The sequence below is a fragment of the Ptychodera flava genome, chromosome 16 (assembly GCF_041260155.1).
Source record: "Ptychodera flava strain L36383 chromosome 16, AS_Pfla_20210202, whole genome shotgun sequence".
In the NCBI taxonomy this organism is placed as follows: domain Eukaryota; kingdom Metazoa; phylum Hemichordata; class Enteropneusta; family Ptychoderidae; genus Ptychodera; species Ptychodera flava.
The window spans coordinates 32981096-33269453 of record NC_091943.1 but is presented as its reverse complement, the minus strand read 5'-3'; the positions used below and the strand labels follow the sequence as shown (position 1 = coordinate 33269453).

Genomic DNA, 288358 nt, shown 5'->3' with positions numbered 1-288358 from the left:
AAATTTTGTGTTGTTGTTGTTGTTGTTGTTGTTGTTGTTGTTTAGGTTTGTTTGTTTTGCATTACAAGGGATAAGAGAGGAAATGTTCAATACTGGCAATGTATGCGTTATTTTAGAAGTTTCCGTTGTGGCAACGATGGGGTTATGCAAAGGCAAATCATTTTATTCTGTCGTCATCACCACTTCATAACAATGATCATTCGAAACTTCCTCTGTTTTCGATCTGTTAAGATTAGATCCGTTGATATGAAAGCTGATACGTCATGAATTTTCGAAATTAGTAATGCTAAGGAAATAATATCAATTGACAATAGCTTTCGCGCACGATGTAAAGAGTAAAATATTAAAGCCAGATTAAAACAGAAGGATTTGATTCAACGTGGAACATATGTTTTTGCAGTTCCTAATCTTGTGTTTTCAAATTTGTTGTAACTTTACAATTCATCAATGGTGCATGTTTCGCAATTTTAAACCGTCGATTAAACTATTGGTCGTAAAATAAAAATCGGAGAATCAGTTTGATTCATTTTGTTGATGGATTAGTTTTTGTTTCTTTGGAAAAATATTGTTCCTGTCGTCACCAGCTCTTTCTCCATTGATCCCATGGAGTTACAAAGTGCCCTTATAGCGATGGATTAGAAGAACGTTTAAATTGACCGCGTCATATAGATTGTTTAAAAATATTCCATATTATAGCCCTGTCCTATACTCAATCACTTAAAACACGACCTTCATCGAGAGAAAGATTATGGTGATAGATGGCGCAAAATAGTATATCGGATGCTCCTCGCAAACTTTGTCAATGTTTATGATTTGGCTGTGGCCCGAAGAAGCTTATGTGTCTTTCACCGTCTGTCCTATTCCAATCTCCAACATGCTTGACGCTATAAACGCTCTGATTCTTGGTGATGAGCCCCAAGAATGACCTTCTTCAGATTTGCGATTTTGAACTTTCAGCAATACATCGTACATCTTTGTTCACCTTCTTCCCTAGAGCATGCTCGTCTGAAGGACTTGCCTCACCTCATTGTGTTCAAGCTGCCTGTCTGTTAGTCCCTCCCGATAATGCCATCGGATTCGTTCAAACTGTCTTGAAATTAACAACATTTTGCGAATTCTTTTATGACCACTTCTGACTGAGACGATTATGACGTACTTCTGGTTCTCGGTTCTGTTTTAACTTTAGGGATGGTTTAAAAAGTGATGTCAATGGCAACGTCATCATATAATTGCCAGAATTCATCAGATTATTTTATTTGTCTTTTGTCTGACATAACACAGCGCCGTTGCTCTGGCCTCTATTTGGTTTGTTGATTTGTGATTTCAAGTATGCAAATAGTGCAGGTAATTGTCTCGCTCACGTAGGCATTCTCTGATCGTTTGTTTCTTTATTGATCAACGACCAGTTTTGTTCTTGAAAGACCGGGGCACTATGGCCTCCTTTACAATTAAGTGAATTCATATCCAGCAAACACTATAGGGCAAGGGTTGCATGTCATCGCATAAAGGACGTGTTGTGTGTCATTTATAGCAGCCCGCGGTGGCTGTATATGTGTGCATGGAAGAGTGCTAGTGACAAACAGCTCTTTGGCAAGTTGTGTGCTAGCCGATAACTTGTACGTTGGCTGAATTAATCAAATTGACAGACTTCACTCATCTTTTCGTTGTTTGGGTTTACAACTTCAAATTACATGATACTCGGGAAATATGAAGGAAAATACTTTGACTATACATATGAAGTTTACCTGTTATTGGTCACAGTGTGTAGGGGAGATTTCTCACTGACGCCTATGTCATGTGTATCCCTTGCGTCTGTTCTTTCTCTATTTCTGTTTTGTTTGTTTAATACAGTATGTCTGCCTGCCTGTCTGTCTGTCAGTGTTCAGTCTGTCTGCCTCTCTCTCTCTCTCTCTCTCTCTCTCTCTCTCTCTCTCTATATATATATATATATATATATATATATATATATATATATATATATATATATATATATACAGTAGTTTAAACAGGAACACGTGTAATCAAGCCGATAGCGACCTATCTTTCCACCGAGACTGAAATCCGAACTGCAATAAAAGTTGGAATTCAACACAAAATGTATTATTTTATGATCACAACGCATATTTGTTCTACTGGTGGGTTGCATATTGCACACCTACGTAACACCCAAACGGGATTATTATTTGGCCGATAAATGAATATATTTCCGATTAAGATACAAACCAGAACTTTTATTGTCATGACCCGGCGAGATTGCAAACCACTCGACGCAATATTACAAACCCCGTGATCCTTGTTCAAACAGCACACCAATCATAAAATGTGACTGTCTGTCTATCCGCCTGTCTCTCTGTAATGCGATTTTTTACACCTATTAGCCTGACTGTCTGTCAGTCTGTCTATCTGCCAGTGTGTCACCCTCATATCTGAAAATACAGACTACTAATTGCCGCAACAAGATTGTCATTGCTTATTAGACTACCATGGGAAAGAAATCACATGTCATCAGTTGCCTTGCCTTATTATTTTATTGAAAGGCCTGCAAAGTGCTTTTTAATCTGCATTGCACACTTAAAAACCAACAAAGCTATGTTTAAAAATTCATTAGATAGCAAATCAATGCCGAGTAGGGACTGATTTTTTCTTCCGCGTGTCCTTTCTCATCAGCTCGGTACTCAATCATAAACTGCACTAAAATAAGCCACGGACAGCCTCTAATTAGTTTGACTCCTACCGTGTGAGTGGAGTTATGGCCACACTTTTTAGAGTAGTCAATATTAGTATCAATAAATTATGAGTATTTTCACTAGTAACCGGCCCGTTCCTTTTAATTTCGCTTTGTAGCTGTGTAATAGGTATAACGATCGCGGATGCACTCCCCGCGCAATGAAATATACATTTCATCTACCGCATGTCCAGAATTTTGATGGCCGTCGGATTTCATTTCATGTAGAGATTTCATCGCCGTCGTGTGTGGCATGCTGTTTTTATTTCAAGACTCAAAATGAATGACAAATCTTGCCCATGTTATTCTTGTATTTGATTCAACGTGCCTGTGGAATGGCAATGAAGCCCTGAATGTCACTTCGCCTGTGCGTAATTGACATTCTGGTAAACCACTTATGTCAGGTCAACATGCTACCTCGTCAGGAACATTTGACGGGCTGACAAAGGAACTTCATAAATTTGTCTTCGACTTTTGAGCGGGAAGTAAACCCCCTGCATACATTACATCAGCCAGCTTTATCTGTTTTTCGGCTGAACTGAATTCATGGTGATTACAAGTGACAATGGTGTGGTCGTAGATGGGATATGAAGTAATATTTCACACATCAGGTATTTCAATACAATAGTGTACTCGGAGTTTGTGATTGGGAAACTTGTCCTGGTTGCTGTACACAGATGACATGTCTGGAGTTGACATTTGGCCTCAAATAGACGACAGAATCTCATTATTTTAAAGCTCAACATCTCATTGTGTCGGACAATTTACATCTCCGTGCGAGATGAGGTACGGCATGTCACTAATCATGCCATAGTTTTCATGATTGCTCATTTATTTACAATCATCTGTCGGAAAATGGAAGGTCGCCGGCGCCTCATTTGAAGACACGCCGCTACACGACCTTGCAGTTCTGATTAGATTCAACCGAGTCATTGTCATGGCATTTTATGAATACCAAATCCAAATTGCTGTCGCTGGCTGCCTTTAACACTTTCAAAGACCCGACAGTAATTGTTGATCGTACTTATGTGCTACTTTCGTTGCCTATAGCCAAGGAGGTGCAAATTATATGTATAAATCTTTAAGATTAACCAGTTAGGAAGATTCCAGTGCTCTCATATTTTCATCGGTCTCTCGACTCGCCTTGCTGATGAATCAACTTCACATGAGTACGACTGCCTTGATAACCCTTATGGTATTCATTTTCTAATGTTATTATGCAGTTCGCTTCTAATTAGAATTCTTATCAATCCACACAGCTTACACCAGCTGAGTTTTTCTCAAATATCAAGTTAATAATTAATGAAGAAGAATTTCCAAAGATACCGTGCTTGAAATGTTCCTGTCTTTGGAGTAAAGCAGCTGTTGATTTGTTCGCATATCGCATTTTTGTTCTTTGATCTTTTTATTTTTGTCTATTTATTGTCTTTGAAAATTGGCTTCGTTGTCGAGACTATTCTTGGCGGTGACTGTTTTACTTTAGATTGATTTGGCCTCCAACTGTCGCTCTTAAGGTCGTTGGTTTCCATAGTGTTATTGTTGCATTGATTGTTTTGCAGTTGTAAATTTTTTGTTTTTAAAATCACGATCGACATTATTGTAAACAAATTTCGAACTACAAAGAAAACAATTATCATAATCACCTTGAACCTCGGAGCGTTGACGATAACGTCCATGTCTGAACAAATCGTTCCCTATTATTGAAACTTTCCAACACTCCATCCTTTTATAAACTCTAGGGCGTTGGTTTAGTCAGGCATTGTGTACTTTTCAGCACCACAATACCTGTCAGAAAATATCGACATACAGCCTCCCGCCAAAAAAAAATTGATCGAAAGTTTCCCGCCAAAGAATACAGGCCTTTTTAAACGTCGGTTGTTAATCCACAGCTGACCAATCACTGGCGCATGTTCTTCAGAACTAGAATCATACATCCACTACATAATGCCATCATTTCACCAAATTTCTGAAATTTCGCAAAAGCAGGCCGGAACATATTATAGAACGAAACTGTCGAGTGGTCGTGCGTTTTCAATTCATTTTCCTGTAGGCGTCCCGATATTCCCACTCATGCATCATATCTTGATTCTTAATGACACGATATAACAAATGATTTGGCGTTGCATTGCCATACTTTCTCGCCTTGGCTTCAAAATCGTTACTGATGGCAGGTTTAATTTCTTTAAATCTGACAACGACATTATCGGTGTTGATCTTAAACTAGCGTACAAATATTGATAGGATGTCTCGAAAAATTGACTACAATTTTCGCCAACCTCAAAATTTTTGCGCTTATCTTACTCTTCAGCTCCGATTTAAATTTCTTGACACTTAAAAAATCTGTCCCCTTCGGAGAATTAGCATCATCAAATCAGAAACCTAATTTTATATGACTCTTGCACTCCACAATATTTTCAAAAGTCGGATCCAATACTCGACAGAAGCGGTGCGTGAAGTCTGACACGGGGAAAATCTGAATGGCAGGCGGGAAGAGACTGTTAATGGGGTCAGATACGGGGATGAGTATGGTCCTCATAAAATTATTGTAGTTATGATTGGGCTCGCCGTGGGCAAGTCAATATCATTATATGGGAGAGAGACATGACAATTGACTATCAAATTAACAGTAATCGTCGGCGGTGTCACTTTTACCATCCTGCAGTATCCATCAAAGTGCACGGGACGCTCCACAGAATTCAAACTATCACAGCGTCTGTGATCTTTTACATCGCCCGCAGTAAGGTCACAGCGGCGACTATTCTTTAGCTTTTCTCCCCGACTTCATTTGCATGTAAGATGAGAGTGTGTACCAATAATCGATGCTATTTCAAAGTATTTGTGGGGTTTCCAAGGGATTTTCAACCCTCCCGCCATCCCTTCACATGTATATGCGATACTGATCCGAGGAATACTCAAAACGTCCGATGTATGAAATTGCTTATCCCGCCGAGAAGTCACCCATATACAGATGCTTCCGAGCAATTTCTTTCGTTTACAATGTAAATAAAATATCGTCTTGGGTTTCAACAAACGTTAGAGATAGTTTTCACGATGAAAGAATAAAACGACATCGTTTGTTTAGAAATTGTGAGTATTGAAGAAAAAATCACAGATATTACGAAATCTATCGAGTGCTGGACCTGAACCTGGCTGGACTTGGAATGTTTCGCTGATAACACTATCCCGTGATCGTACGCAGATATTTAATGCTTGTTGTTCGTGAAACGGTCGGATCTATGTTAAAACACTCTGGCTCGTGCCTTCTCCAGTGCTCTGTATGCAGTGATTGGGAAAGGATACGCTTAGCAGGTCGATTAGCCCCGGAATAGTCAGCGCCCCCCCCCCCCCCCCCCAAATCAGCCAAGCCTCAAATTTCATCAGCTCTTCGGTCAATATTTATGCAAATATCTGTATTTTTACAAGATACAGTACATCGATATCTTGACGATTACGAGACGGACAGACATGCGCGCACCCGAGCGAGCGCACACACATGGATAGTTTAATAGATGGATGGATGGATGGATGGATGGATGGACGGAGGGACAGATGGCCAGGTAGGGTAGGGTAGGTAGGTTGGTTGGTTAGCTGGATTGGTAAGTTGGTGGGGAGGTAGGTAGATGTTAGATGAACGCATGGCCAGATAACTAGACGGACGAATGAATTGATGGAAGATGGACGGACGTATAAGCAAACAAACAAAAAAACAAACAGATAACAGATAGACACAAATAAGGACAAACGAACTAAAATACAAACTGCAAATTAATTCCTTCGAGTAAACGTAAACTTTGCAACAAACACCAGTGAGTTGACATGCACATGTACAGAAGCATCAAGCCAAAGATATTAATAATATCTGGTACATACTTATTTCAAATTTCTGTGCAGTTCAAGGATGGGAATCCCTTTGAATAGATGACAACTCGGAATCAGTGTTTGATACAACTGTAGAATGAATCCGGTCCATGTGAAGGAATCATTGAAATGGTTGAATTTGGAGTTTTGCGTCTTAGATTTTAGAGGGCATCTCTACATCAAGCACAGGAAAACAGGAAATCTAGTAAAGGGTGCATCTTTGTCCTCAATGCCGCTGTATCTATACAATCGATTGTCCATTGCCGTCATTTAACTATTGTGTGACCTGTGAAACCTGCCTATGCAACAGGCGAATATATATATTTCAAAATTCTTCGATTAAAGCATGGTAGAAATTCTGTCGGGGAGGTCAGACGATAATGGAAATATCGCCGAGTTGGCATTTTTTGAGATGTAGATTACCTGGGGCTAAGAAATCGCCCATAGGAGGTCGAGTGCTAATGCCGCAGTTCCAACACGATCGTCTGTCAGTCTCGCTACAATCCCCTTATTTCATTCCAATAACCATCATTTAACCATCAATAACCATCATTTTGAGCAGACAAAAGGTATCTTCCTTTTTGCTTGTTCAAATTTCCGAGGTCACAGTTCGGATTTACAGATTAACTCATCCACTCCAACGGTATCAGGCTATCCGACCACCACACTAATGTCGATAAGCACTCTGATATCTACATGTATTACATCGAAAAGACGCCATTGTTTTCAACAAGTGAGAATCTGTGTCAATTTCTCCCGCCGAAAGAGGCCGCTTGATGACATGAATTTTTTATGTTCTTTTCAGAATATATGCATTAGTACGGGAATATATCACTATCGTAGGATTGTGAGTTCGAAGCCCGGTTAGTCAAGAAGAGTGGATTCAATATCGAAGGATGCTAGGTTCAGGACCCTAACATGTGTTGTGCCTTTTGGCAAAAACACCTCTACTCATCATTGTCCAATTGAGTAATGGATTGTGGGTATCTTCATCCTGTAGTTTGGCTTTCGCTCATTGGATGATGAATTGAATAAAAACCTCAATTTCTTGGCCTTCGCTCCTTCGACGGAACAAAAGAAGTATTTTAACCGTTGTTGACCACGAAATGTGCACCTTTCTACTGACAGCTCGACTGTGTAACAACCTGACGATCCACTCGAAAAAATGTATATAATTTGATTTGGTCATGGGAAAGTCATATTTCAGGCTTTAGAATGTGACCCTACCAGTTTTACGTCTAACAAAATGTAATATCAGTCAATGACATAATTAAATGTGTGACAATTTAGCGGCGAATGGAAACAGTGATTAACTATAGATGTAGCGATAACCATCGTGGTGTCTTTGTACATATATGATATATAGTTAGAAAACACCATACACGTATATATATATATATATATATATATATATATATATATATATATATATATATACACCACAATACACGTATATATATATATACCTCTATATATATATATATATATATATATATATATATATATATATATACGTGTATGGTGTTTATATATATATATATATATATATATATATATATATTACTTCAAGTATAAGTAATAATATTATTACTTTGTACTTGAAGTAATTATATATGTGTATGTATATGTGTATGTGTATACACACACTATACACCTATTATATACATACACGTTTGAGTATGGGAAGACTTAATTTATAGAGATAAATCCCTAAAGTTGAATTTTCAATCACGCATGATCGTGTGTCGCCGTGATTACTTGACTGTAATTACACTTTTAATAGATTTCCGGTTGACAATTATCTGAAATACTTTCTTCCATATAAAAACACACATCCGAAAACCTTGTTTAAAGAGGAAATTCAAAACATAGCTACGAGAGACGGGTCAATCTGTTGACTTTTGATGGCAATTCACTCGGATGGGCCGCGGTGTGACAGATGACAGGCGTAGTGTCAACGAGCTATTTTCATAAATTAAGTGGAGAAAATGTAAAATATGAGATTATCAGCATATTGTAAGATCGAATTCCTTTTGAATAGATGACAAAGTTATGGATTGTTCGATGATGTCGCGGTTCCTTGGATGCGCTATCTCTCCACCATAATTTACCACAATCAATATGGTGCTGCATTCAGTGTTTTTGCTCTGTGCTTCATACTTCACGGTGTAGTGCACAATTTTTTGACAACTCCGTCTCATCACACATCCACGCGTACGGTCGCCATACATTTCGTCTCTCAATCACGTTTGTGGAACATACAAAAACACACGAACAACTGCACTACACACCAATACATAGACGTAGATTGCAATATATATATATATATATATATATATATATATATATATATATATATATATATATATATATATATATATATATATTCTCTGTAAACCAAGAATAAACTCAGTGATGTATATGAACTGAACAACCTTAGATTTTTTTGTACAGCGACAAGATTTTTATTTCAAAATCCGAACTGTGCAAAGTCAGTGAAAGACAACAAAACCTGGAAAGCAAAGCGGCAGTGAGATGAAATTTATCTTCTAAATTTATAACATTTGTCAATTTAGTAATCCTATTCATTGGAGATTCACAAAGTATGTGCACCGCTGAATAAAAAGACAAAAATGATACTGGTGACTTAAACCACAATGTATACAATACGTGGCGAATAAAGGCATTTATGAAAGCCATAAAGGCAGAGCGGTGATGAGTGAGTCGACAAGACAAGCTGTTTGCAAACTTTCCATCTGTCAACGCAGTCTATAATGAATCATTTGTGTGAGAGAGAGAGAGACTATCCGATAGCTATTAGCTGTGACCTGACGCACAGAGTCACACAAACAGGCTTGTCGTGGTTAGTGCACAGATCTCAACGCACCGCAACATCACACATTGCCCTCATGTGAAATCCCAGGGGTGTATATTTGAGAGTGGCGAGACACTGCCCGCGCAACTGGGGTAGACAGAGCGACACCTTACAGTAAAATACCCAAAACAAAAAAATAGGGTACGGGTGGTGATGAGGCCGTACACGCATTCCATATTTTGTTTTCGCTAAACCTGTGATTACCAGATGTTCTCACCAAATAGTGACAATCGACTTTTACAAATTTATTCAGCCCCTTTTATAAAGATGTTGACAAGATTTTTTTGTTAATTCAACTGGCCGAAAATAAACCTTTATTTAAGAAAAATATGAATAGAAAATGAAAATATCTGTCGACCATAAGAGACAGAAACAGGATGCCACTGATGATAATAAACCATTTTCTGTTTTACAACGCTTGGAATGAAAAGTAAAAAATGCAAGTTGTTGAGTAATATTCGAATCGGCCTTCTCCCGTAAACGAACACAGATATTTAGAAGTATCTCAACAGTAGTACATAATTATCGACAGAAAAAAGTTTTGCATTGTGTGACTTTGAAAAATGCTTTTAAAATGCATATTCCCAACTCTATTTTTACAAAAGACTGTCAGTTTTAAATTACAATTATATTTTCTGTTGTTTTCTGTTGTTTTTTCCATGATGCAACTCTCATCAAACCATCGATGACATGTTCAATGCGATCATCAAGAATATTTCAATAACGTGATCGCGATGTCTATGAATTGTCTTTACTGTCTTTCTATAGTTTTGCGACACATTTCCTAGTTTCTTACTGTCGGTCTAGCGGTGACGTCACTGTGTGCTGAGTTTCATGGTGTCTCCGTAGGTCGACTTTTCTTTGGAAGGCCTTGCCGCATATGTGACAGCCGAACGGTTTGAAGCCCGTGTGTTTGCGGCTGTGCGTGATGAGATTCGATGATTGGCTGAACGCCTTACCGCACTGTAAACACTTGTGGGGCTTTTCTCCTGAAACAAACAAACATACAAACAAACCCGGTAAATGAGAAACTCGGAAGCGAGAACTGAGAAGCGTCATTGTCTGCCATGATTCGAAATTTCAGTCAAGATGGTTGACGCATATCACTAAAGTGATTCTGAGAACGGTGCCTTGATGGCAGTCGACGCGTTAAGCTTCGGACGTAAGCCGCGCACAGTTGCGGGCAAGTCGTTCTCCAGCGTGGCCTTACGGTAATGTGCATTCTGAGGGAATGTATACATGCATTGGAGTGGTTGATGGTCGGACTAAACAACACTAGACCGTGCCTGCATCTCTAATATGCAAACATTCGGTAAAAAATGCAGGTAAAGCCCTTCTCACGTACATTGTATTATGTTGGCAGTCTAAATACTGACGAAGTTGGTTTATTAAGCGGCAGTCGACGGAATGGAGGGCGTATTTACACTACATCTGTCGGAGAACGCGGTACACCGTATGTTCAACCGTGATATCATACACACATTCATACAATTTAAGCAAACAGAACAAATCGTGGTAGGACTTGTGATCTGATTTATAATGGTAGATTTGTAAAACCGTCCTAAAAAGAACCGCGACGTGACAAACATATTTGCCGAGGGGGAGAAAGCGCGAAGCATAATTTAACAGAACAATAGCCGTATAACTTTTAAGAATACTTTGATTTTTGCTGTTCCATAAAACAAAGACACTTTGTTTTTCTCCTCCCGAAGGTATGTTGAAAGTAGTAGTACCAACCTTCAAAGCAAAAATTATTATGTTTTAATATAGTTTTTATGACAAATTAATTCTAGTCCGTACTTAAAATGAGTTGTCCACACTATATACACATAGAGGCCTGTGTTGACCAGTTGGACGCAAACATATCGACATGGCTTTGGGCGTAGGACGAGAAATTGAAAAAAAAAACAAAACAAAAATATTAAAGGTATAACCCATATGGAAGGATTTTTAAAATATTGTTAGATTCTCCTTCCAAGAGGTACAATTATTCAGTGTTCACGCCGGTGCGTTGCGAAACTTCGGTATTTTTGGAATCGGCTGTTGTGCTATGCGTTTACTCGTAAATATAGGCCTACCCGCTTAAACGATGTTGAAGGACGCCATTTTAAATCGTAACACGATTTTTTTTTTCGGGAGTGAAGGATAACATCATAAGTAAAGTGCGAGCATAATCCACTAAAGCCACTCTCGGTATTGATAGATTTGCATTAAATATGGTATATTTTGAATTACATCTTGAGTTGTAGCGCGGCTCTGAGCAAGTCAGAGTGATGAGAATTTCGGTGTCATTGAAAAATTGACTTGTTTGCGAATCTTGTGCGCACAATGGGCCGCGGATCCGACGACGCGTGTTCTCGCATGCCCCCCACTTAACAACCTGTTTTCGATACAATGAGCTAAATGATGACGTCACTAAACAGGAGCTCGTACTTCTTCTTTTCACGTGAATGCGGAGGAAAATATGAAGTGATTTCTCAAAAGTAGTGAAATTGATGGCGATTTCAGGATATTAAATGACTTTTATGTATGGTTACATCAGATGAAAGGAGAAAAACAGGTGCCCTCAAAATCAGTCACCGATCAAACAGTGTTCGCAGTCCTTCCTTCCAGTGAAGTGTAACTTTGTTCCAACCGTCCGCTCTATTGTGAGGGACCACAATTCGGAACACGGCCAATCTGTCTTCTGGAAAACTTGAAATATTGTATAATCTGGATGAATGGCGAATTAAATACGGGGTGTCGCGTGTGTGACACCGAGACTGAAAAAAAGCTACCCGGCTGCATAGCTAATGTTTCCGTATCGGCAGCGGAGCATCGACGCGGCATGCTAAACACGGCACCGTTACCTTATAAAAAAACATGGGTTTGATTTCCGATTGAGGAAATAATCTAAACACTATCAAGCGATTTTATCGACAGGAAAACACTATTAAGAAGTACTTCAGTCACAAAACGTAGCGATAAATCACTATTTCCGACTGGAATAATACAAGATGTAAGTACAACAATGTAGTGAGTGGAGAGCAGGATTGTGAACAAATTAGATTTAAAGACCAGCTTACTGCACTGTAATACATGATCTAGTTGTCCCATTGAAAATCAACGACTACTGTCGATTATTCAAATCCTCTAATTTCGGCTCAATTCATCACTATCAGCGTAATCACGGTAATTAGATCCGACGTTTTAACGACAAGCCCAGGAGTATCCCTCTCTTTCCTCCAAAGATTTTTATTGCGAAAACATTCAATTTCGCACTTGCAAGTTTAAGTAATCGTCTGCAAGCGAATTCAGCGTACGTGTCACCGATAGCAATGCGACGTGCATAAAGGAGGGGGGCAGTTATGGTTCGTTCAGTGTAATACAGTGAGTGAGTCCGGGCTTTGTCCGCTTCAGACCTCAAACACTCTCGGATTTTTCCACACACGTAGTTACATTCACATGCGGATCCGGTTTTTAAGGGTTGGCGTAACGTTTTGCTCCATTAGGGCCATTCGACGACCAGCATATAGCAAGATTCATACATTCGAATTGGACTCGAATTAAGATTTTGACGGCCTTATTTCTAAATTTAAGCGGGAAAAAAATTGCACATATCCTGTAAATCTGGAAGCTCTAATTTACAAAGTTTCCTTTCCGAAACAGAAGACAATTCAGCGTGTCATCAAAATTGAATGAGGGACTGCAATATTTCGCTGTTTGAATACTGATTCGGAAGAGAGTGATTTACAGGACTTGAAATTCTGAACGTCGCCGTTGCTTCGTCGGCCCGGTGTTTGAAATGCACCCGTACGTCGCCAGTAGCAACAGATTTGAAATTTATCACTTATGCAAATTAACGAGTGAGATCACGCTTGGCTGGGCAGAGTGGATTTTCTTTACCAAATTTCGAGTTCATCAAGCGCTCATTTGGACACGAATATTAATTGCCGATGACTACAGTTGTCGTCTGCCCATTTGAGGCCGCCGTCTAACGCTAAATGGTATTAAATGTAGAGGTTTCTCTCCCGTCCTGGCACTGCCTGATGAAAAAGTCTACGGCACAACGGGTTTCACAACATCCTGTATCACTAAATCCAACATCGTCGGCCGAATGGCCGATCTTTCTATTTGAACACATTTTTAAAAAAAATAATGGGAAAATCTAGCGGATGGAGAACAGACAGCCCAGTGACTATGCCCGTCAGTTTTATTTTTAATAGTACTTTCTACCATAGCTTAAATATTCTCATCAAATTTAGTTCTCGTATTCTAGAATGTATAACATATGAAAATTATTATGATGCAGCAAATCTAACTAAATACCGTAAAATCTGCACTGAAATTCAACACACGAATCTGAAATGTACACAGTGCTGGGAAAGATTGTACGATTTCGCTTCAACACAAAAACATCGTCACTTGTACTGTACACACCATGATTGCATCAGCTCATCTGGGAATCATTACGAAATACTGATTTAAATGAAAAAGATGGCATTTTGAAAATCCATTAAATACTTGTAGATAATTAGGTATAGCAAGGCAATATGAAAAGCGGCGCATTAATTCAAGTTGCTTTTAAAATTAGTTTATGTAACTTTTATTCAGCGGAACTTTTCAAAGCCGATGTTGATCCATTGTGAAGCTTAAACTGAGTCCTCTCATACCATGAAGGAGTTTTGTGGGTTTAAAAGTTTAGCGGGCAAAGTAATGGCCAAATGGAAGTAACTCGAAATTGAACTAAAAATGACATGAGTTTATTTCGGTACTGACTAGGCATCGCTTAATTACTCTTCCAAAATACGAGTAAGTCTTCACGGAGGAAAACAATCTGTCTCTTTGTTTCATCAGATTGTCGGAATTTTTTTTGTATTCTTGTACCATGCAACGCTTGTATTTATAAACTATACACACAGGTTGAAGTATCAGTACTTTGTGCTCTGCCAGTACGTGCATCTAAATCGGATTATTCCGAAGTATCGCCCGACAACCGTCGGAATTCTATCATACCACGAAGTCGCGTATGTGACAACTCTTCTATAAATAAAACGATAACTAGCGACCTCGAATATAGCAAAAGCAAAATCAAACAGAAATCATGAAAATAGAAAATATTGAAGACAACAAACACAGACAGCATATTGGAATATAACAGCGCAAGTAACTATTTATCGATGGAAGTTTGTCCAAACGCTAAACCGCTACCTTGTGGTCGCAGAGTTTGGAATATAGTGGGTGGGATGACGTGAAACGCCGCTATAAATTGTTTACAGTGAAATGTCAATTTTGCCCCTATTTCTCTATAAGTAGAACCTAGATACAAGTTAGATGGTACGACCTGAATAACGGCAACACAACATTTTATTCTGAGGGGTCAGATATCTAGGGAACTTTCCTAGAAGGTTGAGTTACATAAACGAATTTACCGTATACGAAATACAGGAAAGGTATAATCAGCGCGTGTTTTCGAGAAGTGACTAGGTTTGATGTACCAACACAGATGAGGCTTAACCCTCGTTAACAAAGCACAGACATGATCAGTTAGAAATCAACAATTGAAATAGACAATAATTACCTGTGTGTATGTAGGTGTGTTTCTTCATGTCAGATTTCTGGTGGAATCGCTTTCCACAGTACTGGCAGGGATAGGGACGAGTGTCCGAATGGATTAGTAGATGCGTTGACAGCGTCGAAGAGCGTTTGAAACGTTTCCCGCACTGTTTGCATTGGAAACTTCGTTCCTGTGTGTGGACGGCCATGTGTTGACTCAAGCTAACGGCATGTCCGAATGTTTTGTTGCATATTTCACAGGCATAAGGTCGCTTGCCGCTGTGTGATCGGCGTACATGCACTTCTAGGCCATGCGGTGTGCTGAAAACTTTCTTGCATTTGACGCAGGAGAATGAGCCAGTAATTGACATGAGACTCTTCTCGCTTTCAAAATCGTCTTTGAAATCCATTCCATCGTCAATGTCATCCATATCATCTGCAAAGGCTGATATTTGATTATTTGTCCAGTATAGCTGTTCCGTTGTTAAAGCTTTCAAAATCTGTTTTTCAGCGTGAGCAAACTGCGCCCTGTACACATCGGTGTAGCTGAGTTTTCCGTCCTTTAGAAGTTCAATCATGGCCTTGTTAAAACCTGAAAATACAAGAAATAGCTTCAGTATTCCGTATCTATGAAAAGGAGTGAAAAATAGAAGGGTGAAAAATGGGCAAAAAGATGGTATTATTTTTGTTATTCGTATTGCGATGCGGAGTTAGCATGCTACCTACGAGACAAAAAATCAAATATCTAATTTCTACCGCCGATTTGCTAGTCTCTGGTTAAACCTTTTTATCTGCTTATCAATGCTGTGTTGAACTCACAATTTGTTGACCAGGGTTTTTAAAAATCCGAGTATCGTTTTAATGAAGATCAGTTAAATGGGCGGCTTTTCTTTTGAAGAGTACGCAATTACATCCCTACCATTTGGTGGCGGTGACGGGACGGTGTATGTGGAGATCTCACAGGGCCATTTCTGCACGTCGATACTGAGGCCAGCTGACATGGCAGCGCTCTCCGTATTCTTGTACAGGTTCTCGTCTCTCATCATGGGAACAGCTGGATTTTCGCAACGTTCAAAGTGTCCGTATTGCCTCGAGAATTCTGCAACGGTAAAATCGTCCAACATGGGACGCTTGATAATGTGTCTCCGTGGACATAAAAAATACAGCAAGAATCGACAATCTTCTCATTTGCAAATACAAAGATGGGATTCTAACCGCAATATTTATGTTCAAGTGGATCGACCGTGGTATCATCACAAAAGATACCCTAATGAGCAGCTTGAGCGAGAGTAGAAAGTCAATATTGGCCTCGGTCTGCAATGTGTTACCGCCGTTTGGCGAGTATATTTTTGTAGGGGTCGATCTGTGCAAACTTATCCCCAAAAATACAAGATCTAGAAATGTGGGAGGCTACATTAATTTAGGCTCGTTTCTGCACACATGTGATTTGGAAAGTTGTCCGGTGGTACACGATATAAAGAATCACAGCATGGGACGGTGTCGAAATATCATATAATCGAAGAGTTACCCAATGAATGTTGCATTTGTGTCATTTTGGAAAGAAAGTGAATATTTACCTTGATTTTTAGGTGTCACTGCGGTGAAAGCACTCGCAGAACTTGGCGAGAATGATTTGGGTGTCGCGGGCACAGACTGCAATTCCGGGAGCGGGCATTCCCTCTCGCTGTCAGGTTCCGTCTTTACATCACAGTAATTGTTCAAAGTTGGCGTGGACGGAGAAACTGCGGCCCCGTCACTTGTTGTCGAAACCTTTGAAGCGAACGCATTGCTGCCGTTAACGATTTTCTTGCTTACAGTCTTCACCAAAAACGACCGAGGCATCTTTTTCAAACCGACGAATCGTGTGATGATGTTTTTGTTACTTTTTAGAGCGGACAGAAAATTTGCTGGCTAGACGAAGCCGTGGACGGTAACACGCCGCGATATTTCAGAGGCTGAGAATTCTTGCAATCTGAATCAAAATGACTCTTTAGCCTGACTAAATATGCTTACTGATTATGCAAATGAATAGGTGTGATAGTCCGACCATCAATTCTCCGAGCTGTCGGCTCTTCTCTCACCCCATCTGTTTCTGGTAGATAGCGTGCAGAACTTAACTCCGACTGGTAAATTAGCATTTTTTGCGACACGCATGCGCCGTTGCTATAATCTAGCAGGTGTCAGCCAAAGATACAATTTCAATTTTATTGATTAATAACATTGCCATCGCAACCCGACTGGTATTCGCCTAACTCAATCCGAAAGTTTCCCTGTTGGCAAACAAAGGAACTCACGAACTGAAATTTTTTCCCATCACGATGCGAAAAGGGAGACACGAACCACCAGGAACTCAAATACACGGTGATTCGAAATTATGATATCACGTTGCTTACTTAGGTCAGAGGTTACGGAGCCTGTGTGAAATCCGTTGTAATTAGCGACAGGAAGGTGGAGATATTCGTTAAAGTTGGACATATTGTGAGATCATACTACATTGTTTCTAATCATGGAATGAACATTTCCTGGTTGCATTTTATATTTTGATCTTTACCTGTACGCGGAAATATATTACATGTACATTTTGTGAGATATTAGTCAATTTTGATAATTAGAACTTTTAACAGTCGATAAACCTCACCAATGCGATGTTAATTAGACCGTGTGATAATTAAACATAATTTAACGGTAGAAGCACACTCGTTCGTTTCAGCGCTGCGGGTATTATTACGATAAGTTTGAGTTTGGATAGGAATATTTCAGTTACCATGGTTCCTACAGAATGTTTTAAAATTGGAAAGTTTCTCGTAATGATAAAGTCAGTGGTCCGGGTTTGTTGGTTTGTCGGGGATCTCCTCAAAAGTCGATTTCTGTAAAGAGGTCTCAGCGGTCGTTTCATCACACTGGCCGCCCTCCGTGTGTATACAAGTCCCATTGCAGTCTCGTGGTCTTCATTATTTGCAACGACTTGTGACCATAAAACCGTAAAGTGGCAATTTGTCTAATTAATGAAAGTCGCCATGGTTACTAGATTAATATATTCCGCACAATGGCGTCCTGCTTTTTTTTCCTGTCGAAGAACAAAAAAAAACCCAACGCTAAGTTTCATTTTTTGTGAATGTGAATTTACGACTAATGCGTCCGATGTCAGTTGTATCATTCTTCCAATCTACCGGCCGTTTAGTAGCCCGTTACGGTCAACATGTACATTTTTCAGAGGTCGTTGTTCAATATTAATATTGATGTTAAAGATACTGGTACGTCAAACATAAAAATAGCCTATCACCAAGATGGAACTGCCATACACGTCCATGGGAAAATAAAGTCGGCAATCTGAAAGTACCATGTTATTTTGTTATATTAGGGGCAAAATGAAAATAAAAATAAAAACAGATTTGCGTGTTTCGATGACGTGGCGTCGCTCTGCCCTCAACGACGCCATCATTAACATCACACGTCATAGAGCGCCGTGACTGATCTAAGATGGAGCAAACGACCAAAATCAGAGTGAAACTCGGATAATTCACCACAATAGAGACGAGAAAAATCGGTTTTCCAACAATGATAAATCAATAAACTACATCCGACCGCCAAGTGTTACCACAATTAGAACATAAAACAAGTTAAGTATATTTTGATATGCTCATTTTTCTTTTATTTCTCTAAAATTCATATCATTTTGTTTTACTGGCATACAGTGGATGGTTTTAAACATTTAGCACAAAAAATAACTATTTCAGCAACATTCGACCGATTAATTCTCGATGTTTTCAATTATTGATGAGCCGGGTGAACCGTGGCCCGTGGGGACGGTAGGTTGCAACAGCGCCTCATAGGCCGAACAGCGACGAGAGGTTTATTGCAAGCACTAAATCTAGCGGTGGCCTATTGTATCGCCCGCGCCACGACTCGCGACGGGACTCCCGCTAAATTTTCAGCACGCTGTGATTTCAGACACACAACAAAAGAGAAAACCTTGATTAGAAGCTGCCAGAAGAAAAAAAAAACCAAAAAAATATCATCAACAGCTTTTAGAATGCATTCAATAGCGATTTTTGTGGGTGTAAGAGACACTTGGCGGGACCGATTTCACTCAAATCTCTGGTTACAATAGATTTTAATTTGAAGTTCATTATGTCTCCCTCTTTCTCTTTTAAAAAGTCAAAACGGTGAATAATGAGTGTGTACATTATAGGTGTATACGTAATTAATATCTCGTTCGAATGAGATACAGTTGTTATTATTACCACGTATTGAGTCTTTGATTTACTATCACGGCCAGCCTATTGATGTTAATAGGCGTAGGCTAAGAAAACCACTTTCCATAGTTATCTGAAGTACTAGCAATACAGCGTCTCCTCAAATACCTAACATGGCAGACCGGAGTCAAATTTTAAAATAATCATACAAATCTTTATGGATATCACATCGGAAATAGATCGCCTCTTCTGCGATTTCGTTTATATTGTTCCGGCTAATAATTTATTCTCTTCGTTTGGCTAACAGCATCAGTTTCAAAAAAGCGATAAAAACACGTGACGTTACAGTGTATTACAATGAGGTTCAGAAATAACCACTGCGGTACGACTGCGCCACTTAAAGTCGATATTGCCTGTATTGACAGATATGGCCGTCACGATATCCAGCAAAGACGAGGAATCGATTTTCTAGAGGTGTAATAAACCCCATAAAAGATCAACATTACAACTGGTTACGATCATTATTTGGACAACTATTTAGAGAGAAGTCTGTTAGTACCGATCTGCGTGCGAAAGTGGACAACTGATGGAGCTCGCTTTTTCTTAATGTGTGTGCTTTTTATTTCGACTGCTATCCAGGACTTTTTTTTGAAAAGCTACACAAATGAACAGCCTAGCCCAATCAGAGAGCGCAAGTCCCGTGATTGGGAAAGGGGGTCGGGGAGAGAAAATCGTGACTATTCGACAAATATAAACTGAAGGTGTCAGATAGTTGTGGCTAACACATAAACACGGCGTAAGTCAGTCCGCAACAGCAATTAACGATGTGCATTTAGCATGCAAATTACAAGCTGACAGTGGGATGGGGCTAACACCAGCTGAAGGTTCGCCTTTTTACCCTCAATTAGGCCCATTTTTTGAGTCACCGCCGATTAACAAAATTAACATTGAAAACGCAAGCAACCGCAGATGTTTGCAAGATTAGTACCCCTGCTTTCTAAAGGGGTTTGATCACGTGACCGCTTGCATTGATTTAATGCGCGACGTGTGCTGAAGTAATACATGTCAAATTAGTGACGACGCAAGGATTGTACAGCCTAGCTTACTCTATAAAATAATCCGCCAGCATTCATTACAACTTTTTGTCATTAAATACACGTCAACATGCACCGGCTGCGTAAACATACATGTGCATCTTCATTCAAAGTTTGTCTGTTTTACAATGAAGTTGAATTAATTCACGCACATCCGAACTCGCAAATGCTAGGACTGCGTGGACATAAACGACGCTGTGCAATCCGAGTTGAATACTTCGTGAGAATGGGGTATTTCCTCCTCATCCGAAAGATTTGTTGTGTTTTGCCGCCATGTTTCAAGGAAGGAAATTTACCGTTGGTCGTATCAAGTATTTCGATTGTCAGTAATGATATTAATGAACACAACACGTGTGTGACGTTCAGCTCTTCTCTGCCATGTTTTAAGGGATTAATTTTCAAATACAAGTCGAGGGGAAATATTAAAATCGCACTAGCACTTCATTATTATTGTCCGATTACAAAACCTCATGATGAGAAAGTGAAAGAGTGGTTGAAAGACGTATAATGTGCAAACCTTCAAAGGTTGCCATACCTCTTCTCAAATATTTTCATCATTACTGTTTGTTAAAGCTCCAAACACGATTGGAACTAATTTGGGATAATTTGATGGTGAAGTAATGTCGATTTAGACTACAAATGTTATCTCATCTGCTCTTCTTTTTATATTACTCACTTGCTTTTATGGGTAATTTGCGATATTGCAACATTCAGCTATATGGCACCTAACACCTTTGAGAAATTTGCAAAATATGAAAATCCAATTATCCCAAATTAGTTCCAATCGTATTCCCATAAGCTGTATCTTTTGACTATTTTTTCAGAACTTTTGTTTTGTGGTTTCCCTACACTTTCTGCATTGAATCCCTAAACTGTAATTTAATGCCAAGTATTTAGCATATCAACACAACCTATATGAGCATAATCTCCATTGTTATTGTTGAAAATTGTATTCAAGTCCGGACTAGAATTCATTTGTAAGCAATAAACAATGATCACTACACACATACAAGCTGTGTTGACGAAAAGAATACTCGAAATTTCAGCATGACAAACGGATTAGGGTTAGGCACGGTAGTTGATATATAGAAGTAGAATACTGAAAAACTTGCCACAAGTTACAGCTTATGTTCCTTTCACTAAATCTGAAAGGCGTCGCTCCCATACTCGCAGCGTGATACACAACTTGTAAAGATAATGAAATTGTACCGGCCTCTTTTTTCGTAACGGGCAGGTTTTTTTCAGCGCTGTGCAAAATGCTATCTTCAAAGTCTTTCTGTTCAATCTTCACCAAACTCACCGTAAAAATAATTATATGGTTTTACCGTTTGATATGAGTAAATGATTGTAGGAGCGAACGTGCATTTAGCATATTGTATCGGTCATTTTTTGCGACGACACAAATATTTGAACCGATCATCACAGAGCAAAACGTTAAGCTACAGCCAACCATTGCCAATTTGAACACTGCATTTAACCAATCATTGAATCAGAAACACAGCGTTAGCCAACCAGCGAAATTGAAACATCTTATAAAGGGATACAGTCCTCGGAACTGCGCTCAAAGGTCGTATGGGACCCATACGACCAATGTTAACACTGTATCCAAGGTACGATGGTGATTGATGAAAGTTAAAACATGTCTATCATAATCTACGACTTATAATTAAATCTTGCAGCTATAATGATGAGGTGCATCAAGATATCGTTCACAAAATACATTGTTTGTAAACAAGAAACTCGCACAGGCGCAGTTCCGACGACCGTTTCCCTTTAACAGCCATACATGATTACCCAAACATTGCAGAAATCAAATCTGGTGGTGTTTTGTTGATGATTGCTTTTATTATCTTTTTTTCTAACTTATTCAGGAATGTGATACTTCGAAACTGATAATGACATTTAATCACATTTGTAAAAGGCCAACGTTTTCACATTGTGTCAAGAGAGCCATAACAACAATATACACCCAGTAGAACAGGTTTGTAATATTATGAAAACTATTTCCGAAGATTTTCAATCATTCGAAGCCTATTTAATAACTTAGGGACCCTTTTGGCTAAAATTTAAATGTTATCCAGAACGAGTTGAGAACTATAAAGTTCTCTATTGTCGAAAGAAGAACATTTATTTTATCTTTGTATTCCTGGATTTTAAAACTCGATTTGATTTATTTTTTATGTATTTCCTGGTATGATGTTTGTCCATTTGTAAAATAAAGTTTCGTATGCTACCCCAAAATTCCTGTCTAAATGCTCTATTTAACTGGGGTTACAGGACAAGTATCGGGCCCTTCATATGAATTCTCTGCAGAAGCTTGGACTGAGCTTTGTAACCCCATTAAATAATACATATTTATTAAAGATTAGATATTGGTACAGGATGCGATTCGTAGTTCATGATCATTGTTTACACAAGGGTCATGAGACAGTCAATTTGCATAACCTCGTTGTTTCCTTCCCATGTACAAACGCCGCAGTGTTTCCGGTGGAAATCTGTGTCATGCATCAGTCTTGCAAACATTGTCTGCGATTTTTGTCTGAGGCTGTACATCATTTTCCATGAGGCAACAATTTTTTTTTTGGCTTGTACAAAAAAACTACACACTTTTCGTGGTCGTTTATGTGTTAGTGCTAACTTGAAACTTTTCAACGGCATTGAAGTCAAGACCATAATTCATTCGTCGACCATAACGGTGTATATTCTACAAAACGCACTGCCTATACTTTTTACAATGAGAAGAAGGGAAAGTGTGATTACTCAATGTGACAAAATATTAAAAACTTTATAAAAAGTTGCAGCTAATCTTGCTCTGAGTTTGTACCTATAATAGATTAGCTTACTGTATGAATATATAAAAGGCCAGAACAGCTGTAAGGCCTATATTTAATCAGACTTAAAAAAACTCTGTTCTTGGATTGCTTCCACTATAAGACTTATACGCATGCTCTGATTGTGTGACGATGGTGTCAAGTAAATTTAACTCGATCATGACTCTCTGGCTGTTGCTGAACGGGAAACCGTTCTTTCAGAACGCTATTCGTAAAATCCCAACGGCATCCGAAGAAGTCCGCGTGATTAGCATAGCCATGTTCGATGTAAATAAAATGACGAGGAATATAAAAAATGATCGCATATAGATTATACAAGATTATCCAGAAAAAAAGGAAGCGTCTTCGAGTATTTTGAAAACAACAGTCAAAGTCAATGGCATAAGTAAACGTGCATTTGATCGAAAACTGCTACTTTAAAGCAAATAAAAACAACCACGGACAGAGAAAAAAAGTACGGGTCGATAAATGTTATCTGCTCTCTTTTTTTTTCTTTGAAATTGACAATTTGAAATTGACTTACAATAACAGCACATGACCGTTACATGCATCTGATTAAAAATTCGACGTGTCTGTTCCCTCCGGCAAGGTTGCTCTATCGAGAAACGGACACAACTCGGCGGCCTGGTTGTGCAACCCGTCGACCTCGTTGAAGAACAATAGGGGGTCAAGCTGACGCGCAATGTTTTTTTCACAAAGCATTGTCACCTACTCGTTTGACCCATGATCTCAGACTTCTGTTTTTCAGTGAACTTGTTGAATATCAAAGACACCCGAGCTGGAGAAATCAGATCCGGCTGTAACTGTCTCGGTACATTGTGAGATACCCGCATACTTGTTAATCGGGGTATTGTCGTCAAACTCTCGCTACTTAAAACTCATCCAACATATGTCGGGTTGTCCATTGGACATCATGATGTTGAACTTCTCTCGCACAAACCTCGAGGATGTCGTCAATAACTTTGGAGATTTTACAAGGCACGCAACTTTGTCATTTTAACGTGTGTCTGTATATTTCCAATACAGCAATAGGATATAATATCAGTAATGTTGTATTAAATTTTCGTTCTATTTGATGTAGAAGGCAAGTATATTTCTTCTACTTTTTCACCGGTACTCTGAAATCCAACGCAGTGCATGGACTCATGCAGTATGAAACCCAGTGTCAGTGTTGATAAATAAATTCTAGGTTTAACTAAGATCAAGTTGTCAACAATAATAATATTAGACATAACAGCTGTTAGCTGCGTTGAGAAGTTGAAAACTCCCATTTTTGACGGGAATTTTTTTTTCTTTTTTTTCTCTTTTACAAAAAGAAAAAATTATACCGAGAAATGCTTCAAAAGTTGAAAATGATCTCCCGTAGTTGTGTCTAACTGTGAAGAGAAATAATGATACGATAAATCAACTGTATCGCTGTGAGATTTTGTGACTCTGAACGGGAGGCAAACAAAGAGGTCTTATTATTAGGGTAACAAGTTTTTTGTTTGTTTGTTTGTTTGTTTGTTTCTGTTGTTGTTTTTGAGGGGTTATTTGTTTTGTTACATGGTTCTAAGTACGTCACGGTATGAATCAGCTGATGTAGTCAATTTCAACTCACACCATATCGTGTTGGGTTACATCATGATACAAGCATTAACGTTGTATTGAAATCGCACCCGGACCCGGACGCATGTCATTTACCGGGAGACGCTGCCAAATATTGCGCATGACGCGTAGCACCTGTGATGCGATCTGCCAAGTTTGTTTGCAAGTTGCTCTACAGCAAAACGATCGATGTCATCAATTTGCGATGCGTCACAGCGAATCGACGATGCCGTCGAAAGCAAACATCTAGAGAATGCCAAAACGTACTTTGTGTGTAGCGAAAGGAATCTGCGATGCTTGACGCAACGACACAGCACATGCAATAAAATAGAGCGAGGCAGGCTATATATTAACATCACGGAAATATTACAGTCGCTAGCAAAAATGGTATGATATTAACTTCAACACAATCTGCAGGTTGTGCACGGTAAGGAATTTAACAGGTGACAAAGTAAACGCAACACAGGCAGCGGAGGGAAAGATAAATCATTGACATCTATGCAACAAGAATTGCGTAACTTTGGCAGCACACTTACACACAACAATGCACAGATAACAGAGACATTACATTATGGCACACGAGTGCACAACGAATTGTTAATTTTAAGTACAATGGGGCACACTGCAGGCCATTGGACGACAGAAGGTAGGCCGCTGGACAACAGAAGGTAGGCGTCATTGTCAAAACAAGGAACTGAAACAACACTAAGTTGATAATGTCGCGATTTGTTGCCAAGCCACAGATCTCTACGACATGATGCAATGACAGCAATCGCTATACCATGCAGTGAATTGACGCACGCCCAACTGCCATTTCACGTTCGACCCGACAACACAATTGGCGTTACTTTTAATTTCTTTTCTTGGTGATCAAGTAATCCAGTCACCCCACTAAGGGTATCGACTTTTTGGTTTGAAGGACCCTGGGAAAATTGTCCTCCCCCTAAACCCATGCAAGGTAATCCTTAATGAATGACTATCTGATTGAAATCATTTTCAGGCCCAAGCACTGTCGGGATCGATAAGACAGAGTCTTGCTACAACCACGGTACGGTTCTCATAGGTACGAACGTTTGCAATGCCAACGATTATACGAGCACCAGACACCACCACCTCATCAAAACAGTATACCCTTAATTGGTGTTTTACACTTTCTCCTTAGCGTCACTCATGTAAATCGCTTCACGTCTCAAAAACTTTGGCAGGCCTAATGTGTGCCCTGGCAATCTGACTTAGCCATTCTTACTTGCAGGCCATTCTCACACGACGTTCCTTGACAATACTTTATCGACCAAAAGCTAACGTTGAACAAAACTATAGCGCCTTTGTTTCCCAGAAGAGCACAAAGTAAAAGCTTGAACCAATCATTCTGAAAAATAAGCTTACTATGTTTCCCAGCTGACCTTTTCCCTACGATTATAAGAATTAGGTTTTAATAGTCTCCAGTAGTAGTAATAATCACAGTGGATCGGGAGGGAGTGGCTGACCATCTAAGGTAATTTATATTCGCATTCTAACGAGCTGAGCCGTGATTACAGCGCAGTGAAAGTTCATGATAATCCTTTTGTTGTCTTCACTTAATCTTCTGTGTTGAAGTCTTGTAGGACACTGTTCATACTCTCACAGTCTTCGTGTCTTTTGTCTTGGTTGTTCACCAGTGTCAATAACAGCAAATGACTTCAGAAACAGCGTTGTCCAGTAAAGAAACGATTACGGGTAAATGACCCTGACACTGCTCAGCTAAACCCTCGAATTAGAATTCACACAGAGACAAAACAGAGCAACAACTTGTTTGAGTAGACTAACAGAAGGTGCTTGCCAAATCCTATTGTCTGTTACTACTGCCAAGTTCAATGGGATTCTATCTCTCACCGGTTTCTACACAATTAATGATGGGCGGCAATATATCTGGCACTTAGCCCAAGTGCATGCTTTCCCACGATGATACTTCACTATACACCTTCAAAGTTTAGACAATGCATAAACTCGCCCTTTAACTTATTTATCTTCCCTGCATTTTACTTGAACACCATCACTTTGTATATGCATGTCGAGGCTCTGTATATAGATACCTATGCAATGCCCAAGCACAGATGGATAGTAAATTGTCCGTCAGAATATGAAAGTGACGAAGTTTGTTACGGCACAGACAGTATAACATGTATAGCGGTGAGACCACTCTACTGTCTAACGTTACAGGGTGTCAGTGATCAATCTTTTTTTATGTACAGAGTGTTTTATTTTTTCATCAGAAATGATGTAGGTTGCGTCGTGAGAGACTTATTTTCCTATGTAGTTATGTCTATCTGACGGCAGTGTGCTTAGCCATCGGGTGTAGATTTAATATATTGCAATATACTTTAAAATACAATGTCAGAGCATGGAGCTACCATGGTCAGAAAGAGTATACATCATCGAAATATTTGTCACGTTCGTATGTAGGGTATTTACAAACCGATAGGTAGCATCAGATTTCATGACGACGAATATGACAACATTTCTGACACGACACTACCAACATGACAATACATAGAAACGGAGCAGGTTTATGGCAAAGGTGAATGTTTTGTCACTCGCCTAAGACTTCAGTGGATTCAGCTTTGCCTTATGCGAAGTTTTATCTTACAGTCTGTAACTATTATAAGACATCGTACCTTTATGTCTGATTCCCAAGAAACGTCTAATTCAAGAATTTTTGATTCAGTCTACTTTTGTGATTGACATTGACTGAAATTGAATTTGTACAGGGAGTTCGTCCAGCTTGAAAGGCTCGCAAGGGACTATGATAAATCTATGAGTTCCGACTGTTGAATACAATTCTAGTATCCCAACCCGAGTGAATTTTCAACGGCTGTCCGTTTCATCGTAGAACTCTATTTAGCGCTGTACTTGTGCATTGCTGTACTTGTGCATTAGAGTCCATAGGTATACGCTGGCAGCAATCAATGAAACATTAACTTTTCAGTTTGAAATACATCGTCAGAACAACATTTTACTTTTTCTATGGAAAAAAAATGGCAAGGATTTTGAAAAGTCGTTCATAAATAGATGAATATTACTTTAGGGGCACACACCCCGAGCAGGAAAGGATCCGATTTGATCATACCTCAAATGGCATCAGTCGGATAAGAGATTCAACAAGGACTTTTATGATGAAAGCGTGACAAAAAACCAGAGTTTATGAAAATAGAAAAAATCCAATTAAGAAAACCTTTCAAAATGTTATAGCAATGTGGCAGTTGCTCGGTTATTTTTAAAAATCAAATGAGCAACACTTGTGACGCAGAAATGAACAACATGTTGTGCAACATGTGAACGGTTCATCAACTCATATTGTTGCCCGTGCTTAATTAACTAAATTTACATATCCTGGCAGTTCAGGAGCTCCCTACCCTGAAATCAACACACATGTACACGTGTAGTTCAACCAAGACTGTGCGTTTCACTGCCTTTACCTCTGCAACACTATGTCCATTTCAAACTAAACGCGATGGCAACCAGCAGAAATCGATAAGCAATATTTAAGATCCTTTCTTGGCACCCTGAAAATAGCAACAGCGCAGAGACAATAGTAAATTGATGAAAAAATTCTCTATGGATATTCAAAACACAATACAGGAGGTGATTTAAAATCTGGATGGTAGACGGGCACAAAAACGATTGAGAAATGGGCAATTATAACACCGACTAAGGTGAATGGACCTGCAGTTTAAACATTAAGGTGACCTATTATGTCCGAAGCATCATCTAATCTATTGTACATCTTGTTTGACGGCAGTTTCTGTGCAAGAAGGCACAAAAGAATTACTAAAATGTAGAAAATGTACTTGATGAAGTCCATTTACCACTTTCAGAAACATTGCCTATGAACCATAAATCATAACAATGATCAAAATCTAAAATAGGAAAAACAATTCCATCGTTGATAAAGTATTTCATGTTGAATAGTAGTGTTCTGATGACATTGAGAGAGAGAGAGAGAGAGAGAGAGAGAGAGAGAGAGAGAGAAAGAGAGGGGGAGGGGAAATAGGGAAGAGACAGACAGAGGGGAGAGGAGAGGGGGAGAGAGGGGGTTAGGGAGTCACGTCAGTCAGTCAGTCAGTCAGTCAGCCAATTGGCTAGTGACTGTTAGACAGGCAAAAATAGACGGGGGAGAAGAGGGGAATGAGGCTGGCATCAACATGCAGATACCGCAACAAGTGAGTTATATATAAACAAACTTTGGCAGCCAACAACTACCCCTTCCTTAATAATCCTTCATGATAACTCTATCTAACACCCCCCCCCCCGTCTCTGATGTTTATGGAATTTGAATGAATTGCATTGCTATTAAGGATGAAAGTGGGCCAGATAGGATCTTCTGCTTGTCTTATTTTCTTCCTGCGCGTATCGCAGATAGAGAGGGGTCACGTGATCAGGAATCCACAAGCCAGTGACTAACTAACACACGGCACTAACATAGTAAATGCCGCTGTCATATTGAAATATTGTCCCTTATCATTATCTTCAGATGTAAAATAAAGAAAGATAAACGCCAGAGAGGGATAACATATTGCCGTGTAAACGTCCTGTCTGTCAGGTGACAGACTGTGCGGATTGTTGACATTCGTTATGATAGCAGCTTATTTATGATATTATTTATCAACACGCCAATAAGTAAAATACCAGCAGTTGGTCAACTTCGCACACAGATCTGGATAGTTGAAGTTATTTCTGTCGCCCCAATTTAGATAGCTGAACCGACCGTAATCTACTGGGAATCGTTCATTATACCAGCTAGAAATAAGTCGATCGAGTCCGCAGATATTTTCTAAACTGTACATGACTGATCATGACCCGTTTATTCTTCATTGACCTCTGGTTTCCGTACAGTTACATCATCTTAATTAGGAACATGCCTGTTGCGTATTCTGAATTTGGTTTCCCAGAATTATGTGAACACAAATTGCTTGTAAAGTTGCAGGTATTGTAGTGTATTTTTAATGTGAGAAAATGTCAAACAATCTTCATTAACAGGGGACTTCATGTAAAACACGCGAACTTTTATGTAATTAGAGGTGATATTCATCATATACATTGGTGTATAAAGCTGGTTCTTAAAATAACAGAATCGGGGAGGAATTAACCTCTGACCCTTCATTTCATATCATATTTTGGGCGCACTTCATCAATGTGTACACAAGCTACGGTAGATAGCATTGTTTTTACCCCGCCTCGTGTTGGTCGTCCTCCAATCTCTATTTTTATAGCATGAAGGCGCTCCATGTCTCGACAAATTGAGATTGATTATGATTTCAGAAGTTTGAATTATGATGATAAGCTGGGAACTGGGCAAGCTGGCAGGAATCAAATTGACGTAGTTTTATCGAAGGCGGGTTGGGCATTGGTTTGATGAGGGTCGCGATAGTGTGTTTCCGTCATCGTGCAGCCTTGTTATGCAAGTTGCTGGACCGATAGGAAAATCAGACAGGTCGGCTTCGTGAACCTCCCTACCAAGCAGACATACGTGTACATGTGGCACACCGTCGTAAACTTTTAAGACACCTGGCAAACGCTAAAAAGTTTCGCACCGGTTGTTTTGTTTGCGTCTCGAAACACAGTCAGTCATCCATGCCATGGACCAGCATTCTTTCGCCTATTTGAGGTGTTTCTCCGGCAAAGAGCACGAGAACGTGAACATTACAACCCGAGAATAACTATTATGAAGCTGTTGGTCGGATATGGAACGGAATGACACCCCCTCATAGTGTAATTTTTCAATTAGCCCTGTAAATGGCCCGCCACGGAAGGACAATGAAAAGACCCACTATGTCTCGGAAACTACAACTCGTTCTTTTCGCAAGTGTTCAGAGACTTCTGTCTAGTTCTCGATATTATTGAATTCTCAATTATGAATAAATACTCCATGATAGACCTGGATGTGTCTACGTGTTTGAAAGTGATTCAAGTTGGCTTGACTTACTGCGCACTATCTAAATTTACATTCTCTCTCTCTCTCTCTCTCTCTCTCTCTCTCTCTCTCTCTCTCTCTCTCTCTCTCTCTCTCTCTCTCTCTGCCCCATTGTTTATACAATGTATACATTTCTTAAAGTATCTATGTCTGTACCCCAACAGGGAAACCATATTTGCGAAATTCATTTATTTCCGATTGATGCGTTCAATTAAATAAAAAAAGCATTTTTCCTATGAAAACGGGTCGTCATTTGAACAGATATTAGGAAAAGATAAAAAACTGACCTGAAAGATTCGCTAAATTCACTTTTAGTGGACACATTCACCTAAATCAAAAATAAACATTTTTTTTAGAAACGGTGTCATTTGTAACAAAGAATGGATTTCAGCGAAAGGATTACTTGTCATACATCAATATGTAGATTACTTCAGTCAAAAAGTGGCTGGTCTTATTCAAATAATCACCGAAAGCAGACAGGGAAAGTGGTACCGTAGCAACGTTTAATTATTTTTTCACTGTTTTTTTGTTTGTAATGCTAACTATTAATTGTTTTGCACACTGACGACCACCCTGTTCAAAACCCGACGGAATTTTCTTAAAAGTAGATATATTTTAGAGGAGTCTTTTCTGTAAAGAGTTTGTGATTGAAATGTCGCGTTTATATCGTTTTAAGAACGATCATTGATGAGATATTCTGAATGTGTTCGAGCGAAATTATTTTATCGCAAGTGGGTGTCAGTGACTGATGACTGTGGTGCTGTAACTATGTACGCATCACGACGCCATTGAGCAGTTTGGAAATGTGCAGTTATTGTTTTCTTTTTGTTGTTGTTTTTTGGGGGGGTCCAGAAACTTCCATTTGAGACAAAGACAAAAAGGGGAAATGGCTGCAAAATAATAAAATGGAATAAGAAAAAAATCAAACCTGCCTTCGAAATGGATTAATCAAAAATATAAATTCACTTTGCCGGATAACAATTATTCTTACTGCCAACGGCAAGTTTGACTGAGAGCTTAGGTGAAATCAGGACAATACTCACAAATATTGTTTTTTCTCCTACTTGCTGACAAAACTCGCGGTGTTTAATTTTAAATCCACATCATCGAATAATTCGGTCGGAAAAGATGACTCTATTTGTGACACAAAATTGTCTTTATTATCGGCGAACGCACCAGAGTAATTCGCATCCTGGTCTGTGTCTATTATAATGACATGGACTCATGCAATTTTTTTCTTGTTTAGACCTCTTATCTTGGTATGGGTTACGATTAACTCCCCCGGGCACTCCGCGTAATAAATTGACCTTTGCAGATTTGAAAAGAAAAATCTCCGGAGAAACACTGGGCTACAAAGCGGCTCACCCGTAGCGAAAGGAAATTAATCGGGGAACGTCCATTGTTTGTACGATTCATTCCCAATTACGGCCTATTACACCCCCTAGCAGTCAGACTTCGCCCGGGCACCTTTTTTGTACCATTCGTGGGAAATTTGCAGTATTTCACGATTTTTGGCTATACGGAAGACACAGAGAGCCCATCTTAGGCACAGTTTTGTCGTTGTTTCGAGTTGGCCAGAACTAGTTTGTGAGATAACCTTCCGTTGTTCTCAGTTTGGGATCAGGGCGTAGGAGCAAAACAATTTCCTCACACATGTATAAAGAGATTTAACTTTGGAAGTGCGGCGTAAGAACTATTTTCGGAATTTGTCTGCTAGGGTTCAAGAATAGGTTTATTTTTATTTTATCCTTTATTATTTGCAAACCTCACTGCCACATCACGTACACACGGTGGAGTGTGCGCGGAAAGCAATAAAGTTCGTATCTCTCAGTGGAGCCATGGTAAAGGCATTCGATGTGTCGACTTGGTAACACACAACCAATATAAATCAATACAGTCTGTGTAACAATATTGGTATTTTGGTTAATTATCCACCAATATCTATCTGAACAAATCTCTGCCACGCGACGCTCTGATAGCGACGTGTCCTGTAGTATGGTGTTTTCGGAAGTCCAGCTGACTATACTGATTTCAGTGTGAAAATTTCCCATACAGTGTACACCCCGTTATAGCTATCTCCCAAACCGGCAGGGAAACTAGTCTCTAAAACCGGAATTCGTGCGTTTGTTGTGCTTTGTTGCTATATTTGAAGTTTGGCTATGCCAGATCGGGGCTCAGAATAGAGAGAATTGGGTCTCTTATTTCTAAACTCTTTTGTAGGACATATTAAGTTATCGCTGTAAACGCCCTCTTTTCATCCAGACCACGACACAATGAAAAATTAGTCCTTGTCGGTGTCCTACGACTGACAGGCGATCTGGCAGAAAGATATCTTTAAGTAGTCTTATCTTCTCGAGAATAAAGGACATACAAAAATTAAGAATAGTGACGTAAATAGGTTTTGAAGATAAGATGTTTGAAATTACCACCATACAGATATTTGTGGTGTGTTAATTTTTCAGATTTCAATGCACGAGTGTGGGTCCGATGACGGTGTTCGCACTCAACAGACAGACTCGTGTTAACGTGTTTAACATGCATGTTGAACACATCGTGTCCTCTCGAATATAAATGCATAGTCACCGTTGCCAGGGCGCTCAGTGACTGTGATCTACAATTTCATGAATGTTCAGGGAACAAGGGGTTGCAAATATACGCAGATATTGTAACTGGGCTGGCTTGGGGTCGCCAATGTTCATGATATGCGGCTATGTATCTATGTGATGGTATAGGCGGACGAAATCATCCTTCCCATCTTCAGCGAATCAGATTCTTAATGCGAGAAAGACCACAAACTTGCTTGGATATCGCAAAATTATGAGGACAGGATTGTGCAGACAATGCTATGACGGTTCCCATGGTGGCGAAATGGCTTTCGGGCTTTGACCCAAGTGGACCAATAGCAAAGCCGGTTGTGTCACGCTTCGTGAATGAAGCATACAGACTATTTTCTCAGTTACAATATCTTTGTGCATAATCTGTGCTGGTAGGATGTGGAACCCGTTGCCATATATAGATACCCGTAAATCGGGACATGTAAATTGCATGAACAGAATGACTGTGTTTTTATGAGTATAGGGGTATAATTGTAAGTTATGTACTAACATAACGGACAAATCCCTACCTATGTTTTATGTTGACATTGTATTAATTTTCGCACGATAATTCCATGGTGATTTTGTCTTCAATTGTATAAGCTGTCATCGTATTCCAACGTAATCAAATTCTTCTTTGGCGTACTTTCCCAGTTTGTCTCCTCGGTTTTGTATGTGTCATTATTATGATTTTATTTACCAGGATTTTTGGCGAGACTGGGAAACAAAGGCGTCGCTGTCGGCGGGCGTGGAGAACACGATATGCCTGCCAGATAGCGACTACCCGTGCCGTTGCCTCCCATGCCGTCTACTAAACCCCAGTTAGTAAACAGTCCTTTTGAAAGAGCGATTTATGCGGGCTGGAAATCATGACGAGAATTCCCCGCACCCTACACTTATTCTGACGACGAGTGATTGTGTGTATTCACCGCAGAATGGGAGAGGGGAGTCGCTGTGCACGCGCAACTACGCTCAGCGCCAACATATGGTTAGCTTATGGCAAAGTGTCTGTTGGCCGAGAACGGTTTACCAAATAAATTAATAATAATTGACAGTCCTAGATTGGTAAATTTGCTATTTGCCGAGGCTAAACTGGAGGCAATGGCTTATCTGATGTCTTGTCATGGCTGGACCAGTAAATCCTTCATTGCAATTTAAAACTCTTTTTCCGAATCCCGCGTAGACAAGCCACCTGTTTATCTGTTCAACTTTCTCACTTGATTGGACGCCTGACAACATTACCTGGCTAATCCCATTGCTGCCATTGTTTTTTTTGCTTACTATGTGTACTTCATTTAGAGATCTCCAAATGAAGGGACTAATTCAAACGAGTGTTAAGCTGATGGTGTTAACTGTGTCAGCTGTTGTGGTCTGTTTTACCACTCGAAAACCTGTCGTTGCCTTTGTTTAAGTTCAGCACTTGTTGACTTGTAATGACTGGTGTTATGTCGGCAGAAACTCAATAACTATCTAACATTTATATCAACAATGCATGTGTCAATGTCGCTAAAAGGTCGCGCCAATCTGCGGTGAAGTCCCATTGAACTTTTTGAAACAATAAAATTTTGCTCAATATGGCCTATCCTTTTATTGGCTTGGAATCGTTTTATTACGCATAGATTGCGATGACCAGTACACAAGACGGAACCAACGTTGGTTTTCGTCTTTGACAACGCGTTCGTTTTCCATGTGTCTTCCTTGGCCCTCTTCGTTATCTAGCGCTATTAGTGTATTTTAATGTGAGTGGTTTACCGGTGCCTGTTTTCCCATTCAGAAACCAAATAAAGTCGATGAAAATTGACATTTAATACATTTGATTGCACAGTACATGAGCTACTTAGATTTTTATTAGGTTAACAAGTTACCAAATGACTCCCTCAGTTGGTCACTCAATCGGAAACTGTCACGTCCTCCCGTCCGCTTATCAGCCAATCAGGTAGGATTGTTTCGTCTGTCGCTAACACCTGTTAGATCACACACTATTGCGCACGCGCAGGCGTATTATTATCAATCAGTCTCGATTTGGCGGCACGCTATGGGTTTGAAACAGATGCGGCTGAAAAGGGATGTGCCACAGTAGATTGGCTTTGCTTCTATCAAAACACCTAACTCCCTCATTTGCATAATCAGTTAGTATATTTATCGGTGGATAAAAGACGAGTGATTCAGATTGTAGCCGAATCTCTGAAAAGCCACATCCGAAGAAGTGATCATCCCAAACGGTTTAACACTTCACACACGCGAACTCGTCGCTTTTTTTCCCCACACCGATCGCCACTCAAAATGCCTCGGTCGTTTTTGGTGAAGACAGTCAGCAAGAAAATCGTTAACGGCAGCAATGCGTTCGCGTCGAAGACTTCGGCGACAAGTGATGGGAGTCCAATTTCTCCGTCCACGCCAACTTTGAACAATTACTGTGATGTAAAGACGGAAGCTGACAGCGAGAGGGAATGTCCGCGCCCGGAATTGCAGTCTGTGCCCGCGACACCCAAATCATTCTCGCCAAGTTCTGCAAGTGCCTTTACAGCAGTGACACCTAAAAATCAAGGTACGACAAATATTTATTCTAGGATCAGTTAAATTCTCGTGTATTGAAATTGTAAAATTGCTCCTCATTCATACAAGCGATGCGAAAGTTGGATGGTTACATGGGTGAACATTATCTCCCTGACCGCGATATATCTTTGGAGGATATTTTTTTTCAAAGTTGTAAAACACTGAGGGCTTTCATGTACAGTGTCTATTTTGGAACAACCAACGCGTGTACATATTGTCCCGCAAAACCGACGAACGAGTGCTGGCTTGACGAGAGCTTAATTTACGAGTTTTGCATCAAATTATACAAAGGGAGATGTTTTCAGCTTTGCGTGTACTGATGCTTTGAATATAAGGGACTCTTAAAAGTTCGTTGTCAAATAGAATATCCGTGCGTAACTCGCCAGTGCTGTGGACACGCTGCCTGTTGGGCAAATAGAAACGCGATTCCACACCCAGCATCTTTAAACCCAACCGACTAAATTACAAAATATAATGCAAATATAACATCGGGAAAGCAGGGTTGCAATTCCCGGGCATTTTCCACAGAGACGCATTACCAACCGCCCCTTGGTGGACATTTTTTCTCGTTACAGAAATCTCAAGGCAATATGGTGAATTTGGACACTTTGAACGTTGCGAAAATCCAGCTGTTCCCATGATGAGAGACGAGAACCTGTACAAGAATACGGAGAGCGCTGCCATGTCAGCTGGCCTCAGTATCGACGTGCAGAAATGGCCCTGTGAGATCTCCACATACACCGTCCCGTCACCGCCACCAAATGGTAAATTTTATATGATTTTATTATACTTTGGTACTTTTTATAGCATTTGCGCCTGCATATATATTGAATGCGCTGGAAAGGAGGAAAGCATTGTATTTCAATCAACAGTAATTACAGTGTCAAAACTTACAGATTGTATGGCTGGCTGACCTACGGACAAATCTGCATAGTTTACGGATTTAATTTTGATTTCAGTAAAGACAGTGTACCTTCTCCATGTCATAGTGTTGAACATTCTCATGAAAAATATTCTTTTTTTTCAGGTTTTAACAAGGCCATGATTGAACTTCTAAAGGACGGAAAACTCAGCTACACCGATGTGTACAGGGCGCAGTTTGCTCACGCTGAAAAACAGATTTTGAAAGCTTTCACAACGGAACAGCTATACTGGACAAATAATCAAATATCAGCCTTTGCAGATGATATGGATGACATTGACGATGGAATGGATTTCAAAGACGATTTTGAAAGCGAGAAGAGTCTCATGTCAATTACTGGCTCATTCTCCTGCGTCAAATGCAAGAAAGTTTTCAGCACACCGCATGGCCTAGAAGTGCATGTACGCCGATCACACAGCGGCAAGCGACCTTATGCCTGTGAAATATGCAACAAAACATTCGGACATGCCGTTAGCTTGAGTCAACACATGGCCGTCCACACACAGGAACGAAGTTTCCAATGCAAACAGTGCGGGAAACGTTTCAAACGCTCTTCGACGCTGTCAACGCATCTACTAATCCATTCGGACACTCGTCCCTATCCCTGCCAGTACTGTGGAAAGCGATTCCACCAGAAATCTGACATGAAGAAACACACCTACATACACACAGGTAATTATTGTCTATTTCAATTGTTGATTTCAACTGATCATGTCTGTGCTTTGTTAAGGAGGGTTAAGCCTCATCTGGGTTGGTACATCAAACCTATTCAGCTCTTACGTTATTACCAACAACACTGGAAAACACACGCGGATTATCTCCCTCCCTTCTCACGTATAAATTATTCAATTTGTTCGCTATTGTTGGCCCTACTAAGGGGATTTACGAAAAGTTGGAGACAAAGTCAGCTAAACACCATTGAATGCCCAGAGGACATTTATAATGTTAGTTTTGCTGCTTTTCCCGGGTAATTATCGGGAGTCTCTCCCCTCGCGTCGCACGCACGGTAGCAGGCGTGAACGGCTCTGTAATTTGCGTGCAAACCAATGATTCAAGGCAAATATTGCGTGGCTGAAGTCATGTTGATCCGCCGAGGCAAATTTTTGCAGGTCTTTGCGATTAATCGTGCATTGCACCACGGTCCGGATCGCATCCTGTCCAACTTATTCGGGTTTCGCTAGTTTAGGATATTTCGATTCATAACTGCCACGCCATCAATGTTATTCCAGGTGCTATGTCACTCACACTGAACGGCGGGAAAATCGTCGAAAACAATATTCAGTTACTGGCCAGTGGCGCTGACGACAAAAAGCACTGCTACCAGACGACACAGTTCTGCAAATATACGTCTCTCATTGTAATACGTAACTGTATATTTATAATCGCAAATAAGTAAAAAAGTTCGCCGGACCAAATATGTAAAATTAGCTTGTGTACAAAAGTACATGAGAATTCCTCTGGTATTCGCACTAGTGTTGTTTATTATACCATGAGTGCATTTATCGTTTCTTGGAGATCGTCAAGACGAACAATATAATCTGTTAAACTTTTTCGAAGTTACAGACTTGTGGCATTGATCGTATTTCAAGTTGTTTAGCGAAATCAGTCATGGTAGCGTAGGTCATTTTCATTTATACCTTAACCAGATACACTTGACCCACGCTCAGCTGATTGAAATCAGCATTTTGACAAATATAAAGTTGGGTTTTTTTAAAAAACGAGAGTAAAAGGCATCATCTCCTCTTCGTTTTTAGAGTTGGAGAAAGTATTAACCCAAATGCATGCACAAGGGAGTGCATAGTTCAGTGTGATAAAACCTTACGAGTATCGTTCATTTTTATTCCTATCATAGGTGAGAAGCCGTACAAGTGTTTGAAATGTGGAAAGGCGTTCAGTCAGTCGTCCAACCTGATTACGCACAGCCGTAAACACACGGGATACAAGCCTTTCTCATGTCAAATCTGCACCAAAGCCTTCCAGAGGAAAGTGGATCTGAGACGACATCACGAAACACAGCACGCCAGCACGGAGAGACAATAATACTAGAGTTAAAAAAGACCTGGACACTTTTCAGAGAGAATGACAACGTTTAGTACTAGAACAATGAGTGTGTTGCCACCACATGCATTATTCATATTTGATCATGATTTATTCAACTTGCGCCGATGTATTGAAGAAAGCTATCTTCGAGCATGTGGTTTTTTTGTACATTTTTAGCTACATTTTTGCAAAGATTTCTATCAAATTTTATGACAAATTTCGTATCTTGAAGCTATGCAGTTGGTTGAGGTCGAATTAAAGTAATCAATATTTCCCGAAGAGACGGTGCAGTTGCCGGCAGTTGCACTAATTAATCCAGCTTGGAAATACTCGCAGGACGAAAACCGCCACTAGGTGGCGCAGTCTCAAAATTGGCCATCATTTAACTTCGGCTACAGTCTGTGTATGTCTTAGGTAGGGGTTACCAAGCATTTTAGCTGTTAGGTCTTATCAGTTTTATATTAGATTATATTCTCAGGCCCATTTTAGTTGTCAACAAATCTGTGAGGGTATTTGATAGCTTGCATTTATTGGCTGTGCACATCAATAAATAATTTTACTAGAAACTTTGTTGCTCCTTGTGTCTGTGGCTATGTCACGCCTTCATATGTCATCGCCGAAATAAACGCCATCACATGATAGATACTTCAAGTATTTTACTTTAAACTTGCATAAGGGCTACCGATGGTAATGTTCCATAAATGTTTCAGACATTCTTCTTTTTTGCCGATATTTGATTCCAATAGGGAATTCTGTCTAGTCTAGAAGAATCAATACAGTTTGAAAAAAAATTGTTCACGAATGTGATACGATGTATCTTACAAAGAAGCGCGGTTATTAAAGTTGGCGCTTGAAAATAGTCACTAAGGACTGGCTTTTATACCGACGTTACACGGCAAATCAAATTTACATTTATTATATACATGTCATCTCCAGAAACGTGAAATTGATAATATCTCTCCATACATTCAAACAAAGGAACTAAGCGACAAAAAAACTGCCTTTTAACTGCAGCCTCAGAAGACCTTGAATAGGTATATATCTCTTGAAAAGTAATTCACCATTATTCCGGACAAAGACACTTCATATTCCGGTTTCCATACTTGACTTTAAATGATGACAATAATCTACGATGATAGCCCGATTGTATAGTAACACCGCTTTCACAACATCCCCCGGGGAAAAAAGCCAGATCGTATTACCGCCTGGCCGAAGGAAATTGTAATCATTCTATACGGAAATATTTCTTTCTTTGTATAAGGTGTATTGAATACGTTTAATCAGTTCATATTGACAAAGGCATGTCGCAGATATTTGCCTATTCATTGACAATTTTTCTTTTAATTCTAACACTGTCGAGGAAGTCACTCACTTGAGAGTAATTTTAATGTCAAGATAAAAACGTGTATCTGTAGAAGTGTTATGATATTTGTGAGATCACGTGATTGTGAGCTGCTCCTTATCTCCGGCAATTTTAATTGATTGCAAATTCTTCAAGGTATGACTCACATCGCACTTTGAAAACAATCAAAGAAAGCCGACATGTAATGTAGACCATTTTTCCAGAAAGATAAGTCATTTAAATTACCATTAAAATTGTTATCATAAGCTTATTAGGAAATCGAACAAATCTTAATTGCATCAATGATGATTATACTCATCCTTGAATCCTATAAATATCTGAGGTACAACAACGAATTTTGTCATTAATATGAGAAATCTCCCGTCATAATTAAATGTCAGAGAATTCTCGATGAAATGATTGTTGTAAAAATCTTGAACTCGTCAAATTTCCATGCCTACAAATATTGAGTTTAAAAACAAGTGATGAAATAAAAATTGATGGATCACTTCAAATAGTTTCTATATGACATTTGTTTACATTTTTGTCCATCAATGATAGTCCTTTTAAAACTACAGTAGCTTGTTTCTTTTCTTTTAAAGTAGAACGCGCCTCGGGGACAGATATTTTGACTCTCAAACTTTTACAGTTCTTTTCTGATCTACCATTTGTGGGGTTCATTTTAAAGTTCTTGGTGAAAGAAAACGTTTTACCTGCTTAGTTTTCCAAAATTGGAAAATTTTGTTTTGTTTTCCGTAGAGTCAACACAGGAATGGCGGCCATTTTGAATTTCAGATATCGGTAAATCTTGGGTTATTTATTTCTCTAGTACCGAAATGTGCACGTTGACCCCTATTTTTATTCTTGATTTTGAAAGAAAATGGTTGAAAGATTCCTTGAGGAAAGTTGAGCAAAAGTTCAAGTCTCAATTTCGAGGAGTATACTATTTTCATGCCAGAGTCGACACATAAGCTTATGTCCATGCCGTGGTAACCCCTTGTTCGATTTATACCAATAGTGCATAACACCTTAACAAAACCCCAGTCTTCCTCAATTGTAATGTGAGTAAACTTAGTTCCAGAAGCACTGTGATATTAGATCTTTGTGAAACAAAACGACATACGTCCTGATGGATTTATTTTTGCCTACAGCCTCTGTTCATTGGACAAATAGTTTCAACGTTTTCTACACCCAGACGCGTCATCAAGGGTTAACAGTCATTCCGTTTGCAACGTAACAGGTTCACGTCAACTAGATTTGGAGTGTGCCTGTACCTTTGTCAATCCAAGACACACAATCATCACAAAATCAAGTCCAAAATTCTATTTCCACTTCCATGCAGTCGGTTTGCCCCACTGTATATTCCAATATCGTCACGGTTCTGATGTTCAACATGCTTTGTATATTATTATTTAGCCTGTCGGCGTTCCTCTATCAAATGTATGGCCGGCTGAATAAGATATCCCCTACATTTGAAGAGTGAGTATTTTTAATTTTCAGAAATACATTATTTCTACAATAGAAAAATGAGTTTCGAACGATCATTAGAAAGCTACACGTTACATGATGACATTCCCAAATATTCTCCCCCAAAAATCTTTGATTTTCTAGAAAGGTTTTCGTTCTGGAATATCCTGAAGTTAATGATATTCTACAACATTTTATACACCAACTTTGTTCGACGGACTTGACATTGAACTTTTCAGAGAGTGCTATGAAGACGCCGGTAGCAGCTCCCTATTGCTTTGTTCAATTTTAAGGTCAATATTCACAAAATTCTCGTTTATCGCACGCGATAATTGTTATATTCAAGTTAAGTGACCAAATGTGTTAGTTTCTATGTTTGTTTTTGAAAGAGTAATTTTCGTTTCGTTTTCAAGGGAGAAGAATTAACCATAGACAGCAGAGGGGGAAGATCTACTGTCTATTTAGCACGTATTAATTGATCAATTAATTAATTAATTAATTAATTGGTTGATTGACAGATATCCCGTTTGCAGAAACTTTCGAAGAGGAGGCAGATGATTCCGTCCTGTTTTACACAACCATTGAAGTGCCTGAAAGCCTTGTTACACCATTCATGACAATTTACGAATTTAGATCCTATTTTGGGTCGTTAATCATCCAGCTAATTTGTTTGTTCACATGTTATCAGTCATTTAATATTATGGCCGTATTTGCCTTGTTAATCTCCATATTTTCACTTATTTCAGCTTGGTTGTGATGCGACTTACATTTTAAAGTCTGTATAGCTTTGATGATTCATGTTTAGATGTTAATTTAAATGGTTAATTAAATAAATTATATTACTACAGCTATATTTTTCTCACACCTAATCTTTCAGAGCAGCCCCAGTCTGTCTGTTTGTTTGTCATGTTTGAATGCATGTCTCATCTTTCTGTCGTTGTTCCCTTTTCTTTCTCTGTCTCCATAACTGTCTGCGACTCGATGTTTCTCTTTCTCTGTCTCTGAGTGCCTGTCTGTCTCTCTGGGTCTTTATGTCTTTGTCTGTATCTCTATGTCGCTATCTGTATGTCTATATCTCTGCATCTCTTCCTGTCTGTTTTGTCTCCTCTCCGTCTGTCTGTCTGTCCGTCTGCATCTGTCTCTCTCTCAAAGTGACATAGCAAAAAACGAGAAACATTGTAGTCATGAGAATCAATTACTTGTAAATTTGAAGAAATCTTCAATAAAATGATCAATTTTGAAATTATTGCGCCCAATACAAAAAGAAATTTTCCCTCAGCAACCTGCTATTTAAGCCTACTGTCTCTATCTCTCTGAGTCTGTTTATTTCTCTCTCTCTCTCTCTCTCTCTCTCTCTCTCTCTCTCTCTCTCTCTCTCTCTCTCTCTCTCTCTCTCTCTCTCTCTCTCTCTCTCCTTCTTATGGATATTCGATGACGGTCTCCTGGCGTAAATGCCATGAAACAATTCGAGAACGCTTCACTTTACAGTAATAAGGGTTCTATCGACGGCACTTGTATCCATACAACATTTTGACTGTCACATCACTGTCTGCATTATCAACAACTACATATGCTTTAATTCTCGATCTCAGATGTCCAGGATTGTATAACCGAGTATATCTGAGTCTGATGTTGCTATGACGTTTAATTATAACACGGTTGTTCCTTCAACGGAAGTTTTCCGAGTTGACCGTTCGCTGTTTCAATTTTAGATGCATTTCAGTCAGGGCTGTACTATTTAGCAGGGATAGATCACTGTGCTTCGTTACAACTTTAGAATATCTGTTTCAAAGTACATTTTTCAGGACACCGAGTCTCCAGATTTTTATTGGCACGAAATTGGTATTCCTCATACCAGAGACGACCTGATAGCTGATATATTTTAGCCGTATTTAAGGTTACGAGTGCCTTGATTTTATGGTTTGTTTATTCATTTGAAATCTAATGAGACGCGTTATCTCTTCAAGTGTAATAATTCTAAATTATTGAGATGGCGGTATTCATATATCACAGACTGGACTATTTGTGATCGTCGTCGGGAATCGGGAATGGCGTCCTCGTCAGATATATTATGTTTTATTTGGGTGACGCACAATACAGACAGGCCTTCTAAATGGTTCTTCAAAACTGATCTTTTTACTGTAACCGCTTATGAGAGATAGAGCATTGTTGGGCTACATTATATCGTAGCTTGATGTTCTGCTTTTTGAGTTAATATTACAGGTGAATAAAATTTCTTGTTTGACTATTAATTATTTACAGGTTTCCGTGCATCAAAATATTGCACACAAATTCTGCGTTGCTGAAAAATACCATCCAAGTCGGTACACGTTTTGCAAACGTTGTCAGCGACCATGGGGAGTGCGGCCAAACAACCGCTTTCAGCATTCACTATGTTTAGTCTGCATCAAACGTCATGTGTTTAGGGGTCACCTGACAACCTACTAATTGAAAGAAAGTGATGTCATATATCAGAGACAATTTCACATCTTCTGCTGGAGGATAACGGTCCTGTAAAATATTTAGTTTTCGATTAAAACTGAGAAAACAATTTTAGACTCTTGAATAAATAAAAAACACACAGCCTCTTAATATTGTCGATTGCGGGATCGCCTGGGTATATTTTTTAAGAAAAAATAAACTCAAACTTTTTGTATCCTTTCCCTATAGATTCATCACGTTTAGTGACACCAATCTGTAAAAGGAGATCTTTCGGAGCCTAAATTGACCGATGAACATTCATTTCGCGTGGTTTTCCTTCTCCATCGTTTTGATAGGGTAGAATGTGTTCAAATCTACACGGTATAGCTTGACAGTAGATAGGTGCTTCATCGTCACATACTGCTAAGGAGATTGTCGTATTCAGGACGTATCGTCCGATGAGATTCAGCAAGTTTCTCGAACACACGTCAATCTGTTCATAATTTGAAGTAGTATCTCGACATAATAATATGTTTAAAAATCCATTATTTCAAAGTTTTCGTACTTTTCATTAGTTATGGGATCACAATCGTCTTCCCCTTCGTATATTTCATCTATTCATCCCAATCCTGATCTTCAACCTATCCCAAAGATATCACTGACACTTTGATTTCTACTCAGAAAGGTATAAATTAATATTCTTCACTTTTACAACGATCAGGTCCTGACTGCATATTTATATGTACATCCAGACACTGTCTGACTTTTAGAGCTGGCTATGACTCATTTTACATCAAATTTAACAGGTAATCTAAAAGTTTTGCCAGTTACATTCTGAATGCATCTTAAGCTACAGTTTTCTTTGAGGCCAAATGTCGTTGTTTTTTTGGGTTTTTTTGACAGCTGATCAAAGTGTGAGAATTTACTCTCGGTTTTATTTTATGAAAGTTTTCACAACATGCCGTCAATAAACGGTGTCACTTGCAATCTGTATCGCTGAGTTTGTGAGTCTGTGATGCAAAGACCATATAGCCTTCACACCTTAGAATGTTAAATCCAAATCTTAACTAGCTTTGATTGTAACCATACTTGAAAAGATTTGTTTTGTTTTGTTTTGTTCGCTTATTTTCATTTTGTCAACTTGAAATGTGATTATCTATAACTTGTTCACATTGTCTGTTATCTCAATTAGCTGTAACGTTTGATGTTCTTTCATTGCTTTTGTTGTCTCTGTTAATACACACTTTCTCATTCTACTTCCAAAATCCTGTCAAAATGTCATGTGTTCAACTTGTAATTATGGCCTGTGTGTAACTGTCTGACGTCATTGCTTACATAACTTCTGTCAGCGTTAGAATTCATTCGTCAACAATGTGACTCCCATAAACTGTACAGGTTGTGTTGTGTTGGCAAGAGTTATATTTGACGTATTGCAACGTCTTACAGCGGAGTGAGAAATAAATACTTTTCTGGGGCAGGTAAATTTGACCACGGGCATGTCACGTGCCCGACGGACAGGTGAAAATAATATCTTATTTTGAATTTTTGCTGATAACAGAGTAGACGTAAATCTTACATACAGAGTGAAAACACAATTATGATGGTACTAGTTTGCAACGGGTCGTAACTTTTCAAAGTTATTAGCCGGATGCGTGCCGGATATCTGCTTGTTGTCTTCCTACGCTGACTTTAGGGAGAAGAATGATAAAATTTGCTTTACAGACAATTAATGATGAAAATTTTGAAAATGTTATTCCTTTTTAAAGTTACACCTAATATTCTTGAATGTTGTTAACTTTATCCATACTTAACACTGATTCCGTGTAATGTTTTGTACGCAAAAGTTTCAGTGATTTCTTGTTTCTGCGATTCTAGTTTCACTATGTGTTCGTCGTCGTTGGAAAATCTTTCTGGTACGTATCATGCTTTGCTTGTAGCAGTTTACACGCTTGATGTTTAATTTTCTAGGAGATAGCATAGACTACCATAGCACCAAGACAAAATTCACAGCTTATCCGCGTCGAAATGACGTCAATTCGTAAGCTGTGAAAGGTTTTTTGTCCAACTTTATCACATTTCATTTCATGACAGATTTCAGTATTACGTACGATGTTTTGACATTTCGCAGTGAATGCTGGGAGCTCTACGCTTGAGGTCCTGGAAGTTCTTTTCAGATTCTAGGCTTATTGCCTTAATGAGTCAGTGAGCATCGTTATGATTGTACAAAATTTCAGATTCACATTCAGATTTACAGTAATACTCCCCGGGGGAATCCGCTGACTTCTGGCATGCAGCTTGTCATCTCTAAAACCCCTCCGAATTCTGAGCATCTCTGATTTGTAATCTGTCCCCAGAGGTTGTCATAATACACTGTCAATTAATTTTACTGGAGTGTTTGATTGAGATACACCTGTGACCAACTCCCACAATTAAACCTTCGTCTAGCATGTTAACAAAAATGTCGTTTTCAACAAAACCTGCCGTAAATAGCACAACCTTACTGCTACGGCCATGTAAGCACGACGACCTAAATAGGTTCTGATATCGTTGGAATTGGTCTGATCGTTTCAAAATTCGAGGGGGGGGGGGTCGACCCTTTCTTACTTTTGTAGAAATATTTGATCATACAATTTCATACAATGATCAACGTGCGTACGAAAGAACGCATGGGCAAAGACGTGCAGAGTTTGATGGGCAGAGAGAATTTCTGTATACTGAAAAGTACAGTGATGTCAATGCTGCCCAACAAACTTTCAAAACAGGGCACAACCAACAAAGCAATATGTTTCATTAACCATCAATAATCATGATGACCTTCAATAATCTGAAACTTGATCGGAAAAGATGGAGGTTCAACTTTACTGTAACTGCGCCCAAAATCTGTTGGTACCTACCCGCCCCAAAATACAAATTCTGTCTGCTCGCTGTGAATATTCACAAGCCTTTGTCTCCCGTCAGCTGAAAAAGCTTAGATGCCCTTTCGACTTCAAGTCAGTTATTCCCCTCTGTTCGGTCAAAATGCAAAAATGAGAGAGCGGGCACATTATCCTGGCTCGACAATTTGAAATCTATACAGCAGGCTGGTTTTAGTACGTATAAGTTGTGCATAACGATGGCAGAACGGTCAAAACGTGTCGTGCAGCTTGAAACACACCTCAGATCATTTTGAAATAACGAAAATATTGCAGTGTTATTGGCAAAACACGATATCAAGGCTGTCTGAAACTTAATTTCAGAAACTGGTAAGTTTTTGCCGGCTGTCTGCCTCGATGTCTGATCATTTGTCCCTGTTCTGGCTGACGATTCTCTTCCACTTTTTAAGATTGGGAAAGACACCGTTTACTGAAAACGTACACCTAAAGAGATATCGAAGGAACGATTCAGCCATACAAACCATTACTCTAGACAATTTACACGGAACAAGGCGGGAAAAGGGGACAAAAATCTGATAAATCTTCATTTACAATTAATGACCTTAGAAAACACAACGTCATTACAGAAGCAGTTGAAACTTTCTATGAATTTTTACGTCAATAAAAGCAAAACAACGGCATGCTCAAGTCTATGAGGCAGAAGAAAACTCGCTCTGGTAAGCAAAGTAGAACGGTTAACGTCAAAGTGAATTTATTTCTAGATTCTGTGCGTGCTATTTAATTCTCGTCTTGAACGATAACGAGAGATCAGGCTGTATTTGACTGTTAAAAATGTTTGTCTCTGCAGTAGGATTATCTGTAATTCCTTCTCTAATCTCTTCTGATTCAAGTGAGATATTCAAAAAAATTAGTGATGTGTTAGACGACCCTTTCATAGTCTAGTCACCGCCTGGCTGACTTTATTTTCAAGTGTGCGATGTACATAAACGGAAATCATAAAAAAGGGGAAAGTGATTTCGCAGACAAGATGTGAATATTAAAACTCGGAGAAAAGTCATTAAAGAGAGCTGCTGTAATTGTTGGGAAGACAACGCTTGGATGAGTCTATTAAGAAGATAGAGATATTTTGTCACACTTAACAGCGCCTTTCCTAACATGCCATGATCGAAATGAGCAAAATTTTGGACAAGCGGATCTACTTTAGCTTGTTCCATTTATCCCTTATTTATTTGTTGTTGTTTTCTTTGCTTGTTTTATTGACTTGTTTTTCTGAGTTTTTGTTGGACAGAACTGACGGCAGTCTTTCTTTAAAGTTTTTATATCAGTCTCTTCTAAGAAAAATAACTTACATTATCATAAGAAAAGTGTACAGCATGAGTTTTATATAAAATAAATTTTTGATTCTTCGAACAAATTGTTTCCTGAAGGCCAACTATTTATAAAAATATATTTTAATCTTCGTGTTTGCGACAAGAAAATTCTATCCGTATCTTCTGTACAAAGTCTACACTGACATGAATCTGAACGAACAGGCTACACTTAACTGAGGCAATTAGTGTAGACAAAATACCTTAGTTTGTTATATCAAAGAATTCCTTGTCAATATCACCTGTCATGACATCATGCACGTCACCAGTGACGTCACATCCGCGTAAAATTGCACTCTAAAGTTACATAAGGAATGCACAAAAACATGCGTCATTCAAATATATTTCTCTATGAATGAATGAATGAATGAATGAATGAATGAATGAATGGATGGAGGGATGGAGGGAGGGAAAAAAGTATGCATGCATGAATAAATACAAGAACAACTTCAACTCCAAATATCGCTACACACCTCAAGAACAGAAAAGAGCACATGTCTATGTATTGCACTATCATTCTGGATGTTACGGGTTTTTTAACAACGGACTCCACTGTACTTTTTTTCATTCAAAAGTACACTTACTTTTCTAGTTTAGTAGCATCCCACTGTGTTGTTCAACGTCGTTGCTATACAGAAACGTGCGTTGAACAACCAACCACCCACACCCACCCCACCCCACTATTGGACAATACACACGCATAAACGTCATCTAGATGTATGCCAATACAAAGTGATGACGTCATATTGATAAGTTCATATTTGCTACACTGCATCACAAAGCAAAACGCAGAATCGGTGAAATTGTCGTACACTTCTACCCTACTGACCATACACCCCTCTATAGCGTATAACAATGGTGCATATAAGCTTTCGGGGGAAAGCGAGAATATCATGTAAACTGTAGTCTACGTTGAGTACAGTGTGATGTTTCTCTTCAAATACGAAGAAAAGTTTTCGTCATTTCCACAACCAAATTTGGACATGAAACTTAAGTTGGACGTGGCTTTACTTATGATTTATGAACTTCACACGGATTAAGCTTCTACCACTGACCTTGACGCTTCCCCGGGGCAAAGCGGCCTCACAAATTTTCCACTGCGCACGCTCGGAGACAGCACGTTGGGATTTTGGTAATGGATGGTAAATCCCTAAAACCTGTCGAGAGATTGGCGCCAATGGAGGAGAGTGAGAAACGACAATCTGCTGATTTCCGATAAATTTTCGCGTCGTAAAGAGGGGTTAGGTAAATCCTACACATCTTAGTGGAACAAGCCATGCATAATGTGACTGGAAGACTGACACACCGCAAAATTGTACGTACGAGTCTGTAGCCGGTTGTAGGACGTGCTGTAATATTCTGCTCTATTTGAGGTGAGCGTGTAAACAATACAGTCAATAAAATCGTTAAAAATAAAGTAAGTTTAAGCTGTGGTACTTTTACCGTATACTTACTGGTTAACAACGAGTGGCCGGTCGCTGAAGAACCCCTAAATATCAATATTCCATATCGACTAAAAAGCGGGGTTTGGGTCCGACTCCGATATCGGTCACTTTCCTCAAAATAGGGACTTTGATAAAGATACGCTATAATCTCATCTCATTAGTCATTCTTGACAGCAGTCCCTGTCACCAATTTATACTGTCACAACTTGGAAAACCCTGCCATATAGACGGTGCACGCATGGGTTATTTAAACGTAGCCGTATTACCAATGATGTTCACATAGTTTGAACACTGGAGAAATCACAAAGTTCAGTCCCGTGGGGGATTCAATTTAAAAACTGAAAGATATATTCCAGTCATGGTATCCCATAACAGTGCTGCTGAAATGTCGTTGACGGGAAACGAGAACATGGTACTCATTAGAAGTTTAGTATTTTGTGCTTGTGGACGCTGAGAATGTAAAGCATATATTCATGATACATATATGCATCTTCCTGGGTCCCCATTACACAATCTCGGTTGAAAAGACATACTATGAAATTTAAATTTAAAAAAAACTGACAGGTATGATTAAATCATGAGTATGATGATGATGATGATGATGACACGACGATGACGACAATGATGATTATCGTGAGATGATGATGATGATGATGATGATGATGATGATGATGATGATGATGATGATGATGATGATGATGATGATGATGATGATGATGACGACGATACGATGATAATGATGATGATTATGTTCATCATTATCATTATCATCATTATTATCCAATGATAAGAAGAATATGCCACCGCATTATTAGTAATTATATCATACCAGTATATTTATGGTGAAAATACAGCGATCTGATTGGTCGAGACGCGAAAAGAACCTTGGTATGTTGGCGATATACCACGGCTGGCATACGCGTGAGCTCTCAGCTTGAGCAAAAATCCGTTTTTGACGTTCCACGCCAGAATTTCAATATACTGTTATGATATAATAGCAATAAATCACACCAAGCGATGGTATACCACTCGATTTTGACCAGTTCACTTCATATATGACTCGCTATCGCTCGTGCATATATGTCGTGAACTGGTCAAAATCTCATGGTACACCGTTGCTGGAAGTGTTTTATTTCTTAAATACATAATACTTATGAAGTAGAATTCACAGACACAGCCAAGACATCAAACTGACAATAACACCAAGTATATTTACGTGTGTCGCCACGTCATCGTCGAAGTAATTCATGGTTTCACTTTCGCATCAACACTCATCCTTCACTTTCACTTCCCACTACTATGCACCCAGCTCCATTTTCTTCGCTTATAAATTTGAAAATGGTAACAACGTTCTTGTCATGTTGATAACCGGAAAGGCTCCAGATATTTAGTGTTTTCATTTAGTGCATCTCACAAATGACGTAGGCGCCTTTCCGGGGCTCTGCCGATTCAGGACTAGACTCACTGTAACTAAACAGTAATACTCCGGAAGCGGTAGGATAGAGAGAAATGATTTCGAAAACAGAACGTTTTAGCTTGATTTTTTTAATTATCTTGCTCTTTCACAGGCGTGGAAATAAATCAAAGCACTGCAATGATAGAGAAGAAAGATGAGATCCCAGAGGAATTAAGAAGCTTCATTTGAATTCATTGTAACTGTACTAAATTCTCGATGGCAGTATCGAATATATCCATCTACTGCGACATTAATCATCATAATTTTTTACTCCCCCTTGTGTGATTAGAATGCAGTCTGTGTTTGAAATATGCCGCCCTGATCTGCAGCAAAATTGGAAATTTTTGCTTCGTTGGGAGAGTGTCATTAAAAAGGTATTTTTGTTGTTTTTACTGTTGCAGCGTGTGTGTTACGCTGTCGTCTCAACTCTCTGATGTATGATTACAATACCAGCACATATTACTGAAAGTTCTTCCCATGGTGCCATCGACAAATATTTTGCTCGAACATTATAAGTGCTATGTATATGCTCTGTAAGCTTCGGGATCTCGTATCAGAGGCATTCGACAAAACCCGCCACTTTAGTAAAGGCTGGCTCTATATACGACAGGCATAATTCCGTAATGCCGGTGGAAAACGTAGTTTCAAAGAATTATGATAACACATCTAACTCGTGTTTGAACCCGTCCGTCTTCATAAAGATCGGAGGCATGGTACTCAGAACTTTTAGTTAATATGTAAGATGCACTGCGCTTGTTTACAATTGAATTCTAATCAGGACCAGAATTCACTTGTCAACAATAACAATGCATTTTCACAAGTTCCACACGTATAAACATTGTGTCGACAAGAGGAAGGCTGTGTTTTATTATTATTATTATTATTATTATTATTATTATTATTATTATTGTACTTGGGCCTCAGCCCAAGTACATTTGTTTTCATTCCGTGGGAAAAAACTCTGTAAGGTATAACCATTTCTGGCTGAGACCAGAGAGGGCAAAATGTCTTGGCTTCATCTTTCTTGGCATAATAAATGGCGTAACGATGTTAACTGAATGGAAGTGCTGCTCTCAGCCAGTCTTGAATAAGTGAGATGTGAATATTAATCTCTATCTGAGTTTTTGCCACAAAATCTTCTGAATATAATCAAAATGTGCATCGAAATGCAACAATTAATGCACCCTCCGTTTCCTATGCGATGCCACGACCCTTGCTACACCCACTGGACGAGCCAAAGTGGGAGGGGTAATTTCAGTTTGGTCGAACAAGAGGGCTCGAGACCAGAATTTAACATTTAAACTTGAAACATGTTTAATCGCTGACAAGATGTGGACTAGTGTTAATCAAAGTAAAATTGTGAAAAGGAGAGGTTTTATATCCCGGACACAATGAAAAACATTACGACTGGAAACTGTACCCCCAGTTGAGAATAGTAATGCCCACAGCGATGGAGAACACTTATCCTTGAGCTGAAAAAACCAGACCATCATTTCGAAATAGAGCTGCAGATTCGAGAAGCTCGTTCAAAATAGCTAGGTACACCCCATAAAGGGGTGGTTTCGAGTTTTGAGGGCAAATTTCGCCTCCTTCATATAGAAATCGTACGTTTGTTTTTCCAGGAGAACACACCATTTGACACAAAATTTGCATGTAAAGGGGTCGCCAGTAAGCATGTGGTCAAATCTGGCATAAGAAACAATATGAAATGTTGGGTAAAGCCAGTCCAAAATAAACTGATTTGAACTTTTGTGTTTTGTAATTTATACCACTGCAGTAACATTACCTTTTTTTGACAACATCACACAATGTAATACGTTTTGAAACTGAATACTCCGACGTATTCTGTGTCTCCTTTGCTAAAAAATACGGTATGCCGATTACCATGTAAGGAGATGATGACGTCAAGACAGATTGTAGTGCGTTTGGTCCTGGATGGTGCACGAAGTTTTGTCAAGGTAGCTTGTGTATTTATTTCCTAAATGGGAGAGATTAGGGTCGATCTAAACGAAGGCCGAAGAATGTTATGATACTCTAAGCGAGCTGAACTCTTACGCGAATGGTTGGATAATTTGGAGGATCTAGAATGATCTCGTCTCATTAAGATTATTTGGCGGTCAGTATTGAATTTCAACTGCGTCACAAGTTTTTGAAATGAGTATTCCGTCGAACGGTCAACGAACGATATTTTAGAAATCTGGAGACATGGCACATCGCATTTTTATTTTAGTATTTTATATTTTACAAAAGATTTAAGAAGCAATAATTTTGTCGAAAATTCTGAAAAAAATATAGGAAGATTTGATCGCGAACACATTTTCACTTGGGGTCAACTAGCCCTGCGTACGATGCTGTGTGTTCCGCTACAGCTAATCGCCCCGCTCACCACAGCCCTGCAAAGACCCGTACGTAGGGTCGGTGACTTCAAATCCATTTTGGGACTTGACGTAAAAGCCAAATTACTGCCGAAATTCAGCGTTCTTGGGCCCAAGTCGTATCCCAGCCTACCTCAGCTACTCGATCGCTTCCAAAAGTGACAATCTTTTATTCACTTCTCGTAAATAACCGTCGATGTCGGCAACTCTATATCTCTCGCTAGCCCTGCGTACGATGCGTACGATGCTGTGTGTTAGCTGTAGCACATAGCATCGTACGCTGGGCTAGGGGTAGCTGCAGTACAGTAGCTCGAGGTTTTGCCTGGGTATTTGGGTTGCCGTCCGACCCAAATACCCAGGCAAAACCTCGAGCTACTGTACTGCAGCTAGGCTAGGGGTCAACATGGGGTCGCAGCCATGTTGCCTCAAAACTTATTTCTGTCTGCACTCAAAACTCAAAAATGTCGGATATGAACCTGAAAAATCGATGCAATTTTGTCAAACTTCGGCGAAATTTCAGCCTATAGACAAAATTTCATCTAGGTAAGGTAAATTTACTGAAATTTGATCGACAAATAATCCTGAGCTTGAACGTGACTGCTCGCCTTCTCCGGGAAGTCAAGTATCCAGCTGCCCATACACAGTTGCCCATATGGCCAGGTTTATGAGATTGTTTTCAAGCGACGGCGGCAGACCGTACGGGGCTCTGGATATGAACCTACCGCCGGTGTAGCTGTAATAACTGTTGCGTTGTTTTTAGTGCCCACGGACGAAGTCCTGGGGAGTTATAGGTTTGGTCATGTCAGTCCGTCCGTCCGTCCGTTCACGCAGATATCTCAGACATGCCCTGGTCAATTTCTTTCAAACTTTGCACAAGAATAGAACCCAACCACATACAGATGCACGTCGATTTGTTTCATAATGCGATCGAATTTGGCCGTGTTACAGGACTTTTTAGTTTACACCTCCATAGACTCCCATGTATAAGGCAGTTCTCCATAGACTCCCATGTATAAGGCCAAGAAAAATAAAAATTTAGTTTCTCATCGTATTCATATTGCCTAAAGGATGCAGTGACACAGTTTTTTGTCCCCACGGATAAAGTCCAGGGGGCTTATAGATTGGGTCATATCCGTCCGTGAGTCCGTCAGTGAGTCCATCGGTTCACGCAGATATCTCAGACATTTTGACAAAATATCATGTGACCTTGGTGACCTTTGACCTCAAATATACATTATTGTCCATAACTCAGTAACAACAAGTGCTAAACCTTTCATATTTGGTATGATGGGACACCTTATGACGCCACATATTGAACCCCTTTAATTATGCACATATCTAATTTGGAGCGAGCCAATAGAGCTAGAGGTCTGATTTTTGGTATATAGGGATAAGTTAACAATATAATTTGTTTGACAAAACGTCACGTGACCTCAATGACCTTTGACCTCAAATATACATATTTGCCCACAACTCAGTAACCGCAAGTGCTACACCCTTCATATTTGGTATGATAGGACACCTTATGACACCATATATTGTACCTCATTAATTATGCGCATATCTTATTTTGAGCGAGCCAATAGAGCTAGAGGTCTGATTTTTGGTATGTAGGAATAACTTAGCAATACAATTATTATGACAAAATGTGACGTGACCTCAATGACCTTTGACCTCAAATATATATATTTGTCCACAACTCAGTAACCACAAGTGCTACACCCTTCATATTTGGTATGATGGGACACCTTATGACACCACATATTGTACCTCATTAATTATGCGCATATCTAATTCTGAGCAAGCCAATAGAGCTGGATGTCCGATTTTTGGTATATAGGGATAACTATAGGGTAGAAATCTAAATATGCCCATCTAAATATTAGACATCTACCATCGAGAACAAAAGAAATTTGCTGTAATTTGAATATTTAAGGAGTTTAAGCAATTTCTACTATAAATAAAGAACCCCTGCCTCAAACTCCACAAAAGTTGCTAGACATATTTTGCCGTTGTCATGCCATTGCTTGGTTTAATAACCAGTTAATCGAATGCCTAATTGACAGGAGGAAATTCAAGACCATATTTGAATAGTAGTATATATTGTCCTCAAAATTACTCTATCACGGCCCAAGTACTCATTGCCTTCAGCAATACTGCCTTGTTATTATTGATTTCAGTACTTCGGCCTCCGGCCTATAGTACAATACAAAATACAAAATTTGTACCTGGACGCATGAAGACTACAAAAAAACACAATCACAAATACAATTTGACAAAAGCAAGTACTCCTCTAAATCATTTTTATGTCTCTCTACGCTTGAAAGCAAAAAATACAAATTTGGCAAAATACTCAACTTCCCAGACTCTGACTGCATTAACATGATAAATTTCTGATAATTACAATCTTGATAAAAGTACCTTTGTTAATACTTTTCTTGTAAATCAGTATAAAAAGCTGTGTATCTAACATGCTTTTGGGAGTAGAACAAGAAACCACAGTTGACATTACAGACAAAAATACAAAAGTTACTCTATTTGCCCTTTAAGGTAGTATGCACCTCGGAGGTGAAAGACTTAAACTTTTGCTCAAACTTTTCTGAAGGAATCTTTCAACCATTCTGTTTTAAAATCAAGAATAATAAAAAATCGGGGGGGGGGGTCACATTGCAAATGTTGGTACTAGAGAAACAAATTACCAAAGATTTCCAGATATTTCAAATTCAAAAATGGCCGCTATTCCTTGTTAACTCTATGAAGAAAAGTAAAATTTCCGAATTTCAAAAAAACAAGACGGTCAAAGTCTTTCTCACACCAAGAACCCCCACAAGTGATAGACCAGTAAAGAATTGTAATAGTTTAAGAGTCCGAATTTCCGTGCCCAAGGCGCGTTCTACCTCAACTATAACATGCATGCGATGTATTATTTTCCATCATCACTTTTTCAGTTTGTAAAATACGGTTTCTTTTTCTACTCACAGAATCACGTCGAAATGTCATAGTCTTCAACTTGTCAACACAGTTTACAGTACACAACGAAAGTTTTCATCCGGACTAGAATTCATATTGCATATTTGGCACAAATCTTGTGTTTGACCGACAAATATGCTAGATTTCAGCTCACTGTAATTAGTAGAATAAGAGAAAATGCTTTGCGGACCGAGGTTGCACGGCGCAGAGGCCCGAGCGTGCGAGGGCCATAACACCCGAGGTCCGCAAACCCCTATATGGCAGGGCAATAAAGGTTTTATCATGTACCTTTATAGAATAATAATTTGCACGAGGTGGCGCCGCTATCAGAAAACCATTTTTGAAACTGGTCTAACTTCACTTAAAACAGTGAATACATGATTGTCTTTACTCATGAATTACGAGGGAAAAGTTTCGACAATTTGATGTCCTGACAAAGCCGTCATTGAACAGCTTACTGATCTGTACAATAACCCAATAATCGGAAGTGAAACTTGTGATTGGCATTTTAAGAAAATATTCAACTTAATACAATCCCCCTCCGCTAGCTTGCTCTCACGTAGAGAACATGTATGTACCCCTACTCATACACTCCTATGACTGTCAGTATCACCAATTGCTGTATACGACGTCACTGAGTGACCTCAGTATTAAATCTGACGCAAAAATGACTCAAAAACGTCGACGTGCACACTGATAGTTCAAAGAGAGTGACAGGCGTACTGAAATTTTCTTGCCCCGTGACATAATGATAGATCAATCTTGTCGGCGAGCAAACAGAACGTTCAGGGAAAGTTTCGACAGTTCAAGTTATTTGACCCATCCTGCCATCGATGGAAATGTACTTTTTTCTCGGTGACTGTACCAGCAAATTAAAGCATGCATACCCGTTTGTTTTCAATAGATTGTCTATGCGTGACAACCAGTTTCGTGCATTCTCGGTCACAGAATCAGGTATGTAGGTGTGTGAAAACCATACATAGTGAACAAAGCGACTTTCAGGGGCAGCCAACAAAGTGATTTTCAGATATTGAATCCCAGACTCGTAGTTGGTTTTTAATACATGGAGATAAGCCATCTTTAGCTTTATTGAACACTATTAAAATCCAAGGCGAGAGTGAATGCCGTCGGGTAAGTTTTCCCCAATTGTCGACATCTAATGTTCAATAATTGTTTTAATCTATGCAAGGCTTATTAAATCATATGAACAATGTTCAAAAATGAAAATCAACAGATACTAAGTCTGCTGAGCAAAAATTAGAAAGAATTACCCATCCGCTGAGGATAAAAAAAGTGCCTGCCATCCCTTTCCTCATCCAAATATACACGGAAAAACTGTCCTGCCGCCCCTACCTCTTGAGTCAAGATAATCAGTGCCTACGACCACCTCTATCGCGAAACCCCTAACCCTAACCGCTGGCTGCTCCTGAGCTATAAATTGGAAGTAATTTTACCAATGATCAAACTAAGGTAGGATGCATCTCGGGACGTATATTCGGAGTCTTAAACTCTTACAATATTTTTGGTCTACTTTTTGAGGATGCTCAACTTGACGCATGGAGTAATAAACTTTTCACTGGCTTACTTTCGTGAAAATCACAAATTTATTTATTTCCGAAGAGTTAACACAGGAATCGCGGTTGTTTGAATCTCAAGTGTGGGTAATTGTGTGCGAGTACCTCTGATTGAAAGACCAACTATCTTTGAATTTAAAGGGAATAGGAATGTATTTAAAGTTCTCTTGCGGAAAGTCTGTGCAAGAGTTTAGTCTTTCAATTTTGAGGCGCATACTACCTTAAATCGAGCCTGACATTCACTGATACAGAGACATTACGCTTATAGAGGAGATCAAAAATCTCGACGAAATTCACCATCAAAACTCAATTCCCAACAATTGAAAATACAGCCTTAGTGTTGTGAATGTAAACTCATAGCTCAAGAAAAGTCTAAGTTACGCCTGGGAACTACGTCAGTAATGTAGAGACCACCATTTCTTTTCGTGCTAATTGATGGCCGGATTCTATTAAATTGCCGTAGACGATTTAACAAAGAGGTAGTATGCGGCCTCAATACAACAGCAATGTAGGCGACAACAACAAGCAATGTAGGGTTCTTCAATACATTCGCCTATAATGACACGACCCGAGTGATTTGTGATGAATTCTCTGTATGGCGACTGATTCTAAACGCACAAATTTAGACCAATGACTGGAGTTCACTGAAACAATGTGGAAACGTATAATAAATATAAATTTAGTTAAAAACTGTTTCAAAATTTTCTGAGTGCGCACAGGAACAAATCTATGGAAGTATGAAATTTCATCTTTCTCAACGTTACTTTGTTTTGAATCGTCTCTTCATAGATTCGATCATCTATAACGCATTTAGAAAAAGGGTCTTTAGGAAATGTTCACAAGAAGATTGTTATGTTCGTACGTCGTTCGAAGTTTACTCAAATTGCATCGCTGTAATATTGTGGCGACAAAGAGTCAATAAAGCTCTTCACAGTAGAAACAAGAAATTATGATCGAGATTGACGGTTCAATACTGAACAGAAGATTCATTATTGTTGATTAGTATGACAGCTTTTGTGCTTGTCCCGTCAGAGTCACCGATCGATACTGCTGATATGTTGCATATTTCTCATCTGCAGATAAAATGGATAATGTCCATGCAGCACCACTTTTCTAAATCGCTGCGGATTGCAGTAAGGACTATGGAGGCCACTATTCTATTGTAGAGAGTCAACAAGAACGCCAAAGTGTATCTCATCCTAATGGAATAAGAAAAAGGGACGTGTGAAAACAAACAGAGAGACACGCAAATATTGAGAATTGTTTTATTGTCGATGGACAGACAAATATGGTTTCTTGTACATTTAATTTGCAGTAAATCTCAAGAAAACTGACCGGTTAAGCAGATTTACAAAATAAGCTTTAACGAAGAAAACTTTGCAATATGATGTTTCAAACAGAACCGGCGACAAGAAATGAGTAATCAAACAAAAACGAAAGTTGCAAGAGAGTCGGCGTTGAAGGAGCCATAACTTAGATAGTCTCGTAACACGTCGTGCAGATGTAAAGGAAATTATTTTGTCACGTACGCTAAAACATACTATTACTACAGTAGCACTATCTTCCGTTGATGTCAATGAAACCAGTAACATCACCATTCACGTGCTTTGTTTCAATTAGTCGTTGTAGACGGAATGTTTCGTCGTAGCTTTTTTGACGTGAGTCATCACTCAGTAATCGATGCACAGGTGATGTTGAAAAAATCTCATACGATTTATTCGGTACACAAGATGTTGACGATGATTAATTAGTTGCCACCGTTTGCGAAACAAATCATGGAGGTTAGAAGAAAACATCGTCTACAAAGCAGTTTTGATTAAGTATAGCGCCCATTTCTGGTTATGAACGAAGACCCCTTGACGGTCATGGTACGCAGCTGCAAAGCCGCCTACATTTTTATTTAGCCCCCTACTTCAAAACTTAGTGAAACCCCTGGTCTAACCGCTTATCTGTAGTCCGATGATAACAAGTTAGAAATGTGGTTTATTATTACATTTATTATTCTTATTAAATTATTGGTGACATCTGTTGCTTTCAGATGAGTTTTGGGCCATGTTTGTACGTATATTCATGTAGTTTGCATCAGACATTACCACATCAAGCTTCACCTTCAGGGAGCGGTTTCATCTGTTAAAGGGCGTTAACTCCAACTTTTGATGACTTTTCAGTATTTTTACTTTGAACACGATTGGAACTAATTCGGGATGATCGGATGGTGAAGTAATGCCGATTTAATCTACAAATGTAATCTCATCTGCTTTTCCTTTTACATTAAACACTTGTTTTTATGAGTAATTTGTATTATCGCAGCATTCAACTATCTAGCACCTAACACTTTTGGGCAACTTAAAAAATATGAAAATCCAATTATCCAAAATTAGTTCCAATCGTGTTTTTGCATGTCATTTGCAAGTTATTTTTCTACTCTCCAAAATATGTTGAAACATATCAACGTAGCGCTATACGTGTAAAATTCACTGTTTTTTGTTTACATTTGACTTCTAGTCCGGACCAGAATTCATTTGTCAACAATAACAATACAGTCTGTACATGTACAGGCTGAGTTGACAAGCTGAATACAGTGTATACATGTACAGGCTGAGTTGACAAGCTGAATACAGTGTATATCTCACCGTGCTTTGGGTAGTGGAATAAGAAATTATAGTTTACATTAAAAACAACAATCGTGTGTAAACGATCAAAAATAAGAGTTACCTCCCCTTTTGTGTTTTGCTTTTGCCTCGTCGTAAGTGCTTTACTCCAACACGATACGAACTGTAAAAAGTTCCTTCCCACCCATTGGTAACAAACATTCTCTATTTGCTCCTAGGTTGCACTGTTTTAAAACGAATTAGCTTTAAAGACAATTTTATCAGCAGTTTCAATGTAGGAAAATTGAACTTTACTGTGAGCTACCCAGAATTTTAGCAATGTGTAGGGGAGTAAAGTGACTATGAGAATTCTCCCGGCGTTGCGTTCGAGTAAAGCTGATGTCGAAACAGAAGCGAGTGATTCGGTTGTATGTAAAAACCACAAGTTGGTTTGTTACAATACGAATCCAGCAAACTGTGACTAGTAACACCAGAGTAGAAAGGCTTGTCCAGCCATGGCCATGAAGCATCAGCAATGTTGACTGAAAGATCCGTCGCTCGGGGCGCTCTCTACGCTCCCCTGGCCCTCTTACAGAAGGGGAGCGTAGAGAACGTCCTCTAGCGGAGGACTTTCAGTCTACAGCAATCTAAAAACTACAGAGAGGCAGTGCCTATCATACACCGTGATAATGAACGTTGGACAAAATATTACACTAAAGTAGCAAAGTAATTGTAGCGGAAAACATAGACCTCTGATTGGATAAAACAAAATTACTGTGACTGGATGAGAGTTTCTATCTCAGGATACTAGTATCTGTAATGAGTAAATTTTGAATTAAATGCTAAATTCTCCAAACAATGCTATTGTAATATCGCCGAACGATTGATTGTTTAGTATTTTAGTCTTTTGAATTAAATTTTAACGACTGACAATGGCTCTGACCGTCACTAACCGAGGGGTGACTGTAGGGTTGACTTGATACGTACAACTCTGGGGTAGTACGTCATAGTTGAAGAGACGACTACAGGTACACACAAGTTACACAGTATCTAGCTTCTATAACTAGGACACAATGACAATTCGAGTCACGGTCGTCAGTCGTTTCTATCAATGTCTCCAAGCAGTCTCCGAAGGGTCCTCCAAGCGGTATCCAACTGCTTTCAAACGATCTCCGTCTAAGTCAATAAAATGCACAGCTTATATCGAGTGAGAATCTGCATTTTGTCATGACTAATGAGCAAACTTTTTCCTGCTGACAAGAGTTATTTTATTTGACCATGCACACAAACCCGGCAACAATTTATGGAAACCCCTCCACCGTACCACCCCCCATCTAATGACACACCACGAGCAGCGAAAGTAGCATCCTTGACCTCGCGTCTTGCAAAGTCGCACACATACACCTCCCACATGGCTACAAGGATGAACTGAACCGACTTGGAATCGGATCCTTGGATAATGCCCTGATTTTCACGACTAACCAATCACCAATCAGTCAAGTCGAGAAATTCTCAATGTCACTGTCGCTGACAATATCACTCATGTCACATTCAAGTTCCAGATGCGTGAGATACGTGACATCTTAAAACAATATGTGCCCATGTGGCTGTATACATGATTGGTCAAAAACATTTCATTTTGCAAATGTCAAATTCCACTTGGTAAATCACGTTTCGAACTTACAGGGAGGTGGTCGTGTGCCGCCACCAATCGTACATGTCTTTTGTTTTTATTTTCATTATCCTACGCACGAAGCGCCACCACCGATGTGAAGTAAATATTGGAGGCACGTCTTTTTCGCGCGGCTCTTCTGACAGACGTCATGGCGGCAAGTAGCTCCTATAGCTGAATTCCACGTATAACGTCAACGCCTAGGTAAAACGACTACAATTTGGTATTTTGTATGGCATTATATCTTCACCGTACACAATTTAAAGCATCCGCATTATTAGACACAGGGCACATTGTGACCTGAAATGACCCTCCCATCAGCCTTATCTCTGGCAAAGTTCCGCGACACAATAAATGCAAAGCAATGCGTGGTTTTGATACATTCAGAGACATCGTTATTACGAGGACATCTCTAAAATGACTTTATTATAACTTACAATCGACGCACTGTGGTCTTTGTAAATGACTCAAAATTTTAACAGAACTAATACACGTGTGGGTGCACTAGATTGCAGTATGCTTTAATGCACCGGTCAATAATAAACCTCCCTGCCCATATTCATGTTTTCCTCGTATGACGTTATTATCTGGTGAAAGTCATTGAAATGGTGATGCTACAAGATCAGTCTAAAACTGAAAAAACACAACATTTGTACATGCGAATAAAATTTATTAGATTCACGAAACATCTGTTAGGTTCCCATGCGAGGTGCATGTGATGGGACAAACACGCCAATATAAATTAGTTCATCGGCAAAACAGTTCCATTTTCATTTATTTCAGTTAATGTTTTCTAATCCTCATTGTCGTTACGTCAAATATTACGTCAGTGAGTTTTTAAGTATATGTGAAGGTTCAGTAATCACCGTTACGAAGTAAAGGAGCTCAAATATAGGCACTTGTCAACGATGAAAAATCGTGTGGTTCGTGCCAGGCATAGCGCAATGATGATAGACAAGGGCCGCGTTATTAAACTTACCTATACATCGAAAATTTATGTATACATCAAACGAATAGTCAAGCAGATAACTTTGTTGTTAAACTAGAATGAAACTAAAGGGACGAGCCTTTTAACTAGATACACTTCTTTTTAACTTAGTTTGTTTTAGTCCTATGTTGTGGGTTTGGCAGCAAATTATTATCACGTTTGGTTCTTATCACCTTATAAAACGCAAACGTGAATGAATAGTAAAATCATGCAGGAAATTGATAAATATTAATATTAAGCGATAAGATAGTTTTGGGGACAGGTCGTCAATGTGCAGCAGCCACGTGGACCAGTCATTTTCTACACGGTGTAAGGCTGCATTGTTTTTAACTACGACACTACTCCTCATCGCTATACTATGCACCTTTGCTATCGGACACACATATAAGGTCTGGAAGCTCATGAGAGCTATGCTACAAATGGAGCTCCCGTTTCTCATATCTGTGGCTGTGTTGTGTTGGAGCAGTATCAAATACTCGTGCGCACTGTCCGATGAAGTAAAGTACAAATACATGGACAGAGGTAGGAGAGGCCATTTGCAATATCGACTGATAGCCACTGCTTGGTCACGAGAACGGCAGTGTTTCTCAGTCCCGTTCCCATGTTAAAAAGGGATATTCGTCTGATTAAGTTTTATTCACAAACATGGCAGCATATTGCTATTCCACTTCGACTTGATGAATCACGATCATCCAATAATTGAACATAGTATAATGTCTTTGTCCGTTACTACTCCACGTTACTGACCAAAAGTCAGTGCTGGAGTAAAACCTTCTTAGATGTGAGGTCAGACTAGGGATTTAACTAAAACAGAATCCTTCCAAACAACATGATTAAATTATCAAACTTGACGGAATAAAGCTCCGATCATTACTATCACAGTGCACGCAGAAGGGGTCAAATCGATCAGGGGATCCAAAGTAAATCCCTAAAAATTATGCATAATAAGCTTACTTCATTACAATGTCTAAGCTTGTCCTTTATCGAAAACTATACAACCATGTTTGTCGGCCAGCTTGATCATCACTTGCAATCAATACGATATAAATATCGAAAAGACGCGGTAGCTTTTGTAATTTCAGCTACATCTTCTATTTTAGAATGTTTACCGACTACTTTCAGCTACATTTTAACTCAAACAATGGAATACTTATATGATCTATGCTCCCATTTGGTATGCAAGTGTGTGCTTGAATGTATGCATGCAAACATACATACATACATACATACATACATACATACATACATACATACATACATACATACATACATACATACGCGCACACATGTACTCTTGTCAAACGTATGAACATGTTCTTCCCTGTTCACGTTCTCTATGACAGACACAACGGTCAAAGATATAAACAAGCGTGTATCCCAAACAGATGTCAAATTCTGGTCTGGGAAAAGAGGTAAGTAGTTTTATAATAAAGTAGGAAAGTATCACTAAATATGATAGAGAGATAGATAGTCTGACCGATAGATACGCAGATTTACTACTGGAGAAAAAATCCCGAATAAGAAGATAGTACTCTTCAATGGGTCCTACATATTATTAAATAAAAATCACAAAAACCTGAAAAGTATTGACAACATTGAAGTAAAGACAAACAGTACAATAATCAAAATATACTTAAAAAATGAATAGCCATAAATAAAGAGACCACTGAAAGACTGAAAGACAAATGCATAAAATGTTGTAAAAATGTTAATAATCTCTTATTCTCAAGTCGTATTCCTCACACAACCGACACAGCATTTATAATCAATTGACTTTTCTGATTTGAAGAGGACGAATTTGCACAGGTGTCTGAGATAGATAATATATAGATTGACACATATGGTGTGTTTTATTTTAACTCTTCTAGACTGCCAGGATGTGTACGACGCCGGGTTTCGTCAGAGTGGCGTTTACGAGATTCAGCCAAGATACGTGAAGCGACCATACTTGGCGTATTGCGACATGGACGTGGATGCGGGATACGGGTGGACGGTTTTTCAGCGTCGAACAGACGGATCACAGAATTTTGAGCGAGTCTGGGACGACTACAAAGAGGGGTTCGGAAATATACTGAATGAAGTTTGGTTGGGAAACGAGGCACTCTTCTACATAACGAGTTCAAACGACAGAAATTACGAACTTTTGGTCCAATTATCGGACTGGGAAGGTAATGACTTTGACGCCCTCTACGGCTCGTTTCGCATCAGGCACGAGCGCTACAGGTACAAACTGAAGTTGGGAAAATTTCTTGGGGGCTCTGCCAACGATTCGTTCAGTTTCCACGACAACGGATATTTCTCGACGTTGGATCGCGACCATGACGACTTTGATGACAAAAACTGTGCCGATAGATACAAAGGTGGGTGGTGGTTTAAGGGGTGCCTGGAATCCAATCTGAACGGCCAATACTACCACACGTCAAACAGTGCTAGCGGACGGGGTGTCTACTGGTATTGGCTCGGTAGCCGCTATAACTACTCTTATAAATATGCAAGTATGAAAATTCGTCCTGTCAAGGCTTCGAAACGTAAACGTAAAGGCAGACATGCAAAGACAAAGAAATCTGGTTGAAAGAGACCTGACTCTCCAGTACAAACAATATCACAGATTACTGATATATAACACGCAGGCTTTATCGAAACTCTCCAAGTACAAGCGTCAGGGGTGTATCTCTTTTATCTCTGGGACAAGATTAAACGAATGCCAAAACATATTTAAATTCCTTTCCTAACGATTGATTGACAAGACACTTTCATAATACAATGTGTCTTTAGGTTAATTCATACGCTCTTGAAAATAAGAGTATATTGAATATATTGACTGTCAAAAGGTAATTTTTTTCTCATAGCGACAGTCACGTTATCATAGTACGTGTAATTTTACAGGAAAAAAAACGACAACCAGACGAACTTGAAGATTCCAGAAAAACGTTCCGGGATTTTCATGACGATGAGACGTCAACATTGAGATGTTTTTGCAGTCTCCTAGTTAGAAAGTCTCTCACGAGCTCAATTTGCCGATTAATTCTCTTCTGATGCCGATTTCATATAGGGACCACTGCTGTCACCACTCTTATGTGCTAAGGAACATAGTTTGATAAACAGTAAACAGTTATGAAAGCAATAATTTAATGACATTCAGTTTTACAATCTTCAACTTAATGTCCATTTCGTTTTCAAACCAAATATGGGTAGCCAATGCTATGCATTGATTGAAAATGACTATATCGAGGTAGCTGACTGTTTTTATTATGATGTTAATTTATTGATATGCATGTCCATGAAAAAGAAAAATAACAAATTCTATAGCTGTTTACTATTTATCACGGTTTCGAAAGTAGAAAATACGATGAAAAGGCAAGCCCTCCAGTGAGACAAGATTGCTCAGGGAGTGCTAACTGTGGTACTTAGTTTCAAGTGGGAGACAACATTTCATGGTCAATCTCTAATTTTCAATAATTTTTTGTCTATTTCCTGTAATTTGTCTTGGCTTGTCGTTGATTGTATTATGATAATCTCTTCTTTATTTTTGATTTAGTAATGTCTTTGAAGACATCAATTATTCTAGCTACCTTAGCCTTTTATTTAATATACCAAAATGAAACAACTTCGGGGCAAAACGCCTTCAATTCCAGATATTTGCCCATTCAAGACTCGTTAAGAAAACGAATTACAACTGCATACTGACTTAGTGTGGTAGTAGAAGTGCCTTGACGAATACATTTAAGTGTATACACACAGTTGACAGTAGAAATGTCACTCATGCAATCAGTGTGCTCTGCTTTTCGTTTTCAATCTATCATCTTTTCAATAAAACATTAAATTCCAATCAACGGTTTCCTCTCTTATTTTAACACAAATCCGAAATCTTCGTCACTTTGCTACATATTGCTCAAATCTACACACAAATATTACTTCAGTAACATCAAGGAATTACATCTCCCTGTCAACATAACGTGAAACAAGGTTTTGTATTTTTCGAAGTAAAATGACCTACACTGGAAAGCCCGTCGCTTGAGGGCGCCTCTCTACATATGGATTTGAAGGATATAGTTTCAAAAAAAAAAAGATATAGTTTTCAATCTTACTCCGATTGCATGCATACTAGGTTTGTTGGTTAACATTTCAGCATAAGGAATGGGCCATTAGATCTTGGGATGGTGTGAGCAAAAACAGAAAACAATTTCAAAGCAAAAAATTAGGAAAAGAAAAGCAAATGAAAAAAAACCGAACGCAAAAAAGATAAATCTGACAGTTTACTTAGAAAGAAATTAGCACACGATGACTCACTTGGTATAAAAATTTTCAACAATTTATTATTGTAAAAAAATATTCTCAATCTGATTATGACCACCCCACCTCCCAAGATCTAATGGGCCGTCCCTAAGCACTATCGCGATATCGCTGAACCTAACCGCAGCAGATTTTGTAGTTTGGTGCGTGTGGTTACTGTCATACAAGGTCGCAGTTGAAGTCAGTGACGCGTATATGTCCTCATACCAATTCATTTAATATACCTGGGACATCTTGTATTTGTTTTTATCCTTAGCAATCGCATTTAATTCTTTTTCTTATTAGGTTTTGAGGCTGATAAAATAAGTGCTAAGCTTTGTACTGTAGTGTTTTGTCAAAATTGTGGAGTAGACAAAACGACTGTTTGATCTACGACTTTGTCGCGTCTTATCACTGTTTTAAAGACTGGTCAATGCCATTACTATGCAACTTGGTACCGCAAACGTCACGTACTTTCAACTTCCGAATTTGTTGAGTTTATCATCTTTAATAATTGAATATAGACAGTAGCTTCTACTGCCATTTCTACACGTAAGAAAACAATGGTATTAGGGACTGGTCAGTTTCTTCAGCTGGGGAGGGGCGAACGTTGGATTATTTTTTGCCGACGTCAAAAAGTGGCTGACACCCTCCCCCATTCCAACTTTCGAAAACAGGGTGACACCCCAGCTACAAAGATAAAACAAAAGGTGATATATATATATATATATATATATATATATATATATATATATATATATATATATATATATATATATATATATATATATATATATATATATATATATATATTACTTCAAGTACAAAGTAATGATATAACCTTTGGTAGACCACCTAAGTAGACCTAAAACTCCTGACCTGAGGTTTTTCTACTCAGTGTAGGCAGATGGGATGGAAGTTGTCTATGGTCAACCATTTTTAGACATCTTTCAATAAGTCAAACAACATCAGCAACTGCTCGTTTGCAACAATATTAGTGAAAAAGGTCAAAAGATAGCGATAATGTCCCTTTAATGAAATTGTTGACATAACAGTTGTAAGATAGGAACTTCAAAGTTTCAATTTAAAGATTGAATGCAGTATTTTGAATGAGTTGTGAACGTATTTCTCACCTTCTATGCATAACCAGATGTCCAGAACGGTTGGACATAAATATGTCAATCACTAGTATCAAAGAGAGAACACCAGTAAATCATAAACTTTGATGGCTGTTCAGACTTGCCAGCCAATTAATTACATCTCCTGAGAAGCCATATTGAAAGCTATTTCATAAGTTGAAGCCAAATCTGGTGTGTGCAGTGTCTGACAAGACCTTTTTAACGTTGAAATTGTAAAAGCACGGCTAATAATGAGTAAAACTGCCTTTTGTTAACTATCATTTTAGTCATGATAAAAAACCGTTTTACAGAATTACCTGTGACACAAAGGAAAATAGTTGCATCAATTAGAACAAAAATAACTTGTCATTTTTCTATTTCGAAAGTATGTCACTGTATCAAATGCTTTGTGAGATATTAGTGCATGTGGCTTTCTTATACTGGATTCTCATAGAGAAAACAGAAAAGAATCAGTACTTTGTCATGTTTTCATATAAACTGTAAATTTCATAATGATTATCCTCATTTTGCGAAACAGACCTTAAATTTGCAAACATCCAGATACCTCTGATATATATCAGATATCTCTGATATATATCTCTGATATATTAAAGCTACATGCCGGGCTCGAGGAAAAAAAAATAAAAAAAAAAAAAAAAAAAAAAATATATATATATGTGTGTGTGTGTGTGTGTGTGTGTGTGTGTGTGTGTGTGTGTGTGAAATTCGTGGCAGGTACGATGATGTATTTTATGCAAGTATGACCTGTTTTAATTAAAAAACACACTGACCCCCACCCCCATTGAGCATTTCGAAAAACATGGTGACCACCTCATCACCAAAGTAAAAAAACAGGGTGACCCCCATGAATCCACACCCCCCCCCCCCCCCCCCACCGACCGAAAAAACTGACCAGTCCCGTAACTTAGCTAACTGAGAGCCTCTACTTTGGTTGTGTGTCTAGACGACCTCTCAATGGTATCCCGATGGGGGACATTATGAACTTGAATAAAAGTGTCCAGTGGCAGTCAACAGCGAATTGCAATACATTGTACTATTATATTAGAGACATTTTTCATGTATTTCGGAGATACTTCTACGTTTCCTACGATAAAAGATACGGAAAGTGAAAGCTCTTCGCCACTGTACTCTCGGTTAGTGATGAAAAATTACTGCCCACTGTTTTTTTGCTCTCCCTACTGTCATCGTAAACTCTGACGGCCCTCGCGAACCCCTCGTTTCAAAATTTGAATTTGTCTCCTCCAAAATGAGTCTCCAACATGCCCCCTCCCCTCTACACAATTGCCAGCCGGTGCACCAGTTTCTCCACCCGCTGATACGTGAAGGATAAAAACCTGCCGTTCTGCCGATAGCCTGAGTGGGAGGAGTTGACATGATAAATTGCTGCGAAGTCATCTGTGATCTTCACGGGATTCATTTAGCGTCCCCACCTCCCGCCCCAATATTTTACTGTTTACATTTTTAGAAAGCATAGTTGTTCTTGTTAGTTACATGCAAATGAGACGTGAACCAATAAAACATATTCATTTCAGGCGATCGTTACTGTTGTAAACCATGCAAGCTCATGTCAACGCAGTGTACTTTGGCGACTCCCGGGGAGGGGGGGTACTTCCATTCCATTACTTGCGACTACACTGGCGACCACGACGCGAAAACGCCACACAAACAGCAAATTATCAACACAACAAGTCTATTTCTAGTGCTTCGGAAATATGCCGGTCGTTTCTAGATTTAGTTCATCTTATAGAGATGATCGATGATCCACTTCATACGTCACTCACCAGAAGTAGTGCACTTTCTTGCGGCGATTACGAGAGATGTGGATGCATTGTCGTCATATGTCGTAAAATTTACAACCTTTCAGACTTGTAAGCATATAAGAAAACTATACGTCATTTCTCATATGGCCTGTTGCAATGCAGCATGGGTAATTTATCTTCATATAAAGGAAAACTGCTTACTCGTACACCCACAAATCAAATAGCAAATTTTGCTTTTTCTCTTCTAAGGACCGTTGAATGATATTTTCGCTTTGAAGGATGAGTAAAATATACAAAAATACTTATTCTCCTTTAAAAAAGTTGAAAAAATCAGTGATAACTCAAATTGCTTAAAATGAAAAATCCATTCGGAGGGCTGCACCGTGACAGTACCGTGGAGTACACTTCACAAGGTGGTCTCGTGACCCCTTTCTTTCATCCGTACACTACTCATCATAGAAATATCAATATTATGTAAAATGAAAAAAAAATATGTTGTTTGAGAAATGTGAAACTTCTGACTTGTAACAAAATAATGAATTTCAGAGTGTAAAATCAAAATGGTAAACTATTCGAAGTATTTCCGTTTTTGTCCTTCTAAACATAAAAGCTAGAGTACGGTTGGTGTATAGATCACGTGTGATTAATTGCAGGTGATAGGTTTCCTAGATATTTTGTTCAAATCCAGTATACAGAACGCATGAGACCTAATTTCATCAACCTATAGGCCCTAGATAACTTTCGAAATTCGAAGAAATGCGCTGACGCTTTTTAATAATACTCAGTAACCTATGACTAGTCAGGCGACCTATGTCGCTTCTCGCTCAATTTTCTTGGCGCTAATTTATCTATCAATGGCAAAAATATAAAAAAGTGTTGGATAAAAAATTATTGGGTTGATCGCTATTGTGTGGTTTCAAGCGCAAGTAAACAGCTGTCACGCTTGCATACCGCCCTCTACAATTAATAATGCCAGTCGCTGCACGGCTTCCACGGCTTGCGTTTCTGTTTGAAATCCAGGGTAGGTCAAAGGTCAACATAAGAACACGCTCCCGTTTAGGAGTGGAAAAGTACGGTGTATGATCAGCAAAACTGCAAACTGTACAGACAGGTCGACAGCGGCAGTCGTTGCAGTTCTCGCGCTAGAAACTGGTGAATGTTCATTAATTTTCTTAGGAACACTCGGTAAGTTTTTCAATTTTGAGAAAGAATTTATCAAAGAGGACTTTTCTCACAGCAAAATATACAAAAAGTACAAGTTTATTAGAGAGCGTCGCGCTTTATTGCTGATCCGGCAGTTGTGAGCCCTTTGAATGCGGATCTTGACAGGCCAAATGCCGGTGACTACCATGAGATGGTCACTATGTATCAAACCCTTTTCCGAAAATATAGCGTCTAGTATTGAAAAAACTCAAATCACCGGTAAAATAGTGCGATTATTTACGCAGACCTGATTTTCGGGACCGTCCTAATTAATGATGTAATTTTATAAACTGGGGTTAGAAATAGAATAAACGGCTCGCGTTCTATGGTTCCATTGTCAAGACTCTAAAGTCAAGTGCAGGGATAATCAATACAGTAGCGTCATGTCACATCACTATGTGTTTATCATCCCTGGATAATAATCATTAATGTTTTGGTCCAGTAGAAACCCTCCTTACGAAGGTAAAAACCCTGTTACTCAACTGTCATGTTGGAGATTTTATTAATATTGGCCATGGCATATGTTGTAGTTTTTGTTACTCTGTTAGTGTTACTCGGAGGTAAAACCTGGATGTAGGAATTACATATATTTGCGACTATAACGTCTGGAATATTCAATTTTCTCGTCCTATTTACACAATGGACTTCAACAGGTAATTTTACCCCTTTGTTTTGCAAAAAAATTGTCACATTCATAATTAAGGAAGTGTCGTCTTGCACAATGTACCGGATCATATGTATAAATTTCTTAGCTTTCACAAGTTGAAGTAAAGAAGGTACACGCGGCGCGGCATGTTGTCCTGCTGTTTGAACTTGCTGAGTCTCACATCATTGTTACTGATTTTATATTGAAGACAATGATACTGTTGGCGCCATTTAACTTGTTGAAAAAGTATTTGACAAAATATTCCTGTAACCTGACTGACAGAGAAGACAATGATCAGACGAAAACGACTTTGTCAATCATCAATATATATAGTGATTGTGAATATAGCGGACTGCTTCCTGGATAAATATGAATGACCGCTCATGCCGCACAGGTTGTGCAAGACACTAATATTTTACAGCAATTTTTTATTCTTCTTGATTTAAGGTTTTTTCTTGCCATGAAAAAACTGCCATAAATGAGCAACTTAATTGTCATTTTGTACTTTTGCTGAAGTCGTCAAAACAGGACTGTTAATTTTACTTGTGTACCAAAATCATAGATCTGACCTTATGCATAGATTTTTAGTGGTTTTCGTTTTTGGATATTTGCTTGTTACTGCCATGACCACGGAGATCCCTTTTCCACCATAAGAATAGACAATGTTACACACAGTTACATAAAGCTGTAGGGATTCTGGCCAATGCATGCAGTCGGACGTGTCTTACCATTATCAGTCTATCTTGAAAGTTTGTGAGAAAGGTTGAAAGTCCACTCTGCTGACCGTCTGGAAGTCTTTCAATGGACTTTTGCAATCAGTGTGCATGCTCAGACTCTTGACCTTCCCACACATGCACATGTACCGGTACACGATGTAGGAGATTTCCACGCACTGGTGTGCTGGCGACCCTAGGTCATATACATTATTCATGAAGTGACATCATCAAGCCCTTTGATGCCCTACATACTGTACAGGAGGTCATTGGAATGAAATGACTGCTGAACCAGACAAAGTACACTGAGAAAGTGTGTCAGTGTCACAGGTCAGCAAGCTTCTCGCTTATATCAATCGTATCATCCCTGAAACCATCTTTGATAGGCAGTTTCTGTGCTTAACCCCCCACCCACCTCAACAGTTTGGTAAATCCCTATTGTTTTGATTAAAATGGAAGGACCTAAACCATAAGGAAAGGGGTTAACGGAAATATTGTAAAGTATTTATCTGCATAATTCAGGAAATAGAAGGCAGTGTGGGTGACGGTTAACTCAATATAATTTACAGACTCCCAGGTATTCAACACTCTCTGAACTAAATGACCATTCCATCAGGTTGATTTGTTTCCAAAACATGATAATTGATATATCTCGATATGACATCGTTTATGAATAGGCTTGACCATTTTAAGATCCCATAATCATAAATTAAAAAACATGATTTTCGTCTACAGGTTCTATAAGAGACTATATACAATAATTGTGATTATCCTAATATGGCCTGTTTTTTCCTGTCTCTTTGATTAGTTGACAAAAATTTTGCCAGCTGAATTTTTCCAGAGTCAGCTGTCGTATTACAAAACAGCCCTTTGCAGTTGACACCGTATTACAGAAGGGTCATTTCACCATATTATGCAAACAATGTGTTCTTCGTGGTCAGCTGTAGGATTGCATAATATTGTGCAATTAAATATTGATCACAATGTCACATCAAGAAGAGATATAATTTACTATCTTCCGTTTGGCAATTTTTAAAATCAAATTTAGACACAGGGTTCTGTGTAACAGTATATAGAGCACCAGTGCTATGCTGACCTTTAGTTAAATTAACTTTATTGCTTGACAACACTCGGGAGTGTGGTAACTAAGGCAAAAATGTCAAAGCTCAAAGTACAGTGACCAATTACACAATATGGCAGTACACAGTGTTGTCACCAGAAAAAAAAATTTGTGGGACATTTTGTCCCGCTGACCAAAAAAAAGCGGGACAACGGATGATTTTTGTGAGACAATATATAAATGTGTTAAAAAGTCAAACTGCAAATACGAACCTTATTCTATGCATGGAAAAAATAAAGGACTCAACAACTCATTCAACTTAACTACTTTTTTGTAAACATTCGGTAAACATATCAACTGATATTGAATATCAGTGCCTTTTAAAAAAAAGTCTATGGGACTTTCGTTCTTTCCAGTGTGAAAGTCCATTTCGGGGCCCTCTACAATAACAGTAGTTGCTAGAGTGTCCAGCCATTCAGCTCCCAGTTGATTACTGTCACTAGTTACGTTTTTTTTCGCACACTAAACCCCCTTTCACAACCAGCAGAAGGAACAGGCCAAGTCAGCATTTATTTAGATCAGGAAACATATCCCTATGATGTTTGTAAACACTCATCAACTTTTGACGTGAAATTTTGGTCGCCAGCCAAGGCTACAAATTTTGTCAATTGATCGAAGCATGGAAAAAAGACGTCCATGTTCTCACGTATAAGTTTGCCTGGAATAATATACAGTATACTTATCATGCGCAAGCCAAGAATCGATAATTTTTTGCATAATAAGAGAACTTTCCTTCAACTATTCCACATTTAAACCTCTGAACTACTTTTTGAATAATATCATCAATCGGCAGTGGGCAAGTTGTCAATCATTTCCAGACGTAGGTCGCGTGGGCGAGGAACGGAGCAAATGTCTGATAACATCACACAACACGTATCTCCCTATATACATGATTCCAAACATAGCAAAGACCTAAAAATTATCTCAGACAAAGTTGCGTTATTTTTTGAGAACAAAAATTCACTGAATCTCAACGGCACGAACACTATAACGTCGTTCCCGTCCAGACCCTGATTGCCATGCGGAACTCACAGTATAATGCTACCAGCTTCGAGTTCGTTGTTTTCGAAAAATGTTCATGTAATTCCTTAGGGATATACAAGCTTTACATTCTTGTGTTTTTGTAGTTCGGATTATTGTTGTCGTAGCCTTTGAAAATATTTATCGTGCCCATGACGCCTCCAGCTTCCGCGAATTCCGTGGACATGTACCGGCGCGGTATGCATGCAAGGCGAACACGTCCAGTGCGTCAGACTACCACAGTCTCGTGTGGTTCAATACACATGATACACGACGGCTGCTGTGTGGTATACGTAATGCATCACACATCGGCCATCATGTATCGAATCACAAGTGACTGTGGCTTAAGTACGCCCTCTGACGGGTATTGCCTCCAGATTGCCTCGGTTTCAACCAGGAAGTGTAATTACTCGCGTCAATCATTTACGTCCATGGTGAGAAGTACTGGCTGTATGATACGGCCGGCCGGCCGTACGGCTGGCACCACGAAAGTTTATAATTTCAAAGGCGCGCCACTATTGGCGCGCACGCCCAAGAAATCCGCGACAAAACAGAAAAATACGCGAGAATGTCGCGGAATCGCGGCCTGTTGAGAACGCTGAGTACATCTGAATAAGATGATGGCATAAATAATCATTTCTTTAGAAATTTAAGAACTTCTCTCAGTACAGTGTACCAGCAACAAGTGATACCTGGAACAAATTCTGTAGCAATTGAACAATTTGTGATAACTTGTCCTTTCACGAAATAAAGGTGGGTTACATGTAATAAAGCTTTCCTTTGCACATAAATGGCTTTCTCTTTGAGACTCCACATGATCTCTGACCTCAATCTTTTACTATTGCAAGTAACGTATAACTGTACAATAGAAGAGAGCCATGCATTTCCCTTTGATTAAATACTAGCTCCCTATAAATTGATGGTTTGCTAGAATTACGGTGATGTAAAGTTTAATCTTTAGAACTGAGTATTATGTCTGATATTGAAATCGACTGATGTAGAACGAGACAGTCCTGCAAAGAAGGATATTGTGTCTCATAATTGTGGTTATCGAAGGTGTAATGACATCATAATTAATTTATGTCAAAGCTCTTACCTGTTCTGCAGAACTGAATAAATAAAATTGCAATGATGGATTGGCTATGTACACGCTTGTTTTCCAACTACTGATAAAACAGTATTCCAAATTTCATCAAACATTTAAGTTTTTTTATCAGTTTTGACATACAGTTTCCTGGCCATCTTAATATTTTAGCACTGAATAATGTTATTGTGAAAGCCTGAAGTTTACGAACACGGTAGCCAATGTACATGTTCCTGTTATTCATACTATTTGGGTATCATAGGAAAGGTCATTATGCTGAAAGGTATTGGATGGAGGTGATAATATGGATGTGCGCCAGCTGTCTATGGTATGTGCTTGCTGTCTTGACCTCTGTCTGTAACTAGGTCAGGTTTGAATTACATCAACAAATGTCAATGTCATGCCACAAAAGTAATTTTGCTAAACACACCCTTGTTCATCGAAGAAATAGGTTATAGTAGCTGTTGCCTTTATCTTTTACCCCATTAACAACCATTATATATTCTGATCATATTGTTTTCTCGGACAAAGTTGACCCTGTACAGACTGGGTTAGGACGGAGGGGGTCTATCAAGAAAAGTAACAGGTTTGTGTTTCAGGAGACCAGCAGGTTATACTTGAATGTTTGTGTGAATAAATTCACTTTAATAATTCACAAATGCCTCTACATAAAGCACACAAAAGATGAGACAGTGCCCTTCAAGATCTTATATGTTTGAAACCCTGAAAGTTTACACAAATGTACTGACTGTAGACTGAATTTTACAGTTATTCAACCTTTGACAATACATACTAACATGTAAATCTGGTCAGTGCTGATTTCTGACATAGATTTTTTAAACATATCTATACATCAACTTTATTTCAGGTGATTCAACAATGACTGACAGTATAGATACCAAATCTGTGGTTGTTGCCCTGGCAACTGGCTCTGCTATTGCCTTGGCAGCCAAGCAGCTCCTTTCTCTCATTGGCGACGACGACAACAACGTGAAAGTCTCCTCTGGAGTGAAGAAGTTCCCTCCCACTTTTGGCCGGGAAATGAGAGAACAAGAGTTCCTGCTGGACGGCAAAGCAGCATTTGTGAACCACTGTTCCTGTGGAACCATTCCGAGACGAGTTATGGAAAGACAGAGATGGTAATTGTAGTTTTCAAAATACTTGGTTGCAATTCCTGTAAATCTAGTGTTAAGATTTCAGAAGCAAATCGAAGCATCTTCACCCAGGCTTAAGTTGAAGTAATGACAGATACTTCCACTATCACATTTTGACCGATCATTTAGTTTTACTTCATTGATATTTGTCATGAATTTTAGATTTTACTAAAGCTGTTTGTCTTGTAAGCTATCAAAACTCCCATTAAATTTCAAAACTCACATAAAATTTCAAAACTCCCATAAAATCAAGCTTGATTTCACTGTGTAATTACCTGGGTTATCGCAGGATATGGTTTTATTGGATGTCCTGTGCAGAGAACTGTAGCGCTTTTACATTAACTATAAATCATAGTATAATAAGATTACTATCATTGTGAACAAAATGAATTTATTCAACTGATGTAGGTATTTGAGCTGTGAATTTCAATGTTTCTCAACCAGTTTTGTTCCGCTGTGTGACCAAATCTATATTCCATAAACTATCTATGAATTTAAAACACCAGTATATCTCATAAATCTCATAATCTCATATCACTGGTGTGCACAGCAGTTTACAGTAATACAGGGGATTTTTCAAATGTAATTTCATGCAAGGTTGGTCTCCAAATGTAAGCATAAGCAAATCTTTTCAGTAATTTCAAACTTCAATTGTTTGTAAAAGTGCTTACCTCTACTGCACAAGCTACATGTAGCTAGGTGGCTAGATCTTGAGCATCGCTGAATCTTTAATTAGACTGTTTTTACATGGTTTATATCTGGAAAGAGTTGTGAAAGACTTTTCTGCATAACCATGTTAAAGTTAAGGCCAGAAAAATATTAGGATTGGTTTCTGATTCCTGGAGGCATATATACATACTTTCTAATTCAACAAATTTGTGTCCTTTTTGTGTCCTTAGTCAAAGGTCATTTGCTCTTTCCTGTCAAAAAATTATGTGTGTTTTTGTAAACTCACCATCCAAACAGGTTTGAAGACGAAGCAGAGAGCACCCCAGATTATTTCTACAAACACCGAACAGTTGGTTACTATGAAGATGCTTTGAAAACAATTGGGGACTTTGTTGGTGCAGACCCTAAGGACTTGGCATTTGCAAATAATGTTACTACAGGTGAGAAAAAAATGAAAAACATTTGATACTAGAAAGATGTTTACAGTGATGCGCTAAACAGGTTCCATTGTAACCTTTCAAGTCTGCACATAATGCTAGCATTTACCTGTCATGTGCAGAACTTGCTGAGCATTCATGTTTCTAAGTGGTTGTGTTGGTCTTTCAGTCTGTTTTGTATGTAGAAAATATACCATATAGTTTCCTGTCAGTTGCATATGAGAGAAAAAGTTAACAAAAGACAAATTTGTTCCAAATTTCCACAATTTTAAAGGTTAATGGAGTGCATGAATAAATATACGTGACATTACTTCATTTCTATTGTATGATCTTTCAATTTACTTTGTTGCTTTTGATGAGTGATAGAATTCAATAGTCTTCAAAATTAAACTGCAATTTCCGGCAGTGACTGCAATATTGAAAGTTTGACTCTCACAAATGAAACACAATGTATGCCCGTGTTTTTCAAAGAAGAAGTCTTTTGTCAGTACTTTTAAACTCTTTGCAACAGTAGCAATTTCATTTTCCTCTACAACACTTATTTTTGAACCCCCCCCCCCAATGCATGCATTGCCTTAATGTCGAAGTTTTTTCTGTTTCTGTAGAGAATGAATTGACAGTGAGAAAAATTAAGTATTGTGGTGTGCTGCATAGAAACTAGCCCTTTCTCAGCGTTGAAACATGCAGTTAATTAAGTACAACACATCAAAATTAACTTTTAACTATATGATTTGAAAGCAGATACACTGACAATAAGAAAAATAATTGTAAATAATGCGGGTTGTTACCCAATGTTTGGAAAGAAACCATGACCTCACATACAAATGTATTTATTTTACAGCTATAAATGGTGTACTGAGATCCAAGAAATGGAAGTCTGGCGATACTATTCTGATCACAAATCTAACATATCCAGCCGTCAATTTAACCTGTTATGATGTCTGCGGTGATGATCTCAATGGTGAGTTACCACAGCAACCACCCCTAACATAGACACAGATACAAAGCAATCAGTATCTTATCATGCTTTCCAGATTTGAAAATCATTAATTTTGAAAAAAAACCCCGTATTTTTAACCATCACTTGTCAGAAAATCAGCCCGGTATGCTATCATTCATTGCAGCTAATGTTGCATGAACTCAGTAAATTTTACATGAAGGTAATTTTAATCATTTTTCAATAGGTACCGTCTTACTTTTCACTTTACCAAATAAACGTTCATACCAAATGAAGTGGTATGGTTGTCTCCATGGCAACATCACAGCTCAATCCTCCCATTAGATATAGCTCTTTGGTAGACTAGTCAAACTGCCACAGCGCAAAGACCATCTAAAGCTGTTGAAGTAAACAAACTTAGTTTTGTTTGAGACATTTTCGCAATTTAGTAATGCCAATAGCTACTGACCTTGAACTAGATCAACAAAGTCAAGGAACTGATGAGAATCCAGTTTCATTCAAACAGATTATTTTGTCAAATTCAAAGTGCTAGTGACAAGTCTAAGAAGATGAGCTATTCATTGTATTTACAAATCACAGATCACCTTTATACAAACACTGATACCGCATATGCATTTCAGGCAAATATTTTGACATACAACCTATGACTCATTTTGTACAGCTGTAGGCAGTGTATTCTACATGTGTAGAAAGTTTTTAGCCGATTGTGATGAACTTTTGACAAAGTGACCTCATAAAAACCTTTCAACACAGTGAACGTAATATGTCTTTTAAGTACAAGGTCAGAGTTCATATTCATTCAGGGATCTACAAAGTATGTACATATTCTTTGCAGACATTTTTACAATTTTGAGGATTTTTTGAAGGAATATTCACTCTGGGATCAGCAATGAGCAATACTTTTTGTCAATTTCATAATAATTTTTGCCAACTTGATCAACTCAACTCAATGAATTTGGCAGATTCTTAAAAAACTGAATTATGCAGTAAACAATATCATAAAATAATATAAAAAACAATGAGGGGAAAATGTTGACAGGCAGTGCCAACAGCTTTTATGTGCTAGAAATGATTTAATAATCAAAAAGCTTGACAACTTCATAAAATCCATATTGAAACAACATCAGAATACTATTGTGTGTCAACTAATAACTGCCTGACAGTAATTCTAGGGCAATTCATTCTAAAGATATGAATCGTTACTTGGTCGACTGAATTTTATTACGAAGTTCAATAAAATCGTGCAGACAATGAGTAATTCAGTTTGGTCAATATCTGTACAACTACAGTGCAGCAATCATGCTGTGAAATCACTGTCACCATGACAACCAAGCACACATTGTTCAAACACATCACAAGATGACAGAAATTTATTTTGGATTGTGTCTTCCATTTAAGTTGTCATATCCTTCAACATAATTTTGGTAAAAATTCTGTTCCAGCATGACTAAAATACTTCAAAATTTTATAACAATTCCCAGATAGTGTCCTCTTGATTAGAAAAAAATACAGCTTGTACTTCCCAAATATTTAAAGTTGCAATATGGATCAAAATTGTCGATTTTTTTTCGTAAAACTAAAGCAAATAGACCATACTACGTTGAAGTACTCTTCTTAGCTAAGCCTCTTACCAATCCCGGCACACAAATACGTTCATTTTGATACGTTTCGGCCGCCTAGAAAAGCTGTTTTGTAAACAAACTTTCAAAACAAAAACATTGGCGTTTTCTGCTGTGCACGTGACAAGTACCACCAAGAGTGATGACGTCTCAATAGAGTGCACGTTGGAGACACGATGACAGAACTTGACATATATAATGATAATTCATTGTAAATTTTGCGTTTGCCTAACTTTGGTAGCATCACAATGTTTCAGAAATATAAGTATATCGATATGATAAAGTACAGCTCTACAAAAGATCGTGTGATTGATTTTTCTCACCCATATACATGTATGTCAGTGCCGCGCAGTGTGCACCTACTGTGTACGTTCGATCGATCGAGCGTCCAGACCACGTACACCGATCTGGTTGTGTTCACCGCGTGCCTGACAGCGTTTCTGCAATCCTCTCCCCGTTGCATGTTGTTACATTTTTCATGTTAAAAGGCGAGGTATCTGCACGCTATATTTATTTATATATTTATATAATATTTATCCACCACTGCAGAAGTTCGGCAACTGTCTTGCCCCTCAGTCAGGTCTTGCATGGCCATGTCAGCGCGTCGATCGACGCGTAGCATCGTAAATGAGACCATGCCATGATGGAAACTGCAGTTTTTCTTGTTTCCGAAAAATGCATATTTGACCTGAAGGATATAGATTATCAATGAATGCTAACAGATCTAAGTTATTCCTTCCGGAGGGACTACGGCCCGGTTCACATTACAAATCGTGGGGTCCGCACGGTGTTGGTAGGTCGGTGTTGCCCGAGGAAAACACCGCTGGCTAGCGAAGTTGATCATCACACAGTGGCGACGTTGGTGCTTTCGCGAGAAACTGTAGACTCAGTCTGCCTCCTCGACGTGGTGCAGTAGTCGCGGTCACTCTTTTTTCTGGTTCCATCTTTCGATCTGACCAAACATGGTTTATTTTGCCGACATTGTGGGCTAATTTCTGCCATTTTTACTAAACTGAATCAGTCAGCAGAGACCAGGACGCGGGCAGACACCTGACCGCTTGCCCGTGGGAAGGCTAGCTAGGCATGTTGACACGATGTTGCAATTTCGCAAACCGTTACCATGCACCAAATACGCATGCGTACATATTCAAATAGTAAAAATGACGTTTCAAATTTTGTGCTTTACTCTCGCAAACAGTACGTACCAAAACAGCAATTTATTCGGTAATTAAATCAATTTACTCAAATTAGAGCCATCCCCGTGTTCCTGTTAATGGTCGAATCTGCAAATGAAATTGTTATGGATTTTTCTATGAAGTCAAATCTTCGAAATATGAAGGTCAATTCTGATCCATATTGCAACTTTAAAGCATATTTGATGGCGCCTGAAATTCTAACTTTGCTATTTTGATGTTGTATAGTTTCTCATTCAAGCATACATATCCAGTAAGCATACATCATGGGATTTCTGAATTTCAAGTTCTTAATTGATACTGAAATGGTGTGTTAAATAAATATAGAATCATTCATTTTATCCCAATGGAAATTAGTCTCTTCATCCAGATGTTTCATTCCCAGGTGTATTCTCAGTTAATTAATTTCTGAGTCAATTATCATATTAATTGATCATTCACCTGTGACAAATGATAGTGCATCCAAGAAGACAGATGTGCATTGAAGAGTAAGAGAGCAGTACTATCTTATCTTTGAATTCAATATTTGATGACCCATGCGTGCCTGGTGTGTGTATGTGTGAAGGCCATGCACTGTAGTCTTCATTCACCTATGATAGTATAACTTGTGTCCAGTTCATGCTTAAGTAAATTGAACAAATCTGTAGTTGAAGAATGAATTTCCCTTGGGTTGTTGTACATGTATAAAGTAGGTGGGTGGCAAGGTCAAGTGTGTAAATAGAATGGTACATGGAGAACAGTGCTTGACTGTACATGTAAAATTCATGAGCCAATTTTTCACTCGTATGTTGTGAGAATAAATGCCTTTTCCTTCCCAAGGTATTTTCATAAATTAATAATTTAAGGACAGATCAGTTCTTTGAGTAGAAGACCCACCATGTTCATATTTTAAATTCTTTCTGTTTCAAGTAATACAAACTGATGGTTTAGAATTGCCACACAGTCACCTGTATGTTGGAAAATAATATTTCTTTGCTAAAATAAGCAAACTTTACCACTTTCACATCAGGTAGATTTGAAGGAAAAATCAAAGATTTAGCATTGGTAAATTTTACAATTAAATGATGCTGTTCTTGCCATGCTTCGTACTTATACTTTGTCTGTTCTTTCAACTAGGTGCTAAAGTTGCCTTAGTGAAGATCACTTTCCCAATCAGGAACAAGGAACAAGTGATAGATGCATACAGAGCAGCTCTGGATGCCAACCCTGGGACAAAATTGGCTGTCATTGACCATATTGTCAGTTACATGACTTATGTAAATCCAGTTAAGGATTTGGTTGAATTGTGTCACAGTAGAGGAGTTGAAGTGGTCATAGATGGTGCGCATGCTCCTGGACAACTCAGACTCAATGTACCTGACATAGGGGCTGATTACTATGCTGGTAAGAATACTTCTCAAATACACAACATATGTAAACCACCATTGTAAACGCAATCATAGTAAACACAACTCCCTGTAAACAATTTCCCTCACAATAGCAGCACCTGTAGACACAGTCACCCAACCATCACAAGTACTACTCTTGTAAACACTTTTAGCCATACAAAAAATATCATTTGTGGTATGACTGAAACATCACTAAAAAATTCTCACCGTAAAACCCATGTTTAAATTTTTTTAGCCATATTAAAGTGTACCAATACAAATGAAAGTGACAGCTACTATATTGTTTGTTTTCAACAGGCAACATCTACAAATGGTGTTTGTCTGGCCGCTGTGCCTTCCTGTGGGTTGATCCTAAACGTCAGAAAGATGTCAGACCAGTGGTCACTTCAAATAACTATCACAAAGACTGGAGACAACAGTTCTATTACCAGGGAACTAGGGACTACACTGTCTACCTGACTGCCGGCGATGGTCTCAAATTTATCAATGACATAGGGGGTCTGGTAAGTAGTCATTCAGTCTATTGTGTTTATATTTAATACAGACGATATTGCAAATAAAGTTTGGGGCAGAAAATGACACGTAGTTTTGGATGATAGTCTACCATACGTTTTTAGTGTATTTAGAAATTTCACATTCAAACCAGTATGTAGACTGTTTGAGAAAACGGTTTTGTTCAACTACGTTATGTATGTGAACATGTAATTTTGAAGTAATGAAAATATGTAGACTGTCTATTCTTCCAGAAAGATCTGAAAACATAATCTACTCCTGAAAGATCTGTGAAAGTCCTAGAAAAATGAAACTTACTCACCTAGAAAATTAACTGATTAATTGTCAACACGGCAAAATATTGATTATCATGAAAAATCTGACACAGTTACTCCATCATCTTCCCTGAAAAACAAAATTCTCTCAAAGGCTGATGTAAAATCTTTCTGAAAGTCGTCGAACATTAGGAGACTTTGAATCTAGGAAACCTTTTATATCTGGTTGTCATCAAGTTCTAATTGCAAGTTTTTCTTCAAATATCAGGATGCATTGTATGGCTACATCACACCATTGGTTGACTGGGCAGCAGATACTCTGACCAAAGCTTGGAACACGGAGCGTTTACAAATCCCCAAAGATATGCATGCTCCGTTCATGAGAATCATCGGTTTCCCCTACACCAACAGACATCCCATGACCGGTGATGGCAGTGTTGCCATCATGAGAGATCTGTGGGAGAAATACAAAGTACAGTGCCTTGTCAATGCTGAAGATGGACAATTCTGGTGTCGTTTGACGGGCCATGTCTACAGCACAAAGGATGATTTCTACAGACTTAGAGACGCTGTGCTTGACTACGTCAAAACTGGCAGGGAGGAGTAAAATTGTAATTTGTGGACTGATAGACATTGTGCTCACAGTGTAGCACAGTTGCCTGAGATGTTGTATAATGTGAATGAAATCAAGAAATGATGATTTTGGGCAAGATTGAGATAAATCTATGGAACACTTTCCTCAACATGATGACGCAAAGTGTGTAAGCCTTAGCCATATTTCAGAGATTTGTGATTTCAGTAGGATGAAGAACACCTTGAGTGTCATATGCATTTTCATTTTACCAGCTTCTGATTAAAATTGGACAATGCACATTACAGTCAATAGATCTACTCTATATGCCATGCTACCACAAATTTATACTAAGTACTTTTCACTTGAAAGAGGTAACTGTATAACTTTTACATATAAGCTTGTTGAATTCCATGTTTTCCTGGCACATACATTTCTGTTCTGTCTGTATTTATGATAGTATTGATATGCCTAGATCCAAAGTATTGTAACAAAATGACCATTATATTTCAGACCTAAATTTTATATTAAACTTTGATTACTTCCACTTTATATTATAACAATATATACAATGGTGTCTCTTGCATTGAGCAGTGCTGAATTTGATCTCACCCATGAAGCTTTCACATTGAAATTTTGAAAAGGACTAGCTTGCCATACATATTTAGCTGTGTTATGTCTTGGTAACAAAAATAACTGGTTAAAAATAATCGATAATTGATATTGATATGAATGAGAATTGGTGTTTTTTGCTAGTGATAGGAAATACAGCATGTTCAGCTGTCCTTAACATTACTACATTGTATGTTACTGTACCATCAGGAACTGTTATAATGTAACTTGGGAACCTTTGGTAACATTTACCAACCTTCACAAAAGCACCGTTTTTTTTGTCACAGCACAGAAAAGCTGGCTACTCGCACAACTTTAATCAAGTTCTTCCCTTTGTCCAAAGCTCTGATTAAATCCAACATAACAGTATCACTGAAATTTGCCAGGCAGTGACTGGAGCTAGCAGTACTTTTCACAGCGTGCCAACCTACTCCCTGTTGTAACAAAATGCCTGTACATTCATAAACTCAATTTTAGCTGGAAAGTTTATCATTTGATTTACGGTTTTAATGTTATAAATATGTGCCCCATGCATCCCAACGTGAGGCTTAAAGTCCCTGTAGACCCTTTGGTTACAAGTTTCTTCAGCTGACATAAAATACACAAATGATTTTCCTAATTATTATTTCTTCTCTCAGAAAACAATGAACCTCAACTGTGATTGACATCAATTATTGGAATGAAAGCTAGATAATAGAAAGTTCACAGGGTTTTTTTTGTGTCAGATTTTTTTTTTTCAAATGTGATGGATTTATCTGCTTTGTACAGTAGCGCACATTTACAACTTAGAAAGCATTTATGAATCTGTAATCTGAGATTTCTTTCAATTGCAAATGCTATTGTGACATTTAGCAATGATTGGGAACAATTCCAAGATGGTTGACTGATTTTAATCTCAGATAACAATGAAAATCGTTGACACCAGTGATCACGATGTCCATCCTGTTAAAAATTCCAATGGTTGATGACATTGAGAAAGGCAGGGTGAAACCATGGTGTGATAAAACACAGATCATGAAGCTAGACTGCCAGAGTCCATTGTGAATTTATTTGAATGGCATACATAAACATTGTTTGAGTGATCATGGTCCTGAGTAACCCTTTTCCATTTTAAATGTCTTACTGATGACTCTCTTTGACATAACAATACCTAATATCTCTTCTGTACTTCGCTTATCTAAGATTTTGCTTAAATAAAGGGATCATACACTTCAATGACAAAGTATACTTTGAAAGATTTTGCTGTATTTTGAAATGTAGACTTTTTCTAGTTACTGTTTCTTCTCTGAAGGTTTTGAACACACTTTGAAGGACTTTTTGCAGTGTACTTAATATTCATCTTTTGTATCCATTTTGTATGGTTGGGAACAATTCTGTAACCACGAAAAACAAAGTCCAGTTAACTTGTGCCGTATTCCATTTATACTTCAGTGCCAGTCAGTATGATGACTTTACGATAAAAGAAGAAAATATACATCTTTTGCACCATTTTTATTCCCTGTGTAAGTAGACCAGGTTTGCTGACAGAAATTCATGTATCAAGATGATACAGCTTGTCGTTTCATAGTGAAATTCCCTTTTATTTTCCTTCCAACTTGTAATGATATGAAATTGTATTATTTAATATCTAGTGTTTTATGTATAGATGGAATAGTATAATCTGCTTGGCCTGTTTAATGGCATCCAGTAGACAGCTGTAAACCTCTATTTCAGAAATTTTTAGAAATTTTCCTGGAAATGTAAAACTTCTATTTTGAAAAGCATATATATATCTTTATTAATATAGCAGAACTCGTAATGCTCACCATGTAAGCAAATGTATTTAAAGTCATGTTTGTTTTGCCCTGTTTTGACACAAGATTTTGACCCTCAAAAGTGCAGACATACATGTATATGCGTATCTGTGCATTTCTGCTGTGCAGTCTTGCCGGTTAAAAGTTCTTATGTTGAAGAATTGTGGGATCTGTTAAAATATTATAAAACCGGATCCACTAAAGACAAACTGTACAAGTCCATGATCATTCGTTATGAATATTATCAGCGTTCTGCCGATGGGATTACAATAATTTGAATATTTGTGGCACACACAGAAATAAGATTTGGACATTGCCGTGTTCAAATTTTGTATCAACCCTGAATACCAATCATGAGGCTTGGATGGGTTTTTTTCTCTGCTTAATTCCAGAGTTCCAAGGAAACTTGGTTATTTGGAAAAATTTGGCACTCCTTCAGCAATCTGAACCACTGATTACACCAATGAATTATATATAAATATTATGAGTAGTTAACTTTAACCTCACCCTGAGAGACACATTGATTGTAAGGAATGCTTGATATGTAAGATGTAATCACAATTTGCTGTAGAATAGGGTGAACAACATAATTGATTGGTTTGTTCTGTGCTACTGTTATGCAGAAAGATTACATAATCCTGACTCTTTGTTCTACAGGAATAAGTTATTACAGGTTTGAACAGACTTGAGAGGGTCTATGGTTTGAACATGTGTTAATTTCTTTCTGTCAAGAGTCTTTAAACAAAATAGCACCTAACTGAAATAGTTCATTCACATGCATTTATACAGTTAAACTAATATACATGTGGAGAGTGTGTAAAACCAAAGACCCTCCGTCACTTCAGAGTCTATGCCAGTAAGGATGTAAAAAATCTATTTTTTACATCCATGATGCCAGTAAGGTGAAATACCGTGTACAGAGGAACCTGTAGAGTGAACATAATGCAATGTGTTGCCAAACAATATGACCTGATATCTTTCTTTAAAGTGAACAAACAAAACTGCCTGGAGAAACCATCTTTGCAAAATGCAAGTTCAAGCAAACTTTGGAATATTACTTTAAAGATTGTATTTTGACAAGATGAAAGATATGTGAATATTTTGTTTAGGGTTAGAAAGAGCATGATTATGGATGATAGAAAAATAATTTTTGGATTATGATAAGTAGAAAAGACACTGATGTCTTAGACGTTAAATTTTTTGTTTATCAATAAGGGAATGTAGTGGGAAATGACATGTATTTACAAGATGAGTAATAAAATATAATAAATGCAACACTGTCTGGCGTGTTTGTCTTGTGTTGAACTCATTGACGACTGTTTATGCATTCGTATTTCCCAGGACTAGGCATGCTTGTTTGCTGACTAACACGTAAACAGACCACTACTTCCCATAGCAAGCGTTGTAATTCAGTCATTCTATGGAGCTACTAATTCTATATACACTTCGAAGATTGTCTTCCTACGGTATGTCGCTCTCAAAGTTCAGAAAGTAGTTAAAGCATCACGAACCATGGAGGTGCACGAACAAAGCAAGCGACGGTGTGATCAGACACTAGACCATGGATGTGAAAAATAGACAGACCGAGTTGGTCTTTGTCAGTTCCCCTTGCCATCCTACCCTGAGTTTGCTGTAGGTGATCTGTCCACTTTGGAGTCTAAGATTTTATTTCTCGTTACCCATGACTTTCCGCAATATGAGTTGAGAGTCACAACTCTGTTCAGCGCTTTCAGCAGAATAACACAAGTCACATGACAGTAGTACACTGACGTCACTATGATTAATGCATGCAGACTCATCAGTAAATACAGTGTACGAGCATTGTTCATTTCTCGTTTAGGCTGTATTATTTACACAACACTGTCCAGTGAGGTAGGGAACTACCCACGGGTAGTGCAGTGACCCTCATTTCCATTGATTTGCATGTCGATAGAATTGGAAATGGACTTGAAGAATGCACTCGTACAGCATGATCATTGCTTGATCAAAATACACTTGTTTTCTGTATCAATCTTAAAGCTATGTGAAAAGGGATGGTTTCTGAAATGAATGCCCTGAGGAAATGACAGTTAACTTCAGTCTCAATCAGCAGCTTCGGCCCACTGTGAAGGTTGAAATTTGTCATTTAAATATGTTACCAGCATAAAACCAGAGGCTTTGATCTCTCCTTCTACCTCCATGCTTTGATGTACCTCTCTGCGATGTCTCTCAAACACATGATTGGGGAATATTAATTTTTCTCCTTTTTATTTACAGTTCACTGCTACCCATAACTTATGCTACCATGAAGTGACAAATTCTTACTTGCATAGAATGACTTTTGACTCACGCAGCGTCATGCTGTAAGGCCAAAATAAATTCTGCTGTTCCGATAACATGGTTTTCAAAAATAGGGTAGGTAGGTCGGCAGGAATTTTTTTTCCCCAAAATATTTTTATTTTTAAAAATATGCATTTTTCATGGGTTCAGGCGGTCAAACACTGGCCACAACATTTCTAGAAAAATGTATCATACATAAAAAAGAAAAAAACATAAAAGACATCTCGTTCAAGCAAAAATCTGTCTTTTTTACGTCCGTGTTTACGTAGCTCTAAAAAAGTTTAGGTCTGGCGGGTAAAAAATAGGGTAGGTCGGGTTATGGGAACAGCACATTTTTTTTTGTTCGGCCTGATATATCATCTGTATTTTTTGGTTTAAAATGGCTGACGGCGATCATCTCACAGGGAAAAAAAAGACTTTTAAGCGCTATGGTCACTTACTCATTCTGTTCATTCTCTGAGATTGATTATCAGTCGACTCACGATCATTCTTTTGTCTGAGGGACACTCCCCCTAGCCCCTTGCGTTTGCCCTTCCAAACTAGTATTTTAGGATTTATTTTGTAACGTAAAATACGGTGATGTCATCAAATGTTTGTGCATTTCTTTGAGAATTCACATTTCAATGTGAATATTAGTCCGACAAGACTTTGTGTGGTGCGGAATGTACAACACGTTGGGTGTTTTCCTGGATCGCATGCTCACCTTCGCCTGTACACGGTCCCTCCACGACACTATTCGACAATGAGAATGTTGTCATAAACAGTCGCCAGGACCATTTCTATATATTTCATACATTACTCTCCAAAGCAGGAAAAATCACGTTATCGGTTTGGTATAACTGTCTTGTGCATTGTGAAGGTTTTGTTTTATTTTCAGGAAAGAAACCTCATTTTTGCGAATTTGGCATGTTCAGATCGCTTTCATTGCTAACTTTCATTTAATTTTACATGATAAGTCATGCATCTTGTCAACTTACATAGTATTTGAGTATTTGGAATTAATTTAGTGCGCCACCTTGGTAGAAAACCTTGCAATGAATATCGAATTGAAGTGCTTCCTGTCTCCCGTAAAAATGATACATCTTACGCGGACAGTAGTTTATTACATTATATGACGTATTGTTGCTCTATGCTAAACTAAACTGTGGTAGGCTAGAAGTTACGCGGATGCTGGCTCCTGTGCGGTAAGTTGTTTTTGTGCTTTGATCAAAGTTTCCGATGTATCTCGCCGTTGTTCATGTTGTTAGTTGGTCCGTGACGCCTTATAGCTGTCCGTCCCTCACGCCTTACTCGTTTAGAGTAGCTTTGACGCTCCCCGATACGAGGGGATGGTCGTAAAGTTGAGAGATTTCCTTAATGACGCGTCATCAAGCAAACGGAAATCCAATAGTCCAACGATTTGGTGGTGATGTTATCTGCCAAATTATTATGTACGCAAGTTGTGACCGGTCAGTTAGGTTTGATCTCCAGAGTCGTACGTGCTATTTTCAACATCTTTGGCAAGATTAAGATCGAAGATTTGTATTTTCTTCCCAAATTCAGTTCAAGGTTACAGCAACATACTGTGAACCCTGCATATATGTTCGGACAACTACCAGCTGTCTGAGATGTCGATGCATATGCCAAATATCTGTGACAGTGTGAGTGATCGGTTTAGGTCGCAAGCTATAGTAGCCGGACTGGACCAGACTGGTCGGTGCTTGCGTTCTAGTTTATGACTTTCCATATATTGAACTTTTGTGGGTGTACGCTTGCTCAACTCTGATTACACGACACATCTGTCCTAAATCAGAAATGCTTTACCGTTGTGTTGTAATATATTGTCGATTCAATACAGAAAATGTAAAGCGGCAAGTCGAACTGCGGTACAGGAGCTCGATGTTTTTGCCGGGGGTTGTGGGTTGGACGGCAAATCGAGATGAATTTTGCGTCCGACCCACAACCCAACGCGAACCCTCCAGCTTTGCTACAGCTATAGTATTAGTAAGTTTAGGCTTCAGTTTTGACATGCAAAATGGGGCCTAGATAGAAAAATCACCAATCATCGTATTACATGTGAACACAATGCAACATACTTTCACATATGGTCGACCGCGTTGAATAATAAGTAATGGTCTCTCTGTTTCACATCATTCTGTTTCACCTCAGTTCTTTTCCTGTGCATTTCGACCTATGACATCACAAGTCATCTATGACATCACCAGTCATCTATAACAGCGCACAGTAACGGCGGTACCGACTTGTCCTCCTTTGCGCACTTTATGTACCACATAGGTTACTCGGTATCGACGGTGGCGTGACTGTTCTCACGATCCAAGGATAAGTTGCCTGTTATTCTCTAATCAGTATAATTCTAAGGCTCAACATGAAACTTTTGCTCGGTTTTGAGACAATAAAAACGAATAATTTGATCCTCCTTGTTGATTCATAGAGAACTAACGTTACTCAAGAAATATTCAATAGGGTGTAGAAGTTGGGTAGAATGCGCCCCGGAGTCAGATATTTGGACTCTGATCAAATATTTTTAATATACTTTGGTATATGCTTCTTGTGCGCACTGACTCATTTTGAAAATTATGGAGTGAATGACGTTTTAGATGATTTTGCAAATTCGACTCATCACAATGCTAGTCATAAAAATACCAAAAACTACCCATGGGAACATTTCCAAAACTTGTCGCATGACCACCAGGAAAAAATGGTTCGGCAAATATTGGTGACCTTTCTATCCCAAGGCGGATGAAGTATCTTGAATGATTTACAGGAATTGTTCAATACACCCGATTGCCAGGGAACTATGAGTCTAAGTCAGACAAACCACCGAACAATGTGTGACAGGTACCACGCATGCGCAGCTTTATGTACTCACAACACTCACTCTGTTCGAAACACTGATCACTTTTTGTGTTATGACCAGAAGTCGTTTATCTTTCATTCCCGGTTTTGACTCTGTTGTTTTGTGATTTGAACTTTGTCCATCAATTGTCGGTTTTTGTAAATTTTGAGTATATTTATATGTAACTACGACAATTAAGTTTCAGACTGAGGATCAGTACGTCAGCTTCTTTCTTTACATCGGAATTCATCGATGTAGACGCGTGCAAGAGAATTTTTTTACGAAAGACAATGCCATTCATAAAACCAGATATGATCTGAAAATGCTCACGTGTTTCATTATATATTGAAGTTATGTGTAAATTTGAACCTTTGCCACATGTTTGCAACTTCATTGAAATTATTATGATCAACATAATGAACAATAATCACCGCCTATTAATTCTAAAAGGTCATGAAGTATACAAATATGTAATTAGCTGAAATAGAAATAATAAAGTTATTTGACTGCTCTTATTCTATCACTACTTTATATAGCAAGTGTAATTACCGTTGGCCAAGTCCTTCAAGCCATATATGCCGAGCTGCATGTGAAAGCTCATTAGATATGCAAATAGAAATTAGCTGACATGAAAATGAGAAATTACTTTCGATGTTGTTTTAACCTAGTACCTGGTATAATCGTCAATGTACATAGCATGTTTTGCCAACTTTGATCAAGTAAATCCCGGTATATATCCTCAATAAGCAAAGTTCATTAAATATGTAAATTAGGAATTGGCTTAAGTAAAAATGCTTAATGATTGTCAATGTTGTATCATGGTATCTGCAATATGTGTAGCAAATTTTGTCAACTTTGGTCAAGTCAATTCAGATATATATCTCTAATTAGGAAAGAAAATGCTTAAAGGGACAAAGTCGGCCATTTTTCATGAATTTTGTTTGATACGAGATACTACTTATATTGTTTGACATGTTGAAAGAAACTGAATGAATGGGTGACCATGCATATATTCGACCCCGATTTTAGTCAAATTAATTGAAACCATGGCGAAAATGAATTAATGGTCATGATCATTAATTTATTTTCGCCATAGTTTCATGTATCGTGTATAAAACCCGTGGTTAATATATGCATGGTCACCCATTCATTCAGTATCTTTCAACATGTCAAACAATATAAATAGTATCTCGTATCAAACAAAATTCATGAAAAAATGGGCGACTTTGTCCCTTTAATGACTTTCAATAATATTGTATTATAGTGTCTTTAATGTACACAGCAAGTTTCATAAATTTTGATCAAGTCAATTCAGATAAATATCCCTAATTATGAAAATTCATTTAATATTCAAATTAGGTTTTGGCTGAAGTAAAAATGTCTTTTGACTTTCAATAAAGTTATATCACAGTATCTTTAATGTATATAGCAAGTTTCAACAACTACAATCAAGTTAATTCAGATATATATCCCTAATTGGGAAAGTACATTAAATATGCAAAGTCGGAATTGGCTGAAGTAAAAATGTTTAATGACTTTCAAAAATGTTGTATCATAGTGGCTTCAATACATGTAGCAAGTTTCATCAACTTTGGTCCAGTCATTTCAAAGATATATCCCTAATTAACAAAGTTCATGAAATATGCAAATTAGGAATTGGCTGAAGTTAAAACGCTTAATGACTTTCAATAATGTTAAATCATAGTATCTTTAATATACATACCAAGTTTGGTTAATTTTGATCGAGTCAAATCAGACATATATCCCTAGTTAGGAAAGTTCATTAAATATTCAAATGAGCATTTATCTTTCATGTCACCCCTTAATGGTTCCCACTGCTGATATATCTTGGTGTGATCAACATTTGTAGCAAATCTCATCAAATTGTGTGTTGTCGTTTTTAATGTATATCCGTTTTTTCTAAAATCATTAATTATGCAAATGAGCAAAATGTATGCAAGCCACACCCACCAAAAACTAATCAGTTCTTGCAATTTGCTTACTGAATATATGTACCAGATTTGATTATGATCTGATAAGCCGTTTTTGAGATATCGGACCAACAGACAGACACACAGACGGACAGACAGACAGACAGACAGACATCGCTGCGACATATGCTCACGTGTGTAAATACGTGAGCAAATGACACTAAATATTACAAATTGGATGAACTAAGAGTAGGAAAATTGGATACGGGTAACGATTTGCTTGGATTCACACCGTCGGGTCTGTTGTAATCCCGATAATATTCATGGGGGCTCACGGTCGACAGCTGGGTACCCGCACAGAATGATGCATGCCAGTGGTGCCTGTGGTGTCTGTCCAAATCGTAATGACAAAATAAAACGACAAGAAAATTGACGAAAAGTTTGATTCGTTCCAATGAACTCAGAAGCTGTTCCTAATGATGGCACGCTGATTGTTTCTCATAACTTTGAGGGGGTCATTTAATTTGTTGAAAGATAGCTAAAGGCGTGTACAGTCTGCGGCTATGTATATGGACCCATATACAACGGGTTTGTTTCTATGCTCAACGTATCCCAACATCCCTTTAAGCATACTCTAAATTTTAAAATGACGGCAGTGCCGAAACTGTTGACTGCCGCCGAAGCATCTTCATTTAAACGAAGAGACACAACTAAAGTTTATTGGCGAAGTCTAATTGTGATTGAAAAGTTACAAAACTGGTGAACTGAGAACATGCACTCAATGCTGAATTTACTTTACATTTAATCCACAATAATCGACAATTTCTGGAAAGACGACCCTCCCTTAAAATAATATTAAAATAACGTGGTTTCATGAACGGCGTTCTTAAAAGATCGACAAGAAAAAAGAACATTCTGGGCATTATACTTTTACTGCTTCAATTTTAATGTCATAGAAAATTAAATGACTTTCTAATTAAGCACGAAAAGAAAAATATCCAGGACAGAAGATGATATGTAAAGACGTTGCTAATTCGTTATTGCCATTTTAAATGTATATTATTAATTGTCAGCTGAGAAGAATAAAAAATGAGGGACTAGGAGTAATGTACCCTGTAGGCGGCATTATTGATATATCCAAAATGACATTATTTCCTTAAGCAAACAGATCGAAAATGAAAAATTTGTCATTTGAAAATCGGACTGCTATGAGAACACTTTGTGGTCGTGCAAAGTTTAACCCAACATTTGATCTTTGCGTGGAGGTAAAAGGATCCCTTTATTTGACAGAATGATATTTACGATTTGCATTGTAATGGCTCAGTTGTAAAGATATATTGTGCGAGAAACGACTGCCCTGCGATCTCAGCTTGACGTGTGTAACGTAGAGTTTGAAGGAAGTAATGTACGTTCCGTATTCATATTCCTCACCTCTTGCGAGATTGGTTAGAATATACATCATGCCTACTCGCCTACTCTCACATTTAAACCATCGTACTCATCAAAATGAAGGTATGTAGTACTATATGCACCGAATCTTGCCACTGGCTTTCTAATTTACATTCATTCTTGATGAAAATCATTTAATAAATTTAATCTCTCAAATATAGCTGCAAGCAGCGATGACCGGGTTTCGACACAAGTGGCAGCATTAGAGCAAACGAAAAATTAGATTATGCGCATAATTAATGAAGTACAGGATGCAATGTCATAAGGTCTCCCATCATACCAAATATGAAGGGTGTAGCACTTCTGGTTATTTAGTTATGGCCATATACGTATAGTTAAGGTCAAAGGTCATCGAGGTCACATGACATTTTGTAAAAAAATTGTATTGAGAAGTTATCCCTATATACCAAAAATCAGACCTCTAGCTTTATTGGCTGGCTCAGGATTAGATATGCGCATAATTAATGAGGTACAGGATGTGGTGTCATAAGGTCTCGCATCATACCAAATATGAAGGGTGTAGCACTTTGGGTTTCTTAGTTATAGCCATATATGTATATTTGAGGTCAAAGGTCATTGAGGTCACGTGACATTTTGTCAAGAAAATTGTATTGCTAAGTTATCCCTATATACCAAATATCAGACCTCTAGCTCTATTGGCTGGCTCAGAATTAGATATGCCCATAATTAATGAGGTACAGGATGTGATTTCATAAGGTCTCCCATCATACCAAAAATGAAGGGTGTAGCACTTTTAGTTACTTAGTTATGGCAATATATGTATATTTGAGGTCAAAGGTCATCGAGGTCACATGACATTTTGTCAAAAAAATTGTATTGCTAAGTTATCCCTATATACCAAAAATCAGACCTCTAGCTCTATTGGCTGGCTCGGAATTAGATATGCACATAATTAATGAGGTACAGGATGTGGTGTCATAAGGTCTCCCATCATACCAAATATGAAGGGTGTAGCACTTGTGGTTACTTAGTTATGGCAATATATGTATATTTGAGGTCAAAGGTCATCGAGGTCACATGACATTTTGTCAAAAAAATTGTATTGCTAAGTTATCCCTATATACCAAAAATCAGACCTCTAGCTCTATTGGCTGGCTCAGAATTAGATATGCACATAATTAATGAGGTACAGGATGTGGTGTCATAAGGTCTCCCATCATACCGAATATGAAGGGTGTAGCACTTGTGGTTACTTAGTTATGGCCATATAAGTATGTTTGAGGTCAAAGGTCATCGGGGTCACATGACATTTTGTCAAAAAATTGCATTGCTAAGTTATCCCTATATACCAAAACAGACCTCTGGCTCTATTGGCTGGCTCAGAATTAGATATGCGCATAATTAATGAGGTACAGGATGTGATGTCATAAGGTCTCCCATCATACCAAATATGAAGGGTGCGGCACTTGTGGTTACTTAGTTATGGTCATATATCTATATTTGAGGTCAAAGGTCATCAGGGTCACATGACATTGTGTCAAAAAAATTGTATTGCTAAGTTATCCCTATATACCAAAAATCAGACCTCTAGCTTTATTGGCTGGCTCAGAATTAGATATGCGCATAATTAATGAGGTACAGGATGTGATGTCGTAAGGTCTCCCATCATACCAAATATGAAGGGTGTAGCACTTGTGGTTACTTAGTTATGGCCATATATGTATATTTGAGGTCAAAGGTCATCGAGGTCACATGACATTTTGTCAAAAAAATTGTATTGCTAAGTTATCCCTATATACCAAAAATCAGACCTCTAGCTCTATTGGCTGGCTCAGAATTAGATATGCGCATAATTAATGAGGTACAGGATGTGATGTCATAAGGTCTCCCATCATACCAAATATGAAGGGTGTAGCACTTGTGGTTACTTAGTTATGGCCATATATGTATATTCAAGGTCAAAGGTGATCGGGGTCATATGACATTTTGTCAAAAAAATTGTATTGCTAAGTTATCCCTATATACCAAAAATCAGACCTCTAGCTCTATTGGCTGGCTCAGAATTAGATATGCGCATAATTAATGATGTTACAGGATGTGATGTCATAAGGTCTCCCATCATACCAAATATGAAGGGTGTAGCATTTGTGGTTACTTAGTTATTGACATATACGTATTTTCAAGGTCAAAGGTCATCTTAGGTCACATGACTTTTTGTCAAAAAAATTGTATTGCTAAGTTATCCCTATATACCAAAAATCAGACCTCTAGCTCTATTAGCTGGCTCAGAATTAGATATGCGCATAATAAATGAGTTGCAGGAAGATGCCAAGGTCAAAGGTCAAGTGGAATCCCCAAAATTGCGGAGTGCAATTTGGTCCCCTACTGGCCATTGTCCATTAGACGCTTGCTGTCTTGGACTTAAACATAGGCCAGAATAAGCCATTGCTATAGCTTAGCTGCATAGGTATAGGGGAGGTCAAAGGTCAATGAAAAATCAGAAAAATAATATTTTAAAAATCTTCTTCTCAAAATTGGCAAATCCTGTGACCTTGATATTTGGCATGAAGGAGCAAAGCTATAAGGTCTAAAAGTGACTGGAGCAGAATTTTGATTTACCACTTGTTATGCAAATGAGCTCAATTTTAAAGTTTATTATCAAAATGGCCGAAAGGTCACGTGACCTTTTGTTATGGTCATGTGACCAAAAAATTACTTTTGCTGAGTTGTACCTGTGTACCAAATATGAAGTCTCTAGCTGCAAAGGTGTTTGCGTGGTAGTTGCAGAAGCGCGACAGAAGAAGAAGAAGATTTGATTTTTCAAAATAAACGTTTATTACTAAAAAATAGCCTCCTGTACAGACAAGTACATATCAAAACAATTCAAATTTTGAGACAAAAAGCAAAAATGAAATCTGACAATGCTTTATGGCAAATGATGGTCAATTACTGAAAATACTAAACAAAATTGGACTGTAAAAAATCAGCAAAAACTGCAAAATGGCTATGATACTAATGCTGGAGCGAGACGGAGAGAACTGGTGAAAAGGCAAACAGGTAGCTATATCACTTGCAACATGGGAAGGAAACCAATTAAATCTGAAAAAAAGCACAATTTTGTTAATGACAAAGGCAAGATGCGAGGTGCATGAAAAATCTCCACTGAATAGGAGAAAGCGAAACAAACATCCGAAACAAGAAAAAGTGACAGAAATTTGCGAGGAAATAGGACAGGAACACCTTACATCTTGCAGAAAAAAGCCACCTAACCGCCAATGAGAAGGGGTATATTGAGAAAACTTTTCGTTGGCATGTACATGCTTACGAAGAATCCTCCCAACTGACCACCCCTTCCATTCCGTGAGGAGTACGGTGCCCAGGACTGTAACCTCCACAAATGTAATAATCTCCACAAATGTAATATCAACCACAATTGTAATAAAATCAACCACAAATGTAATAAAATAGTCAACCATTAATGTAATAACCAGCAACCACAAATGTAATAAACAAATTAACCATAAATGTAATAAAACTCAACCATAAATGTAATAAACTTGAACTTGCATATGTGATCATTTGTTTATCAATGCCCTGAGTAAATAATAACTTTAATAAGACTAGTATAATGTTATTGCATACTTTCCTGAAACTAGGTTTCCTTTCCGAAACACAGAATAGAATACCTTGAGAACATTATCAGAAAACAACGAGGTACTGATCAAACCGTTAGGAAATGAAAGTGGAACAGCAGTTCTAGACACTGATAATTACATAATAAGGAAGCGTCAAAATAACTCTTCAACCGGTGATACCACACACAGTTTGTGGCAGATGACTCAGAACAAATAACAGAGAAATATAAAACCTTATAGCAGAAACTTACGACACAAAACATGTTGACGAGAACATATTTTTCAATCTAGTAAAAAACAATACGAACACTACCTTGAACACAGTAGAACAAAATTAGACATCCTGGCATCCCTAGTGAAGGAACAAACTTCAAGTGGGACAACATAGGAATACAGACAAACTATCGATTATTCCACTCAATTTATCCACTGAAGACGAATATGAGGCGATTGATTAAGAAAGTACGGCAATTTTCGAAAAAAAACGGCGTTAAAGGATCGTAGTGTTATACAGTCCTCCCCACTCTGGAGTAGAGACTGCACTAACGTTCAGATTACAGCTGTGTCTCGCCATGGCTAATCAGTTCTGTACACAAAACAGGGAAACGTAAAATACACTTTCAAATATGCAAAACAAACTAAACGCAAACAATCAAGATATGAATAATGTGTGTAGTTGCTTTCCTTATTACATAGATCAATATTTAAGGGCTATATTCCTCAATTGCAACGACAAAATAGATTTATTACATTTATGGTTGATAAGTATTACATTTATGGGTGTTTTTTTATTACATTTATGGTTACCATTTATTACATTTGTGGTTGGTGTTTTATTACATTTATGGTTGATTTTGTTACATTTATGGGTGATATTACATTTATGGGTGCATTTTATTACAATTGTGGTTGATATTACATTTGTGGGGATTATTACATTTGTGGAGGTTACAAGGACGAGATAGGATTTGGCAAAAGGGAACAGAACGATTACAATAGGGTTTCGCACCCATGGTGTCGAAACCCTAATTATAGTTCTAAGTGCCATTAAACAAGAAAACATTGTACGTTTATGAACTAATGCATATTGGTCTTCTGCTCTGCCGTAGTCATATATACACATTTTACAATTATCGCTATTAATGTAGGGAAATTTCCTGTCCGCCAAAGGAAATCAAGATTTACGGCTTTGCCTATGGTGATTACGAGAATTTTCCCCAAGTATGCATTCTTCTTTCCACAGTAAACTCCGAATTCATCTACTTACTCGAGTTTTATCACATCGTCATGAGATGTACATACGTCAAAGCACAGAAAGGGTCTTTGGTCACAGATAAGCATCAAACCATCTAGGAAATCGTGTTTTCCGACAACAACCTGGCGCGAGTTATATTAAGATCATTGTAGACCGTGTTGACGTAGAGCCCCACGGTTGTCACTCAATGTTATGTCGACAAATGTAAACGGAAAAAATACTGCAAAATAGAATCAGCTTAATCGCAGCATGCTAAAGATTTGACTATCGTGCATGACTTGTCTTTTCCTTCAAGATGTGAGCTGTACTCCCAAGGGAGATACCGACGCTAGGGAATATTCTTCAATTTTTCCCGTGATAAGAAAACAGATTTGAACATGTTCAAGATATATCGTAAATCATTATAGTACAGGTCTTTTGAATTGAGTCAACCTGGAAAATTTTCGATTGAATTAACATGAAACGCAATAACATCCACTGTTGATAGACTCAAGATCATAATGCCGCAACCCCCGTACGTTTTACTCTGGCGTACCTTGTTGAACACTGGCATCCTGCCCACATCAGGTGTCCCCTCTCCATCTGCCCATTTGACTTTCTACGTGTAGTGTTTTCTTCACTGTATAAAAACGACGTACTTGATATCCCACCTACATGCAAAATCATAAATATATATCGTAGGCCATTCAGCCAATCATCGCCGGTGTTCTGCACCTCATGCCCATTAAATATTCACTGCGGCTTAAAACGATGCGCTGGCTTTATTATTTTCGACGGTCTTTGGATGAAACAGCCCACTTGATCTGACATAGATGGTTTTGTAAAGTCAGTCATTGAACGAAGTGGATGCAAGTTCTAGGAAGGTTTTTTACGGTAGCGTAACACTTTTGTGCGTGATGCTGATAAACTACTTTGGTAAGTTGTGCCATTTGTAATGTACATCTAAATCATCGATGTTTCCCTTCGATTGGTTTACACAGCGAAGTAGAAATTGCTGGTAAGCACACATTTCACCCGAAAAAATAGAACAAATTTATTTCTGTGGCATTGTCTTCATCAGGTTCATCATCAAGTGAGGATATGTCAATGTACTACTCGTACAATGCTATACCAGGGCTAGTCAGGGGATATGTGTTAAATAGGTCACGTACCCAACAGGCTTGAGATACATATTATATGTTCTGTACTCTGCTTGATAATCCACATCTGCGATACATTATCAGCTACTGGAAACTTGTAAGGTTCTCATAATGGCTCTTGTTAATGGCAAGGTTCAACTTAACTCATTTCAAGCATGGCCTAGCTTTTCACGTCCACACGTAGGTCTTTTCTCAGAGTAGATGCCCCTATCTTGCGCCTACGAAAAGCATAGCACTATGCGCGTTTTGAAAGCGTATACTTGTGTGTTGAGACTGCAGGATTTCGAAAATATCGGTTGCAGACAGAAATGGTTGGCTTGGCTATATTAAAAGGAACAGTTCAACTTAATCATGAAGGTAAAATACTAGATTTGAATAAAAAATTCTCCTGTCGTAATAGTGGGTGTTTTTATTGGAGCAAAAAGGATGATAAAATGTAATAAGGGACTATTACTATTGAACGATTCATCATTATTTTATTAGTCATTACAGCTGCAAATGTTGACCGCAACTCCCACCATACATTTGCACCATTCATTAGTCGATTTTGACACTATATGTGTAAAGGAATAGCGACAATTTCTTGACAATACTATGACCGACTACCTGTAGATGACAATGTTCGCAAACGTCGATACCAATTTCTAATTATAATTGTTGCTCCGCAATCAACCGATCGATAACATTTAATTATAATCGCAATAGACGATGTCGATGTGTTTAACTTATATTGTGTGGAATTCAACCGTCTTTTCCTCGTCTGTTTCTCTCTGCCTCTGTATGTATGTATGTATGTATGTATGTATGTATGTATGTATGTATGTATGTATGTATGTATGTATGTATGTATGTATGTATGTATGTATGTATGTATGTATGTATGTATGTATGTGTGTATGTATGTATGTATGTATGTATGTATGTATGTATGTATGTATGTATGTATGTATGTATGTATGTATGTATGACAAGGATTGTCATAATTGAAGGAAGAAGAAAAGTCTAAATGCAATATAACGATTCATCTCTGCTTTATTCAATCTCTGATGACCTGTTGGGAGTTATCAGAGGCAATCGATGTATCTCTGGGTTCTAAACAGATAAAAAAACACTCCGATGTGATCTTTTGTCCCAATTGTCATTTCTAATGGCAATTTTTCTATCAATTCGTTCTCTTCGTACTAATAACCTGATCCTTTCAATGCAGTTAAATAAGGCATTTTGCACTGTCACGCGTTCAGAAAGCGATATCCAGAAATTTGTTCCCATTTCACTTCACACTATGTCTGTTCTCATGCAAAGTTGGAAATTTCGCACTTGCTCTCGTTCAAATCAATTTCAGCTATAAGGCAGATATGTTTTATTGGCGAATATACTCTAGAGGAACAGTAGTTGTGACATTCAGTATCCCGTATAAAAGAGACAAAGAACAGTAGTTGTGACATTCAGTATCCCGTATAGAAGAGACACGTACAGAATCATGATGTGCATCTCTCGCAAAAACTGTGAACATGTACTCTTTCATACGCCAATGCCTGTATCACTATGTCTCAGTGTCGTCTGCCATAAATTGAATTACCAAAAACATTACTGCCGGTACTTTACTTTGACGTGTCGATGTGTCAGTACTTTTTCTGTCTGTACTATGATGGCTGCCTTCGAGGAATGAAACACACAGAAACGTCGACACCCATCTTTATGATTACTGAAATGGACTTAATGCAGATACTGCCAATTGTTGCAATAAAATGGTCGTGTCTATTTCCAAGCAATTTTGAAATGTCAATATAATCTCTGATGTCAGCGTACATTGTAATATTAAATACCCGCGTTAAATTTCATTTGTTCGTCATCGTCAATGAAAGAACATCCTGTTGAATTCATCAAAAATAATGCCATACATTCAATATATGCTCAAGTAATAGACAGAGCTAAATACTTCGGTAAAATTTCAGGAAGCCTTATTTGCAATTTTACCCAGATCGCAAAACAACAGCAATGTTTCTTCTGGGCAAGATTGTCCATTGGTTTGTGACCTCCATGATATTAACTACAGTTGTATCTTTCCTCCTCAGCATCGTAGACGGTTATGACCACTGATATTAAATCGTTAGCGGTTGCTGTGGCTACAGGCTCTGCGATTGCTTTGGCAGCTAAACAGCTGATTTCCATAATGACCACGAAGAAATTCCCGCCACCATTCGGTCGGGAAATGCGAGACCAAGAATTTCTTTTAGACAAGGATGCTGCATTTGTCAACCACTGCTCATGTGGAACTATTCCGAGACGAGTCATGGAACGACACAGATGGTAAATATGTTTTCAAAATAACAATTTGAAGTTTCTAATATTTCAACTGTAAAGGTAACAGCATCCTCCTAATTACTTACAAATTACCACACGTCATTAGGTCAAGCAACAGACGGCGAAACTGTGCGATCCTATCGCAGGATTGTTGAAATGAAAATAAACGATACATACAGAATGGAAACGTAACCCATAATATATCCAGGCTGTAACTAGTGCATCGGACGACAAACGGTAATGTACTAATGACGGTCGATGATGGAGACAGGTTTTTACTGAAAGACAGAAAATTTCTTTCGTATCATTTCTGCCTCAGACAACATATTGCCTCAGAATGATCTAAAACAGTCTGACTTTTACCGACACATCCTGAAGTATTTACTTATATTAAAAAAAACATAAATATACAGAAGGAATGAATAAAGAAATTGCAAACACGTCGTCGGAGTTAATCGAAAGACACTGGCGTTGTAAGTGTGTCAGTTGTTTTCCAATTGGCATTCAATAATTGTGACAGACTTAATCAGGTCGGTGTTTCTAATGCGTTTCCTGCTGCCCTTATCCTTCAGAATCTATCCATTAGGTTGTAAAATTTTCACTTGAATTTGTTGTGAAAGCTCTTAAAGCACTTAAGGCTGACGTGATATTGCTCTTAATCAGATCGAATAAAACACTATCTTGCTGTACCTTCAGTGTTCACGAATCGGGTTTGAATCCTTGGGGTCGAAATTCAATAATTTATAGATCGTTTTACATTAGAACCTGTATCTTAATACAGGGATGGACAGAGTATAGACAGAAACAAATTGTGCTCCAGCATAGCCGTAGTGGGTGTGTCAGTCGCGATATACATCATTTGTGTATGAAAAAAATCATTATCCTGTTATTCCTAAAAGTAGTAGGCCTAATGACATTGACTGTGACTTCGATCAAATATGTATTCTTTTCTTTGCTCGTGCCTGATGTACTTGTTCGATGGTGATCTTACAGAAATTCGAGCAGAAAACAGAGAATGTCAGTATAACTTTGAAACAAATTCGATGCAAGATATCTTTACATGGCTGAGTTTATTCATGTTCTAACGTTCATTTTTTCAACATTTTTGGACTGGTATGTTTTCACCGCAGAAACTTTATGAATGCAAATTATATCTCATAATTATCATTTCTTGAAAATATCAACTAACGATGTTTATGATTTTTGAATATAGGTTTGAAGAAGAAGCTGAAAGGACGCCTGATTATTTTTACAGGTTCAAAACCATTGAATATTACGAAGAGGCACTGAAAACAGTTGCACAATTCGTTGGAGCTAATCCGGAAGATATGGCTTTCTCTAATAACGTCACAACAGGTAGGAATACACTAGGATGTTAGATTAAAAGGGCATACCCGTTTCTTAGTAATCTTTTAGATTTTGGTACCGTGTATCAACCGCTGGAATACAAGAGGAAGAGATCTGTTTATGATCCTGTTTCAGTGTGTAACTTGACTTTTCCCTAAATGATATATATTCCAGCATAATTGATATGCATCGATCTCATATGGTGTAGTTCATTTGACCGAATCGATTAATTATTCCGTTTTGACCGAAATGCCAATAAAGGCTTCATAAACTTATGAAGCTATTGTATTATTGCATAAATGTGAGTATTGACGGATATTCTTGGGCGGGCATCTTCTTATATAGAGTTGAATACTCGATGTTTAAACAATACAAGAGGTAAACTTTAGGGAGTACGCCTATGGATATATTATGCCTACTACGAAGAACGCTGAAACACTATTATCCATTTTTATTCGAATTTCTCGACATAAAATGCGTACATTTTCATACAATTTAAATTTAACAATTACAAGGTTAAGTAATTCTTTACGCAGTCTTGCGTAAATTAAAAAGCCTGTTGATTCATGAGTTAAAATGTTACCTGGTTTCGTAGGGTGCCAATGTTTTACTTGCTCACTTGACAGTACATCAGCTGTCAGTATTCGGACAACGCAGACATGGAGAAATGGATTTGCCATAGAAGAAAGTCGTTGTCCTAGGTCACGTTATGGTTTGATTTTACTGACATATATCAGTGCATACAGGTGAAATGATTAAACTAAACAAAAGAATCACACGACGTGACAGGGCACACATTACAATATTAATACTGCAGTAACTTGTACATTAAATTCATCAGCGACAATTTACAACAATGAAATGTCTAAGCAACGTTTAATATTGAGCATATTAATGTGTTCATATTGATATGATTTACAGCTATCAACGGTGTACTAAGATCTAAGAAATGGAAATCTGGCGATACCCTCCTCATTACAAATCTGACATATCCAGCCGTCAACTTGACCTGTTATGATGTCTGCGGTGATGATCTCAATGGTGAGTATCTTCAGGTTTAATAGTTAGTACCTTTCAACGCGGAGACTAATAGTAGGTTTACGGTGTATTTGCGTTCTATGCTTTATACTCATTCTCGCAAATCTAAGCCATTCTAGCGAGCCAGAGCAATAATTTCCGTTCCGCTGACCTACGCAAAAATCTTGACGGGTAGTGCTAAGCTGTTGCCGTAAAGAGGCACGTGGTTTACGACGATGATCTAAGCGTTTTTACCGCTCCATGATGCAATGCGTATTTAATCCTTCGGCTGTTGCCGCAAAGAGAGAGTTATGTTCAACACAGTGACCATACTGGGCATTTCGCTGTCCGGAAAGTTAATATAAATACAACGATGTCTACATGTATTCTCCACACATAAGTGACTACACTGTGAAACGAGCGACTCAAGAAGAAGCTTGACATCAAGATGAGAAGAGGAACGTTGGCATGATATGACACTCCCAATGTAAATACACGCTTTCACTCAATCTTTTTATCAGAATACAAAGAAAAATAAATTAACGTGGAACGACGATGAGTTAAATTCGTTCCTGTCCTGTGAATTATAAAAGAATGTTAAATTAAATTTGCCATTCGAAAGATGTGAGTCGAAATTTTAATCTTATTTTCGCATCAGGAGACGACCCTTCCGATATAAAATCTTCATTTGCAAATCTTCATTTGCAGTCAAGGCGACCACAATAAATTTTCATCAACTGCGAAAACTTTAATAATGACTATTGCCATTTGATTAAAAGATTGCGCCCCTGACTGCGCGCGACATCCGTGATGAATTTTCGAACTCTTTTTTGTTGCACGATTTCGCTTCAGGTCTGTACGATTCATCAAGAAAAGAGAGATGCAATTGTGTTCCTTGAATAATGGTGTTTCTGATATAATGTCACGCTTCGAATGTAGATTTATTTGCTCGTTAACTGCTTCAAATTTTAGCTAAAGAAATGCAAGGTCAGCATAGTCAGAGCTCATCACTGGAGGTTGCGAACACGTATTTACTTTGTATGACTTGCATGATTTATTGATATGCCAGTCAAAAATATCATTGAAGGCAAATATTCAACCATTTAGGTGAAATCTTGAAGTAGTCGATGGAAATTCAATGAGTTGTCCGCCTCGAACTGAGCTCTTGGCGACACCAGCAGTATGTTCAACATTAATATCGTATTCAACATTAACGCAGCTTTAGTATGACCGTCGTATAGGGCTTCTGTCCAAGTAACACGAAATGATTGCTATATGCCAAATATTTTGAACAGCTTCCGATGACGCAAGTAGGTTAAGGCATGGTATTTTGTCTCACACGAGCCTGCGGCTCGTGTGAGACAAAATATCCCCAACGAGTGTGAGAAATCTGATCCCAGGTCTTTGGGGGTGTGAGATTCTATTAATCCAGAATAGGCAGGGTCTGAACTTAATACTGTATACTTTCTTGATTCATGCTGTGATACCGACCACACACTGTTTTCAGATCTGGAAAATGATGCTCCACGTGAGTAGAGTGGAAAGCAAACCACTGAATCTGGTGAATACATAACATTTTGATTAAAATGCAAACTTAATATATGTTCAGGGTCATTACATTTATGATAGGGCCAATAGGACTACCGGAAACACAATTTTTATATCTGCTGATTAAACCTATTTGTTAAATGTAAATTATGAAAAAATAAAACACTTCTGTCTGAAACTATGCAACAGTATCCTCCGTCACAAAATTTCAGAATATACTCACGTACATATCGGTGTCTTAAGGTTCAACGGAGATCCCGCGAGAGAAGTGCAATGAAAATTTGCTGTGAAGCTTCACAGTTGATAAGGAATCACTCTATTCTGTCCATCGTATACCGTCTGTTCGTCACCTAATCAACTGGGTTTGAGATTTGTCCCGCCATCAAGACGCGGTAAAAGAACATTTGTACGCGATGAAATTTAGATAAGTGTGACCAGGTGTGCGACAAGGCGTGAATCGAGGCCTACCTTAATCGCCGAGATATCGGGGAAGTTATCTTGGTTGTCTTGGTTAACCTGCCTCACTGCGATAGAAAAACGGCCTCGACTTCATATTGTTGTCAGCTCCCTTTACTGACTTGCTAAATCACGTTATATTCTGAGATTGAATTTTTAGAAGTGACGCCTGCTCTTGAGATAGGAACACCTGTGTTCACAAGAATCCTAAAGTTAATATTTTTTGAGTCAAATTGGGGATTTTCCGTAGCAAATTTACAGAAGATTCGCCTTGGTTTAGGAAGTCAGCTGAGAAGGAGGCAAGCATGACTCACCGAGTCATTTCTGCTGTTTTCAAGTACTGTGGTTTTGTAAAACTCTGCCCTAAGTGTTGTCGATCGGGTCAACACTTTTTCGGTGAATTTGGCCTGAAGGATTCACAGCAAGGGTCGTAAACAACCATACAAATTGCGTAGATAGATCTCATTTCTACAGTCACAGCCCGCTATACCTCATGAGAATGTGTATTTTATCAATCTGCACAACCATCAAATTTTCAGTCTTCCAAGTCTAACTTGTATGAAAGACAAGTTTTATTGTCCCAATGTCATAATTGTCCATGAAATTTACAATTGGTCACCAATCTATCGGCTTCACCTTTAGTGTATAGCCTCTACTTCCGTGACAAACACTATACTTTACTTCATAATGGGCAAAAGGTACGCAATGCATCAAGCGTGCAACTCTGTAGGGACGGCGCGTCATTGGAGCTAGCACAAGGTCTCCATCACTATAAAACACGTGACGATTAGGAGGTGCGTATTTGGGCAAAGTCATATTATCTTTACCCACTTTAGAAGTGATATAAATGGGCATTTGATTTCAGGTCAGACTTCGCTCCACACGAAATATTTGAACGTTCACACGCAGAAAGATGTTTTAGGATCAAGCCATAGGAAGGCACAGCGGCCGGACTTCATATCGTTGTCCGCTTTTCTTTCTGTCGTACAGGTGCTAAAGTTGCCTTAGTGAAGATCACTTTCCCAATCAGGAACAAGGAACAAGTGATAGATGCATACAAAGCAGCTCTGGATGCCAATCCTGGGACAAAATTGGCTGTCATTGACCATATCGTCAGTTACATGACTTATGTAAATCCAGTCAAGGATTTGGTTGAATTGTGTCACAGTAGAGGAGTTGAAGTGGTCATAGATGGTGCGCATGCTCCTGGACAACTCAGACTCAATGTACCTGACATAGGGGCTGATTACTATGCTGGTAAGAATACTCAAGCTTTGGCCTGCAAATATTGCTATGATTTGATAAAATTTTGGAACAAAAATTATCTTACTATAATAAATAAATGATTATTGCTTTACCCTAAGGAAACATCTACAAATGGTGTTTGTCTGGCCGCTGTGCCTTCCTGTGGGTTGATCCTAAACATCAGAAAGATGTCAGACCAGTGGTCACTTCAAATAACTATCACAAAGACTGGCGACAACAATTCTATTACCAGGGAACTAGGGACTACACTGTCTACCTGACTGCCGGCGATGGTCTCAAATTTATCAATGACATAGGGGGTCTGGTAAGTATACAGAAAGAAATTATATTTTGTAAATTGGAGGAAAATTGGCACTAAGATAAAATTCAAATGACTCGATAAATCCAAAAAGGATTTTGTGCGGCTTTTCCCGCCAAACTAATGACGCGTTCACGGTGTCGGATTTTATTACATTGAAAGAAGTCAACGGAAACTAATCCAGGACATTTTTACCTCAGTCGAGGAAATCGTTCAGATTTTTATCGGCTTAGATGACCTTGTTTCTAAAACAGGTCGACCATAGCGTGACGGGAAGTGCAATCAATGCCGACATTGCGGAAGTTCACGCAGAAATAGAATCAAATTGTGTTGGAAGTAGCGCATGGCTTATAGAACCTGTAATATTAGTCATTTGCCGATGTGCCATAGGTATCAATGTATGTGTGTGTTCATTGATCGTGTTTTTATATTTGATGTCTCTTTGCATACATTGCCCAGTAACAAACTTCACAAGTACATTTACCTTTACAGCAATGTTTTGCCCGTATTGTCTACCTTGTGTGTTTGCTACGGTAACAATAGACAAACCAAGGTTACTTTAGCAAATATCCCATAAGGCAAGAAACGTGGTACATTCAGGAATTGTGTTCGTTGCATGCTTTAAAATGTGTACGTTTGCGACGCTCGAAATTTACTTTTTCACGTGGTTGTCCATGTTGACAACCATTTTTCAAAAATTATTAGTCCCAAGATGACTTCCTGTAGCCTTTTAAATATCAAATGAATATGTTACTTTGACATCATCTCCCATGTGATTAGATTTCATGCAGTCCACCAGGCAACACAGCGGTGGTGCATTAAAGCTTTTTGAAAACGAAATGTTGTGTTAAAACTATTGTACACAAAATTCTCAATTTTCTCTTCATATAGGCTAATCAAACAGTGTAAAACAAAGTTGCCACAAAAAGTACACTATACTTCATATCATCTTTTTCTCATAACCCTATGGAAAGTTAGCATAAATAAATTGCAGCTAATGATCAATTGAACATCATAGGTCAAATTTCACCAGGTTTCGACTCTATTTCTGACTGTCATTTGAGAAAGTCTGCAGGCCAGCTCACAGCCAACACACCCTCTTCAGCTATACACTGCGGTTTAATTCCATGACACATCTGTCGAGTAGTTGTCTCCTGTGACAAATATTTCCAGGTTTGGTTGTCCTCAGAGCAGGGATTACTGTCAATTTCGAGCTCTTGCCGTGTGTGTGTGTGTGTGTGTGTGTGTGTGTGTGTGCGTGTGCGTGTGTGACAGAGAGAGGGGAGGGAGGGGTTATTTGACGCAATATTCTGTATAACATTTTGTACATCATTCATATTAGGATGCGCTGTACGGCTACATCACACCATTGGTTGACTGGGCAGCAGATACTCTGACCAAGGCTTGGAGTACAGAGCGTTTACAAATCCCCAAAGATATGCACGCTCCGTTCATGAGGATCATCGGTTTCCCCTACACCAACAGACATCCCATGACCGGTGATGGCAGTGTTGCCATCATGAGAGATCTGTGGGAGAAATACAAAGTACAGTGCCTTGTCAATGCTGAAGATGGACAATTCTGGTGTCGTTTGACGGGCCATGTCTACAGCACAAAGGATGATTTCTACAGACTTAGAGATGCCGTGCTGGACTACGTGGGCGACAAATCGAATAGGACGATATAGTCCAAAAGAGCTGGAGTTAACAGGACCACAAGTCATTATAATACATGCGCATGGATTGTAACCATGGTTACTGGTTAGAGGTCATTGCATCACGTAATCTTTGCATCACAAAATGACAGATAGAAAAGTGAATATCAAAGAGAGAGGAATGGTTAGCTTTCAGAAATGAACAGACGGCCCCCATTCGATGTAATCCTTGAATGATATGTGCAATTGTCTGTACGATATGTTGAGGAACTTCGATACCTAAAAGTGTCCTCTTTACACTACCAATTTTAAAGACCCAATCATGTAAAACACGGCTAAATTAACTTACGTTATAAATCTTTTCGAATAAATGTACTACATCTGATCAATTAAAGTAAATAGATTCGATCAAAGTCGGACAAGTTCATCCAACAACTGACAAAGAGGTATACGCTTTCATTGTACGATTCCGTCAAAACCTACGGTCATTGCTGTGATTTCGTAGGTTACGTGTAAAAGGCAAGGTTGAGAGTTATAAAACACCTAAATTAAGAAAAAACGACACATATAAAAGTTTAACTTAGTGGATCAGAGTATCGCGGAAGATCGGAAAAGATTGTAGCATACTTTCCCATGTGCTGACGTGTTGCTGGAATGACAACATCTGAAGGAATATAACTCGATGAACTAAGAGGTTAACTTGGTAAGCGTCAAGGTCGTCTTACACCCTTCCTGACCATTTTTTATCATTTCATAGTACCTGATCAAAATAAACTCACTATCAATAGTTTCACGGAAAAGATGTCACATATACTACTGCACTGTATTGATCAGATCGTTAAAAGATATTGAAAGAGTGATCTACGTAACGTACCTTCAGCCCATTAACCAAGAGATACACTGTTTTTTTATGACCCCGCAAAAACGATTTCAACCATGTAATCTTCTTTTTTGTCTCGCAATGTGTGCAGTAATTTTTACCATGTTGAATAAATTCATTACTTTTTTTATTCTGTTCTGTGGCCAGAGACACCTTATTGGCATGGTCCTGGTAGAGAGTGTGTGTGTTCTCTGGTTTAGTTTAAAGGGATCGATACTGTCGTCGGAACTGCGCTCAAAGGTCGTATGGGACCCGTACGACCAATATAACACTGTATTCAAGGTACGATGGTGATTGATTAAATTTGAAACATGTCTATCATAATCTACATCGTATAATTTAAATATCGCAGCTATGATGATGAAGTGCATCTAGATATCGTGCACGAAATACATTGTTTGTAAACAAGAAACTCGCACAGGTGCAGTTCCGACGATTGTTTGCCTTTAATATCACCATGGACAAAATCATCTGTCATTTAACACTTCATATTTTAAAAAGTTCATATTTCTGAATATTTCTGCCGTAATATTTGATTGTCTCTGTCCGGTTAAGGATAATCCTGATTTAGCTTGCCCTGAAAACAGTATCAAGATTAACCCACAATTTTGAGATTATTGGTAAGATAACTTACGATGCGACGGGGAATAGAACAGAAGTTGTACCATTAAAGTCACAGGATAAAACAGAAATGGTTGGTTCAGGATCTCTTGATGAAACAAAACCTGTCTGAATTTACGTGAATACAAATGACTAATTTGAATTTTAAATTACTGGAGGAAAGACGTTCGGTATATAGGCGATCGGGGTATTGCCGGAGCAGCATACTATGCGAGTGACCTCTCCCAATTCCGTAGGCATGTGGTATTGCGCTGTTTTGTGTTAGGCTGCGTTCACAAATTGTGGGAAGGGAGGTGGGCAGAGCTTGAGGAATTACGATTGAAATCTTATTTTTTTCAGATCTCCCACTCAATACCTTAAAAAAATCAATTCCCCCGTCTATATGATTAAATTTTTTCAAGTCTCCCCAAACTATCATATAGCCGCATATTTATAAGGGATGTACGCGCAGAAAAAATATACATGTATTGTGCAGTTCTGCTCGCAGATGTTCGACCCTGCCTTTTTTGATGCACACATAAATATTCTGTCGTGGTTATAGAAATGTTGTCAGCAGTTTGTAGAGCCATATTCCTAAGGCAAGTTCTTAAATTGAATCATTAAAATGCGTCAGTGGACTTTTGGATTTATCAGTCTAAGCCGACTTGAGTTAATCCAAATCTGACAGGGTCAACGGAATGCGCTGAAGAGCACCAAAAATGACGATATCATGAGAGAGTATGCAAATTGTTAATTCTTGGTTTCATTTTGCCAAATAGTGAAAAACTGAGCATGGTGTGACCTACCAAAGAATTGTTTTATATAAAAAGTACAAGGCATATATGACCTAGACGTTTTACAAAATTGACAATACTGGAAGGTTAAAATACTCCATCAAATAAAACCTTTTAATAATCTCTGAAATGTTTGATGTAATAATGGCAAATTGGGTGAAAAAAAATCATTTTGCCACAAAAATCGAAACAACATTGTGCAGTGAGTGGTCTTTGCGAAGGATGTTCTGAGAAAGGCACGGAAAACTTTTCATGGAGTTGCTCAACTATAAAATCACGAAACATTATACCATACTTAGTTAACATGGCTCTTCTTGACGATTCGCTACTTTAGAAATACATTTAAATGAAGATATTTCCATATACAAAGGGGATTAGTTTTACAGAAAATTTCCTTGGATCGGTCGAAGGGATGGTTTGACGTCGAATTCGGAGGCCCAGAATTTCACATTTTCATTCATTCATTCGTTCATGCGATTGTCGTCCTTCACTGACTAAGATTTTCCTGGCTCCCGAGCAAGTTGATCAGATACCCGTAGCGTTATTTGTGGTTAATATGAATGCATCCCACCAGCTGTATACACCTCGAACCTATCTCATCTCGAACATTCATGTAAAATCTCATCTCGAACACTTACGTACATCGTTCTATCTGGGTTTTCTTTCACACCTCAGCACAGATATGTTGTCTAAGAGTCATAAAGACCGGATACTGCTGAAATTTTGAACCAATCATCGATGTACTAGTTACCGAAGACAAATACCGATTTTCTCGTGCTAGGTGATGACTGCAGTACAGGCCTTGCCATTCGGGCGCGACATACCGCCGCCAACGGCAACTGCTGCTGTTTGTTAGAACATAGCCAGTCTTAGGGATGGACCATTAGACCTTGGGAGGGGGGGTGGTCACAATGAAATTGTGAAAATTTTTTTTTTACTATTGTAAATTTCTGAAATTTTTTTTTCCAATTGAGATTAGCTGTGCAAATTTTTTTTTCAGAGTAAATTTTCAGATTTATAATTTTTTTTAGTTCGTCGCTGTCTGAAGATAAAGAGGGCAAAGATGTGGTGCCAAGCACCACAAGCGGACACGCAAGCGGTCACGGGGGGGGGGGGGGAGGTCAGGAGAGGGGTGTCCCCCTGCTGCTGTTGGAGCTTTTGAAAAATAGAGATTAAAAATGGTGTTATTTGGTGGCACTTGGGGAGTATTTTTGCGGGGGGAGGTCAGGAGGGGGTTGTCCCCCTCCTGCCGTTGGAGCTTTGAAAAATAGAGATTAAAATGGTGTTATTTGGTGGCACTTGGGGAGTATTTTGCGGGGGGAGGTCAGGAGGGGGTGTCCCCCTCCTGCTGTTGGAGCTTTTGAAAAATAGAGATTAAAATGCTGTTATTTGGTGGCACTTGGGGAGTATTTTTGCGGGGGGGGGGGGATAGTTAGGCAGGGTGTCCCCCTCCTGCCGTTGGAGCTTTTGAAAAAATAGAGATTAAAATGGTGTTATTTGGTGGCACCTGGGGAGTATTTTTGCTGGGGGAGGTCAGGGTGGGGTGTCCCCCTCCTGCCGTTGGAGCTTTTGAAAAATAGAGATAAAAATGGTGTTATTTGGTGGCACTTTGGGAGCATTTTTTTGGATTACACATCTTCCTCTGAAACATGGTCTTCTTGCTCCTCAGTAGCTCCTATAGTTTTGAAAATTGACTATTTTGGTTTCCTGGCTTCCCTTTCTACTGCGTGGTGAAATGCCTACATTCACCCCACCAAACATCATGCATATCTCATGATTTACAATTGATTTTGACAAGCTGAGAAGCTAAAATAAGCTAAATAATATAGTTAAATTTGCATATTTGTGTTTTTAGAGCAATTGTTGCCCTTTTTTGATCAAAACATCTATTTCTCTGTAGCAGCATGTCCAAATTGATTGGATGTGTATAGATGTGTTGAAATTTCAATATTTGTCTTTTAGGGCAATTTATGCCATTCATGGTCAAAAAATCTGTATTCTCTGAAAGGGCTTGTCCAATTTCTTTGAAATTTGCTACACAAAAACGATTATTCATGCAGATTTATTCAGTATTTGCTATCGAGAAACTTTCAAAGTTCAACCCTTTTGTGTGTTTTTGTGTTGGGATTTGTTGGATAGATGGCATTCTACGTAGTGTATTGTTGAATGTTAAAAACATGTGTTGCTGTTGTTTTTGAGGCTGTTTTTTGAGAAAAAAGAATTGAAAATGCCTTTTAAAAGCAAAATATAATACATAATGACTTGATATGTTGTTTTATCATTATTGACGTGTTTCTACTTGTTCACCCATTCTTGCATTCATCATTGCAATAAAATGCTGTGAAAAAAATGAAACTGATGTGGCCTGCATCTGTTTACCTTGATCTTAAAAGGCAAATACAACTTTCTGTCTTGACAACCATACCATAGTTTCAATGTTTTACCTAGTGTACCTGCTTGGTTTGTACGCAGGAAACAAGTAGAAAACAGGCTCTATAATTTCATAATTTTCAAGTGATCAGAATACAAAAGTCCTGAAAAGATAAGATAAGTACAACTTCCAGTATAAGGGATACAGTCACTCTAAATGTATAAATTAAAATTAAAAATGTGCCAGGAGGATGTATTAAAAATACAGAAAGTTGCTTTCTGTCGGTAAAATCTAAAAAAAATTCAAATTTTAAAGACTTTTGCAGATTTTTTTTTACGCCTTTGTCTTCTTATTTATTTTTTTTTTATTTTGCAAACTAGTTTGAAAATTTTTTTTTCCTAACTTTCTGCTCTGAAAATTTTTTTTTCTGTTTTTGACCACCCCCCTCCCAAGATCTAATGGTCCGTCCCTTAGCACAGGTCGTTTGGAGGGCTATTCAGCTCTGGGACTATCGCCCCATCGACGAGTGTTATATAAGCGCGAAACAATGAAAGTCTGGAAACAGAATGGCAATAAAAACCACGCCATGTCACATTCCGTGTCCGATTTCACTGTGAAAATTAGCAAGTTCATCTATCATGTAACCGTCGATCGTTCCCTATCATTCTCAAAATCATACCTGGTACTTAATTTGCTTCAAAAACGCTCGTTTCGTGTGATTTTCGGCCGAATTCGACGGACACATCGTCAAAAACATAAGCAATTTACAATGTAATGAGTACTTTCAGTCCTTCAGTCGACTCGGATAATGGGGTGACTACAGGCAGGAGGGTTGTCGGGTAGGATAAGCGGTTGAGTAGATCAAGGAGGTCGGGGGTAGCTAGTTGGTCTTACTAACCAGCATACTGGGTAAGAGAACACAACACACGGTAACAACCCAGGTGTACAAGATTCAGGTCCATTGGCCTCTATGGCTTCAACTTTACACTTTGTCGCTTGAGGGCGCCTTTCAAACTGAAGTCGTCTGGCCATGCCGTGGTGAAGAGCTGCAATTACCACTAGTGTTCTCTGGACTACGTGGTCACGATTCAGCATAAATGTATACGGTGACTTGTGGAACGCTGAAAGCTGAGAGTGAACACTGATGCTTAAGATCATAATCTCGGAGAGAAAAGCAATTCACACGTTCCTCTCTGTGTCATTTCAAGATAGAATTAACCAGTCTCGGTACATGTAACCACCGTGCAGTGATACCTGAAAGACGTACAGTGTCAGTTTATTTCAGAATCAATCTTAAAATATCTGGACAGTACACCTGGCATGTACTAGTAGTACCTGCACCAGTAGTCTGGCAGAGACCCTGCGATTTGCATTCTTCCCTGTTGGAACATGCGCACGCCCTCAGAGAGGCGACGCGAATCCCAGGGTCTGGACATTCTTGCAAGCGACCGGTCGGATTTCTGCCTGATCCTTGTACTTTATAGAACTCCACACATCCATTAATCAAAACAAAAATGACAGGTAGCATAGCCTATTAAAATGAAAAATGAAAAAATAAAAACATACCGCGTATATATATAGGTCTACCCGCTACCTAGTATATATTCTCTCCGTCCAGTTAGATAAGTGTTTCTTTTGACGTCACTATCCTTATGAATATTCATATACTTGCAAGAACCGACAGTCGCTATGTCTGGCAGCGCGTGCTCACAGCTGCACAGCCTTCGAATGCAGGGCCCATCGCGGCGCGCACAAAACAAGGCACAGCGACTGTGGAGAGTCTACTGCACCAGATGCATTTTGACAGGCTTCTCCTCAAGCGGATTTCTAGGCGTGGGCCACCCTTCTGTTTTAGGAGCAATCTATTCTTATGTTGATAACTGTACAAAGAATAAATTTTCAAAACAAGAATTTGCAAAATTATGTATTGCAATGTAAATTGACCACAGTGTTTTTTCCCAAGCTGTGCAGTGTGTACTATTCGATCAACACATGCCTGGCTCTGAACTAAGAAACAAATCAGCAAGGAATCAAATGGAAGTTTTAGGGCTTTTTACAAAGGTTTGGAAACGCAAATGGTTTGGCAACTTGAATAATATTTGTTATTCAGTCCAAGAATGTGTTATCTCAAATTTTAAAATGCTTGTGCTGGTGTTGGTGGGTGGGTTCTGTGAAGACATTATTCACGGAGATTTAATTTCTCCTTTTCTGATGATTGATTAAATTGGCTAATGCAAGATAACCAGATTTTACATTGACAAATAAAGTGAATTTAAATCTCAGTGAAAATGTCTTAGACATAAAATAAGTGAAATTCACCAAAATATTCATGCTTTTACAGTATTCAACAACCAACCACACATGATTCTCTCGTTTGACATTTGTTATTTATTTCTCTGTCGTCAAAAAATACAATACAATATACAGAGATTGGCAAAGATGTTGCTCCACGCTGCCTCTGTTTCCATTTTTTCTGTGAATGTGTTGCGTGGGTAGAGCTTTAACGGTTGGACTTGGCAACACGTTCCAACTCATCTTTCTTTTTGATAGCATAGGAGTTTGAGGAACCCTGTAAAAAAGGATGGAGGGAAAAAGTCAAACTTAACCAACACATATAATGATTGTGCATCCTTTTCTAAAACAGACTAATGTGTAAACATGGATACTGGAGTTTTTGTTCTCTGACAAATTTTACCCAGCGACATGCACAGTTACTGAAATTAGCCATAACGAGCTGTATATAATAAGCAGCTTTAGAAAATTGGAACACAGCATGCAAATAAAACTAACAAATATTTTGAATTGTCTTTAAGAGGAAAAGGTGAAAAGTTTCAATGCCTTATTCCTTGTATCTTTGACACTGAAATGGCAGTAAAGTTTGATTATTCTTGATATCCTACCATTTCTCACATCTCCTACGCAGTACACAAACTGAATGGAAACTGGAATAGCACACATGACTGCCAGATACCTGAACTTAGTGCTCTCTGCTCTTTATCTGTCATCGTCCAGAAGATAGAGAGACAAATTAACCCTTTGCACCCTGACCACCTGGTACTCTATGACATCATCGGACATTTATGTCTGAGCCGGGTTCAAAGGGTTAAAACACAGTTGAGTAACTCTGAAGACTCACCTTTGCTGCATTGATGAGTTCATCTGCAAGACATTCTGCAATTGTCTTGATGTTACGGAATGATGACTCACGGGCACCAGTACACAACAACCAGATTGCCTGCAATACCATCCCAAAAAATACAGATTACATCAAAACAATTACTGTTTTTTACTACACAGACATCACTCACAAGAAATGAAAGAATACATGTCAATTGTGGGTTTTCTTGACAAAAATCTGAGCAGTTACTCTGAGATTCATTGCAATAATGAATTCCATTCAATTTTACCACACAGACTCTGAAATATTCGTATGAACAGTTCGCATAGAATTTTGAACTTACGGTAAAATCTACAACTATCTCTGGTAAGTCAAATTACTTCTCATTTTTCCTCTGTACTGTAAAATAGGTATGATCACATTTAAGATCTCAAAAGCACCATGCATGTAGAAAATAGCAGCAGCCGGAAAAAACAACCGGCTGTCAGCTAAAATTTGCCAGCTGTGAAAATTTAAATTCAGTAAAAAATCAGGAAATTTTGAACAAACTTTATATACACATACACTACATGTAATCGCCTGTACATTTTTTGCCACCTGTAACCAAAATTTTCTACATCCCTGAAAGCACTCACTGTTGTTCGTCATTTGACTTTACAAAATTGTAATATTTCCAGCAATGTGAATGACAGAAAAATGATATTTCACAAAGCGCAACTTTTCATAATGGGGATTAACCCTTGTCCTATCAGGTCAATAATTTCCAAACCTGCTGAGATGGTGAAAAGCCGCATTGAGCCAAATCTGAAAAACATTTTCACCCACTTGGCCTGGTATGTCGTAGCAGCACATTTAGCAAGTAAAACACTAGTTTACAGTATCTTTCTTTCAGGGCCTTCAATTGTTGAAGTCTTTGTTAAAATGCAACATATTGGACATATGTTATGCTTTACTGGCTTTGACCAACTTCACCTGATGGTGACATGAACTTGATAGGATATGGGTTTATGCCAAGGTCTGTGTGCCAGCACTGACCTGGTTCACTCTCCTGAGTGGTGACACATCTACAGCCTGTCGTCTTACTGTACCAGCACGACCAATACGTGTGGAGTCTTCACGTGGTCCACTGTTGATGATGGCATTCACTAGTACTTGGAGTGGATTCTGTTGAATAAAGTTGTTTGTGTTATTGACTTGTGATTCTTACAGAATGAACTGACACATAAATGTCTTCATTTTTCCTTTCTATTGGTACTTGTTTCTGGCTCAATTTGGAAATATCTTTGACAATTATGAGTCATACATCATAAAATATGCAGTGTTGTAATTGTTCAAAAATAAAACAGGACTACACACATTGCACATAAATTGAGTGAAACAGTGTAAAAGGGATATAGTTTAACCAGAAATATCTTCAGAAAATGTGAGCTCGGAGTTAGCCAACTACAAGAATTTAAAATTTTTTGAGTTTCTCATTTGTGTGTCACTAAAACACACAGTGAAAATCATGTGGCAGAGGGAATTTGGTTGCAATTTGGTTGGTGTTAGTGGCAAAGTACTTGGTACTTTAACTAATTCATACCCTCAGATCTCAAATTTATTTGTAGGCAAGTGTTTGCACTCTTCTGAATGCCAATCATTCCTTGGCGTCTACTGTGAACAAAGGTTGCATATATCTGAACAAAAAGAGAGCATCTTTGCTCTCAACATTTTCAAAGCAGAAGAGCTACCACTTCTGAAAAGGTCCTGATGTACCTCATGTGTCATATGTCCCTCTCTACATAGGAAACACCAAAAGTAAGATTATTAGATGATTACCTCTCCAGTTAGAAGATGAATGATTTCGAAAGCGTGTTTGACTATCCTCATGGTGAGCAGCTTCTTGCCATTGTTTCTACCATGCATCATCATGGAGTTTGTGAGACGTTCCACCACTGGGCACTGTGCTTTCCTGAACCTTTTGACAGCATATCTACCAGAGCTGTGTGGAAGGTACTTGGCATACTTCTCTTTCACTGCAATGTAATCCTGTCACAGACAAACACATAGGTAGCAAATTTATGCATTTGTCTTCACTAAACTGAAAAATTCATACACACACAAAGAGTTTTTATTAAGGCCGGTACCCTGGTAAATGTTACCAGGGTTCTTCTTGGTATATCAATTCTATTAGATAATGGGACAGGAGAAATGTTACCGTTGTTCCCTAAACCATTCATCAATATTCCCCAACCTTAGCAAAAACATTGCATAAACACACACATACTGTAATTTGATATGTCTTTTAGCAGAAACTTTGTGTATGTTGCTTCAGTGTCTCTGTAAAGGGTGGATCCCCTGTACAAGGTTCTCCAGTCATGTTACTGACGTTCCTCTTTATACCAATGTAGTATACTAGTATGGGAAAAAAGAAATGGTACTAAGGGTTCCAAGTTCATTAATCCACATCTTCCCAAACCTTTATACCAAAAACACTGCAATATCTGTACATATTATCACTTGTGGAATGTATGTGAGGCTCTCTTTTCTTCTGGATTCTGAGTCTAATGGACCAGAAGGCATAGCAGGCAAGTCTACAGTCTAACTGGTCATTTTAATTGCTGGGATCAGATGGGCCATAAATTGATAAATTGGATTAAAATGTTTGTGAGTCTACCCAATAAATAAAAATAGCTATGATGGGAAATAATCATAAATTAAAAAGGGGTTCAACATAACAAGTGACACTCACAGTCAAACTGATGTCACTAACTTGCACATCATCACAGCTCCATCTGCCAAACAATTTTACTTCTGGTGCTTCAGCAGTGAGAGGTCCAGCCACAGCTGCTTCATCCCAGTTTTCTGACATATTGACGACCTATGGTACAGAAATGATAGGCATTATGATTGAGGGTGAAAACATTGGTGTAGAGATAATACAGGTATGATATTTCCAATTGCTGCATTCATTCATTCTAGCTGCAAAATTGTAGCGCTACGGTGAGGCGGTTGGTGATTTTTGGTTTTTGCAACTTCGCTCACCAGTAGCGCTACAATACCGATGGCCCTGTAGAGGTGAAAATAGGCAGATCGTCCATGTAGCCGACACGAACACGAAGTGTGTGTTACCGGCTATCAAAAACTATGAAAAATAGTAAGAATGAGCCTACAAAATCACTATCAGTTTTAAGTTGCAGGTAGAATAAGTCTGTGCCTTTGTAAAAAATACTAAAAAAATAGTAGAAAGTGAAGAACCAGCTGAAAGTTAGTTGAGGAGACCTTGACCGCATATCATTTGCATCTCATTGTCGGCTACATGGACTGTGTGCCTGAAAATAAGCGCACCCCACTGGACTAGGCGTGTTGATGTGAAATGCTACAAGGTTACTGCATTTGGTCGTACCGATTTATCACTACTGAAGACTCAACACTATACTACATTAACCTTGTCGTTTATGGGGTTTGGAATTTGTTCAAACACGTCGATCGCATTCCAATAAACATTGGGCGTGCGTTGGGCATCAGTGTTTCTAGTAGCTGCCATTACCGGAAGTCGGTAATCACATCAACACGCCTTGTCCAATGGGGTGCGCTTATTTTCACCTCTACAGGGCCATCGGCATTGTAGCGCTACTGGTGAGCGAAGTCGCAAAACCCAAAAATCACCGACCGCCTCACCGTAGCACTACAATTTTGCAGCTATCATTCATTCATGTTTATTACATGGCAAAATCTATACTGAATGAACTACACACAGCTGTTGCAACACATCAACGGGCGTGACGTGCAACGCCACCGCCGTGTGTGACTTGATTTTTACGAATGTTGCATGTCAATTCGAGACTGACACAGTGACGGACGAAATGTGATGTGTACTCTGCGCTTCGTCCAAGTCCATCGAATTACTTTAGAAATATTATTACTTGTGATTGGACCGGGAGGGCTAGGTGTACTTTAGGGTAATAATCATCTCTGAATTTAAAGCATATCAAACTCTTACACCTATACCCTTAACTATAAAATTAAATTAATGCCCAAGTTAACTCAATCATAGAAGTTCAACTATCTTGCCGAAGTTTAAAAACAACGTGCTCGAAGCGGACATGGAGGCAGCCATCTTGGTTTTGAACCAAATCTGCCATGAGTGTCGACTTTGTCGCAAACGAGCTATCATACGGGAATAATTACGAAAAAAGTGCAAGATTGATGGACACAATATTATTTCCCCATTTGTATATGCAAGAAGTGAGGTTATGAGTTATCAGATTTCGCTAGTTTTCTTTATTCGTCGGGTGGTAGTTGTGATGAGACGATACCTTTCACAAGTCGGCCTAAGGAAAAGGCTGTGTGGACGGGTTTCAATGCCTGATTTCAAGGGATAATAACAGGCGCCAGCTAACGACATATTTCTGTAAACTATCGGTAGAACGCCCTCTTTCGATGAAAACAAACAACATGGCTGCGCTCTTGTCCTCGAAGACGTCGTCGGCTCTCCCGTAAATGTGAAAAACCAGAGCGAACTGGCCATTTGGAAAGCTGTTGTTTGAGGTGAGTCAAAATCATAAGTTAAGTGCTTACAAATACTCAAGGACAATCCGTTCAAATATTTCCCCCTGGGACGTATTCGAGCAGTCCGCAAACTTTATCAGAACTGTGTTGTTATGTGTGATTGTGAGCAAAGCGTGGGAAGGACATTTGCAACTTGCACTGCCGAACGTATGAAACGTCGGGTGTAACAGTAAATAAGGTTCAATGCGTCGTTTCAATACCTCTGCAAGACGGATCCTTGACATACGCACGTGCTCGCCTGGCCGTCTCCAACTGCTTTATCCAAATGTTTCATAGTTGACCATCCTATTAGTGCTCAAAATCGTGACTTTCCAATAAATCTTAGAGAAAGTATTTCGAAGTTTTCGACCTTCCTGAGCATGCCATTGAAGGGGAAGGTAGGGCTTCGATGTGAGAGTTGCGCCGGGTTGCAGACGTAAAGCGGCCAAAGGTATATTTCATAATTACAAATGCGATGATGTTGACGCACAGGTGATAATCGCAGTAGTTTATTGACTTAAAGACTTCTAGCCGTGATAAAAAGCACAGAGAACTGGAATGTGTCGGACTGCTAAGCTGACGTGCAAAATATGACAAATGTTTAATTGAGCAATTTCTAATATTCTATCGAAAGCCGTTTGTCGGTGTGTGTATTTCAGAATGTATTTCAGTTACAGAAGCCGTTCCAACTTTTTGTATTCAACAAATATTTCCGGTTGAAATCTGATTTTATCAGCAGAATAGATTGGAGTTTAATAATGATGAAAAAAGGTACATCTTTCAGGGTTGGAGTAGAGAGTTGTTTGGGTCAAACACATACTATTTTGATGTGATTTGAATAAAAGGTAAACACTGGGTAACAAAGATTAAGAGCTTGAAGAGAGCAGGCAGCTGGCAAAAAGTCCAATAAAGGTATTCACGGAGTGCAATTCTCTGTCCAATGGTATTATTTTCACACACAAGGAAATTTTTGGGTCATAGCACAGTTATATTCTATTATAAGTGAGTGAAGCAAAGATCTGATAGAGAGACAGATGATCACCCTACTGAATGCACATTTCTTTAGCTTTTTTGTTGTTTTGTCTCATAGCTGCATGAGTCCTAACTTCTCTGACTATAGGGGTATGATTTTAGTTTTCGGGCTATACTGCTGTTAGACAACATAAAGGATTTGTAAATATTGGTGTTAAGAGTTGGAGCACAAATGTTATCAACCCAAATGCAAATATGTAGTTCTCTAGACTCTTTTTCATGAAATGAAATGTATTGAAATGAAATGTATTGAATGAAATGAAAGTATTGGAATGAGAAAGCTTCTTAAATTCCAGATTGTTGAAGTGGGTGGTGTTATAGCGAAGATCCATTTAGGACCAGTTCACTAAGACATAACATTATAAACAGCTGTAAAAGTATGTGATCAGTCCAATTGAGAGGCCTTACTTTGCTGGTGCCCCACATTGATTCTGTGCTGAATGTTAATGTCAGATAAAACAACTGCTTTGTTGTTCACACCAGTGTATAATTAATTTGGAAGGGGCTGGTCAGTCAATCGAAGCGTGTGGACAATCAGTGTGAAGTAAAGCCACTTGGGTTTTAAAGAAATAAATCATGTGAGAATCACATCTGAGTGGAGTACTTGACCCATAATTTACCAAGCCAAATACAGAGTGCTCATGGATTGCCAAAAGTAACGGCTAACACTCTTTCTCCTCTTTGCATTCTGAATGGAGGCTCAAGCTGTTTTTGAAAAAACTTATATTTCAAGTGTCAAATGCAACTCACCGAGCCTTTCAATTAATACTATATGAAAATGAGTTTTTTTACCTGAGTCCTGCAAATGTATAAATTATGAAATTCCTGTGGAACACTTGGTCTTGGGTCATGGGAGAATATTACTTCCAGTTCTCACACACTGTTTACCATTGCTATGAACACATGGCAAATTTAATCTATCTGGAATTGAAATGTATAGTGGTTATATGTATCATGTGGGTGAAACTGTAATACATCATGATGCTAAACATACCACACAGTAATCTCATGATTAGCAAATAAGTCCTGTGAATTATTCTTGTCTTCAACAGTTTGCTTATCTGCTGTGGTAAGGGATTGCGTTTGGCAATCCAGTTAACTTGAGAATTTACGAGTGAGCGGGAATTGACTGGTCAAGTATTTCTCAGTTATTTCAAGATGGCCGCCCGATCTCCGATTTGGAATCGAACTTTTTTCTTCCAGGTAAGCAAGAACTACTGATACTGTAATCCCTTTGTAATCCTCTGTCATGGAATGTTCTGTCTGAGAAACTGAAAGTAAGAATTCCAGTTTCTAACTTGAATGTCCGCAATCAGTGTGTTCATTTTTGGCATGATGCTTGGCGTATGATGTTTGGTAGGCTTTTTTCAGCAGAATATTTCCATTGATAAAGAGGATATAATTTCTTTGAACTTCTTTTTCCTTACAATGCTGCCCACAAAATATAATTTGCCTCCTCTTTGTGAAATATTTTGAACAGAGCAAATGTGAATTATTTCACATGAGCATTGATGATAATGATAACTGTACCAATATATTTGAAATATGCAATTTTCATGACATGGCTCTCGTCCATAACACCCATGGAGCCTATCTTAAAGATAATCCTAATATCTGCTAGATTCTATTTGCAAACTGTTGCCTAGGTGTTCTGTAGTTTAGTCCCATTCTACATGGGACTGTCAGATAGTAAAGGAATTAGATGTTGGTGTAATGGTTGGTTGGCCTGGGAGCCAAATGATAAACAACTCATTTGTACTACCAGGCAAGCAAAATGTACTATTTGTTTTACAAATGGTGATGTGTTAACCTCACACATTGAATTGAAAATAGGGGTAGAAATCAGATAACTAGGTAAATACAAGCTGTAAAGTAATCATGTTCAACCACTTACAGGAAAAATCAAACTGAGCATTGATTGAAACTGTTGACATCTGCTCCAAGTGTACTTTGAAATCTTCTGGTAATATTTTAACTTTTCAGTGAAGTTACAGTAGCATGACTAGTTTAGGGAATAAAGATTTTCATCACAGAAAGTTGTTTGGTATCGGGTCAGTGTGTAGTATTGAAATCTGAAAAAACACTACACACCCCACCGCCATCCCCATTGAGACGTTTCCATTAATAAAATCAGTCCTAAACATTGTGACAGTTTCTGGACTGGTCACGACAAAGCACTACAGTATGTAATGACTAACTCAAAATTCTATTCAATGCCACGTTTATGTCAGTCTGAAAAATGCCAGAAAAGGTTCGTCAGCAGTGCCACGTGTAAGCTGTCACAATGCTATGCATGTATTTGAGTCTTGTTGTTTCATTAACTTGCTTGATCCAATTCAGGCATTATGTGAATGGATTGCAAGAATGAGATTTCCCGCAGGACAGCATTTCTCAGTCGGAGAAATTCCCCAAGGGAAATAAGCACTGCCTCATTGGCTGGTTCAATACAAAAATGATAGCTTCCTGTACATTATGTTTGTGAAGTCTCATACATACAGCATTGAAAAAGCTATTATCCTGGATTCTTTTCTCAATAATTGTGTGATTTATCGTAGACAACTGCAAGACTAGACCGCTTGTCTCTGCTGCCTTTCCTTCCATCATATCTTGTAATTTGATCACCATAAATAATATGGCAGCTCCTCCAGAGATTTACAGCGTACTCCTACTGTAGCTCCTGTTGTACCGGTAGTGTTGTTCAAAACATAACCAATAATGACGACGCGTATATGTGTAAACCACACAGATTTTATTTATGAAACATCTGGGGGGAAAATGGAACAATAGACATTCTGAGAACAAATAAACTTGCTTGATTGGTTCATTAATGGCTACATCTAATGTACAGCATATCGGAAATATTGAAAAAATCTATGTCATAAAAAATTGTAAGAATGCCATATTCTTGAGAATTTGAAGAAAGTGATCCTGCAACACAATTTTTTGTCTAATTGACCCGTAGTCTTGGACAGAAACCAAAGCCCACTGACCTGTAAAGTGTCGATATCAGATATAAATTGATACCAATTTAAACCTGCTGATTAGAATGCCTGTGAAAACGACTTAAAACTGTTTGTCAGTTTTAATATACAGGACAACAGTGTGTCAGAAATTCCTCAGAAAGAATATTTTCTACAGTATTTACTGTGTTATTGTTCAGTCCATTGGAATTGCAAATATTTGCATGATGAGGTTTTGCTATGTAATGTATACGTATACATATGTTCATGTTTAGTTCAGTTTTTTGTCTGTCTACATAATGTTTATGGCAATGGTAACTAAACTTGAAATGTTGAAATGTTGATATGTGCACAGTAGCACACTTCAGTTTAGAAGCCCAGTGAATTTAGGAATGTTTTGAAGGCTATCAATTCTGTGTTCACAAATACTTCTCATTCTTTCCCTTGCTATCTTCAGACCTTGGAAATATTTTTGTATTTCTACACCCAAACTGCCAAGGATGTTACTGTTGTTAGGATTGTGCACAATCAAATAAATTTTACAGACTAAATATGCAATTCCTGTGTAGTAATCTTTCTTGGGTCACCGGGCATGTTATTGTTCGGAGCGGGTGATATTACCTATTGGCACATATACTGTTGGCCCAGTAAACAGCCGGGGGTATTATCATGCAGCTTCTATTGTACCCTAGGTGGATGAAATTCTTTATGCCTAGCATGATGAACGTCGTTAAGCTGTTGGAGGTGAATCTGAATGAGAGGTTGATATTTGTATAAACATTGCTAAGTTACTGGCACAGGGATGACATTTTATGTTTGTCGTCCCCACTAGGGTCACGGTAGAGATCTGCTGACCCAACTCCCAGGGGAGTAAACAATTAAAAACAGAACAGCAGACCAGCCTGAAGGCAGATGCACAGTGCAATGAAAAGCAGACCAGTTATAAAATTTGGCATTAATGATTTATCAGGGCCTGGCTGCCAGTATCTTGAGTCTTTCTTCAAGTAATGGCATCATAGCTTGAGGCTTTGAGCAATGCTGATCATAAAGACTTCGAAATCCTGCAGAGATGCTGTGATTCACCAGCCAGAGTGCAATGGAACAAGCCTTTAATCAAGTATTAGTGATTAAGTAGTAGGCATCGTAAAACTGAAACTTATTAACTTTTTACCTTTGCCGTGCTCACAAAGGCTTTAAACTTGTGTTTTTTTGAAAGTCAAGCTAGAAAAATGGAGATTCACTGTGCCAGTTTTTGTAGCGGAGAAGCAAATTACCTCAAATTTTAACTGAAAATGGCTGTTCTTCTCTTTGTCAAACCCTGTGAGAAAAGCAAAATTTTCACCTATGACAAAAAAAATAGGAAAGTCAAAATAATTGTTTTCTTCTGACTTGTCAAAAGTAGCTGTTGATCAGAAAATAATCGTTAGATGTTGAAAATAAACAATTTTTCCTTTGAGTATATTTTGCCAGTTTTGTGGTTGCATTTACAACAACCATGGAACCACAGACATGGATTTGACAGACGCTGATTCTCATTCCCTTATGGCTGTTTGTTAACGAAAAACAATATGGTACAGTATATGTGTGTTAATTCCATTGTTACATTGTTGGCAACCGAATTCTAGTCTGGATCTAGAATTAATTTGTTGAAACTAACACTGTGTATATCCTACATGATACAGTGCTGGCAAGGCTAATGCTTTGTATTTTAACATACTACTTGGAGAAGACTAAAAACTTGTAGGCTTTCTAGGACAAGAATTGGGAAAAATATTATCAAAATTTACAGCTGTGAATAGCAAAGTGTGAAATGTACTGAGACAGGAAGATTAGATTGCACATGCTGCTTTTCAAAATTTTTGTTGATTTTAGCTGATATGAATTATGATATCTTAATATGACTTGAAAAGTATACATTTATATAAAGATATTTAATATGTAAAGTCAAAGAACTTAGAATAACGTTAATGTATGTATTTTCAAAGAATAAAAAAAACGCATTCTACATGTATTTGCCACCGTCTCAAACTACTACATTTCTTTGCTTCAGCAGTTTTACATACCTTTGTTGTGCTGTGTAGACCTAGATTATAGATACTTCAATTGGACTCGGAGCTTTGTTAGTGTGCAGTGACCCATGTGTATTTGACAAACAAGGTAATTTACCAAGTGCACCATGTTATAACTGTTACGGAAAATACAATATCAGTCATGGGCAGTGACCATGCACTACAGGCCATGGTGACGGCGATACTCATAATTCAGTGAACCAACCCTGTCAAATGTCAACAACCAGTTGTGCTGTTTACTCACTTTTGGCCAGGTGCAGAACAGAACGACTTGGTATGGATATTGGCTATTTACAATTTTGGCCAAATATTTGCTAAATCAAAAATGTTTCAATTCATGAAAAAAAGTTAACCCTTTGAGGGTTCCTTCCATCTCATGCTACCAAACAATCACAATCTACCACTTATCATTTGGAAATCATTTGAACTCCATAGATTTTGTAAGACACTGAAATACTAAGAATTGTGATACTTGATGACAAATACACCAATGATGAAACAAACTCCATATTAACTTCCCGCTTGTGTTCAGTAATATTCAATGTACACCATGCAATAAACAGAACATGTTGTAAGAAGATACAGCTCAATTAAAAAGGAAAATGAAATATCAATTTCAAATATTCCTTTGAAAAGGATAAAGGTGACTTACTTCACCCAAGAATATTTTGTTTATAATGTTGTTGCTATAGTAACATCGGTGTATACGTGTTCAATTTCAAATTTACATGTTTTCAAGATAACACATAAACAATTTAGTAAGTTTTCCGTAGCTGATTACTTGTACCTCATCTAAAATACACAGACATGTATATTTTACATGTATATATTTGAGGTTATATTACATGTAATATACAGTGTTCAGTTTTATGACAATAGGTAGCTCCAGTTGTAAATGAAACATATTTACCTAAATTGTTTAACAACAGGCCAAAATTGCACACATAGCATAATTGTATCTTATGCCATCAAACCAGGAAAAAGGATTGGTTTCAGTTCTTCAATGTAGGCGCCACCTTATTCATAATATTTGACTGTGGTTTGTACGTGTAGGTTGATGCTAATGAGCAATTTGATGTAGGATGCTTGAACTTAATTACTTTTTGGATGTGTCTGTGAATGAATTTTACAGATGTAAATGTCCAAGGCAGTATCAAATTTAATCTTGAGTTTGGCGTTTATTGATCAGTGAGTTGGCCATTGCGGAATATTTGTGTCGATGAGTATATTACAATTCAAGTCATTTAACAGTAGCATGAGTGCGTGTGGCATTACAATCAATACATCAATAATGACCAAGTTAATCAATATTAGACAGCGTTTCTTCCATGGAAATCAGTTATCAGCCAGTCTTGAAAACAGGGAAGTCTATTTTGAAGGGCATCTTCCATCTCTGGAATGGCATCAGCTATTTTTGTATCTGTTAATGACTCTTGTATGTAGTGTTGAATGTTGAAACACAGGTCAATGATGCAGCAGAAGTAGATTGCATTACATGGTAGCCAAAGGCAAAACCAAGGGTTGCGGTAATGTTGTATTCCACATGTGTGCCTGACTTGTAACTTATACAGTGAACAACTCCTCTAAATATTCATCTGAGAATGTAACACCTCATCGTTTTCATTCTTGTTGAGTTTAATTGAATAGAGAGATTCAGTGCGTCTTTTTAATAGAGTTAAATGATAGTTAGCTTTACTTACCGTCTTAAATAGTAGTGATACTGTTCATAGCAAAATTTTGGTTTGATTATGTAGTTTTCTGTCCAGCAAACATCAAGTGCTGTACAAGGAAATTGTAGTGGACTGTCTAAGTGAAGCAGTCTGGACCTTGAATGAAGTTACAGAGCAGTTGGAAAAGTAGTGAAACGTTTCATTTTGCATAAAGGCAGCAACCATACTTATCCAGTATTTTCACTGTGTCATCCATGTTTCACTCTGTAGATACAATACAATTAGGTAAAACCATGGTACGGAGAAGGTTAAAGTCACCGCCATGCTCACGAGTAGTACCATGTAAATGTGCAAATGATGGGTTCAGAAGCAGATTTCTCAAAACAAAACATAATGAGCATAACGTAGCATAGCATAGCATAACGCTTCAAATTGTTAAGCAGAAACTAAAATTCGTATACTGTATGGATTTTAAGATGTCAAAGTGATAAGTGATGTCAGATGTAGAAGAATGAGCCACAGTCCTATTATGTATAAGAATTGTTTAAATTCAATAAGTCACGATGGAAAATCTATGTAGCTTATTTTGATTAGTATACGCCTTTGACTTTGAAATAGGCTGACGTACTGTTTTGTTGTACCAGGTTTTAAGGTTGTTTGTAATCTAAGGATCTGTACACACTTTGAAAGTCCATGTTGGTCCTTGAATTTCAGAACCCCTCTAAAGTCCTTGAAAAGTCCTTGAAAATGAAACAGAGCATGAACAATTTGTAATCCACCCTTGATTTCAAAAATCATGAAAATTTACCATGAAGTTTGATTGCTTTAACAGTCAGTTTGAGTAATTTTAATTGATACAAATGGTACATGTACCAGGGTTTATTTTCAAAAATGCAACAAACAAAATATGTATTCCCATTTGATGATAATTTTCTCTATCACATACATACTCAACCTTCATTTGCATGAATGGATTGTCTCATAAACAGTACCTTCAAATGAATTATTTCATAGAAAAAAAACTAATTTCTTGGAAAATTTTTAGTATCTTGGAAGTACCTGGCAGCATTTTAATATGAATCCTCAAAATGAATTGTTATATGAAATAAACCTTTATTTCTTGTGGGTAATAATCTGCAGTCCCTGAGGAATCAACCATATTTATCTGATTAGTTGTTTAGTGGATGTGAAATGATTGGCTGGCTGCATTTTCTTGTCCTGGGGGAATCCATTCTCCTATCAATTTACTTCAAGGAAGTTCATTCCTTGAAAATCTCATTTCTCATTTCTACCCAGTAAATTGCCATCACAGTAAGAATGCTCGGTGATTCATGACTTAATTCCAGTGTATGGAGTTTGTGAAAGTAGAACCATATTCCACAGCTTTCAATTTGTATTCTGAACATACATGTACTGTAGATTAAGCATTTTTCATTCCAGCAACAGTTGGTTTAGTGGGGTATAGTAAAAATTGCATTGATAAGTTATTAACTATATTCATCGACAGAGCTGTTGCCTTCAACAAGTGTATACGTACATTACCATTAATATTAAAATCTTAAATGTAATACATTGTTCGGTTTGAAAAAATGTGCAATATTTTATGACTTATTTTGAGAGTATACCATTTCAGAATATACGTTTTTTGTTTATGCCATACATAGTAGTATGAATTGATTTCACACAAATAGTGCTTTTGTACGGAACATTAATTAACAGGAAAATGAAAACAGGGATTCCTGTTGTAGTTTCAATAGTTACAGGTTATGTCCTGAACCTTGTACAACTGGGATCAGGTTTGTTCAAGTGAATATGCAATAATTTTGATAAGGTATGGTTTACTAAAAATATGCTTTGATATCAATTTGATGGTCAGGATGAAGTGATTTTCTCAGTACAGTGCTTACATGGCATGCTGACCATTCTATAGCCAATGCAATAGCACGTCTTCCAAAATTGACTGTTGTGTCGCGATGTCTTTGTGAATTCTAAATGCTTTCTATCGTCACAGACAAAGAATGTAAAAGGAGTTTCTCATCCAGCTAATTCTATTTATTATTCTCATTTGCACCATACTTCCTGTCAACATTAAGAGCAAGCAGCGGTATTGATTTTCGTAGTTTTTCCATTTGAAAGAATTTCCAGTTTATTTTGTCATTCCAGTATTTATGTAAAATTCTGTTATTTCAGTGGGAGTACAGGCCTCATGCTTGGCAAAGCTTTCAGGAAGAGATTTTAATCATACATGTTGGTGTGTCCCATAGACTTGGCAGGTCCAAGCTGTAGCCATGTGCACATGTACAGTCGTACACAGTATGAAAAGGATAAACCGACAAAAGAGCTTATTCAGGATTTTGATACAGCAGAATTAACAGAGACAAATATTGGGCATTGAGAGGAAGTGAAACAGAGAAAAGTGGGGTTGAGAAATGTATGTTCATTAGTGCATCTCGAATAAAATTTGTTGCCATGGTATAAAGATGAGTAGATTTGATGGTAGAGTGGATGTTGTACTGTACTAGCAGCCTTGGTATATTCCAGGTAGTGGCTGTGCCTCTACCATACTGGTAACATTCTTTCACATTCATTTTCATGTTCAAACCAGAGAGACACGAAAAATACAGCTGCTCTTCAAGCTCAGGGGTGCAGTTTGAAATGAATGCAGTGCAAATCAGAGAGCAAGTGGCATCTTTGTTGCCACAAAATGTATTGTATTTGTCCATAGACAGTAGAGTAGGGGGCCCCCTCTACTGTGTATGATTTGTCCTTGTTCTGTGAAGCATAAATGATGTACATGGCACACAGTGCCGGTGGCTCCATGGGGCAGACTGGTTGAAGTGTGTCCATTTTGTCATTAGACTGCAGTATCATTACCAGGAGATAGATGACCTTTGCTTTTCATCAACCAGCTGGTCTTGCATTCCATTAATCATGTTTTAATTGCCAAATATTACAGCATGAATTACACTTACATCCCGAGGCTAGCTCAGAGTAATTGCAGTTTTCATTTTAGCATTTTATGCCTTCCATGAAAAGAAAGATAAATCTTGTTGATAGTGATGAAATCATAAATAACTGGTGTATGTTGAATAATATCAGACTTCAGCATGAAATATTCTATACTTATGGAGATTGCCTCTCAGTTTTTCTATGTGTATAAACATGTACTTTATATTGTAGCCCAAACATGGGACTATGTGCCCAAGGGTAGGCCGGCCATTTGCCGGACGTAAGGAGGGCAAATGGTCTCCTGCCCCGTGAGTACATAGTCCCATGTTTGGGCTATAATGTTTTTATTACATGCCACTCTTACAGTTTTCACTCCAAATATTTACAATGTAGGTTATTGGCTTATTAGGTTATTATCAAATTTTTTGTTTTCATCTCAGATGAAAATCTATTAAAAATTGAAGGATTTTCATAGCATTGATATATTTAAACCATAGTTTTGTGGTTTGTCAATTTTTTTATGCCAATTTTCCAAAAAACCGGATTTCCTATGCAAACTGTGAAATTTCAACATTTTTAATATCCAAAAGTTGTCAAGTTGAAAATAGCTCTGGTTCACTTTCAGTCACATGATGACTATGCGGCCGGTGACGTCATCGATGAGTTACCATTGAATCCTATGGAGCGCACAACATTCGATATATGAGGCATGTAATAAAGTATATTTTTGTAACAGTGTCTGGAAATTTGCCAATTTTTTGTTTGGGGTATTTTAGGTGATAAATTTTGCCTGGTTACATGTATACATAATTTACCCATTGCCGTAGTTTTGGTAGGTTTGCTCTTGTTGTCAAGCCATAAGTCTAGTACATGTATATGAATCCAACCAACTTTTTCTTGTGCTTCTTACCGCATTCTAGACTACTAAATAAGCCATGTACCCATGTTCTTAACCTTACAGTAATAACAGAAACAGCTACAGTACTTCTACAAATGAGCAAATAACTTTACCCATTACCTGAATGATACTGCAATGAGGATTTTTTTGTACCAAAACCAAAACTGTATGTCCAGCAAAATACAATCAGTAAAATACAAAAGTTGTCAAGGATGGACTTCAAGATTTATTTATAGAATTCAATGCATACATTTGCATGTATATATATATTTTTTTATTTGAAAGATTCCGCATGATTAGACATAATAATAACTTTGAAGTCATTCCATGATGACTCCTAGTTAAGTGATAGGTTAATCAATTTTGTAATAGTCAAAAAGTGAAATTTATCACTCGTAGTAAACTGACATTTTATTTGATCACTCATGGGAAATCATGAAGATTTTCCGAGTGCTAAATTTCCGATGGATGAAAAGTAATGCTGTGAAAACAATGTGAAAACTCATGTGACTTTCCTTTTTTTGTCTTTTTACCAAGTTTTAATTTTCCTTCGGTGAGAGCTGTTTCCGTTCCATTGCGTTGAAGGTACCCAGAGGTCAGTTTTGTCATAGTGACTTGGTTCACTGCAGTTGCTGTATGATTGCTCTACTGCTGAGCAAGAAAGTTGATTACTGTGTAGGTGTTTGTGGTGTTCTAAGGCCGCCATGATATATTACCATCTCACACTCCTAAGTCATCCTACACACAAATACAATTCTCATAAAGTCTGTATGTACGCACATACTGCTAGATTGTATTGTCTGCTGGATTTATTGCATTCTTGCCAGGGACAATTTACAGGTACCTCCCACGTATAAGTATGCAGTTATAATATATTCCAACTTTCTGTACGTGCATGCGTGGGTAAATTACTGTAATATACTTCATCAAAGACAGCCATTGCGGGGTTAACCTACAGGTAGCCTGTCAACATTCCCCTTTAATGGTCTGTTGTTTGCTTAAAAATACCAATTTAACCAGTGTCATACTGTTAGGCAAGTCCTGTGTAATAGGTATGAATTAAATGTTTCACTCAAAGCCTAGTTCCAATGGCTCAAGGGCCAGTGCAGGTTGTCCACAGTCTATTAAAATACTTGTGGCTGCCGACTGTCTTTTTTTTAGTTCTTACACTTAATTTACATTGTTTATATCGAGTTTCACTTCATTGAATCAGGTTATGGTACTCGAGTTATAAAGTGGATTTCTGTTTACGCAACGTTTTTCAAATGTCTTATTTCTGTACCAGTATTCAATATTTGGCTTGGCAATTATTTGTAGATCACACAAAGTGGGTAAGGATAGATAGCTTCTGAGTATAATTATCAGAACCAAACATTTTGCAACCATTTGCAATTTTCCAGCTCATGCACTTTATAGATTTTGTATTGTACCGATTGGCCCTGCTATAGGGAGTCCACAAAATGAGATCTGTAGAGAAGTGCCCCATTGCTGTGTGCAATCGCTAGTGGATAATGCATCTATAAATGTTTGTCTTCATAACCAAAAATACACCTAATAAACCACAAACTTGAAAACTCCATCATTTTTTTCTTTTCTTTTTCAATCCATGTATAATTAAAAAGTCCATTATTTGTCATTTGTATTAAAAATAGCATGATTCAAAGATGTTACAAGTTAGTGATATACCGGTATCTCTAATATATGTGTTGTAGCTATTGTGTAGTTTCTACATGCTGCGTAGTAATATGGGCAATGCTAGATCAACGTATTTTACTGCTTTAGGTATGTAAGTACTCAAACTTATAAATTCTTTTAAGTTTTTGCATTGAGTCACTGCCATAGTGATTTCACAACATTTCAGAGGACACATTTTGTCAACATAGCGAGCTGTTTCAGAGTGTGGGTGATTTGTTTGTCATATTTATTGATAGTGAAAATTGTACACTGGATACACCTCTGCACAGTGTGTATTTAGAAATACATAACTGATCATATGTGAGTTGTTGTATTCACTAAACCTCTTTTATGGCACTGTTATAAAAAAACCTGTTGCTATTATTGTTTTTACAACTTGATGTATGTCTAGGTGAGGTAGAACAGAGAAGTGAGCATGTCTAGCACTCAAACACACAGCCAGCATACATGTAGTGCATAGTTCTCATAAAAGGTCGGTCACATAACAAATAATTTGCAAAAATTCAAATTTATGGTCTTCCAGAACAGCGACATAAAATATTGTAAATCATTGTTAATGCATTTTTACCATGGGCCTGGCAAAGTGGAACTATCTGGCGGCTTCTGTCAGGTTATTGAAGCATGAGGACCCAATGATGACCTTTGATACAATAAAAACAAGGCGTCAAAATGACAAGGAACAGTTATGTGGTGTATACTTTGCTCTACTTGCCACTATGGCTGGACTAAACAGAAAGATTGGTTATTTCAGGTTATAGACCAAGGAAATTTACATATTCAGACTGTTAAAGTAATCCTACCAGATAGAAATGTTTGAACACCATTTGTACCTTTGAAAATTGACTGCTGTGGTGTCTTACAAATCAATTTTGTACTTGTTTTCACTGTACAACTTCCTAAAACTGTATTTTTGCTCTATAAAATAATTAATTACAGAGTAACACCCGTTTTTTCCTCATTGCAAATTAGAATATCTGTTAAAATATAGCAATGTGATATGCATACTTATAACTAAATATACTCCTTACTAAGCATGTGATATCTGAAAATTGTAATAAATGCTTGTATTCATATCATAGAAGGGCTTCAAGTAAATAGATACAGTACATGACATTTCAGTTTCATTTTTAAGGCGTGAATCCATCAAGCTGAAACATGTGTTTGGTATTTGCAAACTCACTGATCCTGTAAAGGTGATACACCCATGCCCTGCATGTCCTACATTTGGTTCACCTGGGTGAGATAAGAATAGTCAACAAAGCAGAGTTAGATGTCTACTGTAGATTAATGAAATGGGGACAGCCAGGTAACAATACCAAAGTTGTCAGCTCTGGTCTGCAGTTTTTAATAATACAACTGAATATTCTGATGGAGCATATTCCTAGTGAAATCAAAATTTTTGTCCTATGGGATTAGAACTAATGGACAACAAACTATTTGTGAAGATGCATGAGAGTAATTACGGCAAAAAAATACATGGATCATATCAAAGTACATTGTCCACTTTAATCCAAAAGTTTTGCCTCCTTTGTAACCTGCTAAGAGTATCATGTATGGATAAGTAGAGGTCCTTTTTTCTGTGTAATAATACACACAGATAGTAGACATGCTAATCCTTAGATCAATAGATCAAGCCAGTCAGTTGGGTATACCATATGGTATGATTGATCAGACAAATTTTCATCCTTGACAACTCGTATGTGCCAGTGGTGTATAACATACATGTAGGCTTAGAGTCAGACATTCCATTTATAAGGAATGGAAAGCAGCCTGGATCATTCAGGTAACATATATATACATTCTTGTATACCTTGCAATGAAAGGTTTATATCTTCACTTATATATACCGGTATTTTGCTCAAGGAAATGTGCAACGACATTTATCATCTTTTCTAGTCAATAAAAATTCAGACCAGAAAGAGAAGTATATTGCGTCCTTAAAAAACCGTGAAATGGGGAAAAGACATGCAAACTACCAATATTTGAAATTCAAAATGGCTACCATTCTTTGTGTCAGTAAGAGACTAAATTTTTATTTACTCAAATACGAAGTGATGACAATGTTAATTGTTGAAGGACTTTCTAAGTAAGTGTGCATAAGCTGTCCTAGCAAAGTACTATAAAATTTTGCAGGTTGTGAAAATCATTCCTAGAGGAGCATTCTGTGTCAATGTTGTCAGACTGCAGAGCCAAAAACAAGTGAAGTCTAGATTGGACCTTGTCCCATGGAGTTCCCAATATCTTGACCTTTCTTGTGCTGTTGTATTTGTTGGTGCTCCAGTCATCAGAATTAAACTGTGACGACAGTAATAATGTTGTGCCTGATCCCCGCCTTTTTCTGATTCAAGATTTTTTAATGTCATAATGTATATTATATCATACCAGTATATTTATACAGCGATCTGATGGTCGAGATGCGAAAAGAACCGTGGTATATTGGCGATATACCACGGATGGCATACGCGGGAGCTCTCAGCTTGAGCAAAAATCTGTTTTTGACGTTCCTTGCAAGAATTTCAATATACTGTTATGACATAATAGCAATAAATCACACCCAGCAATGGTATACCACTCGATTTTGACCAGTTAACTCCACATATGCACTCGCTATCACTCGTGCATATATATGTCGTGAACTGGTCAAAATCTTGTGGTATATTGTCGCTGGGTGTGTGTTATTGCTTAAACGTCTTGTAAATTTTGTATGTCGGCCATGAGGTATGAGGTACAAATAAGCAGTACAAATTCTGCCTTTGAAATAGACTAGTCAACATTTACTTTTCCTATTCATATAACTCCACACTACCTGTTTCTCAGTGTACCATGATAAACAATAAGTAGGGGCAAAGTAGACAGATGTTTGATATTTTCAGTTTAGACGTTAGCTCTTACTACAAACTTAGGTATGTGGCTAATTAATTTATCACAGGGGGGCAGTACATGTAGCACTGTCACAAGCAATTGTAAAGCCATTCAGACTTCATCGAAACATGTGGCACACAGGTTTACATATATTGCATTGCATCTGTAACACTTCAGTTCCATGTTTTGCATAAACAAGCTCAGTTCATGCATAGTGTGTACATTTCACTACAATGGTCTGTGGGTTTTGTATATTTTACTTCAGGGTTACTTTTCATCATGTCCATATGGATGTCACCGAAATCACAGACACCTAAACATAAAAACCATCAATTGAAAACAGACCTTCTCACATGTGAAATCATCAAGTTTCAATGCAAGTCTGTGCATATTGCTATGGTAACTAGTTCCTCATCCTACTGTATTGCCAATTTACCAGTTCTATTAAAACGCGGAAATTTTTTTTCTCGGTAATCATTAGCATAAAAAGGGAAAAGGAGAACAAAACAGTAGAGAAAATTGATGTCAATCTCCAATGGTTGCATGGCATTGGAATATGTCTTAGCTTGGTTGGACAAGAGAAGTTAAACAGATAGTGTGTTGCATTTACTGAACATTTTAACAACAAACGATGTCCACGTTTCTGTAGTGATGAATGATTCTATGATGGCAATCACACAATCATCTAACTTGTAACAAGTACCAATGAGTACATGTACCTTGTTCTTATACAAGGTGTTTCTACTGGCAACCATTTGATGAGTTGGCATTTTCATGTAATTTAAATCTATGGTTTGCACATCTTTCAACTCTTTACATCTTTTGTGTACCACATTTTCATGTCTCCGTCATCCTGGGTTAATAAGCTTTTTCAACAGAGATCACCAGCAAATGGTTGGCTGTTTGACCGTAAGTCAGGTCATATTACTCAGTAATAATTGAGTTCATTATAAGGTAACAAAGGTCAATGCCCTTTGAAAAAAAATATCAATACTGTAGATAAGCTGTAGTTTGTTTGTTTTGTATCAAATGTAAGCACAATCTGTCTCTTAAAAGACTGTATTGTACAGTACACAAATGTGGTCATGCTGGCACGCTTTACGTCCCGATCGCATCCCTCTATATATAATTTAACAATATGGGTTTTGCTGAGCTTTAACTATTCACTGGTACCATTTAGTTGGACTCCGCTGTTATGGCAGGACCATTACATCGTCAACTGGTGTGAAAGGAATAAAAGCAATGTTTATATGTTTAAACTGTATGAAATTAATGACACAGGGCGAACTCAGTGCGTCGTCTGTTTTTGTTGAAATGGGCCACTTTGTCATTTATCATAAAGCACTGCCATACACTTGAAAAGTAAACTTTCATCTGTCAGTAGATGTATGATCTGGCTCTCCTACATTCACATGTGCAAGTAAAACTCTAGTTTGCATGTTCTGTACGTGATAAATCGTGCATGAAGATCACATTTTCGCTGAGCTGGGTGTATCTATTGTCATGACAACTCGGCATGTTTCCAGGAGAAAGATTGCATTAGATTTGGTGCTTCAGGAGCCACCCACAGGAATATTTCTAAAGTACATACATTTTCCTGTTGAACTGCAGAGCTCACATCATTAAATTTGGTGCTTCGGGAGTAACCACAGGAATATTTTTAAAGTGCACACTTTGTCCGGTTGAACTGCAGAGCTAACATCATCTTTGCCTCACTAGATTTACAATTTCCCCTAGGGTGCCCCTTTCTCCCTCGTAACCATAACAACTGATATTCCGATATTGCGTGGTTCTCAAAAAACGACCCACAGGTGAGTGAACACAACATTGCCGCAGTGTTGCTCCCAAAACAAGTAGTAATTAAAATTTCAAAGGAGTTTTAATTACTCTTTAGTGAAACAAATTGATGGGTATCTGCAGCACACGTGTTAGTGTAAATTGATGCACGCTTGAGTCTCTCATTAAAATGACTGATATCCATTAATATAAATGAGTGGCCGATGCCCTTTTATTTGACTGCATGATAGATTGTGTACTATGCCCCTTGTGTAAGGTAGCAATATTGTTATCAGGGGAAGTGTTCAGAAGATAAACATATGTCATTTTCTCTAAAGTCATTGGCATAGAATTGCTGTGAGCATTCACGAACCCATATGCTGGATTTGTTTTCGTCTTGAAAACTTTGTTCCCATTGATTCCTAGTCCTCTTGGATTATACAGCTGAAACAGAGTTTCTCTTTAGATGTTTGGTTTCTGTCAGCGGTCTAGATCCCTTCAATGCATCATGTTTCAACACCCATCATGGTTGTGTACACTTCTTTCCTTTCACAGCCATTTCAATCTACAAGTGGATGAGAACATTTGATCTTGGTCTGAAGATCTTTTGTGTTGCCTCAGCTTGCAAAACAACAGACTTCTCTGCTCCTGCTTTACGGGAGAATGTAACTGTTTTGATGTGCACATGATTGGTGTTTTGTATTTTTTACCCGTTTGATGCGTTTGTGTATCTCCACCTATCAGAATGCAGAGACTTTACAAACTGGAAGCTGATTCTTGAACTCTGTGCTTATTTTTACCTCTTTTGTTTCATTATCGGTCCATATTAGATAACTGTGTGTTAAAGGGCCAGTACCTCTTGCTTATGATGTTTTTCATTATTTTTATTTTGTATAATAATAGCTAGTTCTTGTTCTACTCCAAAAGCAAGTCAAAACATTCACTATTAGCTTGTCAACATAGCGTCTACATATGTAAAATACCCTGTTATTGTTTGCATTTGAATTCTTATCTGGACCAGAATCCACTTTTCAACAGTAACAATGCAGTTTACATGTGTCCTACAGGCGGCATGGACAAGCTGAATGCTGTGTATATCAACATGAATGTTTGGGAGTAGAACAAGGAATTATGATTGACATTAAAAACAAAAATAGTGTACAAAATAAAAAAGTTAGAGTTACAGGCCCATTGAACAGGCTGCATTCTTGCCAAGCAAGGCTTTATTCTAAAAAAGGTACTAGGGTGGCATAAATAATTGATTTTCTCACACATAGCTGAGCATTCAAGTGTTATGACATTTCCAACATTCAGAATATCACATCGGTTATGAAATACAAATAAAGATATTACCAACCATGTGTCACAGTACTACTTAACAGAAAGTATTGAGAATTAGAATTATTCATAAATTACATGGATAGACCCTGTGGTACAGCCAACAAGAAATTAATGATGTAATCAAGAAAACTGGTCATGTGGAATATATCAGTCTCAATGTATAGAACTGCCGTCCATTAACAAGTCTTTACAATGTTTAATTTACTATGAAATGAAAGTTGGACATACGTCAGAGCCATCATGGGTTATCAAGGACACGTCAGAATCATGGGTGATCGGGACGCTTTAGAATGATGGGTTATCTCAGGGACACACCTCAGAATCATGGGTAATCAAGGACGCATCAGAATTATGGGTTATCTCAGGGACACACCTCAGAATCATGGGTTATCAGGACACGTGAGAGTCATGGGTGATCTGGACGTCTTATAATCATGGGTTATCTCAGGGACACACCTCAGAATCATGGATTATCAGGACACGTGAGAGTCATGGGTGATCTGGACGTCTTATAATCATGGGTTATCTCAGGGACACACCTCAGAATCATAGGTTATCAGGACACGTGAGAGTCAGGGTGATCGGGCGTCTTAGAATCATGGGTTATCTCAGGAACACACCTCAGAACCACTTTGGGTATTGGTTTGTCCACCTGAAAATCACTCAGACACTGAAAATGTGAAATTCTGTCTGAAAAGTAGTTTTCCGACAACGTCAGGATCATATCAAGTGATAGTGCAGTGCATTGTGGGTAGCAAGACAAGCAATACTTTCACTGTTTTTCAATATTCACATTACCTACTACAAAAAAAACTACTACCCTCTCTTTACACAGTTGTTCCATTTCTTCTGTAGTGCAAACTGGTTTCTTTCCTTGACATTTATTCATGTTGCTTACATGTAGTTATAGATGTACATCTCCATTCATCTCGGCAAGACAAATGTAACCTCATTCCCTTCAGATAAATGTATATCTGCTCTAGTGCCATAAACATGATGACTTGACTTGCCAAATAATGGCATCAACCATTTACTGTAATCAAATACTCCTTACCAATTACACTCTCAATATGCTTTTTGGATATGTATAGTACACCTTTGTAGTGACAATTAGCATATATTCATGTGCATGTAGCTTTTGTTTTAAACATAACCAAATATTTCTTTTAAGTATTACCAATCAACAAATCTTTAGTGTTTATTTCCACTTCTGTACATTTCTACCACCTGTTTTGTGCAAGACAGTTTATTATAGGTTTCTAATGCACAGTTTTGCCCACTTAGTATTCTCCGTTGATAGTGACTCATCCTTTGATCAATGGATTCAATAATGTCATTTGATACACTTTGCGTGAATGAAACCGGCAGTCAGGAAATAAAGCATGAGATGGTCATAGGACTGATTGTAATCTGTATGTCGTTGAACACCTGTTTGTGCACAAGACACCTCAGCAATAAGATACGAATGCCTGTTTCAAACAACTGAAGCAGATGTATGCAGTTCAAAGGAAAAAAACCCCGAAAAATTCAGATAATGTAGACACTGATATTTAGACTACTGATAGATAGGATAATGTAGAAAGACAAAATGATAACTTATTTTTAGAAATGTAAACTGTATCTTCAATTTGGATTTGTTGTACTGTACTCCTACACATGTATTGGAATTTAACCAGTTAACCAGCAAATTTTTTCATTGTTACACCTTGGCAGAGATACATGATAGGATTAATTATTCAACAGCTGAATTTCTTAATGTCAAGAAGGCAAGTAAAAAAGTGCAAACTGATAGGCAAGTGCAAAGCTTTGTTGTACTGGTATGTACCTGGTGTAAAACAATAAATGTATGACATGAATAGCAGACCATTATTAAAACTACTATTTCATATACCAAGTTGGAAATATTGTAAAGATAGTGTTGTTACTTAGATTTTTTCCTAAGAAACTGAGAAACTTGAAAATATCATCAAAAGTGCCAAACACTATTGTAGATATAGAAGACCAGCTGATATTTCACGAGTATGAATTCTGTATTACAGTAATTTGCAATTTTCATGAAGTTTTATTTATGTATGTTTTATTTTGATACCATTAAAAATGAAGCGTGATCCATAATAAATGCAAAGAAAAGGCTTGACTGAACTGGTTAATGAGTAGCTATTTCCAGGTCATACTCACCCATTAGTCAAATATTCAAGTGAAAAGATAGACGTCTGGCATTTGTTAATAACCTCTCTTTAAGAAGTCTGAGCTCAAACAAAAGGCCATTGCACAGAAAACCGCCAGCTGTAGCTTGGTAATTAAATTTCAAGAAAATGAACGTTCTATGGTTTCATAACCTAGGTTTAATTGTTAGACTGTCTGTTGCTATGGTGTTAGGATGATTTGGTCAGGTCTACAAATCTTATTATAGTGCACTTTAACTTTTAGATATTGATGTAGGTAGTTCTGAAACATCTATGCATCTTGCAATAGTTATGATAAAACCAATCATGCTACTTTCATCATTAGGAAGTTTCTAGCCCTACGTGATTTGTATGTGGTGAGTGTTGGGCTGTTGGGTGTGCTGAATAGAGTGGCAGTGACACCAACGGCCAAACACTCACAACACATTGGGCTAGGACATTTCTAGTTTTACCCGGCCATTATGTACATTTTCATATATGTGTACCTGGTCACTGCACCATTTTGAACTTTTACATACTTGGTAACATACACGTACTTGGTACTTGGCTGATTGCATTGCAGTGTATCATTCCCTTTCACAAAAAAACGATGAGTTTGTAAGAAATGATGCTCTGTTTTGTGAAGTAGAACAATAAAGTTATAAAATGTTACCATTCACACAATGGCAAACAATGTTTCAGTATAGTGTAAGACTTCAGAGTCAATTGAATTCAGTGTACACTGTTGAATCTCCTGGAAAAAATACAGAGTGAAGCTGAGTGATTGTGCCATATGATTGTATTTCTTCCATTGTTTGTGTTACTTTTGTTTTTGAAAGAAATTAACAGACAATGTACAGTAGAATAACACCACAGTGGCCATGAAAAGTCAGGAAACTAGAGTCTCTGTGAAGATGTAATACAATACTGAAAATCCCAGGGACAAAGCTCACATCATATGGAGACCGGTCATTCACTACTAATATGGAACCAACTACCCAATGAGATTTGCTCTGTTCAAATATTAGAAAGCTTTAAGTCTAAACTAAAGACACACCTCTTCCAGATAGCTTTTTTGTTCAGTGACAGTTAGTGAGCATCCCTGATGGACTCTAGTGGTTTTTAAAATGTTTATGATGATGATGATGATGATGATGATGAATACTCCAAATACAGTCATGTTTCCTGCATTTTGTCTGACCACATCCTGAATAACCAAGGGGCTGTACAAAAAATCAACAGTTTTAAAAAGCTAGTCAATGCGGATACGGTTTCTACATTACGGGCTGAGTACAGTGTCTGACTTGTCTGTCTGTTTTGGTGGAGTAATGAGAGAAATTCACACAATGTTTGACTTTTGAAGATGATGTGGTGCTTTTTTGAAGGATTCAACACATGATCAGTAGCTAGCATCTTTCTGATGCAAATTTTACCATTTAACTAAAGCTAAATCTCTGTACTTGTTTGGCCCAAGGATATTTGTATATCATAAAAATAGTCAATCTGATTAAGATCTGATGTAGAGATGGGTCAGTCTTTTACGCTATCATATTAAGGTCTTTATTTTCCTGCGAAACTCTCAGGAAGTTCTCTGTCACTCTACATTGGATTTTGATCGGGTTGAAAAACAGTAAATATGGTCAATTTTGACTTCATTAGAATTAATTCTAGCAGGGTTTAAATTTCACCTTGAAAAATATGAATAACAGTAGCTCTTCCAAAATGTACGATTTTAATGGTTTAGTAAAAAAAAATCGTTCAAACTCATGCTCAGGTACTCTTGCATAAGGGTGGATTGCGTCTGTGTAACTTGATAATGCTCAGATGTGTTTGACTAAATTTTTGAGTCGCTGAAGCAATTTCAAACTTATTGAACTCATTGGTGTTTCCATGACATTGTGTGTCTTTTATAACCTACAACCGTATATCTTCAGTAAGATTACTCATGTATTTGTTACTTTGCTACATAAAACATCAATATCCATATATAAGTCTCATGAATACTGCACAATGACCCTAGTGACCGCCGTTCAGCAATTTGCTTCAGTATCAGGTTACAATCACCACCTGGTGGCTGCATCTAAGATTCATACGCCTAGTTTCCTCTCACAACAGTGAGAAAGACTGAAATCCATATTTATTGACAAGAAAGCCAGGGGAAGTGGAGACTTTACAACGGATGTGTTAATTCTCGCTAAAGTCATCCCTCCTTCCTATTTTGCAGCTGGCTTTCTCAGCTGGAACACATGGTTCCAAATGCAAAACATATATTCAAATGGTCATACATTCCAATCTGTAAATTTGCTTCTCAATTTTGGTGAAGTGACCAAATTTTGATGAGCCATATGAATGGAAGTCTTAACAATATCCACGATTATGGTAAATGTGGATGTTTGTGGAAAACCTCATCAGCTGCATTTTCATATTTTGACATTCATGCCTGTTTTCTTTTTTCATATAAAGGTGAATAAATACCCATGTCCTTTACAATGACCTTTAACCTTTCACCCCAAAGACAAAGTCAGTGCCCACCACCTAGATCAAGACAAACTGTACTTACTTGCAAACCTCAGAATAGCTCTCCAGGCAATGACGTGTGTGCATGTCAGGTACTTGGTACATCATTTATTGCAGATAATTGTACTTATAAACAGTAGTCAGGCATCACCAGATACTTCACTTATCTAATATTGGGGGAAAAATGTCAAACATCAGCAGTGTCACATCCAATCAGTTGCTGTACACTTCTACTGTACAGGGATATAACAACTTGTGAGAAAAATCGACTGCCACAAAATGCCCAGGGAAACCAAATCTGTATAATCTTCTTACTGTGTGATTACTACTGTGACTTGGGAAGTTATTGGGAGTTTTAAAGCTACTGTAATACACTTTGAATGGAAAACCACGTGAAAAGACCAGTCTTTATCACTGTATCATGGGTTTAATTTTGCGTAATAGAGGATCAGAGATTTAATCTTGTGATGCTAGGGAATATTGAGAAATGGTTCTGAACAAGGAATGCTGCGTATTATTTCGATTACAAGATCACTGAATTGAATGTAAGTATGAACCATAGCATTTTGCGCTCAACTCAAATATAATTCTTGAGTCTATTTGAATACTTCTATAAATTTCTCAGTACTTCAATTTTCTTCATCAGCAGTACTTATAAAGTGAACGGTTTTCTTACATCAGGGATAACTCTATCGTATCTCTCAGAGTAACATGATACCTGAGCTGAGAGGGCATACTACACCCATTAATAGTTCAATGATCAGGTCTGTCTGATATCCCCATGTTATACAGCTGAAAGAGGAAGCCAGTTAGTGTCAGGAACGCACAGACCTGTACATCTGTGAACAATGGCAGCTACACATTCATATTCATTTTATAATTTTTTGTTTTGCCACATTTTCACTGGCAGTGGTGTTTGTCAGGAATAATATTGGCCAAATATATCCACAGGGTGTCATGGCCAGCACCATTCAAAACAGTTTAAAGGACTGAGGACTTGAAAAATGTAATATATTTGCCTGGCTGACAGCCAAGGCTGTGGCAGCCTTGGTGATCTTGATCTTATATCACAATTTGATTGTGAAGTATAAGCGAACCACTGCTTTATTGCCCAGCTGTACAGTGTATCAAATAAACAAGCATTAGACCTCTAGATCCAGGAGGACTGTGAAAAGTTGAGACAAAACCTGCAAAGCGAATATGCAGACATCCTCCTCCACTAAAAACACACACAACATTACTAATACTAGAATGGATAAAAGTATTGAATTTTTGACAAATACAAATGTAAGTATTCTTGCTGTCTTTTCATGAAAAAAAAAGTACATTTAATTTAAAATTGTAGGGAGCAAAAAATTTTTACTTGTTCCAACCACCTTTCAAAGCATTGGTCTATCCCTAATAGACTCCTCTGCGGCCCTCAAATTTCAAATGAACATGTTAAAATGAGCATTTACAACTCAGAAAGGACATGAGTTAGATGAGTTTTCTCCTTGCTACAGGGCATATGTGTCTGTTCTGTTCATACGACGCAGTGAGAAAGTTTGATGCTTTTGTTGATAAAATGATGCCTCCTGCAGCCAGCCAGATATCCCCAGGGTAAACCTTTGTATGTACAGATAGATGTCTCCAGTGGATACCTTGGTTACAGTTTGTTTCCATGACTGCCAAATTTCACATCAGTGTGGTAGATGAGTAGCAAGGCTGTAAACAGATGTGACTGATCATTTTTCAATGCTCCAAAAATTGTTTGAAGATGGTTTCCTTTCACATCACAATCTCTCTGTCTTCTGGGAAACGTTTGGAATGTGACACTTTCAATTTGAGAAAGGCTGCAAAGATGTGACCTGGGTGTTATGGATGTCTACTGGTAATAAAATGAGCTGTAAAGATGGTATCCATACCAAGTAATGATTTGTCTACATTGTGAATGCACATGTACAGTATGTGTACAGTGGTATTATTTCCATGCAATATTGACATACCGTAGACTTTCCAGCTGCTCTCAGGGTGATGGTTTTGGCCTGCCCTGTGTGTCAAATGTACACTACAGGGCCAGTGTCACCACCATGACAGTCCTAATGTAATAGGCAGTCTGTCTGTAGATCAACCCTGTGGAGCTAATAGCTTATTACTGCTCAACTCATTGCTGAACAAATTGTGAGCAGTTGAGATTTGTTGAATGTTTCGATGATTATCTAGTATTGAAAAGAACCTTGTAGAAATAGCTGGTATGATTAAAAAAAGATTGCAAAATCATGATTTTTCATAAAGTTCAAAAACTTCCATTAATGACTGAGTTATAACTTTGATATTTGGTACATAATATTCAAATGATATGGGATGACGTATTTCATATGTATTTAAATTAGCTTACAATTTGCATATTTGTAATTTTCAGCAAACATATTGCTTTTAGTCCCCAGGACACTGTCCGGGGGGACTTATAGGTTTGGTCATGTCCGTGCGTGCGTGCGTCGTCCGTGCGTCCGTCCGTGCGTCCGTCCGTCCGTTCACGCAGATATCTCAGAGATGCCTGGAGCGATTTCATTCAAACTTGGTACAAGGATTACTTCATATGTCATACAGATGCACGTCGATTTGTTTTGTGATGCGATCCAATATGGCTGCCAGGCGGCCATTTTATTACGATTTTTTCATGTACAGAGCCATAACTCAGGCATGTTTCAACTGATTTATTCAAAGTTGGTACAAGGACATTGACCAATGTCATAGATATGCACATCAATTTTTTGTGATACGATCCAATATGGCCGCCAGGTGGCCATTTTATCACGGATTTTTTCATGTACAGAGCCATAACTCAGACATGTCTCAACCGATTTTATTCAAAGTTGGTACAAGGACATTGACCAATGCCATAGATATGCACGTCAATTTGTTTGTGATACGATCCAATATGGCTGCAAGGCGGCCATTTTGTTACGATTTTTCGTGTACAGAGCCATAACTCAGGCATAACTCAACTGATTTTATTCAAACTTGGTACAAGGATATTGACCTATGTCATGCACATGCACATCGATTTTTTATGTGATACGATCCAATATGGCCGCCGTGTGGCCATTTTATCACATTTTTTCATGTCCAGAACCATAACTCAGACACGTATCAAGTGAATTTATTCAAAGTTGGTACAAGGAGATTCACCAATGTCATACATATGCACATTAATTTGTTTTGTGATATGATCCAATATGGCTGCTGTGCGGCCATTTTGTTATGATTTTTCATGTACAAGCCATAACTCAGGCATATCTCAACCAATTTTAATCAAATTTGCTACAAGGACATTGACCTATGTCATACATATGCACATATATTTGTTTTGTGATACGATCCAATATGGCCACCGTGTGGCCATTTTTATTACGATTTTTCCATGTCCTGAACTACAACTCACACATGTATCAAGCGAATTTATTCAAAAGTATTTTTATCACAGACCTAATGAAGAGGACTCTATCCTCTCTGAGGACCTGTAATCAAAGTACCCATTAACAAGTGGGGACTGTGTCATCAACGATGATGCTTGTTTTTCATCAAAAGTCTTCATTTCAGGAATCAGTCATCTCATGAATCCAAAAATTTTGAAATTAGGTTATTTGGAATAATTTGTCCAAATTATGATGAAATTTGGATACATAAATTTTGAGGACAATTTTCTCAGTTTGGTCAAAACATCATATTATTGTAAAAGGCTACTCCCGTAGCTTTCAAATTTCAATTACAGATTCCTAGGGATAATAGCTTTCTGCTACATGGAAATATAGTGAAGTTTGTAAATGTAAATTATTTTCAGTCCCATTTTGTCATTTTAGTCAAAATTTCAAATATGATACTTGTTTCAGCTATTTTTTATTTTAAACTTAAGGTGGTGTACTCTGATTTTACTATTTATGTTTTTAAAATCTTGTTGATTACACTGCATCCATTTTCACCATCACATCTACATCACAGGGCTATGAAAATCTTGCCTTGATTCAAACCTTTGAACAGACCCCAGGGAACCTTAAAAGCAAGAATATGACAGCATAGATGGTATATTGTATTGTTTTCAAGGTTTAACCCTTTTCTTGCCAAGTCCATATTTCACCATCAGGTCAAGATGGTAAAACTTAATGAAACACAACATATTCCATATGATGTATTTTAACATAATACTGTACATTTGAAGGCTGTTGAAAACATAAATACTGTAAACTTGATTTTTTTTGACTAAAGATGCTGTAACAGACCAAACCAAGTGGGTTAAAATACATCATATTTTAGCTCAATACTGCTTTTTACTGACTTTGCTGATGGGGAAGTGATACTGTCTGGCAGGAAAAGGGTTAATCCAGTGTTCTCATACTGTAGATGTTGGTGAATTTTGCACCAAGTGAAATTTCTTTGCTGAAACAAAAATCCCTATTCAAAGTAGAATAACACTGTTACAGGTTGGGGATGGAAATCATGTTTTGATTGGTCTTGGCTTGCTATGGGCAATACAGTGTAATAGCAATGTAGTCAACCACTAGGCAATTTGGAAAACTGCAGCAGTCGATCACTGCTGTAAAATATACGGTGAATATTGTGAATAACTAAATTAACTAGCCATAGGCAACAGTGAAGGGGTTGAGAATTGTCATGATATTTATGCATAGACCTCGGAGTCAATGAATTTTTGTTTTACTAATGAGGCTGAACAAACAGTGATTCATGGCTCAAGCTATACCGGGATACCCAACCCTTGTCAAATACCATGAATTGTTTTTACCTTCTCGTGTCTATTTATAGACAGAGAAGGTATTAAAGTTGAAAACCAGTATGCTGGTGTCAACTACTTCCGTCTGTCAATACTTCCGTCTGTCAAGATCCGTTGACGTTATGCGTTATGCCATTGTGATGGGTCATATCATAAACTGGTGGGGGTGTTCATGGTTCAGTCGAGGTGTAGGAGAACGATTTTGAGCTGTGACAAAAATCAAAAGGGACTTAGCGGCATAGCCACAGTGTTACATGTAAGCCTTTCTCCAAGGTTCTTAGTTGACTACGATCTATTACAGACTACTGAGCTGACGTTAGGGGTACTCACTTTGTGTTGCTCACCCTGTGTGCGCAAGTGTTTGGTACTGAGTTGCGTGGATATCCCCTCATGGCCTCACGTGATATGGGCCTGTTGCATAATCTGCAGATGATCATATGCCTCTGAGTCTGAAAACGGTCATTGTGTAAGTCTGTCGGCATTTTCCTTGCATTTTTTCTCATTTAAGGTAGAACGCACCTCGGGGACAGACATTCGGACTCTCAAAGTTTTACAATTCTCTTCTGATATACCACAAGTGGGGGTTCATTTTAAGCTCTTGGTGAAAAGAAACTTTTCACCAGCTTACAGTGTTCTCCCCAGGCCATTTTAGCGTAGCGGTCCCGCTACGCTTTCGCCTCTCCCCGCTACGCTTTGATTCTCCCCGCTACGCTTTAAAATATTCCCGCCATCCTTTAGTTCACACGCTAGCGCTCTGCGTAGCTACCAGCTGTTGCATGCATTGTCTACACATTAGCGCTCACTGCAACTGCACTGGTGAAAGAGTGGAAGGTGTGAAGTATGGTATGCGTCCGATAACTTGTCCGTAAGTGTTGAGAGGAACGTTAAGACAATAGAAGAATCGGCTGGGTTGTTCACAAGTTTTCATTCTACAACGACTATTACGACCAACAAAGACCTTTAGTCGGATACATCGAGGACAAGTATTCACAGAGTTAGGCGGTGTAGCACTAGCGGGGCCTGTAATCACATTCCCATGCTTTGATCAACGAAATGGACCGCAAAAGAAACAAAAGAAGCAGTTGACTAGTGAGGTTGATTATGATTTTACAACGATAATCTTTTTTTTTGTCCGAGTACGATCACGATCGCGATCGAGTTCACATTGCATAAATTCCAATATGGCGGCGGCCATGTTGGCCGACGTGTTTATAACGTGTTGACATTGATCCTGGCGACGCGTGTGGTTCCACTCCGACACGTTCTCTGACAGATTTTACACCTGATTTTCGAGTGATTTTGTCGTACTTAGTTCATGTCTTGTGATCATCTTGGTGGTATTTTTAAAATCAAGAATCGAACGACGATGTTCAGTGGCACTGGTAGTTACGCGGGGGGGGGGGGGGGGGGGGGGGGGGGGGGGGGTGGTTGAAATTGATCCCCGCGATGAAACATTATTCGCGGTGTTTGTCGTTCAAAAATGATATAAAACTCAATTACATTTCTTGTGTTAAGCTTAAACTTATGAGTTTTCCTCTTTGTTGGCAATTTTTGACAATTTTATTAGCAGTATATGTATTAATGAAACTCCAATCAGAGTCTGACGAACCATTTCTTGCTTTCAATCTGAACTTGCTGTTACTGTTTGAATCTTCGATTTTAATTGCAATTGTACTATACTGTGATGATTGATTTAAGTGTAATAAAGAGTTTCCATGATGTTCAAATTGCATACTTGTATGTTACCATTACATTTTGTTGTGAGTGTACATGAATCCGGGCATGAATGCGTGGGTGCATGTGCAAGCTTACATCCATATGCAAATATAAATTAATGATATGCAAATGATTATGCAAATTAGCCGCTACGCTTTTGCTTGATCCTGGGGAGAACACTGAGCTTAGTTTTTCGAAATTCGAAAAATTTTTATTTTTCTCCATAGAGTAACACAGGGATGGCGCCCATTTTGAATTTCTAATATCGGTAAATCTTGGGTAATTTGTTTCTCTAGTACCAAAATTTGCACGGTGACCCCCTATTTTTATTCCTGATTTTGAAAGAGAATGATTGAAGATTCCTTTTGGAAAGTTTGAGCAAAAGTTTAAGTCTTTCACTTTCGAGGTGCATATACCTTAACTTTGCAAAATATCGGCGAGTACCTCAATATTTCAAGATAACTCTTTCTTCCCAATCGTTTCCTTGAGTTTCAGAGTCATATGAACGAAAATGAGTGAAAGTTTTAGACAGGAAAATCGGACGTCGGCCATGTTCATTGTTACAGTACAATCAGAAGTTTATGTGGAGGAAATAACTAACAACAAACACTATTCATGATGCCCGCCCTCTAGAGGCAGACCTTCCTATATGAAGTACAACATTTGATGCTTGTGGAAAGCTTGACCACACAAAGGAGCATTTTAACTTTTAGAAAATGACAAAATGAATAAGAAGCTATTCTGAAAATGTCAAATACTGAGAAAAAATGCGCAAATATTCAAAATAAACAGGTTAACTGACTGGTCAGCTATAAAAAACAATGAAAATGTTTATGATCAAAAGTTTTTGAGATGCGCACATTTTAACAAATACAGAAATTATTAACATTATAAATATAAGACCAAACTATTTTTTCAGGGATGGGACAGGCTGGAAATGAGGGGTGAGAGACAAAGGCACTCCTGTTGCTGCATGTGGATGCAGCCACACCATTTCATTTACAGCATACTTATTCACTGTGTTGTGTTCAAGTTCCATATTGTACTGACTGTCATACAAGGATAACATAAGCAAATCAAATCAAATTAGAAAAGGATCAATGCTGTTGTGTGGATTTTGCTGAACACGGCTGATTTTAATATTTCGCCCTACATATTTGGTATCCAGCAAAGGCATATTTTGATGTAAAGTCAAAATTAACACTACATTGCTGACAATATATGTTACCGTTTCTGCATGAACTTTTCTTTTTTAAATTATAGAAAGTACTTCGAACAGATTAACAATTATCGTGATGTCAACCCATGATTTTACATCACAAAGACTGTAATTCTGCCATTTTTTTTTTATTTTTCAGTCATTTTATAAATTTTGCACTGCACAAGATGATTGAACAAATTGCAATGTTTGAATTTGTAAACTCAAAGAATAAAAATCCTTTGGTCACAGATTAAATTATTTTTTGAAAAGAAATTTACTCTTAAACACTTTTAGCATATATTCTTTACATGGTCATGTATTTCAAGGAAAATATGCCTATTAAAAACAGTAATTTCTTCACTTTCAATTTCTTTTGAATACTATGACAATTATCAGCCATGAAGCTTTACAAACACAAGACCAGATAAGCCTTTTCATCATTTCCGCAGGACTCTTTGGAATATCCCTTAAAAACAGTTAAAAGTGACTTAAAATGATCACTTGGTATACATTTAATTTACAGATGCCAGGTTGTGTATTCCACATGCACTCAGGTTAGTAGGGAAGTGCGTCATTACTATTTTGGACTGTTAATTCTTATTTCTGATTTATTTAACCTTTTTCCACACTGAACTATCTTTAGGCAGTTTATACTGTAGCTTAGAATTTTTTTTGATTCATGTATTTAATCATCTTTTGGGTTCTTTGGGTCCATATCTCACCTCATGCCCCTACATCATCAACTATTTACCAATAACTCTATGCCAACAACCAATTACCTGACCTGGCCACACATTAGAGAAGGTACAGCGTCATTGACGGTATTTTTAGTTCTACTATCAATAATCTCAGTCAGAAAAGGAGTTACTTCAGAATGTTGGGATAAATTATTCAAAATCAGGTGACTCACATTTATATTCTGATCATCATAGATTTAGAGACAAGTAGATTTGGTGATCATCTTAGAATGTCTCTCAAGAATCTTTTTTGTTTGAAAAGGTAGGGTTTTAGTTTACTCGAAGAGATATTATAGCTATAATGTTTGGTAGCAGTTTTTTAGCGACGAAGTTACGTAACTGAGGAGGCTTATAGGGTTGGGAGAGGCAAAGTTGACGTCATTCCGTCAACAACTTCCGTAAAACTATTTTGTCACACCACGTGATCAGTGTTATCTAACGACTACAGCATACCATTCACGCTGCACACTCATTATCAGCGAAAATAGTATCGTGTTGGATTGACATTATAATTGAACTTAGAGCGTACGTGTGAGTGTATTGGCTTACATGAAAATGCGATAGACAATGATGCATTTACGTTAGAACGTCCATGCTCGATCAAATTGTTTTTGTTCAGTCGGTGTAAATTACGAGATTGGTTGATGTGGATGGACATCTTGCGTGCGTTTGGTCTTTGTCTGACATGCATGTCGTTTCGATCTCCTTTTTACTGTGCAGGGGAGAATGAATTACGTTCCTCATGGGTTTCAACTATGTAAAAAAATACGAAGTTTTGAGTGGATTTACGATTTCGTTTGCAAAATTACGAGCGAAAATTTCAGCTTCCCATTTCATCGGCGCGACCGTGCAAGAAACCTCAGTCTCCTGCTACCTCCATGATCACATGTTGTACCACACGAAAGGCCTCTGAAACACTCAGTGTGTAGCTAAGCGTGTGGAAATTTTCGTAGTGTTTTTTCTCATTTAATTTGGCAAATTATCAGCAAAAAACTCAATAATTCAAGGTAACCCTTTCTTCTCAATCGCTTCCTGGAGTTTCAAAGTCATACCAACGAAAATGAGTGAAAAATTTCGGTGCAAAAATCGTGCATCGGCGAGAGTAGAGACTGAGAGTATTCATACAGAAATAGCCCATGATTCGAGCTTGGTTTTCGTGTTTTTCGTTTGAATTTTGGCCAAATAGTCGCTTTTTAGCGGGTTTTGAAATTTTTAAAGCATCTAAAAACATTAAAATGACTTTTCATTAACAAACGAAATAAAAAACTGAGAAATTCAATTATTTATCTACAAAATAAAAATATTTTTGGCAAGTGAATCATGCAGCTAAAAGTGAACAATCAATGTTTTGGACGAGTACGTAGTGTGAGCGATTTTCGTGGGGATTCCCCGACCGTTCGTTCATTGCTGTGGCGCTCGAATACGCACTACGCAGTCAGTTTCTGTGAAACGGGATGAAATTTGTTTCAGGCGAGGCGTTTCAAGTTACTCTTGAGAAAAGTTACTTATTTGTCAGTTGTTGTTTTACTGTTTCATGACACATGTTTTTGATTCAATCACTTGTTGACCTGAAAAACAACGATATTTAGTACTCTTTTTCAACAGACTTTTTATAGTAAGTAGCCGCGGTAACAGCTGTCAAAATACTATCGTTTCAAAGTACATTTTGAGTAACTTTGTAAATGAACATTCTGAACCATCGTGTAATGTTATGCTTGTCATAGTATCTGCAATTGGAGAATTACTTCACATAGAATAATTTGTAAATGTAAATCAGTGCTGTTGAAGATTATTTAAGTGTCAGGGTGTTGCCAAATCTTGTGTGTATATAAGTATGTCCGGTTCTGAGATGAGCTGTATTGGCATCGAAAGGAATTGTTAATAACTGACAATTTAATTAATACAATCAATTTTGAAATTTACTCAAAACTTTTGAGACTGATTTGTAAATTTACCAAGAATTTTCGGAAGCTAGAGGGGAAACAGACATAACAGTGTGATGGGCGGACCAGAAAGTCCATGGAAATCAAGCAGGTTGTTCTTACATGAACATTGCTGTTTGGTGTGTTGATTTGTAACACTTACACTATGCTAACATGTTTCAACACCCAAGGAAACATTTGCAACTTTATAGTCAATGCGACATATTAATAAAATTATTTTATTGTATCGGAATATCACAAAACAATGTTGTGATCATCGCAGTCCAGCTGTTATGAGTAAGCATGTGTACTTGGCTGGACCGATCAAGTTTCTGCAAAAAATCATTTCACTGTCAATGACAAGCTAAAGTGACGTCTTTAATAAATGTGTCCATTCAATATCCAAGGCCATCAATGACACGAAGAAAGTTTGTCAGTCCCCACGGACGAAGTCTGGGGGGACTTATAGATTGGGTCATGTCCGTCTGTCTGTGCGTGCGTGCGTACGTCCGTCCGTTCACGCAGACATGCCCTGGTCAATTTCTTTCAAACTTTGCACAAGGATAGTACCCTACCCCATACAGATGCACGTCGATTTGTTTCACAATGCGATCAAATTTGGCCGTGTTAGACTTGGAGGACTTTTTAGTTTACACCTCCATAGACTCCCATGTATAAGGCAGTTCTCCATAGACTCCGATGTATAAGGCAGTCCTCCATAGACTCCCATGTAAAGGCAGTTCTCCATAGACTCCCATGTATAAGTCAGTTCTCCGTAGACGCCCATGCATAAGGCCAAGAAAAATAAAAATTTAGTTTCTCATCGTATTCTAGTGCAAAAAGGATGCATTGACACAGTTTTTAGTCCCCATGGATGAAGTCCAGGGGGCTTATAGATTTGGTCATGGTGTCCGGGTTATTGTGTCCGTTCGTCCATCCGTTCGTCCATCCTTTCACACAGATATCTCAGACATTTTGACAAAATGTCACGTGACCTTGGTGACCTTTGACCTCAAATATACGTATTTGTCCATAACTCAGTAACCACAAGTGCTACACCCTTCATATTCATATACCTCATTAATTATGCACATATCTAATTTTGAGCGAGCCAATAGAGCTAGAGGTCTGATTTTTGGTATATAGGGATAACTTAGCAATACAATTTTTTTGACAAATGTCACGTGACCTCAATGACCTTTGACCTCAAATATACATATTTGTCCATAACTCAGTAACCACAAGTGCCACACCCTTCATATCTGGTATGATGGGAGACCTTATGACGCCACATACTGTACCTCATTAATTATGTGCATATCTAATTCTGAGCAAGCCAATAGAGCTGGATGTCTGATTTTTCGTATATAGGGATAACTATAGGATAGAAATTTTTTGACAAAATGTCATGTGAACTTGATTTTTTACCTAAAATATACGTTTATGTCAATAAATAAGTCCGACAAGTGCTATGTCCTTTATATTTAGTAGGATGGGAGACCTTATGACAACACACGCTTTACCTCATTTATTATGCACATATCTAATTCTGGGCAAGCGAATAGAGGTAGAGGTCTGATTTTTGGCATATAGGGATTTATTAGCAATACATTTTTTTTTTTCAAAATGTCACGTGACCTCAATGACCTTTGACCTTGATTATACATATATATGCATATCTCAGTAACCACAAGTTCTATACCCTTCAATTTTGATAGGATATTAGACCTTAAGATGTCACATCTTGTACCTCATTTATTATGCGCATATGTATTTCTTGGCTGGCCAATACAGCTACAGGTCTGATCTTTTTTCCCATTTAGAACCATAACTTAGACATGCCTCATGTGTTTCAAATTGGGAACAACGACATAGACCTATGTGCCCATAGATCTCAACATATACACTCCAGTGATACTTCTTAATGACCACATTTCCCTGCCCCTTCAAGACTAATACTCCTATTACTATGTCATTGTCAATGACTTGTTTAGAACTATATTTTCGTTTTAAACTACAGTTCTTTGATGCAGTGTGGTCGTCTGGCAATCCATCATCACGGCAGATGTAGTGCATCCAATACACAGTCCACACTGTCCGATCATGCGTGACATGTTTTCCTGTTATAATTCAATTGGGTCAGAATTTTGTAGCAAGGAACATACAAAATCTTGCAGATAAATCAATTTGGATGATCTATGTACATCTATGCAAATTCCAAGTTTGTGGACATGTGAAAATTATGTTTTTTGCCTTCATGTACAAGATGGCATGTTTACCAAGCTGGACGCTCACTGCTAAAAAAAACAATAGGTTTTATTACAGTTTCACATTTCAACCCTTTCTTTGCATCTTTCTCAGCAACATTCCCCAAACCTCTCTCCTTGCATCCCTACCGCTAAATGCACTGAGGAGCACAGTGTCATCATTGACGCAGTTTTCAACATTATTTTCAGGGAACGAGTTTTATGTTCTTTTGAATAATATTCTTTATATGTGTTGAAATGCAAAGAATTTGCTATCATGGATGTGTGCTGTGTACAATGTGCAGACTGGGTTATTAATCCTACGGTAGATCTAACTAAAATTCAGTCGTCACAATGACACAACTTGACCTCACACATAGAGGATTAGAGCTTTCATTTACAAGTTATACAGATTATCATTCAGATAATGATTTTGGAAGTACAGGTAGTACGAGAAACTGTACTTTGCAGACAACAAAAATACTGGGTTGTATGTCAACAAAATACAGCAAATTGACATTTATCTAATATCAGTGAACTTCATGGCCTTGAGATGCAAATAAAAAACAAATCAAAACAATTCAATTCAATTCAGTGAACTTCAACATCTCACTTTCCTCTGGTGACCAGAAGAAGATTTGTGATTTAACTTAAAATCATATTCTAGAACAAGCACTCAAATATTACCTTCATCAATGATATTTGAAGGTACAGACTTTGATACAAGCAATGCACTGACTGTTTTGCTCAAAACACATTTAAAAATTGTGGCAGCATTGTTCTATTCCTATCTTGTTTGCAGTCTCATTAACAGTCTTAATTTCCTCAAAGTTTTTCAAAGTACTTTTCCTGTGATTTGAGCATTTGCATGAAAATAAATTGGGCAATGCAACCAATGCGTGACTTCCAAAGTCAATTTGTGACTATCTCACGACTATTGAATTCCCACAAGAACTAAGTTTTGTTTTCAATGATTCTCAGTGTAAGTTAATTGTAATGTGTGAATGCCTTCTTCAATGAATTCAATGGGTATGGTCAGATCTTAGCGTGATAATTTCCTGTCACAATTTTCTAGACTATGCCATTTGTTTTAATATTAGTATCATCGTGGGATTTAGGCCTAACAGTTCCTCTCACTCAAAATAAATTCTTTATGTTTTGTGAAATATTAAAATGTGATAATTGTATTTTACAAAATCAGGAAATACATTTCCTGAGATTGTTTGGCATTGTATGCCACGTTGCCATATTGAATACTATGTTTGATGTACATTGTATGTATATTAATTAATGCTCCATAGTATTCTTAATTACCTACTGTGATTGTTGCTGTGTTGACAAATATCCATATGGTAGTATTGCGTGATGTTCACTCATCAATATTGATGTCTTTCCACGATACATATTGTGAATGTATTAGTTTTGTATATCATGAAGATCAAATTAAATAAACTGCCTGCAACAGGCTTTTGATTTCATTTCCAAAATGTACGTATGCACGCACACATGAGATGATAGTTTTAAAAATGCACAGGCAACTCCTTTTAAATATCCATGCCGCTTCCTTCCTCCACAACTGTTGACAGGAAAAGGTTAAGAAAAGAGAGAGAAAGAATTAGTTTTATCGGACTCATGTACAGTGGATTGTGTGGACTCTAGAACCATGCATTGAGTTTGTAAATAAGTAATTGAATTTATCTATAACTTGTGCAATCACTGAAATTTTAAGTATCTTTTGTGCCTGTCTGTTTTCTGTCAGGGAAAAGTACACCACAGTATCAAAGCAAAGGTTACAAGTCCTGGCTAATGTCTCTTTCCCTACTTTTCCGCAATTTATCCTGATTGCCCTTACATGATCCAGAAAGTTCATGCATGTTGACATCAATTCAGCTCAAATCAGCAGAGTGCAATCAAGCAGCATTGTTGAATGAACAGAAAGAAGTCAGGTGCTCAGAATATTTTGCGGCCAATTTCAGCTAGACAGCTAACCATTGACAAAAACTATCAAACTGTATAATGTGTGCTACAGAGGTACGTGTGTATGGAACTTATTACTGTTTGTGCGTTACTGTGAAATGTTGCAAGGCCTATGTGTGTTGACGTTTTCACATAGTTAAGTTTGCTGACATTTATGTACTGGGACATTTGCTGTTAAGTTTTTGATTAAGGTTTTGTAATTTGCATGCACAATAAATATCGAGTTAATGTCAGTTTTGACCCTTTATCTGCCATCACACAAAATATAGATCCATCTACCCTGTGGAAACAGTTGGATTCAACCAGTTTATAGTCTTGAAAAGGTTAATATATCATGTCCAAATATACTGCACATGAGGTACACCCGTCTTTTCCATTTTGGACTTTTTTCAATTGACTTGCTGTTGTAAACTTCCATCTGATTGGTATTTAAGTATATGTGGCTTTATAACAGTTTCTAACCCACCAGCTGATTGGTTAATGGCTATTGTCATTTGTTAATTTTCCCTTCTTCAATCACAGGGGAGCCAGGAAGAACAAACAAACAAGCAAACAAATAAACAAACAAATAAATAAATAAACAAAAAATATACAAACATACAAAGAGGTATACAAATACATCAATAACAAACAAACATACACACAAACATAAACAAACAAACAATATGAATAAATAAACATACAAACAGATAAACAGATAGCACTTTAGAGGTGCATGCAACCTTAATTTAGCTTTTCTTCAAATACGTGCTGAAATATTTGGCTTCAAATCTCTTTCCTGAATTATTATTACTGAGTAATGCTGGTCAGCTAGATTGATGGTTATTGATTCAAACTCTCAGGCATAACTCATTTATCTAACTTTATAAAAAGCATAGTTTTTAATAAACAACCAGAGTTGTATCCAGACTTGGTGAAACGAGCTGTTATGAAAACATTCATTAATTTGAAAACATTCATAAGTTTAAAAGTTCAAATTAACAAATGAATGAAAATGCTAAATGTAAATGCGACACATCAGGAACAGTGCATCTTAATAATTAGGGATTATATTTTTACCTTGTAAAATACTTTCCATCAAATGAATACTTCTCTAATATATGAGAAGTAATCAAATACATGTCCACATGAAGTGGATGACATGTTATCGACAATTTAAGGCGTTAATCGACAATTTAAAGTCTTTTTTTAAACATAACAAAAATAGCTATGTGATAATAACCATGGTAGTCAGGATATACAGAAGTAATACTACATGTACTGCACTATTGAAATGAAAAAACCAAGGGGCAATCAAAATGAAAGAGTGCCAGTTTATTCAGTCATGTTAAAGATAGCAGGGAGTACCGGTAATATCTGTGACTCAAAATTATACTTGTTCATGTCATACTCATTGAATACCAGTCAATACATCTATAGCCCTAAGTCAGATACTCCCTAATTGTGGGTACTAATCTTAGATCAGATATATACTTATTATGGATTTATACTGATCTTGAATTGCAAAGACTGGCCATCACTATTTTAATTCATGCCATGTTATGTCAGTTTCAGGACAGAATTCATATCTAATGTTTTGTCCTTAAAAACATCATAAGCAATCTTATGTGATAAAGTAGAAGCCCTCAAAACAATTGCCAACGGGTGATGAAAATTATACAATATATCATTCACAATTTTTCGTCTTAATGAATGTTTTTCTGAACACCAAATATTGATTGACATACTGGTACATGTATTAGGTTGGCTCACTACAACTGGTAAATTACTTATGACACGAAGGTGACAATTTAGGTTTATCTCATAAATCACTTAATTTAAATTGAAAAGAAGCAGCCGTGATGGTGACAATTAAAGTTGTCATCAACTTTACAATTAGTATGGATAAGAGAAATTGATTTCTTTTAATGACTATTGATTAACCACTGACGTAATTATTACACATTTTATCCGTAATAGTTTGAGAAAATATGAAGTGATGTTTTTGAATCTCACCACGCTAATTATAAATCTGCCGTTGTAATTCGTTTTGTGCAAGAAAACTACAGCATTATCGAGGCCCAGGGAATGCTGGGACAGCCATCAAATCTATCAGTGCCACACAATCATACAGAGTTACATAAACCAGAGCAGAAGCTATTGTTTGGTGAGGAATATGTTGATTGTTATAACTGTTGCTGTAGAAACTAGTGCCATGCAACTACATGGCAATACCATGCAGTTGCGTGGCAACCACAGTAAGTAGTGGTTAACCACCAAAAAAATAGAAAAATTATAATCATTATTTAAAAAAAGAGAAATTTAATCAACAAAACTCTTATAATCTAACATCATGGCATATTTTAAATGTAAAATAATTTCTTAGGGAGTATACTGTTACATGAAGCATAAGTAAGCCAGCATGGATAACACAGATAATACACAATAATAATACATTGTAAGGTGCACAGCATTCTCTTTGGAATGTGAATTTAATATCCTATCTCTAACATCACTTAACACAGAATGTATGCTGCACGTAAAATAGTTTTTATATCACAGTATGCTGTCACTGCACCATCCTAATAGTCTTTTCTTTATCCTCTTTAAGATTTACAGTTGTTGTTTTCATTGAATGTGTGTGTATTACTTGAACTGTGAAATGCCTCCTTGGGGGATCAAGTTGTTGGAAAAAACAGAAAGCAATGATGTGTATATTTTGGCTAATTGAGTCAGGCAGACTTTGTGGTAGACAGTAGGATATATGTTCAAAGAACAGAAGCCAGATATGATGGGGAATCAGAGTTTATTAAAGTGGGCGTGGCCCAGAGTATCAATGTCCGTCTGATTGGTTGATTTGTGCTGTTGTGACATGCTGACTGACAGGGCATTATGGGGGGGCTGGACACAATGGCAGGCAACAACAGCTGTGTCATGTGGCTTCAATTTGTGGTGAATAGTGAAAAGCTGTCACACTGGATTGTACAGGGCCAGTGGAGTGATGACAACATCATCAGCTTGAATATGTAGGAGGACGTAACGTTATGCAGCAGTAGAGCTGAGATTGTGACTATGAGACCAATGCACATACCCGCACTGGTTTGCAGAGGTTGCTTTCACTGCACCAAATATGCATTACAGACTGGCCGTGTGGTAAGCCACTTATCATGATTCTTCAACTATCTCCATCTCTACGGTTGGCCCAGCACATGCAGTTTATCCATGTGAGCAAACTATATTTTGTAATTGGATCCTGGTAGGGTAGCTGTTGTACACTGTAATACACAATACCCATAGGAAGTATGCATGATAACTCATAGCTGCATGGTGCGTGTACACTCCATGGGTTTGCTATCATCATCCCAGCATTTGACATTCTGCAAATATTAATGTAACTTTAAATTTGCATCCCAATCCCACCCAAAGAATAACAGAGAATCAGAGAGTTAACAACTGTAAATGAGGAGCACGAGTTTTTAATGGATACCATGACAATGGATATCATTCAGACTAACTCATTTCAGTGAATAGTGCTCTTTTACTCCAAGCCCTCTGGTGTTTTCATAACAAGATGTTGAAGCTGGTAAGTTAAAGTATGGACTGGACATTTCTTTGAAGCAAGCACTTGTATGCAATCAGACACATGTGTTCTGTACAGTGTGTTGGTGTACTCATACTAATTTCTCGGTTCTTAAGGGGTTCCAAGGAAGATAAACCAACACAGAGATATTGTAAAGAGAGGAACAATTGTATATTAAACCATAAAATCCTTGTCTGGCAACTAGTACAGTAAACATAGCCAGGTTCCAATCACAAGAAAATTCATGTCTAAGTGAGTTTCATTGAAAATATTGACTTGATTAACCTTTTCACCACCAGAATTTGGTGAAAGCTTTGTCCTTTTTTTCAGCTTGTTCAAATGACAATTGAAATCATTTTGTATTCAATTGAAAAGAAAACACATTTACAATGCATTAGTGTCTGACATAATGGTTGTAAAGTATCTGTGCATGAAGTATGTACACTTGTATAACTGTAGCATTGATTCATGTTAAAAGTTCGCATTCACAACGGTGTACCTGGTGACATTTTACAGAGTGTTTTGTACAACAGAATTGTGCGTCTGCCTAGACAGAGTAGCATACGTATAGGACTTTACCTGTTTAAACATGTAGGTCCAGCAATATATGGAAGGATGTTCCTTGTTTTATACATACCAACACAATATTTTTATAAATAAATGTGACCTCAAAATGGAATGGTTGAACACTATAGAAATGCCAGTCGCTAAGAATGTTCTCAAAGTGAGAAGTTGGGGCTCTGTTAATAAATAGACTTCTTCCACTGTGTTAAAAATGTCCAAGTCAATTACATATTGTGTGTTTCAGTATAAAATCATAGCAGTGAAATAACATTCCTATGTATGGTACGGTAGTGTTTCCAAGCTGAGAAGAAGCATTACTTTGTCTATTAAATTCATGTGTTTATTCATGTTACTGATATTTATACATAACTGGTGATCAGTACCTTTGTCCAATGTATTTGCAAAGTCTTGAAAATGAACTATTGCATTTGTTATTAACCTCCTCCTTCTGGTGAAATGCAGCATCCATTATAGCCGTTGGTTGGTGATTTTTGAAATATCACTTTCATTCTCACAACTTAAGCATTCAAACACAGTCACTATTCATTTGTTACTTTGTGACTGTGTATATTACTGCACTAAAACCACTTCACAGATATCTAAAATTACATATATGTTTACTGTTATTTCTTTTATTCCCCCCCCCCCCCCCGACAGGGTATTGTTTAAAGTTTTTTTAATTATTACGTTATACCTGGCTGCTCGTTCAACTTTTTCAAAGCACACAGATGATACATGTACATGTATTTGCAGCACAGTATAAAGGCCATTAATGTAGTATTGAGGAGTTGTCACTATCTTGACAGGGTAGGCATCATGTAATAACTTACCACTGTAGTATCAAGATAAAAGAGTAGTGAACTCATACTGGGCCATACAGTGCAGGATGGGGGTCAGGGAAGTTTTCAATATAACCATGCAGGATTTATGCTACATAATGAAGATTAGACCCACTATTGTTCAGTTGAGCCTCAATATGAAAAGATACCATGCATAGAAATGTACCGGTACTGAATTCCCTACAACATGGAAGCCAATTTGTCATCTCCAGATTTTGTTGAGTTAAATTTGAAATTATCATCAGCCGTGTGGCATGTCACATGTCATGTGTAATTCATCAATAGACTCTGTACTGGTAGTTGCACCTGAAGAAGAACTGTAGCTGGTCTTATTTCCATGAACTGACTTGAAGTGATGGCACACACTGGTAATTTTGTTACCATTTCACATGTGCTGACCAGTACATTCTATAATGTCTATGCTGAATGTGTAACACAATAACCAACTCAAGTTAAGCAGTGCCAGCTACCAATAGATTAATCATGGTCAGTGCAATTGTGGCCAAAGTTGAAGGTTCAATGGTCAAGTAACAGAGAATGGACAGTATATCAGACCCCACTGTAGATTTCAAGTCTAGGAAAATATTTGTCATTGAAAACTGGATATTAGTGACAGAGCAGGTAAAATATTTCAGACATTAAATGTATCACAGGGACGTCTTCTCTTCTAAGGCATGGACATAAAAATACATTATGAATGAAGCAATGATTTCAATTGTAATATATTTTAAATTTTGGATGGCTGTTGAACTCTCATGTTGACTTCCCAGAAGAGAAGATTTTTATGAAAACAATAAGGGAAACAATTTCCATCATCTGTCTGGAGTTCGTAAATAATAGATCAGCGGTATAATTTTACTTTTTCTCACATAAAATTGACTCAATATTAATTCAGAATAGCAACATAAGTATACACATATGGTGTGTACATGTATATGTGTAACTGTAATATTTATAACATGTATAATATTAGGTATATGATCAATATAAAGAGTTGGACATATTACAAATGCGGCTTGTGCTGTAAGAATTAAAATACGATAATCAAAAATGAGTAACCAGGTGTATCAGCCTAACTTCGTGTAATAACCTCTAAATATTTACAGGGATTCAAATAATCAAGTCATATCAAATCCAATCAGACATGTACACAAATAAAATTCCCAAATTCCCAAAGCCGGTTTAGTTCATGTTTTCCATCAGATTATAAACCTTGAATCCATTCATCGTAGTCTGTTGGTTTTACCTTATTAAAACTTCCCCAGAGAACCAGATACATGCATATTGTCCAAATCACAAATGCACACAAGGGAGAGAAAGTGAATGAATTATATTATAGATTTGGTCTAATGCATGAGATTAAGAATTAAGGAAGTATTAAACAAGCTGTGCTTACATGCTTAAAGATGGCAGCCTTTACTCAATGCAGTATTTGTGTAATGTTCTTGGTTCGACAGGATATGTCGTTGATAATTTCAAAATAATGTACCGTATTTCTTTATTGCTTAACAAGAACTCCAAAGAAAAGCACCAAAATCAAAATGAACCTAATTTATGTGCAGTAGACTTGTCAGAGACTTTTTCAAGCACTTTCAGTATCAGAGTGTATGTATTCTAATATCTGTGTATAGTGTTTGTGTGAATAAAAGGAAAATCAAAAATTGTGATCAAGAAAACTGAAAAAAATAATACCAATGAAATAATGCTGGAACAGTTATTGAAAACCAGAAAATCATACAACCCATTCATCCACCTGACCATCACCCATTGCATAGGATAAATATCACTATCTAATGATGCAAGCATGTCCACTTGTCAGTGCTGGAAATTGGAATACAGGCAACTGATTTCTCACAGAAACAGTTCAATTTATCCACAGTGCAGGGAACATGGAGATTAACTAATGCAACGTTGGCAAAGTAAGGATTAAATCAAGGTATCAGAATAGGTACATGAAGTAAATTGCACTGAGTTCGTAAACCACAGCTCAGTGACCATGTTTAATCTAATTGGTTGCTGTGAACAAATGCTGGAATGACTGGACGGATAATGCAACAGGTTTTATCAGCTTACAAGAATGCTGCGATATATCACCATACTGGAACACTAAGTGCCATAGAAGAGGTTAATACTTTCTGTTTTGGTCAAATGTATAGCTGCAGCTAAGAGATTGTGATTTTATCAGCAGCTACCAATATCTCCAGTACACGCTACTAGCAGTTGTCCAAATCTGTAATTATCTCCATCTCATTAAACCACAAGTATATCTGAATATCAATTATACATTTGGTACAAAGTCAATGTTGAAAGTTGGCTCAACTATTAAAGCAGGGTTGTGGCCCCTATGATCCAATGGATGAGACTAACCCCAGAGACAGTAGGTGCTGATAACAGTCGCAAAGTGGCCAGACAATGAGTGAATAATAATAGAGTGATAGCTACAAAATAATTGCTTTGTATTTTCTATACGATCTGGATGGTGTAAACATCCACTGTATACCTTTAAAAACTATTTATTTCAAAAGATAGATAGAAATGTCACATTTTATGTTTGATGTATTTTCTTAAATTGAAAAACAATGCGGGATATCTGAAGATATACGGAGAGGATATGGAGAGGATGAAACAACAAATTAGTAAAACTTTTACTGTTGTACTCTTCTGATGACCAGGTAGAGTTTATCAAATCAGACATGATTCAGCAGATTATCTGATTTTTACAAGGCTTACTGTAACATTAGATTTTACCTCACTTCTAACACAACCTTTGATACATATCTTCATTTCCATGGCAAATTGTCACTTCAAATCATATCTCTAACAAACTGACTTTTACTGTCAAATCACTTCTATCCATGGCAAATTCTGTCCATGTTGTATGTTCATCACAAGCAAATGTACTTCAGTTTGAATATTTATATGTGTGATGTAAGCGTATATGATTGTCCTGTTCATGGTATATGCGTTTAATTATATAAAATTACATGATTTATTTCTAGTGTGTATGATTAATATTTGTAGTATGCACATTACATGTAGTGCCTTCAGCAATCTTGTCTGCTAATTGAAGGAGCTACATCTATTTTTAGACAGACTTATCATGAAAACTTTGTTCCTTGATTGTGCCATCAATCATGTCATCTGAATATTGATCGTAGTACTTACAAGAGATGTTTACAATCAAGGATCTTTACATTCTGGTCATTATGAAAATCATATCAAATTGGTAAATTTTCACACCAAGGGAACACCTGTCAAGTAATGGGATAAATGAATCGATCATGTGTCATTTCAGCGCCATGTCTTTTTGTGAGTTTCATGAAATCAATATTCCCTCAGTGTTTCAGATGGAGGCCATTGCCAGAATGAGACAGAAAAATTAAACAATTGTCAGAACATTTTCTCCTAATCACCCTTGAATTTAACAAATACGCGATATGTGGACTCAGACACACTGTGCATTTGTCATGCATCATGGGTGTAGCACAAGGAATTGTATTGCAGAAACTGAACAAAACAGGATGGAAAATATGACATCGACAATTACAGTCACGGGAGCTGTAATCATAAAATTCTATTTACAATGTTATTGATGTTCTATTAATAAAATTTTGAGGACATCCATTCAACTGATATAGATTTATTCATAAAGAGATATTGGACATGCAGCTACATTACTGTTATTTGTAGAAAGCATCATTAACTGGATGAAAGAATTTCCAAAAATCAATAGAGCACCTCAAGACTGCCTTGTCATATTCATTATTATTGCTAAGCTGTTTTGCAGCCGTTATAATCTAACATTGAGTTACCATTTATTCAGATAGAGCCACGATTCTTTCAGTATCACAGTAGTCTCATCTTCAAACAGAGGCTGATAAAGAATGACAGTTTGTGTGTGTACACATGTCTGGCTGTAATTGACAAGGTTGTTACGGGCACTCAGTGATAAAAAGACACACTATAATTAGATGTGTACTCAGCTGATGATTCTTTGACAAGCAAGACTACACCCTGAAACAGTTTTCTTGTGTAGCAGACATCTCAATTCATCAGAATTCACTGATGGATTTCTGCCAGAAAGAAATTGTTATGCTTTCAGTTTGTACGACTGTGAAGGGACAAAGCTGTTGCTTTTGATGAAATTTTTAAATATGTCGTTCCAGAAAATAATTGGAGAATTATTAGATTTTCTTCAGCTTTCCCCTACAATATATTGAAATATAAAGTATTAGCTGTGCCAAAACCATGGTTTGTGTAAAACATGCTATCTTATTATTGATGGATGAATTCACTTTCAGACTAAAATTAAATTTTCATCTAGAACATTTGGTATTACACGTTATGTACAGGCTGTGCTGACAACTAATAATTACATCCATCTTCTGCATCCTTGTATTGGTATTTGCGATGATGAACAGTCTGCTCCATCTTACAGCTCAACCAGTCATGACTTGACTTTATTTGTGGTATTTCTCTTTGTAAAATAGTTTCTTGTCCTTCTCTCAACACCATGTTGAAATGCCTAATGTTTAATATATCTCAATGAGTGAACAATGATTGTTTCCACATTCGTTTGTTCTATCCTATTGTATCTAATGATAGCAATCTGCATATCCCTATATACTGATCTATCAACATTTACCATTGAAAAAGATAACAATAAACAGAATCATCAAAATCCCTAAGCTCATATTACCAAAGTCAAATTTCTCAGATTCTCAGAGAAGTTGAAGTAAAGTTAAAACATCTTTTGCACATCCCTGGATGCGACCAGCATACTTGGCAGATTTGGTCTTTTCTGTGTGCTAATTTAAGGTCCTGCTATCCATTTATGCATGTTCTCTGAAGTAGATTTGGGCGAATGAATAGTGAGTTAATGTACTTTTCATGTAGCACCACAGAGGTGGACTCCATTTAAAAATTAGGGAATTGTGAAAATTCAATGACCAGCCATTTAAACATGAGTGATTACATTCTTGTCAGTTAAGTATGCTAGTGCTTGCCCCTAAAACACCAATAAAGGGTTCATATTCAGGGTTGCACATGTCCACTGTGCCGGAAGAACAGACTTTAGCTGTCTTTCAGCCAATTTCAATGTACATTTGGTGATCAGACGCATAAAATACCGTACCGTATTGTCAATTGAGGCTGTATAATGTGTTAAGTCAAAATGTGTTGAAGCTGAATCAGATACTACCTGGGAGTGGTTGATTCTTATAACTTAAGGAATAACAAATACTATAATAATACAATGTTGATGCTGTGAACTAAATTACTCCCAGCCTCTATGTCCCCTGTAGTTGTCGCATCAATATTCTTACTAATATCTGATATCCTTCACAGGTTAATTGTCATGGTGACAAACAAGTAAAGGAATAAAGTAATCCTGAATGACAACATAAGGCATCAATTTACCTTGAATTGGCCGTAGGATGTTGTGTACTGTACTATCCGTTACTTATCTGCAATTCAGGTTTATTTTTGACATTGGTAATATTGATTTCTGTTTATCACTAAACTCTATACTTCAGTGCAAATACCTAAAAAATGATATCATAGCCATAACAATTTGAAGGCTTGCAATACTTCTTTGAAGTACTGAGTGTGCTGTTTGACAAAAACATTTTCCTGTGAGAGTAACTCAGAGATTTACAACTCATCAATTGAACTCTATTCCATATGGTATAGCTATAGGTGATCTTGGAAAACTTTGTGGCGTCCTGTAAAATTTATTATTCAAATTTATCAGAAAATCATGCTAAAACTCTTGACACTGTGGGGATAATCAAATTTTATTTCGCATTGCTTGAATATAAATCTGATGTTTTTCTGTGTGTACAGGCAGATTTTTCAATCCTGCTAGTATGCAGTGTATGTGTTGCTAACTTATCATAGAATGAGATGCTAAATTCATCATACATTCTTCAGAGTGGCTGTCAATTGCAACATACTGACGTGAAAAGGCTTTGCCACGCTGCTCATGCACTTCTGTATAGGATGACAAAATTGCTCTGACTGTGATGTAGTGGGTAATTTCTAAACCATACAGACCTCGGTGAGCAACTCTCACTCAATTACAAAAACAGGATTGCCTGTAATCCTCTGCAGTAGAATGTATCAACTGATTGTGACATGAACTGGTACTTAAAACTGAAGAATAGCTCAAAGCCCAGCTTTCCTTTGAGGTAAATCTCACCAGTTAGGCACAATGCAGTGTTTCATCCAGGATGGCATCAACAGGGGGATTTTCCCCATTTACCAGAAAATGTATAAGGATGTCACCAGTTTGTGTGTTCTACTTGTATCTCTAAGGTGTGACTGCCACCATTTCATGGGGGGCTGGTCCCCCCTTGACAAATCACTAGGGGTGCCAACATGTCAACATCCCCCAATACCCCTGCCTAGATGAAACACTGAATCGAGTGTTCAGTACTTTCTGTGGCTTGTAGATGATGATTCCACTTCACCATTACAGTATGATTTTAACCCCTTGACTACCTATGGCGCCGGATATTTCCGGCGCCATATTGAATTACCATATACCTTGAGTGCCGGAAATATCCGGCACAGTTAAATGGGCGTATTTGCTTCGTTTTGTCGCTAAAAATCCCGTAATTTCGGCGCCTGCACGCAGCGCAACTAAGATTGATGTATTCCGATCTGGCCTGAATGTGATTGCGCCCCCGTACGTCCGAATATGGCCAAAATCCGGAAGCAAATGTCGTGACCCATGACCTCGACCCTGAAAGGTCAGGCTGATCACTGAAGCGTCGCGCTGATTGTTTACAGTTTTCAGAAGTACGGACGATCGCGAAGATGTTTATGGGGTTTTTTTAATGAAATGAAATGTTTATTTATTGAAAACAAATGATTTATATGTAAATATGTTCTATTAACAGCAATATTCGTGAATGAAACTAGAGGAAATACAGTGTTTTACTATAAGCCAGTGAAATTTTATAGCAGCCATATTATCAATATGACTGGTCACATGACTGGTCATGTGTTTGGTCATGTGATATGTTGTTCCCTAAAATGTATTTTTAAATATTGTGAAATATTTTTTGATAAATCATAACCATTTTAGATGCATGTTTCTGCAAGGAAGACCGAAAGCAGGTGTTTACAAATATAAAATGTGTTGATTTTCAAATACAGAATCATGTCAGATGCTGATGTTTATGTTATTTACTCTGCCTTTTGTAAGAAAAATCTTAAATAGGTACATCTATAAATAAAGTAAAGGGTAGTTATTATTACATATATGTAAAGACAATGCCATGAAAATTGCAACTGTATTCAAATTTGCATCATTTTATGGATTCAAAACACGTCCTGATGCTTCAAATATTCATATTCTTTGTCAACTCTGGTCACATGATGTGTCATGTGATCAGTCACGTGACCTGGAAATACAAACTTTATGTATGAAAAAGTGGGAAAATTCATGCTGATTCAGAAAATATATGGTTTATTGGTACTTATTTAATTTTACTCTAAGCAGTGTTCATGCAATGACCACACCCCAGATTTTATCAATTTACATAAGGGGCCTGGTATATAGGAATACAATTGGCCTTGGTAGTCAAGGGTTTAAGAATCAATGAATGAGCTATGATTGATTTTATCCATTAAGCTTTTCTTTTTGTTATCAATATATCAGAGTGATATTATCCTCATGTCTGGCGGGCAGCGTCAGACTACTTTATGTACAGTACCGGTACATCATGACTGTCAAATTTACATCATATTGTGAGTCCAATGGATGTCATAAGGGTGGGCATTCTGCAGTTTCTGCCCATAGACATATGAAAATATTATCTCATACATTTCAGTGATTATTTCAAATTTTATCCGTCAATTCAAGAGAGCCACAGTGCTTCACTCTAGCATGTTTTGATTTGGCACCGGAACCTCAGGACTGGAAACTGTTGTTGGTTTACTACCCAGGTTGCCAAGGTACCAAATTAGTGCAGCAAGCAGTTTAGAGTTTGCCTGAGGACATCAAATTACATTTGTACAGTGGTTTTTGTTTGCAATGTCAATCAGCCTACTGAAATGGTACCCTTAGTTTTGCATCACTCAGTTCAGGAGATGATAGAAGGTGATTGTCTTTGCAAACAGAAGCAGCTGTAGCTGATCTAGTACTCTATACCAGAGGTGCACATCATCTTCCTTACATTGTAATGCATCTCTGGATAACATAAATTGCATTTATCTCACTATCTTTTAGCAGGATATTTGCACGACACAATTCCTCTTGAAAGGTTGCTCTGGTTTCATGTTATTATCCAAACTGTTAAAACCTACCGCTAATTTTGTAAAGAAAATTTTTTTACTCCTGATTCCTTGTGTCTAGCCATCCACTCTATTTCCACCATCCCCCTCCCCTGAAAATAATGAGTTAGGCTGAATACTTTGGCCTAAAGGACTATTCCAAGCTAAAGTTTGACAAATGTAGGTGAAAGGTATCAGCAGTGATAGGTTGTCTATGCCTCAGTGCATACAGTACAGCAGGTTATGCTGGCTGTGAAATCAAATTTAACAACTGCCCCAACTCAACCGGCCTCATCATGCTGCCGGTAAAATCAAATTTGACAACCACAAGACGCAGTAGACTACCGTATTTGCCCCAGGAAGATTTTAGGAATAGCAGTTTTGACATCAGCAGAGTATAGTTTATGAGGTCTCCTAGCAACCAGAGTGGAGATGAGACGAGATGTGAAGTGAGAGTACAACAGATCACATCATGGAGAGATATGAACAGACTTTCTTAAAATTGCTCATTTTCAGTTTGCTTTGAGAATTCGATGAAAGGCAAGTATCCCAGTAAATAAGGGACGACTGATTTTGTAAATTACACCGTAATTCACGAAAGAAAATGATAGGAAATTACCATCAGAAACAAAAAGAGTATTTCTGTGTACATTGGTTTCCCTGGTTACATAGTGTATGCTTTTTAAGTACCAACATTAATCATCTATACAGCCTGTATTTACCACAATTGAAAATAAAATAACTAGTCTGGTTGCAGAGTGGATTTTATTCTTAAATAAAATGAGATGAAATAAAAGTTTGACAGTTGTCTGAAAGGAAGTCTAACCCAACTTAACTGATAATTCAATCTTTAGAAATTTCATAAATTTCATTTTATGCGTCACCTAATTCAATAGGTGTACACTTAGTGCAACCAAACTAACTCCCAGTAAATTGTGTTGAAAGATTATTAATAGGGAGGAGTTTTATCCCAACTTTAGTGCTGCAATTGTGAAATCAATAAACTACAAAACCACCGCATTGATTTGTTCTAATTGTGTGGTTGAATTTGAATAGCTCTTTTGGGTTTTAATTATTTCCGTACAGTGTGAGAGTTATGGCACTATTATCGCGATCATTTCCATTCCGGTTTGCTCAACGAGCAGAAAAACTATTTTCATCACTGGGATCAGAGAACGGAAAGAGCAATCATACCATTCATTCCCCTGGTACAACTTACAAAAGAACATCTGAGGTATATTGAAATGGCCTTGTACTTCAGGGAGATGCTTTTGTGTCTCATTTTGAATTGGATTTTTCAAGTAGATTTGACAGTAGAACAGATTTTTTTCATGGGTCCATCAATTCATGTGTTTGAGTTGCAAAGTGTGGACGCTGGATGTCAGGCAGAAGAGACGAACAAAACATTGGAAATTCACCTCAGTGATCAGGTATAATGAGACAATGCCACAACATTAGCATAAAGAGCAAAAATTACCGGTAATTTTGATGTGAATACCAGCTTCCTCTGACACAACAACCAGTTCCCAAGTAATTAAATTTTTAATTGTGCAATTAACTGAAAACACATTGCCTGTTTATTTCCATCAATGAAGCTTTATAAAATGAGAAAATATCTTTAATTTTCTCATCTACACAGAAAAAATGACAGAAAATGTTCAATTAAAAAAAAATTGCTTTGAAATTATCAGTTTTGAGGTTTTGGTGATATTCAGTAGCAGCATACATATGATGATGTAATGATGATTAAGTGAAAACACAATATTATGTAATCAACAATCCCTGTGTACTGGAATGCATACATCACTAATTTAAGTTATATATCTTTCCTTCCAATGTATTGAGTTGCTTAAAATCTTGCCAGCTGGTGGCAGATTCTCAAAAAACTGCCAACCAGATAATTTCCAAGAAACAAATACTGCATTCAAATCTTATAATGCAAATGTTAACTTGTTTACCTCAGTAGCACTGGTCTGAAAAACTGTCCGTCCAATAGATGAAATGTGTGCACCAAATGGATAGCACCTTACCAACTATGTACTTGTTAGTTTTGTGTTACGGAATCCGCCTTTCACATTATCAGGCTGTTGTATTCTTCTTAAAGACCTAGGGTGCCAAAGACTTTGATAATATGTATTTAAAATAGTTGTGACATAAACTGACCTTATATTATGTATATAGGTTTTATTTGCAGAGTATGATAATGTGATGGATATGGTATCATATGAATGCATACAATACGTATGTGTATCAGATGTTAAAATTCAATTCAAATCTATATTTATTTGACAACAATAAACACATACTTTTTAATGATGGTAGGGAGACATACCGGTATTTGATATAGCAGTAGAGGAACCCTTAGCTGATACTAGATTTACAGAATTATCAAAATGAAAAATAAATACTCTTTATTTTAGAATGATTTGAATATGCAACACTGTGATACCTTGGTTGTAGCATTCCTAACAACAGTGTGTGGCTCTGATATGCAATGCTGTTCCAGCTGTTTTCACTTTTAATTTTTCTGTACCCATTCTTTTTTTCCCTATTAAAGGCCAAACTGTAGAAAATACGGTATTCATCACCCAACCATGCTGCCAATGAATTTGTTTACTCTCTATTCATACAAAACAGCAGACGGAAGATTTTTTCCCTGAGCCATAAAAGCAATAATTCCATAATAACTACTCCATAATAACTGTGTTACCGTAAAGTAAAGGTTTTATTGATATGGAAACATGCAGTAATCCCCATTTTGTGATACCACATATTCTCACCGTGCATGTCCAGACTCTGAAATGTCCAATCAGAGTCATTTGACGACTCATAAAAATTTTGCTGTCATCAACACCATTATCCTAGAACCCCCGCAGGGATTTTCAGTGAACGAAATACTTCTAAAATTGGAATAGGCAGAAGCTGATGTTGTTTTGAACGATTTTTGTCTGCTTCCGTGTCTCCGTAATGATTAGCTCTCTTGCTACGATTACGCTTTGACATATGTACAGGATGTGTGTAATACACTGTTTTGCCACTGGCCAGAAGAATTCAAGGTTTTTGCCTGCAGTAGGTCCGTTTTCTGAGTTGTTACCGAAGCATTTGATGATAAACTAATTTCTAACTAATTTCTTCATGGACTTTTCCTGTTCAGTGCTTTCATAACGATAAACCTACATCACATGTGAGTCTATGATGAAAGAAAATAGAGAGATTTGGTGATAGTGGTCCCAGTGAAACTGTTGAGTCAAACATAGAATATATTGCTTTAGATGTAAAGCAATTGACTATTGAGGCAGCTCATTGCTCTGGGCCCATTCTCTGAGAATCAGTTTCATGAAATCCCACAGTTCAGATTCTCAAATGTAAAGTTCATTACTGTATCAGTATCTTACAAATGCTGATATTTCTATACATCCATATGATAACAAGCTTAAGTATAAAACCTCTCGAAGATATTGTATGCTTCAGGTGGGGATCTGTAAAGACTTATCATTGAAGATACCAAGGGGTCATGTTTGGCAGACAGGGATGCTGTCATCTTGCTGTACATCAAAGTCTGGGTTATTCATTTGGCTTTATTAATTATGCATATTTCAATCAAACAAGTTATATTTGAAGAACTGTTACAGTAGCAATATCAGTCTATCCACTGTCAGCCTTTAACCGTTTCACCCCCAGTTCCCTGTGTACAGGTCCAACTTTACCATAGAAAACAATAGATTTGGGACAAACCATGGTGGTGAAAGGGTTAAGGTGTGTTGTGGATGGTATTGGGTATAGAGGTAAATATTTAGAACCCTGCACAATTTCTGTTGTTCTGTAATGGGTATTGACAGTCCAAAGGGAATCTGGTAAATACTTTGTGTTGCCTTTGGCAAAAACACTCCTGACACTGGTTGAAGTAACCCGACTCAGCGTAAACATGATTCATTGTTTAGTAATTCATTTCAGAATGACGTTGATTGGTGAAAATTCTAAGATGCCATTGAATTGAAAATCATGGATAATTTAGAAGGAAGTCATCCTTAGTCTCCTCTGCATCCGATCCAACTCCGGATTACACTAAATTATATCTTAATACACACTACACTACACTACACTACACTATACTACACTATACTACATTACACTACCCTACACTACTTTACACAACACTATACTACATTACACGACACTACATGACACAATACTATTTCTGCTATACTGAAGTGCAGTGCGCTACACTACATTACACTATCCCACACCACTACACACCACTTCACTGTACATACTGTATATTACACTTCAGTACACTACACTACAGTACACTTCACTACAGTACATTACACTACACACTACACTACACTGCACTGCACTGTGCTGCACTGCACTACATTACACTACACTACACTACACTACACTACGGTACACTACGGTACACTACACTACACTACACTACACTACACTACACTACACTACACTACACTGCACTGCACTGCACTACACTACACTACACTGCACTACACTGCACTACACTACACTACACTACAGTACATTACACTACACACTGCACTGCACTACACTACACTACACTACACTACACTACAGTACACTACACTACACTGCACTGCACTGCACTGCACTGCACTGCACTGCACTACACTGCACTACACTGCACTGAACTACACTACACTACACTACACTGCATTACGGTACACTACACTACACTACACTGCACTACACTGCACTGCACTACACTACACTACACTGCACTACACTGCACTGCACTACACTACACTACACTACACTACACTGCACTGCACTACACTACACTACACTACACTACACTACACTACACTACACTACACTACACTACACTACACTACACTACACTACACTGCACTGCACTGCACTGCACTGCACTGCACTGCACTACACTGCACTGCACTTCACTACACTACACTACACTACACTACACTACACTACACTACACTACACTACAGTACACTGCACTGCACTGCCACCACTGCACTGCACTACACTGCACTGCACTGCACTACACTGCACTACACTACACTACACTACACTACACTACCTACACTACACTACACTACACTACACTACACTACACCTACACACCTTCACTACACTACACTACACTACACTACACTACAGTACATTACACTACACACTGCACTGCACTACACTACACTACATTACGGTACAATACACTACACTGCACTGCACTGCACTGCACTGCACTACACTACACTGCACTACACTGCACTGCACTACACTACACTACACTACAGTACATTACACTACACACTGCACTGCACTACACTACACTACACTACACTACATTACGGTACACTACACTACACTGCACTGCACTGCACTGCACTGCACTACACTACACTACACTGCACTACACTGCACTGTACTACACTACACTACATTACGGTACACTACACTACACTACACTGCACTGCACTGCACTACACTACACTGCACTACACTGCACTGTACTACACTACACTACACTACATTACGGTACACTACACTACACTACACTACACTGCACTGCACTGCACTGCACTACACTACACTACACTGCACTACACTGCACTACACTACACTACACTACACTACACTGCACTACACTGCACTACACTACACTACACTACACTACACTTCACTACACTACACTACACTACACTACACTACACTACACTACACTACACTGCACTGCACTGCACTGCACTGCACTGCACTGCACTGCACGCACCGCACCGCACCGCACCGCACCGCACCGCACCGCACCACACCACACCACACCACACCACACCACACCACACCACACTACACTGCACTGCACTGCACTGCACTGCACCGCACTGCACTGCACAGAGACTATACAGTACATGCACTGTACCATACCATTCAACCTGCTGTGCATTACACTTCACAGTATCACAGTGCCCCACACTACTACATGATGTGATTTCATGCTTCTTACAGTTGTCTCATCTGTATTCCATAGATAGAAGTAGTACTTGCTCATTCTTCTGATGTGTTCAACTTGCGTCTCTCTACGGTAATTATTGTAGCTAAAGCATGCTTTGTTGAAGGCTAGTTTAACTTCATATATACTGCTACACTTGATTGAACAGAATTGATTTAATGAATTCCATAGAAGGAAGAAGTAATTTCTTTTACTGAAAATGTGAAATGCTTTAAATCTGAAAAGAGATGACTCTTACAAAGTGATTTTAATTCAAGTATCAGTGTTGGCAGCCATGATTTGTGTAGTGCCCGAACATCAACTTCCAATCTTCACTGACTCTCATTTGGGCCTAGAGATTCCCCAGCAGTGAACACGGATATCAGTAGTGTATGGAATACATATGTCCAGCAGGGAGGATAGTACTGGTGTATGGAATACATACATGTATATCAAAATTACTGTAAATGACCATAGATTGGACTGTACAACCAACAGCTGTAATTTTACATCGCAGTGTTCAGCATATAGTACATAGTTCTTTGTTTATTTATTTTTTTATTTATTTTTATTTATTTATTTATTTATTTCATCATTTATTTATTCAGGGTAACCTATTTGAAAGCAAGTGCTATTTATAATCTCCTTCAAAGTCTCAGTAGAAAACTAATCCATAAAACATACAGAAGATCGAACACAAAGTTATTCAGTATTTGATGATAATAGCAAAAATTGCAACACAAATGTCCTCTTTGCACTAGTTAAAATTACTAGAAAGGTGTATTCCAAGGAAAAATCGTAGTTGTTTAAAAATTATTTGTATACTATCAATTTCTCAAAATGATTCACTCTACTCTGATAATTGTTCATGTACCTTAACAGTCACACATGCAGGTAGTTATTACATGCCTTCATCAGCCCTATCAGCAAACAGAAATACATTGTATTGCTTCATATAGACCTATATATAGCACTCAGTATACCGGTATATATAGAACTCAATTTGTTATGCATGGCAGGCCATCTGTATCTGATATCATTCTACTAATCTTCAAATTGCATTCATTAATTCAATAGACCAGTGCATGATATAAAAAGCCTCATACCAACACAAGTATCACATGGCTTTGACTTTTCAATAGAGTTTCATCTCCAATATGGCTGAGTAACTGGTGTAAAATAGCTCTGTAGTATGGTTCTCATAGCTTTATATAACATAATAGTTCCCTGCAACTGCGGAGGATGGAACAACTGTTCATATTGTTGGAGACAGTAAGAAAATTGATGTTGATTGACTTTAAAAGAAAACATGCTTGCACCAGAAAAAACCTGTGACACGCAAGTAGGAGATTGTAGTTGTGGTTGCGCATTGGTGTAATACTTTTGCAATGTCATTTCTGTATCATGTATATTTGCAACCCATATGTAGTCTGATGCTTGTTCCTATGGAGTTTGATCATACAATAATTTGCGGTATGGAGGAGCAGAGTCTGATAACATTGATCCAGTAATTTTCCATCCAGTAAATTTAAGTGAAATTATGCTGCCAAACTATAATTTCTAGCACGGGCCCTGCACTGCATGGGTTGAATTTTCATTCTGTATGCAAGTGGACATGGTGAAACATACCCTGTCTGCTTGCAATCACGTGACACAGTGTACGACAGAGCATTCTGAAAACACTGTACTTTCTTCTATTTCAGTAGATTTTGACAAGAAAAGGTGTCTAATAATGTTGTTATTCACAAAATATCGGGATTCATGTCCTCATATATCATACGCTTTGGTATTGTCGCGCCTTGGACAATACCTCCACCGTACGATATACTCGGACATACCGGGTATATCCCAGTATTTTGTGAATAGCCTCATATTATGTAAATGAGCAACATCTTTCTAATATTGAGTTCGCAAGGAGGTTGATTATGCACAATTATGTAGCTCCATACTCACAGGTACTGGGTAGTCTCCTATAGCCTTGCTACAGTTGTGTGATTATTTTGTAACATGGTGATTTTTGCAGTACGAAGAGTATATTTTTGTAATGGTGAATGTAGACACGTGTGTCAGAACTGTGTGGAGACTATAAAGTGATTGTTGATTTTGAACTGAAAGGAAATTGCTTGGAGTATAGTTATTTGAAAAAGTAAATCTAATATCGGTGGAAGTGATCGATGGTTTTTGTGTGATTTGTCCGTCGGCTGATGTGGCACTTCAATTAAAGTAGCAAATACTGCTTTTATTTGCCACTAGGTCAGCGTGGGCGCAAATTCATCATCAAAAGGAAATCACTTTTAAACGCAGTGACACTGGTGGAACAACATTGCATACTGAGTGACTTACTTGTATTAAAGTGGGATATTGAAAACAGGAAACGATAATGGGAGAGTTGGATGTACGTGAAGGATGAAATTTATGGTTCAATTATTCTGTCTGAAAGAAAAATGGATTAAAGAAGGACGAGAGGGGGAGACAAGTCGGAGATTGAACAAGGAGTAAATGATGTGTTTCAGAAAATCAGTAAAGTCTCAAATTATCCCGCTGGTTCGTAATTCAAACTAAAACAGATCACGTACACTTTTCAATAGAAGAACATCACAGAAGTCAGGACTTTTTAGTCGACCAATCACAGATCAGCATTCTATCACGAATACTGAATGGTCTAATGGGGAAGAAAACATGATTGAGCGGGAAAATGTTAATCAGCAATTTTTGGACATGTGTGTAGACATGTGTATAACTCGTAAAATCAACGTCAAAAACTGCCAATCAATTCTACCAGGGATACATTTTGAAATATTACCAGAGTTGGTTTGTACAGATGCTATCATACTTCATTTATTAAAGAAATACCATATCAAATTGCTAGGAAGCAATTGGAAAGCTATCGATATCATCTCAGTCTATAGTCACCACAGTACACGCTTGATTGGCTTGTGTCTTCACAGGCTACACTGACACAAGTGGCTGCCATCAAGGGCTGTACGCTGGCACAAATGGCTGCCATCAACGGCTACGCTAGCACAAGTTGCTGCCATCAAGGGCCATGCTGGCACAAGAGGCTGCCATCATAGGCCACTGGCACAAGTAACTGCCAACAATGGCCATGCTGGCACAAGTTGATGCCATCAATGGCCACGCTGGCACAAGTTGATGCCATCAATGGCCACGCTGGCACAAGTTGATGCCATCAATGGCCACGCTGGCACAAGTTGATGCCATCAATGGCCACACTGGCACAAGTTGATGCCATCAATGGCCACGCTGGCACAAGTTGATGCCATCAATGGCCACGCTGGCACAAGTTGATGCCATCAATGGCCACGCTGGCACAAGTTGATGCCATCAATGGCCATGCTGGCACAAGAGGCTGCCATTTTAGGGCACTGGCACAAGTGGCTGCCATCAAGGGCCACGTTGGCTTAAGGGGTTTTGACGCTCTTTGTTGATTGATTTAGTGCCAAAAAGGACACATCATTATGCAATGGCTATGGACTAAAAGAACCAAATGATTGATACTTGCTTAAAATTTCTAGTTTGTCCACGTTATGTTCTGCCCTGAAGCAAGTCACTGTCAGTCCTATTCATTCTCCCTGCCAGGAAGTAGTGTCATGGTATTATAGCTTTGTATTATGATCTGCATCTGTTCCACCCTGTCAGCCTATCTTCCATACTGGATGAACACAATAAATAAATACATAAAAAGAAAGAAAGAAAGTTAAATTAATTAAGATTTCCATGTACAGTTTGTCAATGCTTAAACAGTGGAAAATGTAGTATCTGCCATCTGTATGATTTATTTGAAGCTTTAATTAAATTATTAAACGATGTAGGCTGAAGTATACATATAGGTACATATACTATTACTAAACTAGATTACGCTTACCAAGAAATTGAAGTGTAAATGAGAAAAGCTAAGGTACGAAAACTGCTCTTTTGGTACAAGAGAGCGAACATTCTTTCAGTTCTCAGTGCTACAACTTTATGATAGAAATGGAACTGTGGCAATGTCTGCCTTTGTCTTTACGTGTGTTTGCTCCATTTTTACAGCTAAAATATATCTGTTTGGATTTGGATTGTGTGAAATTTCACCAGACTGTGCAACACTTATATTACAGTATTGCAGATTTTATCGAGTGACTGTGCAGATACCTAACAAAAAGACAAGTTGAACTCTTTTGTCAGGATAACAGAATACCAGGGCAGACCCTACTGTGATGAGAAGATAAATTTTCCCAAACAGCACAAAAAATCTGTTACTGTATTTTTTGACATACCGGTATCCTTTGTTGCATGTAAGGATTATTTTGTTTGTATGGCGTACCATATTGTAATGTTTTCCCATCCAGTTGGCATAACATATTGTACAGTTTCAAATCATCTTCCTGAAAGTGTGTGATTATTTTTAACATGCAATCTTTCTTTTTTTCTCCTTTCTAACAGCCAAGAACACAATTAAAAGTGAAGCATATATTAGTTATATGGAGTTTTATATTTGTATGTAGCTGGATGGGCTATCTGAAGTACTCAAACTATGTGGACTTATGCAGAGAACACGCCATGACGACAGTTATTGTAAGTGTGCTGGCTTTTTGCGTTTCTGTAGCTTGGAGTTTAATTCTATTACTTCATTAGTTATCCACGTCTATTGAATTGTAAATTGTGCTCTATTGTTTCCTCAATGAATCCATTAATAAAAGCTAATGCAGCAGACTAAAAGCATGAAAATAATGAAATTACCGGTAACCCATGATGAGCATTGGTACTTTCACACCGCTGTACACTGTAAATATATTATTCAATTTATTTCTCCGCTTGCACCAGAGATTACAGTTTGTGCAATAAATGTTTGTTGGCAAACACACCCATTGTTTATCACTGAACAGGATGAAATTTAATGTATTTGTACAAACTGTACAACTTGCTATAAGTTGTACAATTTGTACAAATACCGCTGTATTGTGTTTCTCCCTGTAAGTTTTTTAACATGCAGTATCATCTCCCTCTGTACATCCTTCCCACAATAAATGGTATGTTTGTCTACTTAGAAGGACAGAAGGTATACAACAATACTTGTTTTTATTTTTAAGACATGGACAACTTTCTATTTGATACACAAGTCAAATATTTTTAGTGATAGATGTAAAACATACAGTGTATATACCATCTTTTATCAGTGTGTGAGAAACATTTTCTGACCAGTTTTATGAACGTGTTATCTGTCATTCTCTGAAGAAGGTTCTCTGACAAAACTGGTTGGGAAATATTCTTGTTTTCAACATGTTTTCCTAATTGACAATTTACCTAGGTAAATATTCGAACTTGGAGAGTTTGATTTCTACCACTATCAGATCGTGTACCAAGAGAGCAAGATTTCATGACACCCAATGCAAAACAACCTCCCATGGGCAAGCTACCTTTAATGACAGTATTTCAGCTTGTTTACGAAAGAGAATGTTTGGAGAGCAGCTGATATTTACATTAAATTGTGTAGACTATATCATGTGGCGGTCCATGTTTAAGTGAACAAACCTTGGAGTTAGGCAGCTGGCATCGGGTATGAATAGGGATAGACACACGAATCGGAAGTTCCAACCTGAAACAATCGACATCAATAACAATTGCGATGAATGAAGAAAATCGCCGGTGCGTAAATTTCCATCCGTAGTCTATAATTTCTAATCTACATATGAGTAACACAGTAGTCACTTGACCCCGTGTGACCTCAGATTGGCTCTCTCTCTGGGTGTGAATCCATCATGCCTGTTGTCTTGGTGACATGTAGGCAACACCTTTAGGATGTAGCTGTTGCATTATGGGTGGTGTGATGTTTGCACTTCACAAAGCTTGATCTCCTGACAGGAAATTTGAATCGATGGATAATGAAGTGACCGTCAAATCCATCATATACTGATGTCGCATTGCAGAAATAAATTGCATCGTAATTTGTTGGTTATTAGCTGTGACTTACTATTTCTGTGTTCAGAAATTGAACGGGAGCAATTTACAGATTGTTTTGTCATTGAGCACTGGCAATTTTTCACTCGAGAAAACATATTTTCTACTTCGAGGCCCACTTTGTAATTGGACTTAGCTTGCCTGCCATGTCATTAGCTAACTTTGAAAGGATATTCTATTTGCAGAATTTGACTTGACTTGGCAAATCCAGCCTCAATCAATGAGTGACAGGGTTAATTGCATCAAAGGCATCGGAAGCTTATCAATTTTTATATTTCCTCAGCTAAATTGTACAACCACACTGCAAAGTGAATGTATTGATATATTAACAAATTATTATGTTCAAATTCTGTATCTCATTAAAACTTCATTTCAGAGAAAAATTTTATATCAGTGATAAATGTTTCAATTTTTTTTCAGATATCAATAGTGTTAATGTATCAAAAATGTATGCCATGACCATAAACAAGCTATCTATCATACAAAACTCACAGAGAAGGCAATTTGACATACTGAAATCGCATTCTGATGAAAAATTTAAAGCCATGAAGTGGAACATAAATTTTGAGTGACTCTCAATGTCACCACAGTCCACTGTGGCACTCTGTGACTTGCAGCATCACTCAGAATTTTGCTGAACCAACACATTGTCCTTGATTTGTAATTTGATGGATTTGGAGGGGAGTGTCCTTGAGTTACAATAGTTATAACGGTTGTACACTAGTTTGTTAAAAAGACATAAAAATTCAGTATAATGCTGGTATCATATATTAGGTAAAAAACTTACGTTGATGAATATCCTAATTACAGGCTGCTGCCTATAACATTTGAAACAACATATGCTTCTAAATAGGAAATTTATGGAACACTCCAAAAGAAATGCAACTACTCTATGTAAGGTCTTAAATTTTAGGCAACATGCCTAGGCATTAGTCGTAATATCAATTCTCGATACATTGAAATAGAGCTGTTCTATGAAAGGTCTTAAATTTTAGGCAACATGCATGCCACTGTTTTATTACAATATAAATTCCTGATGAATGAGTTACAGGGTATTTTGTATCATGTTGGACCTGCTGTATTTGCAAGGCCATAGTCCCATGTGTTTTTGACCAGCAGTGATTTTACAGAATAGAAAATCAATAGATAAATATGCAATCTCATAGAATAAGAAGTATTTGTGTGAAGTGGTCACACAGAGGAGAGCCATACGTTACTTAAACTATTACATGTAGGCGTGATTTTCACTGGGCTGTGTGACTGCGATAATGCTGTCAGGTTCACGTAAACGGTGTTTGGATCAAAGAAAGTAGGCTGCTTGCTATGCCATTAGGAAATGACTCTGCCCAGTTGTACAAATATTAGCTTCAGGGGTAGAATGAAGGTCAGCCAGTTGTTAATCAGAAATATTTGAAAAGAGTAATTCAGAAATGCGCAAGTAAACAGGGCTAAAGAGACATAAAGCAATTGTTGGAGAGCTTACAATATCTGTACATTGTGCAATTTTTCAAAAAAAAGGGCAGGTATTTAAAAAATGTCAACTGATATTTCGAAAGTTTTGTAAAAATGAAAAAAATGATAAAATCGCTATTCACTTGAGACTAGCGGAATGCTCTGTGCTTGTCAAGAGGAAATTAACCTGCTTAAATGCCAGATGATCACAATCTGTGAACACTCGGCAAACAGCTTATCAGATTTCTTTCTCAAAAGCTATTTTTTCTGACTGTGTAGCCCATTACAAGATTTGATATGCATTACCTAAAAGCTTTTAAGTGCAGCCAGGAAAAAATGAGAAACAGAAAATGTTTTTTGTTGCTCTGATAACGAGAAGCAGTAGAACGCTATATTCCCTGAGCTATGAACATTTTGTGGTGTTTTGGGACGTGTGGTATTGTGACATTATTCTGATACAAAAATACTTGAAGTTTCTACACTGGCCAATATGTCTCTCGTAAAAACATTTCATTGCAAGCAGCACAAGTGGAGTGTTTTCAATAGAATATCTCATGCTGTGATGTAATGCTGGTATGAAATGTACCGGTATAGAGTGTCTAGTTGGTGTGGCATTTGTTACTAATTTGTCAAAACATCTGATATGAGAAATGGCAGAGACACATGAAATTCAGGGTGTTTTTAAAGGGAAAGTATAAAGTGAACTGCATTTACTTGTCTGGTAGTCAAGAGTTATAATGAAATCTTGAACATTGGGATGGCATATCTGTACAGAATGTAAAATATTATCATTGAATCTGCTGAATTCACAATTCATTGATGATATTTGTAGGTGGAAATTTAAAGGTACACAGTCACCTGTAATCTAAATATTGCCATGCCGGTATATGGTCAAAGGGGCATTCCTTGGTATTCAAAATGCCCATGTGAGGGCGCTGTTTTTAAAAAGCGGCCACCCGCTTAAAATCTGTGATTGGTTAGATTTTCTCTTTCCATGGTAACTATGGCAAAATTGGAACAGGTGACAGTATACCTTTAAACAGTAGATTTTATTGGTGGATCTTGTGTTTTTACCCTCTTTCCCCCAATGCTACATTTCAACATCTTTTCAGTCCCAGATCAGAAATCTCATTTGACAATGCTATTTCCATTCCAGAGGACTATCAGTGTTGCTTCACGAATTAAAAAAAGTTGTGATCATTAGAAGGTGATATTTACAGCTGTGATTTGTACATGTACTGTGACTCCATGTACAGATGTACAGGTAAATCTTTCATAAGTCCCTGGATATTAACAGAAATCCTGCCTAGATTGCCTGTGGGCTTGAATGCAAGATTTACAAAATGCTGTAATGATTCACGCTGTGTCTATAATCCTACCTTGTATCAAGTAACAGGTTCTTCGGTTCATTCGGATTGGGAGCAGGACATGCCACAAAATCCATAAAATCATAACTATCTAAGTCAATGTACATGGTATTGCTATTTTGCTGAAGGAATATTATACAGTTTAATACCTGTAATGCCAAACGCAACAACAACAACAAGAATATCAATCATAGTATTAAAATAAAGTTCTTTATAAAAAGAATAAGGGTATGTGTATTGATATGCAAATCTACTCAGTTTAAAGGGACAAAGTCGGCCATTTTTCATGAATTTTGTTTGATGTGAGATACTACTTATATTGTTTGACATGTTGAAAGATACTGAATGAATTGCTGACCATGCATATATTCAACCCCGGTTTTAGACACGATCAACGAAACCATCACAAAAATAAATTAATGGTCGCCATTAATTCATTTTTGTGATGGTTTTCTTGATCGTGTCTAAAACGCGGGTTGAATATATGCATGGTCAGCCATTCAGTATCTTTCGACATGTCAAAACAATATAAGTAGTATCTCACATCAAACAAAATTCATGAAAAATGGCTGACTTTGTGCCTTATAAAGGAGTCAGCAGATAATAAATACAAAATAAATAAAAATACATACTGATGCACATATGCACAGAGGTAAGCAATATATATTATTGCCTGAATACATGGGTTTATGTGCCCGAGAGCAGGTGACAATTTGCCCGACGCCAGGAGGGCAAATTGTCTTCTGCTGCAAGGGCACATAAACCCATGTATTTAGGCAATAATATTTTTATTACATGCCTCTTCACAGCCAATGCCGCATGATATTAATTACATGCAGGGCATTTTCAAACAATTTTACCATAATCGACCAGCATCAAACAGATTTTAACAATAGTCCAAATAGCAGTGCGCGCATGGATATTTTACATCTAACGTTAAACGTCTACTTTTGCGTCGAAAACATTGAAGGCTTCACTGGACCAGGTAACCATCGTTCACATGGCCTGCTAACTCCCTGAGTGTTCCTATTCAAATCAATGCACTGATTTGCACTCACATCGAGGCATGTAATAACGGTAATCTTTAACTCATGAAATGACATTTGAATTTGGTTACAAGATGTAACCAAATATTTACACAATAATGATATCATTCATCATCATTGCATTGATGAAGAACAATTGGATAAATTGCATCCACAAATCTAAAAGTTGTGAAATAGAGGACATGAAATATATTGATTAAGTTAAAATCTCATGGAAAATGATAAAGGGAGTGTCTGAAGTGTGATGTCCATTTTGATCCAAAATTATCAAAAGAATTACAGAAAAATTCATGAAATTTGGTAAAATGTTGCACTAAAATTTGCTGGGAAAAATTATAGCACTCGGAGGGTTAAACAAGTGAATGTGCAATTACAGCAATTTAATTTTTAATGCAAAAAACTGTAAGTTTTCATCACAGACAAGGAAAATATGTATTATACCAGTCCTGCAGTATGGAAATGTTTCTGTTTATTTAAAGAAATATCAAGTCTAATACTCAAAACTCCAAAGTTTTGACTTTCAAATATCAAAGTAAAGGACAATGTGGTAGCAAGAACTGTGAAACTCAAGATGAAACTTTTCAAATTATATTCCTCCATAATTGTGGAATTCAACTTTCATAGAAATAGTCTGGTTGTTTGTTGAATATCAATGAGAGAGGGCCCCCTCTCCCTCTTCCAAATTATCATACATGACATACTGTACATACCTCATCACACATTGGTAATTACAGTAAACCTGCCATGCTATTTAAATACACATGCAGAGGAGTACCACTTATTGAAGTTTGAAGTCATACGAAAATCTCACAAATTTTGATGTTGAATTGAAACTTCTGAGCAAGCAGCATGATGACAGACTGAGTGTCATTCTTACAATTGACAGTTTAGTGTTTCCATAAAGTATAAAGCAGTACAAGTGTCACTGCTAAAACTCTTCGGATACTCAGTTACAAGAGGATAGCAATTTGCAAAACCATGAGTAGCATCCAAAGAATGTATATGCACTCTACCATCCATATCAGTATATCATGTACAACTCTATTTACTGGCTTTGCAAAGAATGTTAAACTTTCTTTGAAGCTGCACAAAAACGTCATCTTCTAATGGCCATACTCAATGCAGGTGAAATTTTTGGAAGTCCTAGTTGTGTGGTAGTGCATGTAATATGTAATTTGCCAAACTTAAATATAATAGCTAATTTACATCTGCATGCCGTGTCTGTTGCCAGTCAGTCTTTTTAATGCAGATTGAATGTGTTCAAAGCCACTCAGTCTACAGAGATATATATATTGATTACGTGAATGCTACAGGATTGAATTTACACTTTAGATGCCTAAATTGAATTAATATTGTCAGGTCCTGACACTCTGTAATTTGAATTAGTGAAGGCAAGTCTCTTTTGTGCATATTCTTGACCTGCGAGTCTTTTGAGCTGTCAACTGTACCAGCTACATGTACCTGTATACCATGATATACGTGTTAAATCATACTGAAAGTTTAAGCAGAGTATTGTGTCAATATTTCTGTAGTACGGTCTGAACATCATCGCAATGTCACTATCACATCCCCATCCCTGTCAGTTTTCAGATGTGGTCTTAAAGACAGAAATTTAACAGATTTCACATCTGAATTATTAGGTCATTCATTTTTGTAGCAAACTTAAACTCAATTTGAATATCTCTTCGATATTCAAATCAGCAGACTGAAGTGTTCTTTCAGAAGAAGCCAACCATTACTGTTGTGTGAAGATAAGAATGGACAGTGAAATTGATCTTAATGTTATCACACTTGTGTAATGGTTTGTGAAGTTGTTTCAAAACTTGCCTTAGAAGGTGCACTGACTTGTTATAATTGCGGTGAAAATCAGAGAGCTTTATGGACCCCTAATAAACACACACCATGGGAGTACACTTTGCCGTGCACTTCACATATGCAGAATCATATTACATTCCTTACCGCCACCCTGAGTGTCACAGCCAAGTCAGTGTTCTAGTTGTCATTAGACTCTTGTTGTCTTCGCACTGTGCGAAGTTCTTTGTGCCAAAAAAAATCATGATCCACAGGGAAAAGAGGTGTACATACGCCAGAAGCAGTACGTGAGAAAGGTCTCGAAAGTACAGGGATGGAAAGTCATTTCGACAGATATCAGCGGTGACCGGCATTGGCAAGTCATCAGGTAAGACATGCTGTGTAAGTCATCCTCAGAAATGAAGACGGGCACTATCCGTGTTGGGAATAGTACGAGAACTCGACTTTGAACATATACTGGGCCATGGCCACTACTGAAATACAAGTGTGTGTACACTGGTATGAACATTTATCCCACACATAGACATAATCAGTTCCTACCGGCCGACAGCTTTTATTGCTTTACTTCAGCAATTACAGCTGAAGCCTGCTGTGAAACAACACTATCATCCGTCTGTTCTTTGCCTCAAGTTAATACAAGTACTGATACTGCAGCCAGTTTGGAAACAACTTTACAAACCAATTACACAAGTGTGATACATTGGATCAATTTCACTGTCCATTCTTATCTTCACACGACCATAACATTGTCTATATGCAATTTTCATTAAATAATGTCTCCAGAACACATTAAAAATGAAGGACTTCAGAATGAAGAAAAATACACAATATTGATGCTTTGGAGTGTGCATATATATATAACGTTTATGTTATTTGAATGTAACAATACACAGCTTTTATATACCTTATTGGTATAAATGACTAATGCTTGATAGTGAAAAACCAGCTAGGATGATTAATGACACTCACATTTTCCATATACATGGTATGAAAACATTTACGTAGCTATTATTGGATGAAAAGGAGACTTACATGGCTAATTGAGTTTCTGTGTATCCCTCTGCCTGGAGTATAATTCATCTAGATATGTTATTGCAAGTTGGTACAGTATACACATATTGACTGGCCATGAGGGCAACAGTATATGTCTTTAACCCCAAGGGACTGTAAGTCACCCCCATAGACAGACTGTTTCCCGAGGCCGAAGGCCAAGGGAAACAGTCTGTCTTTGGGGGTGACTTACAAGCCTTTGGGGTTAAAGACATATGCTGTTGCCCTCATGGCCAGTCAATATGTGTTTTATAACACACCTCATCCGCAGTCATACATAAGAATGTACCATACACAAAACTTGACGGATGTAATATGTTGGAGTGGTTCGGCAAGAAAAAGTTTTTCCCGGCAGGACCGCAACACTACTGCAAAACGTTCAATTATACACCTTTGATTATCGTTTTTGTCCATTTCGAGTCCTTGTAAAACTTGTTGGAAACCAGAGCATTCAGTTCTTCTTCAGAAAGTAGGATAAACCTAGAAATTTCTCAACTATTGTTTTGATCGGCCGCAGACTACATCTTTGTTTACATTCCGGCTTGCGCATGTGCCAATATTGTTTTTGACGTCAGCGGGCATCATTTTTCGGAACTGATGCCTGGCAGGCAACAGTTCCGACAAATGATGCCTGATGATGTCGTTTACAAAAATACAGCACAAAAATAACGCATCCCACGTGACTTTCACTAAGCGAATTAGAACACAGACTGCGGATGAGGTATGTTATAATGGAGGCTGTATGTTGGCTTTGCCTGTCAATTTGTAGGATGACATAATCCAATATGGCTGACTTGATGATATTTGGTAGTGGTTTGCCATGTTCATAGCTATATTGAGATTGGCATTATTTAGTGTATAAATTTGCATAAGTACCAGGTGTGGTAACTCTGTTACACAATTTTCATAAATGTATACAAATATATTTCGAGAAATAATCCTTGGCTACATCCAGGCTCTAACATTGCCATCATCTTGAAAACCATCACTGATACACAGTATTACCATACAGTATTACCATATGGTATTTTGTACAGGTAAGCAGACAGCTATAGTCTGAACATGTAAACTATGTAGCAAGGTCCTGTTGGTGGCTGCTTGGACAGCCCGTACAATTACTGTGAGAAATATGCATGTTTGAACCATTCCACATACATTCAGTGTGAACCATTTACATGTGAGGCATGTAGTTTCAACCATTCTAGGTACATTTAGTTTGAACTATTCCCTGTACTGTACATTTATTTCTCCACAAACTAGGGTCACACCTTTCAGCAAAGCATTTTGCAAACTAGAAGGCCAGAGAAATAGTCAAGATGAAATCCATTCAACACCAAACACATATGGTCACAATCACACTGTGTTGTGTTACAAGACACATGTGTCTATCGTCACAGTCCATTCTGACAGTGACGGCCAGTTTGTCCAGATTTTTTCACACCTAACAAGCCTGTTGTTATTCAAACATCCAATATTGAATTATCTGCAAGGACATCAGTGGATGATAGATGTATTCAGATCAGTAAATGCCCTGCTGATATTTTCTGATATTGCTGTCATATTTCAATGTCAGACCTAATCACGTGTACGGTACTTTCAAGTTTACATGATGACTCACAGAGACTTGTTTTAATGTATCGTGAAGGAAATATCGGGGGAAAATGCAGTCATGAGTCAAATTTTGAAATGCAGTGAGGAAATGAAAATAATGGCAGGGAAAAAATATACATGTATGTCATCAACACATGTTATAAGGGCATTCACAAAATGTTGGCAGTTCGTAAATGAGGACTTGATATGTCAGAGATACTGGATAATCTATTGAAAAATCCAATACATGGAGCTCATGTTTCAGACTTGCTGCTTTTGCAAAATAATATTCACTCAGCTAGAAAGTGGAAATAAAAGAACAAAGTATACCTGCCTTGCCTAATGCCCCTTCTCCTAAAATATATCAACATTTGGAAAGCAAGAAATTTGCATGTTGTAATTCTGATCACCTGGCCTCCCTACATCTGTAGTCAGTGCCTTAGTTTTTGCATAATTATGGATCGTAATGTCATCACCATGGAAAGGTTTTCAGAAAATTTAAGAGTGTAGACTTTAATGAAGATGCAAGAAATTTCACAAATTTTATAAGCCAATATGTTTAACATGAAAATCCGGAATATCATACGAGAGCAACCGTTCAATAATTTATGAGTTGATCTTTTACCCTGCTGAATAAATCACGTCTGTTGAGATCAGAACACTTAAGTGAAGAGGTCCACGTATTTGATGTTGGTGGATTTCTAGATTAAACAGGTTGGACATTATGGCAGCAACAGAACATGATGGCACAAATTAAAATTTTATCCAACATTTGTTGGGTAAAGTAGCATCATTTGAAATTTCTGGTGTTTTTTTGCCACTCTGGAGTTGTTGATGATCAGAATGGAGGTTTGGATGTGCAGTAGATGATTTCAGAGATGCTGCAGTCACCGTATCCTTTGTAGAGGATAAAAATAAGCTACACGTTTACAATTTTTCCCATCACAGGTGAAGCAGCTGACCTCTGCTTATTTATTTCTATATGTGTTATCACAACATGGCAACAAGAATCGTAATTCTTTCCACACTGATCCCACAAATCGGATCTTGTTATGTTCTGTGTTCATATGATCACAATATGCAAAACAACATCCATCCATACTGATGCTATCACATAGGATTTTCTAACTATATCTCTATGACATAACATATTGCTTTTCAAATAATCCACAAACCGTCACAAAAAATTCTGGCTAAGTATTCCTTAGAGTAAATGTAATGAATTGTTCTGTTTTATATCAATATAGCATTTCTGGATAGCTGTGTTGCTTTGTAGAATTCCAGACTTTCAGATATTTTGCTGTATGTTTTTTCATGAAAAACAAATCTTTAAAACTTAAGGTAGAACGCGACTCAGGGACAGATATTCGGACTCTCAAACTTTTACAATTCTTTATCAATATACCACTTCGTTGGGTTCATTTTAAAGCTCTTGGTGTAAAGAAAACTTTTCAATGGCTTAGTTTTTCAAAAATAGAAAATTTATTCTTTCTCCACAAAGTTAACACAGGGATGGCAGCTTTTCATTTTGAAATTGAAATATTGGTAAATCTTGGGTTATTTGTTTCTCTAGTACCAAAATTTGCACGGTGACCCCCGATTTTTATTCTTTAGTAAGAGAATGGCTGAAAGTTAGAGCAAAAGTTGAAGTCTGTCACTTTCAAGGTGCATACTACCATAAGTACTATCATTATGTCGTAACCATAATTTTCAGCAACTTTGCATTGGTCTGTAACCATTGAAAGGGTTCACTTCTTTTGTGTTTGCTTTTATTCTAATATCCACCTTATGACATTTCAACCGACTTATTCTGTTTTCTAGATAACGATTTTGTTGCATATTATTCACCAAAAACGCAGCATGATAACTTAGAGCAGTACATCAAAATGATTTTACTCATCAAAAACGAGAAATAATTTCAATTTACATCAATGTACAACAATAAATCATTTTGATGTATGATCCCCATTCTTGTTTCCCCCATAGTATGTACTGCATGTTTTTTTCAGATGTTGATTTCTGGAGTTTTTATTCCAACCAGAGATTTCTTTCCCTTACATGATGCAATACAACATTGATAACGCCTCCAGCTGTTGCTACAGATAGGCCAGTGGTTTCTGACAATGGAGGTCAAAATATAAGTAACAATTGCCCTGTTTCAAAATCGCTTTAATACATACTTCCCAATAGTACATGTTTTCCAACACTGCCCAGGAGTTCCTATCTATAATTTATGTGATGCAGTTCAGTCTATACATTCAAGCTGTAAAACCTACCTGTAACCCCCAGGTGGTGTCATCAACTTCACAACCTCTCTACAAATAATGACGGGGGTTGGATGAAAGAGATTCATACGGTCACCTCTGTCACTGCGTTGGTATCATGTGCACGTAGCTGGTTTTACAATGATTTCTAGAGTATCCATGAAGCTTTCCTCAGTGAAACAGTATTGAGTACCCTGGTAACAGAGCTGTATAAGCACCATTAATGTCAGCTGAATTTGTCATTTTCCGCTGATTTTGACATTTATATTGCCTTCTGAAAGCTGAAAGCTGCCAGCAGACAATATCCTTGCTCTCCTTAGAATTGCAGTGAATGGCTTCGGAAGCACAGCAGGACTGGGCGGTTTAAGTGTTGTCATTACTGCATTTACAGGTATCATTCTAAGGGAAATCTGGTCGAGTACTTCACAATGTTCTTGATATCAGATTTATTTCCTCCATGCAATTTGCCAATACACCTGAGCATTAGTTTTAGATGTTCACAACTGTACATAATGTGCTTGTGAAAAATTCAAAAACACATAAAGATATTTTTCATCTTCGTCTTGCTATCAGGTCATTAGAATTCCATGTACTGTGTGCTCAACTTATTAGAGGTAATACATGTATTGAAATAGACTGTTTCATGAGTAATATTTTGGTAGAACTCTTCTCAGGAAAGCTTCAGACCAATTTCTGTTATAACCAAGAATAGAAATCACTGGTCACAATGAAAGTTTTGGTTAGAAAAAACAAAGTCCCTGAAATTTACTCTTATTTTAAAATTCAGAATGGCCATTATACACCTATGTTATTAAACTCAATTAGGCAAAGTTCAATCATTTTTCGTTTTCACAAAATAGTGAAAAATTGATTATTCCACAAGCTTTAAATTTAGTCTTAGTCTATACAAGCAATATACCAGCAAAGTAGTGTAAATGTTTTCAAGCAAACTCTTTCTCTGTAGATGAAAATTTCTTTTCACAATTGAACATCCTCCATGATAAATGACATGCATGATTTTATAAGGTAATATGTTTTACAAAAACAAAGTCAAAAAACTTTATTTTTTGCACTTTCTCACTTATTTCTTTTCTTTAATACTTTCAGTTTTGCTTGTGCTCTGTTCAGTATCTGATAGTGAGAAGACAGTAGCTGATATCTTTTCAAATCAGAAATGATAGCATTTAATATGAACATGCCGGTAGTAATCATCAGAGAAGTACAGAACGAAATGTCATAGAACATAGAAGATATGATACTCAATATAAAAATAATGAATTATTAAATGGACAGAAGACTAAACTTTCCAGATCAACACTTGCAAATTATTTCAGCTACCTAGTAGTAAGTCACAGTACAAATTGCCTTGTTTTCATATTTCGTAAAAAGTGCATTTCTGGTACTTCGCAGTTTCCCTGATCAAGCAAGTGCCTCAGAAAGCTGACACCAGATTTTCAGAAGAAATATCACGTATTGAAATGATCATGCAATGAAATGATTTTATATAGACAGATTTTCACTGATTAATAGTTTACAGTAAATCTACCAGGTTAGCTGTTTGAGCAATCAAAAGATAGATTTCTCAAAAGTCTCTTGATTATTTCCTGTTGAGTGATCCCTCTGCAAATAACAACCTGACAAGCTGTATAAACTGCAATCCCTAAACAAAACATATATTTTCAGGAAATTTATAACTTTTTCAGGTGTTTCGCTTCATCCATCACTTTAACTTACAGAAAATTTATCATTAAGAAAGACGTCCATCCCTGTCTTTCATTGCAAATGGTCTGATATTTTGTCTTCATCTGTAACCATTCACCAAATTATGAAACTTTGAGGATTTAAGTTGCGACTACATCATCCAGTACTTGTGTACGCAGGGTAAATAGCAGTGATCTGCAGATTTATCAACTATGCTGCCACATCACTCAATTTGAATAATATATATGACACTATATCTCAACTCTAGAAAATTCCCTTAAAATGAGTGACATCTCATTCACACTCACTTCCAATCTGTATCATGCCATTCTGAAAACAGCTTAACCTTAGGCCAGTCTGGATTTCGGTCATTCTTAATAACAAGATCTTGTCAATAATTTTATAATTTCAACATTTCTTTATTACATTCTAGATGCTTACAGGTTTTCAGATAAGCCACAGTGCATACAATTTGAGTGTACAATTCAAAGTCATCAATCTAAAACCTCATTTTGTACCAATAAGATACAACCCATGTTCTGAATCTGATGTACCAGAAGGCATATGTAATGTACATGAGTACAGTAAACTCAACTGAAAGCCATGATTGTGAAAAAAGAACTATTGATCAGTGCACATACAAAATAACATAGCAGACTATACTAGGTATACACCATTCTAAACTTTATAAGTACTTTTATAATATTATTGAAAGAATTGCCTTAGCTGCGGAATGGTACTAGATAAAATTCACCCAATACATAAAATGAAAATAAGTGCTGTTGGGAGTTATGTTTTCAAATCATGTGTTTTATATTGAAATGATCTTATTAGCTTGTCCTTTAGCATTGTGTTGATTGGGATGTTTGTGATGGTCTGTTTGATGGCTTTACCAAGCAATTTCATCAATGTGAGAACCGGTATGAAAATGAAATGATGAGACATACTCACATAGTTGAGATTGCAAGAACACTGTCAGAAAAAACACCAAAGGGGACGTCAGGGCTCAATCTGAACTGTTTACAACAGTGAAAAGTAAAGAAAAATGAAAAAGCCTCACTGTCATGGTTCTTGAATGTTAGAAGAAAACAATTTAAGCAAGAAACAATAGTAAATAAATAAACAAGAAACAATAGTAAAGAGAACAATAGAATCAGAAAGTAACAAACAACAGTTAACACAACATACACACTTTGAACAGAAAGACATGATAGCTCTATTTAACAATTGTGAAGAGTTGTGCCTTTCAGGCACTGATTCTGTTTTGGAACTCCTCTCATCTCTCTACCATCCCTAAAGGGGTTTTACTGTATTAGCCTTTGTTGTAAGACTTATGTTTTTCAAACAGGAGACAAAGAGCGTCAGTTACACCAGAGAAACAGCAAGAAAGGGAGACTCACAGAGTTATAAATGATAGCGCAAAACAGAGATGGAAAAGAGAATCCCTTCTTGATTGCATACTGTGATTAGAAGTTTCACAACAACACTGCCATACATATCTACATGCTTTTCAGTTTATCCGATTATGATAACTGTTGTGATAATTATTTATTTGTTTGTAAATTGTTCTTTGTTCTTTTGTAATTTCATTTGTTTGCCCCGGTGATTACATTATTTCATCTTCCTAATTCCCTCCCTTTGATTATGTCTTGGTAAGTTTTTTCAAGACTGATTGCATGGCATTCTCGTATAAAAACATATACAGCAGTGCCAACATATGTAGCACTTCTGAATATTGCCCCACTTTCATATGAAAAAATCAATTGATAGACTAGTATATCCTGCCGTTGTTGTTATATTGATCAGCATTTGTTATTCTTGTCTCTCTCTTCATTTTCATTGCAGTGTGACCGTTATCGTAAAGGTGTTATTACAGGCTCACTGTGTGAGGAACTGTGTGAAACCAAAATTATTATCTTCAGCAAATGCCTATCACACCTTCCATCACAGCAGGTAATGTCACAGTTTACTCTCTGACTGAAATACAGCAATTTCAGCCATGACTATGAAATGAAATCAGGCAAAGCTTTCTTTGCCTTCCATTTTATGAGAGTTATTGTGGTGATAAACTAAATTTCTGTGATTGTATATTATCAACAGTACGATAGTGAAAAATTGTTTACTGGTATAATGAAGCGGTATGCAGGTATATGAGTGCCAAAGCCAACTTTTGTCACCTTCATAAAATATAACGCAGACAATTTTTTTCAGATCAAGACCATTTCTTTTCAGTTTTTTCGTAAATTTTTGATAAAAAATTGCAGCCAATGAAAAGTTATGTCCTTTTGCTCCAAAATTACCTAACAATTACAGAAAAATTCATTAAAATTGGTCAAATGTTGCACTAAAACTTATGTGAGAAGAATTACAGCACTCAGAGGTTTAAATAAAAACGATCGATATTCTAACAAAATAAAGATGTGATAATGCTGTTGGTAAGAGCCATAAAATGCCAAGCCAACATTTTCCATGGTCCTTGGTGCGACAGAAAACCAAAATGACAAAGATTACAGAAAAATAAATACATTGATATACGAATATCCAAATTATGACAATTCAAAGAGAAAATAGTACACAGATGGTTTGTCTGAATACTAAAATTTATGAATATGAATATGTATGTCGATAGTTTGCCTATCCACTTAAAGTTTTATGAATTTCCATATTTAATGATGGAGAAAATATATACCATTACATATTGTCTTAATACCTGAATTTATGAATATCCACAGGTTTGTTTGGGAGAAAAAATATTGTTTATCACTTTTTTGGCTTGATAGGCATTTGGATGACATGATCTTTCAATGCTGTGCAGTAATTATCTCATGTCCTGATATTACAGTGAATTGAGGTCAATTTCTAGTTTGTTGTATTTTGACATCTGGGCAGTATCCACAATTCAAATGCTTGATAATGCAGATTTTTACTTCAGTTGACAGTGTCCCCATCCACACCAAGAATTAATGCAAGCATATATTTTGCACCGTATTGCTTTAAAGGATTACAATAGCGTATTCTTTGTGATGTACAATGAAAAAAATAATCTTCTTTCAAATGCCGTCCACATTTGTTGTTCTTGTTTACAATGTGAATTGCAGTAACAGCGTATCTTAATTGCCCTCCATGTCAATGATACCTGGAACAAACAGTGATCACAAGTTTGAAATTGCACCGCAATGAATTCTGAGTTTTCATCAGAGCCACACAGAACCTAATAGGTGTCAGGTACACGTTTGTAATTGATGTCAAGTAGTAATTATATAATAATAATCTCGATGGAACCAGCAAAGTTGTGAAATTTTGGAAATTTGACTGGTAGACCAGTGAGTAGGCTTTCGCTTGAGTCTTTGCAAACATGGAAAACAGGAGAATTCATAGCAGCTTGAGTTGTTCTGTGTGCAGGCACCAGCGAATAATTGGACATCTTTGAATGATGCTGGTTCATCCCTCATAGCAAGAATCGTGAGATTAGCAGAACCAGACTTCTAAAAGCAGAACCACAGATCTATCTCCTTCAGGCACTCTTTGGTGTATCTGCAGTCATAGCACACTTTTCCTGTTGCTTTGAATGCACTAGTGTGAGTAGGGATGTCATAATAATCTTTGGCTGCATCAATTTAGCTGTGACACCCATTGCTCTGTAAATATCCGCTTCTGTCAGTGTAATCTGCCTGCAAATTGCAGGAAACACACCCACATTTCAAAATTTGAATTACTCGACAGACAAAAGCAAAATTCTGTGTATATGTGGTTTACAACATAGACTAGTAGCATTGCAGAACAACTCTAATGGAATGTGGTTGAAGTTGATCCACTACAATTAGATTTGTTTGGTCAAAGCTGGTACTATAATTTGATTGCAAGCCGGTAATGGATGGCCATGTGTCAAAGGTCATAGTTCATCATCCATTACTCCAGATAGGAAGTCCGATAATGACATTATTTTAAGGGTTGTGAAAAATTATTTTCAGCAAAATTTGTTCAAAATCAGATCTACCAGTAATTGAATTAAAAGCAACCTTGAACTTTCATAACCTTGTTTTATGCATTCTGATGGGGATGTAGTTAGTAGTTTTTACAGTATGCTCAGCACTGGAATGTAAGGCTGAGAAGGTAGATTTAATATTGTCTGCACTGGACAGTACCCAGGGGAAAACTGAGTGAAAACTACAATAACATTTCTGCAATTGTACCGTTTGAGTGCATTGATATACCAAGAAAAATGACTTTGGTATGACTGGCAGAGCAAAAGACAGTATTATTTTACTGCCCTGAGAGCTCTACTGGCTGCACCTTTATGTGTTTTCCAATGGTTTGTTATGTCTGCAAAGTACAGTTACTAAGATCCTGTTGAAATAAATGATATTCAAATTTGTCAACACAGCTGTTATATGTGTGCAATCACAAAATGTTATCGTTGACAACTGAATTTAGTTGAGTACAATTCATTCCTCAATAATGGCATTGTACACAAGTTTATTGGCAATATTTTTTAAGTACTTTAGATTTTTATATATTCTAGATAGAAGAATGCTGAGATGATTTATAGAACAAAAGCAAAGTAAAATTACCATCATTGTCCTTGTGACAAAAACTCAGAACTGCATACAGTGAATGAGCAAGACACAAGATTTTGAGCTGTTTATTCCATATCGCTTTTACAAAATTTGCAGAAATGTCAATGCCTTGTTATCTGCCATCGGTGGCAACAGTAAAATGACACCATGTTACATGCTACAGTGACTGTAGAATTTTCCCCGAGGATTGTATGTCATTTTGGTCATCAGGAGTAACCTAACGGTGTCTTTAACTTTAGAAGAACATACATCTGAGTCAGTCACTGTGAAATATGTAATCTTGATTGCTTGTCCTTTCACACAGGTTTACTCAGGGTATATCAAAGCTACAGAGCCCAAGAAAAATCCAAAGCACATCATCATCAAACACAATATGGAAAAATTTTTGAGCCAAGATCCCATGGTGAGGGAGGCAGTCTATAACAAACCGGAGAAGGGAAGCTCCATGGATGACTTCCGTGTCATGCTGAAAGCGTATCTAGAGCGTAGGCTTGGGGACGGTGACTACACGGACTTGATGACTCGTATAATCGATGTCGCTGATATCAACTACGATGGCAAGGTGACGCTAGCTGAAGCTAAGACGATGTGGGCGCTCTTGCAAAATAGTGAGTTTTTCATGATGATGGTTCTGAAAGACAGCGATCATATTCCAAAGCTAGAAGGATTCTGTGGTGATATGTTCATAGTGGAAGAAGCAATGGTGGACCGTGTTTACGGCGTTGAACTGCCTGGTGTGATCAACATGGCTGTGCCTAATAGTTACAAGCAAAGCATCGATCAGTGGTTCACACCGACGTGGCCTCAGAAAGCCCACATTGCCGTGGGAATGCTTGAATTCATTGAGGAAATTTTCCACGGATCGAATGGAAATTTGTACATGTGCGACCTGACGGAACACAGCATCGGCTTCACGGAGAAGCATGAGGTGAAAGTCATCAATTTTGCAAATCTTGTGCCTGAGACCACGCTGGAACAGGTGTTGAGAGAGCGCCATTGCACCCAGAACACTGACTGCAGCTATGCTGAGAACTGTATCACCATATGCGATCACAACACGCATCAGTGTACAGGGCAAGTTGTGCATCCAAACTTACAGAAAGTCTGTGTTTTGTTGCACATGTTCCTTCTGAGAGGGGCGCCCAAGGACGTCAAACTGGAACTGGAAGAGGAACTAGAAAAGTGTCTTGCACTTGACGCCAGCAAGAATTCAGACATTCAACTCGAACACTCCTTGGTTTTGAACTCATTGAAGAGTACCCTATGGAAACAAATATCCAATGAAAAATTTGGTTACATTCCAAACAAAAAGAGCAGATAACAGCCAATCAAAATGCAATAAGTCCATTTTTTAAACATTTTACCGCCAGAGATGGATCACGTCCCAAATGCCTTTCCCGTTTTTTGGCCATGTAGTGTCACATATTGTAAAAAAAGTATCCAAACATCTTAACTATTTTGTAATTCCTTTCAAACTATTTTTCAAGAAAAAATGAAATCTTTTAAATTCATCTTTTCAACAGATGTATAGAAATGAGTATAACTGTAGAGGTGAAAAAAAACTTCATCTCATTGCCTGGTGAGTTTTTTCATCACTTTCATTTTACTAATAATTTTATGGTGTTCTTTCTGTATGTCATGTTATCCTGTCTGTTAATAACTTCCAACAGGGCTTCCTATATGTTATTCCCATTGATATTCAAACAGAGGGTGTGTATCATAGTTTTCCAAAGTTTGTCCGGTATTTTAGATATCTTAGTTTGCAGTAGGACTAAAGAGTACTGGGTCAACACTCATGAATTTTACAAATTGACTTATCCCAGGGGGTCCAGGCATTGCACAAAGCCGTGGGAGGGCCCACTAAGAAAACCAAGGTATTTTCATTACAAAAACTGGGCCCACAGGCACTGTTCTTCAGGTGTACTGAATTCTCTCCAAGATATAGTCTCTCGACTTTAAACAGAGAAAAAAGGTCTTAAGGATTGTGAAAATTTGTCCTAGTCTTAAGTTGCTGTAACATTCTTCATTAAGTTGTGTGTCTCTCTTCTTTGCAGTTTGAAGTTCTCTACCAATATTTATCACTATTTTACAAAACTGTGGAAAATCGTCTTTTGTGAAACCAATATGTACTTTTGATGAGTTTTATCCATTTTTACATCAGAGAACTATTCTCCTGAGTTGAATAAAAAATTTGTTGGGTTTAGGCTGTTACTGTAATATCTCACACAGAATTTCTTATTGTACAGGTAATATATACACTACTCCGAATGTTTTGACATAAATCAATTTAAACCTGAAGTGCAACTCAAAATGAAATTCAAAAGATCATACTTTAACCCTTTCACCACCATGGTTTGTCCCAAATACATTGTTTTCTATGGTAAAGTTGGACCTGTATACAGGGAACTGGCGGTGAAAGGGTTAAAGAAACTCAAAAATAATATGCAAATTTCAGTATGAGAAAAAATTTGACACAGAAAAAGTAGTATTTGCAGGTCTACGTAACGGCAGTGTTGTGTCAGATTTTTCATTACATTTTGATTCACCGATAAAACGCAATGCATAAAAAATACTAGTTTCCTGTAGAACTTGAAATGAAATCATCTAGACCAATTGGGTAAAACAATTTAAATTCCAGGTACATGATGGGATTTAAAGCTTCCATGCAGACTTGTTGAAAGTGACTGAAAAAATCAATTTTGTGTTTCGTGGCAAGTTAAAGGAGCAAGTATGACGATATAACACGATTAAAAAACGTGATAAAAATTGTAAAATTGCAGTGTTCAGTTTTCTGATTGTGCGGCATATGAATCGTTTTCATTTGAATCATTGGACAAGAACTGATACACAAGAAAGAATTTTTTTTTGAGATTGGAGATTTTGTCTGTTGCTTCTCTGCCAGGCGACTTGGTGCTGTATGTTATGAGTTCGAACCCAATTGAAACCACCATGTTTGAAAACTTTAGTTTCAGCAAAATTTCCGCTGATTATTACAACACACTGGTCTTACTCCGTTTAATGGCTTCTCTGATAAAGTTGACTTTTGTATAAGAAAATGGGAATGAAAGAGTATTTTCCTTCAAGCGCTTGAGAGTCTATTTTTGTCCCCTTTATAAAATAAACCCAAGTCAATCTTTCTCAGATTTTTGACATAATTTTGAGAAAAAACTATAGCCAATGAAATGTGGTGTCCATTTGGTCCAAAATTATCAAAAAATTACAGAAAAATTGATAAAAATTGGTAAAATTTTGCACTTAAATTTTGGCTGGAGAAAATTACAGCACTCAAAGAGTTGAGGTCAAAGTTATTGAATAGATCATTATCGATAGACGGAGTAAATAAGTCCGTAACTTGAAATTTTGTGCACAGTATAACTGCAGCTAGGAGAAATTCATACAAAATTTTTGGGTTTCACGCCTGTGTTTAACATTATTGCGACCGCTTGTAGTATTGAACCACAATGTGTTATATTATTATTTGATCTTCTTCATGACATTGATGGTTGTAAAGCGTAATTTTCATGAGTCTTGAACACATCATTTTCAAAAGTCCTGTAAGATATTTCACTTGAATATTTATTCTTTTACATATTAATGAGATTAATGAGATTACTGTGATGTCATTATTGGTATTCAGGAAGACTGAATATTCATATGTTTCAAAAAATACTTACTGACTCCTCCAGAGAATGAGTGACCAACGCCTGCAACTGATAAAATTTTTGTTGTTTGTCTTTCTCTCATTTTACTAATCAAAGTTTCTGATTCATAAACGTGAAATTTTAGATTTTTTCATAAAAGTATGTCGGTGCCTAGAGTGTGAAATCGTTAACTAAAATTTAGTTCAATGATGAGATATGTACAATAGTAGGTCATGCATGAGAACTTTTTTTTTTCACAAAAATTACTTGTTTACATCAAATATCAGTAAGACAAAATGCCACACAAATCATGTAGTGATATTTATTGTTTTGAAGGGTGACAGTCTCACAGTGTTTTGGTTTTTCTGACAAAGGCAAGAAGTGCAGATAAATAGAGGATTGAATAAAGAGCGCCACCAACGTGTTTGCATGCAACAAATAATTTTGGTGGCTGATTTAGGCCTGCCAGTGTTTAACATCTGGTACTGTTCCATTTCTCCGTTGTTTTCTTTTACTGTCTTCAGACACAAAATAACTCGATGTTATTTATCTGTACATTGACCTGGAAAAGTATCCAGCTTGTTTATTTTTTTGTCTTGTGATGAAAACAGTAGGGTTGCATATTCTGTCCGTTGAAACCTGGCAGATTGTTTCTTATCTCAAGTTGTATTTCCACTGTTCTCTTGTGTCCTATCACCATGGTGACCTGCAGCCCAAGAATTACCCAACTGATCACTGTAAAATGTCCGAATTGAACCATTTTTCTCAGAATTTTTCAAGACTGTACATTTGACGTGGAATGGTATGCAGTATGTAAGGCTTCCAAGGTGTAAATAAAGCCAGACGGCAAAATAGTTATATTTCTATTGTCTGTGCTCTTTTTTTCAACTGAAGCATCAAAGCAGATTGCCCTACAGGGCGGGCGAGGGTGCTCAGTGTGTCTGTGCTTTCTGCTTTAAAGTATATGATATTTGTTCTCTGAAAAGAATGAAAGAAAAGTGTATTTATAAAGGAAAGAATATAATATTTGAAAAAAATGAATTTTCTAAAAGAGCTTGCCATTCCTTTTTGGAAACAATTTGAGTAGTTTGTCACAGCAGCAATATTTTGCATGGTTTGTTAATAAACTGCTTGCACTCACGTACAACACCTAGACAGTTGGGGCATAAATGAGCACACCGGTATTCCTTTGTAAATCTGATAATTGTCAAATTCTTTCATGCTGAATTCTAGTACCACTCGAAAGATTGTGACTTGAGACAGTTCTGTTCAGACTGAACGTGAGTAGTTTTTATATTACAGAGTGAAATCTGATTTATTGTGAAAATATGATGTTGAGGATGAGTAAACTCTTGAGGACGGCATGATATGATACATGCAGAAGATGATGGTTGACATGCATGTTGCTCCGGCATATTTTGAACTGCATAGAGAATATGAAAGATATGACTATCAGATTCAACCATCGTACATTTTCCAGGTCTTGTTGACCTGGGTCATCTTTGTTACTTCACATTCATCAGTCATCTGTTAAGAATTGCTATGTTCAGAAATTGGGTTCGTTTTGCAAAGGCCTACACCACCTTTTTGGAGTGACCTCATGCATTTTTTTTTCACCAGCTGAATGATTCTACATATGACCGTTGAGGGCGCACATTACATTGAGGTAATACCAAAGCTAAAAACTTTCTGAAAATATCAGTGCTGCCAAATACTTTTCTTTTTTATCTTGGTGTTTTGCTCACTATGATTATCATTTTGGTTAACATTTATGAAATTTAACAGAGCAATACAAGTTGATCTAAGTCACGGGGACGAAGCCCATGGGGCTTGTAGATAGGGTTGCCTTGCATGTGTGTGTTAAGGATGTACGATCGGAAAAAGTAAAAGTAATGTCAATTTTTTCAAATGGGGAGTTTTGAATACCTACACATGTGAATAGTCCAAACTGGGAAAAAAACATGGGGTCACCGCGCTTGTTTTTTTACAAAATGACATTAAAAATTCACGGTTTTTCACAAAATCACTAAAAATCAATAAAACAGGTCATCATTTTCATATTTAATAATGATTGCATTTTCACGTTTACACTGTAAAAGAATAAAGAAATTATAAACCTAAGCTACTTTGAAGATTTTACTTACATTAAAATTGAGTTTAAAAAGTCATCACATATATTTTTTAACCAAAATTGCGACAAATATGCCCCAAATTTTAGGAATGGGAGAGGGTAATTTATTAATTTATTGATAGTTTCTACTAATGTCAATTTTCTCAAACTTTGGCCAAATAATAGCACTTTTTTGTGAATTTTCAAAACCACATTTTGTTTAGTGGGTCACCGAGCTCGATTTTTCACAATTTTGCAAAATCTAACTAGGATTTACAGGTTTGGCGATAAACCATGCTCTCCCGGGTTCGTCGCGCGAGGGCGCTCTTCAAATGCTGCTGACCTGCCGTGGCTAACTGCAGTGGCCCTGTCCAGGCTAGTCTCGGTTACCCAAGCTCCTCTGCGCTACCGGCGAAAGAGACATGGTCATAATAGGGCCGTCACAGTTTTACGTCACTGTTCTCTCATTAATATGCAAAAATAAATATTGTCCGCATTTTTAGATTACGCTTTTGAAAATTACGCATGCAAGAACGACGAAAATACATCTCAGAGGGCGACTGCTAGTGTAACAGTGAATACTAAAAAACGTATTCACGACTCTGAGTACGAGCTGCAAAAACAGCCACGCGTGCAACATTGATAAAATTTGTCCGCATTTCAAGCTGCGTGTCCGATGTCGCGCGCGTACAGCTATATTTAGTAACAAACCTGTAACCGTGAACAGCGCTATTCAATCCTACCATTAAACTTTAATGAGAGAGAAATGACAGAACAAAGCAAAGACTTTTAGGGTTCTTCTACTTTTTAGAGTCTATATATTAATACAGCATACAAAAAATCGCCGTAATATTATTGCCGTGACGCTTATCGGTGGGGATATGGTTGACTTCGCTGCAGGCTATTAGTAAGTTGCACACACTACGTGGAGCCAGGAGCCGAGGCCGTGAACTTGGCGTTTCTCCAATACACGATGACAATCGTAAAGGCAAGCCCACAACTGACACAAGTGTCAAGATTTTCCGGCTAGTTCACGTCAAATCGACGGTATCTGCTAAAGTGCGGGCTGCGGTTGCGGGCTGCGGGTTGCGGGTTGCGGGCTGCGGGCTGCGGGTTTTTAGAATTATGGCTAGATTTCTAATATATGTAATATGGCATTTAGTATATAAGAATAAAACCTTTAGAAGGTGTCTATTATCAATAATCATGATCAGGTCTATCGTACAGTATCCCTTTTCCTGCCAAGTCCATATTTTCAACATCAGGTCAAGATGGTCAAAATTAATGAAACACAACATATTCCATATTGTGTATTTTAACATAATACTGTACATTTGAAGGCTGTTGAAAACATATATGCTGTAAAATTGATTTTTTGGACTAAAGATGCTATAACAAGACCATACCAAGTGGGTGAAAATACGTCATGTTTCTGAAAAAAAATCAAAATCTGCTAAACTAAAAAGCGGCGATTCCGAGGACCAATTTATTTGTTCCGAGCTGCCTGGCCATCACAAATAATTTGGGATCTGAAATCACTTTTCTTTCTTGCCATGGATGTGGAGTGAGAAATAATACCAGACTGACAAAAAAAAATTCGCGCCTCGAAAATGTCGCCACTTATCGCGGAATGAAAATTGTTACATTTCTAGTATCAGGCCATAGGAAGTAAATTCTTTGTAATGCATCTATTCACAATTCGGTTCTTGGGCAACGCATACAGAAAATTAAACAATGCCTACTTAAATGCAATGTGTAAGGAAAGATTTGACTTCAAAAGCGTAGAATTGTTGTGTATTTAAATGCCGTGTATTTTTCATGAAATCTTTAAAAAGAAAAAGACGTACGACAATGGACTTAGCTTACTTTGCCGTTTCGGTTCAACCGAGGTCACGACAAGAGAACGACCAGTCTGCACGACGACCGGGCTTTTCCGGTACCATTGCATGACGTGTAATATCGGCAAAAATGGCGTCTTTCAGTGGCGTCATTAAAAGAAAACAAAAGCCAGCAATATCCCCAAAATAAAGATGCGGTTTCTCATAAAGTAAGGTATATTTTTACTGTTTTTGAGATGGTAAGTGTCGGCTATAGGTCTGAAGAATATTGTCGACAAATCTTTTGGCAATATACATATTTTAAAATATAATTTTATCACTTTTCAATCGGGTAGCTAAATTACTTGATTTTGAACGAAATCAACTTTCAAAACTTGTAATTTTTGGTCTAAAGTCAATCGCCAAACTATGCAGATTAAACGTACCCCATTGTCAATATAAACGTAAAATAAAATCATCTGGGCACTAGGCACGCGATCGTCGGCTGAAATGGAGCGAATTCACGTGTGTGAATATAGGGCAAAATATGAAAATTTTGTCAATTTTGTGGCATAATCCTGCTGTTGAGGACGACGCTGCTTGAAAAAGGCTGCAAGTGTCAATTTTGGCATAGCTTCCACAATACTGTAAACGGGTGCTAGAGTCCCGCTCGCTCGGCTGGTGACCTCACTGCACGAAGATATGGAGGGTACATTTTCTGTGGGGTTGACAGGACCTCTCTTTGAAACTTTGTAATTTTTGGTCTAAAAATCATGTAGACAATTTAGTACGAAAAATAAGGCCTTGAGGTATTACTCATTATTTAAAAATGATTAATTTTTACTGTTGTTCGTTAAAATGTGTTCTCAGCACTGTAAACTTTTGAGCGAAACAATGAAAAACCCTAAATTTTCAAGCCGATTATGTTCCAACGTAAGTACCGTCAGAGGAATGCAAACCTCTCCAATCGGCAATGGTTTACTCCTGGCAACATACAGCTTCATGTTAGTCATCGGGGCTTGCCCCTTCGTCGGTACTTGCTCTGATTGACACGATTTTGAGTAACTTTCAGTGAAAACTATTGATTGACACACGTCAAATTCCAGTCATTAGGGCGCGAAGCGCGGTACTAGCCAATCCCTTACCACTTTCTTGAATGCAGATTAGCCGATTATTATTGCCCTCAAAGTATGACTCATCAGCTATGCCTTAATAAGGTAAAATAGGCGTAAATAATCAAGAAACCAAGGCTAACGTCGTGGCGCGAAAATCGCATATGTTGTAAACAAATGCTCATGAATAGTATCATATGACATCTCAGAGCTGTGCCTATTGGTTTAGAGTCTAGACATAATGAGGTCATGCATAATGAGCTGTCGTGTTTATTCGCTCATGAATGCTTGACTCACTGGCGAGACACTCGAAACGCACGGAACTTGCACAATACGGAAGAACTCGTCGGCGTATGAGCTCATTTTCTTTATTAATGTAGTAGATGTTGCTAATTACAACTGCATTCAGAGGTAAACTTGTGGTAGCCCGTATTTGTTGAAAAAAAATCCTGACAACTAAAATTTCTGTCGATGCAACTGGTCTGCGATCGCAGGCAGTGTTTCAAGCGTTCGATGAGAAGGGGTCATACTGCTGCCCGTCACTGCCCGACAGGAACTTTACCTTCTAATATCTGTAATCAGTCGGATTCTCTGTACCAGAGCCCATTACTCTCTATGAAACCAAACAAAATAATAGTTGTCCCAGCCGTCGATTTTTCATCCAGTGTCAACGATCATTGATGGTATTGTCCATACAACGATGATCGTATCCGCATCCAAACACTGCCCGTCAGGAAATTTGCGCTCCAAATATATATTGATGACAACAGCTTTGAGACAGGATTGAGTCATTGTGAGTAAAAACAGACGCATATTTTGTAGCTTTCTATAAATATGGTAGTACTCTTTGGGGTCTGGTACACAGCAGCTCTTTGATGTTTAGACATCGAATCTTGACAGTCAGTACGGCAGTCGACGGGTAGTTGGACCGGTCGGGAAGTTCATGTGATCGCGACATTTAGACCTTTCAATCTAGGTTTATTCTAGGAAAGCCATTTTTGTACCCATCTTCATTTCTACCGTAGAAAGATAATTAGCTTTAAATTTGATCCGTAACTTTAAGAACCATGTGAGTTTCTGTTCTTCTGTTTTGATGTTATAGCATCGACATCGGTCAACTCTCGTCGAAGTGTCAACCATTTATGCACAGGGTGGGAAATTTAACTGTCATAGAACACGTGCATATTGAGGTTGTCAACGTTTTCAAATCATCAAGAAATAATTATTATTATTGAATAAATTACAAACAATATCAAATTATTGTAGAATATCTTCGTATGATAACGAATATTAATTGCTATGTATAGCTTAGTGGGTGAACCCACCCATGAAGAAAATGGTTTCTGACATGATGTCGCACATGCCAATCACCCTCCAATACCCAATCAAATTGCTGGTACCGGCCACACATCAAAATCCGGGTTATCGTGCAGACTGGACATTCCGCTAACATTTTACGCGAGAATTTCAGCGGGAAAAACACGTCCGGTGCGTTGAATTATTTTCAGGAATCGATCTAATAGGAATATTTTTGGATGAGTTTGTGTTCTGCAGCTCTCAATAATTGTGTATCTCCTAATATCATGAACATATTCTATGACTTGCACCTGCAGCATGATAGTCGCTCCATATGCATTAGATCCAGCGTGACTATGAAAAGTTTCCTAGGACTATTATCGTGTTCACACAATAAAATAATTTTAAACGGCATTGAAAACGATTCTGAAAATTGTGCTTTTATCGGCGGTTGAACTAATCTGAAGTGTGAGAAGGGCATGGCATTCTATGAAAAAGTAACAAATTATTAGGCGTGTCGAGTTTCAACGAACCGAAGTTCATCTCCCAGTTCATCTGTGCTGTCAACGATCAGAAACTTACTTTTAAACTATCCGTCCTAATCATTACATAAAAAGTTAATATAGCGAGTTGTTGTGAAATCTGTCTTGTGTTCATATTATACTCATCCGTGTTCAGTCATATCATTTCGAAAGCTTCGATCGGCAGTGCGCTGTGCAACGGCGAATGTGGATGGGAAATGGACTATTCTGACGTTGGTGGTGCTTTAACCAGATGTAAGCTAAAATAACGGCATTATTCAAGAAGTTCACGGCTTTTATTCCATAAACAAATACATCTAGATACTATTTTAGCATTTATTCTATCTACTAGCGAAAATGATACCAAAAATCACACATTTTTTCATGCCCGCAACCCGCAGCCCGCAGCCCGCAACCCCGCAGCCCGCAGCCCGCAACCCGCAAAAATAGCGCATCCGCAAATGGACAATGTGACGGCCATTCTTCCATTCTCCGGTACTCCGGTAGGTCTACTAGCGACACTATCATTCGAATTATAACCACGAATAGCGAATCAGACGTCACACTTCTGACTTACGCTGTACAGGCTACGGCCATGTTGCATTTTTTATCTCTTTGCTGAATTCTCGTACCTTCCAGCGTGTTTTGAGGGCACGCTGAACATTTTCTCGGCGCGATTTTCCTTTACCTGCAGACGACATTTTGTACAACGCAAAAACGTTCGAAAGTCACTATGCGCGCGTGGTTACTAAGGATACATTTCTGCGCGGAATCGGCGCAGTACGCTTATATTTTTCCGATCGTACATCCTTAAGAGTTTAAGGTCTTATGTGTCTGATATGCAGCTCAAGAGTGTCTTCAGACAGTGGAGTGAAAACCATCAAACATGCTGACAGAGAGATGCGATTCAGATGTTTTAGACAGATTAGAATCAACACACTTCAGGTCTGCAAAGTACATGTTGGTTTGCCTCATAAAAGGTGGGCTCTAACATGCCAAACATACAGATTTAGAATATCATGTCAGGTCTTTTGTGTAAAGTACGTGAGGTTCAGCTCATATATTACGTTCTGTACCATTGTCAGACTCCTAAATTGTGAAATGTGCAGAAACCGTTAGCTAATTGTCAACACTGTCTGGAAACTCACTAAAACGATCTCTGTCGTTGACATTTTAGACAAGTCAGACACTGCAGATTTAGATTTGCATGTTATACTTTACATGTGCACATTTGATATTTTAGAGACACGATATTTCAACTCAAGGAGTAGCAGTGAGACATATCTTGTCAAACTTCGTGACTGATTTCTCACATCTTGTCAAGGTATAATTTTCCTCTCTCTCTCATGACAAACGTCACAAAACTCATGTTTACAATATCTGATACCTGAAAGAACAGCTTCACCCAAGCAATGGAACAAGTTATGATTTGATGCAACTTGGAATCACACAGTTATTAAAAACTTTTTTCAAATGTTATGAGAAACATCAATATCAAGGAGATTTTTAAATCTGCGGATCCATTTTGAGAAAACCATTCTTCAATAAAAACACAGACACTACCACATTTACAAATAAATACAAAATTTTATTTTATTTCTGAAATGGAATCAGGTGGCAGTTTATAACATTGTTTCAAAAAATTGTCACGCTGGTACATTCATTTTTCTAAATACAAAATTCATCAAAAAATCAACATCGAAGATCCACTGTTTATTTGCATAGGCTATGTACAGGTTAGAAGTGGATTTCTTTTATTCAGGAATAAAATAACAGTAAGAGTTTAAGAGTTGTAACAGACTGCGTTTCCTTCCTGGAGTTAACTTTTAAAATTGGAAAGACAACAAAGTCAATAGGGTTATTAAACATAGCTATCATTACATGCAAGTAAAACAGAGATATCAAGGTTTGTTAGATCAGGAAATATTCAAAAGTAGTTTAACCTATAAACTCTAAAAAGGTTTAACATGTCGGTCAATGACACAAAAATAGATTTCAGAAATCTGAAAATTTGGTAAAATCACCTCAAGGTATTTTTTTCCATTCAAATTCAAGGTCAAGGTCAAGTTTACAGTACTTCAAGGCACATTGACTAGTAGCTTTGAATTGATATGCCGAGATGACAATTAAGACAGACAGTAACACTGTATGGTGTTCCATGGAATACCACAGACAATACATTGTGTAACATGGAATATACGCAATATTGCATTGTGCACCATGCTGGATCCAATACACTGCATTGTGTGCCGTGCTATGTCATAGACAATGTATTGTATACTCTTCTTTATCAGAACTATTCCATCGTTTGTGATGCAATATCACACCACTGTGTAACATATTATTTATAGGAAACACTGCATTATATGCTATGCGATATCAAACAATGCATTGTGAAACATGCAATATCCATAATATTGCATTGTGCACCATGCTATATCATAAAATATTGCATGGTGCATCATGCTATATCAGAAACATTGCATCATGTGCCATGCTACATGTTTTTTAAGAACAAGCTGACTGATACTTTAAGATCTTGTCTCCACTTTTTTGTTTCTACAAAGAAAAATTCTTTATCATTAATGTCAAGTGTATATTTTTGAGGCTCAGGGAAATGCTAGGCCAATAAATAGTTTAAAACTGTACAAATATATCTCATTCAACAATTGTCCCCCTAAAATTCTGAAGACCAAGAGGGACAGAAGACATATGTACAGGAACTGAACTGAAACCATTGTTCTTTTAAGTTTTAGCAGAAAAAAGTAACAAAAATACAACTTTCTTTACAAAACTTGCCCTTAAAATATCAGAGATATAAATTATCCCATTAAAGAAGTAGCTCAGTTTTTTTCAATGGTGATCATAATATAGCTCAGCATTGCTGGAAAGGAATGGTGAGTTGAAGACTACAAAATAGCATTGTACAGTAATTCTTCACAGAAAAACCAAATACAGGTGTCAAGTGTGACTTGTATATGTGTAATAGAGCTTCTATCTACCGAACATTGCGATTTTAACTGTTTGGTCCACTTGAACACTTGTTTCTTCAACAAAAGAGATGGCGTCACTCAAAATGAAATGTTTTTCATGAAAAGGATCGGGCAAGATACACATCATGTACAGACTGGCCATTCTCATCAACACTTGAAAAAACCAAAGTTCTTTCAAAAGGTGGGTTTCTATGCAACACTTAACACAGTCGAAGTCAAACAGAATGGTGATGATTTTGGTCAAAACTTGACCACTGATGACGATGAAAATAAGGAAAGATTCTGAAATTTCTCAGCTGAAACTACAGACAAGAGAAGAGATTCATTAAACAAGATAGACTGGTTTTGATACATGGTAGGTGACAATGCTGATATTGTATAAATGATAATGATAACATAAAATATTCAAAATTAGGAAAAAGTCATTTATTCTAGAAAGTGATTAACTTAAATAGTTCATTAATTTTCTGTTCATAAGATATTCACTGTCTTTTAAGAAGTCAATTAACACAATTTAGTGTAATAAATTGAGTTTCAAAGGGAGCTGGTTTTTCACTGCAGTGTTTACGCTGTTAGCATTTCCCAGAGTGTATGGTAATATTGAGACTCTCAGGATAATGCTAAATATGGCCAGGAGAGGCACCCCTAGGCCACACTGTAAAACCACAGAAAATTTACGGCTGACTCGCAGCGTGTTTGCAAGGTTATATCTGATTGGTCGATTGTCACTATTCACAGCAACTTAGGGAGTTTATTTGTATTATTTCATTATAACGGTAAGATTCTGCCAACCAATTGGATAACAGCTTCGAAATCGCTGCGAGTCGGCCCAAAATTTAATATTGATGAGTTCTCAACAGCAGAGCACTGAGCTCTTGCTGTATCATAACCACTTCTTACTATAAACAGAAGTAAAATGTGTCCATGAAAATGTACAATTCACATATAAGACTTTCTAAACACATGAACATATTAAAGACAGAAACAATTAACATATATAAGACAAATAATTACATGAAAAGGTAACAGGTAAGTATATCTTATCTTTGACACATTGACTGGTCACAAATTTGAAAGTAGTTAGGCGGTTTTATTCAAGAGACCAGTGGATTCTGACACGATGCTGAAGTTATATTTGTCTTTGTTGTCGTATTCATATTCATATTTGCATTGGAGTCACTGACAGCAAGTGTCATTTGTAGCCCAAGTTTCAGCTATAAAAGATCATTACTTTTCAATTGTTAGAAATTTAAGTCCCACTAAACATAATTGTGATTCAACAACTATTCAAAAATCTATATCTCATTCTCACTCTGGTGTTGAGATAGAACATACAAGTGCTGGGAGAATTTAACAACAATTGATGAATCATGTTTGCTTATGTACTCATTTTATTTTTTGTTAAGTTTATTTCTTTGTTTTTTTCAATTGAAACCTGGGCTACAAATACCAATCACTCTCACTGACTCCAACTTGAATACAAATGCGAAAATGAATACGAGCTTGTAATAAATTCAGCATCATGATTCTGATCTCATTCAATTGAAATGGATCTCCTAAGTTATTGATTGTAAATACCAGCCCTGTGAACCAATTTCATTCTATACCCACCCAACCTTTCCTATAAACATATATATATAACAAAATACATGATTAATAAATATGTCTCTAACCTCTACAAGCATGTTGGCAAGGGTTAAGAGTGTGTGAGCTGTACAAATTTCTTTAAATAACTTGATGCTGATAAATTGCAAAAAATTTTCTGTAAAAAATCACACAGTGTTTTTATCCTCTTACTAGGTCAATATTCTATCAAGTAGGATTCTGCAATACTCATTGCCATAGGTGATTGTAACTGCAAGTTCAAAGACAATCATTTCTTTTTAGTGTGCTGTCATCAGACGATTTTGTAAATACTTGTTGTTGGAACTGAAACATTGAATATTAATAACATCATGTCTCAGAAACAGAGAATTCCATCTGAAATTTTGGGAGTTAAGATTCTAAGGCACGTATTGGTAATTGGTAGATTTTTCAAGGTTTATCATCAAGTTTTCATTTTCATTCACAGCATTTCTGGTGAATGATGCTCAATTTTTTTACAGTGAGTCATCTGAGATTGGTGATTTGCTATGTGAAAACTGACCGATGCATTTTGCGTTGGTGGTTAAATATGCTCGATGCTGCAATACTAGTAGTTTTGATGCATCAACAGGTGTCATTGCTATGGAAGCATGCATCTCGCTCCATGTTTCACTAAAATGCTGCCCAACTGCTCTATTGATGAAATACAGCATTGTCACAAGTACTGGGTTGTAAGTTTTTGAGGGTCCCTTTACGTAACATCTTAAATCACCAAAGATGCACTATGGGGAAAAAACAGGATACCTGTCCGAAGTCCAGTTGGTGTTATGTTACATGATACATACAACTTGTTTGCGGTAATATAATCGTCCAAGGGGCAAAAAGCTTATAAATCCATGAGACTTTCAGAATTTCTTAAATGCCCCAGTGTACACCAAATGCACCACAGGAAGAGTTCATGGTTATAAACCTGAAAATGAATTGCACTATATAAGTCTTTCTTCAGGTGGTGGTTTCAATACGTTGCCCATCTCCACTCGTGAACCCGTCATCTCCTGTCGACTTGGGCTGTATGTTCCTCGTGTGGCTCGTTTGCTTCTGACAGAGCAGAGGAACACCACTAGAACGATGAAGAGAATAAAGACTAGCCCTCCCAAAGCAGCGCCGATTATGAGGAACAGGTTGTTATCCTCAGTCACCGGTTCTGGTACAATCTGAAATCAAATATTTTGGGAAAAAACCCTGAAGTTACCACAGACACTCTTTTGTGAATTATAAGATGGAGAGGATAAGTGGAGAAACACACTGAACACTGAGCATGCTCAGTCTGACGGATGTGTGCGGAAAGAAATAGAATAGCTGGTATCTCAATTGTGGTTTCATAGTACGGAAACACTGAGAGTCAGCAGATCTTACAAGCCAATTAATCAGACAGGCTGTCACACATCAGAGTATGTTAACATTATAGCTTTCATAGGATACTAGAGAGACTAGTATATTTACACAGAATACTATTATTACAATGAAAAGCTAATGGCTATTTAACAAGAATCTGAAGTACACTAGGGAGGCTCAGGGTTTATCATTCATATTTTTATTGGAAGTGAACTCTATTGCTCCACTTAAAGAGGCACTCCCACTTGGTAACATTTTTAAAACACATTTTTTTAATGCCAACGGTCGATATTTGACGTGGCGACTCCGCGCGGATCGTGAGATATCGATAAAAACATGTCATTTCCCGAGCGTATTTTTCACATCCCGAAGTTTTACGATCGTTTCTGGTTATGACCCGAAATCCCCGAAAGTGTGTTGTTGTGCTGATTGACGATATTCTAAGGAGTCAAAAAACGTTCGAATGACGCAATTAATTTATCTCCTACTACGTGACTTTATATACATCTTTATCAATGCCTTTACCTCTGGTAATTCTTTTTTAAAACTTCTCCTTAGTTTTTGTCGTTTTCATTATTCTCAATCAGTTGTATTAAATTTTTAAACAATACCACATAGATATCAGTTTTTACGTGTAAAATATTAGTTGCCTCTGATGACTACATTTTGTCGTCTGCCACACAGTTACGCATGGTTCGATACATAGCGGCCGCCGCGTGTGGTATGCGCGCATACCACGCGGCGGCCACTATGCATACTATGTATCAACCGCACCTATCTGTGCTAGTTACCTATGCGAATTCTGGTGGAATCAGCAAACTTTGTTTTTCGTTTTTTTGCTGAGTCAGTAGTGCCGAGTCAGTAGGACTCGGCTTTCTCCTATGGGACATGACCGCTCACCGACGCGAGTGGTACTGCTGTGGCGTACAGCAGCGTCAGCGTAGACTCGTACTCCATAGCTTAGTTGACAATGGCCCCAGTGCCGAACGTTCTATGTTCGGAAGCTGAATTCAGGTGGGCCACCGGAATTCAAACTTTAACTTTTTTGAGGACATGTTTTTATCGATATCTCGCGATCCGCACGCAGTCGCCACGTCAAATATCGACCGTTGGCATTAAAAAAATGTGTTTTAAAAATGTTACCAAGAGGGAGTGCCTCTTTAATATGTGCTGCAGCATTTGCTAGATTGTTAGTGATTGTCACTTGTCAAATATCACTCGTAAACTAGCAAGTTGAGCATTTTAATATCAGCCAAGTAGAAAACACTGCTTACTTTCAGCTTAAATTGGAGGGCTTTGTTCACTTCTGCACAGTATAAACTATGAACATCTTACCTCACACAGTGATCCAATGTAATCTTCAGTACAGTTGCATATCCATATAGGATGATTAGTTTCATTCAACTTGGAATCACACGTCCCTCCATTTTCACACTTGATGATTTCATAGCACGGATCTTCATGTTGGCAATTATTTCCAATATATTGGTCAGAGCATTTGCATGTATAGCTGCCGGCTGGTTCATTGGTACACTCTCCATCATTCTCACACACAGGAGGAATCAAATCACACTCATTGATGTCATTTTCACAATTGCTGCCTTCAAAGCCTAGAAAATCAGAACATTGCAGTCATGTAAATTTTCAAGTCATTTGTTACAATTGCAAAATGTTATTATTTTGACATCCCATTCAAACTTAACAGTCTACAGCTCCTCTAATAGTTAAAGGTAAAAAGCTTGCTAGTCATTCTTTCCACCCTTTATCACTATGGTTTGACCCAAACCCACTGTTATCAATAACGATTGTGGACCTGTTTATAGTGAAGTGGGGTTGAACAGGTTAAATACAACAGTGTTGGCAAGCAAATGTTCGTAATACATACAATGTAAAAGTACTTTGTGAATACAAAATGTCTCTTCACTTTGAAAACAATTATGACAAATATCAATGATGTATAATCTAAGAATTGAAGACTTGATAATACTGATGGAAATTAAAAGCTTAACAGATCCATTCTACATCTCCACATGACAAACACCTTTTGATTCTCAATATGTACACAAAGAAAACGGGAATGACTGAAAGCAGGTCAATGGAAACTACTGTTAAATATACGGTATATGTTGGTATATGTTCCTGGTCTCCCTCTGCTTTTATTATAATAAGACAACATGAAACTTTCTCAATACCCTCACATTTCGCAAAGGGTCAGTTTTCCTTTTTGAAACAAATGGCTAGATATAACAAAGGACTTGAGAACAAAAACTAAGGAATGAACTGGTGTCTTGGACTCTGACAGGAATTTGTGAAATCTGATCTGTCTGAAATGTACTGGCTGAATGATGACAGGGAAGAATGACGTTCTAGAATTGACAGTCTCAAAGGGTTCTGTCATGAGGAAAAAATTTCCATTCAGAAATCACTGTTCCCGATCAAGATTTGACAATGAACATTGCACGGCAAATATGAAATGAATGTACATCAACATCAATGCCATCCAGAAAAACTCGTCAATTCAAAAGCACAGAAATATTCAGAGCTTTTTCTTGCTTTGTACAACTCAGTGATGGGTCTTATCCATCATACTTGTTTACCTTTTTACTTCATTCAACAAACTCAGTGTACCATATGTTTCATGCATACTTTCTGAATGACTTAAACTCTGCAACGTTGTAAAAATAAATCACCATGGTGACCAATATTCAAATGCCTCTCACCTGTTCCGGTACAATTGCAGACAAAGTACCCTGGTCTGTCAATACAGACGCCACCATTCAAACATGGATTAGATAAACATTCATCGATATCAATCTCACAGTTTGTTCCATTGAAGCCAGCTGTACAGTTACACTCATAGCCGTAATCTAAATTTTGACACGTGGAATTGTTTTCACAGGGGTTGTCATCGCAATACGTCTCTGTACAGACATCACCTGGAAAATATGAAAACAGATCATATCACTGTGTTTTCCATTACTCTAACTACAACAATACAAAGAACCCAGGTGTGTACCATCATGCAGTGAAAGGGTTAGACAAATCATAACACTGGACGGTTCAATCCATCCAATCAGTATTTGAAATTGGTGCCAAGCTGGAGAAAATTCAATCTTACCAACCTCGAAGTTGGAAAACTTTAAGTACATCAAAATGAACTAAATAACTGTGGTTAAAATAACAGTGGTGAAACACAGAGTCAGGGTCTGTGACAATATTGCAACTCTTTGTTACTGACTTAACTCAGGTAATATAAGCTACCTGTGTATGTTTGGAAAGAACGGACAGGATGTTTGTATTGGATGAGTCATTATAAACAACTCCAGGCTATGGAAAGCTACCCTGTACCTAATCCTATAGAAAGCGTGTTCATAAATCTTAGAATGTTTGTGTTTAATTGTCAGAAATATGCCTAAATCACTTGATAAAATGTCTTGACAGAATTATAAGCACTCCTGGAAAATTGAGACATGATTGTCTTTGAATGTGATAGTTTGGTGTTAATAATTCCTCCCTTGTATTTTTCACAAAATTAATTGACCCTGTTTATCAAAACTTTATGAAACTTTCAAACTAATTTGTTGTTTTTTCTTGTTTGTTTTCATAACCGATTTAGCTTTCTGACCAAAAAAACAAATCAAGAACTGATGGATGCTCTTCGATCACAGAACGCAGGTATAAATTATAACGATGAATCATTTGGCAATATTAGTGAAACACGTAGCGTTGATACAAGTGGCACATTAGAAGTCTTTATCTTAAATCAGTATCTAAATACTCTTAGCCACTTGACAGTCTTTATCTGACCTAAATCATCAGACAACTTGAGCAAGGTAAACCCCAAGATGAAACGGACTGAAATTTTACCCAAGACAACTAGTGATAAACACAAGACTGGAGAAAGGCGATTCTAATAAGTAAATATATTACCTGTACCAGTACAATGTTATACAGTATTGGTCTATTTACTGCCTACTTGAAATAAAAAACTTGTATCAATAAGTCAAAGCATGTTCTCATATCTCATATTTTGATCACAATGGGTGTTGGCAATTTACTGCAGCCAATAATAATAGCTATATCCAAAAAGCAGGGCAGTATATATGCTTAAAGTCTAACCTACAATACTGCTAGATACTGACCAGCAGATGCAATTATGTTTCATGGATGGAATGTTGTGAAAGTAACCATTCATTTTATTTGTAATGTGGAAAAAATTTAAAAAATGTTCAAGTCTTTTGATGTGATAGGGGAGTATCACTGAAGCGGGGTCAAAGTGTATCAATGTCATACTTATAAATACCTGCGCCAACAGCTACCTACCTGTCCACGTCGGTGCACATGTACAATTGTAGCCTGTCAGGAAGTTATTACAGGTGCCTCCATTTTCACAAGGCTCTATTTCACACCAGTCTGTTTCATTTTGACAGTGGACGCCCTCATATCCGATGGGACAGGTACAGTTGTAGTCGGTGGCATTGTAGGGCTCCCACTGCTCGCAAGTGCCCCCATTGAGACATGGCTTCTCAACGCATGGTCCTTCAGTTTCACAGCGGACACCTGCGCAATGAAATTGTACATTAATAAAGCATCAAGTTGCCATCAGATAAGAATTTTCCTTGAAAATGTCATATTGGCAAACCTACTCGGTGCAGAAAGGCAAAAGTTTGGTCTGAAATGACAATGTTCAAGCCATATTTTCTGAATCTATAGATGCCTTTAGTGTTGAAAAACTTATAGCAGCACTGAAACATAATGTTATGCAAAATGTGACTTCAGTCCCATTGTTTGTTACAAAAGAAGAACTATTTCCTTACTCCAATGAGCAAGGCACCGCAAAAAGCCCTGTGGTTATCTTTCAATGGCCGAGGTCATACAGGCTTTGGGAAAACACAAAACTAAAATCTCAAACATGAGATTAGCCTGGTTTCTTTGTGGACTTTGTAGTTTAAGAGGATGTCACACCCAGTGCTGCCTTTCTGCAGTGAGTAGAAGAAGACCGACATGTAACAGAGACCATTTTTACACTAAAGGAAAGAATGGAACCATCTTCAAACCATGCAACACTAGAATCTGACACAGCTGACAGTCAGTATAGCTTCAATCTGAACACAGAATGGGAAAAAAACACGACTAGCTTTCAGGGTTTGAGCCAAAATTATCACAACTATTATTGCAAAAGATTACAAATACACCGACACAGAGCAGGTACGACACTTGACAAGTTTCAAATGAATTCTGAACATAACTGCAAAGCCCTACAATCACAACCATATACATCTTACACATCTAGAAAAAAAGAAGATAAAAACATGAATATAATGAATGGATACGTACAAATTGCCAGGAGTAGAACCAACAGTGTGTGAGTAAGCATAAATAAAGGAGCAGTCACAACGCACAGCTGACACAGAGACGCAACATTGATTTGTGTGTGTGAGGGAGGTTAGGGTGGCTATTGACAGAAAAATTCCACCGGTGGTTACGTAGGCGCACTGACCTGCATGCAAAGTGTGAGTGAGCCAAACACACAACAGCTATGTTTATTAATAAATCACTCTCTGACAGAAAAGCAAACAAAACGTGTTTACACGTGTTAGGAGAGCCAAGTTAGATACCATGTAATAGAATAGAGACAGTTACACACACTTTACCCTATGTAAACATGTACATATATTTACTATTTTTTAACAGGTATCATTTAAACTTTACATATCTACTGAACACCCATTTCAAGACCCCCCTAGGTGCTATTCCTAATTCCTATCTGATCAGTATTCCACTTGGTAAGATAATGCTCACCATTATTTCTGAAATACTTACGGTTTGTTTGACATTATTGTGGGTCAAAGTGCACTCTACCTATGTTAATAATTATGTTAATAAATAGACCCTAGGAACACTAAGTATTAATGTGGCTATGGTTTGTGAAAAGACTCATTGCCTTGACATCACTCAATATTGAGCAACAGGTGAACTATTCTAGGCTACCAGTTGAAATGAAAATATCAACAAACTAAGAGACAGGCTGAAGGCAATTATCAGTTCTTGATACCTTACACCAAGAGTTAAATGGACCATAAATTTACTGTACCAAAAGAATGATGATCGACTCGGAACAATAATTTGTGGAATACTTTTTCCTGGGAGAATGTCCATTGATATTCCTGGGAAATTTCCCTGAGGGCTTGATTTTGTCATTTGCAAGGTTGGATAAAGTGATTACAACACTGACGGTCCCTGAGCCTTAATTAAGAATCAATTACTGTAAAGCTAATTTGTTGGCGAGTTGAAAGGTGGAGGAGGTAATACTTAATTACTGATACAATAAATATTTACATTTCCTTCAATAGGAGTTATTTCTGTTACCATTTACACCACATCAAGTCCACCTGTTTAGAACATAAACCCTTGATTTATTTCTGTGTATGTCTACATAAAGCAGGTCCAGGCCCTGTTTGCTCTTTGCCTTCTATGTTTAAACACACAGATGACAACACAATGGAAACACTGAACCACCTATTCAAAGCAAGTGTACACTGAACTCAACAAGTGATGTGTGGAATTTGGCAATACGGAAACTTTTCTTTGGTACCAATGAAGTATTGTTCTAGTTCTGACAACATTATGCATAAACCATCTGTACTGGAATGAAACCTGAAATGCTGTTTTACCCAATTTGTCTCTATACTATGAGCAATACCTGTTGTTTCGCAGTACGGCAGGAACAGTTTACTTAGCATGGGGGTATAAGGGTCATAGGTAGTCAGACAAAATTCTCTGTAGAACTTCTCCTATAGACTCTTGCAATGCATTTGCATGGTGATGCAAATGTAATTTATTAAAAACACTATCTGGAGAACCAGTTCTGTACTAAGATTAATGGACAATATCGTTCACTGGAAAAAATTAGGAAATGGTCACAAAAATTTTGCATAACAATATTAATTCCTAGATGGCCATAATTGTAAATGGCTCTAATCAATGTGCTATGAAGCTTTCCATACTATTGTTATCTGGAATGTTAATGAGGTCAAAGATCATGTAGAGCCTTTGGCATGATTATCATGTACACCATACTTAGCTTTCTGAAGTAGGCAAGTCAACATTAACAATTATTGTGGATTCAAATCTTTTGACCTCTTCCTACTACATAGTAAATCACCCCTACATTTTTGTCAAAGAAATGCATGACCGATGCATGGTATGGCGGTATTACCATCTCAATAACCGATGACGTGAAGGAGAAATATGTAAAATGGAATTCTAGATTTTTGCCTTTGTCTCCAAACTGGACTGGAATTGTAAAATTCTCACTCAAGCCATCCTATTCTGACAGTTCAAGGTAATGTACTATGGGAAAATATGCCATTCAGAAGTACCAAGTTATATGTTATATATACACATGAAGTCATATGGCTGTTGTTGAACTCTCTACCCAGGCTATACTGAGATAAAACCAACCAAGATGAATTCTCTCTTCCTATAGCTATCAAAATCATTTTCAACGATAACTACAGAGCCTGAACCTGAGCAAGAAAGAAAATCTCTCTGATATTGAGCTGTGTCCCCTGATATGCAACATTGTGGTACAATGACATGTCTGTATAACATATCAGTCATTATTGGAAAGTTTCATTTGTTTCATCCATTAAAAACAAAAGGCTTTCAGAGCACCAATTGAGTAGTTACATTTCTATTCTAGTAATCTTGAGCGTAAATTTGTCATTTCAGCATGGACAAGGTTTCACAGATGTCTCAACGCTGTCACCAACTGCTGTACTTTCAACATGTTTTGTAGCTTAAATTTGCCTTTCCTGCAAACCAAAACTGTAAATTAAGAAGCAATGCACAAAAGGAGTCCTGATAAAGTCTTTTTATACTGACATACATTTCCTATCTAAGTAAAACATATTCCTAGAATCCACGTCATAGGACACATAAATTTGCAGTTTACAATGATATGTATATTTCACTGATAAATGACTGGAGTAACTGATTTCAGTTCCCTGTTTGTACAACACCACCTGTTGCCCTAAATGTAATGCTAGCTGTGTTAGTTGCTTATCAGTATGTGCACTTCCTCTTTCATTTGGAGTCTGAAATACGATATGATTTCACAACCATGGGGATATGTCATTCACACATAAAGTACTGTGCGCACACAATGTTGAAATAGGCTTTGGCGCTACACATTTGATGAAAATTAATGGGACCGGTATACAGGTAGATTTATGATTAGAATCTTTTAATCTTCATGAAGACCACCCACATTGGTTTATGATTTTATGATTGTTAAGGGATACCACATTCCTTTTCAGCCTAAATTGTCTTGCCAAATACACAATTATCAAATGTAATATCAAAATTTTTTTATTTTCCTATAAATTTTCAAGCATTACCGCATATACTCAAACATAAACATTCAAAAACAGGAATGATCAGTTTTTGAAAACACATTGGCTGAAATGTAACCCTCTGAAGAGTCTTCTGACAAACAAGAGAAAATCAGGGGTAATTTGGAATACAGCAATTATTCCAAGTGGTGAATAAAAAGGGATCCGCTCCTACAGAAATTGACTCTCCATGACTTACAAAAGTTGGGAGAGATCTTGGGTTGTTTAACTTTCCAAAGGTCAAGTTCATGTCAAACCACTTCCCCCTAATGAGGAACACACAACAAACACACTGGCCAAGAAAGTTTATCTTTCTAACAAACAAGTGTGAAGTCAAACACATTGTTTTGAAACTACACAGAGTGCTTCACCCAGTAGCTTTTACCTGACTCCACAAAGTCCATGGTGTTAGACAAACAAACACTGTTACTTGTAAGATTCTGCTCATCCTGGTGATAATTTAACTTGGAAAAATACATAAAAACAGATCTTCAACCTCATTTTCCTTTCCTGCTTCTCTGAACTTCATAAATCAAAATTTTTATCAAAGCTGATTTGGCCATTACACCAAGGGTGAGAGAAATGGCCATGCCTCTTCTGATTTGAAATTCTACCTATATACATATCTTGAAATAGGAGTGAAAGGCTTCTGGGATAAGGTCAAGGGTCAAGGGTTTCTATGGAACAAACACCATGTACCGGTACAAATGCCGTACCTTGGGCCACTGAAGAACTCATACAATAATGAATACCGTAAGCATTCCTCTGTTAGCAGCATTTTCCATCTGATGTTTTTACACTCAATTTTGTTTGTTCTACAACTCAGTAGAATTACAGCATGGTCTAGTTACCAAAAAGTACTGGTAGTCACATTCCAATTTCACATAACACAATTACAGACAAATTTTACAACATGCATAATCAACCGTTAGTTGTTGGCTCACACCTCCAATCAAAAAAAGGTGAAATGAAGGTGTAATTTTTACATGTTGTGGAATGTTGAAACCAGTGTGGAAAAGACAGAACGCAAAACCATTTGTCATTGACTAATGTTGACTAAAAATCCCCTATTTTCCCCAAGTGTCAAGGTTTTCAACAGTTTATCTACATGCCAAGTGAATTAGTCACCTTTGTAAACGATAGAAATAACCTTGACTGTAATGAAAACTTCATGTAAGTACCACTTCTAGAAAGGTGAAGTTTCATATTAATCTTTGACTCCAGATAATTCGTATAAGATTTACCTCTTGATGCAAGAAAGCATACTAGTACTATAAAATTAAAATTAAAATGACTAAACCCAATAACTGATATTTTGAAAATTAGCTATTGCAAAACTAGCAAATTTAAACAAATAACGCTTAATGGCATCATAGCTACTCTATCAATTATATTCTCAGAGAACAGATTAGCCTGGCTATCTGGTGTCTTATGATTATTTTCAATATTAAGGGTGTGTCATTATTAATATCTTATCTGTTCTAATTCTTTAAATCATTCTGGAGTAATATCACAAATGATACATACTGTTATGTAGTCATTTACCCCACACTCATCATGACCTGAGTTCAATTAGTCTAGAACATTCTCAAGGTCACTGCCCTTGATGACCTCACAACCTTGAATTCAATTAGTCATGTTTGGAATGTTCTGGAAGTTGATTAGTTGTGTAAGGGAGATAATTTTAGAACAGTAATTAGCATGTCAATAAAAGTTCTAGATTGTTCTTATATGCCTTTATAAAAGGGACGTGCTCAGCTTCCAGTCAGACTTTTGGGATCGTGTCTCTTGTGTGTTACTAAACTCCAGCAGTAGTCATTCTCAAGACTTTTCAAGACCTTCACTGCCAACGCTGGATTTATACTGTGGACTTTGTGCATCTTCAAGCCTGCAAGGACTGTTCATTCATCCAACTGACTGTTACAACTCTGAGACTGGAGCTTTGCCGTCCCAGCTGAGATAAGTAGTCTGTACACTTTTAAAGCTTGTACTCTATCCCTGACTTAGCAATTAGTTTTATTTTCGTAATAAATTTTGTTTAAACGTTAACTGCTGAGTTCACCCTTTTGTTCGTTTTCTCTGCACGTAACAAAATGGGGGCTCGTCCGGGATACGAATATTTTGAGCCGTTTGACAACATTTTGACAGCTTTTCAAAACTACTTTACTACTGTGAACTCAGCGAAATTTAATCATGGCGGAATTTAAACCAGAGGAAATGGATGACCTTGATCAGGACACATTTGATTCCCTCAGAAAAGACGACCTCATAACACTGGCCAATTTCCTTAAGGTAGAAGTTAAACGATCTATGCGCAAGCGAGAAATACAGTTCAAGATTGCAAAACATTTAGTTAAATCAGGCCATTTTGAGGAGTCTGCCTTAAAAGATATGAGCCCGAGTCTACCTCTGAACTCAGAAAATTAGAATTAGAAATGCAGACAAATTTGGAGATCAAGAAACTAGAATTACAAATGAGAGAGAAAGAATTACAAATGGAAGAAAGACAGAGAGAGAAAGATAGGCAGGAAAGATTAGAAATGGAAGAAAGACAGAAAGAGAGGGAATTGGAAATGAAAGAAAAAGAATTGCAAATGGAAGAAAGACAAAGGGAGAAAGAAAGAGAGGAAAAAGAAAGGAAAGAGAATTAGCAGAACCCGACTGCAGTTAGAAATGAGACGTTTAGAGCTTAGAAAGTCAGGAAAATTCTTCCCTTCAGACAATTTTGACATCACTAAGCATTTCAGGTTAGTTCCCCCTTTCCAAGAAAAGGATGTTGATAAATATTTCCTTCATTTTGAGAAAATTGCTCAGAGTCTGAATTGGCCTAAGGAGTCCTGGTCTATGCTTTTGCAGAGTGCTTTGGTGGGTAAAGCCAGAGAAATTTACATTCAGTTGTCAGTAGAAGCAGGCTTCAGATTATGATTCTGTGAAGGAATTAATTCTCAAGGGTTATGAGTTGGTGCCTGAAGCTTACCGTCAGAAATTTAGGGATTGTGAGAAGGTGAAGATCAAACTTATGTTGAATTTGCTCGAACAAAAGAACAACTGTTTGATCGTTGGTGTTCTTCTGAAAAGGTCAGTCAGAATTATGACAAATTACGACAACTTGTTTTGATTGAGGAATTTAAAAGGTGCATCCGGAGTGACATCAAGACGTTTATCAATGAACAAAAGGCAGATACATTAGAGGTTGCTGCACGTTTGGCCGATGATTATTCATTGACCCACAAATCTTCCTTTCTCAGCAAACCATCCCAGTCCTTTTCATACAGAAACAATGCAGGTAAATTTAACTCCTCCTTTTCATCCAAGAATTTTTCAAAGGAGAGTAGAAATCAAATGACAACAGTTCACAGAGTTCAAGTAACACTCCCACATCATCAGATCCCAAGTCTCAATCTCCTTCTGACAAACAGTTCGGTACACTTTCTTGTAATTATTGTAAGAAAGACGGCCATTTAATGTCAGAGTGTTTCAAATTGAAAAGAAAACGTGAAGGTCAAAGTGGTCAAAGTGGATCTAAGCCCACCGGCTTTATTTCTTCATCAACTCAATTAGAGTCTAATAATGTGTGCAACACATTTTCTGAGGTTAAACCCTCTTATCCCCAATTAATGAGGTCAAGGTCAATTCTTCTCAAGATAGCATTATGGGTATTTTCGAACCATTTATTCATAATGGTTTTATATCACTTTCTAGTGATTTTCTTCCGCTACCCCTGTCAAAATTTTAAGAGATACCGGGGCTTCCCAGTCTCTTTTGTTGGCAGATACCCTGCCGTTTTCTGAAAAGTCATTTTCAGGTTCTAAAGTTCTTATTAAGGGGGTAGATTGTAATGACTACATTCCTGTTCCTCTCCATAATGTCTATTTGTCTTCGGACTTTGTTTCTGGACCTGTGACTTTAGGTATTAGGCCTTTTTTGCCTTTGAAGGGATTCACCTTCTTCTCGGAAACGACCTTGCTGGGGACAAGGTCATTACTAATCCACTTGTGACTGATAATCCTAGTTTAGATCAGGATCCAGAGCCAATTGAACAAGAAATACCCGATTTATTTCCTTCATGTGCCATTACTCGAGCCATGTCAAAGAAAACTTCCGAGAATCAAAATACTCTCAAAAATAATGTCACAGATGTTGACTTAAATGACACCTTTCTCAGTCAGGTGTTTGACACGGATCATTCCGTTATCCCTCGTGGATTTGAAACTTCCAGTAAAACTTCTGCTGACCAAGTCAGACATTTTCTAGATCAAATCTCATTGCAGAACAACACAAAGACCCAGATATTTTGTCTTTGTTTGACAGGGTAGATGATGAAGGTAAAACTTCAGATAGCTCTGTTTCCTATTATACAAATCTGGTATTCTCATGCGTAAATGGAGACCTCCAGATGTTTTGGTTGATGACGATTGGGCTATAAAACATCAAATTGTGGTTCCAAAGCCCTATCGTGCTGAAATATTGCGCCTGGCCCATGAAACGCCCTGGGCTGGTCATTTGGGAGTAAGGAAAACTTATCAAAAATTCTCAGTCACTTTTATTGGCCTAATCTCAGGCAGGATGTAGCACATTTCTGTAAAACTTGTCACACATGTCAAATGGTAGGAAAGCCAAATCAGACCATTCCAAAGGCCCCTTTACAGCCAATTCCTGCATTTCAAGAACCATTTAGTAGGATACTAATAGACTGTGTTGGGCCCCTACCAAAAACAAGATCAGGAAATGAGTACATGTTGACAATAATGTGTACATCAACTCGGTTCCCAGAAGCCATACCACTGAGAAAATATAAAGACAAAGACTATAGTGAAAGCTTTAGTCAAATTTTTCACTTTATTTGGCCTCCCTAAATGTGTCCAGTCCGATCAAGGCTCCAACTTTATGTCTGGAATATTTCAACAAGTAATGGATCAGCTAGGCATTAAACAGTATAGGTCATCCGCCTATCATCCAGAAAGTCAGGGTGCTCTTGAGCGATTTCATCAAACTTTGAAAAACATGATTAGGACCTACTGTTTTTGACACAGAGAAGCAGTGGGATGAAGGAATTCATTTTCTGCTCTTTGCTGTTAGAGAGTCAATTCAAGAGTCTCTTGGTTTTAGCCCATTTGAGCTTGTATTTGGACATACAGTCCGTGGCCCACTTAAGCTCGTTAAAGAGAAATTCCTATCAGACGATGATGATTGTCTGAATATTTTACAATATGTCTCAGATTTTCGTACAAAACTCTCTAAAGCATGTGAATTAGCCAGAGAAAATCTTGAGTCATCTCAGCAGTCAATGAAAACCAGATATGATAAAAGCACCTCAAAACGGAAGTTTGAACCAGGTCAAAAGGTTCTTGTTCTACTTCCGTTCCTGGCAAACCACTCCATGCTCGTTACTTTGGGCCATACCTAATTGATAAGAAATTGAGTGATTTAAATTACATCATAATACACCTGACAGGCGAAAACAAAAACAGCTATGTCACATAAATATGCTAAACCATATTTGGATAGGGATAATCCTACTATAACTCAGCCTGTCAGTGCAGTCAGTTCAAACCATTATGAAGATAGTGATACTGAAACTGACTTGAGTGAAAAAACTCTAAACTCAAAGCTGGGCTCGGTCAAGCTTCAGAACTCAGAAATCCTGGAGAAGCTGGAGTCTACAAAGTTGGCACACCTCCAGCCAGAACACAAACAAACAGCTGAAAGAACCAATCCATGAACATTTGTTTCAAGATGTTCCAACAAGGACAAACATCATCTATCACAACGAAGATGTCTGCGACAGTAATCCAGTGGAACAACATCCAGACAGACTGAATCCTGCGAAAGCGGAATATCTCCAGGAGGAAGCCAAGTATTTGCCGAACAATGACTTTATCGAACTCAATAAAAAAACTGGGCTTGCAATCCATACTTTATGCCAAATTCAGTGCCATTTCGAGTTTTCCAATATCCAATTGCAAGAGGATAGTCATGGGACAGATCATCCTGTTTGCTATTTTAACAAATTTAGCAAATTTAACAAATCCCAGAGAAACTACTCTACAATTGAAAAAGAGTGTTTATCTTTGATATTAGCTTTACAGCATTTTGAAGTTTATGTTACTTCTTCAAATCAGGCAATAGTGGTTTATATTGATCACAACCCTCTTGTTTTTCTGCAGAAATTTAAAGGCCAAAATCAGAGATTGCTAAGATGGAGTTTAATGTTACAGGAGTTTAATCTTGACATTAGACATATCAAAGGCAGAGACATTTAATTGCAGACTGTCTCTCTCGTATTTAGAGTTTATTGTTGTTCACTTTCAAGAAATTTTATTGTTGTTCACTTTCAAGAAATTTTACTTTAGAGTAAAACAAAATTTGAGTACTTAATCCTTTTCAAGATTACATTTGTAAAAGAAAGATTTTTCTTTGAAAAATTTTCTTTTTTTTGAAGAGGGGGTGTGTTATGTAGGTCATTTCCCCCACACTCATCATGACCTGAGTTCAATTAGTCTAGAACATTCTCAAGGTCACTGCCCTTGATGACCTCACAACCTTGAATTCAATTAGTCATGTTTGGAATGCTCTGGAAAGTTGATTAGTTGTGTAAGGGAGATAATTTTAGAACAGTAATTAGCATGTCAATAAAAGTTCTAGATTGTTCTTATATGCCTTTATAAAGGGACGTGCTCAGCTTCCAGTCAGACTTTTGGGATCGTGTCTCTTGTGTGTTACTAAACTCCAGCAGTAGTCATTCTCAAGACTTTTCAAGACCTTCACTGCCAACGCTGGATTTATACTGTGGACTTTGTGCATCTTCAAGCCTGCCAAGGACTGTTCATTCATCCAACTGACTGTTACAACTCTGAGACTGGAGCTTTGCCGTCCCAGCTGAGATAAGTAGTCTGTACACTTTTAAAGCTTGTACTCTATCCCTGACTTAGCAATTAGTTTTATTTTCGTAATAAATTTTGTTTAAACGTTAACTGCTGAGTTCACCCTTTTGTTCGTTTTCTCTGCACGTAACAATACATATAACAATCACACAAAGCTTAGGAGGAATTACAGTCACATTTATGGCAATTAAGATTTAAAGTTGAATAGATTGAAATAGAGGGACAAAGATAACACAGACTTCTTTTAGTACTGAGATCAGATTGAGCACACAGTAAAGTTGAGATGAGATTCAGAGACCGGATTATAGCGCCCTCTTGTGGCACAATGTTGAAATAGTCAAGATCCTTTTAGATTAGGCATTCCTATGCTCAGAAAAAAAATTAGTACATGATGTATTAGGGATGGATTGAATGGATTAAGTTAAAGAGATCACAAATCAGAAGATAATGTACTTTGATTTTGTTTTTGAATTATTGGTACCTGTGTAATAACTTGGACATGTGCAAGTCCAAGTTGATGGTGTAGTTACTGAACACTCTCCGACTATGCACGGTGGTGGAACTTCATCACAAGTAGCTAATCCGCAAGTTAAACCCTTATAGCCCACTGTGCAATTACACACAAAGTCACTCCCAAGGTTATCGGAAGAGTGACAAGTAGCGCTATTCTCGCAGGGATACGGCAGGCACGGATTTCTCTCGCAATTTTTGCCGTAATATCCGGGTGCGCAAGTACACTCATAGTCCCCATCTGTGTTTGTACACGAGGCACCGTTTTGGCACGGAAAGCTGACTAGGCACTCGTTTATGTCGTTTTCACAATGCACGCCTAACGATAGAAATTACAGGCTTGTCGTTAGAATCGCAAACAACAGCAAAACGGTTTATCACATTCAGTATATAAAAATACACACAATGTTACATGTTGTTAGGCATTTGAAATCGGGAATTTTTTCAAGCATTAAAAGTGAGAAATGAATGGGGAAAACGTGAACATGATTTTACAGGGATATTATGCATGCACTAGCAGACGTAAGATAAATGCAATAGCGACAATTGCGCATTCTTACATTACAATGTCCAAGACAATACTGAGGGTTGGAATCCAATCATACATAGACATGTGATGGAATAATTGGTGCAAATATACAGCATGACTTTGAATATGCAAGATAAATTCGAGTCTATATGAATTTCATTCCATTACACACAGAGATTCATTGATGAAAAATTCAAGTTCTCGTTTCACTGTCTGTGTTTATCCAGTTCGAGCAGATAACCTTCTTGAAACTTGAAACTTTCACAATGTCAATGATGTTCCAATCTAAAACACCTTCTTTTTGTAGTTGATAGAGCCACAGGGTCTATGAAATTTCAAATGACTATTTTGAAAGCAAAAATTTCTCACAAATATGTTAAGAGTATAGTTGATTCATTGATCTTAAAATCACTGCAACACTTTCCCTGAAGTAAGGAATTTTATTGCATGCATACATTGATGAAATCATTAAACAGGAATGTCCAGTTATCTTTGGGTTATCATTCCTTTGTAAATTTAGTCCGGGTGAGAAACAATATTAAATCGAACAGGTCAAGGGTCATGTCAAAGGTCATGTCAAAGGTCATACAATTTATTTGCAAACTGTGAAGTGATTGGGTAGGAATTTCTTGTAACGTAAGTACAAAACAACACTTGCTCTTATAAACTCACATATGATAAACAAAACTTAAATAAAGAGTGTGAACTTTGTCTCAGGTTCAATGTTGACATTCATCAAAGTAGTCTGAAACATTTTGTCACTTTCATTTCAATGAGGCACACTTCATTTTGATCTGATGTGTTCTGCAAGGATGTGCATTGTATTACAAATGGTGTGCTTTCATGTACATACATTTTGCAAAGCAGACTGGTCAGATGTTGATTACAATTAACCTAATGTACATTTTTGGTACACATATCAAATTACTTTCAATCAATTTGAGCAATTTGAGAAATACTGTATCCATAAGAAGTTTTTCTACATACCTTCATATCCTTCACGACACTGACATTCAAATTCATTGACACGGTCAACGCACGTGCCACCATTTTCACAGGTGACATTTGCGCACTCATCAATGTCATTACCACAGAATACACCATCATAACCTGGAATTCATGAAAGTAAACCACTTTGTGTTATAATCTTACAGAAAGTAAAAAATTTGAATCAAATTTTGTTTCTTTGCTTTGAAAATCATTTCACCATAATGGCCTTGAACCAATTTTTTATGCATAGGTGTGCAAAAGTTCATGTTAAAAACTAAGACCATTAACTGTTAACAGAACAATTACAGATGGCTTTGGTAGCAGTAATGTATGTGTACAAATGCATACCACACAAGACAGAGGCTTTTGCTAAAATCAAAAAAGCCAATGACTTCAACTTTTAACTCAGAAAATGTGATTTCAAGTTAAATGCATATAAGTAAGAACATTTAACAAGCAACAGTCAAGTGCCTAAAACATACGTAAGTGGCAATAGAATCATATGAACACCACATGAACTGACTTTATGATAGAAATTTTCACACATACTTTCAATGGTCAAGAAAGTCGCACTTTGTGGCTAAGATTTGCATGTAACTGAGTTCTCACCTGGTAAGCAAGCACAATCAAATCGATTGATGAGGTTCTTGCATGTGGCACCATTCAAACACTGTACACCAATGCATTCATCAATATCGACTTCGCAGTACACTCCTTCATAGCCAGGCTGGCATGTACATACAAACATCTGCAGGTCAGTGTGTGAAAAACACATTCCATTGTTTTGGCAGGTGACATTCTCACAGTAGTCGATCTCACTCTGACAGTAGACGCCTTCGTAACCGCCACGGCAGATACATTCAAAAGATGGCTGTTGGAAAAAACATATTGTTAACTGATATATTTTCCTGTTCTGCAACGCAATGTAATGGCAAAACAGAAATTCACACATCCTATCTTTCAGATTATCAGTTATCCGTAGGAGTCAGTGACTCAGTCGGGACTCAACTGTTGTTCTACTGTAAAAATTTTGTAATTGTAGTCACAAAATGATCAAATTGGGCACAAGTACATTTAAAATGAGCTACCCATGATTGCAGAAATCTCAAGTACCCCCAAGCCACTACAACAGCACCATCTTGCACAAGACTTTTGCGAATTTACATGCCATAAATTGTAACTTTTGATGAATATTTCATTACTTTTGTATTCTGTTTGGAAATCAAAGTTTCTTGTTCCACTCCCAAAGTCACATCACAATGTCTTACATGCAACTTGGCAAGACAGTCTGTATTGTATGTATGTGTAATGTTGACTGTTTTTTATTGACATCTGAGTTTAGTTGTAGTTTGAACTATACCTGTAGAATTCATTTGTTGATAATAACAATATGTCACACAATGGCTTGTGTTTGCAAGGATAATAATTACATTGATATGAGAAGAAAAAGAAAAAGTATTTGTTTACAGAACAAAAATAATGAGAATATTGTCAAAGTTCCATCATTTAACATGATGGAAGCATGTTGAAGGATCGTACTATTTAAAAATACTTTTGGTAAACTATGACATTCTGTGGAAAATTCATGATGGCCATCAAACTGCATCTCATCTCAATAGTGAAGGAACTGTCGCATCAAAATTGAGATTCGCATTTCTTCTCAGTGCTGAAAAGAATCCATACAAGTCTGTGACAAAGAATTTTGCTGAAGAGTTCAATGCCTATCACAACGAGTGAGACAGTGACTTACCTGACTTGGGTTTTCTGCGGTGACGTTGACACATGTGGCTTCATTCTGACATGGTTCATCATCACACGACTGGAACAGCTGAAAACAAATCAATACAAAGCCATGATGTAAGACAGAAATCTTGGCATACCTGAACATGTATATCTTTCTTATCAAAACAATTGGGTTGCCTGGGGGGGGGCCCTTACATTTAGTTTTTTTGGACACCCTAGAATTATGATGATTTGCAAAATGGCTTCATAAGAGCTCAGTGTTTCCCAGCCTTGCTAAAATGTCCACTCGAACAAGAATTTTTGAAATGTGCTTTCTGGAATGGTACATTTGAGAAATGCAAACCTTGAAAAGCCAATTCTATATCTAAAGATTCTGTTAGATAGATTTGCACATAGCATCAGAATGCTATACCACCTCAGTGAATCAATTCAAAGATGAACTGAGGACAGCATCCATAGTTGAAAGTAAACAGTGCTACACTTACTGGTATTAAATATTCACAGTGTTTTCCAGTGTAGTTGGATGTACAATTACAGTAGAAATCATCCACCAGATCTTCACAAGTTCCGTTGTTCTGACACGGCGATGATTCACACTCATTGATTTCAATACCACAGTTGGAACTCTCGTAGCCTGGAGCGCACACGCATGTGTAATTGTTGACGCGATCCTGGCAGGTGGCGCCAAACAGGCATGGTGTTGATGCACACTCATCGATGTCGTTTTCACAGTTTGTGCCGTCATAACCAGGCTGACAATCACAGACATATGAATTCCAAATGTCCTCACAGGTTGCTCCATTTTGACATGGTGATGAATCGCATACCGGGTCACCATAACAACCGATCCTAATGTCCGATGGTGATGCGTAGAACTGTTCCGTACTGTTACTACTCAGAGTCTCCCGGTCAAAAAATGGCAAAAGGAACTCCCCAATCCTTATTTCATCAAAACAACCCTTGAAATTGTTGCCAGAATTAACGAGACCACTGGGGCCAAAGTTTGCCAGGTGAATGCGATTATCGGTTGCGATGAAAAAGCCACTGAGACTCGGCACTGTCATCGCATTGCTGGTTGCCAGGTTACCATCTACATACAGCTCAACGGAATCGCTCTGAAACTTGATGTCAATTTGGTGCCACTCTCCATCACTTACAGTGTTTGTGGTAGATACTTCCTCAACGCCACTGCCAAAATTGAAGTGGAGCATCAGATTGTCATTGTAGAGTTCAAAGGTCATGTAGTGGCCCTGGTTGTTGGTGGAATGCAGAATGAGTTGATCTGTGGCCCTGGTTCGCAGGTTGAGGAGCATTGTGTCTATGACAGATGACTGGCTGATACTGTTGGTGTATGTGACTTCACTGCTTTGTCCATTGAAAGTAGCACTTGTAACACCTACAATGCAAAATTGTCATCATACTCCATATCAACATGTTAATTTACTTGTCCTCACACCCTTGGGTGTAAGTTGTGGGTTGAATTTTGATATTTCTCATACTTGAGAAAACCCCTTGACTCATTTCTTCCTCTTCCTGTATGACATGTATCTCACGGACAGTTGTCTTGCTTTTACTGTCTGTGCATATATTTAGTTTGTGTATAGATGATACCAATGTATTTGTTACATAAAGGAAATAAAACCCCTGACATACACCAGTGCTATATGCTTACATGTGGACAATGTAGAGTGTCAAAGATGTATATTTATACACGGCATATCATCATCATAGAATTATATTGAAGCTATCACACCTAGAATCCTCGGTAAATGTATGCAAGGAACTGACTGGCAGCAAACAGTGAAAGATAGTATCAATACTTTATACATACAGCATTGGGATACTGAGGGCAATTTCTTTCTGGAGTCACATAATGTTTACTGTTTTAGGGGGCATACTGTCAAAATTTGGCAGACTTGGATGAGGTGTATTTCTCATGAATTGAGTAACTATAAAGGAAAAATTAGATGAGTTGATGTATGCAAAGTGTACATCATATAAGCTGTGAATGAAGATTCTTACTTACAATCAAATCCATCATCTCTGTCGACACATTCAGCATCAAATGGACAGGTGACAATCTTACAGAAAGCAAGCAAGCCGCAGTCCTTGCCTCGGAACCCATCCACACATGCACACTCAAAGTCGTTCCACGTTGTGGTGCATGTGCTGTTGTTCTGACATGGATTGTCCTCATCACACATGTCATCACTGACACAGTCTTCCACCAGGCTCATATTGCTGATTAGTCGGTAGGAGTTGCCAGGCTGGTAGTTTGGAATATCTAAGGGGTATGCATCTAACAGATAGTCATTGTGCCTCACATCTTGAACACAGCCCTTGAAGTACTCATTACCGACCGATGAAACAGAGAACGTGCTGAAATCTGGCACGCCGCCAACGTAAATATGTGTGAAGTCAACTGCAGCACCAGTGTCCTGTGAGACTGATGACATCATTTGCCCATCAACTTCTACTTGCAATGCTGCCTGTGAATCAGTTTCTTCATACATTAATGTCAGATAATGTGATTTACCATCTGCTAATCTGCGTCCCAAAGTGGCAGACAGGGGACTTCCTGATCCATACTCAACAACTCCCTCTATCTGTCCATCAGCCAACTGCAGCATGATATACTGGTCTTGATTTGAGTTGGTCAAGAAGAACAGCAGTCCATTCCGTTTTGTCGTACGGAAATTCAGCTCAACGTTTTGACTAGCTGCTCGTTGACCTGACACGGGAGGGACTTCAAATAAGAGGTAACTGTTCTGATGCTCAAAACTCAGAGTGATAGCTGTAAAATCTGAAATTTGAAAAACAGGTAGATTAAAAATGAATATCATTATCATTTTACATACAGCCTTTTCCTTCTGAGTCTGTCACCTGCCATTCTGCCAGGTGAGCAAAATGTCATATGTATTGCTTGGAAATTTGAGCACCACCAAAGCTCACCTAAACACCTGGCTTGTATAAATGTACATAGACGTTACTAAATTTCACTGAATGGCAAAGATTTAGTATAAGTGGCCAGCTTTTGGCCATCCTTAAAATAAATGCAGTTTCTGATGACCTGGCAGGATTAGAGTTGAATTAAGGTTGGGTTTTACATGAGAAGGCCTCAGTACTTAGTTATGTCTACGGGTATTACAGTATTTCTCCTGAGGTTTTGAATCATGAGAATACCAGTGCTACAGAATATAATTTGGGAACTACAATAGCACATCTGCTGTCTCCTGATTTGATATTGAATGATTTTTCACAACCCAAATAAAATTGTGAATTCAATATTTACGATTGTTAAAACATAATTCTGTCTCAAAGCCACAAAGAGTTGAAGGACTTTTTATCAGCGTCCTTTCACCTTAAGATTTGAACTCTGATCTCTGCAGTGCTGCCAGCACAGGATGGGAAAACAACAGACTTCTGCTGAAGTTTGGTGGTGATTGGGGTTTGAAATGCAAAAGTGCTGTTTAAAATTGTAAAACTCACTGTAGTTGCAGTTTGGTCCTGTAAACCCATGATTGCAAAAACACTGATAATCAATCCATCCATCCACACAGTCTCCTTTGCCCGAGCATGGATCCGGATTACACTGTTCAATGCGCGTACAGCCGCTGGTCACCGTACTCTGTTCTGATGGTAGAAGATATTGGCCTTCGTTGATGACATCCCGGGTGCATCCAATGAAGTTTTGTTGAGACCTGCTGTTGGCGAGCCATCCGGCGAGGGTTGCGTCTACTCCACCGACAAACGTGGAGTCAAACTGTCTTTGGTTTGTCGGCAACACTGTGGAGATGTTAACGGAATGCTCGCAGGTTCCTGCATTGCAACCATCGTCGTGCAACTGCAGTGTCATCAAGTCATCGAAAATCATTACCTGAATGTGGTGCCAGCTTGCATCGTTCAAGTTTTCTCCGAGTCCGTCCGTGTCAATGAAGTTGTCTGTCGTACTGAACCTTGCATACACCTTACCTTCACTCAGCTCAACAATGAAAGACCCGAAACTTTCGGGAATTTCTCCGCTGTACAACAACACACCAGATGGAACTGTGGTCCGAAATCCCAGCTTGAAATCAACGCTGTTCTTGTTATTGGTCGATGTGTCTTTCATGTAGGATTGGCCGTCATAGGAAGCAGATGTAGACACTTGGCAGTAGTAGCCTGTATAGCCTTGAAGACAACTGCACGTATAGTTATGGATGTTATTCTCTTCGTCTTGAAGGAAGGGAACGCACGATGCACCATTTTGACAGGAGCTACCACTGCTACAGCCAATAAGCAATACAGAACAGTGGACACCCCCATACTCCGATGTACACTGACACTCATATCCATTAAATTTATCAGTGCAGGATCCACCATTTTGACAAGGACCTGAGAGGCATTCATCAATTTCTTGCTCACAATGCGTTCCCATCCAGCCTGGCGTACACTGACACTCATAGCCGTTATTCAAATCCTGACAATATCCTCCATTTTGACATGGTGAAGACTCACACTCATCTATGTTAGTTTCGCAGTTCCTTCCTTCAAAACCTGGTTGGCACTGACACTCAAATCCTTCAGCGGCATCGTAACTGAACGTACCATCAAAATAGACGTTCTCATAGAGGCTCTGATTGGAGCGTTGCAGACACACTGCCCCGTTGAGGCAGGGTTTAATGGCGCAATCATCAAAATCAGTTTGACAATCTTTACCAAGGTAGCCATTGTAACACAGACAAACATAGTTCTTGATACCATCTGAGCATGTACCACCATTTTGGCATACCACATTCAAACAGTCATCTATGTTAATTTCACACAAATCACCATTGAATCCAGTGTCCTCACAGTCACATGAGAAACTGTAACAAATGAAAAAATAAACAACATTACAATGATATTAATACAACAATTATGGATGGCAAAAGTTCATTCACAGATATCTGTGGCTGTGACACAAATATAAACCTTACACATACCACGAAACGTATGTGTACGAATGTGGACAGATCAGGCGAAAAATGTCATTTTCATGCATATTGAGTTGAAATAAAATGAGAACTACCTGTTGTAACCTTTACCTGTTAATTTTGTCTGTGCATCGTCCACCATTCTTGCAAGGATTACTTTCACACTCGTCGATTTCAAATTCACAGTAAGTGCCATTAAATCCAGGCACACAGTCACACTGATATCCGTTGACCTGATCCACGCATGTGGCGTTGTTTTGACATGGGTCAGAGGCACACTCATCTATGTCTATTTCACAAAGTTCACCTTCAAATCCCGGAGCGCACTGACATTCGTACTCTCCTACTACTTGCACGCAAGTTGCTCCATTCTTACAGGGATCTGACAGGCACTCGTCAATGTCAGCACCGCAGTCATCACCATGGAAACCAGGTAAACAATAGCACTGGTAGCCATTGAGGCTGTCCACGCACAATGCCTGATTCTTACACGGTGTACTGGCGCAGTTATCAAAGTCAACATCACAGTTCACGCCCTCATAGCCCTCTGTGCAGTTACAGTGATACTGCCCTACCATGTCAATGCAGGTTGCACCGTTTTGGCATGGTGAACTGGCACATTCGTCTGTCTCAAGATTACATGTCTCCCCTTCAAAGCCTTCAGGACAGCTACACTCATGGTTATCGATGAGATCTTGACACACCTGCCCGGTGGGACACGTCACGCCGATACAATCATCAATGTTACTCTCACAGTTGTCTCCTTCAAAACCGCTAACACAGTTACAGTCATAATCTTGTGAGGGCGCTGTTGTAGTACATGTGGCGCCATTCTGACAGGGAGTCAAGGCGATGCATGCATTGTAGGGTTCTTCACATGTGTCTCCCATCCACAAGGGTGTGCAGTTACAGATGAATTCATTGACACCATCAACACAAGTGCCGCCATTTTGACAAGGATTGCCGTTACACTCATCTATGTCAGTTTCACAATTGATACCTGTCATGAAAAAAAAGATGAAAACTTATGTCAACTTGAACCCAAAGTATTGAAGCTTGGTACCTGACAACATATATTCATATTTATTGTACATTTGCTACAGACATGGAGATGATCAGCACATTTAAAACATACAGTGGTATACAGGGGAGTCTAGAAACAGTATCCAAGTAACACAGCAATGCTTGCAGAAGTTCTGTTTAACAAATTCTCTTCATCTTGTACGTTTTACCAGAATACAATCTGGACCCTTTCACTCCTAATTCTATGTGCAGTGGTCCAACTTTACTACAGTAAATAATAGGTTCATACCGAAATGATGCAGAGACAGGTAATGACAGACTTTTGTCGAACATTTTGTGTGGTATGATGAATGGTAATATGATATGATTTGCACTTATCAGGTACATGTGAGTAGAGATGTAGAGAAACTGTCCATTCAATTCCAAGAAGGGTGATTTGACAATCACTAGTACCCAGTATACACTTGTTGTCAGTATAAAAAATCCTCACCTTCAAATCCTGCTGGACAGGCACATACGTATTTGGCAATTTCATTCTGGCAAGTCGCACCATTCTGACAAGGATTGGATTCACACTCATCAATGTTGAGCCTACATCGTTCATCTGTGTATCCAGGAACACAGTAACAGCGGTAGCCGTTGATTTCATCCACACAAGTGGCATTGTTGTAACACGGTTGGGATTCACACTCGTTGATGTCAGTCTCACACTGTGTTCCTGTGTATCCTGACTGACAGACACACCTGAAGGCGTTGAATTGATCCTTGCAAACGCCACCATTCAGACATGGGTCGGAAGCACACTCGTTCTGTTCCTGGTCACAACGGTCACCCTCATACCCTGGCTGGCAATTACACACGTACCTAGTATAAAACACATAATATGATTACATTTATAAAACATTATGAGTAATGCAGTACAGGGCTCGAAAATTCTCGCCGCCCGACGCCCGTGACAAGTGAATTTTGAGTCCGGGCAAGTGAAAACAACATTCTCCAAGCCCGACGGACAAGTGAATTTCAATGAGGCCACTGTATGTACGCGCTGCCGCGCCACTCGTCTAGTTCTTTGAGTGTACCGCTTTCGATATGGCCGGCCGATAAAATAGCTCTGTTCTGCTTGGTTACACAATGGCAAAATATTGACGTCTTTGCACGCTTATGTTTTTTTCTTCTCATGAAATCATGATCACGATGCCTCCTCAACAGAAAACTACAGCTTACAATAAAATGTTGTAAGGTGTTGAAACAATTTACCCTCCTTCCTACAAAGTTACAATGTATTGAAACACTTTACTCTCCTTTCTACAAAGTTACAAATTCCCTGGTACGTGAAGCAAACATTGTTGCTGTTCGATACTGCAATCAGGTCCCTCTCAGTCCCTCATGGACAGACTGCGACCATGCTACAATACATCATGGGAGTGGGACCATGAATACACTGATCAGGCTTGCCTCTGTGAGTCCCGCGTACCGGTCGTCCTTTTTAGTCAAAGTTTTACCTACTTTGCTTGAATCAAAATTTGGCCTGCAATTACTCAGTTTGATAGTAAAAACCATTATTTCAAAGGAAACTTTCACAAACAGAGTCAGAATACAAGGGAAAAGGGAAAAGGAGAAAAACTTGAGGTTTTCTGAAAGGTCAAATCTGGGTCATCTTATGTGATGTCATGAATGAAGACCTCTTAAGTACACAGTTATGGTTCAAAGAAACCACCTAGGGAGCTCTAATAGGTACAATCTTATGATAAAAGGTAATTTCTTGGTGCTTTCCAATTTAATGGCATTTAGCTTGACTGTCAGTTTTAAATTAAATTTTATTAACAGTTATGGCAAAGGGAAATTGTCAACAGTAGTTGCAGTAAGCATATCCATTTCAAATCATTACATTAATATTTCTGCAGAGTCCTCCAGTTTAATGATGTAATAGTGAACATCACCAGACATTTCTTCATGATATCAAAATATCAAATGAAAATGTTCCTGGGCTACAATGTTATCATTATCATTAAAACTATTATTACTCTTTAAAACATTGGGAAATGAATTGAACAATATCATTGTGTCTTGTTTTAAAGGATTTTGACCTGACCCTTTTGTCTCAAGAAAAATACTTATGCTGAAGATGCTATTGAGCCTGCTTGATCACAACTATGACACAACACCACAATACTTGTATCTACACTATCACTATGCTACCGAATGCTTTCTACTGTATGGAAAATTTGTATGTGTGTGGCTAACAAAAGCACATAAGGTTCTTGTAGTGTATATGTATGATAAGTTGTCATACTGTGAACACTGGCTCAATGCTGCAGAAGTATTCTGTATCTGTGGAAATAAACATTGCTCCCTGATTTTTAGAATTGCCACCTAATTATTTCTTGTGGCAAAAGTTTACCACTAGAAATGAAAAAGTATTTCAATCCCTTCAATGTCATAAAAACACACATAATTAATAATAATTTATTTTTCTAAAGCGATTTACATCAATAAAATATCAAACCGCTTTACAATAAAATACAAGATGAAAATACAATAATAATAAAAGTACCATAAAAATGCTCTGGTTAAAATACAACAAGTACATTAAAATACTCCGTTAAAAATACAAACTCTACAATGCAACATGAAATGAACATCAAAACGATGACTTAATCATTATAGTACTTTCTGAAGAGATATGTTTTCAGAGATGTTTTAAAAGAGGCAACAGATGGTGACAATCTAATTTCTTTTGGTAGGGCATTCCATAAAGTGGGAGCAGCATTAGAAAGAGAACGGTAACCAAAATGTTTCTGTTCCCAGTTCACCGGCTCCAAAATTGGTGTGAACGCTGAGCGTGTAAACCGTTTAGGAACGTGAACTGTGATAAGATCAGAAAGATAAGCAGGTGCTTGATCATGCAAAATTTTATACACAAAAAGAAGAATTTTGAAATTAATTCTAGCATGGATAGGCAACCAGTGAAGCTCACGTCTCACTGGTGTGATGTGTTCATGCATTTTTGTGCGTGTAACTAGACGAGCAGCAGAATTTTGAAGTAACTGAAGTTTACAGAGGTATTTGTCTTCGATACCGAACAGCAAGCTGTTGCAGTAATCGAGACGTGATGTTACAAAAGCATGCACGAGTCTTTCAGTGTTTGAACGATCTAAAACATTTCTAATACGACCAATTCTATGTAGAGTGAACGATGCACACTGACATAATTTCAAAATTTGAGTACTCATATCTGCACAGCAATTTAGATCACGGACAGATTTAGACGTAGTAACATCAGTGGTCCCTACTCGAAGAGATGACAGATCAACTGATTTCTTAAACTTTGAATAGAAGTGGATCACTTCTGTCTTAGCATCATTCAAAACCAACCGATTTTCAATCATCCATTGACGAATATCATCAATACAATGTTCAACTATGAATGCTGAGTCGACAGCACGCTCACATATCAGATACAACTGAGTATCATCTGCAAATAACATCAAATCCAGTGCATGTTTGATAATTATGTCTTCTAATGGTGCCGCGTACAGCGTGAAAAGTATTGGGCCCAGCCCACTTCCCTGAGGGACACCACAATCAAGATCACTTGGGGTTGACAATATACCATCAATACACACAGTCTGAGTTCTATCACATAGGTAGGACTGAAACCAAGCAAGTGCCTTGCCCTTAATGCCAAACCTGTGCTCTAAGCGATACAACAATACCTTGTGATTGATAGTGTCGAACGCAGCGGTCAAATCAAGTAGTGAAAGAATAACTTCTTTATGACTGTCAAGTGCACGTAAAATGTCATTTTGAACTCTCAGTAAGGCACTTTCTGTGCTATGATTATGTCTGTAGGCCGACTGGTATTTAGAATATAAAGAAAACTGACTAAAATACACATCAAGTTGGATTAAAACAACTCTCTCCAGAAATTTATGCTCAAATAACAGATTAGAAACAGGCCTATAATTGGATAAAACATTTGAGTCAAGGCTGGGCTTTTTCAATAACAGGCGAACTAGAGCTTGCTTGTACATTTAGGAACTGTACTCGAATGAAATGAGGCATTCACTATTTTGACTAAATCATGTATTACATTAGGAAGACACAGTTTCAACAGTTTAGTCGGAATAGGGTCTAGTGCACAAGACTTAGAATTCATGGCATCAATGATTTTAATAAGACTGGCTTTAGTAACAGGAGTGAACTCGTTAAAAGAATACGGTAGTGACTCATTAACCTTTTAAGGCCAAGGACTTTGGAAATTGGTCCCTAAGCTTAGAAATTTTGTTTGAAAAGAAGTCTGAAAAGACTGAGCCAATTAATGTAATAAAAACTGAGCAAATATTTCTTTAATGTAAAAACTATCATGAACAACATACAAAACATCTTGATTTGTAAAATTAGGAACTCCTGAATGCCGAGAAAGCTGTTGCTGCACTTGAGATCATAAACTGTTTAAAAGTTGCTCAAAGTGGCTACAAGATTTTTGATTTGGCTAATGAGTTGGCTAATCATTTTGGTGACTTAGGGGAACCCTGCAGTTTATGCACATACCACGTGGTAGCAGTAAACTAAATGATACTGAAAGTTTCACATGGGCACAATTTGACACAACACCGGTGGCCTATTATATACTTACCCTAAGTGCACCTACCTGACTTGCCTATTTAACACAAGGTACCAGGTCATGATGACACACAATGACAATGTACCGGTGTTGTTTTATTGAAATACATTACATGTCCCCCCAAAATTTAATTTGTCCCCATTAAGACCTACTATGGGTCACTGTGTCCCCATGCTAGCAAAAGCTGGCTGAAACACTGTGCATGTATACGTTACATAAGATATTATTTTTGATACACAGAATAAGGACACAAATTTATCAGTATAGTTACAGCTACTGTTTCTTTACAATGACATGAATTAAACCATACACATTTCCTCCTTAAATCATCTGAAATTCAGGGCAAGTGAATTTTTCTTCCGGACAAGTGAAATTGAAAATTCACTTGCCCTATGGCAAGTGAATTTTTAAAAAAATTTTCGAGCCATGCAGTACATGCAAAGTATGTGCCTACTTTCAATGATGTGACTGACATGTGTTGGCCGCGCTTGTCACCACGTCAACACCCTGACAGTACCAGTACCTTTGATGATGATACAATTTTACTGCAGTATGTGACATGGCTTTAGACCTACTTTGGATTCACAAACCTCACAAAACTATTGTGCCTTGTTATTAGCTTCTTAACATTCTGTCATATGGATCTTGTTTTAGCCATATGTTGGAAACATGTCAGATCAGATCAACCCCCAGGAGAGTCACACTCAACTCACCAGAGAATTGTTATCTATAGGTATGCAAAATTTTCTACCCCTCACATCATTCCCTTGTACTGAACTTTACCATAGAAAACAACAATAGGGTTTAACCAAACTTTGGTGGTGAAAAGGTTATTGTTTGGCTTGAAAAATTCCTGCACAGTAGAACAGGGGTCACGATTTGAGAGGAAAAGTTCACACTATGATGTGATCTGATGTTTGAATTTCATTTTTTTTACACTTACAAAACAAAAGTTCTCTAATTAAACGATACAAAATAAGCATCAATTGACCAGCAAGCAATTTTACCCTATCTATATACATTTGAATAACTTATAAACATTTACTTAATAATGGCTTAAGGTGAACACATTTCTCGGACAGATATTCTGACTCTTAAAATTTTTACAATTCTTTTCTAATCAACCACTTGTGGGGGCTCATTTTAAAGCTCTTGGAATAAGAAAATTTTCACTGTCTTCAAAAATAAAAAATGTAATTGTTCCCCATAGAGTTAACACAGGTATGGAACCCATTTTGAATTTCAGATATCAGTAATTTTTAGGTAATCTGTTTCTCTAGAACCAAACTTTGTACGGTGACCCCTGATTTTTATTCTTGATTCGGTAAGAGGATGGTTGAATGTTTCATTCAGGAAAGTTTGAGCAAAAGTTTAAAATCTTTCACTTTCAAGGCCCATACTACCTTAAACAGTATTACGTTGTTTATGGCTCGTAGACTGAGGACCATCAAACCTGGATGATATCAGATGAAGAGCAGCAATATTCCTACAAGATGACATTAGCTGTCAATCAACATCTACCACAGCATGATTTGCTGGATATAGTTAGACATTCTAATATAGCACTCATGTCTATTAAATGACACCAATTTATGCAAATTATGTTTAATGTATGAGTCAGTATACAGACATGTGTGTCTGCCTGACAGATAGGAATGACAAACCCTGAAGTTTGATTTACTAGAGCAGAAATAATGCATATTAATTCAAACTACTTTGCATTCACAATCAAAACCATTTCACTAGCAACATTACAACAACTGCTGCATTTTCAAATGAAATATGATAAAAATTATGAGGAATCAGCTATTTGTTATTTAAAACTGTTGATCATGGCAAAACAATAGATGATGAAATATCCTCTCCGATACAAACTGACCAATTGATTTACAGACAAATGTGTACATAAATAATCACTGATTAGAATCAAGAGTAAGTTTTTATCAATGTACCATTAGTTACTATATTTGCATATCTCTGCAACGTGTCAAAACTTCCCCTCGGCATTCTTTGTTTAAATCATATTCATTTGCTGTTTGGTATGACTGTCTCACCGACTACAGTCATGATTGAGATAATACTTTATTTTTTTTTTAATTTGTCACTTTTGAACTGGTATCTCTGGTAGATGAACTTTATTTTGCATTAACAAAGAGATACAGACATGGATTAAAATGAACTTTACATTGCAGCAATTGAAGACAAAAACCAAGAACTTTTCACATATCAATCATCGTACAGAATAGATGAAATTTAAATTATTTTAACCAGCAGAAGATACTGGAGATTTGAAGAAGAATATAGCCATCTGTACAATGATGCCAGCATGTGAAAAACAGGGGGATGCAATAATGTCAGTATTGTCACACAGATATAAGAGTTCTGTTGCCTCTTGTGCCCATTGCGTTGTAACTACCGCCTATTGTGTATGATCAGATGACTCATGCACAAAGATACTGGCAGTATGGTCAGCACTGGGTGTCAGCAACACTCTCTGTTACGGGTAACTGCTTTCTCTTTATATATAACCGGAATCAGAGCGCATTAATTTTCCCAAATTGACTGAGAGCTAAAAGTACATGACATGTGACCTATTGGTGGGAGGGAGTGATTCAGGGACAGAAAATACTTACATGTTATTGCCATTTTGACAAGTGGCTCCATTCTGGCAAGGTGATGACAGACACTCATCTATGTCAATACAGTCAGCCCCATTATCTGTCAAAATGGTTGAAATAATTGTCAGTGTGTTAGCTCCTGCCACTTTACAGAACACCATGCTGTGAAAACATCAGTCCCTGGGCATGCAACATTCCGTCCACTCTAATGAACCATTCAGGAAAACAGAGTTTTGCAGGTTCAAACATTCTCAGAATACTGAACGTGGCATATGGCATATGGACAGGGGAGAAACAAAAATCGTCAATTTTCCATATACATGTATACCATAGCCATACATGTAGGATTAATACCCAACAAGATCTGTACCAGCAAGTCAGCTATTTATAGCTGCATGCAAATAATAATTAGGTTGACAAGGCTAACAAACAAAACACCATTGGAATGGAAAATAAGCAGCAGGTTTGTAAACAAGTTACCTTGTTTTCCAGGAGGACAAACGCAGGCATAGCTGTTAACTCCATCCTCACACAGGTATGGTGGTGAGCATGGATCACTGGCACATTCATCTACATCAGTTTGGCAGTTAACACCTAGAAACAATCAACAAAAAATATATTCTCAAAAACAATTCATGAAAATATGAATCACTAATCTTTAAAAACATTGGTAATAGAATTTCCCATAGATTTCACCTAAATTGTCTCATATAGTAGTGTCTTCTGGGAAACCTTAGGAAAACATGTACCGACTTTGACCTATTATTGCTCTAGTCCTCAGACATAATTTTGCTGATACACCAGATGAGGAAATTACTGCCTTCATGGGTAGCAAAAGCTTTGTTTGGGCAAGTGAAGTTTCAATATACACCAACCTGTTAGATAGATAGCAATAATTCTGATTATTTGGTTTGCTGAGATATAAGGCAAGGTATAATGAGAGACATATTCATCATGCAGGTACAATTTTGCTCGGGTAAGCAGTTTTTGATTGTTACCTGCCCAGATGTTTGACTGTTATTTTCTAGAATTTCCCTGATGGTTATGCCATATCGAAAATCTTGTCCCAGGTTTTATCAACTTTGAGCGCAGTGGGCTAGCAGTATACAGAACCCAATGTTAGATTCTAGACGATACTAAGTGCCATGCTGAACACATTAATGGCACCTACCCCTAATCCTGTAATGTTCATATTTCACTATCAAATTGGTTGCAACTTTGTCTTGAAATTAGTTTTGTATTTCCCCTGTCAATACTGTAGGTCCAAGTAGAACTCAATAGAACTCGATGTAGATCCACAGAGCACGATTGTTTGATAAACAAATTTCACATTTTGTGACCATCATGATAATTCATACCCAAAAAATCTCAATTAGTGGAACTCAATGAAACTTTTGATTCACAATGGATATTCCAGATACTGATGTTTTTCATGCATGCAGGACCAGATTTGGTAAACAAGCCAAAGCCAGACGCTATTGATATTTAGCAGAGTTCAGCCTTGTAGCACAGCAGGTTTCACTGAAACAGTATACGGGCTGAATCTGACTTTCAGGAAGCAATGAAGTAGTTTTGGAAATTGTCAGTCTAGCTCGCATTAGGAAGATGATTGCTTTGACCCAGGAGAGATCCCTCCAGGCAAGATCTTTCTGTTGGTTAATGGGCATAGATCTAGTTCTCTGTAGGATCCAATAAGGTACAAGGTTTACACGCAGCAAGTACTGATATGAAGGTGCATGCAGTCTTGCTGTATGGTACAGGGACAATATGCCACAATGAAGACTAAATACCTTTGAGGATTAAACTTTTCATTTTAAGGGTAAATTGGTATGTTATCAAAATATTAGGCCTGAAGGATTTAAATTGGTAAGGGTATTTTATGACAACCCTAGCAAAAATATGACTGTTGAAGTGTTGCGACACTGAGTCAATAGGGAAAATTCTGGAAATTGTACAACATCAGCTCTGTACCAGTGCACATAATATGTAAAATTTTCTTGCAGAAATGAAAACTTTCCTGAAATGGTGGTACCTCAACATAGCTTTGATAAAGGGTACATTGTCAATAGACTTACAAAAAAGGATGGCAAAAATATCAGGCTTGACCTAAAATTACCTAACTACTGTTGAAGGATCAGATGAAAAAATGTTCAGGACTTTTGTTTACTTTTCTTCAAACAGCTAGAGTTTCATTTCATCCAAGTTTCAAAACAATATTACCACAAAGTACACTGAATTTTACAAGAGAAGCAGTTACACATACTAGGAAAATTAAAAAATATTATCATAACTTGAAGACTAAACGGTGTATAACATTGTACATGTATGTCTGATATCATTTTTAAGTTGCTCTAAATTTGCTCTTAATAGCTTTGAAGGTTTGGAATCCAGAATCTCAAATCTCCTACTTTCATTGACATGTGTATCTGCAGGGACACTTGGCCTTACATACATTCCTTATGTCTGATCTCATCTAGTTTACAATTCAGCTAATGTGCCGTGCAAAAACAGGTTGCTCTCTTCCAGCCTTATTTTTAGAACCTCTCTGCCCTTAACCTCTGCAGACAGATCAAATTACTCAAACAGTTTAATTTCAATATGTTTGAGAAAGTGGTTGAAGTTTGTGATATCGATCAATGACGTGATTGTGTTAGTGTTCCACCCACTGCAATTTTATTGTACACTTCACACTGAAACTTGAGGCTATTTGAGACGATAGAAATATTTGTTTTCTGTAATTACAAGTTAATGGTGTTTATTGTTTTTAAGATAGGAACTCCAGCCAGGGTCAAATATATTTCTTCTTGGGGTCAAAGGGCAACTCTTAGTGGAATCCTGGTGTGCCTGGGGTGAAATACGTGGAACAGACTAAACGCCATACACATTATATGCTCTGTGTTTAAAAGTGGTTCACAGTGATTTCTGGGACAAAATTCTGCTGTTCTTTCATGGCATCATTGGTGTAGCATACAGAACATATAGACACTCTGCTTTTTAAAAAGGAGGTTTTGTATAATGTTTTTTTAAATGTTGAGACGACAAACACTAAACCAAAAAGAAACAAACAGCTGACGCCTATTGAGCAATGCCACGTTGGTGGCTGGTGTATTTGGTCCACCGGCCCATCATAGAAGCAGCCTAGATTCCTTTTCCGTCCGCTTGCCTCCGTACCTCCGTCCCCACTACGGAGGTACGGAGGCAAGCGGACGGAAAAGGAATCTAGGCTATCATACAAGCTGCAGACGCACAGCCACGGATCCCGTTGCAAACTAAGACTATAAGCTACAAATTACTGCAGCTACCGGATAGCCGAACTTGAACATAGCATGTGTATATGCCATGTACAGTATGCCCAATGATCATTGATTGGTTATGTACTGTGACCAACACTTTTGAGCATTCAGGGTTCCAAGAATTGTAAACATTCACCTTCTTGACTCTCAATCTTTTCAACAAAATGATCAAACAGTGATACACTTCAAACCTGTTTACATATTTGTTTCTCCATGAAAATAAATGAAGTAAATTTGTACCTGTATGTATAATTTGTGAACAATAGTAAAGCACTCTGCTTTATATATTTACTCTGTCATGTATGACAGATTTACCAGTCATTGAGATGTCACTTTGAAAGCTAACTCAAACAAACCTTGATAGAGGGCATTTTGAAGTGTGACTAACAAATAAACCCAATGTAAACTTTCATTGAGTCCATTACATGTATAAGACACAGCAGTATCCTAGTATCCATTGTATTATAAACCACAATATTATCAAAGAGTGAACAATGTATTTGGTAAAGTTAATTTAAGAAACAGATAATGTAATTTATCATGAATTCTTCGGATAAAACTCTTACAAAATCTTTCACATTTCCTCCACTACAGTTAATGCAGGCCTTTTGATATGCTGCAACATCTCCGTATAAAAAATTCTTGGCTACATTTTCTGCTCAGGGATACACACAGCTGTATAGTCAACAGGTCAGAAGTACACAGCATGGGCACTGCACTATGAAGTGAAATGATTCATAAAGTGTTGATAATGACTCCCATGCTGGCTATAATCCCACCCTCCCTGAGATGATCATTTTGATTTACGATCCAAATCAGCTTGTCACTGACTCAACTTTTCAAGTCAGAAAAATTGTGATGCTTGTTTCGGAAGCGATTTCACTTTCCATTCTCAAGCCAGTGCATCTCCGTGTACATCTGCGTTCTGTAATCATGTAACATTTCACTGAAAATCGTTCCTCCTGAGGTACATACTGATAAATTATTAATGAAGTTAAATTTCAGGAGATTTCAACCAGTGTCTAACGTACATGTATAAGCAGAAATCAGACAAGGTGAACTATTCTGTCACAAGTCAACAAAACAAATAAATGATGCTGAGAATCCTTACACTGAAAACAGCTGGTTAAGTAAACTCTGTATCAATAAGGATATCATTTACTTTATTAATAATTCATTTTGGTTTTCAGAAGTGTTTTTTTTGACATAAATCTGACAAATGCTACCTATTCAGGCAAATGTCAACGTTGTCTACACTTCAATATAGGACACGTGAGTACAGTGTGTAACAGATGTATATTCCTTACAGCACTGTTTTGGTTGAAATCATAGAGTATAAGATTCAACCATTGTTTTCACAGAGTACTGTTGCTTCATAGACATGCTGTATTGGATGTCATTGTCATCACTGCACTTGTAGGGCTTCTCTATTGACATTTGGAATTGAAATTTTGTGACAGCTTCCTTTCAGAACGGGAAGCAGCACATTCTACAGTTTTCAGACTGACTGATAGCCAATGCACACTTGCCAGTTTCACTATACTCCCTTTATTGGATTCCTGTGATGCACTATTTAATAAACATGAATTGTAGAACAAAGATTTTATTGTAGTTTGTGTTTTGTTTTGAATTATCCTCCACAACAGCTGTTCTGAGTAGTATTAAAAATATCATCGTACGTACAAGATTTCTTGGAGGTTCACTGGTTTAGGTTCCTATGACATGAGCTAATGTCTCGTATCACAGAAATTTCTGTTTCAGTTCCTGAAACAATACTCAGACAACACACTTTCATAATATGTTCCTGTTGTCGTTTTTGAACATTCTTTATGTGAAAATTTATCATGTTATTGAAGGAAGAATAATTGAAGACTGGTATTGTTGGACTGTGGCTAAGAAATCACTGACAAAACTCTTTCATCTCTCGTGCCAGTCCCTAGGTTACCATAAACTACCTTGTCAATGGCCTCAAAGGTTGCCTAGAAAAAGAATATTGGGTCAGATAACACATGACCCTAGCATAACCTTCATATAGCAGTGTATATCCCTACGGCAAACAACCGGGCTCATCAGGCGACGTGAATGACAAATCTCAGGCTTTCATGATAGACTAAATTTTACTGTAACTGTGTATTCTTGGGGTAGACATGGAAAGTTGAAAGGCTGCCTGTAACTATCAGTCACAAAATTAACATTAGATTGCCTAATGTCAGGAAACAATTCAAGTGTATGAAGGGAAGTTATCTACAGTCACTTTCACTGCTTCAACCCTACAATGGCATCATGATTCAGCGGCCAGTCTCTCCCCAAATGCGGTAAATCCCACAAGTGGGAACAATTGTCGCAGTAGCAAATTTTTCGAGACAGAAAGGGACATTAACACCCAAGAGGGCATTCATATGGTAATCCAGGATTGAATAGGGACAACGGACACTCTATTGATTCCCTTGGTTTGTCTGTGTACACAAAAAACTTGAAATTTACGCATGACCTTACATGGAGTATTGTGCGCAGTAGGGGGATCCCGACACACACACTGAAACAAAATCTCTAAAATAGTGTGTAACCTTACCTAGTAAAAGTAACGATAACACAAAAAACAAAGGACACAGTTCCCTGGACGATTTCCATTTGGCTGTTAGTGACATCTCACTCTTGTTTTCTACACTCTCTTCGAATACAAACAGTCAGTCACTGGTTTGGTATATTTTTTTCTAATTCTTGATGTAATCCCGATCAGGCAGACATAATACTGTATTTTTTCTTTCTCGGCGTACTGGAGCGATTTTCCCTGGTGGGTTCCTTTCTCACACCATCAACTCAGTCCCTAGGAATACCATCTGAATATCGCGAATGGCCACATCGGGGAAATATAACTGCCAGTGTTACTCAAGTGTCTCAGTACAGGAGGATAGAGTTACTCTAAATGAAATACCAGCCTCACTTCCTGTGGAACACACCATTTTCACACGGGGGTGGGAAAGTGTAAGGGCTTGGTGGTGCCCTTTCACACTCGTTACAAAACACATGCATGACACAAACACTTGATGATTTTAGAAATTCCCAACATATTTACTCCTAGATTACTTTATCTGTGTAGATCAAAATCAGTAAATAATGGAAGGACACTGCAATGAAGGTAAGGGTGGCTTGAACTTTTCAACCCCATGCGACCATGACCCCAAGCAGCGGTATTGTCTGGTAAACAATTGGACCATCCCTTCTGACAAATGATCATCACCAAGTGTCCGGCATTCCTTGTCTGGGCTTGGAATGTTGGAGGTGTGAATCACAGATATGCAGGTAAACCTCTATTGTTTTCCTTACATTGTAATTATCACTTCCTTGATGTGAGACGGAACTTCAGTTGCAACAACTCACAAATAGTAATTGCCTAACTCTTTGAATACACATGATACAATGCCGTTGGAAGGCATGTATAGACTGTTATTCTCACTACTATGAGTATGACAAGATCTGTCTTGTTCTCACCTCATAAACACCCACATGTTCAGATGTTTTTTTCTCAGAGGCAAGCTGGTAAAACACAGTATGAAAATTTCCCCGTTAGCAAAGGCTCTGACATGCACTTTCATATTTCTGGTTACATCTGTGACCATAATATGATAAAGCCCATCTGTTATGCCTAGTTAATCAATGCTATACCTTGATATAATTTGTGGAGAGACGTAAACAATCACACATTACTGGTACACATAAAAACAAATATGAACCACAGTCGACATCCCTCCGTGGTGGAGGGACATGTCTGAACAAATGAGATCATCCATTAAAACAACTAACATATTCATTAAATGGCTGCACATAACTTCATGAATAATGTCACTATTTAAAAATTTATGTGTAACAGACCATGTTCAGTTTATATCTTAATTAAAAATTGTGACATTTTAAGCTCATGTCTTTACACAGCTAATTGTTTATGTAGAAACATGAATTACTGCAATGCCATTTTTGCTGAGGTTGTTGACCTACAATTGGTGTAGTATACCTGATAAATTTGTTTAAATATAGAAACGGAAAGGTCAAAACAATAGACATGCGAGGTCATTGACTTGTTATTAAATTCTTTAAAACAAATTAGGTATAATGTATCCACTTTATGCAATTTGTATTTGGCAATCTGTACAAAATCAATTTTGGGATGGAAAGTTAGATATAGACCTAAAATACACACAATACAATCTACAATGTTTTGTTCTGCTAACCCAGGCAATTTTTCACTATAATGACAAAGCAGACTTGAGTGAACATGAACTGTATATGTACACATGGTTTGATTAGGGAAAATCATGTAATTTATAAATGCATGAGCTATTCTATGGAAAGGACATTATACAGGATTGAACAGGTTAAAGTTTTCAAAATTGTATATTATGTTTCAAATTAAAATGAACCCTCTAATCTTAATTATGCTGACGCAAGACTCAGTTTAATTCAAAAGTAATATTGACTCAGGACAAAGTTGAAATTAATGAAAGACTGACAAACACTAGACATCAGGTACCTCCATGCCCTTTCAAAACACTGATGCACATGATACCGGTTTTACTATGAACAGCAGATTAATTTGAAATCCTCCTGTCACGCATATGTTTGCAAGAAGACTGCATAATGATGGGTATGGACAGATGATAATCTGTCTGGATCAAATCTCTGCCATGCTTCATATATCAGATATTTTTATCTTGTTATCACTGCAGTATGGAATTTCAGTTGCAAGGTTTTCAACTGTTATCTTTTTTATAGTTGGCCACACTCAGGAGGCCACCCCATCCCTTCGATCTGGATTTGATTTTATGATGGGATACTGTAGGCCTGTACAAATGTACCAAATTTCAGCAGTAATTGAGCTATAGTACATTATAGTACTGTACAGTTTGAGTTACATGGAAAGAAAAAGATCAATTGAAAGACTGATATTATGATCTATACAAATCTGATTCAAGTCAAAGAACGCTTCACCTTCATCCTTCAGTTCTCTTTGCTAGAGTTGCTTCAAGATACTAGCAAAGATAGCGCCTCCTCTACAACTGATTTTATCAGTTTGATACTACAATACATTACAGATATTATCAATTAAGAATGTTCAGTTTTGAATTGCAGGATGAACAGGCTGGGGTGTTTCTGAAATTTTTATTTGCATAAAACTTTTCTAATCGGATGTATTGCATTAATTGCATCTTTATTTGCCAGGAAAGAACTTGAAGCTTGGTAACCATGAGCACACGATATCACACCTATTTTCATCTATGCTGCCACCCTGTTGTGTTGTCCTTGTGTATTAGAGTAATTGCATTCACTCAAGTGAAATGCATGTCAGATCACATCAAATCATCAGGATTTTCTGATGCAACACAGGCACTCATCAAATGTATCCCTTGATGCATCATTCAAAATGGTGGGCATCATTTGAGATGCCACGGTTTTTAATGCATTCCGGACATCCTACAACACAATCAGTTGATCATCAGGTTTGCTGTGAAAACCTTAAAAATATTGTTCATGTGTCTTTTTTCAAAAAAATAATTACACGACTAATACATCAGGCTATTTTATTATTTAACCCTAATCCTGCCAGATTACTTCCCAATCTGCTATGTCAGTGAAAAGTGATATGGAGCCATGTCTGTATGCATGTTCACCCAATTGACATGGTATACTACAGTAGGTAATGGTTAGTGAAAATCATATTTACATACATCTTGATATTCATGGGGACTTAAATATTCATGTTTTTGTTAAAATGATAAATATGGATAATGGGTCATGTTCTGCCTTACTGATTTTAACCAACTTTACCTGAATGGTGACATATGAATTTGACAGGTTACAGTCGTAGGTACATTAACATCATTAAAATTTTTTCAAGGACAAATTTAGCTTATTTTCTTTTCTTGGTGGAACTCTAATTCTGTTACCGAGTCTCTTAAAACTCATACCAGTATGCTTACACAATTGTGTACGTGTAAAAAAATGCAAATTTCAGAGACATGATTTATCAAGCTACTGTTTTTCAGTACTTTGAGGAAATTTGGTTCCTTCCCAGCCTACCACTTGAGGGCAGACATAAACCTAAAAGTCTTACAAACATGATTTGTTCACACTGCTATCAATAGCCGGACAGTTACTGGTATTTGTTGTTTAGGATATTTTAATATTTATTTAAACCATAGACCCTAGAAAACCATCATTTTATCAAACTAAACATCTTAAAAATAAATATTAACAATCGGATTTAGCTTTGTTATTTCCTTTGATGGAAAATCTAGAAACATTTCCTTTTATCATCTCCACTCATCTCCACTGAGTTTCATATTTTGAGGCAGTTTCCCGTCGTCATCTGACCGCATGCAGGCAGCCACTCCCTTATAGTTCATTAGTCTCATGACCTTCCATTTTACAGATTTTCTTACAAATATCAAATATCAAATATCAAATATCCTATCAGTAATATCGGCCATGGTCAGTATCATGGTAAACATCTACCAAACATACAACCATTGTTTAGAGCAGCTATTTGTGAGATGAGAAGGAAAATTCCAGATTTCGTCTTATCTGCCCTGGAGGGCACTTATGATTAATAACAGGTTTATGTATATCCCTATATTCACAACCAGCTCTGATAAGTTAATGTTTGAATTTCCAATTTTGATTTCTTCTTGAATGCATAGGAGTTTAAACCTTTTTTTTTTCAAATACTGTGTACAAAACAAGTTGGCTGTTAATGTCTTGTTGTTTATAAAACCTTAAAATATACAACCTAAAAACTTTGTTTGGCAATTAAACAAAGAGCTCAGCCTGAGGTTGTTTCACAGAAACAATACAATAAAACCCTTATGTTTACCCTAAAGCAGTGTCTTGACTTGGCATGTTCACATGCAAAAACGGAACACATTTGTGCTCAGCTTGGCAGTTTGAGCCACCTAAAAGTCCACCTTTGGACTTAGCCTGCCATTAAGACACAACTGAACTTCACTGATGTTGCAGGACTATGGCCCATGAATACCAGCTTTGGGGTACCTTGAAATTAATGCAATTTCCACTGACTTGGCTATCAAGGCTTTATCACTGCAGGAGTGACGTAGTTAATAGACAATCCACTTGGTATTTATATTCCCATTTAAGATTACTGATACTTTATAAACAGGCTCTGGAACTAGCAGTAGATTCCAGGACTTTCAAAGACAGATTAAAATTTAAAAGATACAAAGACTGATCCTTACCTGTAAAGCCAGGTGCACAGTCACAGACATAAAAATCCCCACTGGCTGAACAAATTGCACCATTTGCACACGGTGATGAAACACACGGATCTAATTCCTGATCACAGTTTTTGCCGTCAAATCCGGACATACACTGACAGCTGTAGTCGCCATAGGTGTTGAAGCACGGCGCACCATTCTTGCAGGGTTGATAACGTTCACATTCATTGATGTCAGTTTCACAGTGGACACCCTCATAGCCAGTGTCTGTACAATTACAGGTGTAAATGTCAATGCCATCTATGCAGTCACCATTGTTCTGGCACGGATCACCGTAACATTCATTGATGTTGATCTCACAATTGATTCCAGCAAAACCTGTATAAAAAGTGAAAGAAAAAAATTACCATTGTGATAACTTAATCAAGATCAGACAATGTTTACTAGAACTAACATCCAGCACGCCAGAAGTAATTTTAGATTTAACTTTACTTATTACTTTTTAACAACAGCTGTTGTTTGCCAAATTATCATTTCTTTTTTAAGTCAACATTTGTAATATCTTGAAAAATGATTAGAAACTGCAATATGATTTGGCAATACCGGTACATATAGATGAAGAGTGGAGACATTTGGTTTTGTAAAATTCAAGAGAAATCGATATCACATTCAATGAAGTGCGCCCTCACAGTCTTTCATGAATTACACTTCTGTTTTTTAAACCTATGATATCACAGGTCACAGTGATCACAACAATCATTCCTTACAAACTTGAATTTGATTGTTTCTCTGATCAATAACTTGCTGGCTCACACTGACCTTTCATTTTTCTTAATCCCATCGATTTCAACCACACTGTCTGTCATATTAACATTTCAGACAAAAATGTTCATAAACTCAAAGTATTACCAGAACTTTTTGCTCACCTTTTTGGCAGGTACACTGAAATCCATCATGGTATGTGTTATTCCTGCAGATTCCGTCATTTTGACAGGGATCAGGAGCACAGTAATCAATGTCTGACACTTCACAGTATCTGCCCTCATAGCCTGACGGACACTGACATGCCGTATAATTACCATTGTCCTCCTCCTTGCAAAATCCTCCATTTTGACAGTCCAGTTGGAAGTCTGGTTTATCACAGAGTGGACCTAGAGTGTGAAATGAGTGATACTGTCTTTGAACTCTTGACTATTTTAAGATGGATTCTTGCTGAGGGAGAGTAAAGTCAGATGTGTCTTTGGTTTCACTTTGGTGATGTGATACAGGAAATCACATTTGACCAACAAATGCAGCTATGCATGGCCTAATGTTAACCTATGTTGCAAGAAAAGCTGAGGCAAAGGACACAAAGGCCTGATGATCTTGACATATCTATTAACAGTAATAATTACCATGGTATTATCCACTGAGGTGTTTACAGAAAAGAAACTTTCTGTAATTATTACATTTACGTGGAGTCTGAGGGATGAGCAAATAAATTTGTACATGATGGCAAATCAAGTGGTTCTGCCAAAGTGGTTTTGGCAATTTTGAAATCTAGCTTGGTAGTCCTACAAACTAGCGAGGTAGCTCTGCAAACTAGCTTGGTAATCCAATGAGCTAGCTTGGCAGTTGGGTTTACAAGTTTAAGAAACCTGTAAACTAGCTTGGCATTCCTGCAAGCTAGCTTGGTAGTCCTGTAAACTAGCTTGGCAATCTTGCAAGCTCTCTTGGTAGTCCTGTAAGCTAGCTTGGCAATCCTGCAAGCTAGCTTTGTAGTTCTGCAGACTAGCGTGATAGCCCCATACACTTTCATAATAATACATTTCTATAAGTATTCACTGAGCCATCAGATCAGTGGAATGACAAATCCACTGGTCTCAATTTAAACAGCGGTTCTGTACCTTAGATCAGTAGACTTGTTCCTCTCTGTATTCCAAAAATGTAACAATGTGTGCTCAGGAATTTATTCAAAGGTGAATGGAAGGATCATTTTTATTTTGGACCTTAAAACATTCAGATTATATATCAATGGTTCAGCTTATCAAAATATTTTATTTAATCTATGATGCATATCAAGTTCACCACTAGTGTCAACTTTGACATTTTTTCCCCAAAATGCTGCAACACCTCTTGCATTGCAATTCTTGGTGATTATGATGGTACGGTATTCTTGTTTGTTTCATTACAAACTAATTAAATTTATTTTAAACAATTTTAAAGCTTATTTCTGTCACTAGATGTATACTCGCAATGGTTAGCAGATATAATTTTAAAAAACTGACAGAATTTACTGTTTCATAAAAATAATTACCGTACTCGTCCGAGTATAAGCCCCTGCTCGTGTATAAGCCCCCTACTGATTTCAGAGGATTTTAGAAAATGCAGTACATCCGTGTATAAGCCCCTACCCTACTAGGAAGTGTAACTCGAATGCAGAACAGTTAGGAGAGTATATTTGGTCATTTAACTTGGTAAAATTATAATAAAGAAACTATTAAAAGATGTTAAAACAATGGGAAACTGGAGTTCCCTTGACAGCATCGTACGGAAAGTGACACGTTTTCCAGTACTATCTTGATTCTTTGACCCTGCTCACCCCGTCGCCTTAAGGTGGTTGGAAAGGCTAGAGCGTCAGTTATAAATTTCAACAAAACTATTAAAATATAAAGTAGTCAACATTCTCTGTGGAATAAAAAAAACTAGACATTTGGGCACAAAGGCATTGCAGAGTTATAGCCTGTTAAAACTTCTGAAAAACTGACCAAATAAGAAGAAGTTGGGGAGTCCTTAGTGTATTAACTATGGTAGAGGTCCCTAGCTTTAATAAAATGTTTGAAAAGGGAAAGTCATTATTTGCTGTTTTTCAGGAAAGTTTGACAAGGTGGTGCTGGCATTCAGAGTGAGTGACTGCTATTGTAAATGCATTTTTAGATTCTTTGAGTGTCAAATGGTGTCAAAAGTGAGATTAACAAAAAAAAACTGCTCTATGACTTCAAAAGGGGTGAAAATATGGCTTGTTTTCAACATTTTTGACAGAATAACAGTTTTCCTACATAATTTTATACCAATTTAATCCAACTTTGAAATGAGATATGGACATGGAATTTTTACAGCCTATTAACAAGGTTACAGATAAGATTTGTACGGCACAATTTTCCTGTATTTGAAGTACTTTTGAAAAATAACATTTTGAAATTTGAAAGAATTTTTAATAATTTTTTGATATATAAGCCCATGTAAAATCATAAAACAAATTTTATTTACAAATCCTGCCGTACAAATTTTACAATAAATAGTGTCAACATATTTATAACTAATTTGGTAATATTAATACTATCCAATAATTATGAAATTCAAATATGTAAAAAAAATATGAAAAATTAAATTTAATATTTACTGGTGTCATATTTCAAAATCATGGCTGCAAATATACAATTTCATATTCTTTGGAGAAAATATTAACTAAGGGAGTTATCCTGAAAATTTGAACTAAATATCTTGATTCTAACACTTGAAACTTGACATTAACTCTGAGAAAACGAATTGGTGCAAAAATAGCCTTTCCAACCACCTTAATAGAATAGTCTCACTTACGTCCGCCATTGTTTATTTTCATGCTCAAAACATACAGTTTCTTTTTTTTGAGGCAATTATCCTTTCATTTGTGAAGACTTTTCCTGGTGACTATTACAGTTTTCACTGCTATGTTGTTGTTTCACAAGATGTAGACAGTTTGATACTGGAATTGAGTTGCCTTTTCGTGTAGGCAATGCATGACTGTTCACATTACTGTTGATCAGCAGCATACACGACGTCTTTGTTTCAAGTTTGGGTTTTTTTTCGACGCTGACATTTCACCAAAATGTCACTTCTGTATACAGAGATTGTACAATCAATTTCTTTGGATGTGTAAGTCGATTTTGAAAGTGAAAGAAAGATCGAGTGGCGTTGAAAAAAAATCGTGCATAAAATTAGCATAAATTAAGCATCCATGGCAGATAACATAGGGTTGCTCAAGTATAAGCCCCTCCCTAGTTTTACGGCTATTTAGTGTTGCCAAACCAGGGGCTTATACTCGGATGAGTACAGTAAAAAAAACTTTTATCTTGCTTCCTCTGGCCCAGAAAATCTCAGTAATGTTATTTCTAGCATAATCTTACCTGTGTCAACTCCACAGGTGAGTCCAGAGTATCTTGATGGACAGTCACATCTGAAGGCATTGTCTAAGTCCACACACTTTCCACCATTAATACAAGGATGACTAGCACACTGATCAACATCAGACGGATCATCTGGAATATACATGGAAGAGGGGGAACTAGGGTTATTCCAGGTATGACAGTTATCACATGTCAATTACCATAATTGCAAAAGAATAACATTCTTCTCTCGTCTTGTTAGTCATTGTTAGACCCTTGTAACCTTGGAAACATTTATAAACATAGAGAAATTGGCTTGATTTATGCTTTTCCTCATATTCCTTTGTGTTAGCTTTATTTTGTTGATTTGAACAAAATATTTGGAATTTTTAATGATGATAAACAAGGAATATTTTCACCCAAGAAGGACAGAGTTCACATCACTCAGTGGGTTTTAATTCCTGCAATTTTTCTCACAGGGCAAATGCATGAAGCAGACCCCCTGTGACATTCTGTTTATAAACTGTATCGAAGATGTCTATAAACTCTATTGAGAGCTGGTACTTTTTACAGTCCAGTGACAAGACATGTTATCAAAAGCTTTACAAACACCAGTCTATCAAAATGAGACCAAAATTAATCTAATAACATGACAGGACTGTGCTGGCTTTGTCAATTTAGTGATGTGATTCTAAGAGGTCACAATAAATAGTTATTAAAACTCTTATCAACATGTTAAATCCTGATTTAGTATGAGCCTTCACTTGCTTCTCATTTGATATTAAAGGTTAGAATATGCTACATAGGGATGTGATTGTTGGTGTTTGAGGGAGAATGCACCTCTGTTGGATATTTGGATCCTCTATCTTTCACTAGTCTGCAGCTTCACTTACTGGGAATTAACTTTAAAATTTTCAGAAAAATTTCACCAACGTGTATTCATGAAACTAAACAATTTCACTTCTTCAAAGAGTAAACATGAGAATGGCAGCCATTTTGAATTTCAAATATTGGTAAAATCAAGGTACTTTAATTTGTTCTCTGGTCTGCGAAACATTCGCACTTTGACCCCAATATTTATTTTTATTATGATTGAAAATAGTTTGATATTTTGTTGAGCACATAAAATGAGCAGATGTTTTAAACTTTCATTTTCAAAGTGCACGCTACTTTGACAGTATGGTAGTTACTAAGCCAACTCTTTCTTACTGGGTTTATCAACTTATTCACTGTGCAGTATTATTTGAATCATAGTGACAAACATTGTGTGGTACAATTTACTTTTACTTATATGGGAAAATTTATGATATATTTTTGCAAAGTTGTTGCATGGTAAAGTAACATTACAGATTGCTAGTATTTCCATATCACCACACCATGCACGATGGTTTCACAGAGGTCAGCGTTTTGTGTTTCTGTGCCAAAAGTGAAAGCAAACAAAGAGATCCGCCATGCATAGAATCCATTGCAACTGAAGTTCCATTGTGTTGTTGTGCCAGCAATCTGGTATTGACACAATGACACACTTACACAACCCAATAAAGCTGATTACGCTTGGTCATACAAGCCTACACAGTGCAGTGTGAAGCTCAGTGATTACAAAAACAACATTTAGTAAACTAGTTCAAATGACACAGTCACTCCAAACCAGTTTTGACATGTTTTACTCTGTAGTGGCACTGGTTTTGAACCCAAGGCATTTGACTTTACTTTTGCTTGCTTGATACAGAAGTATTTGTGTCCTAACGCTTCATACATTTTTGTCTGTGCACATTGTGTTTGGGTATAAAATAGTATTTGCATTTTCTGAATTGTGAATCAAACCAATAGTCTTGAATCTGTGACAGAGCGGAACCACCACAGCAAAAATGACCCCTACTCTACTATGCCTTTACTGTAACCATGCATCTTTTTTACACCCATCCAGTAACTTAAAATTCCTCTTGACAAGTGTTAGATTGAAGGTTAACAGGTTGTCACAGTGACAGCTAGTACCAATCCATGCATGAAACACATGGCACTGATCAACATCTCACAAACTATGTTGCATTTCATAGTGATATTGTAAGTTGTATGTGTATTGTACGTTCATAAAACAACTCTAGTGAAAAATGTTCTACAGACTTATATGAAATTCTACGGAATCTTGTGTCTCTATTGAATTCTCTACAACATGATGCCAAAACTCTAGAAACTTCCATAGAACTTCTATAAAATATCTATAAAATATCTATAAGCTATAGACAATAGAATTCCATGGAGTATTTTTAGTAAAGTTAGTTTGTACTGTTAACATTCTGTATGGCAAATTTTGGGAATTGAAGCACTACTATGGCACATAATGAGGTTAAGGTGGGCATTGGGCAACTGTGCTTCTTTCTGAAATAACTTAATTATTTTTCTTAGATTTTAGAATAGGAATGTTATCCAAGTGAAAATGTTGAAAATCAGTTGATGGAGCCTTGCTCCCAGCTTGAAATGGCAAAGAATTGCTATTGTATATGTACCAGGTTTATAAAGTGTATCTGAAAACTGGCTTGGAGTAGTGTTCTGGCAAATGGGTTGTTACTCTAAGAGTAAGATGCATGCTGTACAGTACAAGAGTTTTATCACATGACCAGAAACACATACAATACATGTATGAAGTCAGTGTGGATGAGGCTTCTTACAGTTATACATGTAGCCCTTTATCAAATCCACCATTCATTACCAGTTCTTCATAATTTATGCAATGTTAGTAAAACTGTAAATCGTAATCTTTATTCCAGTAAAATGTCAAATTGCATAATCTAAGGTATTGGTCATTATGAATTCACAACGAGGAAGGAAATGTTAACATAATGTTAAAGGAAAACAAATAAAACAGACAGCAGGTAAGCCTAACAAAAGGTTTATCTATGGTATTTTTCGCTTTAGAGCAGACAAAAAAAACAAAACAATGAACATGAAAACATGTTCAGACAAGGTCACAAGTGGATCAGCTAGTGAAACTAAATAGCAATGAAGGTTACTCATTGAAAACAGTTCTGTTTTGAACTAGGTGTGTATGCATGATAATGTACAGTGATCCAGTTACTTGCATGTAAGCTCTAGACAATGTACATTATGCATTCTATACTACCCTACTGGAGTGGAGTGCTTTGCATAGAGCTTGAAAATTTACAACAAATATGGAGCCTGCACCGAACATAGAGAACTAATTTGGAACATTTTCTTTACAAAAACTTTGAGAGTTTCACATTGTGTATGCAGCACTATGCCCTCAATGAGCAAAGAAATAAGAGTGGTAGACAGGACCAAAGGAATACATTGACTCCATAACGCTTATGCGTCATTGATTAATGAACCCTCTGTCCCATTCACTGGTTACAAAATGGGAAAACCATGTACTATACACACCTTTATGCCCTTCCAATGTTCGTCTTGCGTTTTTATGTGGTTTATTGATTTTTTACCATTGTCAAGTCTTTCATGGCAAGCCACTGTACATTGCTACAAGGATAAATACCCACTTTGGGACTGATTGGTATTGATTGCCTGATTGAAGGAGAATTGAATCATCTGGATCCACAAGTGCTCTATATGTACCAGTCACACTCATGAACTGGGCGATTGTAAGAAGGTTCCTTTATGGCAATTGCACACCAGATACTTTCTTCTCCAAAATACTGAGGTATCGTAATTTTTTGGTCACAGGTGGGAGACAGAAAAAGCAAATGTGGGTCCAACAGTTCCATCAAACAATTTTACAAAATTATGAGCAGTTTAACTAAATATATTTCTCCTCTCTTTATTTCGAGAAACACCATGACTTTGTAGGTGTTTTCAAAAAGTTGATCCAGTGATGTTTGAATAATGTTATATGTTTTATTAGTACATAAAGTATTGTATACATCAATCTAAAACTCCCATCTATTGCACATTAAATGGTGTACAGTCACCTGTAATCTAATTATGCCCATATACGGTCAAAGGGGCGATCCTTGGTGTTCAAAATACCCATGTGAGGCCGCTGTTTTTAAAAAGCGGCTACCCGGTTAAAATCAGTGATTGGTTAGATTTTCTCTGTCCATTGTAACTGTGGCAAAATTGGAACAGGTCACAGTATACCTGTAATTATGGCCTTTGTAAAATGTATTGTAACTCTAGCAGTCAGTTTATTGCACATAAAAGTAACATACTTACCACATCCAACTTGCACATTCAGAGGACATTGACCCCAAAGCACATTTGTAGATGATAATGCTTTACTGAGTAGCATTGATGGGCCTTCTCTTATACATCCTGTGAAATAATCCTGATAATCATCGCCAAGCCTCTGCACTCCCACATACATTCCACTGTCGACTACATCCAAGTCTAGTAAATTACTGTTCAAACCATTTTCCTCGGCAACAGTGGTTTGAAAGTCACCCACAGATAGCGTCACTGTTCCAAGTCTGTATTGCAAATTCACCGTGTGCCATTGATTGTTATTTAAAGTATTTCCGAGAGATATCTCGGATGAGGTAGACTGAAGGTTCCAGGAAAAGGAAAGGCTGCCGCTGTTTGGGTCAAGTGCAAATGTCACACTGTGTAGTGAGTTCATTTGTTTTTTTGGTGTGTAAAAGAGTTCCTCCATGACAAGTTCTGAAACTAAAGCTTGTTTGGTTGCGCATATTTATGTGGGAATTCAAAAGTGCAAAACTGCTTCCATTGAAGTATCCTTCTCCCTGTGTCTGGCACAAACCAGTCCAAAATAGATCTAAAAAAACAGAAAAGGAAAACAGAAAAGGAAAACATTAGCTTCATTGAAGTTGTAAGATAGATGAAAACTATAATCCAGAAAAGTCTAACGTAGCCTGTTCTCCATTTTATACATATGTATGAGTCAACCCTCCCTTTTGGAAATAATATGGATGAACTGAAATATCATGGTGAAGGGGTTAAAGGTCTCCCCAAAATACATAATTTTAAGTTTACATGTAACTACAATGCATTTGGTTATAATTACGTTGACACTTTAATGACACATTGAGCATCTATACCACAAAGGATGACAACTTCAGCAGCATTTTGATAATGAGATAAAAAATATCCAAGGCTTTCAATAATTATATGAACAGCTTATCATTATATTTACAATGAGAGCTATCACCAGTTCACAATAAATTAATTAATCAAGCTGAATCTAATAATTTAGTAATTTTCAAGCAATTCTGCAAAATAATCTACGACTAATGAAAGGCTTTGTACCTTTTGCCCCATTGAACAAAAAATTAGATTGGGAAAATTTCGTGTATCTATTCATTTACTAATTGTGAAACACAATTACTTGACTCTTGTCATCCAAAAACATGTGGAAAGTTGGTCTCTTTCTCAGCCACACAATATTTCACAAATACTTTTCAATGCAAAAATATTTTACAACTGTGCAATGTGATCTTGAATTGCTAATCATTTTCAATGTGTCAATATTTGGCCAGACACTAGATAAATTGACCAGTTACTCAACCACTTTTGCTGCCTATTTTCCCCTAAGAAATTTGCTAATCAATGAAAGAAAATACACCAGTGAACGCCCCTTTTCCTTACTGTTCATCAATGACAATTGCCACCTGGTTGCATGTTTTTGAGCATCTGGGATTTCATTTTCAAAACTTGATCAATGCATTCACTGTAATTTCAGCTGCAGTACAATTAGTCAAGTTAATGTTTTTCAGTTGTACTATAAATGTCAGGATTTGATTTATTGTACCAATGCAAGAAAAGTATAAAACTTATCTGGTTTGACAAACTTGTGACATACCCAAGTTACCAAAATAACAGTGGTTCTGACCTCACAGGGTGAAAAGTCAGTCAAAAGGTTAATGCCCTACTTACACATAGGTGTGGCACATGTTCAACATATGTCATCCATTACTAACACATGTGTTGTATTATTGCAAAATACAGGCTGGTTACATGTTTGCTTTTGTCGGAATGATGACCTAATGTGGTCACATTAAATCGAACAGGTGTTACCATGTGTGCACTTGTAGGTTATATGATCTTGGAAGTCTATTCCTGGGTATACTGACTGTCTTTTTTTTCTAAGTTTCATTTGGCAAAATTTCTTTTCAACTGTTCAAGGAACATGATTCTATCAGACAAAGCACTATATATCAAAAAACATCAAATGCATTAAGAATTCCTGAAAAATTCCACCGGAGTATTGCTCTAGTTTAGTGATTGTCACCTACAATTTTTTACTAACTCACTTCAGTTGAACAATTGAGAATAAGTGTCATAAACTGTTCACCCCAAAATCATGTCAAAAGGTACGCAATCACCATTTATAACAACAGATTATGACCAAACCATGGCAGTGAAAGGGTTAAACAACATGAAGGAAAGAATTTGTCTTTTCCCTTGGCAATCTTCTTTTAATACGGCATGAGGAAGCACTTGGTACATGATATTTCAGCCACACCTGTTGATTTCCTCAGAAGTAGGAAGTCATATTCAGGCAGTTACATGTAGCCGGTGAATAATTAATTTTACTTTGATTGCAAAAATATCATCCTCCATTATTTAGCAGTGTTACGATATTTACCTGTACTACATGGAGCGTTTTATCTGGAACATGTATCTGAATTTTGTTCACGGAACCAGCAATACATGACACGAATGTCAACTGGTGATGTGTGGAGGGACTGTGCATGTGCAAATAACATTAGTCACCAAGGCTACCAGTACTATTATTTCTTGTTCAGTCTTGAAAGTTGAAACCCTGTACCTGTCTGGCATTAGTCAAAGAATTACGAGGTGGCTAAAACACCTCTAGCCAACAAAGCATGAACTCTACCAAACATCAAGGACAAAAATCATTTTGTATCTTTTTTATGGTTTCTCTTAAAATCAGGAACTACCTATCACCCTACAATGCAAACAACAAGTTTCCCATTCAGCAATTTTAGCCTATGACATGATATTTGTATTCCACTCATGCCGATGTTTGTTCTGTTACCAGAAGTGTGTATATATGGCACTTGACATGCAATCCAGATGACTGAGATTATGGCATGCTGTCATAAGTACCCACCCTACACACTACTTTCAGACATTTTATGTGCCACACACAAAGGGCAAAAGTCATTATCGTTTTGACATTTTTTATTCCACCTGTAGTGTTTTTAGTAGTAACTCCTTTTTTATTCAGTGACCAGAACATAAGGTACCAATTCACTACTCTCCGCACACATGTACAGTATGATAATTGCTATTTGCTCTCAATATGTAATAAATCACTTGTGATTACTCACTCACATTGTTTTTGTTTATCCATCCTTACATACTGTCTAGGTACATGCAATAGCTCTCACTGTCAATCAGTGGTAGTTTTCTCAGGCAGTGCAATGCATATACTTATACAGAACAGTTTTCAGAAATACATACCATATCAATTTTCAGTAAAATATTACATTTAAGGATCCAGAGATTCTGACTGCAATACCAATAATGGTATAACCTTTTCCACACAGAATAGTATGTAGGAATTTGGCTTTTAAAGAATTTTTACACTACTCCGTGAGATTCACAGCATATTTACTTGCATAGACTATTAAGTGGTTCCCAGTTTGTTGTGGACTGTACACATTTGCTGCAATATAATTAACAGTTTATTTCTAAATCATTGAATTTTTATCATTTGCAGGTACCTGTATTTATCTTTATTTTTTTAAAAGTTTGACGTACAAGCAGCTGTTATCAAATAAATCTAATGAAGTGGCCACACAATATGCCAAATATATTACTACATAATCAATTGAAATTGCAGTTCATTGACTGAAGTAATTGTCATTAGAGATACTGGATTTCCAAATTCTACATCACATGAAACACTGGTATAACAATACATTTCTAGATACACCCAAGGAACTTGAATTGTTATTTACATACCGGTATATACTGGCAGTTTAGAAATAATGGATACATTTAAAAATATTTTTCACAAAAATTTAAATTTAACAAATTTAGAGATTTATATAATAATGTTCTGAGTTTACTATGTGAAATATAGTTTCCAACAACATGCATGTAACCATTACCCCAATATTTGGTCAATGACATGACATTTGCTTTGTAGTTTTAAACAAAAATCTTCTGATTTCAGTGTCCACATCTAAAGAGATACTGAGTACGTATGTAAGCTAGGATGCATGGAAAACAATTTCTTCATGATATACATACTGTAAAATACATGTACATCAGATCTTTTAATGCCTTATCAAATACATGTAATGCATAACAAGTGCAGTGATGGTGATTTAATGCATTCCCCTGTTATCAGGATCTGTGAGCTGTGTCAAAGTTCATTGTGACATCATCTAAAATATGAAGGCGTTGCCCAACAATCTGACATTTACTATGAGATTTAAAATGAACCTTCAGACTTAAAAATAACATTGCGGAATGATTGGAACTTTTGAATTTCTTTTTAATCACTGTACTGTGCCATTATCAGACAAAATTTCAACTGTATCAGCAGATAACAAAGAGCCATGAAAATCTCTTCCCCCAATCTAACTCCATGGTAATTGCATAGCTTGGAGCAGAGGGTTCAACACAGATGATTGTACTCGCATACTTTTGAGACCATGACATGATAATATGTCAGAACTATTTTTAGGTCTGATTACAAATTACAAATGGGCACAAAGTTTCCAAATCACAGCACACCACAACTTGAAACGACATATTTTATGCAAGGTGTAGATTACAATATTCTCTTCTAAAAAAATGTATTCTTTTTTTCCTTTCAAAATTGATCACATGACTTTGCTATTTATGATTTAAAGCATAATATTGAAAGCATATGAAAATATTTAAAAAAGAAAGAAACCCTGTCTTTACTTTCCATGCTCCTTTATTTTGTACAATAATTGTCATGTACTGTTCTGCATTTATGTCATCAAAAATTTTACTATGATTGCAGCAGCTTTCCTTCACTGCATTGTGAAATGCTGTGAATTCCACTGATTAATTTTGAATATAAGCTGATTACTGACTGATCACATTCCTTTCTCTCACATTCTAACAGAGTATACATTATACTATAGTACGTACAGATGACTGTTGGGTCTCAGACAGGGCTGAACATCTCCTGTGGGAATTGTGGCACTTTTTTCTATACTTCAATGATTAGGAAATATTGCTGTCATCTGCTATGTAATTGGTAAGATTAATCATAATACATTTATTATGAACTGTAATTGCTACATTGTTTTTAAATCATTCATTCATCAGTAAAACTAAGATATCAAATTATTACTTAATGTCTTGTCATCCTTAAAATGTACATACATTCATAAAACTCTCCATGTCTTGGTACATTTATATATAGCTTGAACGTCTAGAGTTACTGATCTCGGACCTTTTTATTTCAAGATATGTAATGATATTAATTTCATAAATCTCTGCATGATGACACAAATCACAAACCCTCCAAATTTCTATTTTGTACTTTAGCAACACCAAACGTAATTTCAGAAGTCAGAAGCTGAAAGACTTCATTTTACATACAACTTTTCACACTTATCACTTCCCAGAAATAGCTTCACCTTTCATTCAACAATAAATAAATAAAAGAGAAACTCCCGCAAGCGCCCCCTTCCCGTCCCAAAATAAAGTTCAGGGAAACATTACTATTATTTCTATAACGTTTAACGCTGCAAGCTGCGCCGAACCTTTCTGACACTGAAAAGGAGACAAGGTTCAAAAGGATGCTTGAGAAACTCTTGCCGTAATATTAGTAATAAACAAAAAACATCAAAAAGTGAAGTACTTGGTTAACGCTCGAAAAATGTATTAAGTATAGAAAGAGCTTGGTCGGTTTTTATGGTTCAGTGGACATGATCTCCTTGATCGACGCGTTGTTTATGTCCCAAGCGGTATCTGTCATATTCTGCGCGCCTCTAGCAATTTGCACCTGCAACCTGTCTACGTCACATTTTCAACGCTGTCAGAAAATTTGTTGTGTACATCGTAAAATCATACACAGTAGAAATGTGATAAAATGTTAGTGACTCATATGACTTTCATTTCCTGTGTATTCACCGATTTCACTTGGAATTGGAGGATACAAATCACGTGAGTTTGGCCAGTTTTCAGTTTCACCCAGGCTTCAGTACATAGCAGAAACATATCGCGCGATTGTGAGAAAACTTTCTCATTCAGAAGTTTGGCGTTTTCCCAATGTCTTCAGTACAGTAGTAGATTTGAGATATGTTTATACTGGACCGCCGCCGTCAATGTTACGCAGGCTACGATAAACACATGCGTACACACCTACACGGTATATACGTAACACTGAGCTTCGGGCGAATACTTTAAATAGTTGCTACTTACCTGTACAAAACAAACCGAAAAACCACAGCACCCACATGTCCAAAGTTTCTGAAGTGAAGCGTATGAAAGAAAACACTTCGCAAACTGTCAGTTATGACATGTTTAGATTTTACAACCGATCAATCCACGGATCGTTACGACTACAGAAGACCACAGAACTCCGTTTGACCTCTCCCAATATCTTATCTAGTTTCAAATATATCACGTGATACAGGTAAATAAGTGGGTACTAGGTCAGCGTAAAAAAGGTCAAAGGTTATTATCTTCATACGTCTTTAGTGAAAGCCAATGCTTTTGCAGCCACTGCAGTCCCGGAGCTGTTGTGTAGTTAGGTCAGCTGTCGATGAACAGTAAATTGATTTTACATTCACAAACTTGCTAATGCATTGCAAGCAATGCGAGAGGAGACGAATGGTTCGGTGGTATTCGTAAAACATCGTTAATCTCCGACACAAGCAAAATGGCGACCACCATGCTGAAAACGACAATGCGGTCAAAACCTCTTTCAGTGGCGTTTCAGCGCGAATTAAGACGTGGTCTAATGGGTAAGCTGTGGTAATGTACATCCCATCAACTCTGTTTGTCTTTTGCTGAAAATCGCTGTCATATTTCACCTTTTAAAGGAGTAAGGAGTCCTTATCATATTCGAGCATTGATGGGGAAAAGAACATGACAGACAGCCATGGCGGATTGCCATTGCCAGTTCAGCCGGCCAGCCATTAGAAGTATCGATAGTAGTTTTGTGCGTAGCTGAAGAATTGAAGTCTTTGTCTGCCAATTCAACTGGTGCTCCCGGCATTTTTATTTTTTAAGTTACACTACCACCGATTGTTAGGAGGCGTCATGTGCCAGATGTACACACATATCGCTGCGGTTCCGTAGCCTGTACCACTCCCTTTACTTGGAGTGGTAGGGCTACGGAACCGCAGCAAAGTGACATACAGTGACATGCCCTACGTCTACGAGTATAAGTAGGCGAGAGTGTCCGGCTTTGGTCACCTATTATTCTGCTATCTATTTTTGAAAAATGATGTCATTTGGAATACAAGAGAAGTCGGCCAGTTGCGAGCTCGGCCAGTTGGAGAACTCGGCCAGTACAGTATGCACCCAATTAGAATATGCTCCATAATAGTGTTTCTTTTTTTGAAGTCTCACTAAAGTTATATGCGAAAGCGATCTAAATGTCATTCATAAGATGGGCGCAAACTTCACAGATCACAGTTCAACGCATGTATGATATACATACATTGGGTAAAATTAAAGATGGCGGTGTATCGCGATCGTGGTAGCGAGTTTTGCAGCCTTCGTCATAGTTACACTTGAAGTTCGTGAAAAAGTCATAGGAGATGGTGAAGCAAATTAGTTAAGAGTCATCAAGCCATGGATTTTACTGAAGAAATGGCATAATGTTTGTGTGAACTTTAATAAAGTACGCGCGCGATCTGCAGAAACACTGAGGCAGACCGTACATGTTTTGCAGGGTGGACGTGGGAGCTCTTCGCCTTCGAGTTGTTTTCTGAATGTTCGTAGTAGTATTAAACCGACAAAATTACAAAAACCATGGTAGTAAAAAGTTAAAATTGTTTGGCATATTCAACTGTGAAGAGAATGCGTATGCAATCATATTGCTTTGTTGAGAGTGGCCGACTTCTCCTGGCCGACTTCTCCCACTGGCCGAGTTGGTCGGCACCGGCTCTGGCCGAGTTCGCAACTGGCCGACTTCTCCGGTTACCGTCATTTGCAATCAGTGCTATTGACATACAAACACAAACGCAGTGAAAGTCATCAAAAGTTACAGCTACTGGCCCTTTAAGAATTTTTAGAATTATATACTGTATATGTAAAAGTTTCTTGCATCCCAAAAAATTTTTGTGCCAATGACATGTGAAGATTGCCTGAAAGTTTCACTGTAGTTGCATCAATGCAATAACCTTTGATTAACTATCAGGGAGAAGAAACAGCTGTGATGTCATTTGCATTAATTCTCTTTTTAGAAGGGTGTTTTGTCATAAATCTTTGAACTAACATGACGATTTCTATTATATCATACCAGTATATTGATGGCGCAAATACAGCGATCTGATTGGTCGAGACCCGAAAAGAACTGTGGTATATTGGCGATATACCATGGCTGGCATACGCCCGAGCTCGCAGCTTGAGCAAAAATCCGATTTTGACGTTCCACAACAGAATTTCAATATACTGTTATGATATAATAGCAATAAATCACACCCAGCGATGGTATACCACTCGACTTTGACTAGTTCACTTCATATATGCACTCGCTATCGCTCGTGCATTTATTGCTTAAATATACCGTGATAGATTTTGAAGTACATCCATTGTAACAGCTATGATCAAATATAGGGACTGGACAATAAATTAAGTGTATCAGATGAGATGCATCAGACCAGAATTTCTGAGATCTTTCACAAGTACAAATATTTCAAAGAAAAGTGACGTTATAAACATTCATTTTTGTCAAAACTCATGAATCTTCCAAGGTACCCAGTAACCCTTAACATTTTGATGAATTAAGGAAGGTGTGTTCATGTCATGTTCAAACTAACTGTAAATTGTTGTAATGCCGATCACCTTAAAACACAAAGAAACATCTTTGAAGAACTTCACTAACACTGCCCTTTCATATCTTTCTACAATCTTAAATATAACTGATTTCCCTCACATTCATGTGTTGAAATACTTTTGTCTATTGTATGTGTACTTTTCAGGTTCACTGATTTTCAAGGCTCCATGCGACTTTCATATCATCATAATTCCACTTTGTCTTACATGTATTTAACTGGCAAGACTATTCTAAGGATCCAGTGTACTGGCTTCTGTTAGTTTACTATCAAAACTCAGAAAACTCCAATAAAATGTAATAATTTGTCCACCCCATCTAAACTATGGCCAGATGATCTGTGTTTCAAAATATTGTTTTAGAATCTCTCACATTTTATCAAAGTTCCAAAGAGAATAAAAAACTTGTTTTACTCTTTTTCAGATATTTTATCTCTACGGAAACCCTGCACTGAAGTGAGACACTTTTCAGTGACCAGATCAGCATGGTACTCCAACCCTGCTTTAAATCTTGACATACCAAAATCACAAATCGGTAAGTAAAAATCTGTTTTCCAAAACAAAAATGAATGCCGCAGAACACAAACGTACAAACCACAATTATGTCGATTTGCATCGGTTGTCAGTAAATGTTATATAATATGTTTCTCTACCACCAAAGTTTGTGTAGTGACCTGATTTTTATTCTTGATTCGGTAGGAGTGTCAGTAAAGTTTCATTGTGGAAAATTTGAGCAAAACTTAAGAGTCTTCCACATTGAAAATAATAAATAGCATTGTATTGCTTTATCAGCAAAGCTGCAAATTTCAATCAAAGTGAAAATGTCTCAATAATCAAATTTAAATGAAGTACCATAACAATCAATTGTTTTACATTATTCAAGAAAGTTATTTCAGGAGATTTCATGGATTCATTTTATGATAGGATTTAATAGTGAAACTTGTGTATTCAATTTGTGCGGTATATTTATTGAAGTGTGAATTTTGGCACTGGATGGAAGAGCATCTCCAATGTTCAAAACTGAGTTGTCTCTGTGAACTAAGCAATATGTAATCCTTCCAACCCAGTTATCAGATTGTTATGTCAGAGATGCTATGCTGTTCTCTCAATTGTCAAATTTTTGTTCAATCACAGTAGGATCATAATCTTTGCATTTAATTATGATTGTCTACCAGATTACGGTCCCTCCACAAGGACCGTGACCAGATATCACCTTTAAGGAAGTTTTTTAAAAGTCATATGTATATCAATATGTCACCGGTAATATTGTTAACCAAGGAAATGGCATGTGTTTGCTTTCAGGTGGTGATGAACAACCCTTAAAAGTGACTCATGACCCTTTACAGCACCCTGACTTCTTTGAAGTGAGTAAGATGTTTACAATGGAGGATTTATTCACAGCCAAGGTTCATCTGGGACATAAGACTGGACTATTAAATGCCCACATGAAGAAATACATCTTTGGTGTGCGTCAGAAAGTATGCATCATTGATCTCCAACAGACAATAGAGCATCTTCAGCTGGCCTTGAATGTGACAGCTCACATCGCGTACAGGAGAGGCATCATCATGTTCATCAACCGATCACTGCAATTCACACATCTCGTGGAGAGGACGGCGAGAGAGTGTGGCGAGTTCGCACAGTGTCGGCACTGGCAAGGTGGCTGCTTCACAAACTCCCTGAAACAGTTTGGACTGGAAACCAAACTGCCGGACTTGATCATCTTGCTGAGTACGCAGAACAATGTCTTCCAGGAGCACACTGCCGTGAGAGATGCGGCCAAAATGAACATACCTACCATAGGCATCGTGGACACATCCTCCAACCCTAATCTCATTACGTATCCAGTACCGGGTAATGATGACACCCCAGAGGCTATGGAACTTTATTGCAGACTGTTTAAAGAAGCTATCTTGAAAGGAAAACAAGCAAGAATAGACATGACTGATGAAAGAACTCAACAAGATTAATGAGAGTCACTTTCTGATCACACCCTGTGGCTCTCTCCTTAATCATGTGTAATTACTTAAATGACAGTAACTGTAGGATATATGAAAAATACAGGTGTTCATATGGATTAGGCTCGTCTTGGCCTGAAGACATTCTAATTCTAGCCAAATACATTTTGACCAAAATTCATGAGTCTTGTACAATGTTTTTCTACTGATCGTGAACACTCTTGTCACAAACCATAGAAGTTCTCTGGAATAGTGATACTGAACTGGAATAAACTGGAACAAAGCCTTTTGTGATGTTGTTGTACTTTTGTATGCAAAGTGAAATATATCTTGGGTGTCAAGAAGCTTTTGTCTTTGATGTGTGATAATTCTTTGAGTAAGTGTGTGATATTCACTGTGTTCTGTGACTGATAATATCCCAGTCTGGCAAAATTGTATGTTTGTCTGTCAACAGTCTATCAGCATGAGTCACCAGTAAATTCACTAATATTGATGCGACTACTATTCATTCCTGTCAATTTGATATGATTGTGCTCAATTCAGACTCCTGTGGATTTCACTCAGTACCGTTCAGTGGATTTACATGCAATTTGAAGCATTTGAGATCTGCAGCAAGTAAAAAATGTAAGGCGATATACCGTTCGTCAAGAGAGGGCGCTCTAAGGATTGTTGACTTGGCACGATTGGCATTACAGGCTGTACGTTTTGAGATCTCAGTAATCATGGAGATGTGATTCAAAATGTCTGCGAAGTTGAAAAATTAGCTGATTTCAATGCAGTGACCTAACAAATTTTCTTCATTCATAGACTCCCGGAAAAAGGGTCTATGTTTTCTATGCAGAATTCTCAACAGTCTTCCGCTGCAGCTGACAAATACATTAAGTTGGCTTTCTACAACTCCTCATAATGTAACAAAGCATTTCTAACACTGAAAACAATCCATAACTTACTGTCATCTATATCTGTTCTCAGAATTTTTTTTATTTTCAATGATTTCCCATTTCATCATTTGCGATGCAATTATGAATTTCACTAGCCTTGCATGCATGTCAGGATGGTTCGGCTGTCAAGGCTGCCCCGAGAGGCAGCACTGCCAAACAGCCGAAAACTCCAAACATAGTACAGTTACGCATGCGTGATCATGCTACAGAAATTGGCAAATTTACCCAACGGCAATGACTCGAATGCGGCACTTTCGACTAGATGTAGTAAATTAAATGACTTGAATACTGCCAAGTACAAGGTGAAAAAATAAGTAGGTTATTTTTTCACCTTGTACTTGGTCCTATAGGACAGACAGATATTTTTCTCCATTATCCATGGCTGTCGCGGTGGTTCGTACCTTATGAATAGTGTGACCTACTAGTTGAAGCCGGAATCAGTGTAGGAATTTCCTTAAACTAGACCCGGACTGAGGCAGGTAACTTTAAAAAGTGGCCTACCGGAGAAAAATAATATTTTCCCTGATAGTTGTCTCTTGTATACTTCATGCTATGTATATCTCCTCTCTGGTCTCGTCAAACTGAAAACTTATTTCACAAACATCGATAGTAATGTCTACCTGGTAACCATGGTAACAGTTAACTGCAAACTTCACCTGCCTAGCTAAATAATTGGCTGCTCCGGTTAGGGCGGTAAACGTCTCCGCTGCTAAAGTAGCTGATACGATAAAGATAATGCACAAGATCTTACAATCACTTATTTTGCTGTAAAACCCCTGGCACCATAAAATCATCTCTGTTGCGTAAATCAGAAAGGAGGGTTACAGTGCTGAGAAATTTCTTTAAAGGGAGGTAGTCGTCGGAACTGCGCTCAAAGGTCGCTAGGGACCCCTACGAGCGATGTAAACACTGTATCCAAGTGATGAAAGTTAAAACATGTATGTCATAATGTACATCGTAAAATATTAATGTTGCAGCTATGTTGACACGCGTCACGATTCATCTAAATACAGTGCATGAAATACATTGTTTGCAAACAAGAAAGTCGCACATGCACAGATCCGACGACCGCTTCCCTTTAATTTCCTTTGCTTTTTGGGGGGTTGAGTTTTTTATTATATCAAGAAATTGCTTCATCGATTACTTGTTTATAACTCACCCTCTAACTTTCTTGTCTCTCTTGGATATCATCAACTACTGGGCACCTGGCCGACAATCTTCTTTGCATCTCCGCATTTTTCATCAAGTAGATTTACTTCATGTTCAACCTCGGTACAGTCTATGTAAAAGACGCAATCGCGACAAAAGGAAAATAATATTGACGAGTTGCTAAATTAAAACAAATCACTTATAAGCTATGCTCAGTTCAGTCCACTTTCACTTTTAAATTTTTCGCTGTCACTCGACAATCCATCAGAAAGTGTTAATTAAGAAATGAACTTGAAATTTCAAATATCGTTTTTCACCCATCATGCTAGCGATAAATTCTGTTTGGGCAACAAATTTGACAAGAGAACGGTCACTCCGAGAGCGTCTAAATCCATCGTCCGGGGTAGCCAGAACTACTTCGTGAAAAAAAGAACGGTGTTCGCAAGCGGTTCGATGAGAGAGCAGGTATTTCATCCTTAAAGTTGGCGGGGGAGAGGTCAACTCCTTTACATCAGTTGGCGGCGAAAATGTTGTTTTCATTCCTCAGTAGGCGACTTGAAAACGAAGAGTGGCAAGTTTATCTTCATAATCTGTGAGTCGGGCGCACTTGTGCCTGATGTCTTCAGTCTTGTTGCCTGTCCCTACACTGTACCGTTTTGCAGTTTGGATTCACATTCACCTCGATCGTCGCGTACACTTGGAACTGGGAGCTAACTTCACACGCCATTTTGGGCTATCTTAGACTTCGCAGTTATTTTATGGAGTTAATCCCCTCCACCCCAGTGTAGCGCACCCTGATCTTCGGCTGGCAGTCGTAGGAATTTTTTTACAAAAGTTGCGAGTCTGAAAAAAATATATGGTAGATGAAAATAACTCCCACGTATTTTTTCAAATCATGATATAGGTCAAGCTAAAAACATGGAAATTATCTTTTCTTGTATCGTTTTACATTCAAGTGCAAGTGTCATGTGCTATGTACTTTTGTAACTTTCTAAAGTCCAGCAAATAGGATCTTAGCAAGTTTTATGGTGAATTTTCATGCAGCGCCACCATACGACAGTAGTCCACCTACTTGCGCTTCAGGGCAAACACATTTTTCAAGATCTAAGGGGCCGTTCAGTTTTTACAGCGGTGGGGGGGGGGGGCAAAATCAGGGGTCACCTTAATTTCGGAATCGAAAAGGGGGGGTCACCTTACTTCGGGCGCGTAACTTTAATAATAATAAGATATATTTTTCAGAGCCCCTCCTGAGCACGAAACTTTAATATATATATATATATATATATATATATATATATATATATATATATATATATATATATATATATATATATATATATATATATATATATATATATATGAGATGTCTGTATGTTTAAAATTTTTCGGTGCACCCTTTGCCTTTGGGCGCATTTGTTTAAAATATCAAACATTTGTCAGCATGTCCTTCACTCGCATGACTTTCATATATCAGATATATATACCCTATATCAGAGATATTGATGTTAATATTTTTCGGCACGCCCTTCAGGTGCATTGCTTTAACATATCAAAGGTATATGTCTGAATATCTTGATGTCTGTAAATTGAAAGTCTGTTATGCAAAGTGTACTAATCATTATGAAATCTGCAGTTCATATGAAAAGCATGACAAGTTTCTGATACTTTTCTGTTTTCTCCATGACAATTCAGTTTTAGAAAGCGACATGCACTAATACTTCACTATCACATTTTTCTCATATCAGTTCTGGACATCTGCTTACACATAAAAAAAGTGTGAAATATATTCACAGCTCATTCAAAATACTGTATTCAAAGTTTAAGTTCCTATCTTACAACTGACATGACAACAATTTCATTGAACGCAGAATGACTGAATGTTAAAATATACCCCAATATATATATATATATATATATATATATATATATATATATATATATATATATATATATATATATATATATATATATATATACTGAATTATTGAATTTATATTCCACCTTTTGTTTTACCTTTGTCGCGCGCAGGGGGGTCACTCTGTTTTCGAAAGTTGGAATGGGGTCAGCCACTTTTTGATGTCGGCAAAAAATAATCCACCGCTCCCCCCTAGGCCGAAGAAACTGACCAGTCCCTAAAGACAGTACCGACCGCCCTTGCGTGCCCTGCAACTTCTTCACACTTTGCCCCACTGACCTATGTTGTGATTTCTTTCATACTGATGACGATCCGGCTTTGACCTATATGGTCTTTGATAAAAATGTGTACCTCCAACAAATGCTCCTTTATATATACTGTAAGACTTAAAAAATGTTTTAATTGTAATAAAGCAGGACGAATTTGCCGCTTTCCACCACAACACAGTTACCATCAAAGAAATTACGGTTGATTCGTGCACTTTATTTTTCTGTGGAGGACGGAGGCAAGGGCGAAGGAGCGTTATTCGAGAAGATATCGTAAATATTTCTTGTACAGTAGCGCGTAGTCAGGGTTTTCGTGTGTTAAAAAAGGAGAGTAGAAAGTTGAAAATGAAACTTCGAATCAAGAGCGGGAGATAAAAAGTTAAAAATGCATGTCTGAATTTTGTTAAAGCTCCACTAGCTGTAAGTTTTGGCTATTTTCTCAGTGTTTTGGTTCTATGTATCAACTACAGTTTCTCATCAAAATCCCTTTGTCATGCTGCAGTGCCCAGTATTCTGCTTGTTAACAAACCCTGTACAAGTGTAATGACCATTGTTATTGTTGACAAATGAATTCTAGTCCGGACTTGAATACAATTTTCAACAATAACAAGGCATGATTATTCAAACAGAGAATGCATTGACAGGCTAAATACTTGGTATTTCATCGTGGTTCAGGGATTCTCATTAGAAATGGTAGTTGAAACACAGAACAAAAATACTGAAAAAAATAGCTTAAAGTTACAGCTAATGGAGCTTTTAGCCCTATAATTTCTGGTAAAAGGACATTATGCCAATACCAAAATGAGTTGTATGCGATAAAAACTAAAGTTAGATCGGCAGGAATACTTTTGAGCCTGTTCTGAACATTATTGTGTGCGATTAGGCCTAACGATGCATCAGAACAAAATCTGAACGGTTTCGCAAGAGTTTTTTTATCATTCATCAGTTCGAATTTTAAACCAACGTATTACTAGTATGTTTGCTTTTCACTTCGTATTTGTAGGCTTTATATGTTAACGTGTTTTTATTTTAAGTATTTTTATTCTATTTTTATGATATTTTTCATTCTTTCGATGCGCACGTGAAAAATCAATGTCCAATGTTTTTTTTAACTT

At 37.5% G+C, this 288358-nt stretch overlaps 9 protein-coding genes across 18 annotated transcripts; 6 read left to right on the top strand and 3 right to left on the bottom strand.

Annotated features, from left to right (window-relative positions):
• Window positions 1–9001: 9001 nt before the first annotated feature.
• LOC139114646 (fez family zinc finger protein 1-like) lies at window positions 9002–17135 on the bottom strand. Its single transcript, XM_070676483.1, has 4 exons — window positions 16571–17135; window positions 15913–16092; window positions 15019–15585; window positions 9002–10447 (listed from the first exon to the last, which is right to left on the bottom strand). The coding sequence occupies exons 1-4, from the start codon at window positions 16833–16835 to the stop codon at window positions 10251–10253; spliced, it is 1209 nt and encodes a 402-aa protein (XP_070532584.1). The 5' UTR covers window positions 16836–17135; the 3' UTR covers window positions 9002–10250.
• An 18113-nt stretch (window positions 17136–35248) lies between these two features.
• Window positions 35249–39329, top strand: LOC139114645 (uncharacterized). Its single transcript, XM_070676482.1, has 4 exons — window positions 35249–35793; window positions 36377–36565; window positions 36829–37395; window positions 38576–39329. Exons 1-4 carry the CDS (start codon window positions 35529–35531, stop codon window positions 38761–38763), a joined length of 1209 nt encoding a protein of 402 aa, XP_070532583.1. The 5' UTR covers window positions 35249–35528; the 3' UTR covers window positions 38764–39329.
• Window positions 39330–63592: 24263 nt separating this feature from the next.
• Window positions 63593–67133, top strand: LOC139114644 (ficolin-1-like). Its single transcript, XM_070676481.1, has 3 exons — window positions 63593–63826; window positions 64648–64716; window positions 65173–67133. Exons 1-3 carry the CDS (start codon window positions 63706–63708, stop codon window positions 65874–65876), a joined length of 894 nt encoding a protein of 297 aa, XP_070532582.1. The 5' UTR covers window positions 63593–63705; the 3' UTR covers window positions 65877–67133.
• Window positions 67134–71515: 4382 nt separating this feature from the next.
• LOC139114642 (uncharacterized) lies at window positions 71516–88278 on the top strand. Its single transcript, XM_070676480.1, has 7 exons — window positions 71516–71660; window positions 77130–77400; window positions 78382–78524; window positions 79363–79482; window positions 83408–83674; window positions 83977–84182; window positions 84715–88278. Exons 1-7 carry the CDS (start codon window positions 71555–71557, stop codon window positions 85051–85053), a joined length of 1452 nt encoding a protein of 483 aa, XP_070532581.1. The 5' UTR covers window positions 71516–71554; the 3' UTR covers window positions 85054–88278.
• A 2557-nt stretch (window positions 88279–90835) lies between these two features.
• On the top strand, window positions 90836–112328 carry LOC139114641 (uncharacterized). Of its 2 annotated transcripts, none has more exons than XM_070676479.1 (7): window positions 90836–90925; window positions 104023–104257; window positions 105465–105607; window positions 106520–106639; window positions 109610–109876; window positions 109984–110189; window positions 111526–112328. In XM_070676479.1, exons 2-7 carry the CDS (start codon window positions 104037–104039, stop codon window positions 111868–111870), a joined length of 1302 nt encoding a protein of 433 aa, XP_070532580.1. In that variant the 5' UTR covers window positions 90836–90925; window positions 104023–104036; the 3' UTR covers window positions 111871–112328. The 2 variants fall into 2 exon arrangements, with proteins under 2 accessions (XP_070532580.1, XP_070532579.1); XM_070676478.1 differs by lacking the exon at window positions 90836–90925 and adding an exon at window positions 101594–101723 and having other exon boundaries at window positions 111526–112000.
• A 6519-nt stretch (window positions 112329–118847) lies between these two features.
• LOC139114637 (small ribosomal subunit protein uS7) lies at window positions 118848–124390 on the bottom strand. Of its 2 annotated transcripts, none has more exons than XM_070676473.1 (6): window positions 124352–124390; window positions 122332–122460; window positions 121419–121628; window positions 120636–120764; window positions 119619–119717; window positions 118848–119051 (listed from the first exon to the last, which is right to left on the bottom strand). In XM_070676473.1, exons 1-6 carry the CDS (start codon window positions 124373–124375, stop codon window positions 118983–118985), a joined length of 660 nt encoding a protein of 219 aa, XP_070532574.1. In that variant the 5' UTR covers window positions 124376–124390; the 3' UTR covers window positions 118848–118982. The 2 variants fall into 2 exon arrangements, with proteins under 2 accessions (XP_070532574.1, XP_070532575.1); XM_070676474.1 differs by lacking the exon at window positions 124352–124390 and adding an exon at window positions 123899–123999.
• On the top strand, window positions 124018–209177 carry LOC139114635 (divergent protein kinase domain 1A-like). 4 transcript variants are annotated; one of them, XM_070676471.1, is made up of 5 exons: window positions 124018–124130; window positions 126215–126365; window positions 186303–186434; window positions 201945–202052; window positions 204981–209177. In XM_070676471.1, exons 2-5 carry the CDS (start codon window positions 126321–126323, stop codon window positions 205995–205997), a joined length of 1302 nt encoding a protein of 433 aa, XP_070532572.1. In that variant the 5' UTR covers window positions 124018–124130; window positions 126215–126320; the 3' UTR covers window positions 205998–209177. The 4 variants fall into 4 exon arrangements, with proteins under 4 accessions (XP_070532572.1, XP_070532570.1, XP_070532571.1 ...); XM_070676469.1 differs by lacking the exons at window positions 124018–124130; window positions 126215–126365 and adding an exon at window positions 165503–165763; XM_070676470.1 differs by lacking the exons at window positions 124018–124130; window positions 126215–126365 and adding an exon at window positions 165620–165834.
• Window positions 209178–216740: 7563 nt separating this feature from the next.
• Window positions 216741–278634, bottom strand: LOC139114632 (protein crumbs-like). 4 transcript variants are annotated; one of them, XM_070676462.1, is made up of 20 exons: window positions 278432–278634; window positions 272249–272807; window positions 268085–268216; window positions 264866–265090; window positions 263961–264317; window positions 253901–254014; window positions 253436–253520; window positions 246666–247039; window positions 245264–246152; window positions 243687–245044; window positions 242224–243000; window positions 240683–241593; window positions 240205–240282; window positions 239064–239325; window positions 238452–238574; window positions 236907–237254; window positions 225469–225705; window positions 223866–224081; window positions 222481–222755; window positions 216741–220964 (listed from the first exon to the last, which is right to left on the bottom strand). In XM_070676462.1, exons 2-20 carry the CDS (start codon window positions 272682–272684, stop codon window positions 220737–220739), a joined length of 7425 nt encoding a protein of 2474 aa, XP_070532563.1. In that variant the 5' UTR covers window positions 272685–272807; window positions 278432–278634; the 3' UTR covers window positions 216741–220736. The 4 variants fall into 4 exon arrangements, with proteins under 4 accessions (XP_070532563.1, XP_070532565.1, XP_070532566.1 ...); XM_070676464.1 differs by lacking the exon at window positions 236907–237254; XM_070676465.1 differs by lacking the exons at window positions 263961–264317; window positions 264866–265090; window positions 268085–268216; window positions 272249–272807; window positions 278432–278634 and adding an exon at window positions 259286–259646.
• LOC139114633 (small ribosomal subunit protein uS2m-like) lies at window positions 268122–283316 on the top strand. Of its 2 annotated transcripts, none has more exons than XM_070676468.1 (3): window positions 268122–268257; window positions 281439–281549; window positions 282317–283316. In XM_070676468.1, exons 1-3 carry the CDS (start codon window positions 268182–268184, stop codon window positions 282982–282984), a joined length of 855 nt encoding a protein of 284 aa, XP_070532569.1. In that variant the 5' UTR covers window positions 268122–268181; the 3' UTR covers window positions 282985–283316. The 2 variants fall into 2 exon arrangements, with proteins under 2 accessions (XP_070532569.1, XP_070532568.1); XM_070676467.1 differs by lacking the exon at window positions 268122–268257 and adding an exon at window positions 278690–278976.
• Window positions 283317–288358: the final 5042 nt, after the last annotated feature.

What these genes read in the sequence shown, in the direction of transcription:
- LOC139114642 (XM_070676480.1), top strand. Translation starts at nt 71,555, where the DNA reads ATGATCAGCAAAACTGCAAACTGTACAGACAGGTCGACAGCGGCAGTC. An exon ending in GTTATGGAAAGACAGAGATG is followed by an intron (nt 77,401 to 78,381) that starts GTAATTGTAGTT and finishes CCATCCAAACAG; the next exon opens with GTTTGAAGACGAAGCAGAGA. An exon ending in TCAATGACATAGGGGGTCTG is followed by an intron (nt 84,183 to 84,714) that starts GTAAGTAGTCAT and finishes TTCAAATATCAG; the next exon opens with GATGCATTGTATGGCTACAT.
- LOC139114646 (XM_070676483.1), bottom strand. Translation starts at nt 16,835, where the DNA reads ATGCCTCGGTCGTTTTTGGTGAAGACTGTAAGCAAGAAAATCGTTAAC. An exon ending in AGTGACACCTAAAAATCAAG is followed by an intron (nt 16,093 to 16,570) that starts GTAAATATTCAC and finishes TTACCGTTGCAG; the next exon opens with AATTCTCGAGGCAATACGGA. An exon ending in CCCGTCACCGCCACCAAATG is followed by an intron (nt 15,586 to 15,912) that starts GTAGGGATGTAA and finishes TTGTATTTTCAG; the next exon opens with GTTTTAACAAGGCCATGATT.
- LOC139114641 (XM_070676479.1), top strand. Translation starts at nt 104,037, where the DNA reads ATGACCACTGATATTAAATCGTTAGCGGTTGCTGTGGCTACAGGCTCT. An exon ending in AGGGGCTGATTACTATGCTG is followed by an intron (nt 109,877 to 109,983) that starts GTAAGAATACTC and finishes CTTTACCCTAAG; the next exon opens with GAAACATCTACAAATGGTGT. An exon ending in TCAATGACATAGGGGGTCTG is followed by an intron (nt 110,190 to 111,525) that starts GTAAGTATACAG and finishes CATTCATATTAG; the next exon opens with GATGCGCTGTACGGCTACAT.
- LOC139114637 (XM_070676473.1), bottom strand. Translation starts at nt 124,375, where the DNA reads ATGTCAAGGATCCGTCTTGCAGAG. An exon ending in TTAGTGACATCAGTTTGACT is followed by an intron (nt 121,629 to 122,331) that starts GTGAGTGTCACT and finishes TGTCTGTGACAG; the next exon opens with GATTACATTGCAGTGAAAGA. An exon ending in AACTCATCAATGCAGCAAAG is followed by an intron (nt 119,052 to 119,618) that starts GTGAGTCTTCAG and finishes CCTTTTTTACAG; the next exon opens with GGTTCCTCAAACTCCTATGC.
- LOC139114632 (XM_070676462.1), bottom strand. Translation starts at nt 272,684, where the DNA reads ATGGAGGAACTCTTTTACACACCAAAAAAACAAATGAACTCACTACAC. An exon ending in CTGTCCAGCAGGATTTGAAG is followed by an intron (nt 246,153 to 246,665) that starts GTGAGGATTTTT and finishes TTTTCATGACAG; the next exon opens with GTATCAATTGTGAAACTGAC. An exon ending in CCGCAGAAAACCCAAGTCAG is followed by an intron (nt 239,326 to 240,204) that starts GTAAGTCACTGT and finishes TTTTTCCAACAG; the next exon opens with CCATCTTTTGAATGTATCTG.
- LOC139114644 (XM_070676481.1), top strand. Translation starts at nt 63,706, where the DNA reads ATGAGAGCTATGCTACAAATGGAGCTCCCGTTTCTCATATCTGTGGCT. An exon ending in GTACAAATACATGGACAGAG is followed by an intron (nt 63,827 to 64,647) that starts GTAGGAGAGGCC and finishes TCTCTATGACAG; the next exon opens with ACACAACGGTCAAAGATATA. An exon ending in ATTCTGGTCTGGGAAAAGAG is followed by an intron (nt 64,717 to 65,172) that starts GTAAGTAGTTTT and finishes TAACTCTTCTAG; the next exon opens with ACTGCCAGGATGTGTACGAC.
- LOC139114633 (XM_070676467.1), top strand. Translation starts at nt 278,892, where the DNA reads ATGGCGACCACCATGCTGAAAACGACAATGCGGTCAAAACCTCTTTCA. An exon ending in ATTAAGACGTGGTCTAATGG is followed by an intron (nt 278,977 to 281,438) that starts GTAAGCTGTGGT and finishes ACTCTTTTTCAG; the next exon opens with ATATTTTATCTCTACGGAAA. An exon ending in CATACCAAAATCACAAATCG is followed by an intron (nt 281,550 to 282,316) that starts GTAAGTAAAAAT and finishes GTTTGCTTTCAG; the next exon opens with GTGGTGATGAACAACCCTTA.
- LOC139114635 (XM_070676469.1), top strand. Translation starts at nt 165,683, where the DNA reads ATGAGACCAATGCACATACCCGCACTGGTTTGCAGAGGTTGCTTTCAC. An exon ending in CATTACAGACTGGCCGTGTG is followed by an intron (nt 165,764 to 186,302) that starts GTAAGCCACTTA and finishes CCTTTCTAACAG; the next exon opens with CCAAGAACACAATTAAAAGT. An exon ending in CACACCTTCCATCACAGCAG is followed by an intron (nt 202,053 to 204,980) that starts GTAATGTCACAG and finishes CCTTTCACACAG; the next exon opens with GTTTACTCAGGGTATATCAA.
- LOC139114645 (XM_070676482.1), top strand. Translation starts at nt 35,529, where the DNA reads ATGCCTCGGTCGTTTTTGGTGAAGACAGTCAGCAAGAAAATCGTTAAC. An exon ending in AGTGACACCTAAAAATCAAG is followed by an intron (nt 35,794 to 36,376) that starts GTACGACAAATA and finishes TTCTCGTTACAG; the next exon opens with AAATCTCAAGGCAATATGGT. An exon ending in ACACACCTACATACACACAG is followed by an intron (nt 37,396 to 38,575) that starts GTAATTATTGTC and finishes TTCCTATCATAG; the next exon opens with GTGAGAAGCCGTACAAGTGT.